The sequence below is a fragment of the Sarcophilus harrisii genome, chromosome 1 (assembly GCF_902635505.1).
Source record: "Sarcophilus harrisii chromosome 1, mSarHar1.11, whole genome shotgun sequence".
Classification (NCBI taxonomy): Eukaryota; Metazoa; Chordata; class Mammalia; order Dasyuromorphia; family Dasyuridae; genus Sarcophilus; species Sarcophilus harrisii.
In genome coordinates, this window is record NC_045426.1 from 333,334,851 (window position 1) to 333,623,208 (window position 288,358).

General features: G+C 36.2%; 3 protein-coding genes across 7 annotated transcripts; 2 read left to right on the top strand and 1 right to left on the bottom strand.

Moving 5' to 3' along the window:
• Window positions 1-1,097: 1,097 nt before the first annotated feature.
• ARHGAP17 (Rho GTPase activating protein 17) lies at window positions 1,098-128,447 on the bottom strand. Of its 4 annotated transcripts, none has more exons than XM_031945575.1 (21): window positions 128,205-128,447; window positions 65,311-65,350; window positions 47,441-47,545; window positions 42,955-43,028; window positions 37,814-37,925; window positions 37,120-37,196; window positions 35,721-35,832; window positions 35,090-35,158; window positions 34,823-34,904; window positions 28,440-28,567; window positions 27,866-27,977; window positions 26,674-26,755; window positions 25,675-25,755; window positions 23,882-23,995; window positions 22,681-22,772; window positions 22,382-22,535; window positions 19,135-19,374; window positions 14,901-15,070; window positions 11,820-12,455; window positions 9,842-9,865; window positions 1,098-2,573 (listed from the first exon to the last, which is right to left on the bottom strand). In XM_031945575.1, exons 1-20 carry the CDS (start codon window positions 128,255-128,257, stop codon window positions 9,843-9,845), a joined length of 2,556 nt encoding a protein of 851 aa, XP_031801435.1. In that variant the 5' UTR covers window positions 128,258-128,447; the 3' UTR covers window positions 1,098-2,573; window position 9,842. The 4 variants fall into 4 exon arrangements, with proteins under 4 accessions (XP_031801435.1, XP_031801434.1, XP_031801437.1 ...); XM_031945576.1 differs by lacking the exon at window positions 9,842-9,865 and adding an exon at window positions 7,675-7,722 and having other exon boundaries at window positions 2,486-2,573; XM_031945574.1 differs by lacking the exon at window positions 9,842-9,865 and having other exon boundaries at window positions 128,205-128,446.
• A 12,277-nt stretch (window positions 128,448-140,724) lies between these two features.
• On the top strand, window positions 140,725-239,400 carry LCMT1 (leucine carboxyl methyltransferase 1). The gene is made up of 11 exons (XM_031945582.1): window positions 140,725-141,045; window positions 147,849-147,940; window positions 148,584-148,705; window positions 154,948-155,024; window positions 161,985-162,046; window positions 199,646-199,748; window positions 220,348-220,468; window positions 222,581-222,682; window positions 225,769-225,860; window positions 232,622-232,719; window positions 239,160-239,400. The coding sequence occupies exons 1-11, from the start codon at window positions 140,942-140,944 to the stop codon at window positions 239,183-239,185; spliced, it is 999 nt and encodes a 332-aa protein (XP_031801442.1). The 5' UTR covers window positions 140,725-140,941; the 3' UTR covers window positions 239,186-239,400.
• A 38,123-nt stretch (window positions 239,401-277,523) lies between these two features.
• Window positions 277,524-286,407, top strand: AQP8 (aquaporin 8). 2 transcript variants are annotated; one of them, XM_031945583.1, is made up of 7 exons: window positions 277,524-277,858; window positions 278,145-278,199; window positions 278,394-278,652; window positions 280,721-280,847; window positions 282,439-282,653; window positions 284,267-284,401; window positions 285,714-286,407. In XM_031945583.1, exons 2-7 carry the CDS (start codon window positions 278,145-278,147, stop codon window positions 285,760-285,762), a joined length of 840 nt encoding a protein of 279 aa, XP_031801443.1. In that variant the 5' UTR covers window positions 277,524-277,858; the 3' UTR covers window positions 285,763-286,407. The 2 variants fall into 2 exon arrangements, with proteins under 2 accessions (XP_031801443.1, XP_031801444.1); XM_031945584.1 differs by lacking the exon at window positions 278,145-278,199 and having other exon boundaries at window positions 277,530-277,858.
• Window positions 286,408-288,358: the final 1,951 nt, after the last annotated feature.

A 288,358-nucleotide genomic window follows, 5' to 3' on the forward strand; every position in this document is an offset into this window, starting at 1 on the left:
TATCATGCAAGAATGATATGAAAGAAACCAGATTCTCTTATTTAGAATTTGGTTAGGACTCTTTTGTGTTTCCATTATGATTTCTATATTTACTTTAAAGACAGTTATTTGTGTATATTATTAGTATTTAGGAATGAATGGAAATATGTTAGAATTTTCATTATGGATAGCATGTTTGAAGTTCTGAAAAGTAACTAGGCTAAAACTTTAATGTACTGGTATCTGTAATCAAGGTGGTCTAGGTTTCTAAGAGAGAGAGAGAGTGTGTGTGTGTGTGTGTGTGTGTATACATACATACATACACACAGATAGTAAAAATGAGGGCTGTTGTCATGTGTACAAATATATTGATATTTGCACTCATAGCTATATCAAACTAATGATTCTGTCGGAATAATTTAGCCTACACCAAAAAAGTATAATCAATACAAGGGCTCTGCTGGACCTTAGGGAAAGCAATAATTTTTTAGTTTTCTAGAAACTGATGTTTATTTAGTTTTCAAGTTGACATATATGGAGAGTAGAAAAAAATTATCACTTTTTTTGGGAGCTGTTAGGGAGGAAATGTTCCAAACTTATGAAGTGTGAATCATGGGAAATTAGAATTTGTTGTTATTTTCTTAGCAGTAACAGTAATAAACATACTGCAAACATTAGGGACGGGCAATTAGGAGGTGCAGTGGAAGCAGCACCAAGCTTGGAATAAGACTAATGTTCATGAGTTCAAATCTGGTCTCAGATTCTAACTTGCAGTGTGCCCCTGGACAAGTCACTTTACCCCACTTGCCTCAGTTCCTTAGCTATGAAATGAGCTAGAGAAGAAAATAGCAAATCACTCCACTATTTTTGCACAGAAAACCCCTAAAATGGGGTCATAAAGACTGAGAAGACTTAGCAACCAGCTAGTTGAATAACTAATACGATCCTTTCTTCTCCAGGAGTCATGGTTACAGTTCCCTCCTTAGGGTACCACAGGGAGCAGGATTCTAAAAGACAGGTAAGTTCCTATGAAGAGTTTGTATAGAAATTTCTCCTTGTAGGAATGATGTAGAGGAACAGTATATGTCTTTAAGAAGGCACCAAACATTCATTAGCAGCAGGCAGAGTAACCTTTGTTTATTCTATAGTCAATGGGAATATTTAACGATGCATTCTCCAGCAATGAGTGTCACAGGAACTCTGTAGTTTGGTCAAAAATCTGGCTTTAAATCCTAGCTTTGCCATCGGGGCTGGGCAAGTTGGGTCACGTCCTTGGGCCTTAGTATAAAACAGAGATAATACTTGCAAATACCTACCTCAGAGGGCCGAGGAGCAAATAACACATGTGAACTGTGATGTCAGAGAAATGAATGACATTATTATTTTGAATAGGGGAATACAGAAAAAGGATAAGAATTTTAGGAACTTATAAACTGAAATAAAGAAACAACACAATTGGGGAAAAGCATGCTAGCCAAAGTCAGAAAGAGCTGGGTTTGAATCTTGTCTCAGCCATTTACCAGCCTTGCCTTTCTCATCTGTAAAATGGGGATGATAGTAGCACCTACCTCTCAGGGTAGATTTGAAAAGATACTCACGGGGATTTACAAACCTTAAAGTGCTATGTAATGTAAGTTGTTGTTGTTATTATTATTGGAGATGCTATAATTTTTTTGACTTAGAACCAGAGAAATTAAAAAATTCTCTAAGATACCAAGTCCCATATTTAAATGACAATAAAAGCAAACACACCCAACATTTGCCTTGAGATATGAGTTTCATATAAACCAAAAGATACAGTTAATTCAAATTAACGATGAGGCTAGGATAATGTTCAGTCCTTATCAAGTAACAATGAAATGTTCAAAAACAAAAAAAAGGAACAGTACACGTCTTTCTACAGTCCAACGGTCCCAGAAGGCACTATATGAGATACATCCAGAGTTTCAGAGGGTGACAAATCCAGCAGTCACCACCAGGGGGCATGAAATCATTCTGCACTGAATCAGGTAGATTAACATTTCTTATAAGACAGCTCCTCTAACATAGGATCTAAAGTTCAGGAAAAAAGCCCGAGGGGCAGGAAGTAGGAGGCTTGCATAATTAGTGTATTTTATTAAATAGTTAATGCATTGCTTCTTACTCATTTGGAACAGCTGTATCAACAGCAGCAAGTAAAGCTTCCTATGTAAGTTTCGGCAGCAGGATTCTTTCAGCCCTGTTTTTCGGTGTTTTTTCCCCCTCCCACTAAAGAAAACACAACTTTTTCAAGACCCAGATCATTTAGCTTTGAGTGATAGTCCCATTGTCTCTTCTTTTCTATGCAGCAGGAAAGACCCTGCATAGCAGGGCCTTTTATCTCCACCAAAAGCTTTTCACTGTTTGGTCTGGATGGAGAGGAATTCATTTTTCCTTGCTCCACTCAAAAGGAAGGAAAGGGGTCAGAGCACTTGAGGGTGTTCTTCACAAAGCAGTGCTCTCTGAATCATTCTCAATGTCCAGCAAGAGGCGGCTGGCCAGGTCTTTGCTCACTGGCTCCATGTGGATTTCAGGAAAGAGGTTGCGAAGCTGTTCTGGAACATTAGAATTGGAGTCTGGATAGAGACAGGAAAAAACAATGTCATCAATAAATTGTAGAGGGCAGGCCCCTAATGAACAGTGCAATGGGGCCAGTTTACTTAAGGTTCTCTGCGTGCACACACATGCTGTCCTGACCACAGAATGGGGTAAAGGAGTGGAAGCACCAAGGAGCTTCAGGATTTTAGCCAACACACTGACCCACTGCCCAGGCTCAGAGTTTCTTCATCTGTAGAATGGAACTAAAAATTCCCATCCTAACTGCCAGACAGCCCTGCCGTGAGGGTGAAATGGGCCAAGCACTGTACAAGGGCATGTTCATAGTGCTACTCTATTTGAGCACTAGTATTTCCCACCTCGGTTCTGCTCAAGCTAGCAGGTCTCATGGTGAAAGAAAAAACTCTTAGAAACTGGTCCTTTGACTATCAATGTCACGGCAGGAGCAGAGAACTTTCTTGCCGACTGCTCTGTTAGAGCTCTGGAGAGCCAGAGAAAAAGGTTGGTTTCACTTGTGAGAAACTGTCCCCTGAGACCTCCAGTCTGGCCATACTAAAGTAAGGGCTATGCCAGAGGCAGAAAAAACCTGGCTAAGATGCCAAATGGGAATTCCTCAAAGGAAACTGGAACTTGGTGTTCTTAATAGCGAAAAGGGGTGGGCTATCAGAACATCCTTAATGTAGGAGGACAATGGCAAAGAGCTGCTCAGGTCTTCTGAAGCATACAAAGGCACTAACCAGCGCCAAGAACAAGCCCTAATAAAAGTAATTCCTGCCTAAATACACCAAGAACCAGGAACAAGTCTTTCAAAATCCTCCACCAAACCAAGGGGATAATGGCAGTTGTGCCATTTCCATCTCATGGGTTCAGGGTTAGGGAAGTCCTTGGGGAATACGGAGGGGTGAGAAAGACCAACGAACTGGGGTAAAGGGGACAGAGCTCCAGCGCTGTCACTCACTAGCCATGGGACAAAGGGCGAGCCAATTCCTCCCCCTGAGCCTCAGCTTTCTCAGCAACAAGATGGAAATAACTTTTCAACTTGCCATAAAGGCCGTTTTAAAGTTTTAAATTGCTATGGAGATGCTAGCTAAAAATAATGATGAAAAAATTATTAGGTAGGATTTCAGAAAAAAGGCAGCAACACACCATACTTGGACAGATGGGGAATGGGAAAAGGGATAATGGTGGAGAAGGAAGGGCCACTGGGCTCGACTGCACAGTATGGAGGCCCAAGTGTCCATGCTGGTTCAGGCTCTCGGGCCAATAGCCAAGGACACTTAGCTCTGAGAACGATAGCAAAGGTTGAATTATACAAGAATCCAGTTCTTCACATTACCTTCAAAGGTGCAGGAAATGCTAATGACCTTCTAGTTTCTTTTATTAAACCACAGAGCTTTGTCTTCTATAGATTTGACTATAACTTTTGCTAAATCTTTTACATTTTGTTCCAGTTTTGCCTTCTTAGGGTAGCGTGATCCATATGCTGTGAATCAGAAGGGGTACTTTAAAAAAATCTGTCCTAAATGTATTTTTCTTAGGCTAAAAGGGGTTACTGACCTGGTTTGACCCAAGCAAGTTGGGCTAGGGGAACATATTCAATATGCCATTCTATACAGGGCCTTGCGTAAGAGCCCTCCTTCAGTGCTGCACTGAGTTGAGAAGTCTTGAATTGTTCAATTTGCAAAGAGAGATATTCAGAAAATCTAGGATTTTCAACCCTGCTCTACTTCCTGCCTGTATGACTTCTGACAAGTCACTTCACTGTCTTGAGCCTCAGTTTCCCCATCTGAAAACATGGAAAATCACCTGCCACTCAGCCTCATAGGAATATGAGAACCAAAATGATAATGTATGCCAAAGTTACCTGTCACTTTAGTACATGCTTAAAAAACCAAAACAAAATAGGACGTGTGGGAGTAAAAGAGGGAGACTCTGGAAAAGTGAGCCCTACATACTACAGCATACTGAGAGGAAACATGATCGAGGGGAACAATTTCTCTATGCATATTTAGTTTATAAGCTGAGATTGCTCACATTCTACAGCAGATTTTTTTGCTCTCAAAAGACTTCATGGAAAGGACAACCATATCCCATTGGAACAAAAACATGAGATGGTTGCAGTTGGTCCCACAGTCTCAGTAAAAGTCGAGCAAACTCCCCAGCCCTGACCTTAACATTCTGGGACAAGGTGAGGCCGTCACCAGTGACCACAAGGAGCCATCTGCTTCAAGGTGTCCTGAATGGTTTTGGTCACAATGATCCTGTGCAAAAAAGGTGGAGGGATAATAGAGCTCTCCACCTTAACTACAGACATTGTCTGAGATTAATACAGTTACCACAAAATCCAGGCTCTCTGCTGCAAAGAAGTCCAGCTCTACTGTCACCACCATGCAGGCACTGCTGGGGATACTAACAAGAAGCTCCATGGCCAACTATCTCTCTTGTCACTACAGCTTTAGCTCTCCTGGCCTCCTCACCATTCTCTTCACATCCAAGGCTCCCAGAACTAGTAACAAAGAACACAGACTTCCCGTGGTTTGCAAACTAACACATCTTATGGCATCTTCTTTAATCCCTAAGCCTTCAGATCTTGCTAATCATAGACTTTTTGTTGACTTCTGAACAATTATTTTATCAACTTGATAGTTTGGGTACCCTGGGCAAGTCCCTTTTTCTCTGTGCCTCAGTTTCCACTGTTTCCAATGTGGAAACTGTAAAATAATAGGGCTGGAGAGGATTAGAGATGCCCCTGAGATCTCTTCCAGCTATAGATCTATAATGATGTGATGTCTAAAGGCTCCACCAACTCTAAATCTCTGACCCCATGAAATGAATTATTAATTTAACAGCTGGAGCCTAGGGGGCCATTGCCCCACATATTCCCAGCACAGAACACATGACAGTAGGTACTTCACCACACATACATCTGGTTTTCCCTTCTGTGCCCTATGTTGGAACTTGCCAATGTTTTCTCCTGGCAAAGAGGTCTTTAGAAGTGTGAAGAAAGTGCCAAAACAAGGCAGCTGGTTTAAGCTGACAATTGGTCATTACTGACAGCAGGACCTACCTTGCAGCAAGCATAGGTAGAGCAGTTTGCACTCTGTAAAAAACACTACCCAACACCCCATCCCGTATCTTATCTTAGCAGATATATTTTTATAGGTCGATTCATTTAGACATTTTAGCTGTAAACAACTAACTCTCACCCTTTTTCCTCACTGGTCAAATTGGATAAATAGTAAAAGTTATTCAATCCTGGGCTTTGGAGTCTGGAAAACTTGGGGTCTGGTGTCTATCCAATGCTCACTCACTACCTTCCGACTGTTTGGCAAAAGCTTCTCTGAAATTCTGTAGAAAGGGGATGACCCCAAAGAACCTACTATGCAGGGAGGTTGTGAGGTTCACGCGGAATAATGGTCACAAATTGCTAAATGAACTATACAGTCCCCCAGAAATGTCAGTGATGATTTTTGCCAACAACACGGGGGCAGATTTCCTCCATCTCAACCAGAGATTCCTTTCCAAAGAAAACTCCCCCATCCTCTTAAAACTCTCATTTAAGAGTAGGCTGGGCTGCCCAGTGACTCCCTGTCCTTCTATTTCCTCCCCCCAAAAGAATGGCTTTCTCAGCACGAGTACTCTAATAATGATGTCTAACCATAAGAGCCCACTTGTGCTGATGGTCACACACAGAGCTCAAAAACCGGCTGAACACTAAAGAATGGGAAGCCTTAATCCCTGACCTCAGACTGCTCCCCTAAGGAGAGAAGCTTCAGACCCCAGAAAAGCCACTCTCTCTCCACTAGTAGAGGGCACTAAATACATACAGAAAACAGTTACTCACCACCTAGGGATGGAGAAAGGTTGGATTGAGGCCTATTACTTCACAGTCAGATCGCTTTTTAGCAGCCACTTATATTTAGAGACATAGAGTTAATAGGACAGTGACTAAAATGAGACAATTATGACTTGTGCAAAGCACTCACCCCAAAAAACATTTCTTTTAATAGGACTAAAAGTAATGGGCTTTCCCCACAAACTTGTGTTTTTTCTCTGCTTCCAAAGAATAAAAGTGCAGGACTGGGGAGTCGGGGAGCTCTTGGTGCAGAACCCTACCAGACACATCCTGCTGTCAGTCTCCCACGTCACTTAAGCACTGTGACCCTGGGCTCCCGCCTGAGAACGGCCCAGTCTCATGGGGTTGGTGTGAGGGCAAGGAGGTAAACATATGCAATCCTCACCACAGGGTCCAAATACCAGCTAACATTAAGAATTATCCCTCCGGCTGTTTACAGGAAGCTGAGCTTTAGGATTTCGGGGGATGGGTAGGATTCAACAAAATGGATAGTGTTCCATATATTGTAGTTAACATATACTTTAACGTGTATGGGACTGCCTGCCATCTAGAGGTGAGGTTGGAAGGAAGGAGGGGAAAAGCTGGAACAGAAGGTTTTGCAAGGGTTAATGTTGAAAAATTACCCATGCATATGTTCTGTCAATAAAAAGCTGTAATAATAATAATAATAATAATAATAATAATAATAATAATAATAAATGGATAGTGCTCGTTTACTAGCCAATGTAGGGAGTCTTCGTTTCCCCTCTGCAAAATGGGAACATATTCAAATGGATGTGGCGAAGCTCCAAAGAGATAATGTATACATAAATGTGAATCATTATCATTACTGCACCAGTCACACCAGGTGTGAGCATTCTGCAGCCTTCTGTCAAATGTGTTAATACAGGTCTTTCATTCCAAAAGATTTTCTTTATGATCTGTTAGTGGGTAGATGAAGATATCAAATTTAGTACAAGCTACAAAATTTGACCAGATGTGGCTGTTGAATGTAGCTATTAATATAACTAATACAAGGCAAAACGGAGGCTAAAGAAGCAGTAAGACCAACCTCAGGGATACCTGCTAACAGATCCGTGAATATACAGTATCCATATTAATTAAGGACAAGCACAAAATAAAGCCATTGCTCCTTAAGACATGCACTATTAGTGGGGATGCAGGCAAGCAAGGTTAGGATAACCAGTTAGTAACAGGCACTTGTGCACAAGTATGATTGTGAATTAGCAAAAAATATTCTGGCCAATCATATGCCTTTTCCTTACCATTAAACTTCCAATTTCAGTTCTTACTGAATAATGCAGGTCATACATCTAAATTATTTAATAAAATTGTTCAATTAGAATAATCTTTTTCTGTAGCCTATTACTTTAACATTATTATGCCTTACATTGCTACCTTACTCAAGAGGGCAAAAAACTCAAGCAAAGAAATCTCTTTTTCAGGGTTGCTTTGCTTGGGGGACAATTAAAAGATGCTTCTTATTTATATCAGAAAATGTCTATTCTTGGGCACTAGACTGTCTGCTGCAGGGCCACTGTCAATATCTGCTCAACAGCTATCATTCTATCCAGAGGCCCACCTCTTTGTTCTGTGCGTCTCAATTCAATGCTTTTAAATTCAGGACTAATGTTTTCAGGAACATATTTTTCCCAAGCTTATTAAGTGACTATTTCTCAGAAACACTGGCTCTTTCAAGTAGTATAAGAAATTGCTATTTAAGCCTAATTTTAAAAAAATATACAGATACAGTATGATCTGGTGTAAAGATCACTGGATTTGGAATCCAAAGCTCTGGATCTGAGACTGTTATACAGTACTATCCACATAGTACTTGGCTTTCTGAAGAACATTTTGTCAACTGTAAAATGGGGGACTTTAACTAGGTGATCTCATTGTTGGGTTCTTAACCTAGGGTTAATGAGATTTTTTTAAAAAATGTTTTTGAAAAATATTTTTTGATAGAATTGGTTTCCTTTGTAATCTTACATAGTTTGTTTTATGTTTTTAAAAAGTTCACAAGCTTCACCCAAATTGCCCAGGGAGTCCCTGACATACAAAGAGGTTAAGAATCTCTGATTTGAAGAGTTCTTTCAAGCCCAAAATCCTAATATCCTATGAATGGTTATGAAAATATTGACATATATTACTAGCATTTCTTGTATGACCACAGGCAGATGGCCTCTAATAAGGTCTTTAAAGAATCCCTAAAATGATATTAATTCCGTGATAGTAAGGTTATGTGGAATTCCAGGATTTTCAGAATTGCTTCAAAGAATTACTGTCTGATAAACTTCCACAGATTAGCTAATCAATTATTTTCAGTAAATTAAGCATAATTTTAATGAATCACATAAAGCAATACCCAACATAAACATACTTCACATAACAATGGAATTAAACATAGTCTAATTCAGTCTTGCTTCACTGTATTTTCATTCCCAGAGACATGATTTTGGTGCTTGCAGCTCAAGCAACCAGATTCTGAGGAGCCCAATTCACACTGACAAATGGTTTCCATGTCCTAAGTCAGGGGTATTTCAGCACTGACTACAACTTTCCTTCTCCTACATAAACTACTAGGGGCCATACAGGTTGGAAGGGGGACAGTATTCTTCCTGGCTGTATGCACTGTGATTTGTATAAGACACTAATGTAGGACTTGAGGCTATGCTTCCTTTGGCTATGGAGAGCTTGTACAAAAGTCACACCAACCAAGGTCTATTTTTGCATAAAGTTGATTAAAGCAATTCCCTAACATGATGGAAACCCTTTCTCCAGAAACTAGTGTAGACAGATCCTCTGGGAATAGGTTCAGCTGTGCTAGATAACACTTTCCACAAAGGTCACATGGTTTAAAAGAAAGCAAATGCTGACATGCATGCATTTAGAATGCAAGGGATTCATTAGAAATCTTTCAGGGAGCATTTTTTGGTCCTGAGCAATTCAAGCTGCACATGGGTAAGGTTCCATGCAGTTAACATAAATTAAGGGGAAAAAAATGAAGGTAAAAGCTCAAGATGCAAAAACACAATTTCCTGTGCTAATTGAACCTGAGTTCTTTTTAGCTGGGAGCCAAAACGAGATAAACCACAATGAGGTGCAGCGAGGGCTGGTTGGATCTTGTTTAACACAAAAGGAGAGAGACCATTTTCATATTTCTTCATGGCAAAATGAGTTCTCGATCAATGGGGTTTTGTTGTTCACGCTACTTAGGTACCTATACTGTTATCAACCGTCCTGCTATAAAATGCAGAAATAATGCCTCCTAGTCATGGTGGATGGAGCCACAAGGAGAACCACAATATGGCACCAAATAGTGGAACAGTGAGCATGGAGTCAAAAGCACATATGCAAAATACATGTACAGGCAACACAGCTAAGTAGGAGCATTAGGGGCTACAATGCAGGCTGTTTCTGGTGGTTACCAACCTCAGTCCTGGCCATCTTCCCAACCTGTGAAGGCATTAGGAAGTACATCTATTAGACATTTCCAAACAAACTAGCTTGCTTCTAGTAAGGTGCAGTGTCATCAAAAAGTAATCAATCATTTAACAACCAAACCAGTACACTGTAAGGAAAAGCACACGTCTCCTGAAAATCTGGAGAAAGAGGCAGCTTCTAATGTTTTTGTTCATGGATTTTGTTTCTGCCTTGTACCCAAACAACAGTGGCTCAGCAAACCAAGTGTGGGTTCAATATTTTAAATCTTAGGGGTTTTTTAACCTATAAAATGAGAGAGATTGGCCAAGATGATTTTGAAGGTCCTTTTGAACTTTATGTGTTTAAAAAATGTTTGTCTGAGGAGGGGTCCAGAGGCTTCACCAGACCTAGGGACCTTGCACAGGACAGCAATATGGATACAGGCTAGTTTTCAGCTAGAAAGTCAAAAGCCTAGCTTCAAACATAATGCTGTCTACTATTTTCCACCAAGTGTCCAGTGCTGAGAATGAGGCAGATAATTAATGCCTAAGGCTAACTAGCTATGAGTGTGTGTGTATATATATATATATATATATATATATATATATAGATATATAGATATATAGATATATATCTATATAGATATAGATATAGATATAGATATAGATAGATATAGATATAGATATATATACATACACACACACACACATAGACAGACATACCCCACCCCCGCCCCCCCCATGCAATTAACTTACCTAAAATGAAATACTAAACTATGACATAGGGAGAGGAAAGGACCCAGTGACTCTAGGTTTGTGATTTACTGGTATAGGGAACTTCTACCATTGATAGTCTTGAGTTTCTTGGGGCACTGAGGGATTGTCTTAAGAACACAGCGCAACCACAGAAAAGTTGAACCTTGGACTTCATAGCTCTAGAGCTGGCTTTCTACCCATTATACCTTGCTCTTTCAGTCAGATAATGCTGTTATCAAGGTCTAAATCAATAAAAAATGTATTGAGCATCTACTTGGAGGCAGCTTGGAACAGATAAAAAAGCAATGGCTGGGAGTTGAAGACAAGAGTTCTAGTTTCAACTCATCCACTAATGTACTGTGTAACTACAGTAAGTCATTTAACTTTTGTGGGCCTTAAATAAGAAGGTCCTTGGAGTTATAACACTCTATGCTGCAGGTTCTCTGTACCAATCTCTCCTGTCTACTCTAAAATATTACCAGTACTAAATGCTCTTCACCATGCTAACTTTCCATTCTAGTATAAACTACAAAAACCAAGTTTCAGAGCATGATCAATTAGAGGAGGGGTGGTTTTCTGGTGCTGATCGAAAGATGGACAAATCACCAATAAGGCCATGCTTATGTATACTTTACGCACTGTGAAACTGGTTCAGTTCTTTTGGAAAGCAATTTGGAACCATTCTCCAAACTGATTAGAAAATAAAAAGGAAGCATTCCAGGTTGCCTGTAGCATATTGCTTTGATATCTCATAGCTCACACTTTAAAAAAAAGTCTGTGCTAACCTACAGTGGGTACATGTAAATCTGTGATAACCACAATACAACAGTTTCCATTGCTGTGGGGGAAAAGCTTTCTTTACCAATTTTAGTCTGGAAGCAAGAGGTTCCATCACTTTGAAACAGAACCAAAATCAGGATTTTCCTCTTAGGACTCTAGAAGCTAAGGAAGGAATATTTTTTGTTTATTTTTAAGCCTTAACCTAAAGGTTAAGGAAAGGAAGGCCTGTAGGTATTCCTTTTCAATGAAAGTATTTCCTTCCAATCCTTCCAAAAGGCAAAAGAAGTGTTTCAATTGGAGTAACTAAGCCACAAGAGCTTACCACTATCTCCAAGTAAAAGCAGAAAGACCTCCTTGGCTTCTCAATAAATCCTAAACTAACTCCCTTAATGCTGCCTGCAAACCAAGGTGAAAAGGAAAGAGGGAAGCACCTGTGCAGGTCTGCTACTTACCAGTGACTATTTTGGAAGAGGTCTGAGCTGGGTTGGCGAAGCTGCTATCCCCCGCTGAATGAGCTCCAGGAGGGTGGGGAGGAGGGGGGATACTGGGGCGGTTCCTTGGTTTTGGGATGGGTCTCGGTCTTGGTAAGGTCCCGGTGTGAGGAGGTGAATGCTGGGCTTGAGGAACCTCTGGATTGCTGGCTGCCTGGGTCTGAGATGTCTGAGAGGCGGGCCCCTGCTTCCCCAGAGGCGGTGTCCCCGGCGGGGTGGGGGTCGGGGGTGGGCTGTGAGCCGGCTGCTCCAGTCCATGCTCACTGAGTGGGGCCGCAGGCTGGGGCAGTGCCGGACTGTTTAGCTTGGTCTGAGGCGGAGGAGTAGCCTGAGTTGGGGGCTGTGGAGGAGGGTGGTTCGGAGCCTGTATGGGAGAAAGGCTGCTCGAGTACCTCCTGGGTGTGGAGAGCTGGGGGGCGGTGGAAGTCTGGCCTGGTGCCGGGCCCACATGGTGATTCGGAGGAGAAGGACTCCGAGTGGTTGGCTTTGGGGAGATGGAAGGAGGCTGCTGGGGTGTTCCTGCAGAGCCCTGATTCCCAGGCTGGATGGGCGGTGGGTTTCCTGGTTTGGGAGGGGCTGGAGCAGGTTTCTTAACAGCTGTATATGAAGATAAAATAACATCCCACCAGCACCCATTAATAAGAAGAGTTGTGAAATTAGTACAGTTATTCTACAAAGCTTTAGAATTGTTTCTAAAGTCCATAAAGTGGGATACTTTTGACCCAGTGACACCACTATTAGACCAATACACTCAAGAGAGCAAAGGGGGAAGAAAAGAATACAAACATACAAACATATTTATAGCGGTTTCCTGGTGATGACAAAGAACTAGAAACTAAAGGCATACCTGCTGAGTGCAGAATGGCTAAACAAACTATATCAATGTGAAGGAATACTTTTGTGTCATTAGAAATGAGGAAGGAGATGACCCTCTTTAAAATTCTAGGAATTTTTTTTATGAAATGATGCAGAGGGGCAGCTAGATGGTGCAGTGGATAGAGCACCAGCCCTGAAATCAGGAGGACCCGAGTTCAAATCTGGTCTCAGACACTTAACACTTCCTAGCTGTGTGACCCTGGGCAAGTCACATCCCCAATTGCCTCAGCAAAAAAGAAAAAAATGAAATGATGCAGAATAAAGTGACAAAAACAGGAGAGTAAATTATACTGGAACAGTATTATAAAAACAAGCAACTTAAGGACTCTAATTAAAGCAGCGATTAACTACGACAACACTGATAAAGAATGTTACTCATTCCCCGAGAGAAATGATGGACTACATCTACAGAACGAGACACTTTTTTTGTCTTGTTGACTATACATATTCGTTATAAGAGGTTTTTTTTTTTCCCTTTGATTTTTCAATGAAGGGAGGAGATAGGAGGAAAAGAAAATAGGTTTTTGTTAACTAAAAACTAAAAAAAAAAAAAAAAAACTAAAAACAGAGTTGCCATCAGCTAATCAAGTACTTTATTGCACAGGCATTCAAAGAAGCCTTTATATGAAATGTTCCTTCAACAACAAAAACCCAACCAATTAGTACTGGCAGTCCTATACTTAAAGAGCCCTCCACCCTGGTTTCCCAAAGCTACCGCATCATGGATGCTCTTTAAAAATAAAAGCAACAATAAAAATCAAATCGAGGTTTTACAGGTTGAAGAGGGACAAAGGGGGAAAGGCTCCTGAACTTTGCAGTCAGAAGGCTGATGCTGAACTACTTATTAGTATAATAGTCCAAGTTACCCCAAGGCTTTCTTTGAGTCAAATCTCTAACAGTCTCCTCTCAGGCCTCATCCTCCCTGACCTTTCTAATTACACTCTCTATTTCTTGGAAGTGTCTAATCCCATGGCTTTTATAATGATATTCTCCCAATTCTCCTTTGGAATAAATATAAGCTAATAGATATGGGGGGGAAATTAAACTATGATTGAAGAATTGCACGTGTTTAACATATATTTGATTACATGCCACCTAGGGGAGGGAGTGAGGAGAAGGAGGGGAAAAATTTGGAACACAAGGTTTTGTAAGGGTGAATGCTGAAAATTATCCAAGCATATGTTTTGAAAATAAAAAGCTTTAATTGAAAAAACTTCCCCCCCCCCAAAAAAAAATGAACTAAGCTTTAAGCTTCTTCCAAAGCCCTGTCTGAAAAGGGAGATGATCCCAACTTCCTGAAGGCTATGCCAGCATTATACAAACTCAGGAAGGTCCCACACCAAGCTGAAAAGACTGGGAGCATGGCCTGGTTGCTGACTTTGTTTTCTGAGTCCTACCATAACCAAGTATAGATATTTCTGGATAAAGAATCTATGCAAGGTAACATAGCATGCACAACTGTCTACAAAGTTGTAACTGGGATGGAATCTGAATCAATGACAGTAGGAACTGCACTAACAAAATCATGGTTCTTTAGAAGTAAAAAAGGACTTAGAGGCTGGGGTGCTTTTTCTATTTTAGAACAAGGAAAATGACCTAGGATTTGTCAAGTGCTCCCTCAAGACCACTGCCTAAGGTGCCACTGTAGCAAAAATGTTGGGGAATTACCAAGACGGCTTTAAGAGACAAATAGAAAATAATACTCTATCTTTCGAGAAAACCATTCTCAAGATTTGGCTGCCAAAGGGCACTGCAATGAGGAATTTTTGGAGATAGCTGAGTATCCAGAACTATAGCGCAGCTTCAAAGCACAAACTTGAGACCCAGATTTGTATATTTTTGGGACAGAGATAGTATATACATGCAGCCATGTAATCCTGAAGCAGGATATCTGAGCTCCCTAATGAGGTAAGTAAAGAAGAGTAAAGGGCCAGACTAGCCCTGAAGAATATCTACAGGACCCTCCCACCCCAAATCATTTTAGATCCTTATTCTCCAACTTTCCTTCTGGTGACCAATCCTTTCAGTTGCCATTTGACAAGGTACTAGTGAAGATTTTTTTTTTGTCAATGCACTATGCCTTGAATCCCTGCTTCACACACCCTGTTTTAATCCTTTCCCTCATCTCCCCCCACTTCAAAACCAAAAACTAAAAAGTCCCATTACCTCGGCGCAGAGTATGAGGGCTAGGGCCGGCTGAATTCTGAGATGGACCAACCAATAGCTGATTAGAACTACCAGCCTGTTGGGCTTGGTTCTGCCCTGTGGGTATTTGACTCCCGTTTCTCATGGATGCTGCAGTTGCTATAGTCACTGACTCCTTGGGTTTAGGGGCACTGGGGAGGCAAAAGTAACATTAGAAGAAGAGAAGATATTCTTTAAAACAAACAAATATCATATAGGCATAGAAAAAAAATTTTTTTTAAGAGAGCTTTTATCAAAGGAATTTTAGATAATGCATGTAACATATAACATCTAAAAATTCCAACATGTTTGCATGAAAATATAGTATTTTGCCATATCTTTTTTTTTTTGGGGGGGGGGCACAAAAGACTTAATTGTTTTCTTAGACTTATTGAAACTACTAAAAACCCAACAGGTCAAATGCCACTTTTTCCATGATTATTTCAATTTAACAAAGAAGCACTTCTTGGTAACAGCTGAGAATCCTCTTATTTTAAGCCCTATTTAATAAATCCAAATTCTAGTGCAATTAAAAAATTTATACAAAATCTTAACAGCAACACTAATGTGATTTGACTTACATAGTGTATGAAACTAGGATAGTGATATAGTCTGAAAACATTTTTATAGGAAGACTATAAGTGAATGACATTTATAAATCTAATCAGGAATACCTGCAGAATAGCTGTATCATAAAAGAACAATTAGTAAATCAACGATTTAGCTTTTATTTAGACTTTTGTCAAAATTAATTACTATCTTGGAATATAAGAACATGATTGACAACCATGAGAATAAGTGAAAATATTCTTTCATTTACTATTTGCTTTCATTTACTATTTGTTCTTTCATTTACTAAATGCATTTACTAACTGTTCTTCAATTAAAAAAAAATTAAGGAGCAGCTAGATGACACAGTAGATGAAGCACTAGCCCTGATGTCAGGAGAACCTAGTTCAAAAATGACCTCGGATACTTAAATACTTATTAGCCATGTGACCTTGGGCAAGTCACTTAACCCCAATTGCCTCACCTCAAAAAAAAAATTTAATTAAAATTTTTTTGAAAATAAAAAAATTATCGAGCACCTTTTTATGTTCTAAAACCTCTGCTTATACCACTGGTTATGTAAGGCATACATAATCAACAAAAATACTCAAGATGCCTGAAGTACTAAATTGAAGTTTGCATCTCCCTCAAAAAACTAATTTTAACTTGAAGACATTTTGCAAGATTAATCCATGAATTCACAAGGCATTAGATTTTGGTATTTGGGGAATGGATAGGAATCTGACCTCACTAGCCTACACATTTGGCCTACTCTCCAACCTACTTAGCCTCCTTTCTGTGAGTTACAAAGATGAAGGAATGATTCTGTGCAATATGAAGCTGGAGGACATTTATCTTCATAATTATTTAGTCTAATAATAGAAAGGACACTGGACTAGGAGTAAGACCACCTGGATCTAAACTGGTTTGACCACTTATTAGCTTCCATACTACCTTGAGCCAATATCGTTACTTCTTTGGGTTTCAGGAGCTTGTCTGAAAGTTGGGAGTTATCTCGGTGCTATGTTCCTTACAGTATGATTGTAAGAATTATATAAACTAGGAAAGGCAAAATTACTTTGCAACCAGAAAATGTCATACAGTTATTACTGTTAATAATATTAATATACATATTATTGATGGTTTACATGGAAAATAAATACCAAGATGATCATTATATTAACAGCAATGGTATTGATATTAATAAAAATGGTAAATAAAGTAGATTTTCTATTGGTATTAACAGTGATAATAAGAATACCATGATAATAATAAAATAACAAATATAAGCATGCTAAGTGGTGGGGATGCAAAGACAAAAACTAAATGGTCCCTCCTCTCCCCAGGAGCTTACATTCTAATGGGGAAGACAATCTACATAAGTGACATGAAATTTATATGATGCAGATAGAAGGGAACCTTAAAGAAAATCAGGAAAGGTCTCTTGTGAAAAAGATCAATACTTGAGTTGACTCTTGAAGGAAACCAGGAAGCAGGGGTGAAGGAGAGGCAGGCTCCAGGTCTGAGAGACAGGCAGTGTAAAAGGAATGGGGAGAGAGAAAAAAGTGTAAAGAAAAGAAATGTGGCTGTACTGTGGCATGCATGGGGGGAGACAAGGTTGGGGAGAGGGAAGAGTAAAATGTAAGAATACTGGAAAAACGGGACTTGGCCAGGTTTTGGAAGAGCTGAAGAGCTTGGGATGTCAAAGAAGTTTATATTTGAGAATGGAGTCGCTAGCATATACAGAAGAGTATGTGCCTAACAGAGGAACAACAAGTCTGCCAGAGACTCAGAGAGAAACAGAGAGACAGACATACAGTCAGATCTAAATTTTTAACAATTTTGTGAAGGATAGACTTAAATGGGAAGAGACCTGAAGCAGGGAGACCAATAAAAGGTGCTAAAGGCCTTTTTTGGAAGTAGTGAATATATGCAGAGAAAGAGAAGCTTGGATAGCTGGGAGGATGATGATGCTCTTGACAGAGAAAAGTTCAGCGGATTTGGGGATGAGGATGACAAGATCTGTTTTGGTTTGAAATGTCTGACAAGCAATTCAGGATGGAAACAAGAGTTGGCTCTATAAATCTGGGGAGTCATGGATAGAGATGTGACAATTAAACCCACGGAAAAAAGCCCAGAAAGAGAGGAGGGCCCGGGCAGAACCTTGGGCTACATCTCCCTTGGCAGGCACGAGAAGGGTGATAAAGAGCCAGCAATAATGCTGAGGACGAAGGGTCAAACAAACCATAAGAGAAACAGAGAGGGCATGAAGGTGGCCAGCATGCCAAATGTTGGAGGATCATCAAGAAAGACGAGGTCTGAGAAAATATCATGAGAAAAACACGTCATTTTGGTACTTTAGTCATTTTCACTGTAAACCAGCAGTAAGATGCATATTTAAGTAGTAATTCCTTATGTCAGTGTCAAGGATAGTGGGAAACAGCAGTGGGTTTGGAGTCAGGGGAGCTGAGCTCGAATCCTAGCTGTCGCACTTAGTACGCATGTGTGCGGCCGTGGGCCAGGTGTGACTCTTCCAAGCCTGCTCTTCATCTGGGGAATGAGGGCAACGGCCTGGGAAAACTCCAAGGTCCATCTAAGCTCCAAGTCTGTGCTCCTCTAGCACGCTGATATTTTGTCAATCACTCGCCCTGACCTCTGTGAGGGAGGGAGGCTGTGGATTAGTCCTCCACTTAATCTCTCCAAAGACAAACTCAAGACACAGACACTGACACTGGCAGGGACTTGGCTCACCTTGCCTCATGCAAGTTAGTGATTCAGCCAAAAGCAGATGTGGACAACCTGATTCTTGGCTGGCTAGTATTCTCACTTCCCTCACAGCCTCTCTAAACAATTTGCTTTGGGTGGTACATTGGGACCTTTCTGGGCTAATAATCTTTATGCTATCAATAATTCTTGGTATTACATCAATTATCCTAAGTAATTATTTGTGTAGAAATCAATTCTCAGAACTGAATTTATGTAAATGAAGTCTAAAATTAAACCTCTCTTAAAGTTCCTAGACCTTTCATGATGATCCATTAATGGGGAATGTTTAATCTGAAAAATATCACCAACAAAAAAAAATTAATAAAAAAATTTTTTTGCAAGTTTTGGGGCCAGGAATAATTGAGTTTCAAATTCCAAAGATTTTATATCAGTAAATACAACTACTAATGATATTGTATAATAATGAAAGTAGATTAGGAGACGAGACCTGGTTTCTTCTTGTAGCTCTACTTCCTCAGTAAGTGACCTTAGACAGACCATTCACCCACTTTTGGGCTGACGTTTCCTCATGGAAAACGGGGAGGTTGTATTAGATGATTTCTAAGGGTCCTTCTAGCTCTGGTATTACAGGTTCTAGAATCTTAAGTCCCTCATACCTTTGACAATGTCTAGTACAGAGGGCACAAGATTTGGAGTAAAATGATCTGAGCTGAAATTTTGTCTCTGGAACTTATTACCTGCGTAGCTTTGAGTAAAAACCCTTTAACCTGCCTGCACCCTCACCTTTTAGATCTGTAAAATGGGGGTAGGTGGAGACTAGGCAGTCTTGAAGGTACCTTCTGACTCTAAAATCCTACCCTGCCAGAAGGCAGCGTTCAAGACCATTTTAAAAGGCTGAGGCTATTGGGGAAGCCCTGCTAGTGGGAGCCAGCCTCCTTACCTGCCGTCATCATTCCCTTGACTGGACCCTGGCTCAGGTAAGGCCGCAGAGGTGGGAAAAGCCACAGCCCCTGCACTGTTTTCAGCCCCAGAGCCGTGGAAGGCTGGCTCTGAGGCTGGGGGAGCCAGGGCGCTGCCCTCCGTGGGCGGGAGGGGCGGGTGGAAAGCGGGGGAGGTGTGCTTTCTATTGAGTGTGCCACATCGCCGACTGGCCTGGAAGTCCATAAGCTTCACACCAAAGCTACAGAAAGAAGAGAGAGTCAACACACCATGCAAGCCAACCCCGCCGAAGCCGCACTCAGTCCGCCGGGGGAGCACAGAGAGCCTTGTTGCCCAGCGTGCAGCGAAGCCACGCCGAGCCCCCACCGAGCCGCACCGCAGCGCACGGACCAAGGCGCCGAGGCACAGAGCCACCACCAAGGGGGCGCAGTGGGGGGAGACGCGGTCACCTCCATCTGCGCAAGGACTGAGGAGACCAAGAGCCTAGCGGGCCCCTGTCACGTCCTTGTCGGTGGCATGCAGGGGTGTCCATTCCCCCCTCCTCACAGTGGCTTAGACTCTTGAAATCGTGGTCCATAGATACTGGAGGAAGAAGCTAAGACTATTTAGCAGGAAGAAGAAAAGATTTTCTGCTCCAGCCATGGAAGAACTTCCTAATGGCTGGAGCTCTACAAAAAGGAATGGGATGCCTCGGAAGGGGGAGCTTTCTGTCCCTGCAAGTATTCAAAGTGAGTGACCACTTACTGAGGGTGCTATGGATGAGACTCATGCTTCATGCACAGATGTCACTACACTTTATCTCTGAAATTCTATGATTTTGTCAACAACACTTGGATCAAAACAAGTAAGCTATGTTTCTACAAGGAGGTGCCAGGGTAGGGAAACCCACCTGGGTCATGAATTGTATATAAGACCATCTACATGTAAATCAAATAGGCATTACATCTCATTGTTGCCCAAGAAAAGATTTATATCTTGGAATGTTTTAATAATAAGCTTTTTTCTTACGAGACTTAGCATTGAGGACAGAGCTGTTAAAGTAAGATCTGTCTTTACATGTTAAATCTGTATTAGATGAAAGGCAAAGGACCTTCTTCCTCTATAAATAGAGCATCTTTCTTGCATTGTAGTTAACTCAAACAAGCTTAGCACTTGGTTTTAATAAGGAATCCTGTTTTCAGCAATATACATATGGGTAGTATTTGTGTTAAAGACAAAGTCAACAGATTTCAGCCCATCCAAAGCCATGGCATATTTAGCATTACTGGGACACTAATATGGACACTGTAGTACGGCTCTCTATAAAATGTAGAGAGCCAGAATCTTAAAAGAGAAAAACATAGGTTCAATCTTTGCTTTGGAAACATAACGACATAATGATTCTGGAAAAGTCATTTAACATCCCAGAGTCTCTGACAAGGACTAATTCACAGAGTAGATGCCAACTTATGTTAGTAAGGGAGTTCCGAGTTCCTCATGAAGAATTCCCTATATTAGTGAAATCACAGGTCAGATTCAAACTCTTCTCAATATTCTCCATGCTCTCCTATAATAGTAGTTGTAGTTTCAAAGCAGTATTAACCCAATGTCAAGAGTCTTAGACATGCAACTAATCTTCAGAGTAGTTTGTCTAACCACAGAGAGGATGGGTGAAAGAGACAGAAAAGGAGAATAAGAAAGAAAATAACTAATCTTAACTCAATGATAAAAAAATAACAGAACACCTAAATAAATAAAATCTGAATTCAAACTTGAAAATAGAAGCTATATTTTTATTACATACTAAAAATATATGGATTAAGAATTTTCAAATACACAGTAAATTTTCAAAAGGGGAAACACAAATTGTTCATAAATATCTGAAAAAGTTCTCAATAATAGCCAGAAATGCAAATTAAAACAAATTTGAGGTGTCTAATCTCAAACTCATCAAATTAGCAATAATAATTAAAAATTGTAAGACTAGATTCATTAATTGCAGGGAAAATTCAAATTAATAGAATCTTTTAAAAAGACACTCTGGCAGTAGGGTGTAAATGTTTTTTTAAACACACACACACATACCCTCCTTGGATTCAAGAATTCCATTCTTGCAAATATCCTGAGAGAATTTCTAAAAAGAACTTTTTTTTTTTTCAAATGCTGTTACTGCTGCATTACGTGTTATTGGAAAAAAAAAAAAAAACATTTTGTGGGGGAAATGAAGCAGCCTAAAAGCATAATAAGAGAGAAATGATAAAATAACTAATTATATTATAAGGCAATAAAGACAGGACAAGTACAACAGAAAAGAAGAAATTTGGAAGTAAATAATGTAAAAAGGAAAAAAAAAAAAAGCAGAACCCAAAGAAGAGTATAAAATGAAGAGTTAATGTGAATGAATGTCCTACCAAAAAATTCTAATGAAAAATTACATGAAGTGTCTGAAAAAAAATCACATTTCATGAACAAAAGTTCATTTAAAAAAATAAATAGGTGCAAAAATAAGTTTAAATGGTTGGTGTTTCGTGGTAAATCTTAAATTTTTAAATTCAAGTCTTTTTTTAAGCAAGAAAAAAAAAAAGGGAAGAGATAATACAAAAACAAATTACCAATAAAATTTTATTTTCTAAAAAGCCAACAGGAGATAGGAAAGAAGAAAATAAAGATAATTTGAGATATATAAAAAATAAACTATGGCTATCAAAAGCTGTATCTTCTCAAATGAAAATGAAGAACATATAAATGATCCAAATTGCAATTCCAAAAGTTTTAAAAACTAATTTTCAAAGAAATTATTTGTAGAGATACAAGAAAACATTTTTAATGCTCTTAGACTCCCAACTTTTACTTAACAAACTACCAAAAAAAATTTTTTTTTATTTTACAACTTAAAAAAGTATCATATGCAATATATTCAGGGGAGAAAAAGAAATAAGGAGGACCTGAGACTGTGGGCAGTAATCTGCCTACTTCTTAGAGTCCTTTTCTGAGCATGTCAGAACAAGCACCATCCTTAGCAACCAGATAGTATGGAAGAATTTCCAAACTAGAGTCATACGGCAGGGATGGCAAACAGGCACAGGATGGGAGATAGGACTAGAGCACTTCTAAGACCCCTTTCAAATCTTAAGACTCAATGATTCCAAACTAGGACTACAATTCTTTAAATGGTTAAAATCTGTTACGTTCAGTAGCATAAATACCATCTATTACGACCTGACAAATCTGCTCTTAATTGAAAAAGAGAGAGCTTATGCTCAACCTACCCCTCCTTCTTGAGCAAGTCTCCTTCCATCACTGCCATGCTGGCTGGCCTCTTCCTTTCCAGAGTGCCGGTGTCATAATCATTCCCAGGGTGGGATAAGTGATTTGAGTTCGAGGCTGGACCTACAAATGCTCCTGACACATTAAAATCCACCTCTGCAGAAAAAAATCCAGGAACAAATTAATTAAGGTGTATGGCTCTGACACAAAGGTCTCTACAACTGTCCAGCCTCCCAGCCTGGAGAACAGTATGGGACAGAGCTGGTGTTTGTCCCATCCCTCCCCCACAGGAAATCTTTACCTTCAGGAAAGAACCAGTCGGCATGCTGAATTATTGGCTCAATTACTGCAACCACATGAACGGATGTTGCTGCTGCCATGTCTGCAAGAGATCTACGAGGAAAATGTAAGAAGCTCAAGTGTTTCAGATGAATAAGGAATAAAATGTTGGCTGTATTCATCACTGCATCTCACTCCAATAATTCAAAAAGGAGAAAAAAGTTCTAGACAGGCAGTGAAAATGTTAAATCCATGCAGCGCTGGGCCAATTCCCCCTTCTAAAGGAGAGAAGTAATGGGGAGCAACCCCTTTGAGTGAGCTCATGTTTCACATCTTTGTTACTGCATGCTCTCTATTACACTGCTCTATTTGCATAGGCAGACAGACAGCCTGAAGCTTCAAGCCTGAAGCTTGGAGAGGAGAGAGAAATCTGCATCTCCTCAGGCATCTAGAACAAGACTTGACATAAGCTTAATATCTTTTAAATTAATAAATTAAAAAACGAATACCTAAGCAACTAGAGGAAGCCTCTAGCATATTAGGTAGATCTTCTCTATAGGATTTATGAGAAGCAGGAGTGCGTAGTAGAAGAGAAGCAAATCAGGACAGAGCCTTGAGGGTTGCTCACTTTCAGAGACTAGGAAGAGGGGGATGAAGAAGCAAAGGAAACTGAGGTAAGACAAGGAGGAAGAGAAGCAAAGGAAGAGAGGACCATAAGCAGCACACAGTGTCCAGGAAGAGGAGGTGACGACGTCAAAAGCTGCAGGCACCCGCAGAATGGACCCTAAAAAAATAGGTCAAGGGGCTTATGAGTTAAGAGATGATCGTTAACTTTAAAGAGAAAAGTTTGACTGAAGCGATGGAATCAGATGTCAGAGTGCAAAAGGCTAAGAAGGGAGGAGGAAGTGAGGAAACAGACATGAGGGCCTGAGATTCCTGGGCTTCCTGGGAGCCCCTAATGCATAAGCCAAGCTGAAACCTGCCCGAGGACAGCTGTTAGTGAGGGGGCAGCTTCTATGGCAGAGAGGAAAGCACAGAACATCCAGCAGCCAGCTGGCAGGGGAGTGTGTGCTACTCCAGTGGGTACTGTGGATAAAGGGGCAACAGATCCCACCGCCTCCTGGGAACCTGTTGAACTAGATTTTGAATTTCCAGTTTGACATCCATCCTTTGTGAAGTAAAGATATAAGGGAATACAAGGCTCGAGGGGAACAGTCACTTACCCTTCAGTTTTGGCCCACAGCAGGTTAGGACCTAATACTATTGCAATGTTGCTGGGAGTCATCTTGTTAACATCACTGGTTTGTGCAAGCTTTGCTAGGAACTTGATCAGATACCTGCCAAGGAAAGATGCACCTACAGTCAGACGGGCATTTCAGTAGGTGGAATCTAAACAGTAAAGCATGATTTGACTAGAATATTCGAGTGTGTTAAGTGATAAAGATAATTTTTGTGGTCAAGACAGGGTAGATTTCCACTTAAAGGAGATTACTGTCTTAAAGATTTTCAAATATCTACTGAAAAAGAACCTCAGGCTGCCTGAATCTGTTAAGATCAAGGCACAACTTTCTTCTTGGTCTTGTCCCTCCCTCCTCATTGATTATAACGATGTGGCTAATAGTAGCACTCCCCAACAAAGCACTACCAGAGGGAGAGAGGAAGGGAGAAAGAAAAGAAAGGAGGGAGGGAATGGGCAGAGTAAAAGGATGAGGAGAGGAGGAAGGAAAAAGAGGAGAGGAGGGGAAGGAGGGGAGAGAAGGGAGGGGAACAAAAGAAAAGAGAAGAAAAGATTCAATTCTCATCTGCTGAGGAAAATTTGCAAGTCCTCAGCATCAAACTTTTAAGAACATTAAGAGACACACAGACATTCAAAGTCCAAGCCAGGGTTGTTAGATAAAAAGGGAAAATATACAATTTAATTGATGTGTAGGAAACAGCAAAATGTTCAGGATTTTAAATAGGAGTGTTTGTTTTGGTAACAAGAAAAAAGCTAGGAAACACGGGGAACATCTCTTTTATTGACCTCATCTTAAAAGAAGGGTTTCCAAATAGCCTTTTTTTTTTTTTTTCTTAAAGCTTTCTCATTTAGGATCACTAGGTCTGGAGCTGAAATGGGTCTCAGAGATCATGTGGTCCAGCTCCCTCGTTTTATAAGTGAGAAAGCTAAGGTCCAAAGCCATTAAATAACTTGTCCTGGCCACATAGGCAATGGGGCAAAGCCAGAATTCAAATCCAGGTGCTTGGAAACCACGCTGCCTCTCTTGTGACTTATTTTGCTTATTTTTATTTAATTTAAAAACAAATCACTTTTTGGTTAACAATGTGGAAGTTTAAGAGGTTTTCTATATTCTAAATATGACTTTGTTTTGTTTTAGGGAATTTTAAAAAATCCTTTTTGAAATAACTATTTTATACAGGAAATTAACAGGAAAACAAGATTGATTATAGAAACATTTGCTTTATGACCAAATTTTGGGGAACAAAGCTATTTTATAAAGCAAAACATACTTATAACCATTAGAATTTTATTTCTTACTGTGACACAGAAAAACATCATTCTGTAACTTTTAAATTATAATACAATACAGCTAATAGAATAAGAATAAAGCCAACTAGAAGAGAGAAGTGCAATTTACACTTTTACATCATGAAGATGTTCCCTGATAAGAAATGAATGAATTAATGAAGTGTGGTGAATTAGAACAAATAAGTTGAATGTGTATTGCAAAGGCAAAATCACTATTTTCTAAACTTGGAACATCCTTCTCACCCATCTGCAAACTACACTCAATAAACTGATTAATTTGCAGTTAAGCAGAAAATTCAGCTGATCACCATTTTCAGGTCAAAATCTTCTTGACACCAAACAGCATATGAATAACAACAGTAAGAGTGAGATTCCTGTGATGAAAGCACTGTCCCTAATATTTCAGAGAGCTGAGAACTGTCTTTACTCAGCTGCCATTTTTACTAAGGGGAAACTGGATCACAGTGAAAAAAAAGCAATGACACAAACCTGAAATTGGCAAAATTTGGCTTTGGCAATTTCTGGCATATGCTCCACAAATCTTGAAGTTTTTTGTCCTGGTCCTGCACACTGAAGCAAAATATTTCATATTTTGTTAAAATCATCAAAATATACTTTGATCAAAGTGATATAAACAAGACACTCTATCTCTTGGCTCCAGGCATTCTCTCTGGTTGTCCTCTATGCCCATGGCACTATCTCTCCTCTGCTCCAACTAATGAAATCCTTGGCTTCTTTTCAATCTCAACTAAAATCCTACCTCCTATAGGAGCTTTCTCTAATCCCTTTTAATTCTGGGGCCTACCTCTCCTTACTCTCGGTTCATCTTATACAAAGTTTTGCTTTTTATATATTTCTTTACATGGTGTCTCCATTTAATTCTAAGCTCCTTGAAGATAGAGATCATCTTCTGCCTCTTTTTGTATTCCCAGAATTTAGTATAAAGTCCATTATACAGCAGGCACTTAATAAATGTTTTACTAATTGATACTAACAACGACAGCTCATGTTTACAAGATACTTGAAGTCTTATAAAGCTGTTTCCTCACAATTCTTAAAGTAGTTTTCTCATTCTAGAAATGAGGAAATTGTGGCTTGGAAAAATTAAGACTTGTTCATAATTCCTAAGTGTTAGAGTTTGTATCAAAACACTGATTTATTTATAAATCATCAAAAAAGTAAAGGGATGGTGGGATTATGTTGTGAGGATTTGAGAGGGTAATCTTTGGTTAGGTTAACTTACTAATGACAATAAAATCTTAGATTTCTTTAGAGCTTTTCAGTTTAAAATTCACTTTCTTTACAACAATCCTGTGAGATAATAAGTATATTTTATAGTTAAAGACAGCGGAGTTCACAGAGGTTGTAGGTCTTGCCCAAAGCAACACAGCTAGCAAGTATCAGAGTCAGGACTCAAAAAACCAGCTCTTCTTACTCAAAGTCCAGGACTCTCCCAACTAATTAGGAATCAATTCTCCATCACCTTACCTAGCCACTTTTGTCCATTCTTCATAAAGATTAAAAGTCATTAAAGGTTCAGGCAATTCCCGTAAATAGGACTTCAAGGCACCTGAAATGACATCAATTTCTCAAGTGTGTATATGTGTTTATATATATATATATTTGTGTATATACACAAACAGACAGAGACACACTGATAGACAGACATAATTCCAAGGCTTCCTTTAAAAAAAAAAAACAAAAAAAACAACAACAAACTTTTAAGTACCCTGACTATTTTGCTTCTTTCTAAAACAAAAGGAAAATATAATGAGGATGGGAAGAAGAGAAAACCCCAAGGTTTGTAAAACAGAACCTCTGTTCCCCTGAAAACATGTTGAGGAAGCAGTAGAAATTCTTTACACTGCATATGCAGCTTCTAAGAGACAATGATTTCTCCAAGAAGATCCACACTTCTGGGAAAGGAAACAGTATAACAACTATTACCATAAGCTACAAGATCCTTTTTTGGTTTACCTTCTTCATCCTATTCTATGAGGTACCCAAAATGTCCTTTGAGGGCAGGAACTATCTTTTCCATTTGTATTCTCCAAACCCAATACAGTTCCTGCCGTATGATTTTGGATTAGGTGTTCAAGAAGTGCTTGTTTGTTGATTTATTCATTTATGTATCCACTTTTCATATGAGAAAACAGACAATAATATAAAATAGTCTGCCAAGGTCACACAGCTGTCCCAAAGTTAAGACTTGTGCCTCATGGCTTCTGAATCTGGGTCTAGTGCTCTCCCCAATATCCCACTGCCTTCTCAATGGGGAAAAATATATAGTTAGCAATACTGTCATAATTTTTACAAAGTAACCAGATAAGATGTGTAAGCTCAAGCAAACTCTTTCCTGGACTAGGATATCTGGCCAGGAGAAAATGTCAGTTTTACATTGAACATAAAGTTTACTGTTTAAATAGACACTCTGATCTCAAGCATGGTCCAAGATTGTGTCATCCATCTGTCATCACTTAGCCCAGTGTTCTTAACTTGAGGTCTGCGATTTTTAAAGAACCATTTTGATAACTGAATTTCAGTATAATTGGTTCCTTTTGTAGTATTATGTATTTTATTTTACGCTTTAAAAAAAAAGGACTATCAGAAGAGGTTCAGAAGCTTTACCAGACTTCCAAAGCTAAGGACATATTACACTAGTGAGATGGTAATTGTTTACCTGCAACAGCATGTGGGTCTGAATAAAATTCATCCAGCTGAGATGTAGAACAGTCTAAGGCAGCTTTTAGCTTCTTTAACTTGGATGCTCCAGCCCCAATTCTGAAAAGGCCCTATATAAAACAACAATCACAGAAGCATAAAGAGTCAAAGCTGAAAGGACCGGCAAGAACATGCAATGTCAAACCTGGAAGGGACTTCAGAACTTGGAATGGCAGTCCTGGAAGAAGCCTAGGAAGATAAGATTTCAGAACTGAAAGAAAACTGAGAACAGAAGACTTTAAAAGAGTCTTATGAGGGAACCCTAGCACATAGGACTTCAGAACCAGATGGGCTTTTAGGAACTAGCTCCTTCAGTTTACAGAGAAGAAAACCGAGGGTCTAAAAGGGGAAAGGACTTTCCAAGATCATATAACTAAAAGGGCACACTCAAAACCAAAGAATGGAGCATTTGTTAATGTACTCAGTCTTTGTTCCTAAAGTCAAAGAAGAAAGAGACAGAGAGAATGGAAGGGGAAGTGGGCACAGGGAAGGGGCAAGAGTACTCTGGGGAGTTTCTGAGGGAAGTCACATACCTCCTCCTTCATTCCAGTTTCTAAGAGCAGCATCACACAGGCTTCAATGGGCAGTGCGATGTCCCGCCCGCTCCGTTTCAGATGTTCTTCTAATGGCGTTCCAAAGGCAGGCTTTTCTGCCCATTTATCTATAGCAGCATAACATTTAGGAAGACAATAATTCACATCTTCACAAATCCATCTGCTTTCCCTACCACCAGAGATGGAACTTCAAGAAATTAGTAGCATGTAGTTAGGAAAAAAGAAAAATATGTTTTAGTAGCTGAGATCCTACTAGCCTCTGAAAGATTAGCTTAGATGCCACTTCATTCATTAAGCTTTCTCTCACTCCACCCTACCCTCCTCAGAAGACTTACATTGCCCATGGTTTTCCCTGCTTCAAAATAGAAGTTTATAATTTCAAAATGCAATTATATTCTATTTTCTGTATTCTGGATATTTTGTATCCAAGCTTGTCTTCCTAACAAGACTTCAAGTACCTTGAAGACAAGTGCCATCTTATCCATTTATGCATCTTTCTTATTGGAATTATAATGTCCCTGTTCAATCAGAACTGCCCTCTGTTCTCATTATGCACAAGAAGCTAGAGCTAGCAGCAAGCTGGAGTTTAGCTTGCCTAGTGTGGGGGAAAATACAAAAACAAAAAACATTCATTAAGTAATTATTGCATGCAAGACACTATTCTTGGTCCTAGGTCCTTTTAAAGAAAGAGTTTAAATGGGCCATGATCCCCTCCTCTTAGAACTTACAGTCCAGAGAGATACATAAAACATATGTTGTTAAGTTACATGAAAAAGTTACAACACAAACAGCTATTTAAGACTAGGGTGAGCAGGTGGGATCAGGAAAGCATCCCACAAGTGATAACATTTGAGTTAAGACTACGGAACAGGCAGAAATTCAGCAGGCAAAGTGGGTGACAAAAAGACATTCTAAGAACAAAGAACAGATGGAACAGAAGCACAAAGATGTAAGAATGTAATGCAACTATGAAGCCAGATTTGGATAGAACAGTCTGTTTAGCTGGAGCATGTAATGTGTGGAAGGAGATGAAGCTAGAAGGGAGGAGGGGTGGAACCAAATTCAAATGCCATAAGGAGTTCAGACCTGACCCTGGGAGATAGAGAGCCACTGGTGACTTCTGGGCAGAGGAATGATATGGCCAAACTTACACATATGGAAAATGAGTCCTGCAGCAACTGAAGGACGGATTAAAGGAGAGAGAAAGTATAAAGAATAAGAACTTAAGAGGCAACTTCAGCAATCCAAGGGCATAGTAATAAGGGTGGTGGACAGCAAGGGGAATTGAGAAGGTCTAGATGTCAGAGACGTGGTGGAGGTGGAACTGATGGGCTACAGTAATTGAATGGATGGAGGTGGTGAGGGAAGAGGAAATAAATTGAAGATTATAAGCCTTCACCTCATGAACTAGTGGGTAGCACAGGCAGATATGCTAGTTTAAGGAAAAAGAAAAATGAGCTCTGCTTGGGATAGTCGCAAGTTAAGGTGCATGTTGTTCTCCTTGATAGTAAGCTCCTTAGTGTCAAGACTGTCTGTATCTGTATCCTCAGCACCTGACACACAGAAGGCACTTGATAAATGTTTGCTGATTAACTGATGGGACATCCGTTGATGAAGAAGTTCTAGAGAAACTTGAGGATACATATCTATAACATGGGGAGGTTATGTTTGGATAGACAGGGAGAAAAACAGACTGCAGTGGGGGCAGTCATGTGCATAGAAGTAGGAGTTCAAATTATGGGGGTGAAGGGCATTGCCAGAGAAGAAAGTAGAAATAAGAGAGAAAGGACAAGGACAGACACCCAGACCAGAAAAATGCAGAAGTGAGGAAAATCAGAGCTGGAACTGAGATCAGAAAACCAGTTATGGCTCTATCTTTAACTCACTGTAATGTGGAGTACAATTTTGTCCATTGTAAAAAGAGTTTGGACTAGGTGATCTTGAAGGTCATTTCTGATCTTCTATGATCTTGTTTTGGGTTGAAAAACATTAGCCCTTTTTTCTCTAGAAAAATACTTATCACCAGCTTTCCAGTTAAAGAAAATATCTGTTTCAATCTGGATTCTACTGTGGGCAAGTAAACCATTTCATAAAATTTAAAGAAGCATCAATCTTGGTTCTTTTGTTCAGTCTCACTTAAGCAGAGTTAAAGACTGAGCTAGAAGGGATCTTATAAAACTTCCCCCCTTCCCTTTTGATCTGATTTTTTTTTTTTTTGAGCAACATGACAAATATGAAAGTATGTTTAGAAGAATTGCATGTTTAACCTATATTGGACTGCTTACAGTCTAGGGGAGAGGGGTGGAGAGAAGAGAAGGAGAAAAACTGGGAACACAAGATTTGGCAAAGTTGAACATTGAAAACTATCTTTGCATGTATTTTGAAAATAAAAAGCTATTATTTAAAAAAGATTTTTATCATAAAAAAAGATGATGTACAACATTTACTTTAGCTCACCTTTATCAAGCCTGATAAGAGAGAAAATAATTCCCCAACAGAAAGGCTTCTGAAGGCTTGAGTTTTACATATATGGGACTTGAGCTTCCTCTTGATCTCCCCTCAAGCTGTCATCCCATTCTCTATCTTCTCTTTAATAGCCTAACTCTTAGTTTTCTATTCCTTGCCTTTATTTACCTTCTATTCCTTGTAATCTGGCTTTCAATTCCTCTGCCTGACTCTCCAAATTTATCAGTGATTTCTCATCTGCTAAATCCAAAAGCCTCTTCTAATCCTCAGATACTTCAATTTTCTGCGATATTCAACACTGCCATTCACTCCTTCCCTTCCTGAAGATGCTGTCTATTCCATGGTGAGACTACTCCCTCTCCTCCTGGTTTTTCTCAGATTTTCCTGTGACTGTGCCTTTTCAGCCTCCTCCTAAACCATATTATTCTGCAAATTAAGGACAGGCAGCCTTTAAGTCTCTGTTCTGAGCTCCTTTCTTCTACTCCCTTAGGTCAATCATCAATCAGTAATGCTTTGTTCAATCATTATTCCTAAGCAGATATTTCCAAAACTTTCTCCCTTTTTGTGCCCACATTTTCAGCATAATGCTCATACTGTTTGTTGAAGTATATTAACTAACCAGAGTTTTCAACAACAAGCTTGTGAAATATATAACTATGTGGTACAAGAACTAGTTGCTGAAAGAGCCTGTTAAAAATACTTTATTCTCCAAAAAAAAAAAAAAAAAGCATAAAGCATTCATATCTTTCTTAGCTATGACTACAATTTGGATTATGGTCACTTGGGTAATGACAATTAAAACACACACACACACACACACAAATCCCCATCATCTGTTAGCCTCAAGCTATCACTCACCTTTCTCCTATATAGTCAGTGTGCCAGTAACCCTCAGAAGAACTAAATACAGAAGAAAACTATTATGTCTCACAAAAGTACAAAGTCCCAACTAATTATCAAATGTTAACTACAGAAAGATAGGGGAAAGGGAAAACAATCATGAAGAAGTGTAAGGAAAAGGAATAAAAAAGAAAAATAAGGATATGAGAAGATATGAAGGATATTCTGTGAAGCCCCTACTGTAACAGTGACCTCCAATTAGCCTCAGGTTTGACTGCTTACATTGTCCTGGAGAAAATTGCTACTGTGACACTAAATGCTAATCCAATACTCTTCTTGCTCATCTAAGAATTATTCCACTTACAAAGTACTTTCCTACCAAAGATACCATGCAATAAGTAAAATATATTTATGCTCATTTGGTAGATAAGGAAACTGAAGTCTAGAGAAGTTATATGACTTGTTTCTTCATTCCAAGGCAAGGGATCTTTCCATGAAAAGACTTTCCCCTCATTAGGCAGCTCAGCCCCAGAACTCTTCCTAGTTTGTTTGGTTGTTGTCTATCAAACAGAGGACTCTATTATTGTGTTAAGAGTCAAGTTATAGTGTGTCTGACTGTGGCTGATCAGATCAAATCGAGCTCGGAGTGCTGTGCCACAGCTTAAATACAAATAGTCCCTATAAACATCTGTGGGGATGGCTTCTCTAACTTTGCACATCTCATGTTTCTTCTTAGCTAAGTGAATTCTACTTTGCTCATAGGGCCCAGCACCTTCTCTAATGAGGGTGGACCATGCTGGCTGGTCCTGTTGCTGTGTCTTTCAAATCACACAATCAATCCTAAAGTTCTTAAGAGAGACCTTGACAGTGTCCTTGTATTGCTTTTTCCATTTACCATGTGAGCACCTGCCCTGTGTGAGTTCTCCATAAAACAAGCAAGTGCACATTTGGCATTTGAACAACGAGGCCAGCTGAATGGAGTCAAGACTCTCTGCATCAGAGTTGGAATGTTTGGCAGTTTAGTTCAAGAAAGGATCTCAGTGTCTAGTATCTTAGCCTGCCGGGTCATCTTTAGAATATTCCTGAGACAATTCAAATGGAAGTGATTCCATAGTGCATAACCTGAAGGTCATGAATTCAATCTTCCATGGTGCATCTGCAGAAATCCCTTTCTAGTTCTAGGAATAAGTAAAACCTGGAGTTTTTTTTCTCCTAGGTCACATTGCTTTATCTAGGAATCATTCCTAGGACAATCTCCAAAAAAGATACTTTGACACTTCAATCATCAAGTGATATTTACTGGATGTCTACTGTGTACAAGGTATCATTCTAGATGATGTGGGAGAAACAAGATGAAGAAGGCCTGGTCCTTGTCCCTCAAGAAACTGATTTTAGTAGGAATATGGGACATATAGGAAAAGATGTCAATATAGGGCATATTTTGAAAGTGTCAAATGGCTGTACAGATAGTAGGTAATCTAAGGATTTTTGAGGAAAAAGGGGTCACTCAAGGTTTCAGTGGTCAGAGAAGGTTGGAGGTGGAACTTAAGCTGAGCCATAAAGAATGGGTAAAATTAGGGCAGCTGGGTGGTGCAGTGGACGTTCTGACCTTGGAGGCAGAGAGAGTTCAGTTCAAATCCAGCCTCAGGCACTCGTTAACTGTGTGACTGGGCAAGTTACTACACCCTGTTTGCCTCAATTTCCCAACTGCAAAATAATCTGGAGAAGAAAAATGGCAAGCTACTTTAGTATCTTTAGCAAGAAAACCCTAAACAGGGTCACAAAGAGTCAGGCACAACTGAAATGACTGAACAATAACAATACAAATCAATATGTATCATTGAAATTGGTGCTTGGAATTAGAGGAGTGCTTTACATCCTTCAGGCTTAGCTAGAACAGGAGAAACAAGCTAGACCTGAGTGCTAAAACCTAGGCTTGTCTATTAAATTCTGGAAAGTTATTTTGTACTCCTGGCCTGTACTGAAGCTTTTTGCTTACAGAAATAAAAAGCCAATGGTAAACTCCCAGAATGAGCAGTTTGGAATTATTGGCTGACCACTCACCCTTTCTCCCACAGATCTGGCAGATTCCCAGGATGCCTGTGCTCAATTCTTAAATGACCTAGTTTCTAAATTTCTTATGATAGGGATGCTAAGAAATGAACATTAAATGTTTGGTGTGTGAAGAACTAATGGACGTAAAGTTGGGAAAGCAAGAGACTAACATGGTAAACTAAGCTTGGAAAAAGTACAGACTATCATAAGAGTAGCTCTAACTAAGGCTGAAGGATGAGTAAATTCCAAGCACCAACTTAAACGGCTCATATTCATTCATATCTGCTCTCTGTCTCGGTCCGCCTGTTTTCCTCCCCTCCCCCCCCCCAGCATGCCCGCATGTGCACACATACACATACACACACACCCCCTTATAGAAGTAATTATCAAGGTAAATCTACAGTCCTATTGGAGGTATGATCTTCAATAGTCCAAGATCAGGGATCAAATATGCGCTGCTCTTGGGGTGAAAAGTTCCACATAAAGAAACAGAGAATAAATGGCCTCTGATATGCTCCTCGCCAGGAAGCTGAGCCTTCACTAGCTGTAGTGATGTGTGACACCAATTTTCAGAACACTCAGAAAATTCTAGGATGACTTTTTGGAAAAGGATCTTTAGGAAATTTCAGTCCTAGGGTTAATACTGTAGCAACTCAACTATTAGATTCTGGAAAAGACAACGCACCTTATACCTTCATGTATCTCAGAAAGGCAACAGAATAGCACTGTGTTCCCCCCCCTCCCCCCCCAAAAAAACAACAAACACACAACAAGCTTTGTAGGCTTCAGAAGGACAAGTGTTTTGTTAGTACGGTAAATCTACTTTTAGGAGGAACAAGAGTATGCAATAGCAAGAGATGAAAGTATGCTGGGGCATAGCACTTCCCAGAAGAAAGGGGGCATTATTGTTAAGGACTGCATGCAGAGGAGGCCAGGAGAAGAAGACTGCAGAGGGGGCAGAGGCAGGGAGAAGACTGAGGCAACAACACAAGTTACATTACCTTGATGGGCCTGGATTTCAGGGAGGGCCTTTTCTAAGACAGCTAAGGCTTTTCTATGGTAATCTGCTTGGGCTTCTAATAACTGGGAACAGAACCCACATTCAAAAACAAAGGAAATGTTAGCGTTGATGAACACATCACAACATGGTTGAACAAAAGATAGGTGGTCTTTGTTTTCAATGGACAAAACATGGTACAGATCTTCAAACAACACCAAGACAGCTCATTTTTGTAAAACTGAACATTTCACAGGATAAGCAGACCTACCGTAACAAAGTATCTGGCGTACTCCCCTTCTTTAGCTACAAAGTTATACATATCTGCAGCAAGTTGATCCTAGATTAAGTAAAAGAGAAGAAAGAATCTGTGATAAAGGTTACAAAAATAATATCCTTTGTGCCCTAATTGCCGAGAATACATCCTGAATATGTTACTGAAAATCCACAAAAAAAAGTTGGATATTTTCAAGGTTTTTCATTGTAACATTATATATGTAGAGGCAAAAATGTGGAAGCAATCTAAATGTACAAAAGAGGAATATCATTAATAAACAGTGGAATGTTAATGTGACAATATTATGATGCAATTATAACTAAAAAATATCAAGAATATCAAGAAATCTGGAAAGACCCTTATAAAATAATGGGGGTGGGGGGAGAGGAGAATCCTAGAATAATGAAGTACAACCTAATAGTGAGCATATGAGGGAAAGTAAATGAAAATAAATAGAGAAAGAATCCTGACAGAGCATAGAGGAAGTGACTGAGGGGGTGTTATAATATTTTTTGCCTTCAAATAAATTTAAATAATATTTATCAGGAAAATGTAGTCCTTTGTACTAACATTCAATGTTACATTCTTAACAAAACAGACTGCTGTTGTCATTAATCAAGTTTACCTTGCATTGTTCAACTTTATTTGCAGCCTCATCCATCTCTTCTTTTAAAGAGTCTATCTTTGATGGAAGCCCTTGAAAGTTAGTTCCTGAAGACTTATGAGCCTGATTCCACCTGCAAATTAAAGAAGAACTGAACCAATGTTGCCCTTGTAAACCCAAGCTTATAAAATAATGGTCAATGGCTGACAAACTTCTCATTGACCACCTCCTGCACTGGGAAACAAGCTATATCCTGAAAAGTTTTTTTGTGAGTATAAAAGTTTAGAATGTCTCTGGAAAAAAGGCTAAGAACCGTGAGGAATATGGTAAATAAATGCAATCAAAGATAGTCAACCTTCAGATCAAATTTGTTGTCTCCTAGCAGTAAATAACCCCCTAAACAACTTCTTTCTCTTTTCTATGGGCATTATTGAAAGAGTGTTAAAAATACCTGCCCATAAGCAACTAAGTATTCCTTTCATTTGATCTTACTCCAAATTCTAGCTCCAGACCTCTATTACAATCAGCCTCTCATCTAAGAATCCATGCTCTCCATAATATCCTATTTAGGAATCCTTATCACACTAAAACTTCAAGTTCCTGCCTTTCAGACACCTTTCTGGGAACAGGTCTCTCAGGTCTTTAGAAACTCTCATACTTTTAGAGTATGAGCATTCTGACAGCCTTAACAACAAAAGTTCCACCACAGCATTTCCTCATTGGATAACACCTGAAATATTGTGTCCATTGCTGAGTAACACATTTTAGGAAGGCCACTGAAAAGACTGAAATGTGTCCAAATAAAGGAGACCAATAGGATATGAAATTATGTCATAAGGAACAGCTGGACGAACTATAAATATCGGCAAGAAGGGAGAGAAAAAATTTCTAACACAAGGTTTTGCAAGGGTAAATATTGAAATGCATATGTTTTGAACATAAAAAAAAAAAGAATATGAATATTTAGCTCAGCAAAGAAACACTTAAGAGGAAGCATAATAGAAATCTTCAAATCCTTAAAAGACATTAGTCTGTACAACTCCAGAAAATAGAGCAACAGTTGGAAGAGGAAATAGATCTGGGTTCAATGAGAAGGAAAACTTTAACCAGAACTGTTCAAAAGTATTATAGGATACTTTAAAAAATAGTCTCCATCATAGATAAGTATCAGATTGAAGCATCTTTCTCTTTTCCTAGTCTAACCCTTTTTAATCTACTATTTCTAACCAAATGACTAAATGACTAGATAACAAAACTTTTTTGAACTATATAAACTAAAAATCCACATGTTCTAAGTAACATCATGAAGGCCTCATCTATCCATAAAATATTATGCATTGCTCCTAGATGGCTAAAGCTGCTTAGAAACTTGAGGGAAGAGTAAAATAGTATTTTTTCAAAAGCAACCTTCTATGTTTACCTAGCTCTGACAGAATCCCAGTCTAATACCAATTTTGAAAGTTGTTTCCTTTGTTTCTGAATGTTTGGGATATCCACCTGGAATAAAGAAGACATGAAATGCTATGAAACTCAGGTTTAAAAAAAAAAACCCCTCAAGAAATTGAAAAAACACACTTTAAATTTCTAAAACTTTATCTAATGCCTCAATGGGGAGCAGAGGAAGGCGCTGGATGCTCGAATTCTTTATCAGTGGAGCTAAATTTCCTACAGCTCCTACGCAGCAGGAAAGCCTTCAAGTAAAGGTCTGGCAATGGGCTGTGTATCTGGTCTCCAAAGACTAGCCTTGGAAAAGCCACATATAACTAAGAATTCTGCTTATCTGATAAGGGACTTTTTTTCTTCAGCAAATCATGAAGAAAAATCAAGTAAAGTATGAACAGATTTTAAAATGGGTGGGTACAACAAATATCCACACTAATGCTATTTCAGCTTGCCAAAGCCATCAAATTTTACAGGCCAATATGAGAGAATTTTGTGTGTGTGTATGATATATCTCTACAGATATAGAGACATATATATAATAACAAAATAAATTTGTTCATTCACTTTCATCATGCTGAAGTCCAATAGCCAGCCGCCTTCTCAAAAAATCCCAACTTAAATTTTCATCATTATACTTTATTTCTTTGCCATCATAAAACAAAATAACTCACCTCTGCAATATTACTCAGTGGTTCCATGATCTCTTTTTCAACAAAAACTTCATGTTGAGAGAGCTCCTGAGCCAAAAGATTCTGGGCTTCTCCACAAGATTCCAGCATTTTCCTTTAAAAGCAAAACTCTCAAGTAAACAAAAGCCATTAAGAAATTAAGTGCTACTAATAATTTACAGAGATGAATATCACTGTTAGCAACATGTTCTGTATAAACAAAATAAAAAGATTCCAATATAAATGAAAAGAACAAAAATAAAGGAAACCCAACACTGTGTAACTTTGACCAAATCTGTTCCTAAATAAAATAAAATACACCTTCTCTTCTCTTCAGAAATGGGTGACTATGATATGGAAAAAGTATTACACTATCAGACTAAGCTAAGGTATTGATTGGTTTTGTTAAATTGCTTCCTGCTCCCTATTTTTATTTTAATTTTTGTTGCAAAGGGTTATCTGCAGAGCAGGAAGGGGAAGGAGATATTTGCAAATTGAAGTGAGGCCAAAAAGAAAACCATTCAAATTTTTTAAAGATGCACAGAATTCTAAGTTCTGTAAAATTCTGCTCCAACACTTCTTTGTGGTACAGAGAAGCAGAGCACCTAAATTCTCAAAAAGTTGTGTCAGCATGGCTGGCATAAGCTCATATATTTTTTGACCCATGAAAAAGATAAAAATGTAATGGCTTTTAGTGGCCAAGGTACTTAGATTGCTCTCTTGTTTTTCTGGTACAAAAGTGGCAGAACTGAAGGAACAAAAGCATATTCATATGAATAGTTTAGCAAGAAATAAAAACCAAGTAACATGAAGGAATTGCAATTAAGAGAAGGCTGGCTCACAGGTTCCCTTCAGAGAAATGAAGAGTCTAGCAGAACTGCTTCATGGTGTGCCTAAAAGCAACGAGAAATCTCACTTTCACAGGACCCTTGTTCAGCTTGCCTCACAGAAGTCAGAATATATATTGGCTAAGAAAACATTTTGAATTCAGTTGCAGATTGATATATCAACATTAGTCAAATAGAGTGAAGGAGACTACATAGATTCTAGGGTCTGGAAGACACTGGAAGAAACTGGAAAAGATCATCTAGTCCAAAACCCTCATTTCACAAGAGGAAAATGAAGACTGGAAAGATAAAATCACTAGTCATACAGATCATATGCCAGAACTGGGATTTAACCACAGATCTTTTGACTCCAAATTCACTTTATATTTCCTTGTAATAAGCTGCTTCTCAATTTTATGAAGAACTTAATAAGATCTTCTAAATCCAGGGTTCAACATAAGCCGCCATGATAGGCAGTGACTTCCATGAAAATGTGGGCACAGAGAAAAATGCAAAAAACAAAAGAAAACAAACAAACAAAAAATTATGACTCAGGACAAAGAAATGAGATCAAAGCTTAGAGAGAATCAAAAGCCATATGACATGCGTGCACATGTATGCATACACACATACATACTTTTTAAAGTAGTTTTGAGACCAGAGTGAATACTAAATATTTAAAACGGTATTTATAACTTAATAAATGGAAAAGCAATGTTACTGATGACATCTGCATCATATTATTGGGATGGTTAGAGCAAAGCTGTAAATTAGTATCAAATTTAAAGACAGAAGATAAAACATTGCATGCAATTATAATAGATGCTGACCCTGAAAATGTACAAAAGTGGATTTTAACTCATTTCTATCATTTCTTAGAAAAGTTTAACTTAAGCAAAACAAGCACCCAAATGAAGAAGTTAAAAAAAAAATAAACTCAAGCCACTTCAGCCAGTAAACAATCTCCTTATTAAACAAAAATATATTGGTCCAGAGCAACAACAATTCAGGGTACAAGTTCATTTGCAGAATAACATAAAAGAGCAACACCAAAACAAGGTACAAGTTCATGCATAAATAAAGCATTACAAAAAGATTATGTGAGAAAAGTATTTGTTATATTGGTTCTCAAAAAAGGAAAAGTAGTGGAAATAAGAACTTGCAGATGATTTGGTGTTAGACCCAATTAATAAACAAAAGTATTGATAAATGAAACTGAAGAACAACAAAGAAACTGACTAAATTCTCTAGAGTGAACAATTTTCATTACAGGTAGCAGTGGTACTACCACATTTGGACATGAATATAGCTTCAATCGATTTAATATATAAAGTAGTAGAAATCATGCAAGAAAATGAAGTTGGGAAAAACAGCTAGACCTTCGCTTCCTCTTTGGCACTACAACTATTGAAGATTTCACACAGGTGGTTTTGGTTTTTTGGGTATGACACTTTTCCTTGTGACAAAACATGGCTCTTGGAAAGAAATAGATATTGTGCTATAGGCAACAAAATACAGAAATCTATTTCAAGAGACCTTAAAGAAGAGAATCTAAAAGAATAGGAAAAAATGGACATTATTATAAACAATGACCAAAACTGAAATTACAAAAACCAATTAACAGCTAGCCTACCTGCCAGTTTTATAAACTTTATAAAAATATTTATGATAAATGTATTTATATATGTGTGTGTGTGTGTATGTATCTACATCTCTCTCTATATATATATAGAGGGGAATATATTTGACAAAATTATAATAAGGCTGGCTTCTGTAATCTATTTTCTTTAGTAGTCTATATCTTCCCTGATATGGTGAAGTATGAAATATAACCGAGAGGTGTAGAGAATGTAAAATCTATATGTTTACTGCTTTTGCTTTTTTGTCATCCTTAATATTTAGTTACAGTGCCTGGCACATGCTTAATAAATACTTATTACCTTGACTCAGAATGATAAAACCCATATAATTTGCATTATATACATATATATGTGCACACATACATACAAATACACACAAATTTGTTGGAATAAAACAACACCTTAAAGATTTAGCAAGGTATCTGTCACATATCTGAAGATCAAATAACATTTCATGATAGATGCAACCAGAGAAGTTAACTTTGTTAAATGCCTGCTATCACATGAGGCATAATTCACCACTTTGATGGCCATTCCCTTGGAAGAGGGATTTTCTCTAGATGGTGAGGCTCTCTAGACGCTGTCATTTGTGGATTATATCTGTGCTGACTGTATCAAGCCCTCTAACGCTACTCAGTCTCCTTGCTGAATAGCTTTGAAAATGAAGATGTATCTTTTGGGAGGAGCTAAATGGCACAGTGAACAGAGAACTAGCCCTGAAATCAAGAGGACCTGAATTCAAATTTGACCTCAGACACTTAACACGCCCTAGCTGTGTGACCCTGGGCAAGTCACTCAACTCCAATTGCCTCAACAAAATATATATATTATTTAGCCAGGAAGTAAATGATATGAGGAGTTCCACTCACACTAGAATGATGGAGAAAGCTACTGCGGAAGAAATAAATGAATGGGGACACCTAGGAAATACCCCCAAAGAAGAGTAAAAAACAGGAATGAGAAAGGGAAAATAAACTGGAGGATGGTGAGAGAGGAAAAGCCAATCAAGCAACTAGCATTTATTAAGTACCAATTATATGTGCTGGGCACTGTGCTTAAGTTTTGGGAAAAAAAAGAAAAGGTCCCTGTTTTCAAGAAGTTTATAGTCTAATGGAAAAGATAACATGTAAACAACATGTAAACAACTATGTATAAACAGGATAAATTGGAGATAATCAACAGTAGGAAAGCACTAACATTAAGGGAACTACATAAAGTTTGCTGCAGAAGATAGGACTCTAGTCAAGACTCAAAATAGTCCAGGGAAGTAAGGAAGTGTAGATGTGCAGAGAAAGATCCAGGTAGGGGAACAGCTGGTGAAAATACTCAGTCAAAGCATCTTGGGCAAGGGACATCAAGGAAATTCTAGGGAAAACAGGTAAAGAATGACAAGAGAAAACAGACAGTATTACACTTCTAAATGAGATCACTGTTATAGGCTGAAGAGACTGGACAGAATTGCCAAGGGTCAAAAGAAAGGAATATCGTTCAAGCTGGCATTACAGGGGTCTTAAGACAGATGTGATCTTAACTGGAGAATCTAAGGAAAGAGAACTTGGAAACCAAATAGTGAAGAACCTTAAGGGCAAATGGAGCATGGTGACAAGTGGCATAGAGGACAGGAACTTTCACTCTGGTAGCGGGGACATAATTGGCACTTTAAACCTCAGCTAAACTGATGGACAACCCAAAACTGTGCTGATGACTTCCTTTAGCTGTATACAGCAGTCACACAATTTATAAAATATCAAGGCTGGAGAAAAGTAGGTCTCCTCTGCTGCCTGCTGATTCCTAAGTTTTCAGGATAGCAAGAGCCTGACATTGAATCTTTCTTTGGTGCCCTCCCTACATCTACTTCAGTCCTACAAGAAAAAGTTCAGGTAGCAGATATCTGTCTTTTCAGTTATAGTGGATTAAAAATAATTTTATTCTGAAAATACTGCAATATTCCTCGATCCAGCTCCAGAGACTCACTATAATAGTGTCTTGGAACCATGGCAAGGAAAACTTATTTTCAAAGTAACAAATCTCCATCACATGTCAAACCACCAGGTGAATATAAACTAATCAAAATGAATCCAATGAACAGGGCAGAGGAGGGAGGGGTTAGCAGGAGGTCCCCTTTGAAGGGGAAAATTCAATGGACAAAACAGTTAAAAATTATGGTCTTAATATTTTGCCAACTGTGGATGTGAGAATACATACATAATTGTTAACCTTGCAATGGAAGGAAAGGAATCCCTAAGTGCTCTGGCTAGCTTTCCCTCATACTTCAAGAGGAATTACAGCTCATTTAATAAATTTCTCTTACAACAATACTCCTTGTGAAGTAAGAATTATAATCCTCACTTTACAGATAAAGGGAAGCTCAGAGACTTTTAAGTGACTTGCACACAGTCCCACAGCAAGTCCGAGGGAGTGTGCTCTTAGATGTGCCTCTGGCGCAGTTTGGCTGCCTTTCCTCCCAGCTTCCTTAGGAAGCCTCTCTCCCCCAGCACGAAATTGCCTCTTCTTGTCCCCGCTACAACTCCTCGCCCTAGAGGGTTTTACTTGTTGCTTTTACACAGAATCATGCCAACACTCTCTCCTATTTGCACAGATAGCTGCGATTCACGTACAGTTTTATTCCCTTCATGGAACCGCATTTTTTTTTTTTTAGAATCATGTGAATACATACCCCAAAAGAGATTCTTCAAGCTGGGTAGATGCTTCCTGCATATTTTGAGCAAGGGCAGTCAAAGGAAGTTTTTTCTGTGAAGCAGAAGGCATATTTTTAGCTCACTTTTATTCAGGACCACTTTATTTTTTAAAAATTAACTGATCTTTTATTTTTATATCTCCTTCACTTCCAAATATGCCCCCTCCCTTTACCACATGACAGACAAAATTTTAAAAAAGAAACATTTCAATAAAACCAATTTATATAGCAAGTCAACGTTATATGCAGAGTTCTACAACCGTTATCTTCTAATCCTGCAAAGAGAGGATTAAGAAGGTGCTTTCACTACGCTGTGTCTGATCTCTACTCTTTATACAAATACTCTCATACTTACAGACATTCCCCCTCACAGAATTTTAGGGCTAAAGGAAATCTCAGTGTTTAGAACACCGGAGTTGGAAAAGCCACTAGAATAAAGCACAGTATTAGAGCTATAGGAAATCTGGGGTTAAGTGTCTATAGAGACCATATAGTACAATCCTCACATTTTACAGAAGAAACAGGCTTGGGAAAAAAAAGTGAATTTTACAAGGTTTAAGGGTTAATAAGTGTTAAAGATGGGGCTGGAACCCAGATCTCCAGATCCCACATTCAGGGTTACTTCAATTTTACACTATTTCCACAATATGTACACAAAGCGAAGCCAAAACTCTGAATAAGAGTTGGTTTTTAGATGAATTTCTAAGTCTCTCTATATGGCAGGTGATCAATGCAAAGAGAATCTTTTGATAAAGAATCTCAAATATTTTATCCATCTCTGCCTCTTCTTACTATATTGCTTATTAGCAATAAGAGTACTAATATGATCGATACTAATAAACTAAGGTTTAGAAAGCACTTTCTCAAAACAAGCAATTTCAGAAACAACAGCAATGCAGTACAAATATTATTAATTCCCAAAATATAATGAGATTCAGAGAGGTTAAAGTGACTCGCCCCTGGTAAATAGCGTTGATACCCTTCAAGATATAGTTCAAATGCCACCATCTTCAGAAATACTACCCTTCTTACCAAAAGTGAAAGTGATCTTTCCTCTCACTTGATTTCACAGTATCTTGTATTCCCTTTTATTTATCCATTATACTCTAATTTGTATTTTTCTAATACTAGATTATAAGTTGTCATAAGAACAATAACTTATTTATCCTTCTATCTTCCAGCACAATACAAGATATAAAGTAACTCCTTAATAAAAGTCTGCTGAACAAGCAAAAACCGATTTAGAGAAGAAGTTCTTGACTTTTTTTGTGTGCCAGATGAATTTGAGAGTACGGTGAAGCTGATGGAGTCCTTCTAGAAATAATGTCTTCCCTGCCCAACCTTCCTTATTTAACTGGTCCTGCCTACTACCTCCAAGGTCTCTCTTAAATTCACATTCCCACTGAAAGTGTCCCGGTTTTGCATTTTCTTCATCTCTAATTAGTATTACTATACCAACTCCTCACTCTTTTCTCTGACTCCAGTCTTCGTCTTCCTTAACCTACCTATTGGACAGCTGTCAAAATGAGCTCCCTGATACCTAAGTCTGACCAAGCTACATCTCTCTGTGGTTCCTTGTTGCTCAGAGGATAAAATTCCTCTTAACCTGATAATTCCTTTACTTGATATCTAAGGTCCTTCACAAGTAACCTTTAATGTCCATTTCCTGCCTTATTTCAAAAACTCTATATTTTAGTCACGTTAACCTATGAGGTATTATTCTCTACAGTGCCCTCTCATATCCATGCTATTCCTCATCTCCCTCCCCCAAATCTCCCAGGCCCTGATTTGGGATGTATATTCTCTACATTTTTATCTGTTGAAATTATTCCTTTCTTTAAAAGCCTCATTCAGAAGCTACTATCTTCATATATCCTTCCTTGAAGGATCTGTCCCTCAACTGAAAGTGATTTCTCCTCTCTTCAAATTTTCTTTTGGAATTTTGTCTAGGTCTTTCCTATGACCTTAATACATTTTACTTTATAATTATTGGTGTATAGGTATCATCCCTTTTTCCTCCTCAACATTGTAGCATCATCATTTTTATATCCTCAGTGCCTGACAAAATGCAAGTGTTTGCTAAACTAAATTAATTTGTAAGATTAAAGAATCCAAAGACAATTTTGTTTATCCAGATATTCTTAGCTGTTAAAATCATTATAATGCATTGTAGTTATTATGATACTTAAAGATCTCCTAAAGTGCTGCTCTGATAGTTCATCCCAGAGTGAGGACAGCCTACACAAATAGAGAACAAACTCTGGCCTCTCCTGTGGTTTTCTATATTTGAAGGGTTCATCATTACAAGGCAGGGACCACACAAGAGTGAAGGTTCTTGGCCACAGCAACTCAATAAATTGCTAATAAAGGCAGAGAAGCCTTATAAGCATTAGTAATAGAAAGTGTGCATCAATGCAACTCAAATCCTAGGTTTATATGCCCCTTTGGTGCTACCAACTTTTGTATTCATTATTTTATATGATATTTGATGGCCCTATGAGATAGAGCACATAATGGTATCCCCATTTTATAGATAATGAAGGAAAGAGAGGATCAGAAGTTTGCCCATGGTCACAGGGCTAGCAGATGATAGCGCATAAACCTGAACCCAAGTTTCTTAATGGCAAGTGCTACTTCCATAATACTATGCCTCCTTTCTTGCCAGTCTGTGCTAATTCTGATTAATTTATTTGAAGAGAACTGATCAGTGCTGTGGTTTTTGTTTCATACTTCCATTTCCTTGACATGGGAAATTGAAGAAGAGCAGTTGTTCTAAGAGAAAGGAAAACCATGCTGTCAAGTTTCCTACAAGTTGCTATCTTTTCTGTGGCATTTAAGCAAAGAAGGATGCAAGTGGCCTGCACACTGCCTCCTCTTCCTTTATTTAGCTTGCTGACATAGATAGGAGGCACAAGGGATGGAGGACTGGACTCTGAGTCAAGGACGACTTATCTACTTTCCTCAAGGACATTATCTGCTGTAATTCTGAGGGAGACAGACACTTAAACATTCTTTGCCTCAGTTTTCTCTGGATTGTTTAAAAAAAAAATTATAATTGTGCCTAACTCAAAGGGCTGTTATAAGCAGTAAATAATATAAGTATGGGGCTCAGCAAACCTTATAAATGATGATGAAGACTCCAAAAAAATGTAGGAAAAATACTGGACTTAGAAAACCAGGGTCTGAAAATCATTTGGACCCATGACTAATATGTAAATATTTTTAAAATTATGTACATATACTATATCAGATTGCTTGCTATCTTGGGAAAGGGGAAGTAAGAAAGGAAAGGAAAAAAAATCTGGAATCCAAAATCTTACAAAAATTGAATTTTGAAAACTATCTTTATATATAATTTGGAAAAATAAAATACTATTTAAATAAAATGTTTAAAAAAGAAAATAATTTGTGTGACCTTAAAAATAAGCCCCCTTACCTCTGAGTCTCAGTTTCCTTATTTGTAAAATAAGCAGGGAAGATAGTATGGTTCTCTTTCAGTTCTAAAAATGCTCTGGGAATTGTTGAAAAAATGAGTGGGTTGGACTATATACAACCTCTTTGGTCCCTTCTAACTAAATTTTTTGATCTATCATAAAACTTAAGGTTCCCTCTAACTTTAACAGCATATAATCTAAATTCCAAGGATGTTTCCAGCATTAATATTCTAGGTCTAAGTTACTTTCTAGTTCAGATTTTCCATGTTTCAAGGTTCCTTTTAGGATCCTACATTTTCTGAGTTTGTGAAAATTAAGTTGGACTAGATCAGAAGTGACAAATATGTCCCACCTTCACCCCTCATGCCAACCCAGTTAAAGTATAATTGGGAAATAGTTACAATAAATAAAAATATAATAGAACAAAGACAATGTCACTATATGGCTTTCCAAGTCAATCTGCAGGGATCCTTATGTACAGTTTAGTGACTCTGTTTCCATTCGGCACCACTGGACTGGATTATGTGGGGGGGCTCTCTAGCTCTAAGGTTCTATGATCCTACAATTAACTTTCCCATGTATAAATGACTATTATTAGAAGTCTAATTAGGTTCATAAGATTCAACATTCATAATAATCTAAGAACTTATAATAAGGGGCAGAACTGCCAGATGGATTACAGTGCAAGAGAATGAAAGCACCCTCTGTGCTCTGCTGGTGTTGTGTGGGAACCCCAGGGTGATCCGAACTGAATAAGTGCATTCTTTTCAGTCCGTGTCAAATGCTAACGCAGTCTTTCAAAACACCTATCACTGAGGAGGAAGGAAACAATGCAAGTGAGTGGGGCTCAGGACACAACAGGCTGTCGGCAAAGGAATGTTACTGCTGGCAAAGCTTCTTGGGGCTCCAAACTGCTAACATGTGGGCTGGTTCCACTCATTCTATTCTAGAGCACTGACTTGGGGGCAAGGCACCTGATCAAGAAAGCCAGAGAAGAAAGCAAACATATCTCCCAAAGGTCAAATACTTACATGTCGTTTATCCACATCTGTGCCAAACTGGCCTTGGAAACATGCTAAGAGGCGCTTGTGAGAATGATGGCAGACTGACCGCACTGTGTCGAGCCGTCTCTCAATCTAGTAAGGAAGAGAGAAAAAAGTTTTTTTCTTTGATATGTTTATTAAGTCTTTGTTGGCACGGTAAAAACTAATGCTATCTGAGTTTTGTGGGGTGACCATCTTCTCCCTGGTTAAGTAATCCCTTGACACAATTAAACTGAATAGACTGAAACTGAATTCCATTCAATCCAAATATTTATTAAAGCCACTACATACACAGCTTTATGTTAGACTGAGATATTCCAAAGATGATAACAAAACAAAACAAATAAAGTCCAATCTCAAGTTTACATACTAAAGGAAAATATAATATGTAGGTAGTTAAGTAAGCTTGTAAATTATTCTTTATTATTATTATTGCAAAGTACTGTAGTCTGCTTATCTTCTTCAACTTGACCAGATTATTTCCACTTAAAATTTAGTTAAATTCCATCTAATCCCTGTTAATAGGGATAGGAATGTAAAACTGTAATTTCATTAGTGTGGAACAGTCAAAGGTGAGTGTACCAAATTTCTAAACAGATGCTAAGAGTACTGAGAGGATAAGTGATTTTCCCACAGTCACATAGCCAGCAACTAGAATCCAGGACTTTCTCACTTGAAGGCTATCTCTCTATCTTCTCTGTATGTAGACTCTCACCTATCCATAACATTAGAAAAAGATCTCATCTAGCACAGGTATGAAGACACCTTTGACCCTGGTTACCAAATCTGACCCTGTCCCCAACTCAGTCCTGAATAGGTATCAGCTATGTCCAAAACATTTATTAAGAACCTGTTATGTGCAGAGTCATACATTGTAGGATAAGAGCAACAATAGTCACTGGCATGGTGCTTTATATTTTATGTTATTATATATATGTTATATTATTATATTATATAAAATATATATATATATTTTATATAAAAAACAGCTCTGGAAAGCAAGCAAACCCATTATAATGTAAATGGCGTTTTACAGGTGAGAAAATACAATTCAAGGAGATGACATGGCTCAGTCATGGTCAACACACCTAATAAGGGGTAGGGTAGATCCTTGAATCTTGTTCTCTGGATCTACTGGTTCTTCTTCCTCTACATTTCGAATTCTAAGTTCCCCTTTAGCTCCAAAAGCCCTTAAATTTCAGATTCAATAGCTCTGTTTATTGATTGGTAGATTTTACTGGTTCAGGTAAGGCTAGGATTATCATTAGGTGATTTCACCTTGTCACCTCAATGTAATTAAATATCATGAGAAAAAAATGAAACTTGTCTAAGCAAAATTGATTATAATTTTTAAGAACTGCTTTATATTTTTAAAATTATAAACAAGCCTTTTTCTGGTTTGGTTTTATTCTCAATATCTTTCTAAAGTCAGTCAACACATATAAGGAAGCAAACAGTTTTAAAAAATACTCGCAGAATAATAAAAAAACAGATTTGAATTTATAAATGTTTTAAGGTTTGCCAAATTTCTCTCTCTCTCTCTCTCTCACACACACACACACACACACACACACACAATTTCATTTACTAGATCCTAGAAAGGGTCCCTGCACATAATGATTTTGTAAATCTATGTGGAATGAATGAGGTCTCCAAGTTGAAAGAGCTGTGCATGAAGAACCCACGCACTAAACACTGATGTTGGGAGAAGACTGTGTCAATGAGAGCATCTATTTGGAGAAGGAATGCAGTGAATCTACATTTTGATGATACAGTAAAACCAAGAGGAAGCCCTTAGGAATGATTTTCTATTTTGAAGAAAGGTCCCAAAATTAAAACAAACAAAAAAACAGAATAAACTTCAAAGTTATACACATTTGAACTAACATGGTAATTTGGAGCCTCTCTGTCAGTGGATCCCTAACATAACAGAATTTTATTTTTGCATCCTATGCCCATTTACAACTTCTACCAATCAAGCTAGACTGACTAGGATACTAGTCATACTGACTAGAATACTAACTAAAAGGTCAATAAGATTATCGCCACTGTTCTCCTCAAACCCCCAGAAATCAGCTTTTTACACAAAGAGAAACAAAACAAATTACTTGCTCTATTACCACAACAGAAATAAGTTTCCCAAAGCAAAACAATTTAGCTTCCAGCTCTCTAAAGGCAAGATTTTTTTATGTCACTTCATTTTCCACCTTTGAGAACTGTCATGAGAAATTATGAGAAATGTCATAAATTGAATGGTTTCCAACCATTCTGGGAGGGGAAAAAAGATTTACTTTGTCAGATACAAAAAAGATGCATTTCACACTAGAAGAGCTGACTTGTATTTAGTCTCCAACTGTACTGTGGTCTCATATTCATGGTCTCACAGATCAAAGAATGGTAAAGCGTAGAACATGCATCAAAGAAGGCAAAGATACAGGAATGGCTTTATAATATAGACTGTCAGACCTCAGTCTTCAAATTAAGTAACATTTGTAGAGCATAATGTAATGCATATGGCAAATAATAAATGCTTGCTGCTCTTCTTCTGAAATGTTAAAAGTGGAAGAGATCTCAGAGATAATTTAGTTTCATCACCAATTTTAGAGATGAGAAAACTAAGATATGCTGACAAGACCTCAGACACATGCAAAGCGGGGTCTAAAAGTATCCATTTGAAATTGTAATGTTTGGGCTAGCTTTCTGGAGGACCTCGGGACCAGCCTTGATCTTAGTGCAGGAGGCAGGAGAGCCACCACGAGGCTGGTCAAAGATAGAATGACTATCTTCCAGTTCTTCTTAGCTCTTATATACCTTACTGTATGTGTGAACTAGAGAACCATCACATTACCATGCTAAATACTAAGTATATATATATGTGAACTAGGGAACTATCAATTCATCAATTCCACTGAGTTAACACCTTGTTATAAGTATTCTCGTTTCAAGTATACTTCTCCAGAGTTTGACCCTCTACATGAAATCATGAATTAATATGACATACAATGGAAAAGGATTACAGTGGTTCCCACAAAAATATGTGTAAATCATGTCTTTATTATTAACCATTTATTTGCATTTGATGGTTTGGGAGAACATCCCAGAAACAACAGGCATACAAAGAAACGAAATGAATCAACACTGATAGACTAAAGTGAAGAGGCCCAAATATTGAAAGCTCATCATAACTGAATCCCTTCCTATCTTTCCAGGCTTTTCATAGCACAGCCCTTCACTTCCACATTCTCTACAATCCAGTAATATTGACCAACCTGTACTTCCTTGAGTAGATAACATTCCAGATCCCAAGTCTATGACCTTGCACCAACTATCTGTTCCTCCTCTCCCCCGGCCTGAAAAACTCTGCATCCTCACCTCTCCATCTCCTTTTCACTAGCTTCCTTAGCTCAAAGCCCAACTTCTAGAGGAAACCTTTCCTGTTTCTTTTCCCCAATTCCTCATCAGTATTTTCTCTCTGAGATTGCCCTTGTACTGTATACATCTGGTACATACCTAAGTATTTACATATTGTTGACCCATTAAAATGTATACTACTCCTTGAGGGTAAGGATTATTTCTTCTTACTTTCTTTGTATCCCTAACACTTAGCATAATGTATTAAATGTTTATTGATTGATTTTTTTTTTATTCTTATCACAAAGGATGATTTTCGGGAAAGGGAAGAAAAGAGTGATATTTTTAAAAATGAAAATAATATAACAACAACAAAAAAAAAAAGATAATTTTTTTTAAAACAAGGACTTTAGTAAAACTCAGATTAATTATACCACCATTGGCCAGATGTGGGCAGGCCAGCACTCACACCTTGATTAAACTCAAGTTCTAGATTCTTCAGTTATACTACATGGCAAACCCTAAATAACTTTGTAGTTATAAGTGAATCCATTTCTTTCTCTGAGGTTCCTTTGTAAAATGAATAGATTCAAAATAATTAACTTTAAGGAAGTGAATTTGTTGGTGATTTAATAAAATAATAAAAAAGACATTTATGAAGCATCCAATTTTTAGAAAAAGGAACCAATTCTTCTTTATAAAACACCTACTACTGAATTATGTGGATACTTCCATGAAAAGTGCTCTCTGAATAGTAGTGCTCCTCAAAGGAAATGATGAATATGGTATGCTATAAAATTTCTCATATACTGCAAATTAAAAAAAAAAACCCAACAACTTGTAAATGTGTTTAATATGAATTTTATTAATCTAGCCTATGTAGTATCTAAAGTAAACTATTTGCAAAACAAGTAAAACTTAACTATTACAAAAATAAATATATCAGACCTTGAACTTGAAAAGACCTCAACAAAAATAGCTGTAGTTGCTGGAAACTGTATATGTCTGAATCTTCTAACTCTTTTGCTATGTTGCCAACTTTAAATGTTCACACAATTCCTCACCAAAAAGAATACTGTGGTAAGAATTAAAAAGAAAAAAAAAAGAAAAAAGAAAAAGGTAATCCTTGATTTAAGACACTTAAATGTAATCACTGCCTTTAACCCCAGACAAATGAGGTCCCTACCCTGGTCCTCAAACTTTGAAGAACATCTCTCATAATAGATACAAAAATTATAAAAGACAGTGGGCTGTCTGAAGTACTCTAACTTTTAGGTATTAGCTATTAATTAGCTATCAAATGATATTGAAAACTTTATTTCTGAAAATGAAGGTATGGCTATTTAGTGGGTTTTTTTCCCTTTTATTAAAGCTTTTTATTTTTCAAAACATGTGTGGACAATTCTTCAACATTAGCCCTTGCAAAACCTTGTAATTCCAATTTTTCCTCCCTTTCCCCACCCTCTCCCCTTGGATGGCAAGTAATGCAATATATGTTAAACATGGTAGAAATATATGTTACATCCAATATATGCATACATATTTATACAATTATCGTGCCACACAAGAAAAATCAAATCAAACTAGAAAAAAAGAAAAGCAAAATAAAATGCAAGCAAACAACAACAAAGAGAGTGAAAATGTTATGTTGTAATCTACACTCGGTTCCCACAGTTCTTTCTTTTCATCACTGAACAATTGGAACTGGCCTGAATCATCTCATTGTTGAAGAAAGCCATGTCCATCAGAATCGTTGTGTACAATGATCTCCTGGTTCTGCTCATTTCACTCAGCATCAGTTCATGTAAGTTTCTCCAGACCCTTCTGAAATCATCCTGATAATCATTTCTTACAGAACAATAATATTCCATAACATTCATATACCACAATTTATTCAGCCATTCTCCAATTAATGGGCATCCATTCAGTTTCCCAGTTTCTAGCCACTATAAAAGGGCTGCCACAAACATTTTTGCACATACAGGTCCCTTTCCCTTCTTTAGTATCTCTTTGGGATACAAGCCCAGTAGTAACATTGCTGGATCAAAGGGTATACATTATTTGATAACTTTTGAGCACAATTCCAGATTGCTCTCCGGAATGGTTGGATTCATTCACAACTCCACCAATAATACATCAGTGTCCCAGTTTTCCCGTATCCCCATTCAGCATTATTTTTTCCTGTCATCTTAGGCAATCTGACAAGTGTGTAATGGTATCTCAGAGTTGTTTTAATTTGCATTTCTCTGATCAATAATGATTTGGAACATTCTTTCATATGAGTAGAAATAGTTTCAATTTCTTCATCTGAAAATTATCTGTTCATATGCTTTGACTATTTAGCAATTGGAGAATGGCTTGAATTAGCTATGGCTATTTCTAATGAGCTGAGGCATTGTGCAGGGTAGGAATGAAGTGAGTCAGCACTGTGTAACTCACTCTTCCTTGAATATCTGGTGAATAGTTTTGTGAATAATTGAGAGGATGGAGAAAAGGGGAGATTCATTTTTTAAAACCAGTAGATTCATTTTTTAAAACCAGTCAGTGGTTGCACAAGCTACATGGAATTGTAACATTGCAAATGATTGAGTGGACTACCTGGTATCTCAGATTTAGACAGTTGTTTTAACTTTACAATTCAGTATTTGTACTGAATTGCACAATTCATAATGCATCTAATGAAAAGATGAATGTTGTAAATGAATTATTCTAAATCTTCATCAATAACTAAATATAACTCATAAGGGCTCATGAATTTTGTAGCATTTTTAAATAAAATTGTTTATGTAGACAAGAGTCCAACAAAAATATTTCTTCTACCACCCCACCCCCCTGACACCTCCTTATCTCTCACACCATAGGGGCAAGCCCAGGTGGCAGAATAAGTGAAGGTTCTTGTGATAGCTGGTATTTCAGAAAAATCATCCATAACTAATTGCTTCCATTTCTTCTTGTCTTACTTCCTCTCAACCTCTTCCAACCAGTCACTCAACTGAAACTGTAACATTTGAGAGAGCAAACTCTTAAATGATAAATTGTCAATTTTCAGTCTTTACTCTTACTGACCAATACTGACCATCCCCCCCCTTAGGTATACAGTTTTTTCCTGCTTTTGTGACAGCCATTAATAAGTTAGCCCAGAAAAAAATTAAGCATAATCATATTGGGAGGGGGGGTGAAATTTTGATGAAGTAAAAGACTTCCAAGCACTTCTGAAAAAAAAAAAAGAAGAATGCATAAAAAATGAAGTGTAAACATAAGTCAGGAAAAATATAAAGGGTAAATAGGAAATATAACCATAAGGACTTTACTACATATGGGCAAATGTTTACATTTTAATATAGGGAGATGATATTCATGTCACCTTTGAACTCTATTATCATCATGAAGAGAGTTTAATTAGAAGACCTGGGAGCAGCTCTTTTATGTCTCATTAATCCAAAAAAATGCAATTGAAGGAAAAGAAGAATATACTAGAATATGAGGGATGCAAAGGACAGCAGGAGAGAGAAAGTTAAGAAAAATCCTCTTATGTAATCTGGATGGAAAAGACGGGGCTAGATGGACACATGAGCTTCACTCTCATGTGAACTGGTCCAAGGAGGATAAATACACAACACACAAATAGGGAAAAAAGGGAGAAGTGAGAATTAGGGATTACATTAAGAAAGCGATTAGTTTTAAGCAAAACAAACTTTAATGTGGGATAAACAAAAAGATTTATAACTTTTTGCAGGGTGAAAAATGAGAAGGTATTCATCAACTGGGGAATGGACAAACAAGTTAAGATATATACATGTGATAGAATACTAATGTGTTCTATGAAATGTTGAAGGGAATGGTTTCGAAGAAACTTGGGAAGATTTGTATGAAATGATGCAGAGAGAAGTGAGCAAAATCATAAGAACAATTTACGTAAGGTCACAAATATTATAAAATGACTTTGAAAGAATGCAGAATGAGACATTCTTTTGGTGAAATGACTAATGTGGAAATTTGTTTGGTTAACTATATATGTTTATGGCAGGATTTTCTTTCTCACGGAAGGTAAGAGATGGGAGGGAAAATTTTTTCCTAATTGAAAAATTATACAAAATGTAATTAAAAAACAAACAAACAAACAAACAAACAACCTTCCTCTTATCATCTGTTGTCTTGTCCTAAAACATACCTGTAACCACCTTCTCCCCTTGGTGAGTCCTTCCTAAGGTCTCCATTTTGGGAAGAGGTCCAGAGCAGCCAATCTTCATCTCCCTCCAGACTGTGTTTATGACTTTCCCTATACCATGAGACTGGCATATATTTCCCTTCTTCCCCAGCAACTGAATCTCCTTCTTAGATGCTCACTTCTCCCAATAGAATATTAGCCCTTCAAGTGCAAAAGCTGCTTTTCTTTTTGCTTAATTTGCAATCCCAGTCTGTACATAAAAAACACTTAAAATACTTGGTGACTGAGACAGACTAAACTCAAATGGCAACCTCTTTCAAACTTCCCAATTTCTATTTAGCTACTAGTATCTTTTTAGTCATTTGAGTTTGCAGTCCTAGGCTCATACTTGTTTTCTCTCTCCAATAATCTATATAACCAATCTCAACCATAATTCTTCAACTCAGCACTTAGAAAACTTCACAAAGTTTTCTTTGTGCTCACCTTACCACTTTTATTTCAAATTACTTTATATTCTTTACATTACTTTACTTCTAAACCAGCCTATTCATTATTTCCCAAATTCCGCATTCTATCTTGTCCCTGGGCTTTTGCCTAGGTCGTCTGCTAAGTCTTGAATGTACTTTGTTCACATTATTATCTCTTAAAAACTCCAGCATCCTTCCAGATCACACTAGGTCCAGGACTATCTTATACAAGAAGGCTTCCCTGCTGTCCCCATTAGTATTTTCTCCATCTCCATTTTTCCTGTGTTTGTTTATCTCAACTTCACACCCACTCTCATTTAGAAAAATGTAATTTCCTTAAGTTGAGGCAGGAATTGTTTCTTTCTTTCTTTTTTTGTTTTTGTTTTTTCTTCAGATACCTAGCAACTAACCTAATAATGGGCTACATAATGAAAACTTGTTAAGTGGTCATCAATATGAATTTAATTTGTTAGATGAAGGGGCTAGGCTAGCTCTAAATCTGACTCTGTTGAGTGACAACATAAATACAAAGACCCTCTTACTTATTCAATATTTGAATTAAGAGAGTTCTGTGTACTTGACAGGAAATGCATGTCTTCTCTCAAAGAGATATAGGTACACAGTTCCTCAAATGTTGATTTAAAAATGGGCCTTCTCATTCAAATGTAGAGAATTTAATAGGCTAAGGATGAATGCCCAACCAAATTCACTCTTCTCTTCAATCAGCATCATTGGAACCCTACTTTTACAAAGAAATATAAACTCCTCAAGTTGGCACCAATACCATGAAATGTATTACTGACCTAGTCAAAAGAAGGCTGGGATAGACATAGTAAATGATATGGGAAAAATACCAAACTGGGACCAATAGTAACAGCTGACTGCCTGGAATGCAAACATCTATGTCATCAAACCCAAGAAGTAAAGTTCAGACTTTAAAAAAAAAAAAAAATAAATAGCATTTTTCAGTTCTCTAGGTCCCCGGAGAAAAGGAAAACATCCTAAACTTGCTTATGAAAAGAGAAAAGAACAAATGCACATCACTAAGAGCAATCAGTAGGTGTTAGTAATCACAGTGGAGTCAAGTTCAAGTGCCCCTCTGGCAAAAAAGCAAAAGGAATCCCTACTGTAATGATTTATTGCTTATTTTTAAAAAGAAGCTTTTATAAAATATTAGCATTAGGAAATGAAAATTAAAAGAGAAAGTTCTAGAGTTTAGTAATTCATAGGAAACTATTTAAAATACTTTATTAGAAACTCAGTATGAATGTATAATGAAGCTCAAAAACACCAGGTGCTTGAAGAGTAGCCCAGCATGACTAACTGGCAAAATAAAAAAAGATAATAATAATAAAGGAGAAATATATTTTAAAAACTAAAAATCTAAGAGGGCAAGGAAGGCTCCTGAGCTTGATAGGTCAGATGTAAGTAGTGTTTAAGAATCAAGAAGCTTGAGTTTTAGACATGGTACCACCATTAACTTATTCTATGGTCATAAGCAACATTTCTCTTCTCTGGGTCTCAGTTTCTTTATCTATAAAAAGAAGGAAATGGACTAGTTGATGTCCAACAAAACTTCTAGCTCTAACATTCTAGACTCTATTCTCTAAGTTTCCTTCCTGCACTAACATTCCATGATCATGATACAATCCGGTAAACCATATTTCCAGAGTATTTTTTTTTAAACAACCCTATGAAGTCAATAATGTCTTTGAAAATCCTTATTTTATAGATGAAAAAGCAAGGTCAAAAATGTCCTTAAAATCCTTATTTTATGGCAAGGTTCTGATTTGTTTATGGTTACATAGTATCAGAGTTCAAGTTCAACTCTTGGACCTTCTACTTCAAAATCTAGTGATCTTTCCGCCACATTGAAATTCAGATCAAATATAAATTAAACACTGCAAAAAACATTTACAAAGCACTTACTGAATGTTGTGCACTGTGTTAGGAGGTGAAACAATGCAAAACTAGTAGACAAGACACTAACAGAGACAGCTACAATACATAATTCCATATGATACATGCATCTGAATTACAAAATAAGTGTTAAATGAGGTCTGAGGCCTGTCCCAAACAGACATATGGATCTCTATGGATATATATGTAAACACATCATCCCTCCAGACTGTTATTTTCTTTTCTTTGTATCCCCATCACTAGCACAGTACCTGATGCATAGAAGAAACTTAATAAATCTTCCTCACTGACTACAAATCAGGGGTGATAAGGAAAGACTTCAAAAAGACAAGGTTATATGCCTTAGTCTTTAAAGGACAGATTAATTTCCGCCAAGTAAATTAGGAGGCCATGCACATCAAGCAGTAGTCTAATTTTCCTCATCCATAAAAAGGAAAGGTTTCGATTAGATGATCTCTAAATTCATGTCTGGCTCTAAATTATAATTTTAGATTGATTCTGGGAACTTCAGATAATGCATTTCACTTCTTCACTGGAAAAGTCAGTGGAACCTAAGATAGACACCCAATCACTGAAGAGTAAAATAAATATAACCTAAAGGAAAGCAGATAAGCACTGTGGTTTCTACAACAGGAAATTAGGCCTGACTAGTCTCTTAAGGTTCCGAGTGGGTAAATATACACTTGAAGAAGGGGAACTATTATTTAGAATTTCAAAACTCCCTTGACAAAAACTTCTCACCAAAGGCTTAAAAAAAAAAAAAAAAATTAAGACTAGGGATTAAAAAACTTCTCACCAAAGGTTTAAAAAAAAATTAAGACCAGGGATTAAGAGGTTATTTGTCCAGATTTAAGGAACTGGTTGAGAGAAAAAGGTAGGGGAGAAATATTCATCTTGATAAATAAAAAAATGCAAACAGTGGAATTTTCCAAGAATTGATGAAAGGACTCAGCAAAGTTAAACCCCTTCACATTCTGGCTACCATCTACCTTGCCAATTAGTTCCCCCCCCCCCAAATTATTCCCAATCTTCACATACTCTCCGATTGAGTCAACCCAGCCTTCTAGCTATAATTGTGTAGATTTCATCTCCTACCTAAGTGTTGCTGCATAAGTGGTTGCCCTAGTCTGGAATGTACCCCTCTTTACTTGTGCCTCCCCAGAGCCTCAGCACAGGCACCACTGCTTATAAGAGGTTTTTCCTGATTCCCTGCTTTAAGAATTTTGTCCCTCTCAATACTACTTGGTTTATACTTTGTATTTATTTATTTATAAATGTATCATACCCTTACTCAAATGTGACTTCCTCAAGGGCAGAGGCTATTTGGAGTTACTGGTCTTTTTTTTATCCCCAAAGCCTAACACAGTGCATCAAAAAGGTACTTAATAAATATTCATAGAATCACAAAGTATCTTGAGAAGAAAGCTCACAAACAAAAAAGTACATACAGATAATAGACAAACATTTATGAAGTGCCCTGGGGACAACAAAAATAAAAAGAAAGAAAATAATCCCTGACTTCTACAGAGCTTACATATTATCAGTTATAAATAGACAGATGTTAGACTGTTAAGATGTATTTCACTAACTGCCAAAAAAATTGGCTCCATTCTTCAAGGTCTTGGTCAAATGCATAAATAGTATATTGTCAAAAGAAGAAATGATTTTTAAAAAAGTCAGGGATTAATATGTTGCAAGATTAGAACTGGGATCCAAAAGTATATTATCAGGTAGGAATGGTGGCCTCAAGCTAACAAGATGAAATGTTAGAGATAACGCAAAGTCAAACAGGTCTCATGAAACAAAAATAGTATGATTCAATGAAGTAATCCCATCCTCTTATGTTTCCAATATCACTTTTCAGATATTAGCTTGAGAGTAGAGACTGTGCCATGTACAACTTTATACTGATTTCTTCAAGCAGTAATTTCTCAATAAATATTTCTTCAATGAATGAAGAGTCTTTATAGTATCTATGGATTCCAAAATAGACAGTAAAAAAGTTTTAAAAGTTTTCTTAGGGAGAGGAAATAACCTTAGGGACATTTTTCCAGAGAAGGTAGCCTACTCATATATTATTCTTCCTTCCCAAAATATCTTCTCCCACAATAAATGCTTTCCTTTTGTTTTACCTTCTATAATTCCCCCAAAGATATAATTGAATTAACTAGATAATCCATTAGTATAATGGAAATACTGCTAGGACAATGAAGATGTTGTCACTCATTCACACCTTATCAGTTAAGTTATCCTATTTCTCTTCTAAAACCTAGATGAATTACATTACAACTAAGGGAAAGGATGACTCGGCTACAGCACATATAAAGAGAAAAGTCACAGAATATAAGTACTTATATAGATATGAGGTCATCTAGTCCAGTGTTTCCCAAAGTGTGGTATGTGTACCCCCAGGGGTACGGAAAGTTTAGTGGAGATACACGTTGCACCGAAGTTTTGTGGGGATATGCACTGCACCATGCTTAGTTGCGTCTAATTTTACGTTCTCATGAGTCAAGTCAAGACAATCTTGTGAAGCATGAGATGGTCCCATGTGACATGGCATGAATATACTGCACTTTGTTACAGAGACAACTTACTTTGTTAATAAGGGCTTCTCCAGGTGCTTGTGTATTTTTAGCTTTTGTGCATTTTTTCTTTTAAGAAAGGTTTGTTATGTGCTTTACTAAGTCCCACTGATTTTGATTATTTTTATATAGAAGGATGAAATTGTTTGTGCCAAGATAACAGATCATCATAATTTGGTTCCCTGGTTGTTTTGAGATGCAGCTCCACGTCCAATAGTCTGTTCCTTTTTTTTCAACTTAATGTCTACAAATGCTGAAAAAACAACTCCACATAAATATGAAGTTGGAAAAGGCAAGGTGTATTTCAGAATTTTTTCTGTTAAAACAGGATACACATGTTGCATTTGTAACCAGAATGATGTTAAAGTGCACTCCTTATGTTTATTTTTCAAAAATCTGTCTGAAGTCAATTCCAACAATTGCTCTTCTTCCACATGCGACAAGCCTTCTGGCATGGATTTATATTTTATTATGAATAATTTTATTTTTCATTTATTATTATTTTGTATATGTACCAAAAAAAGAAAAATAAATATATTTTGATTGTTATTAAAATACATCCATTTTTCTGACGAAGGGTACTCAGCGTTACAAAAATTATAGAGGGGGTATACATATGTCAAAAGTTTGAGAAACATTGATCTAGTCTAAGCCTCCCATGTTATACAGAAGGAAACTGATACACAGAGATGGGGAGGATATACCAGAGTTAAGAGTGACACTGAGTTCTCCTGATTCCCAACCAGTACTGTCCCCCACTGTACCAGGAAAACCCTTAAGTTCATACCAGACAGAATAATGATTAAGAAATACAAAGAAAACTACAGCAACTCCTAGAAATAATACAAAAAGTCCCACTGAAGCCCCCAGGCAATACCAAGTGCTAGTGTGACTAGAGGTAGGATGCATCTCCAGCAAGACTTTGTGTTTGAAGACAACAAAGGCAAAGAGCTGCCCTGAGAAAGCCCTCCATCTAGTCAGAAAGCCCCAGGGTAGGAATCTTAGAAACCCCCCCGGGAGTGGTAGTGGGCATCAACCATCAACCAATGCAGGGCCACACTACCCAGATCCACAATATTTTCTGTGTTAGAGACCTTTAATGAGCAAGTGTTCTAAACCTTAAAAGTACAGGGGGAGCTTAATTTGGGGGTTGGGGGTAGCTGGTAGCTGGGCATGAGAATCAATGCAGAAGTCCAAGAAATACAGGGTAAGACTAAACAGGGCTGAATACTCCACCCAAAGTACAGCAGGGAGACAGAGTACAGAGCTCTAATTCATAAACTAAAGCTGAAGAGATAAGTTAAGGAAGACACAAGGATTTAAAAAAAAAATTACTGTAGTTCTTGCAATGGCCAAAAATCTAGACAAGAAAAAAATTAACTCTGAAATAAGTGTAAAAGAAAAGAATGAATCATTTGTTTTTAAAAATATATTTTTCTAAGATTACATAAATATCTATACAAAATTAATCAAGAAATTTTTTTTAAGCTCTTGAGGAAAGTATTGGAAAGAGAATAAATATCTTTGAAGAAAAAGTAGTAACTTTGCTCAAATAACAGAAAACCTGAAAAGTAGAAGGGCTTTAACAAAAATCAACAACCCCATAAACCAACAAGAATGCTAAAACAAAATCAAATGACTAAAAGAACTATAAGAAATTTAAGGCAGATGACATGAAAAACAACTGACCTGGGAAACAGGTCAAAAATAGAAAATTTAAGAATCAATTGATTCCGTAAAAACACAATTTTTAAAAAGCTTGGAAATAAAATTTCAAGAAATCTTTATAGGAAAAATTCCCAAATCTATTAGAGCTAGATGGCACAATTAAAAAAAAAATCTCATGATCAGCTACTGACATTCCAAAAAGAAAAGTCATAGGGAATGTTACACCCAAAATCCAGAATTTCTATGTGCAAGGAAAAATAACTATAAGCTTTCAGAAAGAAGTTCACCCCAGACCTGGTGACTTCAACTATAAATGAGAGAAAACGTTAGAATACAACTTTCCCAAAGGCAAAATATATGAATATACAACTAAGAATAATATGCCCTGAGAGGACAACAATACTATATGATGATCAATTCTAATGGACATGGCCCTCTTCAACAATGAGATGAACCAAATCAGTTCCATTTGTTCAACAATGAAGAGAACCAGCTACACCCAGTGAAAGAACTATGGGAAATGAATATGAACCACAACATAGTATTTTTACTCCCTCTGTTTTTGTCCACTTGCAGTTTTGATTTCCTTATCAGGTTATATTTACCTTATGTCTAAGTCCAAATTTTCTTGTACAGCAAACATATTTAACATGTATGGGTCTGCCTGCCATCTAGGGGAGGGGATAAGGGAAATGAGGGGAGAAATTGAAATAGAGGGTTTTGCAAGGGTCAATACTGAAAAATTACCCATACATATATCTTGTAAATAAAACACTATAATAAAATATAAATAAACAAATTAATTGAGTGATTGATTGGGGGGAGGGGAAGAAAAAAAGACTCAAGAATCTGAGACTTAGATTGCATGTCCTGACAGCTTGAAAAAGGGAAAGAAAAGTAAGGGGGAAAGTAACACATTAGTATAAAAAGGGATGAAAAGACCATATAAACATGGAGAAAAGGACGTGACTAGAGGAGGGACTTACTTTTATCTGAAAAACAAAAAGAAGGTTGAACACACATACACACAACACACACACACATACATCAAAACCAACAGGGAAACAAGAGGGAATGGGGAGTGCGAGATTAGGAGGGAATGGTCATAAGCAAATCAAACTTGCTGATCCTGATATAGGGAGGAATTAAAAGAGAGGGGGGAAAAAAGCTAAGAACTAGAATTAACTATGCAAGAGCTGGACAAACTGTGGTATAGGGATGTAATGGAATTTTACTGCACCATAAGAAAGGATTAGATGATTTCATCCTGGTAATATATCCTGGGTAATATAAACTGACACAGAGAAAAGTGAGCAGGACCAAGAAAACAATTTATATGTGAAGAACAATATTGCAAAAACAACCAAAAAAGAATTCAGAACTCTGATCAGTGATCAACTTATGACTGACTCTAGAGGACAAATGAGGAAAGCATGTAACCTATTTCCTGTTAGTAATGATGGACACAAGGTGCAGAAAGAGGCCTACATTTTTGGATATGGCTACTAAGTGGATTCATTTTGTTTGACTATGATTATTTGTACATTTTTTTTTTTTGAGGGGAGGGAGGTTGGCAATAGTAATACAAAAAGGAAAAAAAGGACACCGAAACATCTTTCTAATATATGGAACAGAACAGAAGGAAGCACAGTAAAAATTTAAAAGTAGTGTGTGGTACTTATTATCTATTTTAGGTAGAAGAGAAAGGCGGGGTAATGAAACAAAGATTCATGGTTCCATATACTATAATATTTTTTGTGTCTCCCTCTCATATAAAAAAAGTTTTTTTTTCCTTTTGTTTTTAAGTTCAAAATTAAACAAATGTTAAAAATGTTTAAAAAGTACTTTCCTTACATCTGTATGGTAGACAATGTAAATAATATTACTTCTTCTATTTTATAGATGAGGAAACTGAGGCCCATACTCAGAAAACAGTATCATATATCTTTTTTTAAAAAAAAAAATTTATTATAGCTTTTTATATAGAAAACATATACATGGGTAATTTTTCAACAATGACCCTTGCAAAACTTTCTGTTCCAACTTTTCCCCTCCTTCACCCCACCCCCTCCCCTAGATGGCAGGTGATCCAATATATGTTAAATAGAGCATCCTATATCTAACAAACAGCAGCATCAGGTCTCAAATTCTATTTTTCTCAAGCCAAATATTATTTCTATTCAATATGTATACTCTTGTATGCAAGATGGAAGCTTTGCAAAAGGATAACTTGCCCTCTTGTCCATAAAGCATATAAAGATATTTTAATCAACTAGCTTTGATAGTTGTTGTTTTTTTAATTTCCTTTCCTCTCTTTCCTTCAGGACAGGGGGTAAGGGTAAGGAGGTAGGACAGGAGTCCCTGAGGGTTCAGCAGAAGTATCTGATTTTTAAGATATGGAAAGGGTCACCAGGAGCAAGGCAGCTTTGAGGTAGGTAGAAGATTATTTCCATGGGAACAGCTTGGGAGAACCCAGGGAAAGATCAGGGTACAAATTACAAAGTCAGATTCAGTGGTGGCCTGCAAAGTGACACAGCTAGTAAGCTCTTATTTGCTAAGACTATCATTGACCAAGGTATCTTTCCTACAGAGATCTTTCCCATTACAATTCCCCTCTGTTTGTCTACTGTTTCTTCCTCAAAGTTTAATTGAAGAACAGAAAGATCAAGGCAGGACAATCTCAATATCATTCTTACTGCCAAAAGAACCATTAGAATGAAGAATGGGTGAAGGGAGAAACAAAAATAAATTATATGTTTATTCACAAATCTTAAAATTGAAAATGGGTCACAGGTGATTAACAGTTTTGACCAATGCAACTATCCATACTGGTTGCCATCACAGATTTCCAAAGTGTAAAAGTACTGAAAAAAGAGCATCAGTAGAGACTGGTGTGCTACAATCAGATGAAAGAGAATCACTTCAGAGTTAATAGGCAGAACATAGTCTATATGAATAATAGGGCCTCTTTCAACTCTGAAATACTAAGATTCTCTAATTATGTTTGTGTAAAATTAGAATTCTCAAGGACGGAAAATTTCACAGTTTGCTCAGAAGTCTCTCTGATTATCTTGCAAAGGAACTACAGTTCACCTTCAAGTGAGACTTTCAAAGAGGTGGTGTCATGAACCACATGAGCAAGACACTAGGCCCAGCTCTGCCACTGACTTGCTGAGTGATCCTGGCCAGGTGATTTGCCCTCCTTGGGCCTCCATGACCTCTCTGCTGATGGGTTGAGGTGCAGTTCTCCCCCTAATCGACCACCGAGAGATTTATGCTTGCTAGGGCACAGTGAGGAGGAATCAGCACACCAGAGCAACAGCCAGCCTGGGCAAGGACAAAAAGTGTGACTAGTGACCCACGGGATTCTTGCTGCACAACACTTTAAAGGCAGCAGGTACAACCAACCGCAAAGCCCTGCTAAGAGGGCAGCTGGGGTAGAAAATTTCTGCTTTACAACAGAGTAGGCTTTTCACAACTCCTCTGATCCTATTACATGACCTCAATGTTCCAGATTTTCTTTTATCCTAATTCAGTTCAGCCCCTTTGCTGAATGGTTCAAAAACATACTCCCTCTTTTCTCTGGTCTTGGGGAAGAACACAAGGCTTCATTTATTCCATTCCTGCAAGTATCAGATAAGCTTAAAGAGTTACAGTCTTTCAATAATGCATTTAAGAAAAGAAGTGACATTTTGTTACCTGTAGGAGATCTTCATTAAGGACTTCTGTTTTCTCAGCTCTGTGGATAGAAGAAAAGACTTGTTTAGAGAAAGGAATAAAAAGTCACAATTTCCCCAAGTTTCCAACAATTGGGGCATTTCAAATATAATGGGTAAAGTGGCATCGTGAATGTGTGTGTGTGTGTGTGCATACACATACATATTTATTGAAAAATATATAAAAAATCATCCCTGGTATCGCAGAGGGAATTGAGGAGGTTATCTAGTCAAACCCCCACCCCATCCTGTCTTACAAAATCTCTGACAAGTGCTCTCTCCTTGAATATTTCCAGTGTTGGGGAAACTCATTTTTGAAACCTCAATTTGAACAACTTTTACTATTCCTAAAAAGCAGTTTAGAATGGGGGGAAATCAAATGTAAATAAAAGTTGGGATTTTAAATCCCTTTTCTCCAAGTGTTAGAACTTTTTTTTCCCTAAAAGAGCTTAATGTAAAGACAAATATTATGCAGTAATAACTATTTTCCATGTTATATATGTGTAAAATACAAATCACTTAATACTTGTAATTTGTCATATTTCCTCCAGAATTTCCTTTGTTCTACTCCAATTTCCACTTAAAAATAAAATCAAAAATAATGTTTACTCTTCATAATTACTGCCCTTCTCAGCTTAAAAAAAATTTCTTACAAATGCTTCAGCCTTCAAAAAATTGCCCCTACCTGTGAAAGTTGTAACAAAGCTAGAACAATCAGGGTTTTTATTTTTTACCAAGATGCTAAATTTCAGAGTGTGTCAACACTTTTTTTTCTGGCAGATTATTGACATTAGAGTATATATCATATGTAACACAATAATAGCTGACCTTTATATAGCACCCTAAAGTTTACAAAGAATTTTCTATATATTATCACGTATGAACCTCGCAATAAAAACCTTGAGATAAGAAATACCAGTCCCCTTTTACAGATAAGGAAAATGAATTCAGAAAAGCTAAATGACCTATCCACAATTAGAAAATGCCTAAACAAAGTCTAAATTTAATACCTAGAAATCAAGAATCATCGTATTTAAGACTACATTAGAACCCAAGTCTTTCTCAAATTCCAGCATTTTATCCACTCTGTCTTAGTCTCTCAGCAGCAGATGAGTAACAATGTTAGAGATCACAGAGATGATCACATTGTCAGAGATCATTTAACATCTTCCTTGGTTTATAGAGGAGAAATCCAATGCCTAGAGAGAAGTGGTTTGCCTGAGTCAGGAGTAGAGTCTAATCCCATCAGCTTTCAGATGCAATGTTCAAAGAATCACCATTTAAAAGATTAAAATTGAAGAAAAAGAAAAAAGAAAAAAAAAAGAATAAAAGATTAAAATTGGAACATTTTAGCTTTGTTACCTCTCCTTAGAATAACCATTAAGAAAAATCTACCCACCTTTTTAGGTACAACCTAAATCCCAGCCATCTCTGATGACGCAAATCCCAACAATCCTCCATTTTTTGGACTCCTATTGCACTTATCATACACTTTTGGGGCTTGAGGCTATCCATACTTGTTCTCTAATTGTTTGGGGCTTCTCATCAGGTATCTCCAATTATATCTGCACTTTACAAAAGGGACCACACACTCCAACCTTCTTTCTCCTTCCAGAGCATCTAGAACAGCACAGAATAGGGAGCAAGACTCAATAAAAAACTGCTCTTAAGCAGGGAAGAAGTGGGTGATAGTCACAAAGAGAACAGCTCAGGTTTAAGATGAGAGGATTCTTCTGGTCTGTGAGTTGGACTAAGTGGCTGCTGAAGTCCTTTCCAATTCTCCAAAGCTATAATTCTATGATAACTGTTGAGAAAAGACATCATAAAAGTCTCTTCTCTAAAATAAATCTCTCCAGGTTCCTTAATCACCCCAGGTATATGAATGTTCTCCAGAAAGTGAGGGAAATTATGGGACAGAAAAGTTTGGAAGAAATCTCTGGGCAGTCACTTCATCCCTCCGGAACCACAGTTTTCTCTGCAACATGAAGGAGCTAGAAGAGATGTTCCTTCTGTTCTAAAATCCTATGTTCTATTCTCCAAATTAAAAGCAGAACAAAAACATAAAAATTTATTATTTCTAATCTGGAAACACTCACATGAATTGATGATGAGTGAAGTGAGCAGAACCAAGAAAACACAGTACACAGTAACAGCAAGACTGTGTGAGGATCAGCTGTGGCAGACTTAGGTTTTCTCAGCAATCCCATTGGATCCCAATAGACTTGGGATGGAAAATGCCATCCACTTCCAGAGAAAAAAACTATGGAGAATGGATGTGGATCAAAGCATAGGATTTTCATCTTTTTTTGTACTTGTATGATTTGTTTGCTTTTTCTTTCTTGTATTTTTTTTCCTTTTGGACTGATTTTTCTTGCACAATAGGACAAATATGGAAATATGCATATATTTAAGCTACATCAGATTGCTTGCAATCTTGGGAGAAAAATTTGGAACTCAAAATCTTATGAATAAGAATTATTATTTCTGTCAGCTTGAAGAACTTTGGGGAAGACATCACTGTAGAGCAGAAAGTATGGCTGGCTTGGGAATTAAGAGACCTAGGATCTTATCCAGTTTTGCTCCTGTGTGACATTGGGCAAGTCATTCTAGTTCTTGGAATCTAAAATTTCCCCCCTATAAAATAAGATAATTAGACTGGATAATGATTTCTGAAGTCCTTTCTAATTCTAAGTCTAGACAAGGTATAGGCAGTTGGTTGTGTCTTAACAACCCTGAGAGATTCACTTCTACAATTCCTGTCCCAAGAGAACATAAACCCCACCATCAAACCCACTACCAAATGCCTCCAGTTCTGCGCTTGGAATCTTCTTCCTGCCCTTCCTTTAGCCTATTTTTTCCCCCTGATGTGCACTGCTACTACTTTAGTTCAGAGATTTCTCTGGACTATCAGGTCTCAAAATTTTTGGTTTTGAGACCCATCTAAAATCATAAAAATTACTGAGGACCCCAAAGAGCCTTCATACATGTTAACTATATCTATCAACATTTACTATTTTAGAATTAAAATGGATACAATTTTAAAACAATTATGTTTGTCACAAATAACAATAAACATGTTAGCTAGCATTAGTTAATATTTTTATAAAAGTGAAATTTTAAAAAACTAAACACACTCTCATATTTTATAAAAAACACTTGCAACATTTGAACTACTCAGCACACACACATATATGCCCAGCTGCAGTTTAGACTTGACTTCAACTTCTTGGAAGGACCCACAATTTCACTGGTATGGGTAAACTTTTTACTAACTCAAGATGGCATCTCTTCTCTCTGAGCCTTAACAAACGGCATGCATGAAGCCAGCACACTGACCAAAAACCACTACACAATTAAGTAGGCCGGTCACTAGGTGAAGAAACAGATCCTGCCCAAGCATGCAATGGTGTGTTTCCAACTGGTAGAGTCTGACAGAACCCGGGTCCCACCCACATGGCATTCCAAGTGTAAAGAAGAGCATCAGCCATGACAGGGAGGCAGGAGAACATGGGGCATGTGGAGGAGACAGCAAAAAGGCTTGCTTGGCTACAGTTTAATCAGCATGCAAGGGATTAGTGAAAGAGTAACATGAACAGCAGGTAGAGCTGGGTGATGGGAGGGTCTGAATGCCAGACCAAGTCATCCAAAATTCATTTGGTAGAGGATAGGAAGTCTCCGGAGGTTTTTGAGCAGAGGCATAACAACCCAGGAAGGAAGTCTGACAGATATGTAAAAACTGGAACACCTCATTTAGAAGCTATTAAAAACAATATCAGTGCACGCACACACACAAAACCCCTGAATTGACATAAGATTACCATAGCCTCTTCACAAGAAGGTCACGAAACAAAACAGGCGGACAGTAATAAAGACCTGTGCTAGGATATAAAAAAGGGGTCGGAGAGGAAGGAATGGAGAAACAGCAGAGGCAGAAGTGTCCCTGAATATGAGAGGGCCTAGGACAGAAAGAAGTCACTGGACCTGGAGTCAGGAAAACCTGGGTCCAAATCTCACCTCAGGTATTTGGTGGTTTGTGACCATCAACAAGTCATTTCACCTCTTTGTGCCTCAGTTTCCTCATATGTGAATGGGGGATGAGGAGGGGTTGAATTAGGTGACCTCTAGCACATCATCTTCCGATGCTATAAGCAATACAACGTGGTCACCAATTGTATGTCTGTGACATGCAAGTAAAGGAAATGAACAGAGACAATGGTGGCCTATCACGAGGAAACCAATCTGTGTTTCAAATAGTCATAAGACTTCAATTCTGGGAAGTCCTACAAGGCTCTGGGACTGGATGGGGTGTCTTTGTATCACTAAACTGCAGGGAATTAGGAGGAAATGAGCAAAGGGATGAGGGACTTTCTGAAAGTTTAAGAAAAGAAGAACTGGTCTAGAGTTGGCTTAGTTCTGCTGTTCCCAGAAGAATGATTAAGGGCCACCCAACTCTTGAGAAGCTTTACTCATGAGGAGCCCCTTTGGCAGTCAGTCTCAAGGAGCTGGGACAAGAGCAGCTATCTAATGTAATGAATGTACTCACATCAAGGTCATAGATCTAGAGCTGAAAGGGCCCTCCAGACCCATCTATTCCAACCTACTTAATTTACATATGAGGAAACTGAGGTTTAGGGAGGCAAAGGGATTTACTTCCAAGTGCCTTATCAAAAGCAGAATTTAGTACCAGTCTTCAGCCTCCAGAGCCATTGCCCTTTCCACTCAGCCACACTTCCTGACTGACTGATTTTAAGGGAAGACTAGATGATCACTTGTCAAGAATGCTACATAAGATCCTTGGTCAGGAATAGGTAAGGCTGAAAAGCCTCAAGGTCACTTTCAGTCTTTCTGTAAACAAATTTTAAGAGTACTTGAGGGAAAGGATTATACCTGTATAACACATAACATGCTGCTTGCTGTCTTGGGGAGAGGTAATAGAGGGAGGGAGAACAAATTTGGAGCTCAAAATCTTATATAAATGAATGCTGAAAGCTAACTTTATGTGCACTTGGTAAAACAAAACACTACTGGGGGGGGAGGTCCTTTCAGCACTAGAGGGGGGGGGGAGAGAAGAACACATGGGAAAAAAGGAGAGCAGAAAACAAAAACAATAATTTTTAGCCCCTCTAAGAGGAGGAGTACAAGCCAAGTCACCCACAGAAGTTCCACAGGCTGCAAAGTGAATTTATGAAAACATCATCAATTCTATTCACTATAAGGACACAAATTCTACCCATACCTCACAGGTAAGAGCAGGTTTTCTTCAACGTTTTCCATTCACAATCCCTTTTCATCCAAGAGATTTTTATGCAACTCCAGGTATAATAGGTATAAGTAGGTATACAAACCAGACATTTACTGATAATAAGTTGTAATTTTACAACCCTCATGTTCAGTTACAGGACCAGTTTAAGAAGGTTTGGATTAGAACATCATTGCTCTAGTGCTGAAAGGACCTCAGAGTTCATCTAGTCCAACCATCTCAGGCCACAGATGATAAAATCTAAAGTTCAGAAGCTAAGTGATTTCTCTGAAGAGAGAACTATCAAAGGCAGTTTTCGAATACAGATCCAAACTCTAAAGCTAGTACTTGTTCCATGATATCATGTGACTTCCCCAAACACAACACCACAAGGAGAAGGTAAGAAATTACAACAGCCTCTATAAATGTCTCAGTAATTCAATTTTTCTATTTATCATATTTCATTTCAAAACTAAGGATTTTATTTTATCTAGAAAAATGTAAGCAAACTCAGTTTTTCCTTCTGTTGACATACAAATTTCTACCCCAACTCACTCCCCAGTGTCTCATCATGGCAAACATACTAGTAAGTAATGGAGAGGGATCCCTAGAGGGAAAACTTATAGATTAAAAATCAATGGGTTTTTGAAGTATTAAAGAGTGGTATGATTTGCACAATTATAACATATATAAATAAAAACAGAATAACAAAATACTGCAGGATGTAGAGTAGTATGTACATAAACAGTAGAACAGATCTCTATCAGAGAAACTAATCTACAATAAAGATATCAAAAATATAGAACTAAAGAAACTTTAAGAGAAGTCTCTGATTAATTTTCAAAGGATAAGAATAAAATAAAAATGGATCATTACAATATCGTTAAATTTCACATTTTTGTAACATTCAGCATCCAAGGTACTTTACCTGACAAAATTCTTTGCAGGTATACCTAACAATCAGGATCAAGTTCTCAATGGTCTCAAGATCAGGAGGCAGAAGCCCCTATTTTTAACTCAAAGCTCACCCAAAAGACAAGAGTGGCAGCTGTTCTTGTTTTTATAAATAAATATTGCTAAGGCAGGTGTATTTCCTGAAAGGGAGCTTTGCCCATTTCAAACTGAGTAGTGCACTGGAAGCCAAGACATATCTTGCAAAAACAGCAAAGAAAAGAAAATACAACTTTCCATATTTTTCATGGATCACTTTTCTGGTCCATCATCCCCACAATTTTAAAGCATAAGTGATACTGAACATTTGGATAAACTTGCCAAATTCCACCTCCATAAAGATTAATGCCTCAATGAGCAGAATAACATGTTGACTTATTTTGCATGAGTTAATGTGCTATGGTTGCTAGGTATCACATATAACTGTTATTAATAATACAATGAAATAATGGAAACTATGCAACCTCTTATTGAAGATTGCAAACAAATCTATCTTGCTATCTACCTACCCCAATAATTAGAAAGATATGCCATTTCCATAAGACAAATAAAAATGCTACAAACAGCTTTGTGAATTCAACAAAAATTGTATCACAGCTGGAACATTATTAAAGACCAAATTGTTGCTCACATGTATCTGGATATAAAAATTTAAAGGATAAAATTTATTTTAAGTTCATAAAAACTGAACAATGTTTTTAATAGCTGTTGCTATACTCAATCCTTGAATTATATAAAAAGAAGAGTTTTTAAATACAGAATAGAAAAATTTTAAACTATGGGAACAAGGTACATATCATCCCCACTGTTTTATTTCAAAGATGCTTTCAACAAGTCTAGAAAAAAATCACTTCAAATATCAAAATACTTCTTAGCTATAAATAGTAATTTTATTCACCTAGACAAGAGTCCAGGGAGCATGATACATATAAGAGAACAAGACAATAACTTGTCCTTGTCCTTAGACTATTCCTAGACAAAAACAATTTTCATACAGTGTGAAGGTTTATAAAACACTTTTGTTAAAAATCATCTAGAGAGACAAGCGGTCTAAATGCTACCCTCATCTTACGGACTAGGAGACTGAGTACCAGGCAAATTAAAGTGACCTGTTCCAAGTCACAACACTATTAGGAGTTGGTAGTGAAATTCAAATAGAAGCTTCCTAAATTCAAGTGTTCTTTGCTTTCTTCTCACACAGGGAACTGGTATTAAACAAAGAGCTGAAAATCAGATTCCCCTGATTGCTTGCCCACTGCACCAGAGAATAGGCATCTCTGTGGATGAGTAAATATAACCTCACTAACAATCAGTAAGCACAATGGTTAAAAAACAATCATGAGCACTACCTATCCATTAAAATACGAAAAAGCAATTCAATTCTATAAATGTAGATTAAACTGATGATCAGTCAACACTATGGAAATGGGCACATTAATACAATGCCTCCTGTGGCAAGACAAATTGGCCAATTTTTAAAAGTTTCATCTGTTAATTCACACCAGGGGCTGTAGAGTTGATTGCTGTAACCCTCAGACCTAGCAGCCTCATCACAGAGCAGTGCAATGAGATGTGCTGGATGTAGTGGAGCTCCTCATTTCTTTTCTGCTACAGCTTCCTCCTCTGTCAAACAGGGGGAAGAGGAGTGTGATTAGGGGTCTTGAAGTTATCCTCTGCATCTCTCATCTACTGAAACTACTTCAAGGGAACAGATTTCTAATTAAGAAGCAGCAATACGGCATGGTGGATGGAGGAGCAGCCTCAGAAGCCTTAAAAGCCTCCATCTAGAATAGCCTCTGACAGAAACTACCAGAATAACTCTATAGTTACTTCAACTTCTCAGAGTTCCCAGGAAACTCCTGAGTCTGTAAACTGAAAAGCATCCATAGTGAGGTGTTCCCTACATCAAAACAAAAACAAAAACAAAAAACAAACAAACAAAAAAAAAAAAAAACAAAAAAAAAAAAAAACAAAAAAAAACAAAAAAAAAACATCCACAATCAAACCAGATAAACTTGTCCAAAAATACTTATCAATGGAGAGGCCAAGAACTGAACCTGGGTTTTCATCTGTAGAGGAAGTTCTCTTATGATTAAGCGCCTACTAATACAGGTCTCAACACTGCCTCTACAACAGAGTCTTGCACTGAAATATGAAGAGACATCCCTGGGTCACACAGGCAATAATTGTCAAAGAGACAACATAACCTGGGACCTTCATGGCTTCAAAGCTGGCTCTCTTTTCACTCTCCTGGAAAGATCAGGACTCTCATAAAGAAAACCTATTAGGAAAACCTAAGAGAGTGTGAGAGGGGGAAGTATTTACAGAGTACCAAGGAAAGGCTGCTGCCCTCGAGAAGCCACAGGGCAGGTACTGGCAAAGGGGGGAGCAGTCCGGCAAGGTAGAAAGGGCAGCTGCCCACCCAGAGGAGGGAGGGCCTCATACCTCCCATTCGGCTTTCAGAAGATCAAGGCTGAAGTCATTCATAATGACAATATCAACAGCTAGCATTTCTACTGTCCCCCTTCTGAAGATTTACAAAATATTTTAGAAATATGATCCTATTTTGGGCCCTTGGAACGAATATCTGAGAGGTGGAAGAAAAAGGTACCTGGATCACAGCTTTGTGAAGGCCAATTTAAAGACTGATCTTTCTGATAGACTCTTGGTGGAGTGGGGGAGGGGGGATTTTGTAGGAGTTGTTTCTGGGATTTAACCTTTCTGTCTGGTTGCAGATACCATTTGCTAGGACCTCTGTTTCCCCTAAAGAAAAAGTTTCTCTTGGTGAAGGCCAAGCAGAAGAAACTTGTAACCCTCAGCTCCAGTCACTGTTATGATCTAGAGGCCCAGGCAACTCCAGGCGATATGACTGAGCCCATTAAATACGAGCAGTTGAACTCGGACAATGCCAGGACTTAAGCAACTCTGATGACATGCAGCAGCCCACGGTTATATGACCATGGACAATAACTCTACATTTCTACCATTTTATAGATGAAGAAACAACAGTCAGTATTTAATGAAAAGTACTAAATCTATGTGAGACAAGTCACTTTATCTCTAGGCTTCCTCATCTATCAAATGAGAGAACTGAATTTAGATGAACTTCCAGAGTTCCTTTGAAACCTATAGTCCTACAATCCTAGTGGCTAAACTGAGACCTTTATAAGAATCATCAGTACATACATTCACTGTTCTAACATATCATGATACCTTTAAACAACTTAGTATCTTTACAAGTGGAGATTATTTACTCCTTAAAATAACTGGAAAAAACCACTCATTCTTGTCTTTCCTCTCCTCAGTAAAGTGGAAGGCTAGAGGACCTGCCAAGTCTATAACTGTATTCACAACTTACAGAGCGCAAACACAACCAGCAAGTGTGGAACATGAAACCCCTGAGCTGACCACAAAGCCAGCACTATGCAAGAAAGTTGAAGAGCCAAGCAAAGTCAATCTCTGGAAAGAGCCAGAAGAAGGGCACACAACAAAGGGGAGACTTTTGCAATAGCAGAAATAACAACTTGACAGCTCAGCTGGTTACACAGACAGATGGGAAAAGACAGCAAAACTGAAAATACAAAAAGCCCTGGGGGTAAGGGGACCAAACTCTCTCAAGTGCCCCTGGGCTTCTCCAAACAAGAAGGGACCAAAGAGCCACAGTCTAAGGAGACAAAGAGGAAGAGGGCCTTGAAACAGCCGTGCATTCTAGATATGAAGCTGCGGGAGAAGCTGGAGTCTTTGAAGTGGACTCCAAGCTCTACATCAGAAGTATGGCCAGGCAACTGAAAAAGTGTGATTTTATGCTGTATTAAGAGTGTTTAGAGGAGCAAAGGTTAGCCGTCTGTGCTTGCAATTGGCCCAGCTGCACCTGAGCCCCAATAAGGAGTCCAACCATCAGGGGTCCTGAGAGGGGCCATCCCCCCAAGAGGCCGAGCTGCAGGAGCACAGGCTGCTTTGCCAGGAGAAGACTTGGGGAAAGAGGATCACCATATGAAGAAGAGGGAGTGCATTAGCCCAGCTCTGCTCCAAAGAGCATAACTCAGGATTTAAGTGTAGAACTCATAAGTGAAGACACATTTCAATTCAAAAGCAGAAAGGGCATCATAACAAGCAGTACAAGCAAAATGAAATGGACTGACTCAGGATGCACTGGATCTGATTTATACATGGTCATGAGATAAAAGAACGGGAAGGAATCTCAGGGACCATCTAAGATCATCGAGTTACAGTTAGAAAGACTTCACAGGGCACTTAATTCATTTAATAAATGAGAAAACTGAGACCCAACCAGATTAGCTGATTTGTCAGAGATTCCAACAGGTAGGAAGTGAAAGAGCCAGGATTTATTAACATATGGAAAGTAAATGAGGACCAGTACCCAGTTCTTTCTTTAGAGAAAACACTGAGGATATGTATTTTTATCCCAATTTAATAGGTGAGAAAACAGAAGCAATCAAGTTAGGCAACTTGCCCAGGGTGTTGCACAGAGAAGCATCAGAGCCAGATGAGTCTGAGAATGCAGAAGTTGCAAATCGAAAACCATAGATTATTTGCTTTCTAAAGTTTTCTGTTCATATCCTTTGGGCAAAGACTTGGTTTTCCCCTTCTGATAATGCAGCATTTCAAGAGTATGGCTTTGGTATTACTGTGCTAGTTCCTCTGACTTGACAGGCTACATTTACTATTTAAAGGCAGGCTATGTGATCATAGATTATAACTGAAAGGAACATCATTCTACAGAGGAGGAAATTGAGACTTTCACAATGACTTTCCCGAAATTTCAGAGGTAGGATTTGAACTAAGACTTCTTTCCAACTCACCAAAACATACATACACATATTATAGACACAAACAGAGGGACACAGGATATCCCCAGACCCTTAGTACAGCTAGTTTTAAAATTATTAAATTTGGGGGGGAAGAGAGAAAAAAACATGGGAAATAGTGGGGGGGGGAGGGGTAAAAGAGGAGAGACTGATTGTTAACTTGAAAAAGGTGTGGAAATCAGCATTTAGAATAGTCCTTACGGCACATTTTTAAATGGAATGATCTCTAATGATGTCCTTATCTCTCCAAACTGAAGTGGAAAAGCTGACTACCTTCTTTACCTGATTCCCAGAGTTCTTTATTTATATCCCCCACTCCTCTTCACTTTCATACTCATAAGAAGAATATGGAATTTGGAAGTTGGATATGTCTGGGTTTTTTTTTTTTTTTTGGGTGTGTGTGGGTGGGGGGGGGGGGGGGTTTGGTCTGACCTGTAACCTATGAATGGTTTTTACACTTTTAAATAAAGTTTTCTTGTATTTTAAAATGTTAAACTCTCTTTAGCTCACAGGTTGTAGTTCACCAACTCCAGATGCAGTTCAATTCCATTTTCAGATGAGGAAAACATGGCTTCAAGAGATTAGGTGAATTGCCCAAATTCATATAACTATAGTACAAAAGTTACTGATAGGTCTTATCTTTCCCTATCCTTTTTTATCCTCAGCCAGGGTTCTAGAAAGCTCTTGAGGTCAGGGCTGGATCTTACCCAACCATCTCAGCATCTGCTTAACTGCCTTATCACAATGGGAACTCAATAAACACATATATAAACCTAACTATGTATTCTGGGGAGTAGTAGGGATCAGAAATACTGATTTCCAAAGCTTTCCAGGTCAGTTTTTTATTGTTCAGAGGGCAATCTATACTTTGAGACTTCCCACCTTCCTTTTATCCCATAAACACTGCTTAGCTGCCTGCAGCTTTTCCCAAGTCAGTTTTGTACATTCCAAAATCAAATAAGTCAGGGGTTAAATCTAAATCTAGAGAATTGGCCAAGAACCTACTCGTGACTGGGATGGAGACCTTTGGCCGGGCTACATACATGGTAAGAGACAATGGGTCAAAAGACCAGCGGGCTATTTTAAGCTGCAGCAATTTCCCAAACATAAAAGAAACTGAGTTTAGGGATCATCTTTTAGCCAATATTGACTTCGTTCTGATGTAACAGCAATGATGCTGCTTGTGACATCTCACAATCCCCTAGTGCTTTAAAGTATTTCCCCCACAACCATCTGGTGGGTACAAGTGATTTATTGTTCCCATTTGCAGGCAAGGTAAAACTAAGTCCCAGAGAGGCAAAATAATTTCCCCTACATCCCAGAAGTTAGTGCCAAGAGTTAGAACTTGAAAATCTGTCTTGAGACTTCAATCTAATGTTCATCAAATAGGCTCCTTCTCAAAGGGCTTGAATGATTTTTCCAGTCCTATAAGTAGCTGAGATAGCATAAGCTAGACTGACTCAGAAGTCACTTGACTCACTACCCCTCTGTCTAACTCTGGATGGCCTCAGCATGATAGTAGGGGCAGGACTGGGTGCACTCTACAGTCATTTCCAGCTCTGAAAACATATTTCTAGGTTTTTTTTCTACCTCTGCAATTTTATGCTTCTTCAGGGAATGTACAAAACAAACTTCTCCTGCCTCGATTGATAACAATTGCCATTCGTATAGTTCCCAAAGCTTAGTGAAGTGCTTCATAGACCTCTGAGACTCACAACAGCCAGGAGGAGGAGAGGGCTCCCCTTGAAATTCTTGTTTCTCTTCTGTATTGGCGTGTATGCAGACATGCTATTTCTCCAAGAGAATGTAAAACTCCCCGAGGATCCTAAGACTGTACTTAAGGGCCCTGTACATAGTGATTGTTCAGTTATGTCCAACTCTTTGTGACCCTGTGGAGCAGATTGTGCATGGGATTTTCTTGACAAAGATACTGGAATGGCTTGCCATTTTTTGCTCCAGTGGATTAAAGCAAAAAATAAAATAAAATAAATAAATAATTACATGACTTCCTCAGAGTCACATAGCTAGTGAGTGTCTGAGGATGAATTTGAACTCGGCTCTTCCTGAATTGAAGCTAGTGCTCTATTCACTGAGCTTCCTAGCTGTCTCTTGCAAGAGGGAGGTAATTAATAAAGATTTTTTGATTAACTGATTTTTACAATGAGTACAGTGAAGCTGAGGAAGTATTCATCACCATGCTTAAAACACTTTCTTGTATGCGAAACTGGAAACAACAGATTCAACAGGAATCTCTCCCCTCAAGAAATTTTTATTCTATAAAGGGGGGGGGAGGGGGCATAATACAAGAGTAATTGTAATGAGAATTTTGAAGCAAGTTACTCTAATAAGGCCTTATTTCTCAAACATAGAAGGAACTGACTCAAATGTGTGTGTATGTATGTGTATATATATATATATATATAGCCATGCTCCAATTGATAAATGATCAAAAGATATGATCTGGGCCCAAAGGGCTATAAATTCACCCATATACTTTGACCTAACAATAGCAGTACTAGATACGAATACCAAAAGAGATTTTTTAAAAAGGAGGAATATTTGTATTTAAAGATATTTGTAGCAGCTCTCTTCTCAGGGCAAAAAAATTGGAAATTGAAGGGATGCCCATCAATTGGGGAATAGGTGAATAAACTATGGTATATGATTGTCACAGAATATTATTACTCTATGGGAAATAATGAGCAGGATGTACTTAGAAAAATAAACAAAGCCTGGAAAGTCCTCCATGACCTAAAGCAAAGTGAAATGCACTGATACAAAGTAATAGCAATGTTCAGAGATAACCAGCTATAAATGATTTAGCTATTCTCAGCGTACCAAGATCTACTCTGAAAGACTTTTCATGAAAAAGCCTATCTTACTCAGAGAAGAAACTAATTGTATCTAAATATAGACTGAACCATATTCTTTCCCTTTTTTTAAACTTTATTTTTCTTGAGTTTTTTTTTTTTTTTAATTAGGGTGGGAGAGAATCTGAAACTCAAAAGTTTAAAAAAATTGGAAAAATTGTTTTAAATGTAACTAGGATAAATATTAAACAAATAAACAAACGAATGAATGAATAAGAAAAGAAAGGAAAAAACAGATCTATATTCTAGAGGAAAAGTAAAACATTAAAACTGAAAACTACAAGATTTGAGAGGAGAGCAGAGTACAAGACAACAAAGTGACAAGTGGAAACTTTTGGATTCTAGACACAGCTAACTAACTAAGAGGAAAGCAAGCTTTCCAGGCACTGGGAGAAAGAAGTTAAAAGATTTGCCTTTTAACACAGCCAGCAGCCTAAGAGGGATTCTGAATTTCATCTTCCTGATTCTATCCACTCCCAGATGTTAACTCCAGAAGGATACTCAGTAATTTGCAGAATCTAACTTCAAGAGGAAAGTCTTCCATTAGGAAGAAGCAAGAGAATTCAATTCTGATATGTCCAAAGGACTTAAGAATTTGGAAGCAAGAGAACAAGTGACTGTTCACATTTAACGTGGAAACCATTGACTCATGTACCTGGCATTCTAAGTGTTAGTCACCTAAGAGCACTTAAGGGATGGAAAGGTTCTGCTCTTGTTTTGTTTTGTTTTTTCCCCTGAATGTGTTAAAAAGAAGGCTTTAATATCTGGAATTTTAAATACCACCCTGACTAACAAATAATTTGTTGTCTACAACAAATGCAAGATGAAACTGTTATAGTTGACAAATTACAGTCAGGTCACAGTAACAATGATTATGATCACCATGATAACTCCCATTTCTATGATGCTTTAAAGCACAGCTTCTTAAAACGTTTTCCATTTGCAATCTTTTTTTGCTAGACAAATTTTTACATGACCTTAGGTATACAGGTATATAAAGTAGATATCCAAAACATTTACTGATAATAAAATGATAATTTCTCTACACCTCCCCTCTCATATTCAATTATAAAATCCCTTATAGGGTAGCGAATCACAGTTTAAGAAGCTGGGCTTTAAAGCATTTTTCTCACAAAAACTTGCAGTCAAGTCATTTTCTTCTTCTGCTTCTGCTGTTTCTTTCATTAAAAAAAAAAAAACCTCACTGGCTGTTGCCAACATGACTAGTGTCTCCAGCACAAACTTTATAGCAGAGCTAAACTGACAATCATACCAGTGACAGAACTGTCATAGCTTTGGGCACTCCTCATGGAAAGGATTTCCAACGAGGAAACACAAATCAAGTCATTTATAAAATGTTAACAGGCCATTTTAAAATGTTTCTGAAAGGCAAAGAATATTATGAAAATGTATACTGAAAAGCCTTTGTATAAGTAAAATTAATGTAGTTTGAATTTAAAAACAAATAGTTAAAAGGGGTTAAGTGTTGCTGCAAGTTTCTCTGATGAAGGCCTGATTTCCAAGATATCTACAGAATTGATGCATACCCACACACTCACTTTACCCATATATGTGCATGTATACATACATATAAATCAATTCCTCAATAGATAGAAACATGGACAAAGGATACAGACAGTTTTCAAAGAAATGCAAATTATCAACAATCACATGAAAAAATACACCAAAATCACTAATAATATGAGACATACAAATAAAAACAACTTTGAAATTGACAAAGGTAATAAAAGAGAAAATGGCAACTGCAGAACGGCTGTGGGAAGGCTGGTACACCGATAAAATACTGGTAGAGTTACCAGCAGGCCAACCATTCAAGAAAGCAATGCAGATGAACACTTATAAGTCACTAAAATGAGCCTTTTGATCTAGCTAAATCACAGCTAGGCATATATATAAGTGAAAGAGGTCAACGAGAGAGGGAAAAAACTCACACATACAAAAACTTTTACAGGAATATCTTTTGTAGTAGCAAAGAACTAGAAACAAAGTGGAAACCTATTGATTAGGGATTAATTTAACAAAATATGGCACATAAAATGTTAATAGAATATCATTGTACCATAAGAAATTGCTAAAGGAAAGGATTCTTAGAAAACTGAGATCTGTATGAAGTGACGCAGAAAAAAAAGAGACGAGGATTCAAAAAGCAATTCTGATTAAAAAATAATGACCAAAGTAGTGGTCTTGGGAGTCTTAAAGGCCTGACTTTGAATCCTGCCTCAGACACTTACTAGATGTATGATCCTGAGCAAGTCATTTAAGCAACTTGTGCCTGAGCTTTCTCATCAGTAAAATGGGAGGAAGTAAGGCTCAATGACTGGCCCCAAGGTCCCTTCCATTTCTAAATCTATGATTCTGTGATCTGTGACTTTAGAGGGTTATTAGTGACCCACAAACATAAAATAAAGATGATCAGGAGTAGAATTTATTAGGTTAAATAAAAAGCAGGAGTAGTAACCATGATTTCAGATCAAGTTAAAGCTTAAACAGATATAATCAAAAGAGAAAAATAGGCAAACTATACTATATGCCAGTCATATTAATCAATATTGTTTTAGACTATTTAAAATAACTAAATGGTCTAAGGTAGGAATATTGCTATGATGTTAGAAAAAAAGACTTGGAACTTATGAAGAAAATTTTTACCCACCTTCAGAGAAACAAAGGGCAATTAGAAATATGTGGTCTTATATATATGTATATGAATGTATGCATGAATATATGTGTATGGTTATAGATATCTATACATATGTAGATCGGAAATGTAAGTATGTGTGTGTGTGTGTGTGTGTATGTATGTATGTATGTATGTGTATATACACACATATATTCCTTATGGCTTAATTGTAGCCTTACTCTTTTCTTATTCTGTATTTAATTTTTTAAAAAAAGACTATTAGTAATGTTTCTTCTCTCTTGGCAGAAAGATGATGGATATATTTTCAGACATAGCTACTGGGTGTATTTGTTTTGCTTGAATACACTTATTCATTATAAGGGAGGGTTCCTATTTGAAAAAGGAATTGGTGGGTAATGACAGTGAGTCAAGGGAAAAAAAAAAAGATTGCCAATAAAACATTTTGTAAAATACAGAGAAAAGAATCAAGTTCAGAAGGGGACACATATAAGAAAGGTAGTTTTATTACTACAATTTAAATATAATAAATACTTCTAAAAATTTATCAAGTTCAGTTTCAAATATAATCTTCTTTATGTTCTTTGCACACTGGCATATTCATGTTTGTTGACATAGAAAATAGTTTGTAATACAAAAGAAAATTTTTAAAAGAAAAGATACAAGTTTAAATAAATATTTTACAACTGTCTTGTTAATGACTCCATTTGTTCAAAAAATCTAAAAGCTAGAAAAACAGTACTTTACATTTTTCATAAAGAATTGTATTACAAACACTGTTGTAAAGATACAATTGACCTCATCTTGTAAATGTGGAAGTTAAAGCTTAGAAAAATCACTTAACTGATAAATAGCAGAATCAGGGGTCCATTCCAAACTAGATATCAAATACAATGCTCTTTCCATAAAGATACACCGCCTGAGCACTGAAATACATCATAACTCTTGAGGTTCAATGGATAAAATCACTACACTTGGAGTCAGGAAGAATGGAGTTCAAATATGGCCCCAGAGAGTACTAGCTGTGTGACTTCAGGCAAGTCACTTGATTGCCTTAATTTTTCTATCTGTAAAATGGGAATGATAATAACACCCACCTCCCAGGGTTGCTGTAAGGATTAATTGAAATAATAACTGTAAAACACTTAGCACAGTGCCTGGAACATAATAAGTGTTTTTTTGTTTTGTTTTGTTTTGGGGGGGGGAGGGGGTTGGTCTTGTTAACTAATCAACACAATGAACAAATAACCCTTTCCAGAAGATTACTGCCAAAATATACCTTCTTTTCCCAGAGAAGTATAGACTACAGGCAGACTACACAATGAGGACTATATAGACAGTCAGTTTGTTAATGTAGGCTGTGTACATCCTTTTGAGGACCTGCCTGTGGATGGTCAAGAATGTGTTTTCTCAGGGGGAGGACAAGTAGCACCAATATAGAATAAATAAAACATTTTTTAAAATACCTTGACTCAAAGGAATTAAACAATTCTTAAAGGAACTGTATTTGACCTTTCAATTTATAATAAAGAATGACTTTATAATAAAGAATTCCACTAGAGAACACTCATGACCCTTTGGTAAGATGATCTTTCTGGGGTTCATTTTATTCACTTTACAGTTGAGAGTTAAAACTAAATGATCTGTAAAATCCTAATAAGTAAAAAGTTTTAGGGAAACTGGTTTCAGCTTAATTCTGAAATTAAGAATTTAACAGATGAACTTTAAAAAAAGACTACAATGGAAGCAAGTGAAGTCTTGATCAAAGATGATGTTCAACTGATCTGAAACATTACACATTATTTTCAGATTTCTTGGTTGAGTTGATCAATTGCATTAATCTTCCTTTTTCTTTTTCCCTTTAATAATATTTGTTATAAGGGTGCTTCTTTCGAAGGGAGAAAGTATACTGGGATAAATTTCAGGGAGGTAAAAAAAAAAAGATATCTATAAAAAATAAAATAAATAAAAATAATAAAGGGAAAAAGCAGAAACAGGATAGCCTCTGGTAGAGGATTTTATAAAGGGAATTCCTATTGAGGTACAAGGTTTAATCCCTGAAGCTTCTTCCAACTCTAATTAAGATTAGAGGAATCTAAGAATTAAAGCTGGTCTCTTCCACTTCAAAGAACTGTTCCATCATTTTAGTTCTGTGATTCTTCGTGACCCCTTTTCAGGATTTCCTTGACAAAAAAATACAGGAGTGGTTTGCCTTTTCCTCTTCTATCTGTCCCCATTTTACAGATAAGGAAATTGAGGCAAATGGGATTAAGTGACTTGCTTAGTGTCATACAGCCAATGCTGAAAGGATACATTTGAATTCTGGCTGACTCCCTCAATACATTGCTCCAAGAGGAAATGAACCTTCTTCCCACCCTGTACTATATTGGTAGTAACATTGAACATAATAATCTTTCTCTCTACATTAGCAGAATCACAAAACCTTTGCTTTTTGTTTCAATTTACAGCTGCATAAGATCTGAGTTGGAATCATTTAGGTCAATTCTATACCTAAATTACAGAAATCATTGTCTGAAATATCCCCCCATTTGGAGGGCTGTTATGAAACATGTTCCTCAAAAAGGTGGCCTGATCCACAGAAGCAGCCTTGCCCAATCTGTTGACTTATTCTACTCAAGCATACTTCATGATTTGGGAACAAAGGTAATAAAATATACAAAACGTTTTTAAAAGAAAAGGCATGTCAAGGTAGTTCTAAAAAAGAACTGGGGGAAAAGGGGTTCTAAGGCACAAACTACAAAGTTATATATACACACGCACACTCTAAGGAGTCATTTTATTTCTGGACATAGGTATTCTAAGAATTCATTTGTTTGCTTATTGGTTCAAGTCCCAACCCATCACCTTTTTTTCTCTCAGTATTTAATGCAGAGAGGGAGAAAAGAGATGGTTAAAAAATAATAGTGAAGCCAAAAAAGAATGCTATTCAAATTTTTAAAAAAGAGACAGAAGAAAACAAAGACGAGAGTAATATGAAGAATTTTTTTTAAAGCAGTGTGAAATGGAAGATTCATAGTTTTAATATCGAATTCTCTTTTTGTATTTTGCTGTGTATACAGAAGTACTATTTTTGGTGTTTTAAGTTCATAATTTCAAAAAAATTTTAAGCAGTCTCAATATTTTCTCTATCTCATCAGACAGCACTTTTTATTTTTAACTTTGGTATTTTGCTGCCATAACTCTAGAATTTATTTTGCATGTAATATTTCTTTTACTCTGGTCAAAGTCCTTAGGGTATTTGTTGTGTAAATACATAACTTGAGGACTTCCAATATTTTATGGGAAAAACCATGCTAAGCAGGAAGGAAGTTCTTTCTGACCATTATTCCAGTGGCAATTTCATAAGCCTTTGAAATCTACTGATTGGAGTTCATTCCTCAGTCTAAAGAGTCCTATGCTGTATACAACTTCTAAAATACCTTGCTCTTAAAAGAAAAGGATTTTCCCCTCTGGTACTTCCATTTGAAAAGCCACAACAATACAGGCTAGATGTATTCACTTTCCCCCTATCCAATTGGGGTAAATGTCCTGACTCCACTATTTGGTGCTGCCAGTGAAATAGTACACTCTACCCTTCTCCACCTCTCCCCAACATTCCTGACCTACTGCACAAGCCAGGCGTGAAGTAAAAAAGATATCTGATTTAGTTTTTTAAAATGTTCTTTCAAAAACTGAACTACTCAATTCACTTGGTTTTTAAATTAAGAATTGAATACATCCAACCTTTTATTTCTTATATCCCAATCAAGCTCAAAATGGATATGTGACCTGAATATTAAAGGTGACACCACCAAAAAAATTTGGAGTAAAATTTGTGCTTCATGGCTGTGACTAGGGAGAGAACTTTACCTCTCACACCCTTTCTGAACCAAACACCTAGGGAAAAAAGCTTTCTACCACTTGCTGCCTCCACATCTTTCTTCTCTCACTTATTTCTCAACTTTTTTGTGATGGGGCTTCTAACCTTACTGACTCAATGAAATGGCTCTTTCCAAAGAAAGATAGCATTCTTAGCTGTGAGATCTGCGGGCTTTCTTGTCTCTGCTGCAGTTGGCACTGCTGACCATGCTCTTCTCCTGAACACTATCTAATCTCTCGGCTTTCAAGCCACTTGTCTCTCTTCTTTCTCCTGCCATTTGCCTAACTGCTCCTCTCTCATACCTTAAGCCCTTAACTGTGGGTATTCCCCCAAGGCTCTGGTTCAGGTCCCCGACTCCTCTCTCTCACCTCTCCTCTTCTCAGCTCTGTCCCCAAGGAGTAGATCCACTTCACATCAGGAAGTATAAAAAGTTCATTTTCCTCCAACTGTGAATAAGTGAAGGACTATGGGTGTGGAAAATTGAATATATTTGTCAGACATTTAATATACTGGTTAATTTTGATGAACTGTCTCCCCTTTATTATTTGTTAGAGTAACATCTCTTTGAGGGAAGAGAAAGTTTGTTGGTGGGTTATGTTTTTTTTGGTGGGGAGATAAAAGTGATAATAAAAATCCATCAATATTTTTTTTAAAATACCATTTTAAAAGGATAACAGTATATATATATTTCCTTAAAATTCTCATAGCTATTTGTCTGGGTTTCTCTTTTATATTTATTCATTCTGTCCCATAGCTTGTGCAGTAGTCAGGAATGTTGGGGAGAGGTGGAGAAGAGTAGAGTATACTATTTCACTGGTAGCACGAAATAGTGGAGTCAGGACATTTACCATCTAGCCTGTATTGTTGTGGCTTTTCAAATGGAAGTACCAGAGGGGAAAATCCTTTAGAAAAAGTAGTATGGGGATAATAGAAAGATTTGGAATCACATGACCTAGATATAAGATGTATTTTAAAGTAGTTTTCATTTATAATAGCTAATATTTATATGGCACTTTAAGGTTTGCAAAATGGTTAGTACATACACACAAATGTGTGCTCTTATCTTCCCCTAGCAACTTTGTAAATACTATTATCCTTACTTTACAAATTAAGAAACTTGAGGCAGGTAGAAGTTAAGTGAGGGTCACACAACTAGTAAACATCTGAGACAGGATTTAAAGTCAGATCTTCCTGATTTAAATCCACTGGTCTATCCATTGCACCATCTTTTAATCAGTGTGTATAGTATTCTTTTGATTCTGCTTTCTTCATTCTGTATCACCACTTACAAGCCTTCCAAGTTTCAAAAAAAAAAAAATCTCCCTTGTTCTATATAGTAGTTATTTTAAAATATTCATCTTTTTCATTACATTCATAAAATATGATTCTTTTAGTCACTTTCCAATTGTTGGGTTCCTAGGTTCTATTTTTCTGCTATTAAAAACAGGACTGTTCATGAATATTTTTTTAAATTTTTTTTTATTTAATAGCCTTTTATTTACAGGATATATGCATGGGTAACTTTACAGCATTAACAATTGCCAAACCTCTTGTTCCAATTTTTCACCTCTTAACCCCCCCACCCCCTCCCCCAGATGGCAGGATGACCAATAGATGTTAAGTACATTAAAATATAAATTAGATACACAATAAGTATACATGACCAAACCGTTATTTTGCTGTATAAAAAGAATCAGACTCTGAAATATTGTACAATTAGCTTGTGAAGGAAATCAAAAATGCAGGTGGGCATAAATATAGGGATTGGGAATTCAATGTAATGGTTTTTAGTCATCTCCCAGAGTTCTTTTTCTGGGCATAGCTGGTTCAGTTCATTACTGCTCCATTGGAAATGATTTGGTTGATCTCGTTGCTGAGGATGGCCTGGTCCATCAGAACTGGTCATCATATAGTATTGTTGTTGAAGTATATAATGATCTCCTGGTCCTGCTCATTTCACTCAGCATCAGTTCGTGTAAGTCTCTCCAGGCCTTTCTGAAATCATCCTGTTGGTCATTTCTTACAGAACAGTAATATTCCATAATATTCATATACCACAATTTATTCAGCCATTCTCCAACTGATGGACATCCATTCAGTTTCCAGTTTCTAGCCACTACAAAAAGGGCTGCCACAAACATTCGTGCACATACAGGTCCCTTTCCCTTCTTTATAATCTCTTTGGGATATAATCCCAGTAGTAACACTGCTGGATCAAAGGGTATGCACAGTTTGATAACTTTTTGAGCATAGTTCCAAACTACTCTCCAAAATGGTTGGATTCGTTCACAACTCCACCAACAATGCATCAATGTCCCAGTTTTCCCGCATCCCCTCCAACAATCATCATTATTTTTTCCTGTCATCTTAGCCAATCTGACAGGTGTGTAGTGGTATCTTAGAGTTGTCTTAATTTGCATTTCTCTGATTAATAATGACTTGGAGCATCTTTTCATATGACTAGAAATAGTTTCAATTTCTTCATCTGAGAATTGTCTGTTCATATCCTTTGACCATTTTTCAATTGGAGAATGGCTTGATTTTTTATAAATTAGAGTTAATTCTCTATATATTTTGGAAATGAGGCCTTTATCAGAACCTTTGACTGTAAAAATATTTTCCCAGTTTATTGCTTCCCTTCTAATCTTGTCTGCATTAGTTTTGTTTGTACAAAAACTTTTCAGTTTGGTATAATCGAAATTTTCTATTTTGTGATCAGTAATGATCTCTAGTTCTGCTTTGGTCATAAAGACCTTCCCCTTCCACAGGTCTGAGAGGTAAACTATCCTATGTTCCTCTAATTTATTAATAATTTCATTCTTTATGCCTAGGTCATGAACCCATTTTGACCTTATCTTGGTGTACGGCGTTAAGTATGGATCAATGCCTAGTTTAGGCCATATTAGTTTCCAATTTTCCCAGCAATTTTTATCAAACAGTAAGTTCTTATCCCAAAAGCTGGGATCTTTGGGTTTGTCAAAGACTAGGTTGCTATATTTGTTGACTGTTTTATCCCTTGAACCTAATCTATTCCACTGATCAACTAATCTATTCCTTAGCCAATACCAAATAGTTTTGGTAACTGCTGCTCTATAATATAATTTTAGATCTGGAACAGCTAAGCCACCTTCATTTGATTTTTTTTTTCATTAATTCCCTTGAAATTCTTGACCTTTTGTTTTTGTTTATGAATATTTTTGCACATATACCTCTTTGTCTGTTAATAATCTCCTTGTGCTATAGAATAGTGGAATCAATGGGTCAAAGTATAAACAATTTTGTAATTTTTTCTTGAATAATTCCAAACTGTTTTCCAAGCTAGTTAGGCCAAATCTGACTCCATCATCACTAGCAAGTTAATAAAAAGAAATGTAAGTTAAATGATTTTCCCCCTCCAAATTTCAACAACTGCCATATCACAATTTGAGGGGAAGCATCTAACTTTCTTGCTCTTATACTTTTAGGGGTTCTCATCTGCCTTTACATGTTTTCTGCCTACTTGTTCTAGATAGCTCTAATCAACCTGGATGTTTTGGAGCAGAATTTAAAAATCCTAACACTATGCGTGTATAGTAAAGTAGAGGAAGAAGAATTAAATTATTTAATTGTCAAAATGTCCTGGATCTAAAGAGAACCAAGTACTTTATGGTTCCTCTATAACTTGTCATAACATAAAAATATCCCTTCAATCCTCCCTACTTATTTTTTTCTCATGGCAAAGTAAAAAAACAAACAAAATAAACACAGATCCCAAATTAAACTCATTCCAATCAGAAAGGCGTTTCCTTGGTGACTACACTCACAGGTCACTCACTTATTTCCTCCTTTCTTGATCTTTGAGCCCAAAGCTGCCATAAAAGTTTTTCTGCATAGATTATTAAGGATGATTCATTAACTAAAGTGGTAGTTTCTTCTAAACATTTTAAAGGTTTTAACCTTTCTTTCGCCCCTAAAAATAAATGTAAAGCCCCTTGAAAAACACAAGTCTTTAAATTGTAGTACAAGTGGGCCACTTCATGTATCACTACCCTATGGCCCTACTCTAGGACCATTATCAAATTCAGATCTTCTGTCTATGGTTTCATATCCCATGTCATCTCTGACAACTCTTACCCATGCACCTGCTCTCCTGGAGCATACAAACTCTTCCAAAAGGCACTGTTCTCTCTACCCACATCTTCCCAACAGCTGCATGAGTAGCATGTGGCACACAGTAAGCATTTACTAAATGTCTGCCACTGAATTTAACTAAGTTGGAAGAGGAATTTGGCTTGTTCAATTTGAATTCACAAGGCAGAACTAAGACCAATGCCTGGAAGCCTTGAGAAGCAGACTTTTGCTCCATATAAAGAAAAATGATTTCTTCATCAGGGCTGTTCAGGATGTAATCTGCTGCCCCGACAGATCCTGGATTGCCTAACAGTGTAAAGAGCCATCTTCAAGGAGAAGCTGAATAGCTCCTTATCAAAGCTAATGTAGAGGGGATTCCTACTCAAGTATGTGCTGGACTAGATGGCACCTGAGATTCCCGACAGTTCTGCCTCTGCAATCCCATGAGAGCTAAGAAGAAAAATAAAGTGTGTGTAGGTATAGTGATATGGGGCCTGTTTGGGGGGGGGGGGGGGGGAGGGGGAAGGGGGTTGGTGTGGGAGACCTGCAAGGAGAACACTATACATTTTCCAGAAACTGGTAATAACGATGCAGAAAGCCCACAACATGCAGCAGGTGTAAAGAAAACTTGTATCCATGCCTGATTAAACCACCAAATAGATTTATAACCACAGGCCTCAGTTTTCTTATTGTAGGTTTGGATTAAATGGATTTTAACTTCCTGTCAGGCTCAATCATTTTATGTTATATGAGTAAAAGAATGATGCACAAAATAAATGTAGAGAGAACTAGGCTTGCATTCTTCTGTGATTTTTGTGGCTTGGCTAGAGAGTGGAGAAAACAGTGGTGGACATAATATTACACAAGTTTAATAAGAGCAAAGCCTCCAAAAGCTTAGTAATTTTAACAGCTGTGATTAACAGTGGTTAAAACAACCAAAAGGCTGAGTGAATCAACTATGTGAAGTTTTAAGATAATCCTTGAGAGCAACCAAAAATGAAGAGTACTTACTTCCCCACATAAAGGCAGACTTTTTATTTCACTCCTTTTCTTGAACTTGTCCTAACATCTGATAGAATAATCAGAAGTTTTTGATTTATGTTTTCATTCCAACTCATTTTTTTCTGCTTTCCCAGTTATTTCCTACTCTGAAAAATGAGGCTATCCTTATCTCTAATGACCATTCCATCTCCCCGATTGCAATTTAAGGTCTGTTGTTTTGGTTTTATCAAGGAATAAGATGTGTTCCAAAGACATATTTTTCCCTGTGGTGTTTTTCTTCTTTATAATACTAAGATGGTTCTCTCTGGGAGCAGGTTTCTTGGGGAGGTTTTCTGGAGGCAGCCTTAGTTTCAGTTACAAGTAAATAATCACCCAAATACAGCCAGGTGCTAAAAGTTCAGATCCTTTATTGTCTCCAATATAGCCTGGTTAGTTTTCTTAGAGGCCTCTCTCTCTCCTTGGTTCTAAGAGCTCTTGCAGCTTTGTCCTTTGCTTCTGCCTCTGCTTTCTTCAGCTTCCAGCCAGCACCTCCTTGCCTGGGGCTGAGCAGCTTTCTGGAGAGCCTTTCAGACCAGCATTGGTCTCAATTGGGGAAGTGCAGGAGCCCAGCCACCACAGCTGTGTGAAATAAAGTGAATCTGGTTGTGCCTTCGAGAGTGGGCTTCTCCTGAACTGACTGACGCTTCTCCACTCTGAATCTTTTCAACTGAACTCTCAACTGAGCCTTTGTCCACTTATATATCATCTCCCAAAGGTTGAGCCCGGCTAACTCAGTCGGTAGAGCATGGGACTCTTAATCCCAGGGTTGTGGGTTCGAGCCCCACGTTGGGTGCCAAAATGTGGTGTTTTTCTTCTTTAAAATATAAGAGTTCTCTCTGGGAGCAGGTTTCTTGGGGAGGTTTTCTGGAGGCAGCCTTAGTTTCAGTTAAAAGTAATAATCACCCAAATGCAGTCAGGTGCTAAAAGTTCAGATCTTTTATCGTGTCCTTCAATATAGCCGCCTGGTTAGTTTTTCTTAGAGGCCTATCTTTCTGCTTGGTTCCAAGAACTCTTGCAGCTAGTCCTTTGCCTCTGCTCCCTTCAGCCTCCAGCCAGCACAAAGATGGAATGAATCTCTCTGGCCTCCGAGAGAGGGCTTGTAGGCTTCCTCCCAGGGTGCTCCTCTCCACGCACTGGGAAAGTTCCCAAGTAACTCTCAAAGCTAAGAGCCTCTTTATATATGATCTCCTAAAGGTTAACTCCTCCTTCTGGAGGCAGGGATTAAGGGAGATGTGAATTCGGATATCTCATACCAAACCCTGAAATCTCTCAAACGTGTAAACTCCAATGAGTACTTAAATACTTCTTGCTTATATGAGCTCTCTAAAGGTGTTAACACAAGCATTGTTTCTATCAGTTGTACTTAGTACTTTGTTTCAAGTTCTGGCCCATAACATCTCCTTGTAGGATCAGATCAATCATACTGAACCATGCTACATTAGGTAATTATTGTCTCTATCAACTCTAATGACTTAACAGTTTGTAAAGATTCCAACATTTCCCTACCCAGTTCTTCTGATTCCAAGTCTGGCATTCTAATGCATTAGGCTCTTTAAACACAAAAATTTATATTCATCTAATTTAAATTTTAAATGGTGCATAATCCAGATGGCTGCCCTTTTTTAAGTTATCTCATGTGTACTAGCAGATACCTTAGTAAATTATGTAATCATCATGAAAAGAAAAAAAAGTCATTTCAGTTTAAGTGTGAAACAATATTTATGCTGCAGTGTCCCTGACTCAGAATTCACAAAAGGAAACTGTAAAAAATATATATATAGTGCCTACAAATCACGGTAAAATATGTAGTACTTAAGATTCCAAGCAAGTAAACTGAAAATGTTATCTACAATGTAATCTGAGTTATTTATCACCAATTATCCAAATGTATAAAAAGGCTCCACTCCTATCACAGTGAAGAAGCAATCCTGGATTCTTAAATGGTCAGGAACATAAAATCAAACAGATTTCATACCAATGTTTTTGAAAAGGATATAGGTAAGAGCCTTTGACAAAGTGACCTTTTAAATACCACGCAAAGAGCAAAAAAGATTATTAGTAGTATCTCCACAAGCAAGAGATTTTATTTTAGTTAAAGCAGCATTTCATTCTAAAACATTTGAGAGGTTGCAATTTGCACTGGGACCTAAGAGATCAAAAGCATAAACCTCTTTTCTGATACTCAGATGATTGGGACAAAAGACAAATAGTCATCTAATCACTAATTGAATACGTCTCGTGGTAAAGAACTCATTCATTACCTGGAAGTGGTGATGAGCTAGAGGACAGTAGAATGAAAATAGCAAAGACTAGAATCAGAGAAGCTGGCCTCTTGACCTGGCTCTGTCTCCAATAACCTGTGTGTGTGTCCAGACCCTGTCATTTTTGGCTCTCCAGGCTTGTTTGCTCATGTATAAAATGAGAGTGGGACTAAGAGAAGGCACTGGCAGAGGAGGAGAGCTACATCTGGTACCAGAGATCGTGGCTTGCTCCTCACTGCCTGTGACTTTGGGCATACTATTTTCTAGGGTTTGATTCCTTGTCAGTAATCTGGTATCTTAGTGTGCTTCCAGTATTAAATCTATGACCAGATGACCTCCAATGTCTCTTCCAGGTCTAAGTCTTTGATCCTTGACATCATTCTGATTTTGAATAGATATAAATAAAATAGTCTTTCCTTACATTAAATAAAAATCTGTGTCCCTGGAAATTTCACCCATTGGGATTTTGTCCTCTGGAACCAAAAAGAACAAATACGATCTTTCTTTCTTGCCAACTCTTCAAAAATCTAAATAATTTTTGTATAATTAATTCCTTAACTGCAAAGCTAGAAAACATCTTCAAGATCAGCTATGTTAATGTTTCTTTTTAAAGATGGATAAACTGAGATTTAGAAAAGCTAAATGACTTAGTGAGAATAAACACAGATAGTAAGTGTCAAACAATGCTCTTTTCAGATCCCCAATTCCTTCAACTCCTACTTGGTTCTGAATAGCTCAAGATCCCATTCACAATCTCTTGGAGGCTCTTGAACTTGACAAAGTCCCTTCTAAAGGGTGGGGCTGAGAAATGGACACAATAGTCTGCATGTGTTCTGATCAGGAAGGAGAGGTCATTGGGACAATTAGAGCTCCCTTCACTCCTCACTACTGACACAACCTGTCAAACCATTAGCTTTTCAGACTACTGAACTTACAATTCACTAAAATCCCCATGTTCTCTACTCTCCATCTCGGTCCCCAGCTGAATCAACAGGATCTGGCTGGGAAAGAAATAGGCACACAGCAGGTGCCTGTCTATGTGTATGTATGAGTCAAATATAAAATGTTAGAGCCAAGTATCAACAACTAAGGAATATCTAACCCTCGAATGTATTCGGCAGCTAGATGGTATACTAAATAGAACTCCAAGGAGTCAGGAAGGCCTGAGTTCAAATGTGGCCTCAGATACTTATTAGCCATGTGATCCTTGGCAAGTCACTTACCTCTGCTACAATTCCCTAATCTGTAAAATAGGAATAATAATAGCATCCATGTCCCAAGGTTTTTGTGAGGATAAAATGAGATTTCTGTAAAGTGCTTTGCAAACCTTATGGTCCTAAATAAATACTAGCTATAAGTATTAGTATTAGTATCAGAAGCCTAATCTTTGTTCAGCCTTAGGAATCCCTTCTTACTAGAAACCTTTCCTGAACCTCTTAAACTGTTAGTTTTTTGTCCCTCAAACCATTTCCTCACATTAATCTTAAACTTGTATTTCATTAACATATATTTTTTCCAAATACATATAAACATAATTTTCAATACTTATTTTTTACTTTGCATTCTAAATTTTTCTCCCTTTTTTAAAACTTTTATTATATATATATATATATATATATATATATATATATATATATATATATAAATAAAAGATTTTAAAATCTTTTAACTTCCCCCTCTCCAATCCAGCAAGCACTCTGATATAGGCTAACTGTGCAATCCCTTTAAATATAGTTCCTTATTTGTCACATTGTGCAAGAAAAAAATCAGACCAAAAGGTAAAAAAATAAAATAAAATTCTATGCTTCAATTCACATTCAGTCTCCATAGTTCTGTCTCTGAATACAGATGGCATCTTTCATCCTGAGTCATTAGAATTTCCTTGAATCCATACACTATCCTTAAACCAGTTTATATTTACTTATGTCTTCCAGCTTGTACCTTTAGTAGACTCTGAGGCCCTTGAAGATAAATCCTGGTTCTTCCTTTTTTGATCTCTGCATTTCTAGTGGCAAGCACAATTCTTTACAGATGAAGAAGCAATGACAGATTTCTATTAAAATGAACTAACCATCAAGACCTGCTTGAACTACTGGCATGGCAGGGCCAGTGTTGGGGGAGCATGGATTGTAGATTCAAGGATGAAAAGCCCTCAGAGGCTCCCTAGTTCAAATGCCTATGTGGCAACAGAGGCTCCAGGAGACCAAGTAAGGAACTTGTCTGGAGGTCCCTAGGGCGGTAAGCAGCAGAAGTGTGTATAATCCAGAGGCGCAGCTCCTTCCACTGTGCCAAGCTGCTCCTCTGTCCAAAAACAAAGCAATCTGAAAAGTTCAGAACTCTGTGCTACTCACAGATGATTTTACCCATATTTTTGTGGGTAACAATAATCCCTGTGCAGCACTGGGAGATGCTGGCGACTGGTGGGCGCTCAGAGGCTCCCCAGGAGGGCAAATAACAAGCAGGTGGCCCCAATTCTACCATCTACTGTATCCCACTGGGCAAATCTTTTAGCCTCTTTAAGGCTCGATTCCCTCACCTGAAAAGAGGAATAACAACATGCAATTTAATTCACAAAGTGGTTATGAGGAAAGGAAAAAACTGCAGAAATAAGGCTGTTCTTACTATAAGCCCAAACATTCCAAAAAGGAAGTCTGTAGGAAGCTGTTCTAGGTTGATAAACTAATTTTGTGTGGGGCAAAGTCCATCCATCATCACCTGCCCTTTTCCAAAGGTCAATAAAAGCACCACACCAAATTCTGGGCTTCCTCAATGGGCTGAATGACACTGCTACATACTGTACTATTTCTGTCATTTGCTGCAATGCAATTAGCATCTTCACAGGAAAACAAACAGGTTGTTATTAGGGCAAAATAGGGCTGCTTTCCGGGTGAGAAGAATTGTTGACTGCATCGTGTCCTTTGTGACTTGCGACAATATTAACAGGAAATTTAGAATCTTCTGAAAGGAAAAATACCCTCAGAATGTCAAAGCATTCAGCAGAGGCAGGCTGCTGACAAACCCACTGCCCAAGTCCTGGGCAGTGATGACTTCTAATCCTGAAGTTCTCAAGGGAGGTGGTAGCTAGGCTAGACTTGTTTGGGGCAAGATCTGAATCTTAAGGACTAGCTTCATCAAGCCTTGTATTAGACTGTGTAACTTACTTCAGTTCCATTTTAGAGGCATTTCAATAATGTTTCCTCATCCAAAGGCCAAACCTCTAGAGAGAGGTGTTCCTCTTCTCCTCCAACTCTTGCCATCCCTGCCTCACTTTTACTCCTAAGTACTGTATCTGTATCATTCCATCCATAAACTTTTAGCTTTACCTGATGTTCCTGGGTGACATAGTCTAATAACTTGCCTCAAACTAGTAAGTTTTCAGAAATCAAAGAAGAAATCACTTTCTTAAAGATTACTGTTTTACACAAAATTTCCACTTAAAACAAAAGTAAACTTCAATGCAGTGCCTGGAAGCTGCCAAGTAACTTATAAAAAATTTCTGATTGGCAACAAAAAAGAAAAAAAAAAAAGGTCAAATTATTGAGCAAACAATAATACATCCATGTTGAATAGCTTAAATAGATATATTTTCATCAGTGATTCTGCCCTAACTGCAAACACAACAACTTTTGTAAATCTGTTTCCCTCGCTGGACCCCATTTGTAAAATTAAAAGATTGGCCTGAATGTGCTCCAAAGATCCTTTCAGTTCGGAAAAGGACATGTTCTAAGGTCCCTTTTATTCATTATTAATTATGAACATTATTTCTGATGACTGATGATTTCAATAGCATCAGGAATTTCAGGTGAAGAAAAGCCCTCTATCCACACGGACTTGCAGCTATCCTGCTATTTACTGTTTCAGAGAGCTGACAGGACTATTTGTGAAATTAAATGTCTTTCCCAGGTCATACATAAAGCTGGCTCTCTATACATTATGTCACTCTGCCACATAAAATATAAAAGATAATTATAAATCTGTTTGGTATCTAAGACCAGGACAAAAGGAAATTCAGGAAAAGATCTAAGAACTTAATAGTTTTAATGTTTTAATTTAATCTTTTAATTAAGCATTAAGGGTTTTAAGGTGCTAGAGAGAAGAAGAAAGAAGTAGTTATTTTTCAAAATCCCAGAAGTCAACATCTTCAGAAACTTCTTTACTCCTTTAAAAAAGAATTTCAACTTCACACTCAGACCCCAATTGGATCAAAGAAGTTCCCAGAAACATTTACACTCATAGGAATAAAGAACAAGGACAGAACCCAAGACTTGACTGACAAAAAGAACCTCCTGGGTTCTCTTTTCCATGCAGGTCAAAAATCTTCTCTGGGGAAGAAAGAGAAGGGAACAAACATTTACTTAATGCCTGCTCTGTATCAAGTGCTGTGCTAAATAAAGCCCTTTACAAATATCTCATTGCATCCTCACAACAATCTTAACAGGCGAGTGTTATGATAATTCCCATTTTATAGATGAGAAAAGCGAGGTGGAGAGAGTAAGTGATCCTTTGCCCAGTGACATTTGTCAGAGGCTCCACCTGGCCTCAAGGCTGGCACTCTGTCCCTCACACCTCCCAGCTGCCTCGTGCAGGCTGCAACCTTGGAGGATTCCTAGACCCGGCAGGGGTTAAGCAATGTGCTCACGATCACAGAGCCAGTATGTATTGGAGGACTTGCATTTTCTCTAACCCCTAAACCATGTAATTTTCCTCAAAACAACTACATGAGGTAAGAAGTGACTATGTTATCATACTCGTAAAATAGATGAGTAAAGCATTTAATGAAGTTAAATAACTACCCCAGACTCTAAACAAGGAGATAGCAGCACAGTAGAATGGGAAAAGCACACACTCTGGAGGGAAAGGATCTGAGTCCAAGTTCCCCATGTGATTTTGGCCAAGTCACCTCATTTGCTTGTACTACAGGGCTCTTAACTGTTGAATGAGAGGGCTGACCTGAATGGTCTCAAGGGTGCCCTGCAGCTCTGGATCAATAATTCTACAAGCATAGAGCTCGTTTCCCTCTACCATTGTCTTTTTCAATAATCCATATATTTGTAGTCTTTACATCACCTCCCTATTGGATACACATGTATCCACTGTCCAACATGCTTGAATGTGTCTGCTTTCTTTGAGAATGCCTTATGTACACAATTCTATAATGTGCCTTGTTATTAGTTCCTTCCACTAATGTCCTACAAAGTTTATGCTATGCAGGGAACCCTCTGTTTCATGGATTATGTTAGGGGGAGCCCAAATTCTTAGTAATTTTAAGTTTGGAATGTTTACACACAGACCCATCGTTGGGCCATGCTAACTAATGAGCAGCCAGGCAAAGCACGGGATTCATCACCAGAAGCTAAATCACTACAGGATTATTTTTTTAAATTTTAGTCATAGCAGCTCATGAAGAAATTTCTATTAAGGCATGGAGGAAAGAAGACTTGCATTGGTGGAAGTGGAATACCACCAATAAAACCTAGTTCTCTGAAGTACCAACTCATTTCCTTTAAATGTATATAAACAGAAATGTTGAAATTAAGATGTTTTTTGATTGCTAGAAAACAAATGTAGTATGGTCTGTTGCCTATTTTGGGGACTTCGAAATGTCCCAAACCTATGAAAGTTTTTGTTATTAATAAAAACCAAAGTCAGAATAGCAAACTATGTCATATAAAAACCAACGGAAGGCTTCAATCAGTACAGAGCTGGGAAATTACTGTTGTAGAATGTTGCATATGATGTCAAATAACCATTTTTGTTGGTAGCTTGGCTTTATTTAGTTGTTTGCCTTACAAGGGAGGGTACAGTTGAATACAGTAGAATATAGAAAAATGACATGTAAAAACCAAAAGCTACCCCCTTCCCATTCTTTTGTTTAAAGAATCAACAGAAGGAACTAAAAATGTTACAGTGGGCAAAGGTAAGATAGGAGAGAAATGATCATTATCCTCAAACAACTTAAAGACTGTCATAAGAAAGAAAGATTATGCTTATTTGCCCTTGACCTCATAGGACAAAACAAACATCAAAGGAGGCAAGTTACAGGAGAATTTTAAAATACTTAGAGCTGTCCAAAATTAGTTTTTTAATAAGCAGTTATGAAGTATCTACTATATGCCCAAACAGGCTACATACAGTAATAAATTTGTCATCAAAGGAGGTATACAAACACATGATGAATGAAAACTTTTAAATGAGGTTTTAGAATAGGGATTCTTAACCTGGAATCATGAGCTTGTGTTCTTTTAAAAAATATTTTAGTAATTAAATTTCATTACAACAGATTTCTTGAAATCTGGCGTTATTTTATTTTACACACTTAAAGCTTTTATTGAGGTATTCATAGACAACCAAAGGGGCCCATGACACAAAAAAAGATTGAGAACTTGTTTTATGCCACCTTTAAAAGCCCATTCTATTATAAATACAAATAGAAAACCCCCCAAAAACCTCATTTGGGATCCTCCCAAGGTCACTCATATGGTGGTCAGCAAACACAGAGACTTGGTGATTGGAATTATATAAGCTCCATGCTGCTCAGAACACCAGGAGGTTTGTGTTTAGAATACAGCTCTGTCACTACCAGCTCCGCAGCAGCTAACTGCACCACCACGTTAAGAAATCCAAATCACTCTTCCCTAAGCAGGAAGAAAGCTTTGTAAGCATCTTTGCCAGTGGAAACCTAAGCCCTCTCCCCACATAGGTGCTTCAAATGTATTCCAGATATGGTACTAGAGCCAAGTCCAAAAAGGTGATTTCACTCTGTCAGTGGTCTACAGACCCCTAAAGTCTTGTGCAAATCAGTGACACAAATATTTAACGGGAGCTTTTCCCATTTCCCAACCAAATCCTAGTACTGATAGGCAAAAGCAAAAAAAAAAAAAAAAAAAGAACAAAGAACTGTGTCTCTCTAATAACTAATGGGCCCTGAACTACTATTAGGACTGATAGCCACTGCCATTGATCCTTTATCTGGCTAGCAGTTCATACTTGCAGGGCAGAAAAGAAGAATCATTTCTGACCTATTTCAATCAAATACTTAGGATCCTAAGATCCTAGATGATTTAGAACTGGAAAAACCCTTAGAAATCATCCAATCCAGTGGTGTCAAAATTTGAAGAGGATGGGGAACAACCTGGAGGACGATGGCTTACAAAACCACAAATTAATATTATGTTTTATTATATATTTGTTTATTTTGTTAAACATTTTACTTTTAATCTGGTTCAGGACATAATTAGGAAGTTTTGTGGGCTGCCTATGTCCACCCCAAGAGTTTGACACCTGAACTTTAAAAAGGACCAAAAAAATTAAATCTATATATATACTCAGATCCTCTAATTCTAAGGTCTGTATTATGCTGTCTCTTGGTCATTCAGACTATATAATGCAATTTTCAGTGGTTAAATGAGCTTTTTTTTTCCTATTAAAAATGTTTCCCAAAATATGTTTTATTTTATTATTTCTCAATTACATATAAAAAATTAACACTCATTTAAAAAATTTTTTGAGTACCGAATTTTCTCCAAACTAGAAACTGAAAAGATGCCCATCAGTTGGGGAACGGCTGAATATGTTATGGTATAAAATAGAATAGAATATCTTGTTCTTTAAGAAATGATCATCAGGATGATTTTAGAAAGGCCTAGAAAAACTTACATGAACTGATGCTAAATAAAGTGAGTAAAATCAAGACAATATTGTACACAGCAATAATTAAGATTATGTAATGATCAACTCTGATGGACTTAGCTCTTTTTATCACTAAGGCAATTCAGGCCAATTCCAATAGACTTGTGATGGAGAGAACTATCTGCAGGGAGAGGAGGATGGAGACTAAATGTGGATTAATACTTTTACCTTTGTTGTTTTTTTTTCCATTCTCATTTTTCCCCCCTTTTTTTGGTCTGAGTCTTCTTGTGTGATAAATATGAAAGAATTGCACAAGTTTAACATACTTGAATACTTGCTGTCTAGAGGAGGGGGTGGGAGGAAGGGAGAGAAAAATTTTGAATATAAGGTTTTGCAAGGGTGAAAACTATCTTTGCATATATTTTGAAAATACAAAGCTATTATTTAAAAAAAGAAAAAGAAAAATCTATTATTTTTTTTTAATTCTCTCCAAGAGGTAAGAAATTTGATAAAGATAATTCAGGTGAAATGATATAAAACATTTCCATATTGCTAAAGAAAATACATATTAAAAAAAACTTATGCTGATAAGATAAAATAAAAACAAATAGTGTGCTTCCATTTGCAATAAGACTCTATTAGTTCTTTCTGTAGAGGTGAATAGCACTTTTCATCTTGAATGCTTCAGAATTAAATGAGCTTTATTTTCAAGAAAATGCTTGATGGGAGGGGAGGAGAAAGCAGACCTTGACAAGTTATGTTTTAATAAAGGAACCCAATCCAGTTGGTCTGATCTGTGCTTGACCTCTTGTCATCCCAGATTTTTTTTTTTTTTTTTTTTTGGTCTAAAGCTATTATGTCATTAGTATAAGAAACTCCCTTCCCAGATGTAGATCAGTAGCTCAGTAACTTATAGTTGGAGTTGCTTCAGGCCCAGAGAATGTAAATGACTCATTCATGGTTACAGAGCCAGAATCTGTCAGAGGCAGGTGCTGAACCGGGTTCTGCCAGATTGCCAAGGCCTCAATCTGTGATCCTCAGACTCCCTGTTTTATGCCAAGTCTATGCCTTAACAACAGACCATCTCATTGTACACCTACTTCCAAAAAGTGGAAATGACCTGCCTAGATCACATGATTAAACATGCCACAGAACAAACATTTGAAGCAAACTCTCTGCTTCCACACATCAGCATATGTGCTGCTGCAAGCTCATTTTTTACTTCGGGACCCTTCATGTTACAATTTCCCTTTCTCACTTTCTCAGTAAGAAGCATTCAGAGAACTCATCCTGTAAGAGTTTAAAAGATGTTGGGGAGGAAGAGGAGAAAGGGTAAAGAAATGATAACAATTCTGGCTGATGTTATTTTTCAGGAAGTTGTTCTCTCCTAACAGACTAACTAGAGTCTGATCTAGTTAACTCTGGAAAGATGAGCACATGATGATGGTAATGAAGCCACAGTTGTGGAGGCCTCTGGAGGCCACTTAGCTTCCCATTCTGTTAAGCTTTTAAAGCTCTACACAAATCTGGCCTCAACTTCTCTTTTTAACCCAGCCAAACGTGACTTTCCCTCCCCCAGACCACACTCCACCCCAAATGGACTTCAGTCTGCTATCTACACCCTCCGCTGCCCTTCTTTGGCCCTTACACCTGGCTATCCAGGATGCCTGGAATCCCTTCTGCCCTGACCTCCACTTGGGAATCCCCCTTTTCCTTTAAGACACACAGCTCAAGCTTTTCTGGCTGTAAAGATCTCCCTTGCTAAAATGCCTTTCATTGTGCCACTCCGGAAAACATTCCTCTTCCAAGGAGAAAGGTGAACATAACAAGGAGGCCCTAAGGCAGGGGCCAAATAAGAGTCCAACTGCTGGCAGTGTCATGGCTGCCAGGTGCCTGGGCTGTTATAAAATCATAACCAGCTTCAGGCACATACAAACCATGGTTCTTGGTGCTAGATGCTGAACTGTGTTCCATCAGCCTCCTGGAAGAAAAGGCAAGATAAAGAGAAAGAGGCTCCTTTAGGGAATAGCACTAAGGGCTGAAACAAGCTAAATAAGAAACTTTAGAGAATTTTTTAAAATGTGATACCAAATAATAACAAACCAACCCCTCCCCAACCCAGTTCTAGTACCATTTTCTGCATGAAGCCTTTCCAGATCCCCCCAGTCGCTAGCACACTCCCTCTCAAACTTCCTTCGCATGTACATTTGATTATACACACCTGTGAATGTGTTCCCTTTAGGTTATATGCACACTTGCTGCCTCTCTAGTTATAATGTCAGCTCCTTGTGAGTAAAAGTTGTTTCATTTTTTTCTACTAGCGTTGCTAGAGTACACAGTGCGTTTGGCACATAGTACTATGTTCTTAATAAATGCTTTTTGACTGACGGATTGAGGAAACTCTGTTCATTAGCTATAGGCTTCTTCCCTGACAACACTAGATTGGCTCAGTGAAGACAAGGCCCAGAAGTTTTAATGGAGCCCAAACAGTTCACAAAAGCCAGTGACTGATATGTTAGTATTATCACCTTCATACTATGACAACTCATGTTTCTAAAATATGGTTCAAGTTTAAAAGCACTTTGGTGAAAACCAACTATAAGGTAGGTAACCTAAGCATTCTTATGCTCATTTACAGCTGAGGAAATTAAGGCTTGAAGGGGCTGAGCAAATGAACTGCCTACAGTCACAGAGCTAATAAGAAAGAGGCAGAACTGTGATAGCACTCGGCTTCTGCACCACACACAGTGCTCTCTCACCTTAGGACATTTACCACTAGAAAGTCCACTGTCTTAAAGGAGAAGAAAAGTTACACCATTTCCCAAAGTAAGTATCATAATTTAGGTCTTAGCAAACAAGAAAATTTCCACGCAACACAGCAAACTTTTAAATTTCCTTATATGTAATCAATTTAAACAGTTACAGAGAAGACAGTAAGGGAACCACAAAAATAGAAACTTCTCTGGACTACAACCAGGATGAGGAAACCAATGACACATGCTAATAATAATAAGCTGGTGAACTAAAAGACTACCCTGGACAATTCTAACCTATCTTGCTTCTGCTTTCAGAAAGCAGATTCATATGAATCATAGATGTAGGGTTTGATAAAGGCTAGAAAAAATCCTAGTGCTTTATAGTATTCAAACAGTGCTCAGGATATAATAGGTACTTAATATTTTCAGGACAAAAGAGTAAAAAGTAAAATCAAAAATGGAACTTGAGTTTCTGACTGGGTAAGTGACTAGGATACATACTGAAACATGTCACCTTACAAGAGATTTCAGAGGTTATCAGTCAGCTAATAAGCGTTTATTATCTGCCTACTATGTGCAAGACACTGTGTGAAGTCCCACAGGTACAAAACGGGAAAAGACAGTACTTGTTCTCAAGACTCTCACAATCAAATAGAGAAGACAACATGTAAACAACTGTGTATGATCAAGTCATATGCAGGATAAAACAGAAGATGGGAACTAGAATTAAGCAATCAGGAAAAATTTCTTCTAAAGAGTTTCTTAACCAGGGGTCCATAAACACCTAGACTTCTGGAGGTCCATGAATTTAGATGGGGAAAACACACACACACACACACACACACACACTCACACCTATACATATATATATATATATATTTTTTTTTTTCACTAATCTTTGGTTCACATTGCAATCCTATATATTTTACGTTATACATTTTAAAATATTATTCTGAGAAGGGACCAGTAGATTTTACCAAATTGGCAAAGGGGAGGTACCATGACAGAAAAAAAGTTAAAATTCCCATGTAATATAACTTCATTTTCTTGATGGAATAAACTAAAGCAAAAGTCACTAAACTAACATTTTTAAATGCCTGTTATGTGCAAGGCACCATACTTGAGACACAAAGAAATGTACCCCCCCCCCAAAAAAAAGTTCTTACTTTCAAGCAAATCACAGATAGGATAGGAATAATAATATGTAAAAACCTGTACCAATAAGATATACAAGATAAACTGGGGGTGCTCTCAGAGGGAAGGCACTAAAATTGAGAAAGACTGGAATAGGCTTCTCTGCAAAATGTGGAACTGTAGCTGAGACTTGAAGGAAAGTTTAAAAAAAATGAAAAGAGAGAAAATTCCAGGCACGGGGAAACAGCCAGTAAAAATGCTAGAAATGACAAACAGCCCACCTTGTTCAAGGCCAGTGTTATTAGATCAAAAGGTGTAAATGTGAAGGGGGGAGGGGAGAGTTAAGGTGTAAGAAAACTGGAAATGTAGCAGGGAAAGCTACATTATGAAGGGCACTGAATGGCAAACAAAAATATTTTCAATTTTATCCTGGAGGCAATAAAGAACTAGAGGAATTTTTCGAACAAGGAGATGACACAGTCAGATCTGTGCTTTAGGAAAATCAATTTGATGGCATTTTGGAGAATGGTTTACAATGTAAGAGTTTAAACAGGAAAACCCACTAGCAAGTTACTTCAATAGTCTAAGTATAAGGTGATGAAGGGGCCTATTCTAGAATGGTGGCAAAATAAGAGGAAAAGAAAATGTTCCAAAAGTATTACTGAGAGGACCTGAATAGATATAGATTGAGGAGAAATGGAGAAATGAAATGACTCCTAAATTGTGAGCCTAGGTGGTAGGGAAGATGGTGGTGCCATTGATAGTAAAAAAGGGCCTAAGAGAAAGAATTTTCTTTCGGATATGCAGAACTTAAGATGTCTACAGGACATCCAGTTTGAGATATGTACTTGACCAGGATTTCTTAAAACTTTTTTCACTCGCAAACCCTTTTCATCTAAGAAATTTTTACATGACCCAGGTATGTAGGTACATAAAATATTTATACAAATCAAACATTTACTGGTAATAAGTCATAATTTCATGGCTCCCATGTTCAGTTTCAAGATCCCATATGGGGTCACAAACGACACTGTAAGAAGCTGAGTAATAAGCAGTTGGAAAAGGTAGTGTAGTTAGAAGAGAAGTTAGGGCTGGACAAACAGGTCTGAGAATGTCTGCATAAAGATGAAAATTCAAACTATGGGAGGCAATGGTATCTCCAAATGAAAAAGTATAGATGGAGAAAGGAAGGCCATCCTAAATGACTTCTCTATCTTTACATTGCTAGAAAGTGGCAGTCAGGGCTCCACTTCAGATCTTCTGACTCCATACACCTGGATTTAGCCTATCACATTGCTCCTTCTCCTGTTTATCACAGGGATACTTTTTTTTTTTCTTTCTTTTTTTATTTTTATTGAAGTTTTTATTTTCAAAAACATATGCAAGGATAAGTTTTCAACAATGACCCTTGAAAAACCTTGCATTCCAATTTTCCCCCCTTCCCTTCACTCCCTACCCTAGATGACAAGTAACCTATGTTCAACATGGTAAGAAAACATGTTAAATACAATAAAGGCATACATATTTATATAATTATCTTGCTGCACAAGAAAAATCAGATCAAAAAGTTAAAAAAATATAGAAAGAAAATAAAATGCAAGCAAACCACAACAACAACAAAAAAGAATAAAAATGGTGTGTTGTGATCCACCCTCAACTCCCACAGTCCTCTCTCTGGGTATATAGGTGGCTCTCATCTTCATAATATCACTGGAACTGACCTCAATCACCTCATTGTTGGAAAGAGCCACATCCATCAAAATTGATCATCACATAATCTTGTTGCCATGTATCTCCTGGTCCTGCTTATTTCACTTAACATCAGTTCATGTAAGTCTCCTCAGGCCTCTCGGAAATCATCTTGCCGGTCGTTTCTTATAGAACAATAATATTCCATAATATTCATATACCACAATTTATTCAGCCATTCTCCAATTGATGGGCATCCACTCGGTTTCCTTGTCACTACAAAAAGGGCTACCACAAACATTTTTGCACATGTGGGTCATGGACACTTCCTAAAACTCTGCTCAGGTCATATAATTGTTTTACTATTTGTGTAAGATACATCAAGTAATCTGAAGTTCAGCATCCTGAAGGAAGGCTAGCTATATTAAGTTCCCTATCCCGTTATAACTACATTTAGTTTTTTACTTTTTTAAAGTGGAAACTACACATCAGAAACAGGAAATTATCCTTCACCAAAAAGTTGTCCTCCAAGCTACGGATTCTTTCAACCACAAGTAATGATTTTGACTTGTGTCACTGGAAGGACAATCAATACCATAAAACCGAAGTCACCTAAAATCATGTATTACAATCTGGAAAGCACTGCATTTGTTTAGACCCTGATTTTAGAGATTAAAACAACAATGACAAATCTGAGATCCTGAGAGACTGAATTACACAAATCAAAATTCAAACTCATGCTCCAACTCCAAATTCAATGATTGTTCCACTGTTATCTCAATGTAAGTCGGTCAACTGGTCAAGGAGCATTTATTAAACATCTACTGTGTGCCAGGCATTGTGCTAAAGTGCTGGAGATATAAAGGACAAAAGGTCATCTCTGTTCTCAAGGCACTCACAATCTAATAGGTGCTATACACAACCACGTACAAACATGTTATATATAGGATAAACAGGAAATAATCAACAGAAGGCAGGCACGAGCATTAAGCGGAACTGGGAAAGGCTTCCTGGGGAAGGCAGGATTTTAGTTGGGCTTTAAAGCAAACCAGAAGGCAGAACTAAAGGAGGAATGGGACTCCGGGAATGGGACAGTGAGTGAAAAAGAGATGGGTGTCTTGTTTGAGCAAAGTCAAGGAGACCAATGTCCCTGGATTGGAAAGTACGAGGCCTTCACCAGTGGGTCTTAAAGCATTCAGGAGACAGTAACAGCTGACATTTCTAAGCTTCACAGCTTTCAAAGGTTCTTCTCTGCAACAACCCTGAGACAGACAGTAAAAAAATAATCAACTCTTAGTTCTAAGTGAAGAAACTTAGGGAGGTATAGTGATCAGTCACATGGCCTATATCTTTATATACCTTCTGACTGACTCTTGTGCTCTTTACCCTTTACTATAGGATAAAGGGATACTTTTTTTTTTCTTTCTTTTTTTATTTTTATTGAAGTTTTTATTTTCAAAAACATATGCAAGGATAAGTTTTCAACAATGACCCTTGAAGTCCTAGGAAGTGAAACCCCATCATAGCAGTTAAAACTGCCTCTGACCAGTGAATTTTAATAAACAGCATTTAACAAATTAATACAAATGCATGATGATTTTTTAAAAACTTATTTCAATGCCCACTTCATGCCAAAGCTAAAGTTCATGTTTCTGTAAATATGCTAATTCTTACCTTAAATTATTTTCATCAGGCTTACCAACAGGAGCAAAGACAGGTCAGAAATTGCACAGAGGGTCACAGAATTCAGACTTGTAAAAGACCTCAGTGGTCATCCAACCCAAATCATACCTAAAAAACCATACCTCTGAGCTCACAATCACCAGTCGTTCCCCATTTGAGCCTCTCCTCTCCTATGTCCGGGCTTTTGTACAAGTGGTCTATCTTTTATGCCTATAATGCACTGGGATCCACTTTCACCTTTATCAAAAACCTTCATCTATTAAGAGGCTACTTCCTACCAAGTCTCCCCTGATCACACCAGCTGTTAATGCTCTTTGGCCCCTCACATTAGCTTCTATTGCCTCAACTTTGTGCTTCTTGTTTCCTCCCCTTCAGCTCCCTGAACAAGCTCTGTGAGGGAAAGGATTAGTTGGTTTTTATCTTGGTATCCCTAGCACTTAGAGTACCTCACTTAAAGATTAAGTCCTTAATATTTGTTCAACTGAACTGACCACAACATGAAAAGGCTAAAAAAGCTGGAGAGACTCTCTGAGGAGGTGGAAGAGGGACATGCAGGAGGAAATTCACAGTAGTTAGAACACAAAGTACATGGGAGGTGTATAATGATGGAAGTATTTAAAAAAAGTGCTATGAGAATGTGAAGGGCCTTGAAGTTTAGGCAGAGAAAGCATGGAAGCAGAGGGGTAAAATGTAGATAAGATGAACTTTAACCCCACATCTTCATCATAACAAACATTTATATAGCATGTACTATGCACCAGGCTCTTTGCTCACTTGATCCTCAAAACAATGCTGGGAGAAAGGAGCTGTCATCCAATTTTACAGATGAGTAAACTGAGGCAAAGGTGAAATGACTTCTGGGGTCACATAGCTGGTGCATAAGTATCTAAGGCAACATCTGAAGTCAAGTCTCCATCCCTGGCCCTCTGTGCACTACAGTGCCAACTAGCTGCTCTTTCTGGGCAAGTCACCATACCTCTTTGGGCCTGGGTTTCCTCATCTGTACAACCAGGGAACTAAACCAGTCTGTCTGGAAAGTTTAAGTTCTTTAGCTCTAAGTCCTAGAATGCTTTAATTTTCTCATGGATAATAAAGAGTCACTGAAGACTTCTGAGCAAAGGAGTTCTGTGAGCAGACAAGGCCGCAAACCTGGCAGCAGCACAAAGGGGGCATGTTATGGGCAGAGACCAACAGTGATCAGTAATCCCTAAGGTGGGTGGTAATGACCCCCTTCTCCTACCCCAGCCCCTCCCCAACACATGGAAATCAACACGAAATGGAGAGGATTCATGGGCCTCTCCCATTACATATGTATGGGACATAAGAGGTGAAGAGTATTTAACACTTGTATCTAATCGAGAATTTTAACATGGGAAAACGGGCAAATGGCAGTAGCAAAGGTAGAAATACTCAAGTTAGGAAGAAAAGCAACTGTGTGAAAACTGGCTGGTCTCCAGCTGGGGTCATCTTCACCCATGTGCAGCTGCTGAGGCCACAGATTGGGAAAGCAGCAGCGTAAGCAGAAAGAAACATTCAGATCAACCTGCCTGTACCCTTCCCGACCATGGGTGTCCTTTCCCCAAGGACAGCCAATGTTCCACTGTCAGTCAAAGTGGATGGTCCTGTGTCTTCTCAAAGGCTAAGACCAGGTGGTTAACAAAAACAAATGGTGCGCCATGTTTACCTAAGGTAAACTGCCAAACCACAACTGTCTGCTAATGTTCTTCCCACATTCCCAATCATGTTTGCAGAGAGCCCCTCCAAAAAGGCCCTTAAATGATATAAACAAGATGCAAAGGCATTCCTAAAAGCCCCAGAAACACAGGAAGTTAGAACTGGAATGGACATGGAGTCCACAGAGGCCACCAGGCTCTGGGCGACAGGGGATCTTTTCTCCCAGGCACACAGCTTAGACACCTCAGAACTGAGGCTGGACTCAAGGGCTCTCACCCTAGCTCAGGGCACTCTACTCTGCCAGCAGAGGTCCTGTCTAGTGAAGTCCAGCCTCCTCATCTCACCACAGATGGCACTGTGGCCCAGAAAGGGGAAAGATCTGCCCAAGGCCACACACAAGTCAATGGTAAAGGTTTTGTACAATATTTACCCTCCTCAGAAAGGGACCCACATGTGCAAAAATGTTTGTGGCAGGTCTCTTTGTAGTGGCTAGAAGCTGGAAAATGAATGGATGCCCATCAATTGGAGAATGATTGGGTAAATTGTGGTATATGAATGCTATGGAATATTATTGTTCTGTAAGAAATGACCAGCAGGATGAATACAGAGAGGCTTGGATCTTTCCATATTACATGAACTGATGCTGAATGAAAGGAGCAGAACCAAGAGATCACTGTACATAGTAACAAGAAGATTATACAATGATCAATTCTGATGGACATGGCTCTTTTCAACAATGAGACAACTGAGGCCAGTTCCAATGGTCTTGTGATGAAGAGAGTCATCTATACCAAGAGAGCACTGTGAGGACTGAGTGTGAATCACAACATAGCATTTTCACTCTTTTTATTGTAATCGTTTGCTTACACTTTGTTTTCTTTCTCATTTAGATTTTTTTTGTGAAGCAAGATAATTGAACAATATGTATACATATGTTGGATTTAACATTTTCAGCATGTTTATATATATTGGATTGCTTTCCATCTAGGGGAGGGAATGGGGGAAAAGGGGACAAAACTGGAGCACAAGTTTTTTCAAGGGTTAATATTGAAAAATTATTCATGCATATGATTTAAAAATAAAAAATTTTTAAAATATATATTTACTTTCCTCATGTAGTTCTCTGTTCTCGCTACTTTTGAGAGGGGAATATGTCAATATCTAAAGAGCACTTGCCCAAAAGTAGAATGAACTTCTTTGAGAGGCAGCATGCTTCCCCACCAATGGAAGTCTTCCAACAAGGGAGAGACAAACATGTATAGAGAAGGATGAAGAAGAGATTATTAGTCATAAATGGTTTAGACTAGATGCAAGAGTCATTCCAACTTTGGGTTTCAGTGATTCAGTGGCAAGAGCACTGAATTTTGGAATTAGAGGACCCAAGTTTCCACCTTGACTCTGTCATTTACTATATTGAGAGGGATTTGAAGCAAAGCATTGAATCCCTCAGCAAATCACTCTAACCCTTTCAGATTCAGAAAAGATGATCTCTAAGTTCCCTTCTACTTCTAGATCTACAAACCTATAATTCTGTGAAATAGTCCCAATAACTCTCCCACCCAGGTATTCTTCCTCTATCAGATGGATACGAGGGGGACCTAATCAATTAGTTAATTACTTGCTTGTCAAGAGTAAAATGACCAGAGTAAAATAAAATTAACACTCATTTAACTGTTCTGTGCATACCTCCAGAAGCTTCCTATTTTAAAATTTACCTAAAGGCAACAACTGCAGCTGAGTACCATTTTCCCCAAATCACCTAAAAATGAAACCCTTTAGCAAAAAATGTTTAGAACATATTTAAATAAACAAAATTTTCTTAAAACCTGCCACATACAAATATGTACAAAACACTCTCTGTCTCCCCCCATTCTTCTAGGTATTATTGATAAGTGAATTTATAAAGCACCTTAAGTTTACAAAGCTGTATATTTGCTTTTTTCATTTGAGTAAACTAAAAGACCAGTATCAATGCCTAATTTCTGTTTTTGAACAAAATACAAGCTTTGTGGATATATACATATCCACATATATACATACACATAGGACAGGATACTATTGTATTAAATAACAATAAAGTACCACAACTAAATTCCCCATCATTAACGGTCAAATCCCATTTTAAAATCTGAAATCTGTTCATTTATGATGTTACAAGAAGACATAGTACCCAAACTGGATGCAGGCAGATAAATATCCCTTTTAGTTAATCCTTTAGTACATACATCCTGGGGAGAGAGTAACCAAGGGCAATTATTGTTGATTAAAATTAAAGAGGAAAGCAGACTACTAGATCCTATTTGATAAGCAACTAATTTCAGTGATTCCAAAGCCAATCTTTTAACACCAATATTCATCAAATGATGTTATATAGCTAAAATCAGGGAATACCACAAATTCAAAAATATTCAAATGGTGATGGAAAGAGATACTGTAGAGAAAAAAAATTAGAATTTAGCTGTAAAGCTAAATTTGCTAAAACATATTAATAACATGAGCTATAAACAAGTCATGAAAAGGGTATCATTAAAGGTATGAATGAGCAAAGATGGATGAATCACTCGGCACATAAATGGACTCCCTGATGCAGCACTACCCCCCCCCCAAATAAATAAGTAAATAAAAGAATCAGAAGAAAGTCTTCAGCATGTCAAAATTTTCTTTTATGGATAATTACATAAAGATGTGAACAAAAGTAGCAAAAGGAGAGGAGTGAATGTAGTATTATGATTTGCTTAAGTAAAAGGAATATACATTCCAGAGAATCTGAGCTAGAAGGACCCATAGAACATTTAATAGGCCATCTAATCCAGTCCCTTCATTTTAAAATACGAAATACTTCAAAGTTATGATGAAAACTTTAGCCTTTTAAAATATTCTACCTCTTACAATTCTTTTATCCTTTCCTCCATGGTTCTCCAGCTCCCAACTAGCAGCAAACATGACAGAACTCAGATAATTGGGTAAAATTAATAACATCCATTTTTTCTGGGTCGCTATAATAATAATTGGCACTTACATAGTACTTTAGAGTTTGCAGAGCAGTATACGTGTTATCTCATTTGGGCAAAATAAAGGGCAGCCTTAATTCATAATTCTTTCTTAGATAACTGATACAAGGTTAAAAATATCCCAAGGAAACTGGACAGGTTCCCCAAATTAGATCTCTAAAATTTTAAATCCTTCCAAATTTAGGAGTCCTAAAACTTTTGGATACTCAAATCCCAAAATTAAATATGTATATTAAGCTCATTAATGTCCATTTATTTTTTAAATATTAGCTACAAAAAAAGGTACAAATCTCTGCAAAGTCCTTTGGGTTTGAAAGGATCTCAAGAGTTGGCAAAGATCTCAGAACCCCAGAAAAAGTTAAGAATACTACAGATATGCTTTTATTAAAATCAGAATGAAGGAGAGTGTTTGACCTTTCTGCTTCTGGACATTATTACATTTCCTATAATGGAGACTAAGTTAATATTAAAAAATGACATTTATAGTGGAAAAAATGAACCCTCCCCCTCTTTCAAAGTAGGGTAATCCCTCTTCCCATGCTATAATAAAACAGTTTTAGAGATCCACTTGAAGAAATAAGTGATTCAGACGCCACAATTATTATGTGTCAGAACTAGGACTTGAATCCAAGGCTTGAGTCTGAAACCAATGTTCCATCCATACAATCAAATGCCTTAAAATCTTTCTATTTATCCTTATTCAATTTCATCTTATTAGATTTAATCCTGCCTGGAAACCACCTTTTGGTCCTGCTTCTGGATCCCTTCTTGGAACTCTTATCCTTCCCTACTTTCTTGTCATCTGTCAATTTGATGGGCTCGCTATCCCTATCTTTATAAAAATCTCTGATTCTTTTTAATATTTGACTTTCTACTTTTAAAAAAGGCTTTTCCACTTAATAGAATTTTTCAATTACACGTAAATATAGTTTTCAACATTCATTTTTATAAGATTCTGAGGTCCAAATTTTTCTCCCTTCCCTCCCTCCTTCCACTAAAACAGCAAGCAATCTGATATAGGTTATCCAAATCACTGATGGTAAAAGATGTTAAGCAGCACAGTGCCAAGCACAGATCCCTTGTAGCTAAGAAACAAATTAAGGGTTGCCAAGTATCAGTTTTGCAAGGATCTACTTTTGATGCTCTGTGATTGACACATATCTTTTGGTTATAAATAGGTAATTTCTAAATACTAGTAAAATCATCAAGCAGTCCTATTACAATCTTTATTCTACTCTATGCATTATTTTTACCAAACGTTTTTTCCCCTCCTTAAGAACCACAAAGGTAAAATTTAATTACAATCCATGTTCATATTAATAACACAAAGAAAAAAAAAGTTTCCAGACATTCTACCAAGTCTAATTAAAAAAAAAAAAAATGCTAAGGGCAATTCCCCCAAAAGGAGCTCCAAAGATACTTAACCATATTTCCCAACTACACATCTATGGTCCTATGGTCCCCAGCAAGGTTGTACCAATTCACAAAACTGTTACCACCAAAAGCTCTTTACTTCTTCAAAAGCTTATAATACAAACAAAACAAAACAAAAAAAACATACACATCTCCTCATCTTCCTCTCTCTATTCTATCTCTATCCCACCATGGACCTGGGGAACTTCCCAAATGATTTTACTTATTTCGTTGGTCAGCAGCAGAAAATAAATTATAAAGCATTTGTTTTAGAACAAAGGCAGTCTAGCATCACTGGAATAAATGTATAAATTATAACATATACTGAAGGTGACATTTTCAATGGACAAAAAAGATCCAGTCTTCTTATTCAAATGAATACTTTAAGAGTTTACAGGCAACATGTTCAGAAGTCAGGCAGCTCTGACAGAATGGAGAGAAATGTCACTGTTCGGAGCGAGAAAAAAAGGGTCATGTGACCCTAGATAAGTCACTTGAGACCTCCTAAAACTCCAGCACTACCTCCTGCTTAAGATTGTTGTGAGGAAGAAATGTGATAATGTATTCAAAAAGCATTATTCTTCATGTCAGCTTTATCATTACCATGGGAATCCTTGAACAATTATTGACTTATGAATGAAGCAATCCTTTTCCAAATGACATCTATAAAAAAGAAAGAATACTTCGATATAAATTAATAATACTGGCAGAAGCCCTTTCTTAATTTAAAAAAAAAATATCTAAACATTCAGGTCTTTGGAATGAAGCTATTTTCATGCCCTAGCAGACACTACACTAACAATGTTTTGTTGATATTAAAACAATAAAATTGGTAACAAGCCCCTCCTCCCAAAACAAAACTGTGTGTAACAGAAAAACAAAACTTTGTAACAAAACTGTATAACTATATCCATAACTGCCTAATAATTTAGTAGGAATTATATCTGAACTCAATAAATGTTTCTTAAAATGAAGTTAACTAACCTTACTAAGCCAAGTAAAATGTTATAAGATTTCTTACAATTTTTACAATTGATAAATAACAGAAATATTTGATTGCACACCATTTTTTGATGATGTTTTGCTTAACTATTTTTGGATATTTTGTTATTTTATTAAAAGATGTGAACACTATACTGGAAGCTGGACTTGGAGTCACAAAAGTCCTGCATTCAAGGGAAGACTTCTGACACTTAAAAGCTGTGTGATCCTGAGTAAGTCACTTGACCTCTTTGTTCCTCAGGTTAACTCCCTAGGATTTATGTATTTAGTCATAGATAGGAAGGAAGGAAGGGAGGGAGAGGAGGGAAGGAGAAAAATGGTAAATGGGGAAGGAAAGGAAGGAGGGAAGAAGTGAAGGGAGGGAGGGAGGAAAGAAAGGAGGGGAAGAAGGGAGGGAAAGAAGGAAGGAAGGAAGGAAAGGAAGGAAGGAAAGGAAGGAAGGAAGGAAGGCGGTAGAAAGGAAGGAAGGAGGGAGGAAGGGAAGAGGGAGGAAGGAAGGGAAAAGGGAGGGAGAGAGGGAGGGAAATAAGGAAAGGAGAGGAGGGAGGGAGGGAGAGAGAGAAGAAGGAGAAAGGGGAAAGGGGGGAAAGGGGAAAGGGAGAAGGAAAGGAGAAAAGAAGGGAGGGAAGAATTACATTTTCTACAAGCTGTTAAGCTGAAATTCAAAGAACAGTGGCCAATCAAGGCTTCCAAAGCTCTTTCTACCACCCCCTATTCAAGCTATTTTAATGAGGAAACCTATTTAATTATTGAGACCATATTCCTGTCCTCTTGACAATTAACCTTCTCAATAAGAACATTATCTTATTTTTAGAACTCTCCATTTCAATGCCTATACAATGCCAGCTTATTTCTTAAGGACAATGACATGTTTTGCAACATGTCTTGGTAAGAAATGTAGAAGGAAGCAATAAGTTTTACATGGAAGTGAAATGCTACAAGTCCTATAATATAAATCTTATCCCAATAAGTACTCTGCAATGAAGACACAAAAATGGGGGGGGGGGGGGGGGGAGTGAGAAGTCCGTCTTTAATTTAAGAAGAAAGGCTATGATCTAATAGGCTGATGAGGCATATATACCATTGTTCTTTACTAGAGTTGTAATTTACTAAACTACAAACTACATCATCTTATGTGCAGAAAAGTCATGAGAGAAATCTCTTGCTTCCTTCCTTCCTCCCTCCCTTCTTACTAGAGACTAGAAAGCTATGACCTAATAAAGTGATGATATATACCACTGTTCTTTACTAGAGTTGTGATTTACTAAACTATAAACTATATCTTATGTGCAGAAAAGTCAAAGTCATGAGAAGTGGAAGATTTCCAAATTGTTGTACAATTCATTTGATACTAGCTACCTGCTGCTTTGGACTGGCCATTTCCAAATCCTCCTACTTTATCATTATCTAGTTCACACCACTCCATTAGTGTCCATTAGTGAAGTATTTAATATTTCATCAAATGTTTTACTGAAAATTAGTTATTTTTCCAATATTTCCCTTATCCATATAGTTATTCAGTCTAATAAAGTGAGGTTAGTTTGCCATTAATTGCGCTTGACAGACTATTAATTGTTAATGCTTCTATAAAAATTGATGGGGATTATACGTGGGTATGACAATATAATATCATAGACTCATAGGAGTTGGCTCTATCACTCAATCCACTCTACTTATCTGAAGGAAGGTGGTTTGTTCAAGATCACACACAATAATAGTAGAACTAAGATTTGAATCCAGGTCCTCTGGCTTCAAATCTGTGATTTCCCCACTATTCCAGATTACATATATGTATTACTGTACAACAGTATACACAATATACTTATAATACATATCATAGGCAATTGAAAAGAGATTAAATCATTAATACACACATCTCTCAAACTCTATAGGCAATATTTGGGAGATTTTTATCCTAATGAAATTTTGAGTTTTCCTTCTATCAATTATGACTTAAAGAAAAAAAGAAAGTCATTCCCCCTACTTCTCTCCCCTTCCCCCCCTTTCCCAAAGGTGTGTGTAAATGGAAGAAAATGAGACCTGAAATTTCATGGATATAGGGAATTCCTAATAAGCAGTTTCCTTCTACCAAAGCAGATCTACACTCCTGCAATTTAAGAACTTCATACAATTTACTATAACTTTCCTGGAGCCACAAATCAATTATATGCCTTGAACCTAGGTCTTATTGATCTGGAGGCTAGTTCTGCCCTACAACCAGTTGCAGCATCTCAATTATACTTTTAATCAAATTAAAAGAAAAAAAAGGCTAAGTAGTGAATAAAAACTTTTAGCATAGATAGCCAATTATTTTTTAACAAAATAGGATACTTTAATAGAATAGGCTTTCTACTTTTAATAAAACAGTTCTAGTTTAATAGAAAGGTGTACACAAAGACATTCTCTATCTAATGTCCAAATGCTCTGGAAGAAAAAATTATGTTGGTGACTTTGCACAGGTCTACCTCACTTCAATTCCATTCAGTTTCATGTCATGGTATCATTTCTCTGAGTCATGGTCCTCCTCAAAAACAAAGGACAAACGATGACAACAACATCTAATAAGTTGGATCTAAGAAAACACATTAGATGAAATAAGTTACATGGAACAATAAGTCCCTAGGAACAAGGTTATAAATGGGCTCTTTTAACTTTGAACAGGACTCATGATTTTTATAGATATACTAAGAATGTTAGTGTGAAACAACAATAGCCAAGGAAACCTAATGTGGAACAAATGTCTAAACGCAATTTCTTTTAAAAGAATCTCACCCAGATTAATATAAGAGATCTCAATATAATTTAATTAAATATTTAATATACCAGTTAAATTCAAAGAACGATGCCATGTGCTAGACATACAAAAAGTAGTTACAAGGGGCTTAAATTAATCCTCACGAAGCTAATATTCTACAGAAGATTACATTTAATGCTGGTGTGTCCTAATCTTACTTTCCTCTTGCTTATTCAAAGATTAGAAAAGATAGATAACTCAAACTTTTCCAATTCTGCAGACTCCTTTCGATTTAAAAAGAAAAATAATTTCTAAATTTATAATCCTCAAGTTTTACTATTAAAAACATAATTTTACTATAAACACTATTTTAGGTAAATATGTACTGATTGTTTTTGAAAGGTTTTCTAAAACATTTCACTTTAAAAAGCTTTTTTTAAAAAATGACAACTGGCTGCTAAAGTCAGTAATTCTTTATGTGGTCATCAAAACGCATCTTGGAAAGAATCATTAGGAAAGTGCGCCTTTAAAATTAAATTATACATTTTGGAGACTAGCCACCTAACAAGAGTAAGTAGAGATAGCAGATAGACTTCTGGAAACAAGTTTGTTATCTCTGGGGACAAATTCAGTTTGAAAACTGAAACATTGCTTCAATACTAAATGTGATCTTTTAGACTATTTAAACACTAGCTTCTTACAGATAGAACTGTTTTCTTTAAGCTTTCTAAACTTATAGAAAAATCTCAGGAAATCCTCTCAAAGATAGAATGACTGGTGTAAAGGCTAGAGTCTATTATAAATTATTTTGAAAACTCTCTTAAAAAGAAGAGTATATAAATATATATATATATATATATATATATATATATATATATATAAAAAGAAGGAAAGAAGGGGAAGAAATTATTTCACCACACTTTTACATTTCCTATTTTTTTCCCTTCCATTCTTTTTTTACCCTAATGAGCAAACAAAAGCTAACCAGATTTTCTCAATAAGTTTTAGGGCATTTGGAAAGGTCAGAATCTATGTTTATATCAGTCTGGGAACTCATAGGCTGGAAACTCCCTTCCAGAATGCAGCTTGATAGCTCTTCTGTAATTTATAGTCTTCAGAGAGTTTTCCTAGCACACTGAGAGCTTAAGTGATCGGCCCAGGGTTACAGAGCTAAACTATGTTAAGGGCAGAACTTGAACTCAAAGTCACCCAAAGGCTGGTCCTCCGTCCACTGGGTTCCTACTGGAGAATCAGTACTCTGAGTTTTTAAAAGGAAAGTCTAATTAGAAATTCAAATCAGCCTAGGAGTTTCTTAAGGCAGAAGGTCTAAGCCAATATCAGGCTCAAAAGACAGATGCAAATGAAAGGAGTGTTAACAACAAGGAAGGTTGTTAAGTCTTCAATTTGCAACAGAGTCAAAAGTTGAAAAAAGACTTTAGAGATCATTAAATCTATGATTGGCATTTTATAGTAGAGGGAAATGAAACCTAGAGCCAGGATCCTGCAATGCTGCTTTTATTTTAAAGTATTTTACATACTTTTTGACAATCTAATTAAGAAGTTAACCATATGTTTCACAAAGTATGTAAGATTAAATAGTTATGCTATTTTCTGGGCAACATACTTAGTGGGAAAACTGTTTCCAGAAAAGGGCAAATAGTGAATAACTTCTGATTCCCAGGGTTTAGGAGATGAGTCAAAAGCTCTGATCTGAGAACCAAAGAGAACTCAGTCCTTTCATAATCACTTTCGTTAAGTTTAGAAAAGCATGTTTTCATCTCTCCAGATTTATTTCTCCAGTATCTGTTAATTCTGAAATTATTACCCACCTCTATATATAAAGCACAAAATGGTAGCCCACAGAGACTGTTTATAAATGAAGCTAGGAAGAATTGTTAGTTCATGTGAAACACAAGTCTCTTGTATTCTGGCAATGTAGAAATTAGAGAGCTGTTGTAGGGATGTGCCAGATACATGTACTGTGTTTTTTCTGTCTGGGATGGGTGACAACCAATTATGTCTTGTGGGATGTGGAAGCTTCTCCCTATTGAGGTGAAGCTGAAAGAACCAGGAATAGGTAGGCATGCATTCTCCTAGAACTACCCTCAACTTTCTATGTGATCATAAGTGCTTTACTTCTCTTTTCTGGACTCAGTTTGCCCATATATTAAAAAAACAAGATTTGCCATAAACTATTTCTATAGTCAAGTCTAGCTTCAAAAGACAAAATAAAATAAACAAAAAAACTATAAAAAAAAGAGGTTTAGATTATACTTATTTAACTACTTTCTCAACTACAAGTTTCTGTCACAGACCTTTCTGTTGAGAAACCAAAGGTATAACTAATGTCTGCAAGTATGCTATATTATTACATGAGAAACAGCTGCTTCTCACGGTGTTATAAATGCCAGAGTTAAAAGTCAATATTATTGCTTGGCAGATGACTGACTGGAAGCTGCTAAGGATTCTGGAAAATTGTTAACTTGATGATCATTAAGATCCCTTTTTTCCTTAATATCAGAAAATTCTAACATTGAAGACAAAATTTCCAAGAAGTACGTACCAGGTAGAAAATAAAGCAATTACAAATACAAAGCAATTCTCAACTTTCCAGAGAACTAAAAACAACTACAAAATGCACTTCCTTCTACCATCTCTTAGAATCCCTAGTTTTTCTCAAAGCTCACCTAAACCATGGGGCTTTTCCAAATTCCATTCAGTTTTTAATACCTATCCTCCTCCTCCTCTACCAAAATGACTCTTATCAATGTTTCATATATATAAATACGTGGTGACATGTTAGATTAGTGCTATACAAAGTATCTTCATCTACAAGTATGTCACTGACCCAATACTGTACATATGCTAGTTTATTTGAGTTCCCTCCTTCCCCACTAGTGAATTTGCTTGCTCTTGTCACCTCTAGCCATGCTGAAATCAAGGACTTCACAATACTTCAAACTCAACAATAAATCCACTATGCAAAGATCTGAGCTAGGAAGCTGTCTGGAAGAGGAGAGTCAACATTCCCTCTCAGACTAATGCAAGCACCAGAATAAGGAGAGGTGCCTTCTTTCTTAAGTCACACTCTTTTCTGGCAGAGGCTAAGAAATCAGTGGGATAAAAAACAGAGATGATTTGCTCCAAGTATTTTTAAGTATAGCAGGTGCTAAAAGACTCAATAAGAACCAAGAGATGTGTTTCATGTTAAAGTGTGTTATATAAATATAAAGGCAATCTGCCATAATTTTTAAAGGTGGGATTAACTACATTAACAACATATGTTAAACAACACTGACTGATGCTTTTTAAGTTTTAATTTAAAGGATTCAAGCATAAGAACAGAACTCTCTTTGTCCCCTGCCATACAATACAACAGTATGTTCTGCCTCTCCACTCCCCAAAGCAGATAATTGGAATATAGAACCTAAGAACTCACTTATTTTACTTATGGGAAAAGAAGTCCAGAGAATAGAAATGAATGGCCCAGAAGGATGCAGTTGGTTGAATGTGTCACCTGATCAAGGCCTCTGACTGTACCATGTTCTTTCTAGGACATCAGTAGGCCTCCATGAATCAGATAATATGGATTTCTCACAGGCAATTCCAGACATCTTGCTTTGACCCAGGAAAAGACAAATAAGTGTCTTTTTACTAGGGAAGTCTCCACATCATGAACAGCAATTCAACAATGTCCTTTGGACCGTCTCTCCCTCCCATCTAAGCATGCAGAAAGGCTGAGCCAACACAGCCTACACCTTTGTTAAATGAGTCCAGCCAGCTCTTACCTATCTCTGAGTCACTTTGGCCTCGAGAGGTAAATCTTGGTATTGAGGACTTACTACAAAATCACTTTACTTAAGGCTGTAGTAAGAACACCCCCGCTGATCCTGGCTCCTCTCCAGCCTGGGATTCCACCTTACATGCCTTACCTCTGTAAAAGGAATTATTTCTAATGCCTATAACTCCCACCCGATTGGTAAACACCAGACAAATGGTACAAAGCTAGTTAGCTGCCAGCTAGCTATAGCTACTGGCCATATGAACCATCCAGAAAGACTGAATGGCCAATGGCAAGAAAAGGCTAAAAGGTTTGAAGGATGAATCTCTGGGACTTCACCTGTAAAACAAAGCAATCAGGCTAGATCTAGACTTCTGAGAGCCCTTCGCTTAAAATCTATGATTCTATAATCACCAGCTACTAGCACCAAGCCACAAAGCATAAGAGCATTTCATCCCTCTTAGAACATATCCTCAAATCAATAGCCAATTTAATTCTAAATCAGATTTAGATAGACAGATCCCAAGGACCAGCTCTGTCCCAGCAAAGCAAGTTTGATCTCAGAACATTCTGTGAAGCACTTTGAGTCATCTCAAGTCCAGAGGTCACAGTATCACGACTTAGAATTAAAAAGAGGCCCTCCTGATCATCATAACCAATTGTCTCACTTTACAGACAAGATAACTGAAACCTGCCAGAGAAAAATGATTAGTCTACTCCCACAAATATTCTCAGCAAGTACCAGAGTCAGGATTTGAACACAAGTGTATTAAGATTTCAATGGTCATTTTAACTACACACTGCTTCTCAAATCTCTGGAAAGCCAACTAATACAGAATCAACCTATTCTGAAGGGAGCACTACTGAATTCTGCCTATGTCTTCATCAAGCCTTTATTCATAAGATTCCCAATTCCAAATGTTACCCCCCTTTGGAGTTCTCTCAAGGACCTTCCACCCTCACCTTCATCCCAAGAGGCACATGCTGTATAACCTAACCCCTGTCTAAAGTACTTACTTATTTACACTTAACACTTATCTTATTATTCCTTACTCTTACTCAGGAATAACCATTTCCCCAAAACACCATGAGCTGAGCCACTTTTTCTGCATTTCTGCTTGTCAGTCTACCTGATTCCTGCAGACTTTAAAGAACCAAGAATTAGCAGAGACAAAGCATCTCTAAATTGAAAGGTATCTTTTCAGTAAGGCTGGGCCTTTAAAAACAGGAGATACAAGGGAGAGGCTCTCCATAAAGGGAGGGAATAGGAGGAAAAGAAAGATAAGAGAAGGTAAGAAGAAGGAATATCAATTTCTGAGTTATCTTCCCAGGGACAGCTGAACCTATGCAATTCTTTCAGAATACGTTCCTATGACAGATTTTCTCCCATCAAGCCGACCCAGGTTTCCCCTTGGAATCTCATCCACTACACTACTCGGCACTAAAATCAAGAACAGATGTTTTTTGTGACAAATATGGAAATATATTTAGAAGAATTGCACACATTTACTTATATCACATTGCTTGCTGTCTTGGGGAAGGGAGAGGGAGGAGAAAAGGAGAAAAATTTGCAACACAAGGTTTTACAAAGGTGAATGTTGAAAACTATCTTTGCATGTATTTGGAAAAATAAAAATATTATTTAAAAAATAATTCTTCTCTGAAGCAACTTCCCCTGGAATACCCCTATAGGACCTACTCTGACCCTAAGGAATCCCAGCTCTGTTACTTAATTGGTAAATCATAATCTCTGAAGAGTTCAGTTTCATCACCTAAGGGGAAATGAACTAGATTTTCTAACTTTTTAGTCTTAAGATCCCTTTAACCTCTTAAAACTTACTGATTCCCCCCTAAAGTTTTTATTTACATAGATTATATATTTACCATATTATTAGTTAAAATGTTGCTAAAATATCAATATGAGAAAACAGTTTGACCTTGTGGATCCCCAAATAGGCCTCAAAGACCCTGGACCAACCTTTGAGAATTGCTAGACCAGATTATCAATAAGAGTCTTTCCAGCTCTAGCATTCTTTAATCCCCTTGTAGATGCTATGCTCAAAACAAATATCTATAACCTAAGAACTAACCACTAACCATCTTCTCCACAAAAAGTAGTAACCTCTTACCCGTGTAGGAGACATTCTCTCCTCCAATTACCTCTGCATAAAATTACAAAAAGAACTAGAAAAGAATGGTCAGATTGAAAGGAATCCAAAATCAGTCCAACCACTTAAGTTTCAGAGGAAAATGCAGTGATCCTCAGTAGTAAAGTGACTTGCCCAATGTCATATAGTATGTTAGTTACAAAGCCAGAACAAGATCCAGGTCTCCTGATGCTCAGATCAATGCTCCATCTACTACACCACAATATTTTTCTTCTAGACTTCTTTTCTCTCCCTTTGCCAATAAGTAGCAGTCTCTCAATCTGGCATTGCATAACTAATCTCAGGGTGTATCTCAATGACTCTAGGCCACCACATGCCCACCATCTTTCCTAATATCTGGGTGAATTCCCAGCTCTGTGCTTTATTGATCCACTTACCAGAAAACCTTCTGGTAATATTTTAATTAAATTGCTAAATGCTAATTTATTTCTAAGAAATAAATGATTCCCTAGTGAAATAAAAATGCAAGAACCACACCCTTAACAATTTTCCAATGGCTGCAGCTTCCCTCACTGGCATTTAGCAATAAAGATTTATTTTCATAGAAACAGTCAAAGGTCAAGTTCCAGAATTATGCTTCAGGTCCACCCATGAATCATTCCATGGCTGCAGTCCACAGTTCTCATACATTTTTGCCACAATATTCCCAGAGTAAGTCACAATTAGGCTGGGTCAACATTACTGGTACTAATCCAGAAATAACAACTCACATTTATATAGCACATCATGATTTAAAAAACCCACCATCCTCATCATCCTTTTTGGTAGTGCAAATATTATTAGTCCCATTTTACAGATGGCAAAATGGAAACTTTGAGAAGTGACTTTCCAATTATCTCACAGCTGTTAATATTGGATTCTGTCCACTATACCACAATGCCACAATTTTCAGGAAGCATTAAGCACAGGATCTTCTTCATCCTCTTACCAAAAGGGTATTAAATCAATTTAGTCTGGTAACTGAGCTTCTTTCCCAGATGCTTAAGGAACAAAACCACAAAATCCTGGAGCCAGAATGAACATTGGAAATTACTTGGTTCAATGGTTCTTAATCTATAGGTTACATAGAATTACTGCAAATGATCTGAAAATTCATATATGTAGCAGTCATTATCATTTTGATCCTTATTTAGTGCCAACAAAATATGCAGCATGATGAACTTTGTGTCTCATCTACATTACTGAAGACCCATTTCTTTCTAATGAGAATTTTTTCCTAGACTCTCTTCCCTGTAATTTATAAAATATAAATTCATTTAAAAGTGTTATTGAATTCACAGTCGCTTTCAACCAAAGGATGCTGATATAACTACTATTATGAGGGGAAAGGGTTTCCACTCAGTAAGGAATAAATGTTTTGTTGTTTTTTGGGGTTTTTTTTTTTTTTTTTTTTTTAAGAAAGAGATGTCCTCAGATTAAGAAAGGTGGTCCAATCCATCATTTTATAGAGTAACTGGAGCCCAAATCAGGCAAGTGATTTGCCCACGTTCACTGCTGACAATAGATTCAAACTAGAGACTTCACAGGATTACAGAATTTGGAACTGGAAGGACCCTTAGAGATCATTTAGCTTAACTTCCTCATTGTACAAATGAGAAAACTTAGGACCAAAGAAGTGAAGTCATTTGATCGAGGTCACAAATGTAGTAAGTAAAAGTGCTTCTAAATCTACTGCTTTTTCCATTAGTGGCAACTTTAGAAAACTGTACAATTCAAAATCAATCTATTTCAGAACTGAATGAGACTACCATTTAAGAAGGAGGGACGTATCAGAGAAATGAAGAAATCTGTCTAACATATAGTTAGTTATAGAGTTGGAATGAGAGCCTGACGCCTAGCTTCCAGACTAGTGTTCTTTCTCCTATATTATGATACCTCTATCTCAGAACAAAACAAGCCAACCAAAATTGGTAATTGAGTAAATAGGTACTTGGATGCTCTTTGTGTCATTAAACCATATGTTTTCATAATACCCAGCAATAATGCACTTGAAAGTGACATAAATAATAAATAATGTCTGTAGAAAATTAGTCAACAGAACTTCTGAGGATGTTTTGCAACCCACCAAATTCTTAAAGTACACTAAAAGGCACATAATAATAGAACTTGGAAGGGACCTTATAACACAATGTTAGAGTTAGAAGGGTCTTTAGAGACCATCATAGGTCTTATATAGGTCTTACATAGACAAGAAAGTAATAATAGGAATGATTAAGTGACATGTACCCTGCCTGATTTTCTTCCAGCAATACAGGAATGAACCAACATTCTTTAGAAGGGGTTAACTCTGAAAATAAAATGGAAGCATACCAAGACAGCAGGGTGGAGCAAGACAAAAGTTTAACAACCAAGCTAAGCAAAAAAGTTGAAGGAAATGAAACAGTGAAAATCAAATTAAGACAAAGAGGAAGTTTTTGAACAAACATTAAACTCAGACAAAAGTCTATCATGCTTGTTGCAGCTGACCTGATTACCAATTTCATCTGATAAAAGACAATAGTTATGAAAAATACTTAGGTAATTTGCCAGAATAAAAAATATAATTATTATAAAGCCAACCCAAGTATAGTGTAGTGTAAGGAATGGTGACTGGGAAGTTAAAGCAATCTCAGTTTTAATGCTAGCTCTTTCACTATCTGGTTTTGTGACTTTAGTCAAGTAATTTCCCTTTCACAGACTTCAGTTTCAGCATCTGTAAAACTGGGGAATAACAACAGTTCTCTAAATAATAAACAATTCTCCAAAGTCCCATCCCATTCTCCCTCCAATTCAAGAGGCAGGAAGCTATTGTCATATATAAGATACCTGGTACATAATATTTCAGAGTCTGATTCTTTTTGTACAGCAAAATAACGTTTTGGTCATGTATACTTATTGTGTATCTAAGTTATATTTTAATATATTTAACATCTACTGGTCATCCTGCCATCTGGGGGGGGGGGTAAGAGGTGAAAAATTGGAACAAGAGGTTTGGCAATTGTTAATGCTGTAAAGTTACCCATGTATATATCCTGTAAATAAAAGGCTATTAAATTTAAAAAAAAAAAAAAAAAAAGATACCTGGTACATAATTCTAAAAGTTAAAAAAAAAAAAAAACCAACAGATAAGATTCTTCACACAAATCTCTGACCTCTCCAAGTGTGTCCTGACACTTAATAATTTACAATTTTCCCTGTTAAACATTCATTGGCATCACCACTAAAATAGTAAAAGGGCAAAAAGGGTTGAATCTGTCCAAATATTACACTTTTAAAGTTTTCTTAAAGCTCTATTTGTGATTCAGCAATTCAGAAAGTCAAGAATTTGTAGCAGTAATGTTCTCAGTTTCTCAGTCCTGACTTTCAAAAGCCCATAAAGCATATCTGTGTTTTTCCAAAGAGCTATTAAACCCCTTTTCAAATTTTGAGGGGGAAAAAATTTGAATTTACTTTAATTTTTAAAAGTAAACTTTTTACCACCAGAAACTATTAAAAAAAAAAAAAAAAACAAGAAGTTAACAGCTTACTCCTCGGCACACAGTAGGAGCTCAGAAAATTAACTCAAAAACATCGGATCACTGTACAAGTGAGTTGAATTTCTCTCTCGGGAGGATAGTACATGTCTCACCTTTCTGGGGGAGGATGGAGAGAGGGGGTGGATGGATACAGAACTCAAAAGCAGCGAAATGGCACATTTTCAGAAAAAAAACAAAAAGGATGCACCCCTGGGAATCCGGTTGTGTTGTTACTTTGTTACTTCTCAAACGGCCAAGTACCAACCGCGAAATTGTCAAGGACCTGACCCACGAAAGGCACCAAAGCCGCTAGACCACAAGGCCCTGGCAGCGTCTCAGAGAAATCTAAGTTTCAGAAAACCCTTCTCCTCCTAATTCTTTTCTCTAATAAATTTCAGGTTCATCCCCACACCCTCCTCCTCCCATCAGTGCTGCCCTTCACCCACACCAAACTTTCCAGAAGCTGCATCGCTTCTCTTTCCTCAGTGAGAGACCAAGTCCCCCCAGTCTCCCCAACCCCGCTTTTTTTTTTTTAAAGACCCAGACACACCAGGGTCCGGGACCGCCGTGCACGCGGGAAGGAAGTAAGGCCGGCGGACGGCCCCGGTGCCTGTCCCAGGGCGGGAAGGGGGCCGGTGGGGATAGACCATCCTGGGACGCAGCGGGGTGGCGAGGGGGGCCACCGGGCTCCCGCGCGCCCAGAACGGAACCCCATGGGGACCCGACCCAAGAGTGGCTTAAGCCCACCGCCAGGCCCGAAGAGGAGAGTGACGGCAGGTCAGCCCCCAGCAGGGACGCTGGGACCACGCCGGCCCAGGGCGGGGCAGTCCCGGGCAATGGCCCGGGGTGGGGGGAAGGGGAGGGTCACTCGCCTGCCCACGGTCTGGTTGGCCAGCTGCTTCATGCGGTTGAATTGTTTCTTCATGGTGGCGTCCGGTGGGGCCGGGGAGGCAGTGTGTCCTGGGCAAGGGGGCGCGGCGGGGCTCGCGGGCAGAGAGGTGGGGGTGCGGCCAGGCCCTGCCTGCTCCTACATAGTGTCCGGGCGGCAGCGACTTAAGCACTGAGCTCCCGGGACCAGCCGACGCCCCGGCCCCGCCCCCTAGCCCGCCCCGGCCAGGACCCAGCAACGCGTCACTTCCGGTCGAGCTACCTCCGACCTAGTCTGGGAGGCCTGTCCGAGAGCTGGCGACGGCGGCGGCCTGCCCTTCCCCCAGGCCCCGGGGCCCGCGGAGCCGGCATAAGGGGCCGCCCCTCCAAGCATCCGAGTGTGGGCAGTTTCGTTTTCTCTTCCTATTTTCTCTTGCACGCATAGAAACGGTTTATAATTAGACCTAGGAAGTTTCAGCTCCTGACCTACAAACACTTTCCCCCTGGTGGACATTTAAACGTTTCCTTTCCCACACGGGGAAAGAGCAGCGTTAACCCCTCATTTACAAGTGGTACAGTCATGAGGAAAGCCCCTAAGAGATGTAGGCCCCTGATGCTTCCTGGACACGAAATGAAATGGGATATGGATAAATTAATCCAATAAACATTTATTAAATGCCTACCTTGTGCCTAGTACTGTGCTATGATAGTAGCAAAAAGAAATAAAAGACGGCCCTCAAGGAGATTCTAAGAAGCACCATTCTCTGAAACTGATGAGGCAATTCTGGGTTGAATTGTAACCCACTTTGTATGGCGTGTTTCTGTTGCAGTAATAAAAGGTGGTGTGATGCACCAGATTAGAAGTCAGGTGATGTACATTTCAGTCCCAGTTTCCCTTTCCCCCTTACTTAGCCACATGACTTGGGGCAGGTTACCCTCACTGTGCCTCATTTTCCTCAGAGGGAGTTGTAATCTCTGTCCTGTCAATTTCTGTCCTGTCAATTTCTCAAGGTCATTATGAGTTTCAAATGAGATCATGGATGTCAAAGTTCTTAGAAAGTTCAACTGGAATGGATGATTATTTCCTTGTTAAGGAAGTCTTTCTTCCTCTTGTTTTAACCTCCTTCCAGCCCAAATCCTGCCTTTTCTTCCAGCTTTTCCTAATCTTCCCCTTAATTCTAATTTCTTCTTTAGTTTCCTCCAATTCTGTCTTGTTTTTCCATAGTTGATTGCATAGTATCTCTCCTATTAGATTGTGATTGGAGAACAAGGATTGTTTTTTACAATTTCCTTTGTATCCTCAGAGATTTAGCACAGTGTGGGGTGGAAGGGGGGCATACTAGGTGCTTAGAAAATGTATTTTGATTGGTTGACTATTTGAGTGATGGATGCAGATAAGAAGTTAGGAGGAAGAAGGGAGGATGGAGAAAAAGAATAGGTAAATCTCTGCTCTGCTTTACTTTATAAATGGAACTGCCAGCCTTACTAAGTAAGCAAATTGGTTGGTTCAAGGAAGGAGCTGTTTAAGGATCTACCTCACTAGGCTTCTTAAAGGGGAGACATTAGTGTTGGAGAATACTTTTTGTTTTTCTCTCTGTGACCTAGGCAGAATTGGACTGCCAATCTTTTACTTCCTCCAATTTAGAATCCAGGCCCTTTGGTGCATTTTTTAAATGTAATTTTGGAGAAAAAATGAAAGTATTACTGTTAAGTTACAGGCAAAGCAAGAACTTATCTACAAAGACAGATTAAATTTTGAATTAAATTGAGGGAAATCAGCAGCAAGTAAAAGTAAGGGGTTGCTGGCTTTTGAGTTGGACTAGTATGAGATTTGGAAGAAGAATAAAATATTAATTTAAAAAGGGGTGCTATTGAAAGAGGGAGCTCATGGTTCTTTTGCATTTCTTTTTATTGTAGCAAGTAACAGTTATAAGAGACTTTCAGTTTCAAAAAAAGAAAGATGTGGGATCTGAGGTATGTTAATAATGTGCTTGTGAGTCATTAATATAAGGTGAATTTTAGAAATATCAAAAGGTAAAAATGAGGAAAAGGAGATAAGGGGGTAAACTCTGGCTTATAGGCTCACCCACCCCATGTTCAGGCTTAGCCCCATATGTTCAGGCTCCCTGTGCATTGGCTAACAAGTTGGTTATTAAATCCCTACTCAGACTGAGAAAACCATACTTAGTAAGCAAAATTGGATCACCAAACTGAAGCCTGTAGTGATTCAGAACCAATTTTACATTTAGAGTAAAATCTTTAATCACAGATGGTCACAAAATAGTCCATTTATTAAGAAAAGAAGCCCCTTCCTCCCTTTCCAGGCTCCTCTTCACATTCTTCCTATCCCTACTGATTTGAATAACTTGCTGCATCATTATAGATCTGTCCATTCCCAGTTCTCCCAGCTCAGTTTTTGCATATTAAATAGAATGTCCTCTTTTCAATGAAGCCTTGTCTGATTATCCTCACTGAGGAAAGGAGAAGGGAATAAGCATTTATATAGTGCCTATTATGTATCGGCCACTGTACTAAACCCATTGACATTATTTTTCCTTTCTTCAATCTCACATAATGTTTTGCTTTATGTTATGGCTACTGGATGCTTAAGTAACAAAGCATAATCCATTATTAAATTGTAAGCTCCATGAGATCAGGGAATGTTTTTTTATTGTCTTTAAATCTCACCTAGTTGCCAAATATAGTGCATTACAAAGAGCTTGATCAATGGTTGTTAAATTAAAAGTATACTGGAATTCTGTAAGAAATGACCCCCAGGATGATTACAGAGAGGCTTGGAGATATTTACATGAACTGATGCTGAGTGAAATGACCAGAACCAGTAGATTATACACTTCAACAAATAATACTGTACGAGGATGTATTCTGATGGAAGTGGATATCTTCAACAAAGAGAAGATCTAATTCAGTTCCAATTGATCAATGATGGACAGAATCAGCTACATTCTGAAAAGGAACACTGGGAAATGAATGTAAACTGTTTGCATTTTTGTTTTTCCTCACAGGTTATTTACACCTTCTGAATCCAATTCTCCCTGAACAACAAGAGAATTGTTTGGTTCTGCACACATATATTGTATCTAAGATATATTTATCTTTAACATGTATAGGACTGCTTGCCATTTGGGGGAGGGGGTGGAGGGAGGGGAAAAATCAGAACAGAAGTGAATGCAAGGGATAATGTTGTAAAAAATTACCCTGGCATGGGTTCTGTCAATAAAAAGTTATTTTGAAAAATTACCCATGCATATGTACTGTCAATAAAAAGTTATAATAAAAAAAAACTATACTGGATTTTACACTAAATTCAAAAAAGGACCTTGGAAGACATCTAATCTCATCTTTCCATTTCACAAATGAAGAAACTAGATAAAGTGGTTTATCTAAGGTCACACTGGCAGGAAATGAGAAAGCCATTATTTGAACCCATATTCTTTGCTCCAGATCCACCATTCTTTCCACTATACTACATTGTTGTAGTATACAACTACATTGTAAGGAATGGTGCCTGGGAAGTTAAAGCAATCTCAGTTTTAATGCTAGCTCTTTCACTATCTGGTTTTGTGACTTTAGTCAAGTAATTTCCCTTCCACAGACTTCAGTTTCAGCATCTGTAAAACTGGGGAATAACAACAATTCTCTAAATAATAAACAATTCTCCAAAGTTGATTAATCAAACTTACAAACTGAAAACATCCAACACAAACTCCTTGGCACTGCCACATTCTGACCAACTTGTTCCATTTTATTAAAAAAAACAACACACAAAACACTTTGTGAACAAACTGAGACAAAACTTCATATGATACTGTGGAATATCAGCAAGCAATGTCAGAAACCATCATAATCACATAATCAGAACTAGGATGGTTCTTTTTTGAACAAGAGATTACCATGTAAGATCAAAGATCAGAGCTGCAAAACATTTCCAAGCTTTGAAAATTGCAGGAACCACATCCTAAAGCAGAAGTTTTTCACAATTATTGACTCAGAAATCTGTTCACTGGCTGAGTCCTACTCAGAGACGGCTAATGGCATGATATAATTGACAGTCCTGTCTTTTGCTGTTTCCTAACTATATGACTGACCAAATCACTTAATCTTTTTAGGTCTGTTTCCCCTCATTTATAAAAGAAGACTTTCAAGTCTTTGTATATTATTAAGAGTGTAAAGACAAATGGGTTAAGAACTGATATATGATAAAATAAAATAGAATAAAAAAGAAATATAATGATACAATGGAATATAATAAAAGATGAGTAGGAAGTTTTTCTTTCCATTTGTTTGTTTGTGCAGGAAGCAATGTGATCTATTGTGTGCAGACATTGCAATCAGGAACTTAAATATCTAATCACAGCTGTGGCACTGACTCACCGAAGCCTTGGTCAAGTTTTTACCTTTGAAAGCTTCCTTCAATATTAAATAATGATATAAATTTACCTGACAGGAATCTCATGTAAAATGTTTTGTAAACAGGGATGTTGCACTATAAACCTTAAACACGGACCACTATTACTATTCCTACTAATTAATTGTGTTTGCCTGAACACTCAAATGGCATAAGAGTGATAGAAATCTATGAGAAGATGTAATTTAAGGCTGACTAATACTTGAAGGTGATACATAAGATGACAAGTTATTATTAATAATAATGATACCATGCATTTGAACAGCCCTTTACAATCTCCAAAATGCTTTCACATATACCATCTCACTTGGCATGAAGACAAATTTTAAAAGCTCAACATTTTATATTTATTAGAACTCACCTCTAAATAAAAGAGCTAGCTAACTGTGAAATGAATTTAAGGATGGATTGAAGAGATAACAATATTGTGCAGAATGTGGTCAATGATACCTGATAATGTACATTTTATCTATAGCAGTGTAAGGATTGTGACTACTAATAATATCCAACACCTGGGTGTTGGATGTGAATGTGAAATCTATCAAGAGTGGTCCTTGATTTTTCTAGGTTTCCCTAACATTTCCCATAATTGTCACATTATACTTAAAAATGTCAAGGACCTATAATTTCCTTGGTATGGATTCTGCTAACTTTCACAAATCACAGCCATTTGGGAGTTTTATTAAGTAGTCATCCAAGGCTGTTGTGGCCAAAAAAAATTCATTACCATATGATCAATCTGGTAATGATTGATAGATAGATAGAGGTGAATAGATAGATAAATAGATGGTAGGTAGGTAGGGAGAGAGAGGAGAGAGAGGAGAGAGAGAGAGAGAGAGAGAGAGAGAGGGTAGAGGAGAGGAGAGGAGAGGAGAGGAGAGGAGAGGAGAGGAGAGGAGAGGAGAGGAGAGGTAGAGGAGAGGAGAGGAGAGGAGAGGAGAGGAGAGGAGAGGAGGGGAGAGGAGAGGAGAGGAGAGGAGAGGAGAGGAGAGGAGAGGAGAGGAGAGGAGAGGAGAGGAGAGGAGAGGAGAGGAGAGGAGAGGAGAGGAGAGGAGAGGAGAGGAGAGGAGAGGAGAGGAGAGGAGAGGAGAGGAGAGGAGAGGAGAGGAGAGGAGAGAAAAGAGATATAATGTGCCAGGCACTGTGCTAAGTGTTGGGAAAACAAGCAAAAAGAACATGATCAACCTCTCCAAATTTATCTAGGTTGGTGCACAGACTTATAAGGACATATAATTTATCACTGGATTCTTTCTACTGTGCCCCCTAGCTGTCTAGGATCAGAGCAATCAGGAGATTATCAAACAGAGGATATGAATTCAGTGCTGCTTCTGATGCATACTACTAGTATAACCCTGTCCAAATCACCTATCTTCTCTTGATCTCAGTTTCCTCTTTTGAAAAAAAAAAAGAGGGTCAGTCCCAATGACAGTTACAGTTTTTCTCCCCCTCATTCTATGCCTGTTATTCAGTATCTACATAAGATTTTTAGTGGAAAGATTGCTATACATTAAACACTTTCTAAAAAAATGCTCTGATTTTTCCACTTTAACAATTTCAAAGTACAACAAATATGAGCTTTAACTCTTTAGATAAGAATACAAAGTTTTTCCTCAACAAGAAATGGTGTATAATCCAGATTTTATTGACTCTGGAACAGCCAACTAATCTGAACTTGACTAATGTTTAGAATGTTTTTTTGGACATAAATTCTAAAAGTTGAAATTGTGATGGGATAAATGATTAAAATTCATTACTGTAATTATTTTTATGATCAATCACTGCTTTTAATCATAATATAAATATAACTACCAATTTTGGAATGTAGCACCTAGATTATGTTTTTAAAATTATCTCATTACATCTCATTACAATAAAAAAAAACATATAGTATGTTTTTCCCTTAGTGTTTTTATTGGCTGACCTGTCAGAGTCCTTACAGTTTTAAGATTTGTGATTCTCTGCTTCTAAAGGGATTATAAACAACCATTTTTGTTTAATACAGGCACACTGGAAAGACTTCTGAATTTGGAGTTAGAAGTCACAAATCAGGCTTCTTAAATTCCATTTAAACTCTCTGGGTCTCAGTTATTCATCTATACATTGAGAAGGAGTGTAAAGAGCTACCTATGGTTTTAAGTCTACAATCCTACCATCATTATTTTCAGAATAAATCTCCATTAGAACTCTGATCTAGAAAGTGATGAGAAGAAATCCTTTTCCTATCCTCTTCCTCCTACTCTCAGACAGAGGCACAACAAGAATTCAATAGAAAAGTTTCCAAGGACTCTATAAACAACATCATCATGATGGAAAAAGAAAGGGTAGTACAATTAATTAGTGAAAATTACAATGAAGGTAAATAAATTTAAATAAAACAAAAAACTGAACAAAATTTATTTAATTAAAATTAAAATAAATAAAATTTGGCCTCAAAATAAATAATTAAAAAAATAATTCATCAAACATCAAGATAAATCAATGTGTAGAGTGGAAAGAGATCTAGATTTGAGATCAGAGGGCTGGACCATGTTGCCAATTTGATTACTGACTGTGAATTTTGGCAAGTTTCTTTAACCTCTCTCAGACTCTGTTTCTTCATCTCTTAAATGAGTTTACACTAGAAGACCTCAAAATTCCTTTCCAATCCTCTCTCCTATTATTATACAAAGTGCCTATGTTCAGGTGCCTCCTGAACATTAATCAGTTACAAGTAAGAAAATAATTAAGTGCATGTGAATAGCCTGAGAGATTCAAAGAAGAAAATGTTGCTTCTAATTAAGGTCTAGGGAATTTGTCTCATAGAGGAGTTGGCAATTGATACTTGGAGTATTTCAGTAAATAAAGTCAGATAGGAGACTCTATACTAGGTATGACAGGATTGCAAGGAAAAGTATAAGACAGAATTATGAAACAGTGAATGGTTCAGTTTCCTTGGAAGATTAAATGTAGAAAGGGGAGAACAGTAAAAGGAGATTAGAAAAATTATTTGGAGCCAGGTATTTATAAGGAAAAGGAAGAAGGACTGAGTATTAGGTTAAGGAGGTTTTATTTTATGAAGTAGGCAATGGGTAGTTGTTGAAGATTTTGTTAATTTTGTTTGTCTATTTGAAGCAGTCATGTGATTTGATCTGTTCTTTAGGAAGCTTACTTTGTTGTGAATGATGATTTAGAATAGTGGTTCTCAAAGTGTGGTCCAGGGAACCTTGCAGCAACCTGATACCCTCTTAGGGAATCCTTTAGGTCAAAATTATTTTTCATAATAATACTAAGTCATATTAATCTCTAATACACTAAATATCTACATATGTGTATTTATATAATAAACAAAAGCTTTTAGGGGATTTACAATAATTTTAAAAGAGTATAAAGGGATATTGAGACTAAAAAGTTTGAGAATAACTGATTTAGAGAAAGGAAAATCTGGACAAGGGGAAACTAGTTAGTTCTTTACTGTTTAGCATTGTCCACTAAGAATTGGACTGCCCTGTAAGAGAGTGTGCTCCCTATCATTAGATGAGGTCTTCAAATCAATTCTTGAAGACTAAAGTCTATATGTGTTGTTGTAAGAGGATTCCAATCTTGTTTGTCCTTTGTTCTGGAAGAGGACCATGACTTTAGGGAAGTGAAGTGAATTGGATTTTAGTAAGGTACCAGCCTCATTTTCTCCTCTGGAACCATCTGAGTCCATTGATAAGACATAGATCAGTACAACTTGAGATAGCCCTCACTTAGACTTGTAGGTTACAGTAAATGAGTCTTGTGTAGTATGGTAGTTCTGAATTCAGATAGACTTGATTTCAAAAACTGCATTGACACTTTCTAGACATGTGACAAAGCAAGTCACTTCCCTTTTCTGGGTCTTAGTTGCTTAATCTATATGATGAGAGGACTGAAGTAAATAATCTCTAAGGTTCATTTTAGTTCTAAATCCCATGATCTTATAAACTTCTAAGATCATCTGTACATCCTATGAATCTGTTTATATTTATCATAGCTCAGAATTGGTATATTTTTTAAAATATATAAAAAACCATAAATCAACAGTTGTTTCATCAGGAAAGAAAAAAACCCTGAGTTTTGAAAGTATTTTTGCCCTATTTCTGTCTTCAGTGTTTTATATAGACCCCTTGAGAATTACTCTAAGAAGTCAGATCCATACATATGAAGTTTTGGGGCTAAAATTGGACCAATGAGTACCAAGACTTTGAGAATTTACAACCACCTTGAGTGCAATTAAAAACAAAGATGACTTGTTTTGTTTATGTCAGTGGGATGTGTGGGGTGTCTGTTGAATAGATTGTGAACTAGAGACTGAGCACCTTTGTAGCATTTAATTACAAATTCTTCCAGGATGGCTAATCCAGCCCAGCATGGAAGGAAAGGGAGCAAAAAAGACTTTGAGGGCAAAGGAAAATTTAGGCAACTGTCAGTTTTTATTTAATGACTGAGTATAGGATATATGGGAACTTGATCCATAGGATTAGAGGCCATTAGATAGAACCAAGAAACAGTGTACTGTGAACCAGTCCTATGGGGTTCCAACTGTGGTTTTATTAATTATTACCTAGGTATCCTTGGGAACTCCATTACTTCATCTCTTCATGTTTCTATTACCTGAATTCTCTGAGGTGGACATTTCCTTCCCTGTTTTGGATTGCAAGCCAACCATACTTAATTATCCTATACAAGTGACATTCATTTTTCCCCTCCACAAATTCTCCAAAGTGGATCCAGGCAATAAGCCAGAAACCTTAATTTTATTCTTTATGTATCTTGGGGGTAATTGTGTATCATTTAGAAATATGACTCTATTTTCTCTTATTCTTGTTATGAACTCAATAGAATCCTTTACTCTAATTCTCACACACAAATCATTATTGTTAATATCGTACAGCCTACATAGGTCCACTGGGCTATTTGTCATTTTAAATTCTTTTGAGATTACAATGTTTATTTATTCATTCTCTATACGGTCATCAGGCACCTATTGTGTGTTAGTGTTCCATGATTCATAGCTATATAGTACCATTGGGAAAATATTGGTGCTGAAAAGATGGGCTTTTGCAGTGATAAATACTCGAAGATCAATGAATTCACTGTTCAGTATGTATAAACTATATCAGATTGCTTACTGTCAAGGAGAGACGAGAGGATGGGAGGGAAAGAATTTAGAAGTCAAAACTATAGAAAAAAGTATATATGGCTTTAACATGTAATTGGGGGAGAAGAAAATATTGAAAAAGAAAGGAATAAAGAAGGAAAGGAAGAAAGAGGAAGAAAGACACACAGAAAGAAAGAAACAGAAAATAGAAAAAGAAAGAAAAAAAAGAAAAACATGTTCAGTTTCCTAAAAGCAATCCTGCCCTCTTATGGCTCAATTTTTGGCACATTTCATGATCTAGTTACAGCACTTATCCAAGATAGATATTTTGGTGAACTAATTCAACCAGCTGCATGTCATCAGATGGACAATGTGTAATTTCACTTAATTTTTCTGTGCAGATAGTTAGGCCAGTTTTTTCATTATTGCAGATTTCACAAAAGTTTTCTAGTGTCTTGAGATTTAATACAATACTTCTGTGTCTTCTGTGAATAAGAGCACAAGGAGAACCTCGTATTTTATGGACTCAATCCCCTTCTTATGGACGACAGAGAAGTCATTCTTTCTTTACCTAGATTATTGCTGTTATTAACAATTCTAATCCAAAACTTCGCCCATCACTGTTTGTCAAACTGTGGAATCCATTGGAAAATGAAGAAGAGGCCAAACACTTTGGGTCAGTCTTTGATCTTTGTCTGTACAGAAGGAATATTAATACTTGCCTTGCTTCCTTCCCCAATAATGCTGTGGAGAAATTCAAAACAGTTCAGGTCATTTCTTTTTACTTCAATTATTGCAACAATTCATCCTCTATACAGTTGTTCTAGTAATTATTTTGTTTCTGTAGTAATTTTCCAATAGAGTACAATCTGACTCCAATTTTGCTGTCCATCTTGATCACATACTACTCTCCTTCACTGCCTATCCCAGACCTCCACCTGCTAGACATAATAATCTGGATCAGCTTGCTCTATCTGCACTATAAAGAGAATTGGGGAGCTTCCCTTCATTCTCTACAATCTACCAATGAGCAGCAAGAACATAAGCTAGCAATACTTGCTCAAGGGACCTACAAAATTATCTCTTCTCTAAACAATCCTCATTGACTCAATGCCTAGTTTCCAACAAGCTTAGGACGTTCCATCTCTCCTCCCACCCCTATGTCAGCTGGATGCTGACTCAGACCTCTCCCAGAATCTCGCTTCACTGTAGTACTCATATCTTCAATCCCCTTGGTAGGAGATCATCTGCCCTGTCATTACTTCCCAGGATCCTCTGAACCTTGCCAAATCCCATGTAACTATCCTTGTCTAAACCTTTCTTAGACTTTCAATCTGTCATGAACTGATCGTGAAATATGAACCATCTTTTATGTGTTCTCTTTCCTAATTAAAATATAAGGTTCTAGAAGTCAGCTTTCTATTTGTATCTGCAGGATTTAGCACAGTGTGCCATTCCTGTGAAAGCCTCTGCTTTCCTCTTCTGCAAAAAAAGGGAGAATAACAATAGTCACAGATAACATATTTAAAGCACTTTGCAAACCTTAAAGTATTAATATAAATGTTATTTCTTCCCTCTCTTACTCCATTTCTTTGTTCATATTTATGCATCGTCCATTTCCCATGGCTAGAATAGTCACCATTTCAATGGACTCACTCCACTCCAGCCCCTGCTCATATTTTGTCAAAGCTCTTCTTTTCATTCAAGAAGCCTTCTACTCCCAGAAGTCTTTTTGCACCTTCCCTCCCCGCCCCTCACAAGTGCTATTTTCTTTACATCTCACATATAGAGCACTAGAAGTCCTCTTCTTCACTTTCCAATGGCTTCCACAGTCTGAGCAACAGTGATGGGAGAAGTTCTGGATTAGCCTTAATCCCACCAATAATCTATATAAACAAAGGCATGGCTTCTCTATTCTCCATAAGAAGGGGGTCGAGTCCATAGAATACATGAGGTTCTCCGTGTGATCTTATTCATAAATGATGCAGAAGTATTATACTGAAAACACTAGAAAACTTCTGTGAAATCTGCAGTAATGAAGAGACTGGCCTAACCATCTCCATAGAAAAATAAAGTGAATGAAATTACACTTTATCCATCTGATGACGTGCTGTTGCTAGCACTAAGCTCACTATTTCCTGTATCACCGTTACTCCTATCCTTGACATATTAAATTAGAGTAAAAGCAGGGCAACAGAGTTAAATAGTGCTAAATTCAAATTCTGCTTCAGATCTGGCCAAGGTGCTAAACCTTTGCCTCAGATTTCTCATTTGTAAAACTGATGATAAGAGCATCCATTCCACAGCATTTTTGTGAAACTCAAATGAGGTGGGTATGCAGTAGACAGCCACATATAGCTGTGGACTATTATAATTAGATTTTTGGAACTATAGTGTATCTCACTATAAAGCCTCTTACACAGGACATATATTAATTCATATTTATTAGAACAAAATTGAGAGCACTTTGTAAATAGGATAAAAATTGTTAATCTTATTATTTGTGAAATGTCGACAGTCAAACCTTACATGTTAAGAGTGCTGTAGATAAAAAGGGTTGGGTGGAGAATTTCTGTGTATTTTGACATTAAATGTACATATAAACTGCATGTAAAAATCCACTTGTCACTTGTGGCTTAAAAAAAAAATCAGATAACCTTAAAGGAACACCACCAACCAACCACCTACTAGATAACAGTATTTTTAGGTGGGTCTCTAAGAAAAGTGTCTTGTTCATTTTTGTATATTTAAATATTAATTAGAATTATAAAACTTCGGAATCCAATCACCCTTTGGGTGGCCTCTTATTAAATAAGGGGAAAGGAGAGGGAGAAACCGGTCACCTGGCTGGAAAAAGAGAAACTACAATCCCCAGAAGGCATGGGGCCGGACCCCTGCGTCCCGTTGCCCCTCCCCAAGCGCCGTGCGCAGTCTTTGTCCAATAACTAACTCCGGAGAGTCCGTGTGAGGAGCAGCGGTCCAATGAGCATCTCAAAAAAGGCAGGGTGAGGTGGAGCCAATGAGGGGGCCAGTTGCTGGTGGAGGAAGACGCCGGAGAACGACTTCTGGGCGCCCATTCCGAGTGGCCAGCTCTTCCCCACCTGCTTTATCCCGGTCTGGGAGTCTATGTACCCACTTGGGAGCGCGCCTCTGTGGAGCGCGCCCTGAAGCCCACCCTGGAGTCTAATGCGGAGACCGAATTGGAGCCTCCCATGGCCTCCCGTAGCCTCCGGGATCCCCCTGTCTCCAACCCAGAGAGCGACACGGGGGACGAGGGCGTGCGCGGCACCTGCGATGACGCCTCCCTGTGCAAGAGGTGCCTAGGGACCCGGGGACCCGCTGGGCCTTCGGGGTGGGGGTGGGGAGCGTGGCGTCGGCGGCGGTGCCCGCGAGTGTGGTGGGAGGCGGGGCTGGAGGAGGGCGGGGCTGGGCGGGGCCGGAGGGAGCTGTCCTGGGCGGCCGCGGACTCACGCATCCCGCGCACCTTGCAGGTGGCGCTGGGAGTCCGGCTTCCCAACCAAACCCACCTTCCTGCTCCTCTTGAGTATTTTCGTCTGTAAAATGACGAATTGAACCCGCGCCATGCGCGAACTAAAGCATCAGAATTTCCCAGAAGGGACCTCGGCTGCCATTTAGTCAAAGACACATCCGAATGCAAATCCCCCATTATGCAGCACAAGACGAGATTATGTTTAGTGTGGGAACACATCCAGCCTAAACTACCCATGCCACCCTTGGTCTGCCTTAATCCCTGCTGGATTTTCTCGTTTCAAGCCTAAACTTACTTTTTCGCTCTGCCCCTAATTCTTTCCTCGAAACTTCGAGAGAGCCGTCATCATCCCCTCAGCCTTTTCTTCTCCCGATTAAACGCTCCCAGTTCTTGTCAGTGGGCATGGACTCAAGAGTCCTTTAATTTGGTATCCTCTTGATAACCCGCTGATTTATCAGTGTCCTTTCGAACGGAGTATGATATTTCTTAATTGATCTGATTTAGGCAGGATACTACTGCCTTCTTATGCCTAAAATACTCTCTCTTGAAGTAGTTGAAGGTTGCCTTCTCTCTCTTGGCTACTTTTATCCCACTGTTGACTTAAATTGAACTTGTAGTGCGCTAATTCGTCTGTCTAGCCACTCATTTCCCGTGTTTTAAAGGAATATCTTGATCCCAAATGTGACGACATGGGAAAGCGTAACAATTTCATTTTACATGTTTTTTTTTCCCCTGTCAATATTTATTTGGATCCCAGCTGTTATCTAGTATGTTAGCTAACCTTTTCAGTTTTATGTCACAATAGCCTGACCTTAGGCAAGTTATTGAAATGATAATAATAGCAGTTTCCTCAAGGATTGTGAGAAAAAATGTTAATGTAGTGATTTGCAAACATTAAAGTGATGTGTAAATTATAGCTTATGAGAGATGGAGTGTGCATCTGTGATTTTATTTGTATAGGGAGATTCCAGGTGAGGAAACTTCCCTTACCAGTGCAGGTAGGCATCTTTTATGAAACTTAGTATTAGAAAGTTCTCTAGAACACTGATTAAGGTCACATCACAGTTTACATCTAAGGACTTGGCTTCAAGGCCGATTCATTGGTCCTTTACTTCATGCTTTCTTTTCCTAGCTGCCTCTTCTTAGCTATATTGTTGCTTTCACTATTATCTGCAAATTGAATAATACCATTTATTTATCTGTTTATTCAAATAATGATCAGAATGTTTAACAGTTATGAGCACACCACCTTTCAACTTGATATGGGTGACTATTAAATACTTTTTGAGTCCTGCCATTTAATCAGTGACCAAGCGACTCATCTTATTTTCATCTTATGTATCTTTGGTCTGCACTGACTCCCTAATATTTTCACTTCAAAAGTCATTTTTCTCTGCAGAAAAAACAAAAATACAGTAAAAATTAACAGCTCGGCCTCTGCCGTCTATCACTTATTGTTCTTTTTTGATTCTCCTTCCCCCAACATAATTCAAAATACACATGCAAACCTTTTTTTTTTTTTAACTGTTCTTGGCTAGCTTCAGTTCATTGTGACATTTAGAAATCTTGACAAACTTTTTTTTTTTACATTCTTTTAAGAAATATTTCTTTTTGTTACCATGAACTTGACAAAAATATCTGTGTACAAAGAAGAATGGGAAAAGATTACATATTGAAACCATGACTCTTTTGTGCAACATTTAAAAAAGTATATAATTCAATGTTTGCTTAAAAGGTCTCCTACTTGTATTCTTTGTAATCTTCTTTGCTTCTATCTGTTGTAGATATTTTTGAAAAATCTTGTTTGGTTGGTGAATTCTCTTTGAATTGATTTTGGAAAAATTCCATTTTTCTTATTTCACTGTAATTATTTCCTTTTATGTTCTCAGATTTTAATTGTGGACTTGGACTTGTTTGGACTTTTTGATCTTAAGGTCCCTGATAGCTCTCAAAGTCTGTGGTTTACTGCATCTGGCATTTGGAAGTTGGGCCATTCTGTGAACCTTGGTGACTCTTTGTTAAAAAATGAGATTCTCAGATACTAAATCTTGGGTCTGAATGGTATAGAGTTGAGTGGGCAATAGACTCATAGAATCTCAGGAACCAGCTAATCTAGTTTGTATTCAAATAAGAATTCCTTTTTCCAGTTCCTTTAACAAGTGGGTTGTGTAGTCTTCATTTGAAGACCTCCACTGATCAGGAAATCTCTGCTGATGCATCCCATTATACTTTTGGACAGCTTTTATTGGAAAATTTTCCATTTAAATATCCCTAATATCTACTCAGTATTCCTAATTCAGTCCTCTGGGGCCAAGCAATACAAATCTTAAAAAAAAATAGTTTTTAATTTATATCTTTTGGTTTGGGATAGACTAAATTTCTCTTTTTAAGATTCTTCCCTCTCTTTTCTCCCAGAGGTCCCTTCTGTATAAATTTAAAAAAAAAAAAAAAGGAGAAAGAAGAGAAAAAATACCAGCAAAACTGATCAGTACATTGGAAAAAACGTACTTGTGTGTCTTCCCTCTTTATAAAGGAGAGGCCAAGCCAAAAGAAGGACATGGCTCTTTATTTTAGAGCCATGGTTGTTCTTAGTAATTTTGCAGCATCTTCTGATGCCAAGTCCAGTGCTTTATTTCATAGTACCATGCTGTCTTTCATTGTAAGTAGGTTGCAAGTATGTAAGACCTGTTTTCTTAATAAAGTAAATTGAATCTTTAGTCATCTCATTAAAAATATTTATATAGCATTTTAAGATTTTCAGAGTTCTTTACAAATATTATTAGTTCTTTTATCTTTACAAAAATGACAGGAGTTAAGTGCCATTATTATTCTCATTTTGCAAACTGAGGCAGCAGACATTAAGTAATTTGTTTAGGGTAAGTAAACTAGGAAATGAGGATGTTATTTAGGTCTTCTGGATTCCAAGTCCTGTGCTCTGCAATGTAAATAATTTTGGGGAGAATCAGAGTAATACTAATAAATTAATAGCAGCTAGAATTTACATACACTGCTTAGTAGGTGCTACACACTGTATTAATAACCACTTTACAAATCTCTCATTTGATCCTTAACACAATTCTGGGATGGGTGCTATTAATTATTTCTCTTTTTCGTTTGATGAAACTGAAGCACATAGATTAAGTGGTTTGCCGAGGGTTACACAGTAAGGATCATCTGAGACTATACTGCACTACACTACCTACTAGAGTGTTGTTAGTGACTGGAGTTTTGGGCCTGCAGTCAGGAAAACATGAGTTTAAATCCAGCCTCTTACGAGTTTACTGTGTGACCCTGGCCAAGCCACTGAAACTCTGTTGCCTTGGTTCCCTCATTGTAAAATAAGGATAATAATAACATTCTCCTCCCAAGGATGTGAGAATCAAATGAGATAATAATTGTGAAGTATTCAGCTAGTACATAGTAAGTACTTTACAACTGTTTGGTATTTTTATTAATTAATTAATTATTATTACTACTATTAGTAGTGTTATCATCATGATCATCATCACTGAATGTAGAATGCAAGGCTAGGAATTTAGTAGTGTTAAGTTGGGTAGAGTTGGGGTAATACCTCTTCAAGAAGTATGTAGCAGCTGCCTTCCCCACAGTTGACAAGATGAGGATCCTGATAGTAAAACCCGCTTACCTGAGAGATTCACTAAAACTTGGACTGTCTTATTCATGATATATATATACATTTGGAATCAAACAGTATTGTTTGAGTACCTATAAATGCTCTCAAAAATTCTTGCTCTAGATTCTATTGATGTCTATGGATTGGACACTGCTTAGTGTTGTGAAAAGTTCAAAAAGAAATTATATGGAATATAGTTTTTGCTCTTAAAGAACTAACACTCTCATGGGACAGGCTGAACTTTAATATGTAAAACAGTACATCAGCAATCATTAAATGGTTATCGTCTGCCAAGCACCAGTCATGGAGGCAGAATGTTAAATTGTGGTACCCATAATAAATGCAGTTGAAGTTCCAAGACAGGAAGAACATAGAGTAGACAGTTGTTATTCAGTCATATGCAATTTTTTGGGACCCCCATGGACCACAGAATGTCAGCCTTCCTATCCTCTCCTGAAATCTGTTCATGCTAAAATAGAGAGAAAAGACTTCAAAGAAGAGATGAGAGAGAACCTTTAGAAGAAAAGTAGATAAAGGTAAAGAAAGGTAGACCTAGATAAAGGAGAGGAAATAAGAGGCATTTTAGGTGTGAGACACATTAACACAACCTTGGAGATAGTTTTTAGAATGACATGTTTAGCATTTGGTTTGTGAGTAGATCTGTCTGATCATACTCCTTTCCAGGTTGTATGTTTGGAAGTAGTAGAAAATAATGTTGGATAGAAAAGTTAGGCCAGATGTAGAGAGCCTTGAAACTAAATAGAAAGTTTTAAATGACTTGAGAAGGAAAAGACCACACATTTAATTTATATCAAATTGCTTGCCTTTTCAAGGAATGGAGTAGGAAGGGAAGAAAAGAATTTGGGACCCAAAACTTTTTAAAATGAATATTAAAAATTGTTTTTATATGTAATTGGAAAAAATAAAAAGTAAAAATTTTAAAAAGTAAAGAGAAGTTAATAGGGATATGTGGAAGGAAGTTGTGAAGAGTAGCCTGATAGAGGTAAACAGTTTATGTGTATATGCATAATATATATATGTACACACACATACACATACATACATAAATGAATTGGGGAGAATGATGGGGGACAAAAGGCTCTGATGTACCAGGCGATGTATTTAAGACTTTGTGAGATGCTCCCTACCTTGAAGTAGCTTACCTTCTAAGATGGGAGATGAGAATGTGTGTTACATGCATACAGACATATATTGTGTATACAGAATAAGTACAAGGTCTTCTTTAGAGAGAATTTACTGGTAGAAAAAAGAAGGTTAGTAAAGTATAGAAGATATTGCTTAAACTGAATCTTAAAATTGGCCAGGGATTTTAAGATGTGTAGGTAAGAATGAGGTATTTTTCAGGCATGGAGGATTGTCAGTGCAAAAGGTCAAGGAAAGAGAAGGAATGTCGGGTGTATATAACATTGAATAACTTAGAATGTCTGGATCACAAGGCTTGGAAAGAAGACTAGAAAGGTAGGAAGATTGAAACAGTTTAAATGACAGATGAATTTACGTTTGAAATTAGAGATAATAAGCATTCAATAGAGTATGAATAGGAAGATTACATGGTCAGATCAGCCTTTTGAGAAAATCACTGAGGCAGCTAAGTGGCCAAGTGGATAGAACACCAGCCCTGAAATCAGGAGGACCTGAATTCAAATTTGGCCTCAGACACTTAATTGTGTCTCTTTATCTTAATTATGCTCTCTTTATCACAAGTCTATTCAAACTGGCCTGAATCCCTTCATTGTTGATAAGAGCATATCCATCACAGTTGATCATATAATTTTGTTGTTGCTGTGTACAATATTCTCTTGGTTCTGCTCCCTTCACTCAGCATCAGTTCATGTAAGTCTCTTACTTCTCTGAAATTATCCTGTGATCATTTCTTCTAGAACAATAATATTCCATAACATTCATATACCCTAACTTATTGAGCCATTCCCTAGCTAATGGGCATCCACTCAGTTTCCAGTTCCTTGCCACTACAAAGAGGGCTGCCACAAACATTTTTGCGCATGTGGGTTCTTTTCTCTTTTTAATGATCTCTTTGGGATATAATCCCAGTAGAGACATTGTTGGATCAAAGCGTATGCATAGTTGATAGTCCTTAGGAAATATTTCCAAAATGTCCTCCAGCAGTTCACAACTCCACTAACAGTGTATCAATGTCTCAGTTTTCACACATCCCCTCCAGCATTCATCATTATTTTTTCCTCTCATTTTAGCCAGTTTGAGAAGTGTGAAGTGGTATTAATTTGTCTTAATTTGCATTTCTCTAACATTTAGAGCATTTTTTTCATATGACTAGAAATGGGTTTACTTTTCTTCATCTGACAATTATCTATTTATATTTTTTGATCACTTATTGGTTGGAGAATGGCTTATATCAAAACAAATATCTTACTAGAAACTTAACATTAAACAACTATACTTGGTTAGTAACTATTTACATATAAATGAGAGACACTTCTTTCTCTGTGTCTGGGACTTAGGGAAAGGATGTGTTTATGAGTTACAAGGTATATACATGAGGCATATGCACATATATATATATATATCATATATATACACACACACACAAGGTTTATGCATGGGGAATTTCATGCAAGATAGTGTAAATTTAATATTTAAACTATGGGAATACTGATAGTGAGAATATTAGGGATAAGACTTGGGACATTTAAGAGAAGAATAAGTCTCGATTAGGAAACTTAGTGAGACAGAGATGGATGAACGAACTGAGGAGAAAGACTTAAAAGCTAGTTTGAATTTATGATCTCCCAATTCAGTTTGATACTTCCTCTACTTTTAGCAGTTCTCTCGCATAAGAAAACAGGACTACTGAGAAAGTTGACTTGATTTTTTTTGTTCTCCGATGTTCTGCAATTTTCCCCTCAGGGGCATTAACTATATCCTGGACATCTCAAATCCTGGCACTAAAGTTTTAATTATTTTTACTAAATCTCCTTCTTGTCATCTCTTTCAGGTTTGCTGTAAGTATTGGCTACTGGCATGACCCTTATATTCAATATTTTGTGAGACTGTCAAAAGAAAGGAAGGCTCCTGAAATTAATAGAGGCAAGTTTACCATCATAAAAAGTCACTTTTTAACCTTTTTTTTGCTTTTGATATTGTTATAAGCACAGGATGGAAAACTTAAATAATGGCTAAGAAAGTCATCTCTCATCAGGTAAAGGAAGGGGGGACAGGTAAGAAATGTTCTATAGAATAAGCACTTAATGTCTCACCAGACTTTTAGACACAAAGGCGATATTCTTAGGACCTCTCATTGGGAGTGCTCTCTGGTTTGCAGAATATTTGTGTGAGTTTGACAAGTTGGTTTTTGCCAGCTTTTCTGTAAACATAAACTTTCCATTTATAATGAAAATGCTTAGATCACATGGTTTGAGGTACAAATAATTTGGTTAAATATTAATTTATCTTGAGTAAAATAATAACTAAAATATTTTATAGTAATATCTTTGAATTCATAATATATTCTTAATTCCTGATATAATATTTGTTTATTTGGGCTATAATGTCTTTGGATGAACATTAAGTTTTTTAATCTATTTTTCCCCCCATAAACTTTTCAAATATATTTCTGTCCCTGAATAAAAATTCCTTAAGACAAAAACTCATTGTTTTTTAGCTATTTGTGGATCTCATATGTTTTGTTTGGGTCATTTGAGATAATTTTATTTCTTTGGAACTGTCATAGGATACTTTGCTCGAGTTCATGGTGTCAATCAGCTGCTAAAGGCTTTTCTAAAGAAGACGGAATGCAATTGTCAAGTTATAAATCTTGGTGCTGGTATGGATACTACATTCTGGAAATTAAAGGTGACTGAAGTTTGAATGCTTGTCATGATCCCTTTTAAAAGTGACATTGTTCAGAGATTGACAAGGCTGAGTATAATCACACCTGCTTAGGATTGATCACCATTCTGTGACTTTGAAAGCACTTTCATAGGTATCTCATTTAATCTTTACACTGTCCTTATGAGGTGCTTCTGTTCTCATATCTGAAACAAAATAATAGTTCAAACTATAAATGTTCATTGAATGAATGAAACTCCTTTTTATAGGGGAGGAAGCTAGTATGCAGAAGTTATTTGGCCAAAACTCTCTAAATTCTCTAAGGGTGTGGATGGGTTTGTTTTTTCTATCTTTCACAGTATAGTGTATGTAGAAAGTACTTAAAATAGTCCATGAATATTGACTTTTTGCCCAAGCTATCTGGTATACTTTTATTATCTCAGTTTCTTTGAAGAAACTCTTATGCTTTATATTTATTTTTATAAACATTTGAAAATTTTCCTTTAATAAAATTTCCAATGCCCAAATTCACCATAACATCATAGAAATAAAGATGAATTTTAATGTTTGTTAAATTTATATTCCCTCACTAATTAAAAAAAAATTATTATTGTTATGTTTTCCTATCACTTTGAAGAAATATTCTTTTTTTTTTTTAATTTAAATTTATATGGATCGGTAACTTTACAGCATTAACAATTGCCAAACCTCTTGTTCCAATTTTTCACCTCTTACCCCCTCCCCCAGATGGCAGGATGACCAGTAGATGTTAAATATATTAAAATATAAATTAGATACACAATAAGTATACATGACCAAACCGTTATTTTTTGCAGAAATATTCTTCCCATTCCCTTTTCATAAAACCATCCCAATAAAAAAGAATTTTAAAAATGAAAAAAAAAAAAAGCATTCAACAGAATTAACTAGCACATCAGCTAAATCTAACAGTCATATCTGCAAAGATTTATCATTAGTTTTAAAAAATTTTATTGATACCTTTGGTTTTTGCATTACAGTTATTTTTTAATATATACCCTCCTGACTACCTCATTTTTTTGGTAAAAATAGTCAAGTAAAGCCTTCCAATACAACAAGCACATTTATCTGTATATTCAATTTTTGGCATTGGTAGTTCCTCCTCTCCTGTCCCCACACCTTCCCCTTCTCCAACCACTTGCATTTTCTACCCAGAAGAGAGAAAAATTGGTTCATCATTTGTCCTTTAGATTCATCATTGATCCTTGGTTTTAATCTTGTTTCATCTGCTTTTTTGTGTGTCTGTTCATTCACATTACCATAGTTTTATGCATTATTCTTTCTGGTGGTTCTTACTTCATTCTGCCTCAGTTTCTATAAGTCTTCTCGTGTTTGAATTCCACTTTATTACTTTCATCTTCATATTTTTAATCCATTCTGTACCTAATCAGAGTACTAAATTTGGAATTAGAACACCTGCTTTCTGGTCCTAGCTTCATAAGTGACTAACAGTCAGTTTTCTTTTCATTTATTGACCTCAGATTCCTGAGATATAAAATGAGGAAAATAATACTGCCTTAATTCAACATTGTTTTGTGATTAAATGAAATAATATGCACTAAAATGCCTTGAAAAAAGTAAAAGTTTTATAAAAAGCTGAAGTATTATGCTAAAATGTTCACTGGTTGTCTGAGTTTCAAGCCTCCTAAGACCTTTCTTTATTTAGAAAATCAGTGAATCTGTAATTCTCTTCAGTATTTAACTTTTGCGCCTTCCCTCTATTCATATATCCTACTTTTTTGATTGACCAGAGATATACCTTTCTTTAAATTATCTCACTTTTGTAAACAGGTTTTTTTCTTCTTCTTAAGACAATGTTTTTCCATCAGTTAAAATATCTATTTCAAGCCTATTAGTTGTATGATCTTAGGCAAATAATTTTTCCTTTCAGTTCCTCAAATAATCTAAAATTTAACATACAGGCAGTTTCTGGCTGTTTTTAAGGTTTGTTACTTTGGTGTTATTATGTTATCATGTCTTAACAGTAATTGTTGCTTCTGACATGAATAGTACTTTAGTAGGTCATCTTTAGTGGGTCACACAGACTTTACCTTTGTTATTCTAAGATGGTAATTGGACTGATTGCTCTATTTTTATTCTCTTTTGAGTGAACTCAGAAGAATGCCTAGAAGCAACATTGTTTAAATAATTAGAATGAAAAGAATAGGAATTAGGAAGCCTTAGTTTTGTCTAACCTCTGCTGCTAGCTAGATGTATTACATTATATAAATATATTGCACTAGATAAGTTACAAATTCCTGTTTTTTGGTTCAGTTGAAAGGTTGGTAGTACTGAAGCTGAGATTTAAAAAAATCTATACTTTGGACATTGGATAATGGTGGAACATCTTTGGAATTGACACATATACCTGCTTCTGGGCTAAAATCAGTTTGAGGATTCAACTATGACCAGGAGAAAACTAAGCTCTACAACTCAGGCAAGGTGACTGAGGCTCTGTCTTGAAGAGGAATGCTGTATGCTTCTTCCCATAGCTCCTGACTGGGCCCACTGTGACATTGTACATCAGATCTTCAATGGGTATCTGGCCCCAGACTGTCTGCTCAGATCTTGTTGCCTTAGCACCCCCTTCCTGGAACCTTTTGTTCTCTCAGCTCCTATGGAGTGAACTCTGGGGAATGAGTCTCTCTCTCTCTCTCTCTCTCTCTCTCTCTCTCTCTCTCTCTCTCTCTGTCTCTCTCTCTCCCTCCCTCCTGACACTTTAGCACACACAGTTGGAATTGCTTCTGTGTCTCCATTCCCATTCCAACTGTTTGTGTCCCCATGACAGATTTTATACTAGTATGGGCTTTAGGTATTGCCTTGGTCACTCCCTAAACAAGAGGGCAAGGTTTAAATCTGGCAATATCATGTTAATGCTGACATGTGAGCACTTCACAGCTCACAGGTAAACATTTGACAATGGAAGAATTGAGACTTAGACAGGGAAATGTCTTGGACAAGTTATGTAGCTAAGACATTGGAGAGACTGGGTTCAACCCTAAGCCCATAAACCTTTCCCAGTATCACTCTGCCTGCTTAAGTGACTAATAAGGTCCCCCCAATTCTAAGATTCTGTAACTCATTTTTAGGGGGGGCAAACTTTACTCCAGAGATATTAATTACTTGTCCCAAGTTCATAAAGTTAGGGGAGAGTTTGGCCTAGAACTGAATCTTTTGATCCTCATTCCAGTGCTCTTTTTTTTTTAAACCACTTCTCACTTTAACTGATTTTTTGCCAATAAAAAGCTAATCAATTATGAAGCATTAAGAAGAGGTTTTGTTTGCTCTTTATGGTTATTAAAACTAAGGAGAAAAACAGAAGGGATTTAATCTGTACATAGGAAAATGCTTCTCCATGCATAAATTCTGCCGATTCATCCTCTTCTCCAGTAGATTTCCTTTTCTGTCATCTTCATTCTCAACTAATCTTCAGTCTCTACCTGTCTGTTGATTGCTTCCCTATTATCTATAAATATCTATAAATATGCCAATATCTTCTTCATTCTCAAAAAAAATTCAAACTACTATCTATTGTTTTGTCTCCTGGACAGGACAGGAAACTGGAGATCTGTAAATGATACCTCCACTTTCCTTTTTCTCACTTTCTTTTTTAACTCTGTCTTCTTCCTTCTAACCTCATCATTCAACTGAGATATCATTCAACTCAAAAGAGACTAGTGATCTCTTAATTGCTAAATCTATTTTTTAATAGTTGCTTTTTATTTTTCAAAATACATGCAAAAATATTGCAAAACCTTGAGTTCCAAATTTTTCTCTCCCTCTTCCCACCGTTCCCCTCCTCTACAGAACAAGCAATCCAATATATGTTAAACATGTGCAATTCTTTTCTACATATTTCCAGTTATCATGCTGCATAAGAAAAATCATATCAAAAATGGAAAAAATGATTTAAAAAAACTAAAAATGCAAGAAAATAACAAAAAAAAGTGAAAATATTATGTTGTGATTCACACACAGGCCTCTCTCTGGGTGGAGATGGCTCTCTCCATCACAAGACCATTGAATTGGGCTGAATCACCTTATTGTAGAAAATAGCCAAATCCATCACAGTTGATAATCACATAATCTTGTTACTGTGTACAATGTTCTCTTGGTTCTACTCACTTCATTTAGCGTCAGTTCATTTAAGTTTCTCCAGGCCTCTCTAAAATCATACTATTGATCGTTTCATATAGAACAACAATATTCCACAACATTCATATACCATAACTTATTCAGCCATTCTCCAATTGATGGGCATCCTCTCAGCTTCCAGTTCCTTGCCATTACTTAATTGACAAATCTGATGGCCTTTCCTCAATTCTCAAGCTGGCTATCTTGATCTCTCTGGAGCCTTTGACATTGTCTACCATTCTCTTATACATATTCTGTTTTCTCTATAGTTCTGTGATACCGTTCTTTTCCAGTTCTCTTACTTATCACTTCTTTTCAGTCTTTTTTGCTGGATCTTTATCTTTGTTGTGTCTACTAATAGTGGGTATCCCTTAAAGTTTCTCTTCACCCTTTATACCATCTCATCAATTCCTGTGGGTTCATCTCTGTTCTTTTCATGATTCTCAGTTCTATGTATCCAGTCCCGTTGAATGTCTCAGAATAAATATCCTTTAGCATCTTAAATGCCGTGTAACCAAGACAAACTCTTTTTCCAGCTTCCTTGTTACTGTTGAGACCATCACCAGGCTCCCAGTGATCAAGCTTGACATCCTTGATTTTGCACTCTCCCTTCCTTCATCCATTTTGTATTGCAAAGTCCTTCAATTTTTCCTTTATAGCATCTTTCATAAACACCCCATCTCTTCTAAAGTCAACACTATTCTGGTATAGTTCCTCATCCTTTCATGCTCAGACTATTGCAGTAGCCTTGGTTGATCTCTGTTCCTCAAATCTCTTCCAAATCCAGTTAGTCCTTTCATTTGCTTATAAATTTGATTTCGGTTATAAAATTGATCTATTTAAAACACAAGTTTGACTTGTGTGGCTCCTTCCTACCTTTGCAGTCTTCTCATATATTTCTCCTCCCTCCCCTTTCCATGTACTTTGTGATGCAGTGACCTTGGCTCCCTTGCTCTTCTCATTCAAGACACCTCCATTTTGTGATTGTATTTCTGCTGCCTGGTAGTCTGTACCTTCTCACATCTGTCTGATGATTATGGTAGTCTGATTATGGGGGATTCCTTTGGGACCCAGCCAAACTCTTGCTTTTTTGAAGAAGTCTCTCCTGGTCCCCTTGGTGCTAGTGCTGTCCCTCTGACGGGCACCTCCAGCTTATATTCTGTCTTGTTTGAACATAGTTGTTTTCCTGTTATCTTCCCCATTATATTGTGACCTCCTTGATAGCAGCACATATCTTTTGACTTTCTTTGTATTCACAGTGCTTGGCACATAGTAGTCATTGAATAAGTAGGTGCTTGCCTTGTATTAATAGTTTGCATTTTCTAGCTTTTCACAGTTGATAGATTATTTTCACCTGTATTTTATAAATGAGAAAAAGAAGTCTCAGAAGGGTAAATCAGTTCTCCTATGGCCTGGGAACTTATTTTAGGATCATTGCTTTTGTTGCTAAGTGACATCTGCCTCTAATTTAGTTTTTATTTGGCTAATGATAGTTTGTCTTTGAGATCAGCCATTAAAGGAAATTTTGAAGTCTTTCTATGTAAACATTTTAAGCTTGTTTTAGTTTATTCTTTCAGTTAGCTGAAGAGAGAGGGCTAGACCAATTGTTTCTTTATATTTTTAGGAGTTATGAATTGATAAAGTTCTGCATTTTCAGCTATGGAAATTATTAAAACAAACACTTCATAGTTGAGCAAGATGCTATGTTAAAAGGCCCTCTCATCTCAAACTCCAAATTTTGAGCAGATCCCTGGGGCCAGATCATTTTAAACATACCAGGATTTTATTTGGAAGGGTTTGAATTCTGGTGCTATCCTCTTGACATTAGGGCACAATTTCCTTAATTCATTTCTTCTGGATACTTTGCTGTAATATGTTAAGATTCAGTTCAGTTTTTAAAATTAGTTTTACTTTACTATTTGACACATACTTTCCTTGTGAGTGGGGAAAATAGACAAAGAAGGGAGTGGAGAGAAATCAGTTTGTCCTTAAAAATTTGAGATATTATAAATGACAGAAATTACACTGACTTCTTATTTTACAGTTGTTTGAATTGTTTCTTTTGTATTTATAAAATTTACTTTTCTTTTCAGGATGAAAATCTTCTACCAAAAAAATATTTTGAAGTTGATTTTCCAATGATAGTCACAAGAAAACTATATAATATCAAGTAAGTCTGATTATGAAGAAACAACAGTAATAATTCTCATTTACATCTTAAAAGAATAAAAACCATGTAGAATGTAAAACAGTGACCTGCAAAACTTTTTATAACAAAGTTCTACAGTGCTATCCTGAAGTAGTTTAACATGCATAAGTTTTAATAGTTATCAAATTGGGGAAGGGGTGGGGTGGTAGAGGGAGAGAAGGTCACACAGAAATAATTTGAATAATTATATGCTAAATTGTATGATACTGGAAAAAGGTATGGACACTATAGATATGAGGAATAGAATCAAAGAATGGAGGAAATTAAGCAGCCACTTGCTTGGATTTCTCTGAATTCTCAAACTTTTGTACATTTCCATTAATAATAACTACATACCACCACCACCAACAAAAATAACTAATTAGCATTTATATAGTACTTTAAATTTTACTAGATGCTTTGCAAGTTGTATTTGATTCTCACAACAGCCTTATGAGGTAGGTGCTATTAGTATCTTTCATTTTACCAATGGGGAAAAAATGAAAAGGGAGAGTTTGGGCACTTGCCTAGATCACTCACTGGATCTGGGTCACACAGCTAATGTATGAAACTGGATTTGAATTTAGGTTTTCCTGATTTCAGGTTAATTATTTTATGAACTGGGGCCACCTACCATTTTATCATATTGCTTATATCACTTTGGAAATTATAGTGGAGCCAAACAGAACATTGGGAGCTAGTCTTAGCTTGGCTGTTTCTTAGTTTTCTTATCTGAGAAAAATAAGAACATCTTTAAAAATATGTTGTAAAGATAAAATAGGATCAAAGTGCTTTCAAAATTAAGTTTCATCATAAATGCAAGATAATGGGAGATATAAGGAGGATAATAAAATTAATGAAGATTAAACGTGGGGATGTAGGGTTTTTAGTTGTGAGGCTTTCAAGCAAGAGGTGGTTTTAGAGTTTGGATTTGCTATTCTGATTTAGCATGCTTATTGAAACTGGACAGATTTATTTGTGCAAATTTGTTAGCTAATTTTAAATGAAGATTAAGGAAGGTGTTAAGTATAAAGCATTGGAAGGTTTAGTATTATTTATTTTGAATTTTTTAAAAATATCTTATTTGTTTCTACATTTATTCCTCCCCATTCGCCTGCCCAGAGAATTGTCTTTTGTATCAAATAATTTTTTTTTAAAAGAAAGGGAAAAAACATTTCAGTAAAATTAACAGATTTTTGATTGTCTACCTCAACAGACTGGATGGAGGTACATTTTTTCATTCTTTCTTTAGTGCATTATGAGCTTGGTAATGTTAATTACAGTAGTGAAAAAATTTTATTTTCAAGCAGATTTCTACAGTAACTAAAAACAAATGAAAAACTGAAAATAGGGAATGTAAGATTTTTGAAAAATTATTGATATTTTTACATCAACTACACTTTCCAAAGTATCTTTCCTCTTTCTTTCTCTTAGAGAGCCATACTTTCTAACAACAACAATAAAAAAGAGCATAGTATAGCTCAGTAAAACTAACCAACAAGTTCAATATGTGTCATTATATGCAGTGTTCTAAACCTCTAGTCCCTCTATCTCTGTGGGGAAGATGCCTTTTCATATCTTTTCTTTGGAACAAGCTTGGTCATTATAATTTAATAGTATTTAGTTTTTATTGCTTTATTATTAGAATGTAATATCTTTTTTTTTTTTAATTTAATAGCCTTTTATTTACAGGTTATATGTATGGGTAACTTTACAGCATTGACAATTGCCAAACCTCTTGTTCCAATTTTTCCCCTCCTTCCCCCCACCCCTTCCCCCAGATGGCAGGATGACCAATAGATGTTAAATATATTAAAATATAAATTAGATACACAATAAGTATACATGACCAAACCGTTATTTTGCTGTACAAAAAGAATCAGACTTTGAAATATTGTACAATTAGCTTGTGAAGGAAATCCAAAATGCAGGTGGGCAAAAATATAGGGATTGGGAATTCAATGTAATGGTTTTTAGTCATCTCCCAGAGTTCTTTCGCTGAGCGTATCTGGTTCAGTTCATTACTGCTCCATTGGAAATGATTTGGTTGATCTCGTTGCTGAGGATGGCCAGGTCCATCAGAATTGGTCATCATATAGTATTGTTGTTGAAGTATATAATGATCTCTTGGCCCTGCTTGTTTCACTCAGCATCAGTTCGTATAAGTCTCTCCAGGCCTCCTGAAATCATCCTGTTGGTCATTTCTTACAGAACAGTAATATTCCATAATTAGAATGTAGTATCTTAATAAATACAATACAAATATACTGTAACATCTCATTTATCCATCATTTTTAGGAAATAAGATTTTTTTTCTAAGATAAATGCTGGAAATTATTCATATGTTTTGAAAAAAAACAGAAAAATAAAGTGTAAAAAGGAGTATACTTTGATCTTCATTCAGACACAATCAGTTTTTTCTCTGGATATGGATAGCATTTTTTCATAAGATAGTCTTTAAAAAAATTTCCTTACCAAATTTATTTAGAATAATCTGAATTATTTCCTTCAACATTTATCAAGTATCTGCCATACTACATTCAGAAGATCCAGAGGCAAAAAATTAAATGGTTCCTTCCTTCAGGGACCTAATAGTTATATTACTGGGGGATAAGTTCTCTCTCATACACACATGCAGGTATACACATATAACAAGATGGTGTTTGTACATAATATTCCATATACATAGTCTCTCTATACATGTTTTCAGATTTGTATGATGATGATAATAATAGTAGGACAGGAAAGGTGTGTCAAGTTAACAGTTAATCTGGAAAAGATTTGAAAGTTTAATAGATTTTAAGCCCAGTTTAAATCAAGTGTGATAGGACAATCCTAAAAGCTAACCTAATGTTAGAATGAATCAAGGCTAATAATGTCCAGAGTAAGGAAGCATTCCATTGTCCACTGCCCACATCATGTATCATCTACAATTTTCTGTTCTTTTCATTGTACCACATTTTAGATAGGACATTGATAAGATAAAGATGACCGGAATGTTGAAGAATGATATTTTGCCATTAAGAGAATCTAGTGATAAAATTGAAAATGTTTAGCCTGTAAAGAAGATAGATTATTTTCCAGTATTTAGAAGATGGTCATAGGAAGAGGGAATAGACTTACTATGCTTATCTCCTGAGGACTTGGATTAACAGGGGAATGTCGTAAAAATATAATTGTTCTCAATATAAGGAAAGACTTCCTAATTATGAAAGCGAACCAGAAATGGAATTTGAGGAATAAGGTAATAAATTCCAGAGATATTGTGGAGGTAGAATCAATAATACCTGGCATCTGATTGGCTATGGAGGGCCAAGATGAGAATGTTGAAGAAAAAAGAATAAGAGATATCTTGAGTTTTACAAACTCGATGTCTGGAAAGATAGAGGGACCATTAGCAAAAATAGGGAAATTTGGGAATTGGATGAATATATGATAATTGATTCTATGAGGCCCAATGAGATCATCAAAGAGTAGACTACAGAGAATAGGGTCCATGGCTAACTTTTTTTTTTTTTGCCTTTTTTATTATTATTAAAGCTTTTCATCTTTAAAACATATGCATAGATAATTTTTAACATTCACCCTTCTAAAACCATTGTGTTCCAAATTTTCTTCTCTCCTTTCCCCCTACCTACCCCCTCCCCTATACAGCAAGTAATGCAATATATGTTAACCATGTGCAGTTCTTCTATATATATATCCATAATTATCATACTGCCCAAGAAATATCAGATCAAAAAGGGAAAAAGTAAGAAAACAAAATGCAAGCAAACAATAACAACAAAAAAATGAAAATATTGTGTTGTGATCCACACTCAGTCTCCATAATTCTCTCTCTGGGTGCATATGGCTCTCTCCATCACAAGTCCATTGGAACTTTTGATGAAGGATCCTTACACCTAGGTATTAGGAGAGGGATGAATATTCAGCAAAGGAAATCGAGAAGAATTGGGAATTCAGAGCCTGAAAAGAGCAGTCACAGAAGTTGAAGAGTAATGGGATTTGATAAGGGAAGTAGGAATAGGACAGCCAACATTTTGATATAACAATTATGAGATGGTGGATAACCTAGACAATGCTGGAAACTAGATTTCAAGGAGATGAGAATTGAGTGATCAGTGAAGAATTATTAGGTTAGAATGTAAACTTATTGAGGATAAGGATTGTTTTATTTTTTCCTTTGTTTCTGTAGTGCCTGACACAGTTTGGCTCTTAAAAAATATTTGTTGGTTGATTTACTGAAACATAACCAGGAAATAAAAATAATTTCTCAGTAAACTTAATTGTAAAAGGAAGGAAAAAATAAAAGACAGTAACCTCATGGTGAATGTTTAAGGATAAGGTCAACCTGGGATGCCTGAGAGCAATATTGGTGGAGCAATCATTTCTCAGTGGAAATGAGTAAGACAGAGAATGCTCAAAGGGCAGGCAGGCTCCCAAGAATAATGAAAGGGGATCTCAAGCTGGAAGGTACTTTTAAAGAACACCTGATTCGATCCTTTATTTTACAGATGAGGAAATTGATGCTCACAGAAGTTAAGCCCATGGTTGTATGTCTTGTGGCTTTTGAACCTAGATCTTGATTACAGGCTCAATCTTTTATTGACTATACTATCTGTCTTTCAAGAATTGAAGATGGGAATGCTTTGAATCAAGTACACAAATAGTAGATCTGGCCTTGGTAAAAAGAAGCATCATGGGAGAGTGAATAGATTATTTTATTTGGAGTTAAGAGAGACTGGATTTAGATACCAACTGGATGACAGTGGGTGAGTCATTTAATTCACATCAGTCAGAATTTATTAAGACACTGTTTTAGGCACCAGAGCAATAAAGATAAAACAAAATGACCCTTGTCATTAATAAAGAATGTATTCTACTGGAGGATGTACCCTGAAAACAAATAAGTTTAGTGGAAGATAAATTGAGGTGAGAGAATATTAAAATTCAGGAAGGACTTCTCTGAAGAGAGAGCGCCTCACCTGAGCTGAATCATTAGGGAAGACAAGGACAAAGGATGATTTGTGCAAATGTCTGATTAGAAGATGAATGAGTTCTTTTCCAAGCCTCAGTTTCCTCATCTGTATGATAATATTGGTGCTAAGTACTTCTCAAAAAGTTGTTCATCTCACTAGATATATATAAAGGGCTTTGCAAAAATTTAAAATCTTTTAAGTTAACTCTTTTATTCTTCAAGGACTGGAGCAAAAGGGGCAAAAATAGGAAAGTCTTTAGTCTCTTGATTTTTTTGAGTAAAAGTGTGAAGGAAGATGCATATGAATATAGCTTCTATTTTCTTCATAGAGAAGAGGTAGAGTCCTGCTGAGGAGATGTAGAGAAAGTTGTAGAAGATTTGAGGACAGAAGAGAATTTGGAGCCCTGACTCTCAGAATCAACTATTTAGAACTATTTAAATGTCTTTTGTTGTTCAGTCATTCAGTTGTGTCCGACTCCACATAGTCCCATGGGTTTTTCTTGACAGCATTCTGGAGTGGTTCTCCATTCTCTTCTCCAGTGTCTCCATTTTACATATGAGGAACTAAGACAAATTAAGGGTTAAATGACTTGCCCAGAGTCACACAGCTAGCACACGTCTGAGGTCATATTTGAATTCGGATCTTCCTGATGCTAGACCTGATGCTCTAGCCCAGGGGTCCTCAAACTTACACCCGCGGGCCAGATGCAGCAGCTGAGGATGGTTATCCCCCTCACCCAGGTCTATGAAGTTTCTTTATTTAAAGGCCCACAAAACAAAGTTTTTGTTTTTACTGTAGTCCGGCCCTCCAACAGTCTGAGGTACAGTGAACTGGCCCCCTATTTAAAAAATTTGAGGACCTCTGCTAGCCACTGCACTAGTTAGGTGCCCACAAATTACTTAGTTTTAGAACTAAGTTGCCATAGCTTGCATGGGAATCTTAAAACAAACAAACAAAAAACACATGCTAGATGTATCCCTGTTTTACTTTTTCTTGACTTCCCTTATCGAAGTATGATACTTTGGGGTATTTTGTTTGTCCTCAATGCAAATCTTTAATCTGCTATCAGGATCTATCAATCATTGTTACCACAGGTTAAAGTAATTCTTATGGAAGACAGAAATTAAATTTTTTCTGACAATCAAGTTGAATAAACTAGAGAGAGGACTAGTGTTGAAAGTATCCCTAAAACAATATCTTTTTGAGAGGACAAAAAAGTACATAGATGAATATTAAAAAAATATTTATGCAGGATTACTATTATATGTGTTGTGAAAGATCAACAGAGATGAAGAACTGTTCAAAGGATTTGGGAAGCAGGCACCATCATGGCCAGTTTCAGAGATTAGAATTTAGTCAAAGAGAAAAAGGCCAGTGGAGATTAAATGTACTTCTTTTGACTGATTAAAAAGTAGTCTGAAAGCAAATATGATTGTTTAACTCACCTTTTATACAAGGCAGATGTGTTGGTGTGTATTGTTTTTTGTGAAGAGGTTAAGTTGGGGTGGGAACACTGCCACGTTGTTTCAAATCAGTTCATCAATGTCTTTTCCATATTTTATACAGAGAAAGAGAGAATCCACGAGAATTGACATAGATACTTTTAAGATGTAGTTTTTTTTAGATATGTAAAATTTAGAAATAATTTGGAAAACAAAAGTATAGTTAGAAAAGGCTTGTAAAACTAATCTTGGACTTCTTTAAGCATGAGCCTTTGTGTGATTCGTTATTTCAGTGTTACAACTCTTAGTTTATTTAAGCAGACATCTTTTTCTGTGCTTGCTGAGAGCCAGGAGAAACAAGAAAGTCCTTTAGAATGATCTTTAAAAAAAAAAAATACTGTATTGCTTTTTAATAGTGAAGTTTTCCTTGTTTCCAGTAGAGGGCAACTCTTCAAAATTGAAGTCTTCAGCTTTTTTGTATATGCAAGGCATTTATTTTTCTCCTGTCCTTTTTTCCACAGAACCAAATCTACTCTATCAAAACCAATCCAGGAATTAAATTCAGAAGAATCTTTTCTACTAGGCAAGTAAAAACACATTATAGTATTTATAAAATACATTTTTATATTTTGAAATTTACTATATTTGGATGGATGTGTTTTATTTTGGTAAATATAGTATACTTAACATTTGCCCAGCCTTTCTTGTGCTTCTGGGTTCACAAAAGCTTTCACAAAATCTCTTTGTACAAAAATATAGGTTATTATGTGAATGACAATATTGTGTTGACAGTTTTGGTGAACATAGAATCTGCTTTTGAGACAGTCCCTTTTCTGCCTCTCTTGCCCAGAAAACAAATTTGCTTTTTCCTAGGACTTCCTTATATACTTTAATCAGAGATTTAAAATCAAGGTAATAGAAAAATGATATTATTAATTTATGTCTTTGTTGCCATTGTGATACAGTGTAAAACAGGATTTGGAGTTGGATAATATTGACTTGCCACTTATTATCCGTGTGTCCTTTGACAAGCTTTGACAACTTTTTTAGGTCTCAGTTTCTTCATCTATAAAATGAGAGGGCTGGATTAGATGATTTCTGAAGTTCCTTCTGCCTCAAAAAAAAAAAAAATCCATGATTTTTGTCCATTTCTTATAGTAAAGTTTAGTAAGATAAAATCATATAAACATATTATTAACCTAATCATTTCAGTCTTTGCTCTTCCCATTTATTGTGGCAAATGTCATGTGATATGTGTATGATTGTGTATGAGAATGTGAATGTGTGTATGTTGGGGTGTGACAAACCTATACACACAGTACACATACAAACTAACTTTGGATTGAAGCTGACTGGTTGATGTATAGCTATATCTACAACTATCTCTGTGTCTTTCTCCCTCTTAGGGAACTTATCTCAGAGCCAGGAAGACCTAGTGTACTTCCGGCATCTACTGGTTGTGTGGTCAGGCCATGTCATATTCTAGGCAAATCTCTAAAATCATTTGCAGAGAAGGTGCCAGATTGCATTGGTAAAAGGTGTTTCCTCATCTGAGAGTTCCTCATCCAGCACTTAACAAACACTTGACATGCATTAGGTGCTTCATCAGTGTTTATTGACTGCCTGAAACATAGCAATGAAACCAGAGGTCTCCCTCTGCACTTCTCTCTTCCTTAAGTCCATATAATTAAAATCATGTATTACAGTAAGAAATATGAAGATAGACCAAAGTATCCTTCATTGTATTTAGGATTTTGGGGATTGAAAGTGGAGAAGATAAAGTTGAAATTTTTAGACAATCCTTAGAATCCATATTAAAGGATGCCATGGTAATCTGTGTGTAGTTGATGCTTTTTAATTATTTTTATTTGATACATATGTATGGTGGATAATTTTATATTAAGATTATGAATGATTCAATTTTTCAGTTTTTAGAAGGCTTTTCAGTAAATAGATGAGAAACCCTTTTAGTTAGTGTAAAACTGCAAATGATTCACATTTGACATTCACCTTTGTCTCTTATGTTAAAACAACTGTTTCTACAGTGGTTACAATGTCTTTTAGTCCTATATTTTTGTTTGTCTTCATCCAGTCTTCTAATGTTCTTATTTTGTAGCTGTACAAAAATTCAATAGACTGATTTTTCTTTCATGACAAGAAGTTATATAGATTGACTTTTTACAATAGTAAGATCTGATAACAGGAGAACTTAACAAACATCAATAAAGTGTTTTTCCTCATAAATAATGATTTAGATAAACCTGCTCTTACAGGCACATACATACTTTAATCCCCAGTCTATTCATACATTCCCACATAGACTTTTAGAGGTAGCACATTCTATGTTCTTCTGGAACAAATAATCCTCATATTTCAAACATAGCCAGTTTTGTGTAAATTACTCTTCATGCCTAGTTTCCCCAAATTTTTTATTTTACTTAAAAAAATTATTTTGTTTTGTTTTAAACTGAATAATCATAAAAACAATAAAAAGCACATGAAGTAAACAATGCAATATTATGTAAAAACATTGGCCTTTGGCAGACTAGTGCAAAACTAAGCATGCCAAAAATGCTTTTGTGTTGCACCTTTTTCCAAGTCTCTCTTTTTTTGACTTGTGTTTCTTTTAAAATTAACTAGTATTTATGTTTTTAGATCTGGATTTATTATTCTTGCTCTGTATGTCTTTAAATATTTTCTTAGTTTCTCTGTAATTTTTTTGCAGTACTATGAGCCACTCCATTATATCAAAATTTAGCCATTCTTTAGTTGTTGGTCATATAGGTTGTTTCCATTTAAAAAAAAAAAATTACAAATATGGGGCAATTAGGTGGCTCAGTGGATAGAACACCACCCCTGAAGTCAGGAGGACCTGAGTTCAAATCTGATCTCAGACACTTAATTCTTCCTAGTTGTATGACCGGGCAAGTCACTTAATCTCAATTGCCTCAGCAAAAAAAAAAAAAATAAAAAAAAATAAAATTGCAAATAGGACAACCAAGAATATGTGTTTTACAAATAATTACTTTATTTACTTTTTATAGTTTCCAAGTATAAAGTCATGATTGCTTTGGTGATTTTTACTGTTCTTCCATAATTTTTTTGAGGCAGTTAGGCGGCTTAGTGGGTAGAATTCATTACCTAGAAGTCAATAAGCTCTCTGTTCAAATCCTTCCTCAGATACCTACTATTTGTGTGACCATAGTCAAGTCACTTAACCTTTCTTAGTCCCAGTTTCCTTATTTGTAAAATGGGAATTAAAAATATATAATCTTTTGCAAGGTCCTCTCCCCAAATTGTTGTGAAGAGAAAATCAGATGATATTTGTAAAACATTTTGCAAACCTTTAAGCATAATTTAAATGCTAGCTATTTTAATTTGTTGGTTTTGTTTATGATAAACTAGTGTCTTTCCCCCTACAGTCCTCTGGACATATTTAAACATGTTTTTTGCTATTTTTGCCATTCTAATTATCATCATGTATTGAAATTATATACACTATCTAACAATATTTTATTTTCTCATTTTCCCTTGTCAGGAGCTAAGTTTAAGGCTCCCCATTTCTCTCTCTTTTTTTTCCTGTAGTACTTTATTTTTCCAAATATATGCAAAGATAGCTGTCAACATTCACTTTTACAAAACCTTGTGTTCCAGATTTTTCTTCCTCTTTCCCTCTTCTCCTCATTTCCCCAAGCCAGCAAGCAATACAATATATGTTAAGCACGAGCAATTCTTTTAATTGTATTTTTTGTATTCACATTACTATGTAAAAAAAATCAGATCAAAAGGGAAAAAACACGTGAAAGGAAAAAAAAAAAAAAAACCAATAAGCAACAGCAACAAGAAAAAAGGTGAAAATGCTCTGCTTTGATCCACATTTAGTTTCCGTGGTTCTCTCTGGATGTAGATGATACTTTCCATTGCAAGTCTATTGGAATTGGCCTGAATCTCACCTCAATGTTGAAAAGAGCCAAGTCCATCACAGTTGATCATCATATAATCTTGCTGTTTTTGTGTACAATGTTCTCTTGGTTCTGCTCACTTCACTCAGCATGAATTCATGTCAATCACTCCAAGTTTTTCTGAAAGCAGTCTTTTTCTGAAATCATCATTTCTTACAGAATAATAATATTCCATTACATTCATATATTATAACTTATTCAGCCATTCCCCAACTGATGGGCATCCTTTAGTTTTTTAGTTCTCTGCCACTACAAAAAGGGCTGCCACAAACATTTTTGCACATGTGGGTTCTTTTCTTTTTTTTATGATCTCTTTAGGATATAGACCCAGTAGAAACACTGCTGGATCAAAGAGTATGCACAGTTTTAATAGCTCTTTGGACATAATTCCAAATTGCTCTCCAGAATAAGCATACCATGTCTCTAGACAAGTTGAATATATGTCAGCAAAATTCTTGCCTCCTAAGACTTTTTTTTATTAATATTTAATTTTTCCAAGTACATGCAAAGATAGTTTCTACCTTTGTAAAACTTTGTGTTCCAATTTCTTTTTTCTCTGTCTCTTTCCCTTATTCTCTTCCCCAAGACAGCAAGTAATTCGTTATAGGTTAAACATGCAATTCTTCTAAACATATTTCCATGTTCTTCATGCTGCCCATAAAAAATGAGATCAAAAGGGAGAAAAACACTAGAAAGAAAGAAAAGAAACAAACAGCAAAAAAGGTGAAAATACTATGCTTTGATCCACATTCAGTCTCTATAATTCTCTCTGGATGTGGATGGCACTTTCCATCACAACTCTATTGGAATTGATTTGGATCATTGCATTGCTGAAAAGAGGCACATCTATCACAGTTGATCTTCACACAATCTTCTTGTTGCTATGTATAAGGCTCTACTCACTTTACTTAGCATTAGTTCATATAAGTCTCTCTATCTCTCTGAAATCATCCTGCTGGTCATTGATGAGCATCCCCTCAGTTTCCAGTTTCTTGCCACTACAAAAAAGAATGCTGTAAATATTTTTACACATGTGGGTCCCTTTTCCTCCTTTAAGATCTCTTTGGGATATAAGCCAATAGAAACACTGCTGGGTCAAAGGGTATGCACAGTTTTATAGCCCTTTGAGCATAGTTGTATATTCTCCAGAATAAGCTCCCTATTTCTCCAGTCAACTTGAATCTGTGTCAGCAAAATTCTTGCCTCCTGAGATTTTTCAAAGTGATCCTTTTTAAATTTATTGAAGAAGTATCACTGTGATTTTGAAATTCTTAGTGAAAGACAAATATTTGAAATGAATTTTTACTCTATGTAAGATTTATGCCATGCTTATAATTGTTACTGTTTTGCATTAAATGTTTTGAAGTATCTTAATGCTTTATAGAAATATCATTTTGAATAGGTCTTTTCTCAGATAGCTTATGATGTCATAATCTTAATAGTTGGAAGGATCCTTGGAGAATAACCGTCCCTCATTTTAAAAATAGAAATCTAAGACCCATAGAATTTCATTTCTGCCAAAGTCACATATCTGGTTTAAATGTCAAAGTTAGGATATGAACTCTGATCTAACTAATTTTACTAATTCTCTTTGGCATACAAGTATTTGAATACCTAGAAATCAAGTGAAATATTAGTTTTTTCCTTTTATTTGATTTTTTAGTTAACAAGCATTTTTCTCTTTCTCTTCTACTTTTCACTTTGTTTAAAAGAAAAAAGAAAAAAATCCTTGAAGAGCAGCTAAGTAGCTAAGTAGAGTACTGACTCTGGAGTCAGGAGGATCTGAGTTCAAATGTGGCCTTAGACACTCGACACTTACTGTGTGACCTTGGACAAGACACTTAAACCTGATTGTTTCACAAAAATAAAAACAACCAAAAAAGCACCTTGTAATATATATGCATAGTCAAGCAAAACAAATTCCCCCATGTTCCAAAATGTGTATCATTCTGTACCTTGAATCAATCACTTTTCTATATGAAAGTAGTTAGCATCAGTCATGATTGGTCATTGCATTGTTTGGAAATTTAAGTCTTTTAAAATTGTCTGTTTTTACATTTGTTACTGTATACATTTTTCTCCTTGTTTTGCTGATTTTATTCTGCATTAGTAGATACAAATCTCTTCAGGTTTCTTTGAACTCATCCTTTTATCATTTCTTGTGACATGATATTCTTTTGCTTCTATATATCTTAATTTGTTTGGCCATTCTCCACTTCATAGGGATCTATTAGAATTTCATAATTATTTGTATGTTTCACACTAAAAAGGCATTAACGTGTTGAAACCGTGAGTCTTTTTTTTTAGTATTTGCCTAAATAAGAATTCTTCAGAAAGATCCATAATATAATCCTGCCATTTAAGATTATAATTCCTCTCTATTAGTATATATGAATTGCCCTGGACAAAAAAGTTTATTCTCTAGTGGATACTGCTGTAGGTCACCTAGCAGCCCATTGGATATTAGTGCTGGGCCTGGAGTTGGGAAGATCTGATTTCAAATTCAGCCTCAGATTCTCATTAGCAGTGTTACTCTGGGCAAATCACTTAATCCTGTCTGCCTCACTTTCCTCATCTGTTAAAAGGGATGGAGAAGGAAATGCCAAACTTTTGCCAAGAACATTTCAAAAGAGGTCATGAAGAGTTGAACGTGACTGAATAACAACAACATGGTACTGCTTTGCTGCCAGATGGCTGTTACTGTGGGCCCAAGCTGGAGGCCTTTCCAGCACAGTATACAAACTGCTAGCACTGGTGCTTTGGGGTACTGGCATAACTTATGAAAATCCAGGGACACCTCCACAGCATGACAGGGATTTCTTTTCTTTTTTTATTTATTTATTTTCATTTTTATTATTTAATAGCCTTTTACTTACAGGTTATATGTATGGGTAACTTTACAGCATTGACAATTGCCAAACCTTTTGTTCCAATTTTTCCCCTCTTTCCCCCCCCCCTCCCCAGATGGCAAGATGACCAGTAGATGCTAAATATATTAAAATATAAATTAGATACACAATAAGTATACATGACCAAACCGTTATTTTGTTGTACAAAAAGAATCAGACTCTGAAATATTGTACAATTATCCTCTGAAGGAAATCATAAATGCAGGTGGGCAAAAATATGGGGATTGGGAATTCCATGTAATGGTTTTTAGTCATCTCCCAGAGTTCTTTCTCTGGGTGTAGCTGGTTCAGTTCATTACTGCTCCATTGGAAATGGTTTGGTTGATCACATTGCTGAGGATGGCCAGGTCCATCAGAACTGGTCATCATATAGTATTGTTGTTGAAGTATATAATGATCTCTTGGCCCTGCTTGTTTCACTCAGCATCAGTTCATGTAAGTCTCTCCAGGCCTTTCTGAAATCTTCCTGTTGGTCATTTCTTACAGAACAATAATATTCCCTAATATTCATATACCACAATTTATTCAGCCATTCTCCAACTGATGGGCATCCACTCAGTTTCCAGTTTCTAGCCACTACAAAAAGGGCTGCCACAAACATTCGTGCACATACAGGTCCCTTTCCCTTCTTTATGATCTCTTTGGGATATAAGCCCAGTAGAAACACTGCTGGATCAAAGGGTATGCACAATTTGATAACTTTTTGAGCATAGTTCCAAACTGCTCTCCAGAATGGTTGGATTCGTTCATAACTCCACCAGCAATGTATCAGTGTCCCAGTTTTCCCACATCCCCTCCAACAATCATCATTATTTTTTCCTGTCATCTTAGCCAATCTGACAGGTGTGTAGTGGTATCGCAGAGTTGTCTTAATTTGCATTTCTCTGATTAATAATGATTTGGAACACTCTTTCACATGAGTGGTAATAATTTCAATTTCATCATCTGAAAATTATGACAGGGATTTCAGTGGAGATGTCAATGATAACTTTACAGCATCATTGGATTTGCAGTTAGAAAGGAAAAACTTGGACATTTTTGAGTCCAACCCACTTGTTTTGCAAATAAGGAACTGGAAGACTAGAGAAATTGAAAGACTTGTCCGGTTTCCTAAGCTAGTTTGTTTCCACTGTACCATTGTCTTTGTCTTATCTATCATATGAAAAATAGAAATAATCAGATCATTTCATGTGGGTAAAATAATATTACAATGAAGAAAAAAGCACTGATAATGCTCATTAGGAAAAAGTTGAGAGTTTTCATTAGCCTTGAATGCTAATGTGTTCTTTTGATTTGTTTAGAAGGAAAAGATGAAAAAATTTACATATTCCCAAGTAATTTAATTTTTTTCTTGGTTAGAAGCATAGATCTGAGAGCTCCTTAGGTTGCTAAGGAAATTTCTTAAAATAGTCCTAAACTTGGTTGGTTAGTAGTTCTTGGGGTCTTTCTAGGAATAAAAATGAAATCCCTTTAAAAATAAGATATTTTTGTTTTTGTGATTGTCTTTTTTCCTTGTTAAATTTGATTCATGTTGTAATATTTTGCTCTATTTGCAACTACTTGAAAGAATCAAGCACATTGTGAGAGTATGCATGTGAAATGAGGGAGATAGACTAGAAATATTTTAATGACTACCTCACCTTTTGAGATTACAAGTAGACTATCTGAAGACACATTTTATTTTTGCTAAAAATAATCACATCACTTATTTTCATATTTACAGAGTTTTGTATTTACAAAATTATCTCCTCCTACTTAATTGTCGATTGCTCTTTTCTCTTATATTTTCTCTGCCCTCAACTTCTAGAAAAAGTGTCAGCCAGGGCTGTGGCTGCCTGGGCGTTGAATGAGATAAAAAATACTAATGCCTGGTAGGCAGCTAAGGACAAAAAATTACTTCTTCTCTTACCTCTCTCTTGATTTGGGTGATATCATTTGTCACTACTTTTATTAAGTGTCCCACTCCTCACTTCCCAAGCTCAGAGAATCCTAGAATGTTAGACTTGAGAGAAATTTTAGAACTTGAGAATGTTAAAGCTAGCATGAAACATAGAAATGGTTGATCTGGGCTAGGCCCTTCATAGTGCAGATGAGAAAGTAGAAGCTCAGACAGACAGGGAAAATGATACTCATCATATACTTTGTGACCCTCAACAGTGAGTTATTGAACCTCCCTGCCTCTTCTGTAAAATAGAGAAAATACTTCCTACAATTGTTATGAGGATGATTTCATATACACATGCACATACACAAATACACACTTACAGGTAATCACTTTACAAATTGTAAAGTAACATATAATAAATGGTAAATGGACTTGTTCTGTCCAGCAATGACAGAACAAGTTATAGCCTGCCATTTGACAACCAAACCAGTTTTTTTTCTACTATCCAGTGCCATCATAACCTCATGCTCAAGAGTGCTTTCATCTTATTTTTAGTTATCAACAAGTAGAATTTCATTTTATTTTATTTTATTTTTTATTTTTTTTTATTTAATAGCCTTTTATTTACAGGATATATACATGGGTAACTTTAGAGCATTAACAATTGCCAAACCTCTTGTTCCAATTTTTCACCTCTTACCCCCACTCCCCTAGATGGCAGGATGACCAGTAGATGTTAAATATATTAAAATATAACTTAGATACACAATAAGTATACATGACAAAACGTTATTTTGCTGTACAAAAGAATCAGACTCTGAAATATTGTACAATTAGCTTGTGAAGGAAATCAAAAATGCAGGTGTGCATAAATATAGGGATTGGGAATTCAATGTAATGGTTTTTAGTCATCTCCCAGAGTTCTTTTTCTGGGCATAGCTAGTTCAGTTCATTACTGCTCCATTAGAAATGATTTGGTTGATCTCGTTGCTGAGGATGGCCTGGTCCATCAGAACTGGTCATCATATAGTATTGTTGTTGAAGTATATAATGATCTCCTGGTCCTGCTCATTTCACTCAGCATCAGTTCGTGTAAGTCTCTCCAGGCCTTTCTGAAATCATCCTGTTGGTCATTTCTTACAGAACAGTAATATAGAATTTCATTTTAACAAATGCCATTATATCTTTAAAATAAGTACCAGTTCTCTATAATGGAAGTATTTCTATATTTATAATAGTAATCTTTAGTGACACTGCTTTTTCTTATATGTGATTAGTAATGTTATAATATTAATGAATAGTATTTTATTAAATAAGTAACAAAAATTATATGTCATTTAAATTTTCATTAAAACTAGGTAATAAAAAATAAATTTATGCAGAGTTGGGCAATTCTAATTGAGTATTAAAGTTATCAAATATGTTAAGTACTTTAAAGGCAATCCCAAATAGAGTTCCTAGTAAAGTTTTGGTATAAATTTCAACTGTTTTCACCCAGATTCAAAAGTTATGAAATTTTCTTCCAAATAGTCTAACTCTGGAATTTGTGATCTTTTTTCCCTCCTTTTTTTTTTTTCTCATGGTGCCCTTCCCATGACTTACTTCATTTTGGCATAACTTTACAGTCAGTTGTTGTCACATCTACAACTATTTTTGCTACAAATTAATTTATGCTACAATATGGATGTTAGTGTAAAAATCATGTGAAGATTAAATAATTTTCAGCTTACTTAGTCTGTTGTAAACTTAAAGCTTTTAGTATCTTATTTTAGACAGTCATTGTTGTAGTCTCTTTCCAGTTTCATTTTTTCTCTTCTTTTATGTTACCATTGGTTGGTTCCTCCTTTAGTATTCATCTTGACTTTTGGGCTATTATCCTGGTATATGCTGTCTGTCATTTCTGAAGTCTATTCCAAATCATCCTAAGGTTAACTTATATTGAAACTAAGATTTGTTAGAGAATTCAGCAGGCCCAAGTTTTTATAAATCTCTTTTGTTTTTAACCATAATTAGTTAATCCTTAGCAATTCTTTCTGTGCTTCTTGAAGCGTCTTGAAAATAAAAGTTTCCAGAGAATATAACATTCCACATTTGAAATTCCTCATCTCTCTTCCATATGTGTTCCAGAGTTGATGAACTCTTTCTCAGATACAAATATTTTAAATAACATATTTGTTTAGAGGATTTTAAACCAAAAATGAATATTTGTAAGAAACTTGGAGAGGGGAGAAAATAACACTCTAGTTATTAAAAAAGGGAAAGGGACCCATATGTGCAAAAAATGTTTATGGTATAGCCCTTTTTGTAGTGGCTAGAAATGAGAAATTAAAGGGATGTCCACCAGTTGGAGAATGGCTGAATAAATTGTGGTACATGAACATATGGAATATTATTATTCTGTAAGAAATGACCAGCAGGATGAATATAGAGAGGCTTGGACATACATGAACTGATGCTAAGTGAAATGAGCAGAACCAAGAGATCATTATACACTTCAACAACAATACTATGTAATGATCAATTCTGATGGATGTGGCTCTCTTCAACAATGAGAGGATCCAAATCAGTTCCAGTAGATCTGTAATGAACAGAACCAGCTACATCCAGAGAAAGAACACTGGGAAATGAGTATGGACTACAACATAACATTTCCACTCTTTCTGTTATTGTTTGCTTGCATTTTTGTCTTTTTCTTCTCAGGTTATTTTTATCTTTTTTCAAAATCTGATCTTTCTTGTGCAACAAGATAACCATATAAATATGTATACATATATTGTATTTAACATATACTTTAACATATTTAACATGTATGGGACTACCTGCCATCTAGGGAAGGGGGTGGAGGGAAGGAGGAGAAAAGTTGAAACAAGTTTTTGCAAGGGTCAATGTTAAAAAATTGCACATGCATATGTTTTGTATACAAAAAGCTATAATAAAAAAAATTAAAAAAATATCCATTTAGAGCTATTGTGGTAGGTTTTAAAAAGTTTTTTATTTTAAAAACAGGCATAGATAGTTTTCAACATTCACTTTTGCAAAAACTTGTGTTCTAAATTCTTTTCTCCCTCGCTTTACCCCATGTCTTCCTGTAGATGGCAAATAATCTAATATATGTTCAATATGTGCAATTCTTATATATATATATATATATATATATATATATATATATATATATATTTATCATGCTGCACAAGAAAAATTGGATAAAAAGAAAAAAAAGAAAACAAAATGCAAGTAAATGACAACAAAAAAAGTGAAAAATACTGTGGGGACATTCAGTCCCCACAGTCCTCTCTCTGGGTGCAGGTGGTTCTGTCCATCACAAGACCATTGCAATTGGCCTGAATCATGTGGTAGATTTCTTAAGGCAGCAGATATAAGAGTTTTCTATCTGTATTCTTTTTGATTAGCACTGTGATTAGCATGCTATGAGCATGCTTTTTTCATTGCCTCATGACATGAAGGTGAGATGATTAGTTGTAAAGGGCAGTAACTCAATATGATTGATTTAATCCTAAGACAATGGTTATCTAGTTTAGCATGGTGATTAATAGTTTTCTAGTTCAGTATGATTGATTTAATCTTACAGCAAATAATGGTTCCCTAGTAATATAATGATTGGTTTATACTCAGTATACTGTAATGATGTAATTGTAATGGAGTATATAAATTGGGGACAACTCAGCCAGAGGGAGAGAAGACAGAGGACTGGAGGCTGGAGCTTAAGCTCTCAGACTAAGACAGACTTCAAGATAGAGACTGTCCTGGTGGCTCTCCTGCCTTCCTCCACTGAAACCAAGACCCATTCCAGAGGGCCTCAGGCGAAGGAGACAGACCGTGAAGGAAATAATAAAGACTTTGGACTTTATTCCTGACTATTCTCGTGGTGATTATTCTGCTGAGACCAAGGCTGGTCCTGAGACCTCCAGAAAGCTAACTAGGACATTATAAGTAGTCTTTTTTTTTTTTCTTCTTCTTCTTCTTCTAAACATATTTCCACATTTATCATGTTGCGCGAGAAAAATGAGATCAAAAAGGGGAAAAAAATGAAAGAGAAAAAAACAAGATAACAACAACCAAAAAGGTGATGATACTGTGCTTTGATCCACATTCAGTCCCCCCAGTCCCTCTCTCTGGGTGCAGATGGCTCTCTATCATAAGACTATTGGAATTGGCCTGAATCACCTCATGTTGAAAAAAGCCATGTCCATCAGAAATTATCATCACATTGTCTTCTTGTTACTGTGTACCATGTTCTCTTAGTTATACTTGTTTCACTTAACATCAGTTCATGTAAGGCTCTCTTGACACTCTCTGAAATCATCTTGCTGGTCATTTTTATAGAGTAATAATATTCTATAACATTCATATACCATAACTTATTCAGCCATTCCCCAACTGATGGGTTATCCACTTAGTTTCTAGTTCCTTGCCAAGTAGTCAATGCTTTCAAAAGAGGTTCTTTACCATTTTTGTGTTATGGATTCTTTTGGCAGTCAAGTAAATCCTCTGACTTCTTCTGAGAATCATATTTTTGAACAGCTGAAGGAAATACTAGATTTCAAATTGGATGTTAATGAAAACAAAGGTGTAATTTTTTTTCCAGTCCAATATCATGCATTCCCTCAAAGTCCATAGACTTCTGTTCTAAATGAAAAAATATGAATCCAAAAAATATATAGGTGGGCTCTAGTGTGGACTGAAATAAGCAAGAGCAAATTAGCTAGAATAAGTGTGAAGAAAACAATTTGTAAGTCAGAAGGAGATATCAGTCTAAATAGAAAGTCATTCATGTGATTCAGATATGAAGTGATATGGTCATGAAAAACTGTGTAACCCTAATGTTAAGTATAGTGCTTAGAGGAAACTTTCTGATTCTCCTGTGCCCTTGTTGGGCTGTATTTAGACTTAGTGTCACATTTTAGAAGGGATGTCAGTAAAGTGGAGAGTATGGAGAGAAGAATGAGCATGGGAATGGGACTGTGCCATTTAGGGACTGTCATTTACTTCCCCAGGAATCTTCAGTGACTCCTTATTGCATTAAAGATAAAATACAAACAACTTAGCTTGGGATTTAAAGCCTTTCAATCTGACTCTGGTCAACCTTTATACTTTCCTCTCATATTAGCATTCTACTATTCAGCCAAGCAGACTATTTGTTCCTTGAATTGATTGTTCCATGTCTTATCTCCATGTCTTTCACTTCCCTTCACATTTATCCATTCTCTCTGGAATGCATTCATTTTTAGAGCAGCTTTCTTCAAGACTCAACTCCTGTTACCTTCTACAGAAAGGTATGACTTTTATGACTCCCTTAGTTGTTAGTGTTTTCTTATTCCTCATATTATCTTGTGTTTACTTAGCTGTTTCCTTGTTTATTTTTATCTTCCAGTAGAATTCAGTCCATTGTGACAGGGATTCCTTTCTGTGTTTGTTTTTTATACATAAAACAGTTCACTTATTGCATGTTGAATTGAATTAAGTTGAGTAAAGGAGCTAGGATTGATTATCCTGATGGAAGGGAATGCGTAGGTGGTCAGTATAATAATCTTCAAATATTTGAAGAACTTCCATATGGAAGAGTGATTAACCTTTTTTCTTTTCTTTTTTTTTTTTTTTGGCTTGGTCCCAAATGGGAGAATTAAGAAGCAGTTTCAGTATACAATACACTTAAACAGTAGTCTATTCAAAAGCAATAATTATTTAAAATAATTAAATATTATAATTCCATCCTTATATTTGCTAATCTCTAACTTGAGGTGCAGATTCTATTCAGGATAATAAAACACTGATTAAAGATATCCAGAGATGAAATGAGTTTTTTGTGTGGGAAAGGACCATTACTTTATTCAGGCAGAGGCTGGATGATATTATAGATTGCATTTATATTATGTTATATCCGAATATTATGGATTGGATTTGACCAAGGACTGACCCTTGAATTCTTTTCCAATTTTAAGATTCAAGCATTCTTTGATTCTCTGAATACTACTATTGAAGACATACAACTTGTGAGTGAATATCTTCTCTGGGAAGCCCTGGTGGTTTTTGTATTATGTGAATAAAGGTTCTATAAGAAAATGTCAAAGTTAACAGTATTATTCCTTCTGAAATATCTGTAAAGATAAGAGGTATGTGCAGCTTTTAAAGTTAACCAAGTTTAATATTCCCTATCTTGCTTTAATGTTTTCCTAAATATCCCTTTACTAGGACATTTAGTTCTTCCAAATTTAAAATTAAGGAATTGTGTTAACTTTATTTAAAGATAAAACATTTTTTTATATCCAAGTTAATTTGGAAAACAAAAAATTTCTGGTTTCATTTTGCTAGGCAGGATATCTTAAGTGCAAGTCCTTGGAATTTTTGTTATGTTTATGTTATGAAGTGATGGAGATAATTCACCCTGTGATACCAAACAAAGTCCATTCATGGTATTCGGTGCTTTTAGTCATTGCCCTAAATTTTGTCAATTTTTGGACAAAATTTTATCAATTTTATAGGCTTAGTAGGTATTTTATATAATGTAATATAATTAATTAATTGGATCTTTTCAGACAGTGTCAAAGTTCAGAGTAATTGGGCAATGCGTGTTTCTACTTTGTAGCAAGTTTTAAAGCTGTTTCATTTTGTCTTTTCCAAGTCACAGTCTAGCAGAATTTGAGAGACCTCATAGTATATCTAGTCTGTCACATACCTGAACAAAGCTTCTTCAGCAATCGGAGTCTGGTACATATTTAAACTCCCCACTAGCAAAGGAAAAGGGACTTTGGGCCATTGTTTATGGTTTACTCTGATAGAATGATGCAGTTTCTCCCCTGGGGTATTTTGAGTATTTTCATAGGTTAGAAAGGCTACTAGTTAAACCATACACTATTCAAACACCATAAATTCCATAACACTAGTTAAGCCATTAATGACTTGCTTTTTTTTTTTTTTTTTGGTCTTTTGTTTCAGGATGTTTATGTTTAAGGTTTCTTTTTTTTTTTTTTTAATTATAGCTTTTTATTTACAAGATATATGCATAGGTAATTTTTTCAGCATTGACAGTTACAAATCCTTTTGTTCCAACTTTTTCCCTCCTTCCCTCCACCCATTCCCCCAGATGGCAGGTTGATCAATAATGTTAAATATGTTAAGGTATAAGTTAAATACAATATATGTATACATGTCCAAACAGTTATTTTGCTGTTATAAAAAGAGTTGGACTTTTAAATAGTGTACAATTAGCCTGTGAAGGAAATCAAAAATGCAGGCGGACAAAAATAGAGGGATTGGGAATTCTATGTAGTGATTCATAGTCATCTCCCAGAGTTCTTTCCCTGGGTGTAGCTGGTTCAGTTCATTATTGCTCTATTGGAACTGATTTGGTTCATCTCATTGTTGAAGAGGGCCACGTCCATCAGAATTGATCATCATATAGTATTGTTGTTAAAGTATATAATGATCTCCTGGTCCTGTTCATTTCACACAGCATCAGTTCATGTAAGTCTCTCCAGGCCTTTCTGAAATCATCCTGCTGGTCATTTCTTACAGAGCAATAATATTCCATAATATTCATATGCCACAATTTACCCAACCATTCTCCAATTGATGGGCATCCACTCAGTTTCCAGTTTCTAGTCACTACAAAAAGGGCTGCCACAAACATTCTTGCACATACAGGTCCCTTTCCCTTCTTTAAAATCTCTTTGGGATATAAGCCCAGTAGTAACATTGCTGGGTCAAAGGGTATGCACAGTTTGATGACTTTTTGAGCATAGTTCCAAAATGCTCTCCAGAATGGCTGGATGTATTCACAATTCCACTAACAATGTATAAGTGACCCAGTTTTCCCACATCCCCTCCAACATTCTGCATTATCTTTCCCTGTCATTCTAGCCAATCTACAGGTAGGTTATGGTATCTCAGAGTTGTTTTAATTTCCATTTCTCTGATTAATAATGACTTGGAGCATCTTTTCATATGGCTAGAAATAGTTTCAATTTCTTCGTCTGAGAATTGTCTGTTCATATCCTTTGACCATTTATCAATTGGAGAATGGCTTGATTTCTTATAGATTAGAGTCAATTTTCTGTATATTTTGGAAATGAGGCCTTTATTAGAACCTTTGACTGTAAAAATGTTTTCCCAGTTTATTGCTTCTAATCTTGTAATGACTTACTTTTTAACCTAAATATTCAACCAGTTCCTAATCTATCTTCTTGTCATCTGGAGTGCATTCTTGTCCCAAAAATTACCTGAAAGATTTTAAGCACTTTGGTAAAGTCTAAGTTAAATCATGACATTCTTTTGACCTCCCAGTCTAAAAATAGGGGTATGCTTAGGGATTAGACCTGTGATTTCATTAGTTTAAGGGATGTCTAGTAAACAACTTATTCTTCCAATGCAGGTTGACATCTTTTCTCCAGTTTACATTCTTAGAGGATTAAGTAATTTGCCCAGCTTTCATAGTCACACACAACTTAGACCTTCCTGATTCCTATGCCAATTCTCTATCCTCTAAGCTAGACTTGTCAAATTTACCTTTGTCAGGGAATACAATCAGATTCAGATTAAAATAGAATTGGAAATATAAAACAAAATAAATAAAAATACAATGCAAAATAGAAAGTGTTGATTTGTGGTTTCCAAGTCAGGAGTCTGTTTCTGTTTGAGTTTTACACCAGTGCCTCAAGTCATGCTAGTTCTCTTATTTAGCATTAAGGACAAGGATAGAATCTGGCCTTGTGATTTTCTCTGCAATATAAGTTAGCCCCTTTTTTTGTAGAAAGTTTTCTAGAGCAGCTCAGAGAGTGAGCTGCCTAGGATCACAAAAACCAATTAGGCAAATCATCCTGTTTGACTCAAATCAATGAGGTAACGTCCTGGTTATATTTCTGGACTTGGAATCAGGAAGACCTTGGAATCAGGAAGTTCATATCTGTCCACAGAAAGCTCTTCCTCCTCTTCATCTTTCTCCTTTTCTTAATATAACTTATTTTTTAAAAATGCATTTTTATTTATATTTTCTGTTTCTTATATTATCAAAGCATCCCGTGTATCCCTTCTCTCCTGGAGAGCCATTCCCTATGACAAATAGTTTTTTGGAGAAGAAAAAAAAAATCAGTACAACTGAACAATGCACTGAAAAAAATCTAAAAACATGTGGAATGTATAACATCTGTGGAACCTTTTATCTTCACAAAAGAGTATAATAGGAATGTCTTCTCATGTCTTTTCATTTGAATCCCCCTTGATCTTTATAATGTTGTTATATTTACTTTTGAATTTTTGATGTGATGTTCTTTCCGTTTACATTATTGTAGACACTGGGATATTATTTTCTTGGCTCAGCTAATTTTACTCTGTATCAGTTCATTTATGTCTTTCTGTGCTTCTCTGTATTCATCACACACATCATACACAAAAAAGTTGTTTTTACACACATCATTTTTTTAAAGTGGTGATATTCCATTCCATTCATGAACCACAATTAGTTTAGCTATTCTCCAATTGATGAGTATCTACTTTGTTTCCATTCTTAGTTATCATAAAAAGTGTTACTATACTTGTCTTGGAGTACTTGGAAATTTTTTCTTATCAGTGATATCTTTGGACTAAAAGCATTGTAGTGGAATCTCTGGTTCAAAGGAGTTAGACATTTTAGTCATTTTATTTGTATAATTCCTAATTACCTGTCTTTCCACAATCTTTTCAACATTCACTGTTACTATATTTGGTCATTTTTGCCAATTTTCAGGGTGTGAGATTAAACAACTTAAACAATTATTTATGTTTTAATTCTCTTATTAGTGATTTGTGTCATTTTTTCATGTGATTGCAAATACTTTGCAATTCTTCTTTTGAGAATTCTTTGTTCATAACTTTTAATCATTTGTCTATTGAGGAGGATCATATAATTTAAAACTGGAGGAATGTTAGAAAGCACCTGTCCAGCTTTTTTTTTTTTTAGAGTTGGGGCAGTGACAAGAGAGTAAATGAATTGGTCATATAGTAAGTAGCAGAGACTAGTTTAGACCTCTCTTCTATTCCATGGACTTCCAAGATCATGTTTTTTCATAATTATATACTTTAATATTGCAATCTTGAGGTGTCATTCATCGGGATATATTGATTTGAACTAATTATTTAGCAAAATGAGGAAATCTGTTGATATTTCCCAGCTGTCCAGAATTTCAAATTGTTGTTACCCACGTTTGTTCTGGCCTGTTCTAAAAATCATTTTTCCTTTGTGTTTCAGTAAGTTTGTGATCTCTTCAGTGCGGGTAATCACTCTTGTGGTACAGATTAAAATGTATTTATGTCCCTTTATTTTGTTCTTTCTTATCTATTATCTTCACCTGAATCAAAGATCTACAGAACATGGTAAGACCTTTCTCTGATTTCTGACATTATGTGATTATCAGTGCAGATCTTTCCTTATATTTATCCCTTACAGAATTTTATGATTGACCTATTTCATTTTCCATTCATGTATCTCTTTGATGTATAATTTTGTTCTTTATAGAATCACATCAAAGTGGGGCAACTCTAATCTGTCATCCAACATCATTATCCCATTTGCCTTGAAGCAGCAGTTTTATTCCTTTTTTTGTCCTCCTTTTTTCCCTTAAAAACTTTAAGAAAATCTTACTTTTTTATTGTCATTTTTTTTCTTCATCAACCTTAATTCATTATGGAATTCAAAATTTCTGATGCTGGTCTTATAGTACTGTGCCACATTTTTGCGTTTATCTTCAATCTTTCCTTATATCCATTTTTTGCACATATCTTTTTTAAAATTGAAGTTGCACCAAAACCACTTGGTATTGGCTAAGAAATAGACTAGTTTTGATCAGTGCAATAAGTTAGGTTCACAGGACAAAATAGTCAATAATTATAGCAGTCTAGTGTTTGACAAACCCAAAGACCCCAACTTTTGGGATAATTCACTATTTGACAAAAACTGCTGGGAAAATTGGAAATTACTATGGCAGAAAGTAAGCATAGATCTACACCTAACACTGTACAGCAAGATAAGATCAAAATGGATTCGTGATCTAGGTTTAAAGAATGAGATTATAAATAAATTAAAAGAACATAGGATAGTTTACCTCTCAGATCTGTGGAGGAGAAAGGAATTTGTGACCAAAGAAGAACTAGAGATCATTATTGATCACAAAATAGAAAATTTTGATTATATCAAGTTAAAAAGCTTTTGTACCAACAAAACTAATGCAGACAAGATTAGAAGGGAAGCAATAAACTGGGAAAACATTTTTACAGTTAAAAGTTGTGTAAAGGCCTCATTTCCAAAATATATGGAGAATTGACTCTAATTTATAAATAATCAAGCCATTCTCCAATTGATAAATGGTCAAAGGATATGAACAGACCATTTTCAGGTGAAGAAATTCAAATTATTTCTAGTCATATGAAAAAGTGCTCCAAATCACTATTGATCAGAGAAATGCAAATTAAGACAACTCTGAGATACCACTACACACTCTCAGATTGGCTAAGATGACAGGAAAAGATAATGACGAATGTTGGCAGGAATATGGGAAAACTGGGACACTGATGCATTGTTGGTGGAGTTGTGAATGGATCCAACCATTCTGGAGAGCAATTTGGAACTATGCTCAAAAGTTATCAAACTGTGCATACCCTTTGCCCCAGCAGTGTTACTAGTGGGCTTATATCCCAAAGAGATATTTTTAGAATTTCAAGTTTAATGTTTGATTGGGGGTTTTTAATTTGTTCCTTTTCTAGCATTTTTAATTGCAAGCCCAATTCATTGACCTTTTCTTTCTCTATTTTATGCAAGTAGGCCTCTAGAGATATGAAATTTCCCCTTATTACCGCTTTGGCTGCATCTCACACATTTTAGTATGACATCTCATTATTGTCATTTTCTTGGGTGAAGTTATTAATTATGTCTATGATTTGCTGTTTTCACCCAATCATGAGATTGGGTGTATGAGATTATTCAGTTTACAGTTATTTTTTGGCTTTTCCTCTGGCTTTTTATTTAATGTAATTTTCATTGCATCGTGGTCTGAAGAGGATGCATTTACTATTTCTGCCTTTTACTGCATTTGAGTTTGAGGATTTTATGTCCTAATATATGGTCAATTTTTTAAAAATTAAACACTACTATGTTTATTTATTTTTTTAAAATTTTTTTTATTTTGAAAAAAATTTCTTTACAACATTATCCCTTGCACTCACTTCTGTTCCGACTTTATCCCTCCCTCTCTCTACCCCCTCCCCCAGTTGGCAAGCAGTCCTATACATGTTAAATATGTCACAGTATATCCTAGATACAATATATGTGTGCAAAACCGAACAGTTCTCTTGTTGCACAAGAAGAATTGGATTTAGAAGGAAAAATAACCCGGGGAGAAAAACAAAAATGCAAACAGTTTACATTCATTTCCCAGTGTTATTTCTTTGGGTATAGCTGCTTCTGTCCATCATTGATCAATTGAAACTGACTTAGATCTTCTCTTTGTCAAAGAAATCCACTTCCATCAGAATACATCTCTAATTGTTTTGAAGTATATAATGATCTCTTTGGTTCTCTTTCTAGCATCAATGGTCATTTCTTACAGCACAATAATATTCCATAACATTCATAACAATTTACCTAACCATTCTCAATTGATGGGCACCATTCATTTTCATTTCTAATTACAAAACAGGGCTGCCACAAACATTTGGCCCGGGTCCCTTTCCGTTCTTTGTATCTCTTTGGGATATAAGCCCAGTAGTACACTGCTGGATCAAAGGTATACACAGTTTTAACTTTTTATAATTTTCAATTGCTCTCAGAATGGTTGGTTTTCACCTCCATCAACGTGCATCAGTGTCCCATTTCCTGCATCCCCTCCAACTTCCATCATTATTTTTCTTGTCATCAAGTCTGACAGGTGTGTGGGTGGTATCTCAAGGTTGTCTTTTTGCATTTCTCTGATCAATGTGATTTGGAACCTTTCATATGGTGGAAATAGTTTCAATTTTATCTCTGAAAATTGTCTGTTCATATCCTTTGATCATTTATCAATTAGAATGGTTTGATTTCTTATAACTTAGGTCAATTGCTATATATTTTGGAAGTAGGGGTTTATCAGAACCTTTAACTGTGAAAATGTTTTCCCGTTTGTTGCTTCCCTTCAATCTTGTTTCATTAGTTTTGTTTTACAAAGGCTTTTTAATTTGATTAATCAAAATTTTCTATTTTGTGATTAATAATGATCTTAGTTCATCTTTGGTCGATTTCTTCCTCCACAAGTCCGGGAGGGTAAACCTCTATTTCCTCTAATTTTTTTTAATCCTTCAACCTAAATCAGGCCCCATTTTGATCTTATTTTGGAATTGTTTTAATGGCTTCATGCCTAATTTTCCCATACTAATTTCCAGTTTTCCCAGGGTTTTTGTCAAATAATGTTTTATCCCCAAAAGTTAGGATCTTTGGGTTTGTCAAAAACAGATTGCTCTATAGTTAATTTTTTGTCTTGTGAACCTAACTTTCCACTAACAACTAATCTTTTCTTAGCCAATCCTGGTTTTTGGTGACTGCTCTTTATAATATAGTTTTATGGTAGCTACCACCTTCATTTGATTTTTTTCATTACTTCCTTAAAGGATTCTCAACCTTTTGTTCTTCCATATGAATTTTTTATTTTTCTAGATCATTAAAATATTTTCTTGGGAATCTGATTGGTATGCACTAAATAAATAGATTAGTTTAGGGAGTTTGTCATCTTTATTATATTTTCACCTATAAGAGCATTAATATTTTCAATTATTTTCTTTTATTTGTGTGGAAAGTTTTTTAAGATAGATTAGTTTAGGGAGTATTGTCATCTTTTATTTAAAACCTATCCAAAATAATATTTTCAATTATTTAACTCTGACTTTTTTGTGGGAAAGTTTTTTTGTAATTTGCTCATATAATTTGACTTACCTTTGGTAGATAGATTCCTAAATATTTTTATCATAAACAGTTATTTTGAATGGAATTTCTCTTTGTATCTCTTGCTGTTGGATTTTGTTGGTGATGTATAAAAATGCTGAGGATTTATGTGGATTTATTTTGTATCCTGCAACTTTGCTAAAGTTATGAATTATTTCTTTTCTTTTTTTTTTAATAGCCTTTTATTTACAGGTTATATGTATGGGTAACTTTAAGCATTGTTCAAACCTCTTGTTAATTTTCCCCTCCTCACCCCTCCCCAGATGGCAGGATGACTAGTAGATGTTAAATATATTAAAATATAAATTAGATACACAATAAGTATACATGACCAAACCCTTATTTTGCTATACAAAAAGAATCGGACTCTGAAATATTGTACAATTAGCCTGTGAAGGAAATCCAAAATGCAGGTGGGCAAAAACATAGGGATTGGGAATTCAAAGTAATGGTTTTCAGTCACCTTCCAGAATTTTTTCGCTGGACGTAGCTGGTTCAGTTCATTACTGCTCCATTGGAACGGATTTGGTTGATCTCATTGCTGAGGATGAGCAGGTCCATCAGAATTGGTCATCATATAGTATTGTTGTTGAAGTATATAATGATCTCTTGGCCCTGCTCATTTCACTCAGCATCAGTTCGTGTAAGTCTCTCCAGGCCTTTCTGAAATCATCCTTTTGGTCATTTCTTACAGAACAATAATATTCCATAATATTATGAATTATTTCTAATAGCTTTTTAGTAGAATCTCTGGGGATATGTTCAATTTTTTTTATAAGTTCCATGAACTGCTGAGAAGTTCCTCCTTTCTGTCTCCATTTAGTTTTCTCCAGAGATCTATCTATCATATCTAACTTTAATAGTATTCTATTTACCTCTTTGACTTTCTTATTTATTTTTTGGTTTGATTTATCTAATTCTGAGAGTGCAAGGTTGAGATCTCCCACTATTGTAGTTTTGCTGTCTATTTCTTCTTGCAGCTCTCTTAATTTCTCTTTTAAGGATTTAGATGCTACACCACTTGGTGCATATATGTGTGTAGTATTGATATTGCTTCATTGTCTATAGTACCCTTTAGCAAGATATAGTTTCCTTCCTTATCTCCTTTAATTAGATCAATTTTTGCTTTTGCTTGATCTGAGATAAGGATGCTACCCTTTTTGACTTCACCTGAAACATAATAGATTCTGCTCCAGCCTTTTACCTTTACTCTGTATGTATCTCCCTGTTTTAAATGTGTTTCCTGTAAACAACATATTGCAGGGTTCTGACTTTTGATCCAGTCTGCTATCTGCCTCTGCTTTATGGGAGAGTTCATCCCATTCACATTTATGGTTAAAATTACTAATTTTGTATTTCCTGCCATCATAATATCCCTGAATTGTACTTTTCTTTTTCTTTCCCCTCTTTACCCCCTTCCCTAATATTAAACTTATGGGCCCCATTTGTGTCATGCAGCTCTCCCTCTTTAGGATCCCTTCCCACCCCATTGAATCCCTTCCCCTTTCTCATACCCTCCCCTTATTACTCTTTTTCCTTTTTCCTCTCCCACTTTTTAATGAGGTGAGAGAAGATTCTCTGTAAAATAAATATGTCAGTTATTTTCTCTTTGAGCCAACTCTGATGAGAGTAAGATTCACACAATGTTCCTCCCCCTCTCTAAGTTCCCTCAGATAAGATATGTTTCCTTTGCCTCATCGTGGGATGTAGTTTCCCTCTTTTTATTTCCCCTTTTCCCTTTTTCTGACACTATCCCCTTTCCATTTCTACTTCCCTTTTTTATGTTATATCAGTAAAATCAAATTATACATGTGGTTTTTTTGTATATCCACAACAGGAAATACAGTTCTCAAGAGTTCCTTTTACTTTTTTCTGCTTCTCTTGAGTCCTTTGGTTGGAGATCAAATTTTTTGTTTAACTCTGGCTTTTTCCTTAGAAACAAATGGAATTCCTCTGTTTCATTAAATGTCCATCTTCTTTCGTGGAAAAAAATGTTCAGCTTAGCTGGGTCTGGGTAGTTTATTCTTGGCTGCATTCCAAGTTCTTTTGCCTTTCGGGATATCAATTTCCAGGTCCTTCGATCCTTTAATGTTGAGGCAGCCAGTTCTTGAGTGACCCTTATTGTGGCACCTCGGCATTTGAATTGTTTTTTCCTGGCTGCTTGTAATATTTTTTCTTTAGTCTGATAGTTCTGAAATTTGGCCACAATATTCCTTGGAGTTTTTATTTTAGGGTCTTTTTCAGAAGGTGTTCGATGAATTCTTTCTACACCTATTTTACCTTCTAGTTCTATTACTTCTGGGCAGTTCTCTTTAATTATTTCCTGTAAAATAGTATCTAGGCTCTTTTTTTATCATAATTTTTGGGTAATCCAATGATCCTCAGGTTATCTCTCCTAGATCTATTTTCCAGGTCCTTTGTTTTTCCAAGTAAATAGTTGACATTTTTTTCTAATCTCTCATTTTTTTTGGTTTTGCTTGATTGATTCTTGATGTCTCAATGAATCGGTCATTTCTATTTGTTCAGTTCTGATTTTTAGTCAGTTATTTTCTTCATTAGCTTTTCCAATTGAGTTTTTAAATGAGTCGTTTTGCTCTAAGGAATTTTTTTTCCATTTCACTAATTTTTTTTGAATGAGTTATTTTCTTTTTCCAATTCACAAATCCTACTTTCTTGGGAATTGTTAACCTTTTCCAATTCATAAATTCTGTTTCCCTGCACTTTTTGGGAGTTTTTTTACCTTTTCCAATTCATATTTCAGGAAGTTGTTGCTCTTGCATAGCTTCTCTTTCCTTTCCCCATTTTTCTTCTAGTTCTCTTTTAAGGTTTTTAATAGTCTCTTGTAGTAGAGCCTTTTGTGTTGGCGACCAACAATTGTCTGGAGACTGTCTGGTGTTAGTCTCCTCAGGGTTGAAAGGCTGCTCTCTTTCTGTAAAGAAGCTATCAATCGTCCTTTTGATTTTCTTACTCATTTTGTTAAGGCCTGTAGGGTCTGCCTTCAGGACCAGGAGGTTACCAGCTTCTTCTGCAGAGCAGTGATAGGTGTATGGACGGGTAGCTGTCCTGCCAACAGGCTACAAAAAGCAGGGAGGTACCGAGAGTGCTCTGGAAAAGAATTGCCCACCTGGAAGTAACTCAGGCCTGAGGGCAGAGCTGGGAAAGTGGCCTGCAAAGAATCCTGCTGTGTGGGTTAACCACTGCCCTGGGGCTAGACACTGAGCAATGAAAGTTTCACTATCCAAGCCAAAGCCCGCCCTGGGGCTGTAGGTATTAGCAGTTGAGCAGTGAATGGCCCTCTAGGGACCAGAAGTGTCTTTGCCCCAGGAAGCACAGTTGACTGTGAAAGTTCTATTGCCCCAGGCTAAACCCCCCATTCTGCAGATTAGAGGCTGCCTCGGGCTGTGCCCCCCTGCCACCTGCCAGGCAAAAACCTGCAACTGCAGGATGTGGCTGCAGGGCTGTGTTATGGATCTGCCTAAGTCACTTCCGGGTTTGAGTGGTTACAGCCAGATCTTGTTAGGTTCTGATGTTTTTTTAGAGTACCCTCTGTTTTAGGCTCAAGGCAGAGCAGTTAGCCTATGGGAGAGTCATCTCTAGCTGCAGAGGTCACCCCCGCCCCTGTTCTGTTCCCGGGTGCTAGTCTCTCCCTGCCTGCACTGGTCAGTTCCTAGCCCCTCAGGACAAACCTTTCCTGGTGATCTTCCAGATTATTTTCGGCTATTGAGTTGTTGTGCTTCTAATCTTCATGGGTTTTATGGTTAAGCGCTATTTTCGGGGCTGAATTTAATGTTGGTAGTGAGGGCATGAGAGGAGCTTAGAAAGTCACGTGTGTCTTCTCCACATCTTGGCTCCGCCCCAGAGAGATATTAAAGAAGGGAAAGGGACCTGTATGTGCAAGAATGTTTCTGACAGCCCTCTTTGTAGTGGCCAGAAAATAGAAACTGAGTGGATGCCCCTCAGTTGGAGAATAGCTGAATAAATTGTGCTATATGAGTGTTAAGGAATATTATTGTTCTGTAAGAAATGACCAGCAGGAGGATTTGAGAGAGGCCTGGAGAGACTTACATGAACTGATGCTGAGTGAAATGAGCAGGACCAGGGGATTATTATATACTTCAAAAATGATACTGTATGAGGATCATTTCTGATGGACGTGGCTCTCTTCAACAGTGAGAGGATCCAAATCAGTTCCAATTGATCAGTAATGAACAGAACCAGCTACACCCAGTGAAAGAACACTGGGAAATGAGTGTGGACCACAATATAGCATTTATACTCTTTCTGTTATTGCTTGCTTGCATTTTTGTTTTTCTTCTCAGGTTATTTTTACCTTTCTAAATCCAATTTTTCTCGTCCAGCAAGCAACATATACATCTGTATACGTATATTGTATCTAACATATACTTTAATATATCTGACGTGTATGGGACTACCTGCCATCTAGGGGAGGGGATGGAGGGAAGGAGGGAAAAAGTTGGAACAGAAATTTTTGCAAGGGTCAATGTTGAAAAATTACCCATGCATATGTTTTGTCAATAAAAAGCTATAATTAAAAAAAAAAAATTGAAGTCGTACTCTGAGTTCCCTGTTCATCTACATTTTCATTTGGAGAGTTACTTTCTTGATTCATTGGCATAAAGCATTGAGTCTTGTGGGTACAAGTATAGTATAGATAGCCAAGTGGGTTTTTTTTTTCCCCCTCTTCCTATTTAATTTTGGCTAGGGAACTTTAATTTTCTCTTCAGGCAACATGATGCAGTACTGATAAATTTTGAGTCATAATATTTTAGTAACTTTTTTGTATCACCATCTATAGAACTATTATTATAGTTAGTTTTCTAATAGAGCTAAAGTATTACATTTGTTAGTGCTTTCCTTTCTTAATTTTTAATAAAATCGAGCTTCTGGAATACTGATGATAAAAGGAAGAGTTGTTAGGAAGTGTGTAGAGGTCTTAGAATTTTCACAGGCTTCACTGAATTGTTTGAATAATTTTTTTTTATTCCTTTTGTTGAAAGCATTAAGCAAACACTTTATCATCCTATCTATTTTGTCATATTTATTAAATAAATTGTGATAAATGTTTTATCTTCATTAATGTGACAGTTGACTCTTTTTAACTGTTTATTTTTAAAATAATGCAATCTGATCTTATAGTACTTTGCATAATGCTTCCTTAGTAATTCAATATCAGTATATCTACCTGTATATTGCACTTTGCAAAAACTTTTTTGAAATTTTTATTGAATTTTTAGCACATTTTGCTCCAATGGGAATATAAGGATCTGGCATTTTTCTGAGTAGTTAACTTGAATCTGATTTTTTTTTTTAATTCTGCTCAGGCAGTTACATATTTTAGGAGCTGTCTCTGGATTATGATGTTGATGCAACCTTTTGAATAGTAGTTGGAATAGATCTTAGATGTCATCTAGTTTAACCACCCACTGAAGTGTAGGAGTCCCTTTTATAACATCTCTGACAGTTTCCTAGTCTTTGCTTGAATATCTTTGAGTGATCAGGCCTGTTGCATAGCTAGATGACTCTAGTTGCTAGAAAACTGTTCTGTCTTAGAATTTAGAATTTTCTCTATTGAAGAAACTTGAGAGATCATTTTGCTTAGCCCTTTCATTTTAAAAAATAAAATGTAGTTGCTTTATTTCTTGTAATCAAATACTGCCAACTATTATGACTTTACTTTGTGTACCATTAAAAACAAAAGGAAAATACATTATAGACCCTTGCTTTTGCAGAAGAAATAATTGAGTCATTCGCCCAAGGTTATATGGTGCCTTAATGGCATTCTTTCTAGTACTCCAGACTTACTTGTGTTCATCTGAAATTTGCTTCCTTTACAGTCTGTTCTTCAACCATTAAAAAAAAAAAACCTCAAATATTTATTGAATGCTTAAAATAACTTCTTATCTTTTGGTCTTGCTTTCAGCATCTGTAACACCACAGCTAAAGTTGGCTACTAATATTTTTTCCATATGACAATTCTTCAGATGGTTGAAAACTGTCGTTGTTTTCTCTTAATTTTTGTTTCAGACTAAGCTTTATGTCATTTAGTGATTCCTTTATGTCATTTACAAACACTCCACTCCCAGTCTTGTCCTGGTTACGTGCATTCAGATATTTATTCTCCTTGGGAAGAAACTTAATGTAGGAATCATTCTTCACCCCTAATTCTCTTTGATGAGATGTAATTTTATGTATATAATGATGGGACTAGACGTGGTGATCTCTGATGTTTCTTATAGAGCGAATCCTAAATTATATGACATTAAAAGATCTGAGTAGGGCTTTCTAATAGGATGAAATACAGGTTCAATATAGAATCTAATTGCTGAATATTTGCACCTTCCACTTAAACTAATTTAGTTTGCATATGTATATGCACACAAATACACAGGTGTATATCTCAATACCTTAAGAATCTGAAATTTTGTCAGTAAGGGTTGTTTTGATTGCTGCTATTTGGTATCTCCACACTTTGGTAGTCAGTCATAAATCTGGGACTACAGAAGTTAAGCATCCTGTGACCAATCTGGTGAAAAGCTTCCCCTTATTTTAGCTAGATCTTTCAATGATAGGAATCTAATCTGTTCCTGCACCTGTTCTAAAAAGATCTGACCAGAGTTATAGTTTACAAACCCCAGGATCACCATCACACAATAATGTGGCCTCTAAAAAAAATTGCAGTGGAAGACAGATGTGTTAATAAATGCCTCCTCTGGTAAGTTTTTATACCTCATTGTAGTATAGAGGTCAGTGCTGGTAGTCTCTCAAGCTGAAAAAGGTCTTTGGATTCTAGATCTAGAGTTGGAAGGATCTCCGGGGGTTGGCTCATTCAACCCCTGATTTTATGGAAGAGGAGGACTAGGCGAGTTCATTGCCTTGTCCAGAGTCTTGCAGGATCCTTTGATTCCACTGTTAAAAAAGCTGCTTTGAGAATGGTCCTAACATTGATGCATTGTTGGTGGAGTTGTGAACGAAAACAACCATTTTGGAGAGTAGTTTGGAACTATGCTCAAAAAGTTATCAAACTGTGCATACCCTTTGATCCAGCAGTGTTACTATTGGGCTTATATCCCAAAGAGATTATAAAGAAGGGAAAGGGACCTGTATGTGCACGAATGTTTGTGGCAACCCTTTTTGTAGTGGCTAGAAACTGGAAACTGAATGGATGTCCATCAGTTGGAGAATGGCTGAATAAATTGTGGTATATGAATATTATGGAATATTACTGTTCTGTAAGAAATGACCAACAGGATAATTTCAGAAAGGCCTAGAGAGACTTACACGAACTGATGCTGAGTGAAATGAGCAGGACCAGGAGATCATTATATACTTCAACAACAATACTATATGATGACCAGTTCTGATGGACCAGGCCATCCTCAGCAACGAGATCAACCAAATCATTTCTAATGGAGCAGTAATGAACTGAACTAGAAAAAGAACTCTGGGAGATGACTAAAAACCATTACACTGAATTCCCAATCCCTATATTTATGCACACCTGCATTTTTGATTTCCTTCACAAGCTAATTGTACAATATTTCAGAGTCTGATTCTTTTTGTACAGCAAAATAACGTTTTGGTCATGTATACTTATTGTGTATCTAATTTATATTTTAATATATTTAACATCTACTGTCATCCTGCCATCTAGGGAGGGGTGGTGGGGGTAAGAGGTGAAAATTGGAACAAGAGGTTTGCAATTGTTAATGCTCTAAAGTTACCCATGTATATATCCTGTAAATAAAAGGCTATTAAATAAAAAAAAAAAAAAGAAAAGAAAAAAAAAGAAATGACCAGCAGGATGATTTCAGAAAGGCCTGGAAAGACTTACACGAACTGATTCTGAGTGAAATGAGCAGGACCAGGAGATCATTGTATACTTCAACAACAATATTATATGATGACCAGTTCTGATGGACCTGGCCATCCTCAGCAACGAGATCTACCAAATCATTTCCAATGGAGCAGTAATGAACTGAACCAGCTACGCCCAGAGAAAGAACTCTGGGAGATGACTAAAAACCATTACATTAAATTCCCAATCCCTATATTTATGCCCACCTGCATTTTTGATTTCCTTCACAAGCTAATTGTACAATATTTCAAGGTCTGATTCTTTTTGTGTAGCAAAATAACGTTTTGGTCATGTATACTTATTGTGTATCTGATTTATATTTTAATGTATTTAACATCTACTGGTCATCCTGCCATCTGGGGGAGAGGGTGGGAGGTAAGAGGTGAAAAATTGGAACAAGAGGTTTGGCAATTGTTAATGCTGTGGAGTTACCCATGCATATAACATGTAAATAAAAGGCTATTAAATTAAAAAAAAAAAAAGAGAGAGAGAGAGAGAGAGAATGGTCTTAACAATGAATTCTTTTGTCTGAGGATGAGTATAACCATTGATGAAGGGTTGGCCACCAGGAGATCTATTTTTTTCATCCATAGTGCCTCACATCTTAAAATGTGGCACCCAAAATTAAACACAGCATTTGAGATGTCCTTAGATGAGTTAAATGTAATGAAAGTGTCAGATTTGTTTTTCCGAATACTATTTCTTTTTCAACCCAAGAATGTGTTAGTTTGATGAAATTGCTAAAAAAACAATTTCCTTTAATCCAGAGAAAGACAAAAACTTCATTATTAATTTGATTCATGAATATTGAATAGTGGTACCTTATAAAATGAAATATAGCAGCTGCTTAAATAGAAAAATATCCCTGCAGTATGAGACAGAAGTTAGATCATGACATATAGCTTAGCCTGTAATTTTAACAATGCCCTTTTGCAATCACTTAAATTGAAATATCCCTTTATTATTCTTATATTAACTAATGCTCTGCTTCTTAAAAAGCACTCTAGTATCTTTTAATGATTACTAATCATTTGATAATAGTCCTCAGCAAAATGTCTGGTTTTCCCCATTCATTCTAGCCAAACCAAATTCTTTTGGAATTTTAATTGAAAACAAGCATTTTAAGAATACCCAAGATTTAGTAGTTTTCCATAACACCTCTAAATAAAGTTAATATTGCTTATTCTTATCTCTATTGGTTAAGTGATGGCAATGTGGGAATTTCATTTTTTAGCTTAACATTGTTTTTAAGAATCTTTTAGTAGTTTTAAACTGTAAGGGTTTTTCTGTAGTTTTGCTATGATAATGCTTATCCTAATCATTTTAATTTGGGGAGAGGGTCAAACAGAAATATTGTTTTGTTTGTCTAAGATAATATATACTGTACTGGGCTTTACAGATAGATTAAATAAAATGTAAGAGCTTTCTAATGGGGGGAAAAAAGTCTTGAGGCATGCGTGAGGCAAAATTTAATATGTTCAAATTGATCCTTTCCTTTTTGCAGAAGTGGGGGATTATTTGGAATCCCTCATATGCTTTCAAACATGATTAATGTATTGGTTGGCTTTGCTTTTTTTTTTTTTCTTGTTTGAATCTTTGCTTAATGTATGTGTGAGCATATAATCAGAATTGCAGATGATATATAAACAAAAAATGTCAATAAAATAAGATTTTTTAAAATGTTAAGTGAAATTTCTGCAAGAACTCATTTAAAGTTGGGGGAATTGGTCAAAACTTTATGGAGATGGCAGGAATTAGGTGTTAAATCAAGATCTTGTAATTTTGGGAGGTGTATGAAAAAAGAATAATTATTTTTATTTTCTGAATTATAACTTAGATGTCTTTATAAAATCTTTTTTCTTTTATGCTCAGGAGTATTTTATTTTTCTAAATACACATAGGTTCCACCAGTTTTTTTTTGTAAGATTTTGTGTTCCAAATTTTTCTCCATTCCTTTCTCATTACCTCTCTTCCCAAGATAGTAAGCAATTTGATATAATTTATACATATAAAATCCTTTTAAACATATTTTGTCATGTTGTATAAGAAAAATCAGACCAAAGGGGGAAAAAAAAACACAAGAAGAAAAAACAAAAAAACAAAAACAAGTGAAAATACTATGCTTCTGTTCACATTCAATTTCCATAGTTTTCTTTGGATATGGATAGCATTTTCCATTCTGAATTTATTGGAATTGTCTTCAATCACTGCATTGTTGAGAGGAGCCAAGTCCATCACAGTTGAACATCACAAAATCTTGCTGTTACTTTGTACAGTGTTCTTCTCTTGGTTCTGCTCACTTCAGTCAATATCAGTTCATGTATGTCTTTCCAGGCTTTTCTTTCTTCATCTCAAAATTGTCTGTTTATAGCCTTTGAAAGTCTTATAATGTTAACAGATGGAGATGAGAAGAGTCTGCTTCAAGCATGGGAGTGTTAGGAGTAGGGATTGTGAACAAAATCAACAAGGCTGGAAAGGGCAAGACTGGAATGGCGGACAGTCAGTAGTATGGTTTGGCTGGAGTGCAGACCATGTGAAAAAGAATAGTGTGATAGATAAGATGGGTTGGAAGTAGATTATAGAGAGCCCAAAATGCCATGATAAATAATATATGCTTTATTATATAGCCAGTGAGGCATCTATGATCCTATTAAGATTTTTAAATAGGATGATATGGTCAGTGTGATGCTGTGGAAAGATTGAGCAACAGGATGAAGGGTTGGGATGAAGTAAGGAGAGGGCAAGAGCAGGAAGTGTGGTTAGGAGTTGAGTAGATTTTTCCTAAATTTTTTTCCCAAATATGTACAAAGATAGTTTTCAGCATTTACCTTTGCAAAACCTGTGTTCCTATTTTTTTCCTTCTTATCCCTCCTTTCCTCTCTCCAAGACAGCAAGAAATCTGCTATAGGTTAAACATGTGCAATTCTTCTAAGCATAATTCTGCATTTTTCATGCTGTGCAAAAAAAAAAAAAAAAAATCAGATCAAAAAGGGGAAAAGAGAAAAAAAAACAAACAAGCAACGAACAACAATAACAACAAAAGATGAAAATACTATACTTTGATATTCATTCAGGCTCCATAGTTCTCCCTCTGGATGTGGATCAGAACATAGTGTTTTTACTTTTTTTGTCCATAGTTCTCTCCCGATGTGGATGGCACTTTCCAGTACAACTATTGGAATTGCCTTGAATCATCTTATTGTTGAAAAGAGCAAAGTCCATTAGAATTGATCATCACATAATCTTGTTGCTGAATACTATGTTCTCTTGGTTCTGCTCACTTCACTTAGCGTTAGTTCATGTAAGTCCAGGCCTCTCTGAAAACAGCCTGCTCATCATTGCTTATGGAACAATAATATTCCCTTACATTCATATATTGTAACTTATTCAGCTATTCCTCAACTGATGGGCATCCACTCAATTTCCAATTCTTTGCCACTATAAAAAGAGGTACTACAAACACTTTTGCATAAATAGGTCCTTTTCCTGTGGTGGTCTTTTTCTTTAAAATATATTATGAAGGTTCTCTCTGGGAGCAGGTTTCTTGGGGAAGTAGCCCTAGTATCAGTTCAGATCAATAATCACCCCAAATGCAGCCAGCTGATAAAATGCAAATGTTTATTTTCTCCTTCCATGGGCCGGGGTAGCTTTAATAGAGGTCTCAGCTTTCCTTGTTTCCGAGAGCTCTTGCAGCTTGTCCTTTGTCTCTGCTTTCTTCTGCCTCCAGCCAGCACAAAAGTGGAAGATGGAATGGATCTGTCTTGCCTCTGAGAGAGGGCTTCTCTCTGAACTGACTTGACACGCTCCCCTCTCAATCTTTTCGACTGAACTCTTGACTGAGCCTCTGTCCGCTTCTTATATATGATCTCCCAAAGGTTAACTCCTCCTCTGAGAGAGTGGGATTATGGATTTCCTCCTAGAGTGCTCTCTGGCCCTAAGAGTTTCTTGCTTATATGAGCTCTCTAAAGGTGTGAACACAAGCATTGTTTCAATCAGTTCCACTTAGTACCTTGTTTCTCCTGGCCCATAACATCTCAGATCAATCATACTGAACCATGCTAAATTAGATAATTATTGTCTCTATCAATTCTAATGACTTAACAATTTGTAAGGATACCAACATTTTCCTCCTTTTATGATTTCCTTGGGATACAGACCTAGGAGTGATATTGTTGGATTAAAGGGTATGCACAGTTTTATATGACCTTTGGTCATTGTTCCAAATTGTTCTACAGAATGGTTGGATCGTTTCACAACTTCCCCAATAGTGCAACAGTGTCCCAGTTTTCCCATATCCCCTCCAAATTCAGCATTATTTTTTCCTGTTCTCTTAGCCAATCTGAAAGGTGTGAAGTGGAACCTAAGAATTGTTTTAACTTGCATTTCTCTAATCATTAATAATTTAGAGCATTTTTCCCATATAGCTAGAAATGACTTTAATTTCTTCATCTGAAAAATTGTCTGTTCATATCCTTTGATCATTTTTCTGTTAGGGAATGACTTGTATTTTTATAAATTTGAGTCAGTTCTCCATATATTTTAGAAACGAGGCCTTTGTCAGAAATATTGGTTGTAAAAGATTTTTTTTTCTCCCAGATTTCTGCTTCTAGATTTCTAATCTTGGCTGCATTGTCTTTCTTTGTACAAAAACTTTTAAATTTGCTGTAATCAGAATTATCCATTTTGCATTTCACAATGTTCTTTAGCTCTTTGGCCATAGATTTCTCCGTTTTTCATATATCTCAGAGGTAAACTATCCTTTGTTTTCATAAATTGTTTATAGTATCACCATTTATGTCTAAATTATGAACCCATTTATACCTTATCTTGGTATAGAATATTAGGTGTTGGTCAGTGCCTAGTTTCTGTCATACTACTTATAGTTTTCCCAGCAATTTTTGTCATAGTGAGTTTTTATTCCAGAAGCTGGAATCTTTGTTTTTATCAAACATTAGATTACTATAGTCCTTTACTATTGTGTTTTGTTGAACCTAATCTATTCCACTAATTTACTATTCTATTTCTTAGCAGTACCAAATAATTTTGATGACTGTTGCTTTATGATATAGTTTTATATCTGGTACAGTTGGGCCACCTTCATTTTCATTTCTTTTTTTTCATTAATTCCTTTGAAATTTTTCACCTTTTGATCTTCCAGATAAATTTTATTATTTTTTCTAGCTCTGTAAAGCTCTATAATTTCTCAACAGTTTGAGTGGCATAACACTGAATAAATTAATTTAGGTAGAATTGTCATTTTTTATTTTATTAGCTCATAGAGTCCAGGAGTTATGAAATTATGATTTATTATTAGTAGATGTTTGATTTGTCTACCTATTCTATATACCTAAATACTTGGAGTCACAAAAAATTTTCCTGGGCAAAAAGGGCTTGTAAGTGGAAAAAGTTTAAGAAGCCTTGATCTAGGGTGATGAGAGTCTAAATGAAGATAGCTGCAGTATGAATGAGAACAAGGCAGTAGATACTATAAAGAGAGTCTTTATAGCACCTGGTGACTGGTTGGATGATGATAATTTTTTTTATTAAAGCTTTTTATTTTCAAAACATATGCATGGATAATTTTCCACATTCATCCTTGCAACACCTTGTGTTCCAAATTCTTTCCCCCATCCCCCTAGTGAGCAAGTCCAATAAAGTAAATATGTACAATTCTTCTATACATATTTCCACAATTTTTGTGCTGCCCAAGAAATATCAGATCAAAAAGGGAAAAAAATGAAAAAGAAAACAAAATATAAGCAAGCAACAACAATCTTAAGACTTTTGAAGGTAAGGATCATAGTCTACTTTTAAAATATCCCCCAGAGCGCTTGTTTTTTACCTTATGTAGTAGTAGTAATAATTATTATTTATTCAGTTCTTTTTTGCCAGGCACAATGCTAAGTGTTTTACAAATCAGGAAACTGAAGCAAACAAAACTTACGTGATTTTTTCCAGAGTCACACAGTTATTAAATGTCTGAGACGATATTTGAACCAAAGTCGTCTTTTCTCTAAGCCTGATGAGCTATTCTCTGTACCACCTACATCTTCCTTGTATGTCACAGATACTCAAATATTTGTTGGTTTTTATTACTAATTGAATGTCTAATTTTAAAGAAAGTATTCTGAAAGATCTAGGCAAATAGGTAGCAAAAAAAAAAAAAAACTTTCATTGATTTTTAAAGTAAAAGCTACAAATTTGTTTTGAGCCATTTTGGTTTAGTCCTTTTGTATGTTTCATCTGTGAAGAAATGAAAACAGATTTCTTATTTCAATCATATGAAAAAGTCAGCTGATCCTAATACACAAGTTGACATTTTTTGCCATGGACTATGAACTAAGTGTCCAGAGTAGATTTTTGTTATGCATACATTTCCAGGGAGGCTCAAACTACTATGTGGATTTAGAATTTATAGCTGCAGAGGTAGGTAGTTGTCATAAGTTTATTTACCAATTAAAGAATTTGCTTTTTCATCTTTAAATTTGTTCCTTTGTAATTATTAGAATGGCACATTTTAAACAACTATTTAAGAACAAATCAATGAAAAATATTTTCATAATTTTAAGAGTTTATATTCCTTTAAGTTATTTTTTTATCTAACATTTATTAAGTTACTTTCTGCAGGGTGAAACACAAAGGTAAGATAACTAGTTTCTGCATAAAATATAAATGAGGACTAAGACTAGGTCCCTTCCTGTAGGAACTGATTGGAATTTGTCCACCTGTCATGATTGAAACATATATTTTGAAGCTTTCTTAAGGAACGAATAAATCTATTTCTAAATTCTTAAATCACATTTATAATTAAAATGTATTTCTCTTAGTATAACACATTTGGATAATGTATATTATTGTTTCATTGGCCAAGACAGTATTTGTTCACATATAGGCTGCAAATTCCATTCTGTTTTTTTGTTTGTTTGTTTTTTTTTTTTGGAATAGATTCCTAACATATTTTAAGAATAGTCTCCTGTATTCCATTGTATATTTCTACCACAAGGGTAGTTTCTAATCAATATTTTATTTCACTACTGATCCATATCTTGAAATCCCTTTGGAAGGATGCAAATAGTTTTCTAGAATAGAATGGATTAAAACTTTTGTAGCAAACAGAACTTTTTCATATACCAGGTTCATCAAACCCAGATAATGTCACTATCACAGTTGTTAAATGTTGTTGTTGTGTTGTTATTCCTGGGGCACTGTGTGGTTTATCATGCTTTCTTTTATTTGAAATTTGTAGAAGGAATCTAAATGCAGCTCTGAGGTAGTGGTTTTGATGATCTGAAATAACTGTGGGATATAAGCAGATAGGGAAAATTTTGAAGCAAAGTAGAATAAATAAGGCTATTTTTGTTTTTTTTTTAATGTGATAAATAATAACTTTTTAAACACACATATAACTTTGTGATTGTTATAAGAAGAAGAATTTAACACAGTTAATTTCTTATAGAACAATTGGAGGGAAAACCTGTCTCATAGATGATTCTTGGGAAAGAAGTACATTTAAGAGATTGAAGGACTTTTAACATTTAAAAAATATCTTTTTATAGAGAAAGATTTCACTTTATATATCTTTTTTGTTTGCAGATGGACATGTCTTGGATTCAAATAGATTTGCCATTGTGGGAGCTGATCTCAGAGACTTAAACAGCTTGGAAGAGAAACTAAAGAAATGTAACATGAATACACAGTGAGACTTTTTCTTTAACCTCAGTGTGTTTTGTGAAGTTATGCTAAGAAAAGTAAAACTGGAAGTGGAAGTACAGTATAATATTATGTCATGTGATCACTATCACAGTTTTTAAGTGGAATATTTTGAAACTAAGAATTAAAGAAATTATTTGGATTTAGAATATAGCAATTTCTTCAATATAGCTAACACTTTATCTTCAGTTAATAATACTTGTTTGTTGATTATTTTTATTCTGATTAGTCTTCCCTTTTCACTTTGATTGGATTACATCTACTTGAAACATTTTTACATTACTTATTTTCCTTTTTTTTTTTTTTTTTTTTTTTTGCTGAGGCAGTTGGGGTTAAGTGACTTGCCTAGGGTCACACAGCTAGAAAGTGTTAAGTGTCTGAGGCCACATTTGAACCCTGGTGCTCTATCCACTGTGCTACCTAGCTGCCCCTTTTAATTACTATTAATGATTTTATAGTTTACATGCTTTCTTTTAATACTTTAATCTTGATCATTATGTGTTTGATGTAGCAAATGATATGGCACTAGGTGATGTGCCTTAGGAAAAGCACCAGATATTGGGGTTCAGTCATGTGAAGAATTCACAGTGACCATTCTCTTGGCAAAAGACAGGTTTATTTGGGATAAGTTACAGACAAAATGAAGAGGTACAGTAGACACCAGGAATGATAAATATGAAAGAGTTGGGAGAGCATAGAAATGATTTTTAATAATTAGTGATGGAAAAGACAAGTTCCTTTGTGGAATTCATAATTGCCCAGTAGAGAGGGAACACCCCATGAGGCTGGCAGGGTAAATCCTGAAAGAGACTTAGCACCCTAAAAGAGTTAGCTGTAAGGAGGAGAAGTGGGGTCAGGAGAGGAGAGATAAGATATAGTGGGGTTATGAGAGACATTATGTGGCATGGGGGGAGGAAGAAGGAGAAAGACTTCACAAGGCAGAGTGCTGTGGCAGATTGACCCAAAGGGTTTCAGCAAACATGGCATAGGCCATAGGTAGATTTATAGGGCAAATTTAGCCTCAGGGACTTGACATAACTTGGATTTCTGACTGGATTATCTCCTCAGATCTAAACTAAGCTCTGTTAGAGCCTTCTTTCTGCCTGCCCCAGGGAACAATTTATCTGTATTTCAGTTTCTCTCTGCCCACCCAACCTACCATTTAGGATTTTGTCAGTCATATAATTTTAGAGCTCAAAAAGGCATACATAGAATTGCAGAGTCTTCAATTTGGAAGGGACTTCAGAGTTTGTCTACCTTTGATCATAACCTAGCTCTGCTACTTAATACCTATAACCAATTCAACAACAATTTATTTAAAGACTTTATTGTATGCCTAGGGAGAGACTGTGTGGTATAACTCATTAGAAGACCGGCCTACCAGTTAGAAGGTCTGGATCATATCTGTGCACTTTATTGTTGTGGCCTTGGACGTGCCACTCATTGCCACTCAGTGTCCTGATCAGCTCTCTGAGATTCTATAAATCACATAACAGTTGTCCATTCATACTACTAGGGGAGTTTTCTCTTTGGGAGTACCTTAAACAAGTAAAAGGATCGGTCCTGACCAAATATATACAAAGTACTATGCTAAATGCTTAGGATTCAGAGACAAATGAAACACTGATTTTCCATAATATCTGGAATGTTTTCTTAATTTCCCCTCTCTCAGGTTTCCTATTGACACTTTCAAAGCCCATTTGAAATGTATGCTTCTTTATGAAACTTTTTTTGATCAAGGACAGAAATGAAACAATTGCTTCCCTGGAGTATATATGCTTCTGAAGGACAATAGCATATGCATAGATAAATTTAAAAAGGGAGAGAGTATAGCTATTGAGGAATATTAGGAAAGACTTCCTAGTGGAGACAGTGCCTGAACTGAAGGAAAGTAAAACAGACTGTGCGAAGGTGTGGATAGGGGAGGTAGAATGCAAAATTCCAGTAACAGGCAGTAAGCATGCTTGGCTGAAATGTGTGCACTAAAATCAATGAATCAGCCAATCAGCAAGTATTAAGTACCCACTATGGTTACTAGACTATGCTAAGTACTGGGGATATAAAGGCAGAAACAAAACAATTTCTGACCTTCAATGAGGATCACATTACATATGTCAGGAAAGCAACATATGTGTGTATGTATATATGTGTACATGTATAAAATCAATGCTAATTAATATAAAGGGGAAGGCACTACAAGCTGAGGAGATCAGAAAGAGGCTTTATGCACAGGAAGGCTTGAACTAAGCCTTTCAGGAATCTAAGTACTTGAGTTAGAAGAGTAGAGGTGGTGCATTCCAGGTGAAGTGGTAATAAAGGTACCAGAAATGCTAATATGAAATTGATTTGGGAGAGCATAATTGTGAAATGATTTTATGAAACAAATATAAGCGGTTCGGTTCACAGCATAAAGAAATTAGGTCAGAAACACTCATCACAGGTAACGGATTTTCTGTTTATTACTTGAATAGCACATTGGCTCAAACAAATATCTTGAAGCAGGGCAGGGTCACAAATGAAGGAGCAATTTGCTTTTGGTAAAGATAGGACTTTTAAGGTTTCAGGGAAGGAGGGGGAAATAAAAGCAAGATCTAAGGAAACAAGGATGTGTATTGAGACACTGAGTTTTCATCAAGGCTATCTCAAATATGCTAACCAAGGAAACTTGAGTTCTCATCATGGTTGACAGTAGGAACTGTATTGGCTGTTTTTAACAATTACCAAGGATAAGCTAGTTTAGCTCACAAGATGGTCTAGAGTTTCCATCACAAGGTTAGGGAACAGCCTGGACAGAGGGAATCAGGAGATGATATTTTATGTGGACGAACAGGAAGAAAACCAGTTTGGTTGGATTGTAGAGTGCTTGGAGGGAAATAATATGTCATAAAACGTGGAAAAAAGTTAGATCTGAGTTGGGAAAGGCATCCAATATAGAGGGATTTGGTATGTAATTACCTTAGCTCCTCACTATCTCTCAACCCCTAAATCCAGTCTGTTACAAAGACTATTGATTTCACCTTCATATCATATTGTACCATATCTTCTGACATCCCCACCACCTTAGTCTAAGCCCTCCTCACCCCATGTCTGGGCAGACAATGATAGCCTACTAGTTGTTCTACCTGCCACAAGTCTCTACCTACTCTAGTCCTCCATTCAGTCACTAAAGTTCAGGTCTCAGCATTTTACCACCATTCCTCCTGCTTTGGCTTTCTATCATTTCTTGAAATTCTAAATTCTCTGGCATTCATATCCCTTTATAGTCAAGTCCTCTTTCCAATTACCAGTCTTATAGTCTTTACACCGTATATTCCTCCAGTAATCCTCATTTCAAGGTCAGTGACTTTCTTGCTATTCCATAAAAAAGACACTATCTCTGGGCTTCAGGCTATTTTCTGGCTTTTCTCCAAGTCTGAAATGATCTCCCTTCTCATCTCCACTTCATAGCGTCTTTGGCTTAAGTCCTGGCTAAAAATCTCAGCTTCTATAGGAAGATTTTTTAAATTATTCTTAATTTTAATGCATTTCCATTAATCATTTTCCATCTGTCTTCTTTATAACTTGTTTATGCATCATCGTTTGCATATTGTTTCTTCCATTAAATTGTGAGCCCTTTAAGGACAGGGCACTGTATTGCTTTTCTTTGTATCCCTAATGCGTATTGATTGACTGAATTAATATTTGATTATGAAAAGTGGTGAATAGAATATTGGACTTGGAGTCAGGAAGATCTGAGTTTGAACTCTACTTTAAACACTAACTGTGGAACCCTGTATTAGTTTCTTAACCTCTTCATTCTTTATTTTCCTCATCTGTAAATGACTCGATGACGTATATGGTTCCTTCCAGTACTAAATTTATGATCCGATGAATCTTATAATAGGTAGTCAGTAGAGGTTATGTAATAGCAGTTTGACCCACTCAGACCTATGCAGCTGGCTGGAGAATGTGATGGAGAAGGGAGAAAGTAGAATGATGAGAACAGAGGTAAGTTAGAATGTGGTTATGGAATACTTTAAATGCCAAGCAAAAAGAGTTTGTATTAGAAGTCAAATTGCAAGCAATTAAAAAATGAGTTGGAAGTAAAAAGAGGATGTGCTGAGTGAAGAAAAATGAGTTCCACTGTGAAAGGTAGAAAAGTTGTGTTATGCATCTACTGGTCATCCTGCCATTTAGGGAGGGGTGGGGGGTAAGAGGTGAAAAATTGGAACAAGAGGTTTGGCAATTGTTAATGCTGTAAAGTTACCCATGTATATATCCTGTAAATTAAAGGCTATTAAATAAAAAAAAATTAAAAAAAAAAAAAAAAGTTGTGTTATGATAGGTTGAGGGGATCACAGTATGTAGAAAAGATTTTTTTTTTTAAGATGGGGGAAATCTAGGAATATTTTTAAGCAGAGACCAGAGGATGAGGAAAGCTTGAAGATGAAAAAGACAAAAGTGAAATTGCAAGAGCAAATTCCTGTAGGTATTAGCCCTGTCAAGGAAAATGTCTGTCTCTCCCTCAGAGATTGGAACAAAGGAGGAGAGAATAAAATAGGGGAGAAGAGGGAGTGCATGATTGGCTTTTTCCCAGAAAGCTGAAATGTGGACAATTTGAGAGATTTGAGGAAGGAATAGCATAGGGGATTTGGGGGAAAGAGAAGGTGCAAACTTTGTGATGGTTTTTCATGGAGGTATAAAAGATTTATGCTTATAACTCTCTAAAGTCATGCATTAATCTAATGCAAATTGATCCATCTAGCCCTTTCCATTTTGTGTGATTCTTCTCTATGTTTTTCCATAATATCTGAAGGAAGGATAAAGTAGGGGCAATTAGTATTACAGTTGATTGAATGCTGGCCCTGAAGTTGGGAAACTAAATTTAAATCGGCCTCAGATACTTGCTGTTTAACTCTGGCTAGGTCATTTAACTTCTGTTTTTCAGTTTCCTTTACAGAAAAATAATAATAGCATCTACCTTCCAGAGTTGTTTTACCACTTAAATAATATTTCTAAAGCTCTTAGTGGGTGCCTGGTACATAGCAGATGCTGTATAAATGCTATTGTGTTATTGTTATTATCTTGATCTTCTGGAGGTTTTCCTCTAGATTTTTCTTACATTTTTTGGGTACAACTAGAGCACTTTGCCCTTTTATTTCATATTCTTAAGATATGATTTTAATTATTTCCTTTTTGGATCATATATTTCTTTGACGATAATCCTTTTTCATCAGTTATTGTGTAGATCATAATTGAAAATTTGGGATAGTCTGTTCGGGATCACCTTGTATTTCTTTTGCCCATTGGATCACCTTATCCTTAAATTTAAAAAAATATATAAAACTCTCCTTTGCAATAAGGAGGCTTTGTTAAACAAAGCAAAACCCTGTAAGTGTCTTAGCAATATCTATTCATTATAGGCCATCTCTTTTTTGCCAAGAGAGGGGAAACTGTCATTCTTCTGAAGTCAGACTTAGGCACTGCATTGATCAAAGTTGTGATATCTTTCAGGGTTGTTTTCTCTTACATTATTGTGGACATTCTGTACATTGTTCACCTAATCAGGAATGCTTACTTCTTCTGTGTTACTTTATGCATATCTTTAAGTTTTTCTGAATTATTTTGTGTTTTTTTGTTCATTAATATTGCATTGCATTTAATCAACAAATTAATCAACAATTATTAAGCTATGTGTCAGACACTATGCTATGCCTGTATATATCAATTCAAAGACTTAAAATAGTTTCTACTTTAAAAAAAATCAACATGCATAATAGTGAAGATAGCAAGTAGATATTTAAGTATATATAAAATAAATATAAAGAGATTAAATACAGAGTATTAAGTAATTAAAAGTTTGAAAAGGAAGTTTCAGCCAGGTGGCAACCTGCCCAAACCTAAGTCAGGAAGATCTGAGTCCAAATCTGTTTTTAGACACTTACTAGCTGTGTGACCCTGGGCAAGCATTTAAGTTCTGTTTTGCCTTAATTCACTGGAAAATGAAATGATAAACCATGCTGGTAACTTTCCCAAGAAAACTCCATGGATAGTATGATCTTGTACAGTTGGCACCTTATGCTGAAGAACTTGAAAAGGTAAAAGAGGAATTTATATTTGATCCTAGAGGCTATCTAGAGCTACTGGAGTAAATTTAATAAGAAAGTGACATGGTTAGATCTGCTAAATATCTTTGGTAGCAAGATCAATTAAGAGGCTATTGCAAAAGTTTAAACAAGAGGTAAACAAAAAGTAGACTAAGAGTTTAGGTTGTGTGTAAGGGATATTGTGGAAGCCCAGCAAAATTTAAAAGCTGATTGGATATATGGGATGAGGGAAAGTGAGTATTGGAGAATAATGCTGATGGCATATGATAAAAACCACATAGCATTAATGAAGTTAAAAGATAGGTTGTTGAGCCAAGAGCCACTTGGTGTTGTTAAGAAGTTAGTTCCCAAATGCAATCTAACCTATTCCCTTCCTGTAACTTCTGGGCCTTATTTATTATATTTTTATTAGTGCCTCAGATAAGTGGGAATGGCTGTTCAAGTGGCTGTCTTGAATCACTTAATTGATCATTAATCATATATTATATTTTTCATATAATCCTATTCCCAGACAGGAGCATCTGGAGAAATTCACTGTCAGTAGGGAACTATAGGCCATCTTCTATGAACATCTTGGGTAATAAGCACAGTTGGTCGGTTTCAGATATCTAGGTTGTTAAATACCTGGTAATTGAGTCCCCAGGAGCTTCTTTAAAGTTTCATTTGATTCTGTATCCTTTGCTTGATTTCAAGATGGCAGATGTTAACAAAAGTACTCTAAGAAATTAGTAATTGGAATATGTTTTCATTTCAAGGTCACAGTTGATATCTAAGGGTGCTGGTCCTTCTGGGATTGTTGACAGTTAAAAACTTGACATTTAGGTGTTTGGTTATTGAGGGCTGAGGTAGAGTTTCTCAGTCTTTAGTGAAACTGGATGGATGAAGTAGGTAGGTATTGCTCTCACACGGACAGTAGAGTTGGGGTCAGAAATGCCTTTATATGAGATCCATCCTTGAGAGGGTCTGGATTAGGATCTCATCTTTTCAAGGTCAAGAATTTTAGAAGGAATGAATAGTTGTAGTAACTTTGGTGTCATCAATAGCCCCCATCTTTCTGCGTCTTTTTTGGTAATGGGTGACTAAAGCAGTGGTATTTTTTTTTTAATGGTTTGATGACAAAGGAGTATAGAGTTGCTCTTGCCTTCAAGTGTGACAGTATGTTCTGGTGCAAGGAGATGTCTAAATCTGCTCATTGTGAGAAACCAATTGTAGCTACTCAACCTTACCAGTTAAGTGATGTATAGTCATTTCTGTCCTTAGCACCTCATTTTCTTGCTTATAAAGTGAGCATTTGGATAGCATTAGATATTCAGCATTAAAACCTTCTGTTCTTAATTTATCTCTTATAGCAAAGAACTTTTTTAGAAAGAAAAAAAATTCAGCAAAATTGATACAACATAGCAAAAAAAAAAAAATCTGACCTTTTATGCAGTATTCTGTATCTTTGGATTTATTCATCCTTTGCAAAGGAGTGAATATGGGAATGTCTTTTCATATCTCTTCTCTAGAGTTAAACTCATTCTTAATTTAAAAACATTCAGGGTGTTTTTAGTTTTTTTTTTTGTTGTTGTTCTATAGTGTTTGTTTTCATTTGCATTATCATTGGCTTTTTGTTTTTCTGACTCCCACTTCTCTTTGAATCAATTCCTGTAAGTTTTCCCATGCTGCTTTGTGTATTCATCATGCCCGTTATTTTTATAGAACAGAATATGTTTCATTACATTCATGTAATACAATTTCTTTAGCCCTTCCCTGAGCATCTACTTTATTTCCAGTTTTTTGATATCATAAAAAGTATTACTATAAACATTTGACTATATATAGGGAGCTGCTTTTCTTTTTGTCACTGAATTCGTTCGGGTATATGCCCAAGACTGCAATATCGGGTTCTAAAAGTATGGACATCATATTTATGTAATTCCAAGTTTTTTTCCAGAATGACTGTAACAGTTCTCAGCTTTATCAACATTTCATTAGTGTGTCTGCGTCACTAGATGTCCTTCAATATTTGTGGGTTTTTTTGGTATCTTAGCATGATAAAGTTGTTTTAATTTGTGTTTCTGCTATTATTAGTGGAACATTTTTTCAGTAGTGATTAATAATTTATACATCTTTTGAGAACTTGTTCATATCTTTTGATAACTTCTCTTAAGGTGAATGATTTTTGCCCTTATATATTTGTTAGTTACATATATTTCTTGGATATCAGACCCTTGTATTTATTATAAAAATAATTTCCAGTCATTTACTTCTTTCTTATTCTATTTGCAATGATTTTGCTTATATTAAAGCTTTTTAGTTTTGTTTATATTAGGAGCTTCTAGGAGCCTTCCTATAGTACACACAGAGCACCTAGGCCTGTTCTTGTTCTCTCTATGGAACTTAAAAGGGAATTAGGTGAATAGCAGTAATTTTTGTGAGATATTTTAGTATTATAATAAGCAAGAATTAATAAGAATTTACTTTGTATTTCTATGTGTGTGTGTATTTATGTATATTTACGTGTGTAAATATTATTACTATTATTTATTTCACATGTTCACAAAATTATTTATATCACATGTTTTCTGTCTTTTTCTGCAATTATTACTGTTTAAATATTCTTTACCTTCTGTCTTTACCTGTAGCTATTTCTCCTTTGTGTCAGAGTCTAATTCATATGTCCTGAATGTGAAAAAGGAGAGGAATACAACAAACTAATCTGGATGGATGTCTCACTCCTACAGTCAACTTATAGAGTCCCTGTTTTGTCCTCTTATCACTTTTCTCACTTTTGACCCCATTGTTTATCTCTCCTATTCTTCCATCAGTGACTTGAAACTCAATTGGCACATTTCTACTTCTTGTCCAGAAGGGGGAGATGTATCCCTTTTTCCCCGGTTGGAATTCTGAATGCACTTTACATTTGCTGAATGAAGAATTACATTAAAACATGATGATAAGACTTTGGCTATTTAATATGTTAAATAGAGATCTTTTTTTGGAATGTGATGAGTGCCCTTTGAAGACAATTTCTTGGGAATATAAATTTGGAGGGAACCCCAAATAACAGTTGTTTTGTTCATCCCGTTAGTGAATTAGGGACTGTCTGTAATTTTACAATCTGTAATGTTTTTCTTTTAAAAGCTTCTAATTTTTTAAAAATTATTTTTTTTCAACTAACAAGCACCTATTTTCTCTCCCCACTAAAAGAAAATTTAAAAAAAGGACAAAATCTTTGTAACAAATGTATAGTCATCCAAAGTAAAATTTCATATTGGCTATGTCCAGAAATGTCTCGTTCTGCATATTTAGTCATTCATCTTTCTGTCAAGAGGTAGGTAGTCTTATTCATTTAAAAATTATTATTTTTATTTCAAACTTGACTTTCCAAATAGTAAGCACAGACAATAATAATAGCATTTATATATTGCTTAAAAGTTTGCAGAGTGCTTTACACTTTTTATATTATCTCATTTAATGAAATGTTAAGTATTTGAGGTTGGATTTGAACTCAGATCCTCCCAACTCCAGGGCCAGTGATCTATGCATTGTATCATCTAGCTGTTCTACATCTTATTTAATCTTCACAACAACCTTTATTCCCATTATACAAAGGAGGAAACTGAGGCTGAGAAAACTTAAGTTACTTGCTTAAGTTCTAGGTTAATGCCTATTATGCTTTAATATATATTATACAAAGAATAGAAAAAAGTATTGCATAGAAATCATGAATCTCATTACATAAGTTTGGATTTTTAAAGCATCTACTAGATAAATTCAGCACATTAGTTCCAAAAACTTTCCTGATTATCTGTGTTATCTAAAATTCCTTCTGTGCATTTAAAAAAAAATATGCTTCACTGTCACCATCGCTTTCATTTCTGTTTCCTGTATCCTCCCACCCAGTGAGCCATCCCTTGTAACAGAGATTAAAAAAAGAAATGAACAAAAAAGCAATTCAGCTAAATCATCCAACACATCAACTGAATCTGACAGTATATGCACAATAACTTTTTTTTCCAAACATAAAACCATAACTGATTGTATGTGATTTTAGGAGAAATGTTAAAAATCCAAAGAGGATTCAAGAGTCTTAGATTTCATCTAAGAAATGGGAAGATTTTTGTGGTTCTTACTCCTAAAGAACAATCCAGTTTGATTTGTCAAACTATAAAAAACTATGATCAGTTAGTACTGATCTCTACTTCATATTGTGCCTACAATTTCTAACAGAATCTAGACCCTTCTAGGGGAATGTTCAAAATTAGTTAAAATGAAATAATTGCTGAAATAGCTCATCTTAAGGCAAATTATAGAGTTTCCACATTGCAAAGTACATTAATATATATTTAAAAGAGACAATATGTAACAGATAGAAAGCCTGGAGGAAAGCTGTTGTCTGGAGACCTAAGTTCAAGTGCCCCCTCTTATTCATGTAAGATGCTTAAACTACCAGTTTTAGGACTGTAAGCTGCAGAGGGACTCACCTGCATTAATATAAGAAATTTCCTTGTTAGGGAGTTACAGTTTTTCTTGCTAGAGGAGTACTAGTGAAAATACAGATTTAATCCTTAAACATTTAAAACTTAAACCATTTCGAAACAAATCATTAGAATAGGTCTTTAGTGTAGGTGTGGTTTTTACAGATCTTTAAAAAACTGACTTTGACTCATTGCTCAACATTTAATTAAATTCAACAGATGTTAATGAGGAAGCTACTAGATGTTGATCATTGGAAATACAAAGACAAACAAAACCTTAGTTATCTTCATATTTAAAAGGGGAGCTAGCTCTATTTATGTCATAAGTTAGGCTAAAATAAAATAATAAATATGAAACTTTTGGAAATTTTAAAAGTCCTCTTTAAAGCATTAGATTTTAAGTATTTGAATCACAAGTTTTTATTTCCAACCTTGACCTCTCTTTTGAATTCTAATCTTGCATTTCCTAATGTCTGTTAGACATTTATATTTCTTATTAATGTAAAACTCAATTTACTACTTTGCCCTCCTGATTCCTATATTTAATGCTTCTTTATGTCACCCACGTCATCTTATAAATAGCTGTTCTCATATTTGATGGCTGATCTTTATATTTAATATATTCATAGAAAAAAATTTTTTAAGTAATTCCAGGGATTTACAAGCAGCAAAGGTGACTTTAAGGGACAAAACATCCCATCTTTGCAGCATTGGATCTTAGACCTAGAATTAGGGGAGACCTAGACCTAGTCCAGTTCCTTGGAGAAGAGCCTTCTTTATTTTAAGAAGCAATAAATGTTCAGACCCAGATAACAATTTGATTTTCTTCAATCAAGTCATAGGGGAAATCATTGAGTTCACAATAAATATTGCCCTCTTTCCCACATTCTGCCAGATTGAGATTATGACATCAGTTGATCTTATGTAACCTTTTTGTAACCACTGTTACCTTGTGTGATTATAAAGAAAGATCTGGAAGAAAGGAGAGTGGCATTGATTGTTTAATGTCATTCTTAAATTAAGTTTCTTCCTTGGTCTCTATAGTAAAATGAGACTTTGCATTTTAAGTCTGGTTTGTGTCTTTGGACTGTGTGAACATGCATGCCTCTATTGTTTAATATTAGAATACATTTTGGACATATAGTAAACAATAAATGTATTCTATTCATTTGTTTATGCCGTGATGTACTTCATTCCAGCAAAAGCAAAAAAGCCTTGAGTTTGGAGCCAGTACACTAGATTTCTAATCTTAGCATTATCACTTAATACCTATGTGACCTTGGGAACTTTAGTTTCCTCATCTGTAAAATTAGAAGGTTGAACCAGATGACCCTAAAGGTCTTTGAACATTAAATCCTCTGATTTTATACTATTTTCATCTAAGAAATGGGAAGATTTTTGTGGTTCTTACTCCTAAAGAACAATCCATTTTGATTTGTCAAACTATAAAAAACTATGATCAGTTAGTACTGATCTCTACTTCATATTGTACCTACAATTTCTCACAGAATCTGGACCCTTCTAGGGGAATGTTAAAAACTAGTTAAAATGAAATAAACATAATTGATGCTTTGATATTTCAGGGATCCATAATTTTATCCATATATGCACTCCCTTCACCAGTGTAAAGGAGAACCTCTAAATACCATAGTAGATAGTTTGAGTAGCTGTAAACCAGAACCCAAAACCAACCAAACAAAAACATTCCCGGTTAGCTAACTTGCAACAAAGTTTCTGTAGACTCAGCTAGGTTTATTCTGTTATGATAGATATAAATGCCAATATTATAAGACTTTACAACTAGAAGAACTTGACATAGCTTGTGTTCTGCTGACATAAAAATTGAGCATCTAAGGTCACTTACATAATTTGACAATAGAATAAGATTTTATTGGCACTTAAGGACTAGGAGAATATGATAATGTTTATAGAGATAGCAGGATAACAGATGTCTGGATGTTATTCTGGAAGATTGGCCCTAGGTCAAGGATCAGAGGCATTGTAGAAGGTGTAGAGATTTGAAGTTGATACAAGCAGAATTCAATCCAAAAGGCATTTAAATACCTATTAGTTATATAATACTATATCTAGTGGAAAGTACTAAAATAAATGACTTTTGTATTTATTTCAGTTACATTAAAGTGACAAAACCAGGGAAATAGAGGAACATGTTTTATCTAATAAAATCTGATCTTTTTTTTTTTTTTGCCTTGTTCTTTCTAATTTAATTTGACCAACTGAGAATTTGTTTTTAAAAGTCATTTTTTTATCCCTTGAAGATTTTGAGTTCTTTGCGAAATCTTATCATTTCTACCTTCACAACATCCTTTGTGTACATGCTCTTCTCTTTACTCATTGAGCCATAAACATTCTTCTGCTTATAATCACTTCTCCCCTGGATTATTGTAGCAGCCTTCTAAATAATTCCCTGCCTCAAATCTTTTCACAATCTCACTCATCTTTCACTCAGTTGTCTTAATGTTTTTCCTTTTATTTAAAAAATTGTTTTTCTTTATTCTGAACTTCAGTGCCAAAAAAATCCAAAAAAACATATTTCCATGTAAACAGCAGAACACAAAAAGAATTGTATATGAAAATCTACATCTTTACTTCATATTCATTTTTAAAAGTATGTAATAAATTTCACATATTACTTTCAAAACTATTCTGCTTGTCTGTGCTTCCTTCTAAACATGTTCTCTCCTGTTCATTTTTAAAATAATTTTTTTTATTATTATTGCTAACTAATCTTTTTTTTTTTTCATCATTATTACTAACTTTTCTGACCCTTGGTACCACTAGCTTCACTCTCCAACTAAAAACCAATGAAAAAAAAAAGAAAAAAAATAACTCCTTATAATAAGCATAGTTGAGCAAAATGTATCCATGCAGTGACCTGTTTGAAAATTTGTGACTTTGCACTTTGTGTCTGTTACCTCTTTGTAAGGAAGAAGCTAATGTACTTTATCAGCGGTCCTCTGGAAACATGGTGGTTATATAGTTAAAAATTCTTTAAGTTTTTCAAAGCTGTATTTCTTTTCCGTGTTGTTGTCCTTAAATAAACGCGTCTCTTGGTTCTGCTTTTTTCACTCTATATCTGTTTCTACCAAGTAAATTTCTCTGAAATTATCTCTTTTATCATTTTGTTTCTTTCATCATAGTATTACATTCACTGTTCAAGTATTCATTCCCTAGTTGTCTAAAAGGCAATCTGAGACATCCTCATAATCTCTAGTTATTTTCTTTTGTTTCTCCTTTCAGAATTAGGAATTTGGGGGGTAGTTAAGTGGTGTAGTGGATAGAGTACCAGCCCTGAAGTCAAGAGAAATGAGTTCAAATCTGGCCTTAGATACTTAACACAGTCTAGCTGGGCAAGTCACATAACCCCAATTGCCTTAGCAAAAAAAAAAAAAAAATCATCTCAAAACAAGGAATTTTTTGTTGCTTATTTCTGTTTTTTTTCCCCCCCAGTATTATCCTCCCTTTTAATGTTCTTTTCCTAACTGTATTCCTCTGCCATCATTGCTTATTTGCTCAGTTTGATATATTTCTACATCACACTTTATGTTATGTTTAGCCTTCTTTTGTCCATTTCAGGTAAGAGTGGAATTCATCTGGTGCTCAGCTCCATCCTTCCTCCATGTTTGCATACTCTTCTCACAACTCATATTATGAAAAATAGCAACTACTGACTTTTTCTTCCTCCTTTCTACACTAGCATATTCCTTTTTCTTTTCCCTCTTTAGACACTTAGAACAGAACCAATCTACTCCTTAGGATGCCTGTTTTTATATTTTCCTTATTTAACTCCTTCATTACTTTTTTGAAGATATTAAAGCTCTGAACAGATATTTGTTTCTTCTGCCTCTTTTAGAATGTTAATGTCACTTCACTATATAGTTTCTTCCAGTTTATCAAAAATTTTTACAATAATTTTTTATATTGGTTGGTATTTTCTTTGATTTAGTGATCTTTCCAATTTTTGTTCCTTAAATGGGGCTTTGTGTAAGCATATCCAGACTTTGCACCCCGCTATGATTTTGAATAAGTTGGTCTTTTTTGTTCTTCCTTGAGTCCCTGGGCCTGCTGTATTAACATCCACTTTTAGGGATTAGGTTCCTTTGGATCTTTCAGGTTTAGGATCTTCAGGTCATGGCAGGGTGATGTTAGCTGACCCCTAATCCTGGGCTGTCTCAGTCTCAGCACTGAGAATTTGAGTGTTGCAGCTCTATACTTAAGTCTATTGTAGTTTCCTTCTGCTATATCCCCTCTGGGGTTTTCTGACAACTTTAAGATTTCCTCAGGGGAACTTGCTATCTCTGGATGCAGAGTTTGGTAGACTATAAACGTTCTGTCTCTGATCATGCTAGGATACCATTTGGACTATATGTCCTTAGTGATCCCTTCTGTCTCTAGGTCTAGAGCTTATAACCTAGCAGAATTGAAATGTCATTGGACTGAAGGCCATCTCCAGTCATCCTGATCTATATCTGACCACTTGACTCCAGATGGCTCTGGAGAGGAAAGTTAGTTGGGTGACCTTGCACAGCCCTCCCTCACTTAAATCCAGTTCACTTGCATGTCATGGCACAACAATCTTAGTACCTTTAGAGAGTTCTCTTTGCTACTCTCATAAGCTTCCATCCATTTTTGTTTGGTTCTCATGTAGAAGTTGACACTCACTGTAGTTTCACAGTGGATTTTTTTGATTATTGCTCATTCTGGTGTAAATGTCAAGATTTTGCTATTTGGGGGCTGGGTATTCTCATTCCTCTTAAAACACTAACATGTAGTTCTAATTGTTTTACCCACCTGTTTATTGACATTCAGTATCCTCATATAACCTTCAGGATTGAATACAGAATCCTCTGACATTTAAAAGTTTTCATAACCTGGCCTTTTCCAACATTTCAAACCTTTATACCTTATTCCTCTCCATATATTCTGTGTTCTATAAATCTGACCTACTTTTTCAGTTCCTTAAACATGACCCCATCCCTGTATGTCTTTGCAGTGACTGTGCCCTGTGTCTCCATTTCTTCATTTCCATGGTTTTTTCAAGCCTCAGATTAAACTTTCTTTCTACAAGAAGCCTTTCCTCATCTTCAAGTACATTTTCCTTTTCCTTTCAGATTTTCTTTATTTATTCTGTGTAAATCTGGTACTTCCTTACTGAATTACATGTGGTCATCTCCATTAGAATGCATGCTTCTTAAGGGCAGGGCCTTATTTTTGCTTTTCTTTGCATTCCTAGCATGTAGAACAATACCTGACATAGTTGGTTGTTGTCCTTCATTCTCGAAGAGGATCAAAGTGACATCATTCCATAAGAGTTATAGTGTCCAATTGTGGTTGATCAGACCAATACAAGGTCGGAAATTACTGTATCCTAGTGAAGATGAAAATTAAAGAAATTGATTTAAGATAAACTCAAGGACATTTCTGGAGGGGAGGAAAGGACCTGTTATAGCAGTACGAAATAAGTTTTGAAATCTTATTTTAGGAAATGAAAGCTGAGAAGGTATAAGATTGAAATCTTATGTCGTCATAAAGAATAATGATAGGATGAATATCAAATACAAAAAAGTATTTGAACCAGAGGACACCCCTTGAATATATAGAGGAATAAACTAGGAAAGTTAAAGGAGATTTTATTATAATCAAGGAATTGAAATTCATTACCCCTCCCCAGGAGTACATAGGCAGGAAATATGAATAGTTTAAAAGGAATGAAGTATATAAATAACCCATAGTGGATTATTAAGAGAAATAGAATGTTTTTATGTGCATTTAGTCTCTTAACATTTGACTTTGGTTTCAAGATACCTGCGTCCTTCCACGGTACAAGTTCTTCTGTCTTTGTGTACATAAGCAATTTGAGGTAGAGATCAAAAATAGGCAGCTTTTTGCTTATTTAGGAAGAGTTATTTTATTATTACTAGTCCACACTTTCATACTTCTGTATATTAGTATAATATATTTGCTTGAAAAAGGAAAAAAAAAAACAAATTATATAGTTGAAGGAATATTTGTTGTTCTTTGGTCCCAAAAGAAGGAGCTCATCTGTCTTAACTTTTTTTCTGTGCTTCAAAGATTCTGTTCTTCTGTATGCCTTATTTTAACAGTTCTCCTTGGAGTATTTGAATTAAGTTGCTGACATTTCTTGAAGTCACACATTTATTAGGATTGCTTGCTTCTTCCCTTTCTCCTCTCCCCTGTTCATGATAAACATTCACTGTTGGGAAACCAGGATATTATTTGTGTTCAGCCTTTACATATTTTTGCTGAAAATCTAGGTCAGTCAGTCATACACATTACTTTTACTGACGTATAAAGATAAAGGTGGCCTAAACTAAAATGTTAACTTTAGCTTCTTAAGCATTCAGATGTGACTCTGTGGTAAATACAGACTATGTTTTGGAAACTATAAAATATTCAGATTTCAGGACCTCTCAGCTGTTCCTGTCTCATTTTCTTGCAATGTGTCCTTAGTCTCTTTAATTCTGTTTCTTCATTAATAAACTACAATTAATATACATTCCTATTAAAATAATAGTAAAGACCTTTATGACAGGATCACAAACTTAGAATTAGGCCCTCATAGGTCATTTAGTCTTCTGTCATCCTTTGCTTGAAGATCTCTCATCGAAGGAATACCTTCCATCAAGACAAAAGGAATGGTTTTTTCCACAATATAACAAGGGTAAAAATGGAGTGCTGCTGTGAGCTATAGTCCACATTCATACTTTGCAGGACTTAGAACTTCTACCTTTATACCTGTGTATATAAAGCACCTCACTCCCCTCTGGGTTTTTAGCTCATTCCTACAACCTGTTCCCTTACCCACAAATTAAGGTATTGATCATCGCCACCGTATATTTACCTTCAGAGGTCCTGGGGTAACCTTGAGAGGGATTATTTCTCCTACTCAGCATTCTTCATCTTGAATTCCATTCCAATTGATAGATGTCACATCCTCCCCCCAATGTACTCTATTTCTTTGGTGAAGAGTGGGTACCCATTTGTAGGAACCTGGCAGAGAAACATAAGAAATAAAAACACTTGAGCTTAGGGCAGCTCACAGTTGTACTGCCTTCAGGATTACTGGTTCTCTTTTCATGGCTTGGTTGTTAATCCTCACCATTCTTCAGCTAGGGAAATCTTCTTTACTTGAGTAAGCCCTTTTAATTAACCATCCACCCTTAAAAGAAGACTTAGAAATGGTTAGCTCTTAATAAGAAAAACCCTTTAAAGGCTCATCAAAACAACTATTTCTGACTACAGACCTGCCTAGTTAGTTCTGCATACTTCATGGTCCACTCCAAAGTGTGCTCAGAGTAACTTAGTTAAGGTTCACTCTTCAAGCAGGCTCATCAGGATAACCATAGAAATTACACATTCCTTAGCTGCTTTTCCTTTTCTACCTAGCTGTGGCATTGGAAAACAACTAGCCCTTTGAACAAACTTTACCTTTTTCCAATCCTAGGTGGTGTAGCCAGCATTGAAACTCTTTGGCCAATGAAATCAGATCTTTTTCTGACCTGAAATCAAGCGTCATTCAATTAAAGTTTTGTTTCAATTGATTTCCTTCAGAAGCTGTTTAGTTCACCTTGTATCTGAACAAGAATCTCTATTAGGTTTTGCTTTAATGACTTTTAGGGGAAGTAGAACAGAATCTACCATCTTTCATGGCCATTCTTTGTTTTTCCTTTAAGAAGTTAAGGAGATAAATAAAATTTTAGAAAAGTTAAGTTTGTTAGATTTTTGGAGAAAATTGAATAGAGACAGAAAGGAATATACTTTTTTTTTGGGGGGGGGGTCATGGAACCTATATAAAAATTGATCATGTAATTAGGACATAAAAATCTCAGAATCAAATGCAGAAAGGCAGAAATAGTAAATACATTTTTTCAGCTCATGATACAATAAAAATTACATCCAAATAAAAGGCCAGGGGAAAATAGATCAAAAATTAATTGGAAACCAAATAATTTAATCCTAAAGAATAAATGGGTGAAACAACAAATCATAGACACAGTAATTTCATCCAAAAGAATGACAATAATGAGACAATATACCAAAATTTGTGGGATGCAGCCAAAGCGGTTATTAAAGGAAACTTTATATCTCTAGATGCTTACTTGCATAAAAGAGAGAAAGAGAAGATCAGTGAATTGGGCTTACAACTAAAAAAAGCTACAAAAAGAACAAATTAAAAACCTCCAATTAAGTACCAAGTTTGAAATTCTGGAAATAAAAGGGGAGCTTAATAAAATTGAAAGAAAATGAATTAATAAATAAAACTAGAAAATTTTCCCTCAAGAAAATCCTAAATCCAACTCTACTTAATTTCTGCTTATGCTAGTTCTATTTCTTAAATCTTAACAAAACAACATTGATCTCTCTTCCACACAATAGCCTTTTATCCTGTTTGTTTGTTTTTTCTTCTTCTTCATACTAATCATTCCTAGGTTTTTCAGGTTATCTTAATGTCACGTATTCTTGAAGTCTACCATCTGACCTCCAATCTCTGGACTTAGTTTTGTTTATTAATGACTTTTGTAAAATCTGTTACTCAGAACTGGACAGTCCTCTAGACAGAATATAACAGAACTATGTTGTATCAGGTGCATTTTAATTCAGGCTAAGATTACCTGAATTTGGGGAAGACTGCCATATCATTTGACTAATTTTGAATTAGTTCTTTTTTAGACAAACTCCTATCCAACCTCTTGTATTCCTGAAATTGATTTATTTAAACACAAGTTAAGATCTGAAATTTATTCCTTTTAAATTTCATCTTATTAGAATTGGCCTGATATTTTAGCCATTCTGGCTCTGTCATTCAGTGTATTAACTAATTACAGATCTCTTTGGTAGCCCACTAGAGATCTTCTTCCAAGTTAACATTGATCTATTAATGATTATTTGTAATCCCTAGAAGTTTTCTAGATTTCTTATTACAACATCATTTTTGCCTAGAAATGAATAGTTCTTAGCTTGACAAATCTTTGGAAATTATCTGTCATGTTATATATGTGCCCCAAAAAGATAGCAGACCTTTCTTATGACAAAATGAATAGCTTATTCAGTATCCCTTAGTAGAGAATCTCCTACTATTATAAACTTTTTATTTATTAGACAATCTATTACCCAGAAGCTCGTATGGAACCTCACCTTCTTTTAAAGACAAGTAGCTGTTTCCTCTTTTCTATGTCACAAAATTTGTTTTTCTTTCCATTCTTTTCTAGAAACTCTTTTTAGTCTTCTTTCTTCTGCTAATAACTTATGGTCAACTGCCTAGAAGAAAGCGTTTTCCCTATTTGCAATACAGATAGATGATCTCAGTACTTTCTTTTAGTGCATGAAAAAAAGAGTCCTCAATTTGAAATTTAGAACATTGAAATCCAGGTCCACTCACTTTTTCTTATTTGTTTTTACATTGATGTTCTGCCATTTAAAAAAGAAATATTCCATTCTTTCTGTTAACATGCAGAGCATGGAGATATATTCCTCAAACCTTTTAAGTTTTTTTTCCTAGGAAGGAGTTTTTTGGAACATAAATGGCAGAGCAAGGAAGATAAAGTTTGCTTTACTCTCATTCTTTTTTGGAAGCACTATTCCTAGTTTTCTTTTCTGCTAGTTCTTCTGTTACTATTAAGTCAAGTCACTTAATTTCTCTGAACTTTTTTCTCATCTGTAAAATTAGGGGATTCAATACTATTTATCATAATATGATTATAGCTTTGATTTTGTATGCTGAAGGATTTGGCAAATTAAGATATAAGGTAACATGTGGTGTATCATTTCCATAGTATATTATTTCCATATATTTTCACTGTAAGTTAGGCATAATTGTTGGCAGAAGCTTTTACTTTTATTGTTATTTATTTATTGTGATCAGATTTACTATCATACTTTGATATCTGGCTAAATCCTTCTTGTTTGCTTGTGGTATGAACTTCCCTCTGTTGGTCAGCATGTGTTAATCAAAATTGATTAAAATAGCTAAAAAAATTTTTTTTCCTTTCTTAAGATTACCAACTCTGCTGGTAGCAGAATGTGTACTGGTTTACATGACACCGGAGCAGTCAGCAAGTCTTTTAAAATGGGCAGCCAACAGCTTTGAAACAGCGATGTTCATAAACTACGAACAGGTAACAATCCGCAGCAGTGTGGACTTTGTGCAAAATTCCAGTGGGCATTTATCCCTTCCCTTCCTCATAGTTTGTTTTCCCTTGACTTTGTTTTTCCTACCAATATTCTGAGGTGTTTGTCATTTTAAAAAGCAGCTTTCCTCATACTGTTGATTCTCCTGGTAGATAAACCTCTTTTTGAAATGTTTTGCTGTGGCTTCCTTGACATTTTCTTTTCTGATGTCAGATGGTTCTTCATTTACTGCTCTGACCTTCTCTGTCTCCATTGCCAACTCTTAGTCCTACCCTCCATCTGTGCATGTTCACTGAGACTGTTTTCTCTTTTGCCTTTACTTTGGTATCAAGCATATCTGTGACTTATTTTATCCATTATCTTTATGATTCCAAATCTGTATTATCAACTGTGACTTATGTTCCAGTGCCTATATAGCCACATATTACCTGCATTTTAGTTCTGGTTTTTCCAGTGATTAGCTATTTGACACTAGAGAAGTCCACTTAACTTATTTCATCATCTGTATACTATAAAGGTTTGCTCTGTATCCTTTAAGGTTCTTCCCAGTTCTAAAATTCTTTGTTTTTCCACTCAGAAGGTTTACCAGCACCTAAAATTGCATACATCTGAAATCAGATTTCCTCCTACACTATCCTGACTTCTTTGCCTAATTTTCCCATTTCTGTTATTGGCAACATTATTCTTCTGGACTAGAAGCCTTTAAGTTATCATTTAATCTTCTTCCTTCATCCTTACTGTCTTCTGTTCTGTACCTAGCTTTTTCCTTTAAAATTTTTGCAATAGTTCTCAATTTTTCTTTTTTATACTCTTTTCCCTTTGCTACAACTCTAGAGAAGATCATTATCTTCTTGACTGATTTATTTATAAGTCTATTGACAATAGAATTAAATCTAAAACTCCCCAGCTTGGTTATATATATCATTCCCATCTTTCCCAGTTAACCTTATTTTCTACTGATTTCTTCTTGAGTTCCTCCATTTCACTTAGGCTTCTTGCCTTATTGTTCTCTATCCTTACCATTGTGCTCAGATTGTTTCCATAAATGTAGTAACTAACCTCTCTTCTCCTCAGTTATTCAAAATATACTAGTCCTTAAGAACTCAAATCTTACCTCTTCCACCAAAATATTCTCTATTACTATAAAGCACATTGATTGTAATCTATAACTTTCAATTTAGAATTTCATTTTCTACTACTGTCTATCATGTTGTTGTCCAGTTCCACATACATATGTCTTGTCTGTCTAAATTATAATCAAAGGCTTTTTGTATCTCCCATGGATTGTAGCACAGTGCCTTCAAATATTAGTGGCTCAGTAAATACATGATTAATTAAGTTAGCTCTTTAAGGAGTTCTGCTCTTTTTATATTTTTCACAGTGCCCAGCACTGTGTTTAATAAATATCTGAATAAATAATGAATATATTAGTGGTAGTTAGATATGCTGAGGTTCTTAGCATGTGCTTTTCAATCTATTATATTCAAGTACTTCACTGATAGAAACGCTAGATTTATTAATATGAATGGATGATTAAAAAGATGTGTATAAGTAAAAATAAAATAATGATTTTATAGGAAAATAACTTTCTAGTGGAATTAACTAGAACTAATTTTATCATAGGGAATACTTGGAAAAATATAAAAAGAAGGAAAAAATGTTTTTATCAAAATTTAGCATTTAAAAGTTTTTCTTCCTAATGACTTCTCAAAAATCTGAGTAGTTTTGTTGAAGGACCTACAATTTTAGGCACTAGGTATCTAAGTATGAAAAGTAAGAGCAGTTTATGGGTTTGAAATAAATACTACTTGTAATGGTAATAAGGACTGTTGGTAATGATAGGTAGATATGTTTTCTTTTTTTCTTTTTTGAATTTTGGATTAAAGTAGACAGTTATCTACTTGATTGAAATATCAATGAATAGTCTTGATGAAAACCTCAATGAAGGGATTGTAGATTGAAGAAGTTTAAAGCAACCATATTACTTCTCTGATGGGAGGTACTAGTTTGTAATTTATCTATCTAACGTTTTCTTCTATTCCTTAATTGAATTTTAGAATTCTTCTTGTAATACCCTGATTAATTTTCTCTGTTTCTAGGTTAATATGGATGATAAGTTTGGGCAGATCATGGTTGAAAACCTTCGTAGGCGGCAATGTGACCTGGCTGGAGTTGAAACCTGCAAATCTTTAGACTCTCAGGTTGGAACAACAAAGCGTTAATATAGTTTTTGTTAACAAAGATCAATTTTCCTTTTCCAGACGACATAAATTGAGGAATTTTGTGAATACCTAATTTTCTAAACAGCCTCACATCTACATAAACAAAAGAAGATAGTGTGTAGCTGTTATAATATTTTTTTCCTGAGGTTGATTTAATATATTTCTAGCAAAATCCTATAACTCATGTACCATTTATGGATAAAGACATAGTTCAATTTTTATAGGAAATTTTAAAATGATTGTTATAGTGAAAATGAGGTGCCTGTGGTGTAGTAGATGGAAAGCTGGCCTTAGAGCCAAGAAGACTTGAGGTCAGGTCCAACTTTTGACATATGGCTGTAGGACCGTGCTTAAATCGTTTAATCTCTCAGGCCTTTAGACAGGTCTCTTATAAACATAAACCACAAAAGAATTGCTGACATGTATTGACCGAAAGAGTTTTATAATCATAAAATTAGTTCCCTGTACTTACAAAGTCACAAGTCCATTCCCTATACCTACTCTCTAGTTAAAATACCTTTCTCTGTGTGTGAAAAATATGTCCATTTTTATGTCTAAAAGCTTAATGTACTGTAATAAGAGTATTATTCCATAGTACTAACGAGGAGGTTGGGAGATTCTGGTTCCTAGGAACCGAATATGTGAAAGGCAGACACATAGTAGGTTGGGGCCTTGTTCTGGGTTCTTGTTTGTTAGGTTACTTTATTCATCAGATCCTTTCTTCCACAAGTGATCTCTTACTTTGAAATACTGTAAGGTATCTGAATTTTTATTTCCCACTTCCCACCCAGATAATCATACTGAGTTTTTAATCCCTCATTTATTGACAAGGCTCACTTGACAGCTCCTCTTTCTCTAGTTCTTAGCAATTACCCAGGAAAACTGCCATAAGGCAGATACTAGAGATACAGAGAGACTCTCATCTGTAGGAAACTTTTCTTTTCTTTTCTTTTTTTTTTTGCTGAGGCAATTGGGGTTAAGTGACTTGCCCAGGGTCACACAGCCAGGAAGTGTTAAGTGTCTGAGGCCATATTTGAACTCATGGCCTCCTGACTTGAGGACTGGTCTTCTGTCCATTACACCACCTAGCAGCTTCAGGAAACCTTTCTTAATGAGTGATTATTTCTAGGGAGACCCTAAGACAGGCTTCTTGAAGGGAAATCATATTAATGATAAACATGTTCCTCCCTTTAGGATATATAATTCCTAGTCCTATATATGCCCCATCCCTGAGCATAATTATGCCAATTTTCCCATCACTTCTAAAACTATTCCAAAAATTACCTAATTAGTTCAGACACCTATTCTAGAATGATCTTTTGAACTTTAGACTTAATTTTCCTTAAGTTAAATACCTCTTGGATTTTTACCTTGTGTGTGTTTCTACCTTCCTGACAATCCATTTGTTTTCAGAAGAATATGACTATTTATACTTTTTTTTTCATAATTATAAGTTTTTATTCAAAGAGCCCATGCCTGGGTAATTTTTTACAACATTATCCCTTGTACTCACTTCTGTTCCTACTTTTCCCCTCCCTGCCTCCATCCCCTCCCCCAGAGGGCAAGCAGTCCTATACATACATGTTAAATATGTATTACTATTTATACTTTAAAAAAAAAAAATTTCTATTATCCTGAAAGGATAATTTGCACTAGAAAGGATCACAAAGATGGCGAGGCTAGTCTTGTCATTTTACAAATGAAGAAATAGAGATCACAGTAGGTGAAGTGATTTATTTAAGGCACTTCTAGCAAGTTGATAAACTGTATAAAAGAAACTTCCAAAATTGTTTTGATTTTAAGGAAATTAGCTGTGGATTTTATTCTGTTATGGCTATTTCACTTTTAATATGTTTGAAAGATTTTGATTATATGATCAGGTATTATCTGTTGCTACATCCTGGCCAAATGGCTATTGTTTAATCATTGAATTGATTAGCAATTAGTAATTGACTTCCTCTGTGTAACTATCAGTTTGTAAAAGCATTCTAAAAATGTTATGAGAAATTTTCTTACACCTCTGACTGAATTGCTTGAAGAATTGACTTTTCTGTTCCTATACTTGAAATGTATATTTCAAGTCCTATACATTTCAAGTCCTAATCCACTTTGTCCGGACTGCAAGGTCAGAGCACAATGGTCGTGCCCTTTGTCCCATACTCAGGCTTCACATTTGGAGAAAAACCTCTATGGGACTGCTTGAGGCTTCACTGTTTAGTGATAGGCACCTAAATCCTTTCCTAGTCAGGAATGGTTGCAGCCTTTTGGACAGAAAGTTTCTCTGTGGGTTACAAAATTATGGAAACATTGCCTACACCTCAGCTAATATGATTGGTGTAGATGTAACCTAATTTGATATTTCTCTTCTTCTTATGGGGGAATCATGTCAGTAAATCCTGAGTGTCAGTACTGATAAACAGAAGTTGGCACTACTGCTAAGAGGGAATATGAGGAAGAGATGTTGGTACACCTCTAAAATGGAGAGTTTGATTAGATGATCTCTGATGTCTCATTAAGGATAGATATTCTCTGCTTTTATGAAGGGGATGTCTAGAGAATAATCATAGATCTCATTTATAGAGCACTTTAAAGTTTGCAAAAATACTTCCCTTATAATATGTCTGTGAGGTAGGTATTGAATTATGATTCTCATTTTAACAGTGAAGAAACTGAGTCTCACATAAATTAAATGACTATCCCAACAGATTTATACTTCTCATCTGTTGAACCTGAAGCATTAATGCAGAAAACAGTATGGGGCAGTTTCTAATCAGGTACTAAATTGTATAGTATGGATATTGAGGACTATTGGAATTTGGAGCACAGTAGGGACTAGAGCAGACTCATGAAAGGAGGGAATTTCTCAGGAAACTCATGATGAATTTTAAAACCATGCATCCTTACAGTAGAATAGAAGTTCCTAGAGAACTTCTGCTGAATTTTCGTCTTTGTATCACACTATCATCTAGTACAACGTACCTAGTGTACCTAGTAGATGTTTAAGACTTGTTTTATTGAATTGATCTATATGTTGGTTCTGTTTTGTCTGCACTTGCACATTCCAGAAACAACGTCTGCTGTCAAATGGGTGGGAGAAAGCTTCTGCCATTGACATGATGGAGTTATATAGCAGTCTACCCCGAGCTGAAGTGAGCAGGTATTGATACCATCTTTTTTTTTGTAAGTGGAAATCTTTTCCAGATGGTATTTTTTTTTTTTTTTGGTAGTTTATTATGTATTTATACTGTATAAGTTTTTTTTTTTCTCTGTTAGAATTTTGTTATTCATGACTGGCAATATTTCTCCAACATAGACCTTATTTCATTGTCAAATCTTTTAATGTGAAAAGAATTAAGAAAATAGGTTTTGAAATAGTTAACTTGTTAATTTAAAAAAAAAAAACTTCTCTAAACATCTCTAGCGTCATTAGCTATTATTTGAGAAAAAGTTTTTGCTAAACAGATTTAGTTGCCGTTGAATTGTTTTCAATTGTGTCTCACTCTTCATGACTCCCTTTGGAGTTTTCTTTGCAGAGATAATGGAGTGGTTTGTCATTTCCTTCTCTAGCTCATTTTACATATGAGGAAACTGAGGCATATAGGAATAAGTGAGTTGCCCAGGATCACAAAGCTAGTTTCTAAGGTTGGATTAGCATTCAGGTCTTCCTAACCCCAGGCCTGGTACTCTTTCCACTGTGTCACTTAGTTGTCCTGTTAGCCAGATTATTTCAGTCAAAATAAAAGAGTCATACGTGGAATTAACCTCCATTGGAGTTTAATTAGTACCCAGAACTTCTATAAAGTCTCTAGAAGTTTTAGCTAAGTCAGTCCACAGCCCTTTATTAAGTACTTCATCGTGTGCAAGGCACTCTATTAAGCTTTGTAATAAGCAAGGTTCTTGCCCTCAAGGATTTTACATTCTAATGGATAGGAGCTCAGACTTTTACCCTGAGTATCACCAAGGAGCAAAAATAATTACAAAATCTTACAATTAAAAGGGATTTTACATATCATATAATTAACCTCATTTGATTCATTGATACCTTCTTCAGCATTTTCAACAAGTTGTCATCTTGCCTTCACTTCAATGCTTCCTGTTTCTTGCTACCTTCATAAGCAACTATTTTCATTTTGGGACAGGTTTAGTTATTAGAAACATCTTTTTCCCCCTTATATTGGACTAAAGTATGCCTCCCTGCAACAATTCTGCCTTTGAAGACCATGCAGAATAATTGTAATCCTTCTGAGAACTCCTTTATATAGTTGGAGAGCACTTTCTTGTTTTGTCTTAAAGTCTTATCTTTTCATAGCTAAGTGCTTTGGGATACCCTCACTTTCCTGGTTGCTGTCTCTGTTTATCATTGTCCCTCTAAAAAGGAACACAGTGCTTCAAAAGGAGAGTGATCAAGTGAGAGGACCATAGGACCATCCTCAGCCTAATTCTAAGCACTTTGCTTCTAAAGAGAGGTTTTTAGTTTTATTACCTTTTGCAAATGAGCCCTGCTTGCTTTGTCTGCTATGTTACAATGATGGCTTGGGCATGTGAATACTTGCTCTTTTTCTTTCAGCTAGTAGTTCTTGGATCATGAGTGAAGAATAGACTTTCCTGTCAAAGATACCATTAAGTGCACATTCACTGATTTATCTTCTAATTCTGCTTATAGAAACCTCTTTTCTTTTCTTTTTTTTTTTTTTTTGTTTTAATTTTTCTGGTTATACATGTATATTAACTATTTTTAGTTCATATTTCTTTAGGAATCATATTGAGAGAGAAAAATAAGAACAAAAAAGAAAAACTATGAAAGAGGGGGAAAAAAACAGAAAAAAGGAGTGAATATGTCATGCATGTATTTACATTCAATCTCTATAGTTCTTTTTCTGGATGCAAATGGCATTTCTATCCAAAGTTTATTGAGATTGCTTTGAATAACTGAATCACTTCATAGTTGATCATTGCACAGTCTTGCACTCTGCATCAGTTCATGTAAGTCTTTCCAGGCCTTTCTATAATCAGCTTGTTCATTATTTTTTATAGAACAATAACATTCCATTATCTTCATATAACACAATTTGTTTAGCCATTCCCTAATTGATGGGCATCTACTCATTTTCTTTGCTACCACAAAAAAGAGTCACTACAAACATTTTTGCACATGTGGGTCCTTTTCCTTTTTTATGATCTCTTTGGGATTCAGACCCAATAGAGACACTTCTGGGTCAAAGGGTATGCACAATTTTATGTCCTTTGGGCAGAGTTCCAAATTGTTCTCCAGAATGGTTCCAGCAATCCACAACTCCACTAACAAAGTATCAGTGTCCCAGTTTTCCCACATCCCCTCCAACATTCATCATTATCTTTTCCTGTCATTTTAGCCAATCTGAGAGGTGTGTAGTGGTATCTCAGAGTTGTCTGAATTTGCATTTCTCTTATCAATAGTGATTTAGAGCAGTTTTTTTTTAATGATTATATAGATTGGTTTAATTTTGCCATCTGAAAATTGTTAGTTCATATCCTTTAACCATTTACAAATTGGGGAATGACTTGTACTCTTAGAAATTTGACACAATTCTTTATGAATTTTAGAAATGAGGTCTTTATCACAAACACTGGCTATAAAAAAGTTTTCCCAGCTTTGTACTTCCCTTTTAATCTTGTTTGTGTTGGTTTTGTTTGTGTGAAAACTTTTTAATTAAATGTAATCAAAGTTGTCCATTTCTCTAGTTCTTTTTTGGTCATAAATTCCTTTCTTCTCCAAAGATCTGATAAGTAAATTGTCCCTTTTTCTTTTAATTTGCTTATGTATCATCCTTTATTCCCAAATCATGTACCTATTTTGATCCTATTTTGGTATGAGGTGTGAGATATAGTCTATGTTGAGTTTCCGACATATTATTTTCCAGTTTTCCCAGCAATTTTTGTGAAATAATGAGTTTTTATCCCAGAACTGTAGTTATATCAAATTTATCAAATGCTAGTTTTATCAAATACTAGATTACTGTTATCATTGATCCTTGTGCATCTAATGTATTCCACTGATCTACCCCTCTATTTCTTACCACCAAATGGTTTTGATGCCTGCTGTTTTTATTGTAAAGAGTTTTAGGTTTGGTATTGCTAAGCCACCATCCTTCCTTGTTTGTTTGTTTTTTTTTTTTTTCATTAATTCCCTTGATGTTCTTGACCTTTTGTTCTTCCAGATGAGTTTTATTATTTATTTTCTAGCTCTATAAAATAGAAGTCTCATAGAAGCCTCTTTTCAATAATTTGAGTGGCATCCTTGGTTTATAAGAGGTGGCCTAGCTGCCTAATAAAAGTAACTCTTTCCTTTGCCTTGAGCTCTCTTCCCTAAGTCAGCAATTGTTCATTGAGCCCCTTCTGTATATTCAGGCCCATGGTAGGTGCATTCCCACTCTAGATTTAGATTTCCAACTTGCTGATAATGCAGCCAAGAGAAGAATGGATAATATACTGCACTTGGAATCAGAAAGGTCCAAGTTTGAATCCTGCCACAGACACATGTGACTGGGTTAGTCCCTAAACCTCTCAGCTTCAGTTTCCTCTGTAAAAAGAGGGTAATAATGTCACCTACTTCATAGGTATCAGATGAGAATCAAATGAGATAATGAATGTAATATGTTTTGTTTATTTTAAACCATTGTATAAATAATAGCAATTAGCTTTTATTTATGTGTACCCTTTTTTCATTTTTATAGTAGCTTTTTATTTTTCCAAATACATGCAAAGATAATTTTCAACATTTATCTTTGCAAATGTTTGTGTTCCAAATTTTTCTCCTTCCCTTTCCCCTTTCTCTTCCCCTAAACAGCACACAATACAATGGTTAAACATGTCCTATTCTTCTAAACATATTTCCATATTTGTCATGCTGTGCAAGAAAAATCAGATCAAAAGGGAAAAAAAAACCCAAGTAAACAACTACAACAAAAAAGTTAAAATACGATGCCTTGATCCATATCCAGGACTCATAGTCCTCTCACTGGATGTGGATGACACTTTCCATTACAAAGCTATTGGAATTGCCTTGAATCACCTCGTTGTTGAAAAGAGCGAAGGCCATCATAATTAATCATCACAAAGTCTTGTCATTACTGTGTACAATGTTCTGGTTCTGCTCCCTTCACTCAGCATCAGTTCGTCTCTTAAGCTCTTTCAGACTTTTCAGAAACCGGCTTATTCATCATTTTTTATAGAAGAATAATATTCCACAACATTCATGTACCATGACTTATTCAGTCATTCCCCAACTGATGAGCATCCATTCAGTTTCCAGTTTTTTGCCTCTACAAAAAGGGCTGTTGCAAACATTTTTGCACATGGGGTCCTTTTCCCTTTTTATGCTCGCTTTGGGATACAGACCTGGTAGAAACACTCCTGAACCAAAGAGTATGCAAATTTTGATAGCCCTTTGGGCATCATCCAAATTGTTCCCCAGAATGGTTGGGGTTGGTTCACAACTCCAGCCACAATATGTTAGTGTCCTAGTTTTCCCACATTCTCTCCCACATTTATTATTATCTTTTCCTGTTGTGTGGGACAGGTGCTAGACTCCCTTTCCCAAATTAGCTAATCAGAGACATTTTCAGCATTTATTTAGTCCTTGCAGGAGAGGCCCAGCACACCCAGAGCTCCCACCATGTGCTCCTGGAACCTAACCTTTAAGATTTAAAAGGCATTGAATAGACTAAAAGGATGTAACCATCCTTAACCAGTGTTGTTTGCTTCCTGTGGGTCACGCCAATTCTTGAGAGTCTGACCTTTAGAGACCACGTGACTCCCTGCAACCCAGGGTTCAAGACTTGGGAATAGGGATCATGTGACTTAGTCTCAGTACTGAGAAAGCATCATGCAAATCAATCAGTCCCATTCACTGTCATCTTAACCAATCTGAGAGGTGTGAAATGGTACCTCAGAGTTGTCTTACTTTTGCATGTAAGTTTTAAAAAAAAGTTATATTGGTGCTCTTTATTTTCATCACTTTCCTTCGATTTATTCACTTTACCCACTAGCACTCTTTCTTGTAGCCAAGAAGTACAGCTAAGCAGTACTTACAGATGGAACTTGTTACTATTAAATGGTAAATAACAATAATTCAGAGATTAAAACAAATGATTTTTAAAAAACAAAAAAAAAGTTCGTACCATGTATTAAGACTTAGAAAGTATTTTGCTCACAATAATTTTGTATGTAGTATGGGTCCCATTTTATAGAGGAAAATCAGAGCTCACAAAAGTGAGCTGACTTGATTTAAGGATCAAGGCTGGGAGTCAAAACTAGGCCTCCTCAATCCTAGTCTTGTTTTCTTTCCATTATCCAAAGTGGCCATTTTCCTTTGCTCTTATGATGGAAAGGTTCTAATGCTTTTTGGACTCTCATGGATATTGTGTACACAGCTGGCTGGTTCTGGTAGAGAGCATAGTTGTGATTATCCTTATTCCCACAGTCTCTCTCTTCTTTCTGCTACGACATACTTTCTTCTAAATCTTGTGCTTATATTCTTGATCTTTGTGAGCTTAAATTCTATTCCTGTCCACTCTACAGACCATTGATTTATTTTGCATTTTATTTTTCCCTAGTTGCATGTAAAAAATTTTAACATTTGTTTTTAAAACTTTGAGTTCCACATTCTCTCTCTTCCTCCCTAATTATTTTTCTCCCTCACCCCCCATTGAGAAGCAATTTCATATAGGTTATACATGTGTAGTCATGCAGTACATCTGCAGACCATTGATAAAGCTAAGAGCTTTAACTGACAAGTGGTAAAAGAAGGGTCCAGGTCAGCAACTACCTTTACATCTGGTCCCCCAGACTATACAACCTTCCTGGTTCACTGAGATTTTAAACTAGGTTATTACAGATGTTCTCATATATAGACAGTTATGGTTATGTCCTATCCAATCCAGTGGCTTTACTTGTTTGGTAATTTTTTTTTTTAATTTTCTTTGTATCCCAGATTGGAGAGTGTTATGGATTATTACTTAGAACATAGCTTTGTGAGCCCTGGATTCTACTGTAAAAATCAAAATAAGTATTGAAAGTTTAGGGAGAAGATGCTCAGCTTTAGGATTATGGTTAGATTTCTCGATTCAGAGGATACAAGAAACAGGACACCCAAATTGTATCTGTATAGGGATTGCAGTAAAAATAATTCCTCATATTTAAGTGTTTGATAATTACAATGGGCTTGATTATTCACATTTAATCCTGATAATGACCATGTTGCAATAGATATTATGAATTACTTAGCTTTTCTGTGCCTCAGTTTTCCTCTTCCATAAAATGTGCACATTTTAGAATCATCATTTTACAGAAGATGAACTCAAAATTTCAGAGACAGAGTGAGAAAATGCCCTTTTGAAAATCATAATGCTAGTAATGCCTGACCCAGAATTTGAACTCAAATTTTGTGATTTCAGGTCTTGTGTTCATTTTACAAAGATCTTTTTGCAAATATTTTGTCTTCAAAACATTTTTACATCCAATTATGATAGCTGAATTTGCTACTAAGAAATTAAACACTGAAATTTGCATCCATATAGACAGATTCAGAACATTAATGCTATAGGACAGTGTTTAAACTGCTGTCTTTTTCCTTTTTAGTATGCATTTATGAAAGAAAAAAATCAGCACTTACATTGTGGATTTTTAAGAAAATCATACTACATGTTATTATTTAGATTTTTAATTTAAATATTTGTAACTTTAACCCATTTCTGTTTTCCATGTCTATACTCCTTTAAAAAATATATAGGATACAGTTTTTTTCCAGAAAGGAAAGGAAAGCTTAATATTTAAATAAATTTTACATTTGAATAGTAAACATGCATGAAAAAAGTTTTACTGTTTGTAAATAAACAAATTGGAAGTTTTAGACCTTGACTAAAAAAATTTCTCTTATAGAATAGAAGCACTTGAATTCCTTGATGAAATGGAACTTCTTGAGCAGCTTATGCAGCATTACTGTCTTTGTTGGGCAACAAAAGGTGGAAACAACCTAGGTAAGTTATTGTGAATAATAATAGCTATCATTTACATAACATTTTCTCCTTTATAAACTGCTTCCTTCACAACATCATCTTGTAAGCTAAGTATTATGTGTAATATTCTCCTTTATTGAAAGGATTATAGTATTTTTTGTTTTTGTCTTTCCACTGCATAGTACAGTGCCTGGCAATTAGTTGGTACTATTGCTTGTTAATAAATTGAGGACTCAAATGGGAATCTGACTCCAATCCCAGGACCTGTTATACTAAACCAAACTACTGATGTTTGTTGACTTGACTATTCCAGAGGTCCAGAGAAGTGGAATTTTCCTTAAGAGATTATACAGCTTGAAATACTCTAGCCATCAAAGAGTGTGTAATTCCATTATTGTGTCCTAAAGTGTACTGGAATGCTCTAGCCAGGAAAATATAGTAGACTATCAGAATCCAAGCCTTTGTACTGTAGCTTCATGGTCTTGTGACCCAGAAACAGGGGAACTCTTGTCTTCACTCGATCACCATATGTTCAGGTGGCACTGGGGATTAGCAAGGATGGCAATATACATGCTTCACATGTCTGTTGAGAACACTGACAGCACTCAAAAAGAAAATTCTCTTATGTATAATAAAGATGGTGGTGATGTTAGATTGAATGTGGATCTGTACTTTGAATAAAACACAGCAAAAGTGTCAAACTCATAAGAGGCAGGAACCAGATTATAATGTATATGGGAAATAATTAACAAAATAAGTAAAAACATTGTACAAAATAAATGTTAACTTATAGTTTTCTCATTAAGTATGCTGCCCTAAGGAATCTTTTTCAGTTTGAATTTTTACTGGTATCAGATTCCAAGATGAGGAAGCATCCTCTCTCCCCTTTATCAATTTATAGGAAAAGAGTTGCCTAGAGAGCACTGTGAGAGTCACTGTACCGCAAGAGACTCTTAAGTTAAGTCTTCCTGGTCTTTGATGACAGCTTTCTGTGCTCAATACCATACTATCTCTTAATGTTATTAGTGTTGCTATAAAAATAATTTAGTACCTAACATGCTTATGTTAAAATAACAAAGATAATAATAGCTGCCATTTATATAGCACTTCATTGTTTGCAAAGCCTTTTCTTTACCCACATTACCTTCTGATGATTTGATCCTTCCCAGCAGGATTGTGGGGTGCTTAGGGTTAAAGTGCTGTCATCTTCACTTTATACATGAGCACATTAAACACCTTGCCTTGACCATGATGTCACAGCTATTATGTGAGAGGCAGAGGGTCTTTTCAATCAACCAGCATCTGTTAAGTGTTTACTGGCATCATACAAGTGCTCAGGATACAAAGAAAAGCAAAAACAGAGTTTCTTTTAAAGAATTCACATTTTTATGGGTGGAGACAATATTCAAAAAATTATGTCCATACAAGATTTTTATACATAGAGTAAATAGGAGATAATTTTAAAGGGAAGACAGTGGGGAGGAGTGAGGAAGGAGAACTGGAAGAGGACTCTTGCAGTAGGTGGGATTTGAGCTAGGACTTGAAGGATAGAAGCTAGGTGGGGCAGTGTTAGGAACTCTGGGCTTGGAATTGGGAAAGCCTGAGTTCAATTCAAATCTCACACACCATAAACAAGTTATTTAACTTTTTATGTGCTTCAGTTTCCTTAACTGCAAAGTGGGGATAATAATAGCACACCTCCCATGGTTATTGTGAGGGTAACATGAAATAAGGTTTGTAAAACACTTAGCAAAGTGTCTGGTGTATAGTAAGTACTATATAAATGCTATATTGCTAAGAGAGAGAGATGAGGAGAGAGAGCATTCTGGGGATGGGATATGGCCATTGAAAAACCAGAGAATCAGGTCATGGAATGTCTGCTTCAAGGAATAGCAAGAAGAACGGTGTTGTTGTTTTTACAGGTTATTTAGAGAAGAACAAAGTTTAAAAATACTGCACTTTGGGAAGGGGCCAAGTTCTGAGGTGAGTTGTGAGTGTAGTTGATGAGGAATATTGTGGTGCTCTTGACAGTGTAGGCAAGCTGGGAAGTGAGGAACTCTTAGGAGGACGGTCTGCAGGGATATCCAAGGGTCCAATAGGAGCATGGTGCTGTGGGACTGAAGGTCAAGAGAGAGGGTAGACAATCAACAGGATGCTTTCAGAGAGGCCTGGAGAGACTTACAGGAACTGATGCTAAGTGAAGTGAGCAGAACCAGGAGATCATTGTACGTGGCAATAGTAAGATTACACAATGATCAATTCTGATGGACATGGCTCTTTTCAACAATGAGATGTTTGAGGTCAGTTCCAATGATTTTGTGGTGAATAGAGCCATCTATTCCCAGAGAGAGGAATATGGGAACTGAATGTGGACCACAACATAAGATTCTCACTCTTTTTGTTGTTGCATTTTATTTTCTTTCTCATTTTTTCCTGTTTGGTTTGATTTTTCTTGTGCAGCAAGATAATTGTATAAATATGTATGCATATATTGAATTTAGCATATATTTCTACCATGTTTAACATATATTGGACTGCTTCCCATCTAGGAGAAGGGGTAGAGGAAAGGGAGGGAAATTGGACACAAAGTTTTGAAGGGTTAATGCTGAAAAGTTATCCATGCATATGTTTTAAAAATAAAAAGTTTTAATTAAGAGAAAGACAAAGAGGAGAGAGGGAAGGAGAGAGAAAAAGAGAGAGAGGGGGGTGGCGTTAGAGCTGAATAAATAGGTCTGAAAATCATCTGTATAGAGATAATAATTGAAACCCCCTAGGAATCAATGAGATCATCAAGTGAGCTTAGTAAAGAGGGAGAAAAGGCCAGGAATCTTGGAGGACACCTATCATAGGTGGCCACACTGGAGAAGGATCCAGCAAAGTACACTAAGGAATGCTTACACAAGTAGGAGGAGAACCAGAAGAGAATGGCCAGAAGTTGTTAACCAATATTACCAGAAGCTGCAAAGACCTTAGGAAGGATGAAGATGGGGAAGTGGCCATTCAGTTTGACAATTAAGAGTAATAAGAATAGTATGGGATAAATAAAGATGCCAGCAAAAGCAGTATTACAGAAGGTTTTGAATTGATGACAGGTGAGGAAGTAGAAGTAGAAGTTGTAGATGGGTTTTTCAAGGATTTTCTCCATGAAAAGGAAGAGAGTCATAGGATGATAGCTAGCAGGGATAGTTGGATCAAGTGAGCACTTGTTAAGGCTGGAAGTCACAAGGGCATATTTGTGGTCAGAAGGAAGGAATCATTAGATGTGTAGAGATGGAAGAGGGCAATCTGCCAGAGCAGAGAGCAGGAGTGGGCTTATGGTATTTGTGGGATGTTTCCCTTGGTGAGAAATGAGAGGGAGGGAGGATATCCATGTGATGTAAAGAGAAGAGAGAACTCTCCACAAAGGGCTTAATTAATGTGTCCAAGTTCTCAGGGAAAGGTCCGGGATGACTAGGACATTTGAGGGGAGTTGAAAAGGTATGTGATGGCTGTCATGGTGATAAGGTGGTGGTGGCTTGTCCTTGTTCTTGACCTCAGGGACACAATGCCACCTTGTGGAAATAAATTAGACTTAAGTAAGGCAGAGCTGACAAAAGTTACCAGCCTCACTTTCTTCTCTGGAGCCATCAGGTTCCAGGGCCAAGATATTATAGATCGTGACAACTGGAGATGGTCCTGGATGTAGTGTTAGCTACAGTTAGCTAAGTGTTAGAATGTTTTGTTTTGTTGTTGTTGTTTCTCAAGAGGTGGCTGAGAAAAGATCAGCAATGACTGACCCAAAGATTTACTTTCTCACCTCAACAATTCTTGGGATAATGCTTCAAATTATATCAAGAGCATACCTATTGCATATAGAAGAAGGTATCACATAGACTTTGGGAAAGTTATATGTTGATTAAAAAGGTTTGAGATTTATAGTTTCTGGGTCATTTAATCATTTTATTAATAGAACCAGCAGATTATTAATACAAGGATGATGAAGATAATTGTATCAAATCCAATAAGCATAGTTTTGTGAATTTTTCTTTAGCTTCATTTAGCCACATTCAAATAGGAGCCAAGATTAAAAGGTGAAGATCATCTCAGGTAGATCTTGATAAGACATAATCAGTGATAGGAATTAAAAAATTGAGTGTCTGGAACAGTATACAGTTGAGCTAGTTCTATAAGGTATTTAGGGAAAGGTGAGGAGTATAGTCAAAGGGTGATGAGCTGGGAAAGAACAGAGGAATTGGAAATCATGTTGAAGACAAATGGAGATACTAAGGCATAAGGAAAGATGGAATAATAAAGGATTTTAATCAAACAAAAGGAATTTTAGAGTTAACGAACCCAGGTATAACATTTATGGGTGATGGCAATATCAAAGTTATTGCCATCTCTTTGTAAAGCTGAGGAGTGAGAGGTTGTGGAAGTTGGGTAGATTGAGGAACTTGGAAGTTAGGTATTTGAGAGTATATCTATATCTGTCGAAGTATTAACACAGGAGGCAACATGCTTGCTAATTAAGCAGGAGTATTTTTCCTTACTGGGTTCCTGGTAAGGACAATATGAACTAGAGGACAAGTGATAAGCACTGACTAAAATTGTAAACTACAGGAATAGGAGGTCAAATTAAATCATACTAAAAGTTAGGTAACATAATGGGTTAGGATAAAGCAAGGAAGATGGAACAGCAGTAATAATGGACACTATATTTCTGTTTATGCTACCCAAGGGGAAATTAGTTGTCCCCAAACTAAGTTTATGTTCTTACAACAAAAGAAAGAATGGGAAGGGGTGCTGTTTCATACGTTGTCATAAACTTTAATACAAATTTTACAATACCTATAGAATTGTTAGAAATCATCTTTCTTAGTCTTCATCTCTAGGCTAATTTCTCTTAGCATTAATGTAAGGCAGAAGAATATCTATCACTCCTATTTTTCAGCTTCTCTAAGTTCATCTAGGTTAAAGGTTCCTCTCAGACTTCCATATCTGAAGCTTAGGAAAGAGTTCTTTTTTCAACATGAGCACAAAATTCTTTCTCAGTAGAAAAATCTTTATATCTAATAGACATTTTCTGGGCAAATTACATTACCCAGCTTTTTAAATTGTGGTTTGCAACCCCATATTGGGGTCTCATTATGATTTATTATCAGTAAACATTTGATTTGTATACCTGTTTTATATATCTATATACACTGAGGTCATGTAAAAATTTCTCTGGTGAGAAGGGGGGGAAAGTTTAAGAAACCTGCCTTAGAAGAAGTCAAGTTCTATGATATCTCTTGGTGAATGTTTTCTATCTGTGGACATGTATTGCTCACCTCAGCCAGCATTGCTACAAAATACTAAACATTTCCTTATTCCCTTTAAGGACCTGACAGATTTGTTTTGACTCTAGCAGCTAATTATTTATTGTAGGAGCAGACTAAAAAATTCTTACTTTCCATTTAAAAGGAAAGAAAAACAAGTTCTTATAGCAAGTGAATAATCTTCCTGCTGCTTTGGTACTTCATATACTGTCAGAACTAGAGGACAGAACTCCACATCATTTGGGTGGATTTCCTTTGGAGGACTTTGGGTAAATATAAACAAGAGTTATGCAGGGTAAGAAGGCATGAAGGACGGGTTGCATTCTGTACCTTTACTGAGCTATTGAATGAATTAATAAAGTTAAAATGACACAAAAAATCTTAGTGCAGTTTTAAGTTTTAATAATTTAATCAGTACAAATGCTACAAACTTACAAAAAATTTCATTATTTTAAAGCTTAATTATTTAAATTTCTTTTTGCCCTTAACTTGGTTTTGTGAATTTTGAATAATTTTAATTTTTTATTTTAATCTTTCTTAAAGCTAGGATTATAAATGAAATCCTTTTAGTCGCTGAGCAGCAGCTGATGAAAGCTTTTACAAAGACTACAGTAATAGATAAAGCCAGATAGTGGATGTGCTGAATTTTAAAAAGATACATCAATATCTTAATTATTTAAATAATTTTTGAAATGTTGTTTTTATAAGTTTGTTGCATTTATGCTTATAACAGTATTAAAGCTTAAAGCTGCACTAAGACTTTTGGAACTCGGTAAGTGTGCAGATTTGTGTAGATCATGCTGGAAATATTAGATACCACAGTACAAGGTGGCTGTCATAAGTGCCTCAGCCCCTAGATTTGTCAAATCAAGTTTTAGACTTTCATTGTCTATAAAGATTATAGATAATGGTTATAGTAAAAAGAGCTGTAAACTAGAATTCAGAAGACCTTAGTGGCGTGCCCAACCTTGCCATTTATTAACTGTGTGGCTTTGAGGAAAGTTGCCACATCTCTTTCCAGCTCTTAACAACAAATTTGTGAATGACTTGCATGGTGCCAACTGGCAATCATTGAATACAAATCAGAATCCATAAATACAAATCTCCTGAGTATACATGTTTCTTGTTTTTATCCTTAAATAATTTGTTTTTTTCCTCCCTCAGGTCTCAAGGACATTACCTACTATTAATTTCTTCGGAGAAATTGTTGAATCAGAAGCCAAAGCTACATTTCCTTCCATGGAAGAAATGCTTTAGAGCTTCCTGCAGTGAAAGAACAGTGCATGTACACACCTCCCTCTCTTCAGTGTCTCCCACACTCCCAAAAGACTCAAGTAACCAGTGTTGCTGGGAATATTTCCTGGTGGTTTATTGTGTTAATAAATCTCTATTGCCTTTATGAGTATATTTGGGCTTTTCTGTTGCTCCTCATCAGAATCTAGTGTTTTGAATTTTTCACACTGAAAGAGTCCCCATTCACAAAGGTTGCTTTATCAAAAGAGAAAAATCTATTTCATGAGCTGTTATTGCACATTCACTCTGAATCTATGGATATTCTTTAAATGCATTTGAGTATAGTTGACTTGTGAGCTCAGCCTTGGGCTACTTTTATAGCTAATACGCCACATATTTGCCAAGGAGTCAGTGTTTTATTAAGATTGCCTTACTTATATGGCATCTTGATTTCTCAGTCTATGAAATAATCCATCTAGGGGAAAGCTACCAGAATTAAAATAAGGTTTTCTGAATTTTTGGATCTGATTGCTTTCTGATGTTGTTTCCTTTAGGGATATTCTCTATATCCTCACTTCAAAAGTTTGTTCTTCTTTTACTCCTTTCTTTCTGATGCTTTCAGATTCCCTTTCCTTAGTAATAATTTTATGTACACTTTTTTGATGCTTATTCTCTCAGAAAATCAATTATTTACTTTAACAAACCTTTACTAAGTACCTCTTTTGCTTAAGGTCTTGTGCTCATTTTTGTTGGGAATACCAAAGAGCAATAAGGCATGTTTCTTACCCTCAAGGAACATATAATCTAGTGAAGTCCAGTGGGAGCTGGGAAGAAAAAGATTATTTTTTTTTAAAACCACTAAAATCTTATACCAAAAATTGGTGTTGTTATATATAGGGGCTCAAAAGCCTGGCTTACTATGGCACAGATTGACAGTGAAGAATCAATTGGAAAATGTTTTACTGTCCAATTTATTTTTATTATAGCTGTTTCAGTAATTTGGTGAAGAAAAGAATATAAACGAATGACTAGTGGCCATTGACCTAATTTTTCTGAGTGAGGTATCACTGGAGTTCTTTGCCAGGAGTTCTAGAATTCCTTTATCTAGCATTGCTTTAGCTTTTTATAATCACAGTTCAGTTTCCACAATAACAGAATAAATTGGCCAGTAGTTTGCACATTAGCTAAAAATGTAGCCCAAGGCAGAGCTCACGTCGACCATATTCAAATGCATTTAAAGAATATCCATAGATTCACTATTCTTAAAGGTCACATAGTCCAACTCATAAGTGGCATTCCTTAAAAAAAAAAAAAACCCAAACAAGTAGTCATGTGGCCTTTGTTTGAATGTTTTGAACAGCTCTAATTAGTAGGAAATTTTTCCTTGATTTGAGGCCAAATTTTCCCCCTTTGCTACTTCTACCCATTGTTCCTTGCTTTGTTCTCTGGGCTACTTTCCTCTATTGGGTTACAGAGATACAAAGATGAAGCAATATATGACCTTTGTCTTCAAGAGATTTACAACCTAATAAGAGGAATAAAACAAATACAAAGATGTTTCAAATCCAAATTACTCCATGAGAAATACATTGAAAAGATCCGAAAAAAGTATGAAATTCAAAGAGGAATAGGTGATTTCTCATAGATGGAGACAGACATCAGTGAGGGCTTCATTGAGAAACATACTCTTGAGTCAGGAATAAAAGAAAAGGAAGTAATTCATAACCAAGATGTTGAAAGAGGATTTTCTAGGCCTGGGGAGACAGCTCACAGAAAGGTATGGCAGGATACGTTACTTTCTCTCCTGTTTCATTCAGTTCAACATGCATTTAATGCATGCCTCCTATAGGCAAAACATTATATTAGGCACTTTTCAAGCAGAAAAGATTTGACAAAGACCTTTATGACTTCAGCATCTTCATATTCCTGTGAACAAACCTTCTTTTCTCCCCAAAGAAAAAAGCTAAGCAGATTAAAAATAATGACATTTGTTTCATTGCTTGGATAGGAGTAGATAGTATCTTTCAGTATCACACCATAACACGGTTGGAAGTGTTAGATTTTTTGCAACTCTTTTCCACTATTCAAATACTCGCCCAAGTTCTTTTCACAGTAATAAATACAAGCAAGACCCAAAGTCATGATCACTGCACAAATATTGTGATGTTTCTCCAGAGGATTGACATATTAATGCTTCTTACCCTTCGGTCAATTGAGGAATTCTTCCTGGGACTTTTGAATTTAAACTCAGTGGAGCATTGGATTTGGTCCAATAACTAGGATTTGAGTTTTGAATTTTTACATTTCCTTGCTGCTTGATCCTGAGCAAGTCATTCTATCTTTTCAGCTCTATAACTAATGGTTTGGACTAGGCGGTCTCTAAAGTCTAGTCCAGTTCTAACTTTTTGTGATTCTGTCATCCTGTCTGACTTCTCAACAGTTAGCTTTTCTTTTTGGACTGTTTTCAGTTCTACTTGCTGCCTATTTAGTGTAATCTCAGGGAATGCTTCTTAATTTTTTTAACCTAAAAATTTGATTAGGGAGGAAATCCATAGTTTAAAAGAGATGTGACAGTTGAAATTATTGATCTATAAGATTATGTTTTAGAGGATGACCTTAAATATTATATGTATGATGTTGCTAGCTGACAGTGCATTAATGATAGTGTTTGGTTCAGCTATGTAGGACCCCCCTAGTAAGGCTTTCTCCAGTTATGAAAAACAGAAGTTTAGCATAACTTACACTTACTTTTTCTAGAGAAAAAAAAAAACTTAAAAGAAGCTGAATTACTTAACTTCACATTAATTGCCAAGTACAAGCATTATGATGTATATTATTACATATAGAGCAAAAAGCAAATCCCTAAGCACAAATTAATTTTTTCAGCTAATCAGCTGTTTTATTGTTTTTAATCACTGTTAAACTTAAATTTCTAGCTTTCCTCCCTTGATGCTTGAAGATGAACAATTTTATCACTGTGGATACTTCAGTGACTTAGTTCATAACCTCTCCACACCTGAGTTGATTATCTTCATGAGTTATATCTGGTGCCCAATGTACTAGTAAAGAAAACGCTTAAAATCATGCTTTAGAGTGAGCCTCTGAGTCACAGCTGGACTCATACTCATAAAAGTCTTCCTAGATTTTAAGAACTCTTAGAGCAACCCTTGCTGTTTTAGCTTTTGAAAATTCAGCATTATTTACCTAAGTATGATGAATTGGATTTTAGTTGAAGCCAATTTTTTTTTAGGGGATAAACGAATTATGCTTCACTCACCCTTTCTCCCTTCCTGAAAAAAACAAGTTTTTCAAGGCTATGCTTACTAGGTAACTTTCCCAATATGATAAGGCTTGTGAGTAGGACTTTAGTGGAGGCTAGTTTTCCTTATCAGGGAAAAGTAAATATTTGTCACTTACTGTTCCTTCCTGAAGATACAAGTCTTCCAAAGCCATATTTAGTAGCTTTTTTTTAATCTTAGTGGGTTTCAGGGCAGGAGCATGGGTATGCTTGAAAATTCAATGCTTTGATAGCTTTTATAGCTTCGGGTTCCTTAAAGCATTATCAGAGAAAGTGTCTACTTGTCAAAACTATCTTTTCTTTTTTAACATTCCCTGCTTAAAATTGCCTTTCATGAAGCCTTTATCTTTATGGGGGAAAAAAAAAAAAAAACTCCCATTTCTTTAAATGGCTTGGTTCTCTTACAAGCTCCTGTGTCCTTAGCCAGATGGAAGAAAATGGGGAAAAACACCATGGAGGCATTCATGCAATGTGACATCTTGAGATGGTCTTAAATCATAAAATTTCAAAACTCAAGGGATCCATAATGATTACCTCCCTGATTTTATAGATAAGAAAACAAGGCTAAATGATTGGCCCAGGTAACATAGCTACTCAGGGCAAAATTATGATTAGGACTCAAAACTCTTGCCACTCAGATTAGTATTCAGTTCCACAGTATAGGTTCAACATAACTTCATATTTTGATGTTGTATTTCCTTTCGAAAATAGAGATATTAGCATATAATGGAATAATTTTGTAACTAGTTTTACAACCTGTCATAAACCTTTGGCATAATTGATTCTTTTTTTTTTTAAAAAGGAAGCATAGAATCTGAATCTCAGAGCCCATCCTAGATTCACCATTAAAAAATTTTATTAGGTGCTCAACTTTACTTTTTATTTATTTATTTTCTAAAAATCACAATTTCATTATTTAGCCTTTTTAATATAATTAATTTTTATTGAATACATTTTTTCTCTTTATTTCTTTTTTTTTATTAAAGCTTTTTATTTTCAAAACATGCATGGATAATTTTTCAATATTAACCTTTGCACACCTTGTGTTCCAGTTTTCCTCTCCCTTCCCCCAACCATCCTATAGATGGCAAGTACTCCAATATATGTTAAACATGGTAAAAATATATGTCACACTTAATATGTGCATACATATTTATACAATTATCTTACTGCACCAGAAAAATCAAATCAAACAGGAAAATAAAGTGAGAAAATAAAATGCAAGCAACAAAAAGAGTGAAAATGCTATGTTGTGAACCACACTCAGTTCCCACAGAACTCTCTCTGGGTAGATGGCTCTCTTCAGCACTGAATAATTAGAACTTGTCTCATTGTTGAAGAGAGCCCCATCCATGAGAATTGATCGTTGTATAGTCTTGTTCTTGCAGTATACAATGATCTCCTGGTTCTACTCACTTTACTTAGTATTAGTTCATCAAGTCTCTCCAGGCTTCTCTGAAATCATCCTGCTGGTCATTTCTTATAGTACAGTAATATTCCATAACATTCATATACCATGATGTATTCAGCCATTCTCCAATTGATGGGCATCCACTCAGTTTCTAGTTTCTTGCCACTACAAAGAGGGCTGCCACAAACATTTTTGCACATGTGGGTCCCTTTCCCTCCTTTAAGGTCTCTGGGATATAAACCCAGTAGAAACACTGCTGGATCAAAGGATATGCCCAGTTTGATAGCCCTTTGGGCATAATTCCAAATTGCTCTCCAGAATGGTTGGATCTGTTCACAGTTCCACCAGCAATGTATTAGTGTCCCAGTTTTCCCACATCCCCTCCAACATTGGTCATATCTTTTCCTGCCTTCTTAGCCAGTTAAATGGTGATACCTCGGAGTTGTCTTAATTTGCATTTCTCTGGTCAATAGAGATTTAGTAGGTGTTCAACTTTAAGCAATAACACAAAACTGTATTTTCTTAATAATTATATGTAAATTAATTTCAAAACATAAAGCATCCAGTATTATTTAATTTCTTCCTCTAACTACCCCTCAAGATTTTTTGTCTATTCATTCTTTTTATTCTATGTATTTACTCTGTTTTTCAGATTCAACTGTTTTTCATTTTTTCCTTATTTCACAGAGGTTTTATATTTTTCATCTATATTACTTTCACAGTATGCAATTATATTAATGTACCACTGTTTGACCATGCCCAATTGTTGGACATATTTGAGTATTTTCCAGTTTTTTGTCGTTTTTGCAGTTGCATATATTACCATGAAAATATTTGAACTGACATCTTTTTCTTCCTCCCCAATTGAATTATTGGATCAAAGAACAGGATTATTTTCTTTACATGAATTGCCAGGTTTTTTTCAGAAAAATTGTGCATTTTTGCAGTTCTACTGGCAGTGGATAAGTATGCCTGTTTCTATGTGCTGCCAAAATTTTATTACTTTTAATTGTTTTTGCTAATAAATACCAAAACTATCAGCTACTTGAAGTATATAGAGTTTGCATAAGGAGAACTACAAAACTGGTAGAATAATAGAATAGAATAAAAATAGAAATAATAGAGTAAAATTGAAAATACTCATCAACGAATGTATATGTTTAACATAATACCAATCCAAATGCAAAGAGGCTTTATTTAACTGGAGAAAATAACAGTGAAATCTGAATGGAAAAATAGGTAGTTTAGAATAGGAAGGAAGACACTTAAAAGAAAAGCTAATGAAAGATGCCTTGTATTTCTAGACTTTAAAAAATTACAAAGTGAAATTTCATTAATAATTGCACTTATGTAATGATCTAAGGTTTATAAAATAATTTAGAAATATCTCATTTTATTGTTTTAATGAACTTGAAAGGCAGGTGCTATTATTATTCTCATTTTGTAGAAGAAGAAACGGAACTAGGCAGTTTGTGACTTTAACCAGTACCACACAGCTGGGAAATCTGGGAAACCAGATTTAGACATGTGTTTTCCTGACTCCAGAACCAATGCTCTATCCACTGAGCCATCTATTTAAGGAAATTTCATAGTATTGGACCAAAAGAAAAATCAGACTCAAAAAATAGATCAGAGGAATGGAATAAATATAAAAGATGTTAAACCCAAGTGTATAGTCAGCTCTTCTGTTTTATGTGTGTTCCTAAAAAATTACTGTTCTGTGCAAAATTGTACAATGAAAACCACAGGGCATGTAGAAGGAAAAAAACTATCAGTAACATTAAAAAAAAAAAAAGTTCTCTTTAGAACTAAGCCCACTAAGCCCTCTTACTTTTTCTCTCCCTCATAGTTCTTTCCCTTTAATGGCTCCTTTCTCCTTTCTCTAGCTAATTTAGATTAGTCTAACTTGCCAGTCAATGACTTTCTCCCACCTCATGCAGCACTTCCTTTCTCCTGGGTAATTTCTCCTAGGTAAATTGTCTTTTTTCTTGCTAACTATAATCTCCTAACTCTATTTCATATTTACCATTCTCAGTGTCTATTTTCTCTTATATTTGTCTGTAAACTCTTCTAAATAAACTATCCTTTTGGCAAAGAGAAAAAAATGATAACCTAATAAAAATAATGGCATTTTTTTATATATGTCAAATAGTTAAGAAATAAATCCTACAGTAAATAGTGACTGTGTCTATGACTTCTGGCTGCTGTTCAATAGGGCTTGACATGGTAGAGTCAAAGGCTACATCCAGGTAAGAAAGCAGCCGAGGGAGAGGGAGCACAACTCAGGACATGACCTGGCTATAGTGAAAGTGAAAAGGGCAGAGTGTGAATGGATCTGGACAGCAGCTCCCACTGCACCAGAACATATACAGTAAATCAAGAAAGAGTGCATTGGCTTGTGGAAGTGGACACCAGAACTGCTGCAGTTTGTGAGTTACTATGAAATGGAGATGGAAGACTTCTCTGAATCTGAAATAGGACAGAAGGTTATAACAACTGTGTGTGAATGCTTGTGCCTTATTTTCCTTTGGTCTCACTGACAAAATTCTAATTACATTCACATTGTTCCCTGATATATCAATTATGTTGAAACAGACTCATATTTTCAAAACACGCATGATAGCAGACCTGACTATATAAAAGATCAGTCTCTGACAAGAATTGATGCTAGTGAGGTTGAGGATTCATTATTTCCCAAGTGTACTTGGAAAATTGGTCGTCAGTTTTGTGGGAAAGGCATAAACATTCACATTTGAAATATGGGAACAATACCTTAACCATATACCTCATTAAAAGAAAGGATTTTGCTTTCTTTAAATATATTCTTTTGGAATATAGCACTCAGTCCTGCCCTCATTAGGGACACAGACCAGGTCATTTATCTAGTCTAGTTCATATCATAAACCCTTCTGACATTGTCTTGAAGTAGCAACTGCTTATTGGGCATCTTGAATTAGAAGTCCCAAATTGAACCCTTTATCTTTGCCCTCGAGTCCTCTCCTCTTTCTAACTTCTCTGATACTGTTGAGGGCACCATCACCTTGCGGTCACCCAGGCTCATTCTCCACTCCTTGCTTTTATCGCCTCCACCCTCTGTAGTCAGTCTTATTTATTCTAGTGTCATAGAGTCCCTTGTATTTATTGCCTTCTCTCCTTTGATACTGCTGTGTTTGTTTATATGTATGTGTGTTTCAGACATTATTTTATCTGGTGTATTCTTAATTCAAAACATCATCATTAATCAGATACTCTATTCCCCATGCCATTTGGGCAGCCAGATGCTCTGCTTTTTGTGGATCGGTAAACTGAAGTATCCAAAAATTCCTAGTAAGTTATTGGGGGAGCTGAGAGCAGAGTGTGGAGGTTCCCATTTTCTTGTGCTATTGTCTTAGTCTCAGCTCTGTTTTCTGCTGAAGAGGTTCTGAGCCTTTGTGAGATTACGTGTCTAAGGCATGATTGATTACGATAAAAATATAATAGAAAATGAATAGTCCTAGATTAAAGACTAAAACAAAGCATATTTTGGAGTCAGAACCTTAAAACAGGATGCAGAACGGCTTAACTGACAATAAGTTTTGTGATTATTTAATCCAATCCAATTAATCTATTTTACAAAGGAGAAACCATGGTCCCCAGAAATGAAACATATAGAAGCATAGTAGTGTGATTGCTAAAACGTTTTGTCACAAGGAAGGTAGTATTATATGGGTGAAAGAGTGTTGGATGGGTAGGAATGAACAAAGTAATGAGAAAGGATTAAGTGCTTCTTGCGGTCATGTGTATCATGTATTATGTGGACCACATGTGAACATGTGGTCATGTATTATGTGACTTGGGAATACAAATGTAAACAAAGCAATCCTTGCCTTCCAAAAACGTATTCTCGTGGAGGAAGAAAATACATTAAAGGAAACTAGCAACGGGTTGGGGAAGGGAATTGTTGGGAGATGGTGAGGAGACGACATGGAAGCCTGGTCCCAGGTAGAATAGGGTGAAAGCACAATTATCAGAGCCCAGAGTTCCAGGGGCAAACTGATTTCCGGGCAGATGGGCAATGAGGAGGATGGCCAGAGGCCAAGTGGCATGTTTTGGAAATTACTAGGAAGTGATTTGAAGGCATGATTCTAGGCAAGATATTTTTTGGGGACTCAGGAAGCAGGTATTTGGTGGCAAAGCTATGTAGCAAAGCACATCACCTTTCTGGGACTTAGTTGACATTAAATTAAACAAGTTGTAGTACTGAATGGCTTTTTAAAGTTTCTTCCATCTAAAAAACAAACAAACAAACAAACAAAAAACAGTGAATCTGATATTTCTATTAAAACTATTATCTCCTAGAGGTGGATATTCCAATCTGCAGTGATATCCCAATCTATCCACACCTTCTTATTCTATGAGTTCCCATAAATTTTCCATGGAGGTCCTGTCCATATACTTGAAGGACTCTTTTAGGTCAAGTCAAGTCAACAAGCGCTTATTAAATAACTTATATGTACCCTGTGTTAAACATGAAATATGCCAGAAACAAAAAGAAATTCCCTGTCCTTAATAAACGTGTTCTGACAGGAAAAGATAACACAAATTAGGAAGTTGGAAAGTGGGGAGGGGGAAGGAGAAAGCATCTATGAGGAAAAATAATCCAGAGAATTAAGAGCAAAACCTAGAGAGGAATAAAGAAGTGAACATGACTGGTGTGGGAACTTATCTTAGAATAGAGATACTGGCAGATACTAATCTGAGGAAGGAAGGATACTGATAGCAGAAGCAGAGTAATCTTCCAGGCTGAGATCTGAGTCATTTTAACGAAAGTAATCTGGTGGTTCAGGAAGAGATCCCTGGGAGCATCTCTGGAATGTTTAAGGACCCGATGTTATCAACACATTCCTATTAACATGAGCATTCGGAGTCCTGTATCACTTATAGTAATACTTTTCACATTTGTATCCTGCATTGGACATTTTGGTGAGCATAAGTTTTCCTGTTTATTGCTTTATATTGATCAAACAATCAACAGAGTTGTTTCTGTTGTCCCTGTTTTAAAAAATCTAGCATAATAGAAGATGTTCATAGTAGACACCTTGAAGAAATATGACTTTTTAGAGGGCATTTTGCACTAACAAAGATATATGTAATCAAGTCACTGTATAAATGTATATGTATATATATATATATATATATATACATATATTCACATATACTTAACAAAATAGTTAAATAATAGTTTAAAAATAGATTCTTATATTTTCTATACCTTTCATTCAGTTGTATGGATGAAAATTTCTGAATGGAGACGTGAATACATCAGACTTATGCCTTTGGAAATTTATTTTGGTAGCTATGTGAAAAATGATGAATTAATTGAAGGGAATGGTATTGAGGGGCAAGTATCCAATGAAAGTTTTCTTACAATAGGCCAAGTGAGAGATAATGAGGATCTGAACTACAATGGTGGTTATAACAGTCTGGAAAAAGAAATCGCTTTTGGGAGGGAGGGGGTATTCTTGTAATACACTACTTCTGTGCTTGAAATACCCTCTCTTCATTATAACAACAACAACATGATTATGTGATGATCAGTTCTGATGGATGTGACTGTTTGCAACAATGTGATGACTGGAGCAAGTTCCAAAAATCTTGTGATGGAGAGAGTCATCTACACTCAGAGAGAGGACTGTGGGAACTAAGTGTGAATCACAACATAGCATTTTTACCCTTTTTTGTTGTTTGTTTGCATTTTGTTCTCTAATTTTTCTCTTTTTGTTCTAATTTTTCTTATGCAGCGCAATGATTGTATAAATATGTATACATATGTTGGATTTAACATATATTTTTTAAAAAATAGAAATAGAAAATTCTGTAGTCTTCTATGCCTGAAATTTTAATTGACTGTATTGTCTATTTCCCAGACAATCTTGCTAATTGACATTTTTCTCTCTGTGATGTTGGGAAGCCAATGCCTTTATGAGACCATGTTCCTTCCTATACAACCATTAGCACTCACTCCCATTACTGAACTGCCCTGTTTCATAGAATGATAGTGGGAGGATCAAGGGGAGCTTGATATATTTCAAATCTAGGGGACAACTTTTTGATTGATCTTTGCAGACTCTCCCCTTAGATGAATTAAGAATAATCACTCCTGAGGTTTTCTGGCAAAAGTAAAATTTATGTAATAAAAAATAAGGTTTAGATTTGATCACATCTCATGAAGCATGCTTGGAAATAGATTTTTCGGTGTCATTTCATCAAGTATGACTAGTTCTGATTCTGCATATGAGCCACTTCCAGAGAGATGTATGATTTGACCTTTTGATAAAAGACATGTACTACCAAAGGCTTCTGGTTGGTCCCCATGTGCCTCATTCATATGTATCATAGGAGTTGGAGGAACTATGTTAAAGAAGAAGAATTTCCCATTTAGCTTTCCCTGTGGGCTGGAACTGTAAAGTTGTAAATAAATTATGTAGCAAGAACTAACTGCAAAGAACTACAAGAACTGGTTCTTGCCTTTATCAGGACGTTTAATAAATTGTTAATAAACTTCAAGCTTATCTAGGAGAGCAAAGAACTGCTGGTCAAAGAGTCAGAGTAATCTTATTTTCATATTGATTGGCCATCATCGAAGTAATTTCATTTCTTCTTTATTACCAAGAAGTTCACAAGTGTTGATCTGAGCTAGAAAAGAGACTCAGAAGGCTGTATACAACATATTAGAAACTGTCTTGGCTGCAGCTCTACATGAGAAGAAGTAGCATTCTGTTACCTAAAGTTTACTATCAATAACTCTTGGGAAAACCCTTGATGTCTTGTGATGACTTTATTAGAGTTCATATTTCAGTTTAAGATTAAGGCTGTGACTCCATGGAAGAAAGCATTGTAGAGAAATAGAACAATGAATCTCTAGTTGCATTTATGATGAAAATGTGTAAACAAGAACTTTGACTGGCTTAGAGATTAAATAGAACCACAAAAATCAGATCATGAGATCAGAGATTTAAATATGGAAGGAACCTTGGAACATAGATTATAGAATGTTGTGTTAGAAGGCACATTGGACCCTATCTAGTATATCACTTTTTTTACAGATGAGAAAACTGAGCCCAATAGTGTTGAAGTGTCTTGCCTATGGTCATAGGGCTAGCTAGTAGTTGTTGAATTAGATTCCAGCAATACATAGGAATTTTCAGTGGATCCTAAATCCAAGAGCCAATGGAGTGAAATAACACTATGTTAGACTATGTTAAGTGGATGAGGTAAAAGGAAAAAGAAGACTGCATCTGGAGTATTGCATTTAGTTCTGGACCCCACATTTGAAGAAGATTGTGAATAAGTTAGAAATCATCCACTGAAGGGTAGCAAGAAACATAAAAGGCTTTGTCAAGTTCATGTCATACAAGGACTAGTTAAAGAACTTGAATGAGTTTAACTGAGATATGAGAAGACCCAGAGGATATGGAATTCTCTCATGGAAACTCAGGGAATTAAGTATTTGAAGGCACTGGCCTGTATAAGAGTGTTAAATCTTATTCTCTTGGCTCTAGAGAACTTAATTTAAGAACCACAGGTGGTTCTTAGACTTAGGTTTGATGTAAGCAGTAGTGTACTGTTACATGTTTAACAACTGGCTCTTAGGGGGGAAATGGACACACAATGCCACTTTTAAATTTAATCTGTATTGGTGGCGTTTTTGCCATCATTTTCTTACATTTAGGCGTTTGACAAAACAGTATTATCACATTTGTGCATTTCCCAGGTATAAAAGTTCACATTGAAACTTTTACAGATCTTGGAGCTGGTTTGACCAGAATCAAGCCATGGGTATAAGGAAACAAAAAAAAATTATCTAAAAGTGTAATAGATTACTTTAGGAACAGGTTGGTTTCTTTTCAGCCTTTGAGCAAAGACTGGATGACTGTGTCAAATATATGGTAGAGGGAATCTTTTTTTCAGGTGTGCGCTTGACAAGGTGGCAGCCAAAATCCCTTCTGATTCTGAAATTCTGTGATTCTGTCCTGCCTTCAAGTTCTTTGCCCTTTTCATCACATAATTACAAATGACACAAATTTTAGGGACAACATCCCAGGTCAACTTTTTGATTTTTCCTGTTTCCTTATGTCTATCTCTTCTGAAAATTCACTTAAAGCAATAGCAACAACTTATGCTTACCATGGCTGTATCTTATGATTTATGGTACTTTATATCACTTTATTTAATTCGATTATTCTAACAAATTTTTGAGGATAGATAGCACAAATTTTATTATCCCTATCTTTTCAGAAAGATAAAGTAAACTAAAATGATATAGTGATAAGTATCTGAGTGAGTACTTCAAACTAGGGCTTCTGATTTATATCCTTAAAATACAGTGGAAAGAGAGTGGAAATTGGAGGACTTGGGTTCAAATTAGGGCTCTTCTACTTGTTACCTATATGACCTTAGACAAGTAATTTAATATTTCTGGGCCTCAGTTTCCTCAACGATAAAATGAAAAGGGAAAATCAGATGGTTTTTCCAGCTCTACATCTATGATTCCAAGTTCCTAAGCAGCATATCACTTACCAAGTAACATAATACATTTCAATTGCACAAACTTAGTGTCTATAAAAGGAAAAATATGCTCCAGTACCTTGGAGATCAGCTTGGACTCTCTAGGGCCACACCAATAGGGAAGACTTTGGGTATGACCCTGTAATTTGACTTACTCTCGCTAAATACTGAGGGGTCCATCACCCAATTGGTCCTAAGGTAATGAATGTTTTTGCCTAGAGTCTTTCACAAAGATCATCTTTTAAAAAGCTGCTAGGAGACCCTGGTATAGATTTGATCTGGTCACACAACCAGTATATATCTGAGGAGAGTTGAATCCAAGTTATACTGAAATCAACTCTTTATCCATTACACTCCAGATGTTACAAATGGGAAACCATGAAGATGTCATGGTATAGTGGAAAGATTACTAGCTTTGGATTTAAAAGGAGCTGGGTTCAAATTCTGGCTCTGTTGCTACTTATTATCTGTGTGAGAAAATCACTTTGGGTCTGATACATGGTCTAAAGTGGTGGGAGAAGTTCCCATACTGATGAAATCATGGATTCTTGAGTATTGACCTATATCAGGAATTTGTTCTTTAATGTACAAATTAGATTCTCAAATTCTTTGAATGAACAGATGAAAAAGTAAATTTGTATTTACTATGTGTGGGCTTTGTGATAAGCATCAAAGATACAAATAGAAAATACAGTTCACTCTCAAGGAACACAGATTCAAAAGCAACCCAAGTCATGTGGAAAAGTTTGATGGTCCTTAGGGAGCAGCAACAAAGCAGATGGCAATACCTCACCTTTAACACTGTTAATGGCACTTAGTACATAGCAACCACTGTCAATAAGTGCTTTTAATTATAATTTTATCCTCACAACAATCCTGGAAGGTAGGTATTATAATTACCCCCATTCTACAAGTTATGCATCACTTAGCTGTAGTTTCCACTGATAAAATTATGTCATTTCTGATCTTGAACAATTTGTTCAAAAACATTGTTGGTGAAATTTTTTTTCCCTGTTGGATTTCATTAGTTGTAGCTGCAGCTACAATTGCAAAAGCAATTGCCAGGCTGGTGAACTGGAGGGTACTGACACTAAGAGTTCTTGTATCTACTTGTCTTCCTTTTTGACTGGTGGTGGGGGAGAGAGAAATGGGTCCTTCGTCCATTGTGATTTCCCCCTTCAATTACGGCTGTGGAGCCAGAACTGGGAGCAGGATCTGTTCCCAAGGCCTTAGATTCAGAGTTCTGGGCTATCTTTGAGGTAAAGTGGAGGTTGTGGTGCTAGTGATGGTGGTTTAACTTGCCTGGCAGATGCTGTCTCCTATCTCTTTCCCAGGTTGCCCAAGTCAACCAAGTTTTGACCAACTGCTATAAGATGTTCTTCTTGTAGCAGTTGGTCAAAACTTGGTTGGAATGGCTGGCTCTTCTCTAAAGAAGTCATCCTCTTGGGTGATGGATGTGAGGGCTGTGCCGAAAGTAATCTGGTAGTCTGAGGAGCACTGTCACTTTTAAAACTCTTAGGTCCAGGGTCTTGGGCAATCAGATGTCTGAGATGAGTTGGCATTCAAGGTAACATTCAACTTTTGTTAGTTTAGCAGAATTAAATAAGAAAAGCTCTGAACCTGGAATGGGAAGATAAGGGCTTGAATTTCTCCTTCAGTATATACAAGTTAGATATTTAATCTTGGTTAAATATTCTCTCCCCCTTAGAGTCTTCTCTAAAAACACTTTCTTCTAGAGTTAAACATTTTTGTTGTATTATCTAAAAATCACTTTCATCTCTGATGCTACTTGATATTCATTCCACAAGCATTTATTAAGCATCTATTTTATGCCAAAGACTGAAAATACAGGATAAAATATAACATAGTCCCATGCCTTCAACTCAGAGTCTTTCCTAAAGACACTTTCTTCTAGAGCTAAACTTCTTTATTGTATTATCTAAAAATTATTTCCACCTCTGATAATATATTTCACTTGATATTCATTCCACAAGCATTTATTAAGCATCTATTATATACCAAAGACTGGAAATATGGTATGAAATATAACACAGTCCCATGCCTTCAACTTTACATGTACATATATTTTAATGTTTTTTATTGAAGCTTTTATATTTTCAAAACATATACAAGGACAATTTTTTAACATATACCCTTGCAAAATCTTTTGTTCCAATTCCCCTCTCCCATTTCCTCCTCCCCTAGATAGCAAATAATTTAATGCATATTGATGTGTTAAACATGGTAAAATATATATTTACATGTATACTTTAAGATCCCTTCTAATGATCCTACCATTCTGGAGAACAATTTGGAACTATACCAAAGGGCTATCAAACTGCATACCCTTTGATCTAGCAGTGTCTCTATTGAGTCTATATCCCAAAGAGATCACCAAAAGAGGTAAATGTCTATAGCATGTGCAAAAATGTTTGTAGCAGCTCTTTTTATAGTGTCAAGAAATTGAAAATTGAGCATGCCTCTTAGTTAGGGAATGGCTGAACAGGTTATGGTATATGAATGTAATGGAATATTATAATTCTATAATAAATGACAAGAAGGCTGATTTCAGAAAAGCTTGGAAAGACTTACATGAACTGATGCTGATGAAGTGAGCAGAACCAAGAGAACATTGTACACAGCAACAACAAGATTATGTGATAATCAACTGTGATGGACTTGGCTCTTTTTAACAAGGAGATGATTGATTTGAAACAATTTCAATAGACTTGTGATGGGGACTGAATGTGGATCACAACATAATATCTTCACCTTTTTTGTTGTTGTTTGTTTGCTTGTGTTTTTCTTTCTCCCTTCCCCCCCCCCACACACAGCATGCGTTTTTTTGTGCAGCATGATAAATGTGGAAATAGGTTTAGAAGAAATGCATGCGTTTAAGCTATATTGAATTGCTTGCTGTCTTGGGGAAGGGGAAAGGAAGAGGAGAGGGAGAAAAATTTGAAACACAAGACTTTGCAAAGATGCATGTGGAAAACTATTTTTGCATGTATTTGGAAAAATAAAATACTATTAAAATAAAATAATAAGATCCCTTCTAGCTTGATCCTCTATATTCCAAGGTGTGTTGTGGGTTTGAAATTCTATGCCCTAAGTCCCTTTGAAGCCCCAATATTCAGTGTATCTTGGATTCTGTGGTTTATGTGTTTATCTAAGATATATGTGTTTTAAGGACCAAGGTTGATTGAGTCTCATATGGCAAGGAAAAAAAAAAACAACTTTAATATTTAGCCAAGGAAAAAAGGCAGGAGAAATATGGAAATAAGCATTTTAAAGTAACTACTACGTTCTAGGCATTGTGCTAAGTGATATAGAAATAGCTCATTTAATTCTCAGCAACTCTGAGATGAGGGTACTATTATTATGCACATTTTACAGTTGAGAAAATTGAGGCAGATAGAGAATTAATTACCAGAAGACCAGTTACTAGATTTAATCCAAAGCATATAGTTAGTAAATGTCTGAGACTAAATTTGAACTCGGGTCTTCCTGACTCCAGGCTTAGAACTCTATTATGCCTCCTAACTGGCTCTAAGAGGGAGAATGGGGATGGTTTAAATTAGGTTAACAACCTCGCTGGTCACATGCTTATTTCATTATTGCTTTGTCTCCTGCTACTCTTAATTCTATCTACATAAATAGAGTCTAGTCAATGATGACACTTTTTTTTTTTCATAATTATAACTTTTCATTGACAGAATCCATGCCTGGGTAATTTTTTTTAAAACATTATCCCTTGCACTCAGTTCTGTTCTGACTTTTCCCCTCCCTCCCTTCACCCCCTCCTCCAGATGGCAAGCAGTCCTATACATGTTAAATATGTCACAGTATATCCTAGATACAGTATATGTGTGCAGAACCAAACGGTTCTCTTATTGCGCAGGAAGAATTGGATTCAGAAGGTAAAAATAACCTGGGAAGAAAAATAAAAATGCAAACAGTTCACACTCATTTCCCAATGTTCTTTCTTTGGGTGTAGCTGCTTCTGTCCATCCTTGATCAATTGAAATGGAATTAGATCTTCTCTTTGTCAAAGAAATTCACTTCCATAACAATATATCTTCATACAGTATTGTTGTTGAAGTATATAATGATCTCCTGGTTCTGCTCATTTCACTTAGCATCAGTTCATGTAAGTCTCTCCAAGCCTTTCTGAAATCATCCTGTTGGTCATTTCTTACAGAACAATAATATTCCATAACATTCATCTACCACAATTTACCCAACCATTCTCCAATTGATAGGCATCCATTCATTTTCCAGTTTCTAGCCACTACAAACAGGGCTGCCACAAATATTTTGGCACATACAGGTCCCTTTCCCTTCTTTAGTAACTCTTTGGGATATGAGCCTAGTAAAACACTGCTGGATCAAAGGGTATGCACAGTTTGATAACTTTTTGGGCATAATTCCAGATTGCTTTCCAGAATGTCTGGATGTGTTCACAATTCCACCAACAATGTATCAGTGTCCCAGTTTTCCCACATCCCCTCCAACATTCCGCATTATCTTTCCCTGTCATTCTAGCCAATCTGAGAGGTGTGTAGTTGTATCTCAGAGTTGTTTTAATTTGCATTTCTCTGTTTAATAATGACTTGGAGCATCTTTTCATATGGCTAGAAATAGTTTCAATTTCTTCGTCTGAGAATTGTCTGTTCATATCCTTTGACCATTTATCAATTGGAGAATGGCTTGATTTCTTATAAATTAGAGTCAATTCTGTATATATTTTGGAAATGAGGCCTTTATCAGAACTTTTGACTGTAAAAACGTTTTCCCAGTTTGTTGCTCCCCTTCTAATCTTGTCTGCATTAGTTTTTTTTTGTACAAAAACTTTTCAATTTGATATAATCAAAATTTTCTATTTTGTGATCAGTAATGATCTCTAATTCTTCTTTGGTCATAAATTCCTTCCTCTTCCACAAATCTGAGAGGTAAACTATCCTATGCTCTTGCAATTTATTTATAATCTCATTCTTTATGCCTAGGTCATGAACCCATTTTTGATCTTATCTTGGTGTAGGGTGTTAAGTGTGGGTCAATGCCTAGTTTCTGCCATATTAATTTCCAATTTTCCCAGCAATTTTTGTCAAATATTGAGTTCTTATCCCCAAAACTGGGGTCTTTGGGTTTATGACACTTTGTTTTAAAAGATAATGGACAAGACTCTACTTTGAGCGTAATATTTTTTTTATTTGAGCATCACCTGTGATCTGTTGAAAATGAAAAAAAATCAGGAAAATTAGACAAGATCATAGGGATCAAGGAAAGCTTTTTTTTAAATTAATGCTTTATTGATGTGCTTTAGGAAATTGTCAACTCCCAGTGACTCTGAACTCTACATCCCAAAAGGAACTCTTCATTTTAATAAAAGAACTATTTAAGCAAACAAGTCAACACTTTTGATATGTCTGACAACGTATGTTATGTTCTAAACTTATAATCTACCATTGAGGAATAGTGGATAGAATGTTGGGTTTAGAATAATGAAGACTTGAGATAGAATCCTACTTCAGATACTCACTAGCTATGTCTGTATTAATTATCAAGTTAACATCTCTGAGCCTCTGTTTCCTTATCTATAAAATGAGATGATTGAACTCAATAACCTTTGAAGTCCTTTCCAGCTCTAGATCTATAAACCTAGTTCTCCTACCTCTATGCCAAGTGTCTGGAAGCACATTTTACCAGTATTCCCTTGAAGTCGCCATTGGTCACTATTATTTTCCCTTTTGGTAATGTAGTAGTCATGTAAATTATTTTTAGAGGAATTATTTGCTAAGAGGGAACTTCGAAAAGTATCAAGCCAATAATGTTTGAATAATATAAAAGATGTTATATCAACAAATCTAATTTAATCAGGCCAACTGCTCCACTTAACCCAGCAGCTTACCCCCTAAGAGGCACAGAAACAATATTGTAATGATTGATTATCTGGCACTTTGCTGTTTACAAAGGACTTTAATACGGTTCTCTTTGGATCCTCAAAACAAGCCTGTAAGATAAGCAAGACATAGGTATATAAAAAAGTCAGGCATATCCAGGACAAAGTCCAAAATGAAGAGGGATTCTTTGTACATACTAAGGTCCAATCGTCTCCATTTTCCATGTAAAGAAATGGAGGCTGAAAGGCTAAACAACTTCAAATTTTCCACAGTTAATAAGTAATAGAGCTGGAACTGAAACCCCAAATCAGTTCTCTTTCCATTAGACTTCAGCAGCTTTTCTGATAAGCAAATTAATGTTATAATTACAATACCTTATAGTTTCTACTCTCTGGTTTCATAAACATGTATATGTGTATGTATGTGCATTATATAGGCATTTTTTCTCGCCTTTCCCAAAAGTATTCTAGTGTGGAGGGAAGAGCACTAGACTCTTAAAAAAAAAAAGAAAAGAAAAACATTTTAATAGGTTTTAATTTTCAAAATACATGCAAAGATAGTTTTCAGCATTCACCCCTGAAAAATTGAGTACTCCAAGTTTTTTCTTTCCTTTTCCCCTACTCCTTCCCCTAGAGACCAAACAATCCAAAATATGTTAAACATGTGCAATTTTTCCATATTATTTCCATATTTATCAGAGCACTGAACTCTTAAATCAGGACTCAAACCTTGATTCTGTGACTGTGTAATGTTTGGTAAATCACAATTTCTCTGAGCCTCAATTACGTGATTTATCAAAGATTGTACAGTCACAGAATCAGAATTTGAATCCTAAACCTAGTTCTTAATTATTAAATTATAAGCCAATTTTTTCTTTCTTTTTTTATTATAGCTTTTTATTGACAAAACATATGCATGGGTAATTTTCCAATATTGACCCTTGCAAAACCTTCTGTTCCAACTTTTCTCCTTCTTCCCCCACTCTCTCCCCTAGATGGGCAGGTAGTCCCATACATGTTAAATATGTGAAAGTATACATTAAATACAATATATGTTTACATATTTTTATATAGTTGTCTTGCTACACAAGAAAAATTGGATTTAGAAAAAAGGTAAAAATAACCTGGGAAGAAAGACAAAAATGCAAGAAAACAATAACAGAAAAGTGTAAATATAAGCCAATTATTTATAACTATAAATTTATTATACAAATTAACTATTAAAAATAAATGAAAAGATTAGCTAGAGAATCTCTAAGGTCCCATGCAACTCTAAATTTAAGTTATTAATAATAGCTTACATTTCTATAATGCTTCAGGATCTTTTTGAATGGTTTTAAATTAGTTATCTAATTTTTGTGAAGGTGTATAAGAAACATAGCCCTAATTGCAGGAGGAGGTGTTTATCTCTATGGCTGAGAATATTGTAGTAATGATTTACCTCTTCCTTGAGAAAACCTAAGGAATGAATTATCATGAAAAACTTGGGACAAATGGACAGATTTAGTTATCCAAACAGGTGGTCTTGATCATTTGTTGTTGGTTTTTGGATTATCTCTTTCCTGAAAATTAACTACAAGCTGGCATTGTTTCTCAGATGTGAAAACAGGAACTTTGTACACAGAAGAAATAAAACCATAGGTTATAAACCAGGAAAAAAAAGAACCATTCTCTCCAAGCAATCAAAGGATTTTGTGTCCCATAAAAAAGCTCCTGGTAAAGACCACTGGCGACCATAGGCCCCCTTGGTATATTAAGATAAGATGTAATATTATAGCAATAAATGAAAGGTTGAGCTTTGTAAATGACTAGGACTTTAATATCTGTATTTTCATATTAGGCTCAACTCTTTGAGGACAGCTACTCTGCCATCTTTTTATCTTTGTCTCTCCAAGTTGGCATAGTACTTTTCATATAGTAGAAAAAGGTTCTACATAAGTTTGAATAGTATAGTGGAAGCTTAAGAAATGACTATTGAATTTAATTTAATTTAAAGTAGCCTTAACAATTACCTATTGATTATACTCCAAAGAAACTGAAAAGGATAAAAGCAAGTCAGGAGTACAGAATTCACTTTACTCCAGTTTAATAAACATGGATTAAAATATACATTATGTGTAACAAAATCCTACTTTAATGCCTCTTTGTGGAGTAGAGGGGTCCTAAGGTTCTTGAAAGCTATCAATAAAGTATAAACTCTGTCAAATTCTTCCATGTTGGAAAGACTTCCAGTATGGTCTTGGCAACAGAAAAAAATCTGCTCTCTGAGGACCAACTTAATTGAATTACTGAAATGCTTATCTCTTATAGGATGGGCAATTGGTTATGTATGAATAAGAATTCCACAGGTTGTCATGGCAACCCATGAAATAAATAAAAATTAAAATGGTCCACAAGCCTGTGCAGGGTCCCCTTCTCCTTCTGTTGTGACAGTGGCAGACTCATAGTAAAGGGACAGAGTGCTAAGAATCACACTTTTTGAACTGTCTACAAACACTAAGTTAACTGTTAGTACTCTAAATGTGAGATCTTTGTCCAGTAATGAGTATATGTAGTTTAAGAAAGCTGTCATATCAACAGTGACATTTTTGCTATAAATGAAACTGAAAACTATGAGCTGCCTTAAAAGCTCTTCTATAAGATATCTCCTATATATATGTCAAAATCAAACAAAATCCCTTGAAAGATAATGGTGATAACTTTGTTCAGTGAGCCTCTAATTATTAACATCAAACCCTAGGAGGGATGGCCTTGCCAAATGTGTGTGCTGCTGCCATGTAGGATTTCCAAGAGCAAGTGCTAATTGAAGAGTTTCCCTATGCATTATAAGATCCTTCAACTACTTCTATTTGCAGATGACATTTGTTGGCTAATATCTCAAATGGACTTCTGGCTTCCCAGTGGTGGATGCCATCTTTACTAGTAGACCACCAACTCTCTTTGTTAGCAAAACTCTTTTCTCTTTTTTTTCTTCTAATTGATGTTCTATGGTCTCATTTCTCTTATGTGCTCCTTTCTTTTTCCTTCTAAATAGACAATATAAACTTTCAGGCAGAGACAATACCAGGTCTGCAACATTGCAAAGATTCCCAAATGAGATCTACAGTCAATCAAAAAACTTTAACTCGACATGGGAAAAACTAAATGAGTGAAAATGGCTTATTGATCTCGCTATAATTTCTGATTGGATAGGTAACACGTGATCCATTATACCTTGGACAGGCAGTGAAGTGGACAATGAGCTGGGCCCAGAATTAACAGGAGGAGAAGAATGAGATAAATCGCCTTTGTGAAATGACCTTATGATTCTCAGTTATAATATATGTAGCATGTTCTCTTCAGTTTGAGTAACTGGAGAAAATAAATTGTGTCTGCTGAAAGAGCGTAGGACTATGGCTGGGAATGGTAACTGGCAGAGACTAAAGAAATCAGTAAAGTTAGATAAGATTTAGAAAAGTGTAGCAATTCAGAAGAAATTAGGGAGACTTTTTTTTTCTTTATCTCACATGAGTGAGATGGTCCAGAAAAATGAAATGACTCATTGCCTTAACTAAGAAACTGGTGGATGGGCTGAAAATACTAAAAAGATGTAAACATCATAAAACATCACAAGGAATGAGTGGAAGGTGAAAAGTGATCAAAACTATGTCCCTCACCCTCCCCTTCTGACCTAACTAGGGAGCAGACTGTAAGTGATCCTGGATTTTTTCTACTCATTTGGGATCAATACTGCTCATTTAAGGAATTCCATTTTATTTTCTTCCTTTCATTTTTTTCTTTATTCATTAGTTTGTTTGTTTATTCAAGGCGATCAGGGTTAAGTGGAATGGAAAATAACCAATCCAGAGAGAGAACTATGAGTATTGAATATGGATGGAAGCCTAATATTTTCATTTTTTTTGTCTGTTTTCTTTCTTAATGTCTTTCCCCTCCTTTGGTCTGATTTTTCTTGTACAACATGACAAATATGGAAATATATTGAAAAAGGTTGTACTTTGAGACTTAATAAGCTACATCATATTGCTTGCTGTCTTAGAGTGAGAGAAAGTAAGGGAGGTAGGAAGGGAAAAAATTCAGAACACAAAGTCTTACAAAAATGAATGTTGAAAACTCTTTACGTGTATTTGGGAAAATAAAATCTATTGAGAAAATAACATAATCTACATGCTCATGCACTTAAAGGCAGTGATATAGTCTAGTACATTGAGGAGTTGTAATGAATATTTGGGTGCGGATTATGAACTAAGAGAATGAGAAAATCTTTCAAAAAATACCTGGGTACAAGGCAATCCCAATGAATTTTGAATAGAAAACACCATTTGCTTCTAGAAAAAGAATGATGGAAATTGAATGTAAATCACCATATGCTATGTTCACTTCTTTTTTCTGTTTTTTTTTCCTCTCATGGTTTTTCCTTTTTGTTCTGATTTTTCTCTCTCAACATGATTCACTAGGAAATATGTATTTTAAAAGTTAATATATATGTACGTGCTATATTGGTATAAAAGTTAATATACATGTTAATATAAATGCACACATATATACATTTTATAAAATGTATAAAATGTATATATATATGTATAAAATACATATGCATCTTATGTATAGAATACCTGGGAGCCTTAAGTCAGGAGACAATCTCTAACACAAGGATTGTATATGAATATTTAGGAAGTCAAACAAAGTAGTAGGAGACATTTTAAGACAATATCACTTATAGATGGGGATATAAGGCATGCTGTCAGGGGGACAGTATGGCATAATCACTAGACTCAGAATCATGAAGACCTAGCTTCAGGGGTGCTAACGTCAACTCCAACCATCTCTCCTCTCCCCATCATGAAGGTTGATTGTTAAATTTTCAGTGTGATCATTTGTTAACACCTCAGAAATTGGCAAATATTAAGGCTTGACTTATTATTTTGGTGATTATTTCTACTTAAGACAGAGATGGGAAAAATATTAATAACACAAGTTAAACTTAAAAATTTATCTTACATAAATTTTCCCAGAGAACTGTTTATGAACCCAGCACACTCCTGCCTGGGTTCAAATTCCAACTTCAAGACTGATTAATTATGTGACCCTGAACAAATTATTTCTCTGTTTCTGATACTCAGGGTTTCCATAAATTAATGGAGTTAATGATACTTGTAGTGGATGACTTGCTGGGTTGTGGGGTTTATATTAAAAAATGAATCTTTTCAAATGTTAAAGAGCTATGTAAATGTGAGTGCTTCTGGGAGCACAGAGGAGATATATCTCCTAGTTGTGGGGCAGGGAATCAAGGAAAGCTTTGTGTAGATCATAACACCGGGTCTGGGCCCTTCTTTGAAGAAAAGGGCATATTTCTAGCATGGTGCAGGAGAAAGAGTGCCAGATTTGGAATCAGAGGACCTGGTTTCAAATCTTTTTTCTACCCTTTAATCCCCATGTGATCTTTAAGAAGGTCAAGTCTTTAAATGTCAAAAGGATGAGGAAACTCATCTGTAAAATGAGGGGGAGGAACCAAAAGCTCTCTGATGTCCTTTCCATTTCTAAATCTGATAGTATGAACAGATAAAAATTTAAGAAGAGATCACTCTAAATATAAAGGATGATCTGTGAAAACGTGGAGCAACAGGAAAAGGCAGGACAATATTGGAGTGACTGGAGTGGAACAAAAGGTAGAAAGGTATCTCGGAGCCAGATTGAGCATTGAAAAGGTTATTTTGTAATTATAGAAAGGTAGCCTGACATAGAAGAAGATACAGATATGACCTCAGAGTAGAAGATCTGATTCTGATATAAAATGCCAGGGTCCTTCACATCTCTCTAAATCTCTTGAGTGGCAGAGTAGGATCCGGGCTGCATTAATCCGCTTTTGTAGAGGTGAAGTTACTTGGCTGGGGCACAGGCAAGGATCCATATATCCAAAGCAGGATTCAAGTTCAGGCCTTTCTAACTCTAAGCCCTGCACTTGTGTATTTACACTACTCCTAAAAGTGAATTGAATGAAAGATAATAGGAACCTAAATTTAAATGATGTCAGTGGCTATGGAAAAGAAGGCACTGATGCAAGAGATACTATGGAAACAGAATTTACAAGACTTAGTGACTAATAGTGCAAATTGTCTTAGTGATGGGGCAAAGGTCCTGAATCCAGAAATGTATGTTGGGGTTCCAGGACTCTCCAGATTGGAGTTTGGGGGTTGGACCTCAAAATATATTGGGGTTTTGGGCCAGTGTTGTGAGGTACTGCAAAGGAATTTGTACCATCTCCAAATCACAAGACAAAGATTTTATTATGATGTTGCTCACAGTGGGCTAATTTCCAAAAGGGAGTTTTAGTAATTAAGAAAGGGAAAGATGAGGCTAAGTTCCCTACGGGAACTCACCATTAACAAGGGAGAAGACTCCATTAAGACAGGATAAGTTCCTACTAAAAGGGGTTGGTGGGGGAATTACTCCATTGATTGATAGGCTGTTCCCCCCAAAAAATTAGCCTTTGTGATGCTTAGCAAGGAGGCTAACTCTAAAAGGAATCAGTGAAAAAGTGGAGTACCATTAGGTTTTTTTGCAGGAGAAAATAACCTCAGGGATTGACATCATAACTTGGCCTTCTGACTGAATACAGTAATTATGTTAATACAAGGAATTCAACCAGGTCTCATTGAAACAAAGGAACAAAAGTTCCATTTAAGGACAAGATAGTCAATGCTCCTCCCTGCTTGCCTTGGGAGTAGTTGTGGGAATTTAAGTAGGGCCCACTACAACAAAGGTCTGCTTAAATTCAACAAAAGCCACCTTCTGTCAACCCCTCCCTATGGCCCACCTAGATATTGAGTTGCTACTAAGGATATGGCTTTTTGCTGGGATCTTATTAGCCTCATTATTTGCCTTGGTAGTGGAAAGTGGGTTTTAATATGGGTAAAGAGGGGGAAAAGTAGGTTTTAATTAGAAACTTTTTCTGTCCTTAAAAGATTTTATTTAATAAGATGAAATGTAATGATTGGAGAAATTGAGGAGGAATTAAGAATGGCTTCAGACATGGTTTGATAGCAGTAGAAATGGACAAGTTAGGAGAATGGAGAGATTTTTTTCAGAGGATGATGAATACTATTTTATGCATGAGTTTGGTTGCCAGTGGGACATCTAAGTGTGTGCTTGTGGGGTAATTCACTAGCAAAATGGAGATGTGACATTGAAGTTCAAAAGAGATATTAGAGATAGGGATATAGGCTCCTAGATTTAGAGGTGGAGGCAATCTTAGAGGTCATCTTGTTTAATCTTGTTGTTTACAGATAAAGAAACTGGAGACCAGTGAGATTAAGTTCTTTATCCAATGTCACCCAGATTCTCTGATTCCAAAACCTTTGCTCTTTCCATGGTACCTATGCTTTGAGAATCAGAGAGGTGAGAATTGAAGCCATGGGATGGAATGAGTTGGGCAAACTAGAAAGGAGTGAGAGAAAGAGATGGTGGCTTTGGGGAACAGGCACCGGGTGCCAGGAAGAGGGAAAGAATTCAGTGAAAGGGAGTGATTGTAGAGCAAGAAGAGATTATCAGTGAGCAGTAACAAATGTTTCAAAGAGGTCAAGAAAGATAAGGACTTAGAAAAGAAGAGCATGAGATTTTTGCATGATCAGATTATTAATGACATTGGAGATTGTTGTTTCAGTACAGCAAAGGAAAAAAATATATCAGGGAGATATGTAAATATAGATATTAAAGAATGAATGGGTGGTAGGGAATTAGGTGTATAAGTATGGCAGTGATTGGGAATGGGGAGAGATGATGATAACAAAGTCATGGGAAAGATTCCACTTGACTCTCCCCTTGCTCTGCTTTTCAATGTTCCTTGGAGAGATGTGAGAAGCTTGTTACAGTGGATAGAGAGCTTGGAGGCTGGAAAATCTAGCTTTAAGTCTTGTTTCTGATACTCTGAGCAAGTCCATTAACCTCTCAATGCCTCTAACTCTCTAAGACTAAAAGTGATAGACTAGTTGCTGATTTGCTTTGATAGAGTTTCCTTACAGAAGAATTTCCTACATTAATGAAATCATGCATCAGGATTCTTGTCCAAACCCCAAATTAATATGTTGATAGGCAGAGGAGGAGATGACAATAAAGAAGGGCGGGGAATGAAAATGAGAGTAGGGATGTTTGAAAGAGCAAGATCTGAAAGGAGGGATATGGTCAAAACAGGTCAGAAGACTAACTCTCTCCCTGAGGCTTGAGGTAAGGAAGAGTGGATGAGTAAGGACAGAGAGGTTTTAAAGCTAAAGGAAGGGAGTTGAAGGAACTCACATTAGATGATTCTACTAAAATAGAAAGTGTGTTGGGCATAAAGGATGATACCATAAACAAATTAGGAGAGCAAGGGATAATTTATCTATCAGGTCTTTGGAGAAGAGAGGAATTTATGACAAATTGGACAACTTTGATTACATTAAATTAAAAAGGTTTTGCACAAATAAAACCAACAGAAACAAGGTTAAAAGTGAAGTACAAAGCTGGAAAAAAATCTTTATAACCAGTGTTTTTTTATAAAGGTCTCATTTCTAAAATGTATAAAGAACTGCATCAATTTTATAAGAATACAAGTTATTCCCCAATTGATAAATGATCAAAGGATATGAACAGACAATTTTCAGATGACAAAATATAGATACCATCTATAGTCATATGAAAAAATGCTCTAAATCATTAGAGAAAAATTAAAACAACTCTGAGGTACCATTTTCACATCTTTAAGATTGGCTAAGATGACAAGAAAAGATAATGACAAATGTTGGAGGGGATGTGGAAAAAGTGGGATACTAAAGCATTGTTGGTAGAATTGTGAAATGATCCAAACATTCTGGAGAGCAATCTGGAACTATGCCCAAAGGGCTATAAAACTGTGCATACCCTTTGACCCAGCAGTGCCATTACTGGGTCTGTATCCCAAGGAAATTATAAAGGGAAAAGGACCTACATGTGCAAGCATGTTTATAGCAGCTCTTTTTGCAGTAGCAAAGAATTGTAAAATGCCCATCAATTGGGGAGTGGCTGAATAAGTTGTGGTATGTGAAGATAATGGGATATTATTGTTCTATAAAAATGATGTACAAGCTGATTTTAGAAAGGCCTGGAAAAATTTACATGAACTTATGCTGAGCAAAACAAGCAGAACCATTATTGTACACAATAACAGCAAGAATGTGCAATGATCAACTGTGAAAGACTTGGTTCTTCTCAGTGGTTCATTGAACCAAAGCAATCCCAATAGACTTTGGACAGAAAATGCCATCTGCATCCAGGAAAAAAACTGTGGGGATTGAGTGTAAATCAACATATGCTATGTTCACTTCTTTTTTTTGTTTTTTTTTTTTCCTCTCCCATGGTTTTCCCTTTTGCTCTGATTTTTCTCTCTCAATAGGATTCATAAAGCAATGTGTATTAAAAGATAAATAAATTTTAAAAAGAATTGGCTTAGAGAGGGAATAATATACATATATATGTATGTGTGTATATATATATACATGTAGAAATACATATATATGAGAAAATAAATATATATTACCCTATAGGATAGTAGGAGGGAAAATGGAAAGAGGGGGTACAGAAGAGAGGATAGATTAAGGGAGAAATAGTCAAAAACATTGTGTTTTAGGGGGGGACAGGGTCAAAGGAGAGAGACTAGAATAAACAGTGGGGGAAATATAATTAGTACAAATAATTGTGAAAAAATGAAGCCAATTTTCTAATAAATGTCTCATTTCTTAAACATATATAGTCAAATCGAATTTATTAAAAAAAGAGTCACTTCCCAATTTGACAAATGGTTAAAAGATATGAATAATTTTCAGATGAAGTAACTATAATTATCTATGGCCATATTTTTTAAAAGTTCTAATTCACTATTGATTGGAGAAATGTAAATCAAACAATTCTGAAGTACTACTACATACCTACTAGATCAGCTAATTAGGGAAAAAAAGGGAAATGAGAAATGTTGGAGGGATTATGGGAAAAAATAAGACATTAATGCACTTTTAGAGGAGCTCTGAATTGATTCAATCATTCTGGAGAACAATTTGGAACTATGCCCAATGGGCTATAAAACTATGCATCCCATATGATATAGCACTACCATTACTAAGTCTATATCCCAAAAGATTTTTTTTTTAACAAAAAGGAAGGGACCTACACATAGAGAAAATATTTATAGGAATTCTTTTCTGGAGTCAAGGAATTGCAAACTGAGGGGATTTTCATCATTTGGGGGATGGCTGAATAAATTGTGGTACATGATCAAGCTGGAAAAAAATAAAAATAAAATAGAAAGTATGGTTCTCAACAGTGACAGAATGAGAGAGAGGAAGCGAAGAGGAAGTCCATGTTGGGTTCTCTACTGAGAAAAGCCCAGGGACCTTGAAAATCAGGCCATCTTGTGCTGGAGGTAGAAAGGATAAAACAAAGTTGTTCAGTTATATCCAACTCTTTGTGATCCCATTTAGTGTTTTCTTGTCAAGAATTCCGAGTAATTTGCCATTTTCTTCACTTTATTTTGACAATGAAGAAACTGAGACAAACAGGATTAAATGATTCAGCAGGAGTCACACGATTACGAAGTACCTGAGGCCAGAAAGACTGAGAATTCTTAAAGAAGTCTTAGATGAGAAGAGTCCTTTAGGTCAAAGAGCATTCAGTCAAGGAGAATGGTTAAGCACCAGAAAGAGAGCTGGAGAGTTCCACTGCAATGTAATTTTTGAACCATATCAGAGAATACTGTGAATTAAGAGAGGGGATCCATGAATGTGTGTATGTGTGTGTGCACACTAAAGGGGAATCAGGGAAGGTTTTCTAGAGCAAATGGCATTTGAGATAGAGCTTAAAAGGAGAGAATGAGAAGAGCATTTTTTTAAGTGTCTAACTAGGTGTCAAGCAATTTGCTAAGCATGAATGCCTGATTGAAGCAGGTGCTATTCTTATGTTCATTTTATAGTTAAGGAAATTGAAACAAACAGAAGTTAATCAACTTGCATAGTCATATAGCCAAGGTCTGAAGTCAGGTATTCTTGACTCCAAGCCCTCAGCTTTATTATCACTTGCTGCTTAGGTTTATAGCCACACCAGGGCTGTGAATTCCCCGCCACACACACACATACATATTTAAAATTTCCCTTTATTCCTATTACATTTCATCTTAACTAATTCAGTCTATCTTAGTCTCTTGAGATCTTTTGGGATATTATTGTCACATAACATTAATTATCACATACATGTAGTAGTACTGCAGAATTGTTTGATTTACATTTCTCCAATCAATAGTGAATTAGAACTTTTAAAAAATATGGCCATAGATAATTATAGTTACTTCATCTGAAAATTATTCATATCTTTTAACCATTTGTCAAATTGGGAAGTGACTCTTTTTTTAATAAATTTGATTTGACTATATATGTTTAAGAAATGAGACATGTTAATTCTCATAGTTTCATGTCATCTGCAAGTATGATAAAATAATTTCTAGGCTTTTATTAAGGTCATTGGTTATGTTCAGAGAAGGAGTGGCTATTAAGAGTTCTTTGATAACTCCTTCCTTCCTAGGTGACCTAGCTGTCACCTAGCTGCCCGCTGATGGAAATTTTGAATAGAACACTCTATTGTAGTTTTCCCTCCATGGTAACATTGATTAAAAAATTAACCACTTTTTAGGATTAGTTTTTCAATTAATTTGGGGTCCAGCCAACTATTATTTTTTATTTTGTTCTCTCAGACTAAAGAAAATCAGAGATATGTTAAATGCTTTGGTTAAATCTAAGGCTAATAGAGTTATCCCTTTCATATCACAGGAGTCAGAGACATGATGCTCCCCCAATCTGGAAAATTCATATAAAAGTTTTTAGTCCTCCCTTTGTACCAGAGAAATCTGAATTTTTTCTTTTTATTTTATGGAGTGTTTATAATATCTTATTATAAAATTTGGTTTTAATATTTGGTCATAGGATCTGTCATCTGCTGACCTTCATTTGTCATCTATGGATTCTGCAAAACTACCCCAAAATTCCCACTTCTTGTGCTGAACTGCTACATATCAAAACTGTGATAAAGAAAACTGCAATATGGAAGAATAACTGTATAGATATGATATTTGCCTGTTTGCCCTAGTAATCTCTTCAAACAACGAAATGAAGCTTGTCTGGCTTAAATTGTTCTTTTAAAGCATATATCTACTGATTTTTCTTATACATCAAGATAATTGTGTAAATATGTATGTATATATTTGATTTAACGTATATATTTAACATATATTTATAATATATGTGTTTTACATATATTGGATTGCTTGCAGTCAGGGGAAGGGAGTTGAGGGGCAAAGGGGGAGTAGGAATACAGGTTTTGCAAGGATCAGTGTTGAAAAGTTGTCTATGGATATGTTTTGAAAATAATAAGCTTTAATTAAGAAAGTAAGTGTCTATTTTTTTTTTTTTAACATTAGTATGTTATATTCTCAAACACCATTAAGTTTTTCTTTCTTCAGCTTCTTAGGGGTATATTTTTCTTGTGAACAACTTCCTCTTCTGGTTTAGGAATAATCTACTCCTTTTCAGTCCGGATCATCTTGATATGGAAAGAGGAAATCATGGCTAGCTTGGTTTGATCATAAACTCTGTAATTTTGCCTATACCTTTTGGGAGCTCCATTGACCTGAATATTCTCAATGATGATAGTATCTGTATTCAAATTCTTCAATCTTCATTACTCTTTAAACTTTTGGTTCCCTAGTCTTCTTTTTAGGTCAATGACTGGGTTCTGTCCCACTCCTTAACTTAAGTATACTTGACAACTCCATTGTATCCAAAAGTAGGGAAAATACATTATTCCTTAAATAAGATAGCTTTTAAAATACTTAATAGCTTTTCAGATTTTTATATCTTCAATAGGCTGGGTATTTTCATTGTTGATCTTTAATTGATCTCAGGCTTCCAAATATCTTGATGTCATGATTTTGTGGAGTTTTTTAAGAATATTTTTCTCCCAATACAATCTCCCAATTGTCAAGACAATTTTTAGCATTCATTTTTACAAGATTTTGAGTTCCAAAATTTTCTCTTCTTTCTTTCCTTCACCTTTTTCTAAAATAATGGACAGCTTGTTATAGGTTATACATGTGCCATCAGGTAGAATATATTTCCATAATAGTCACAGTTGTGGAAGAAGAAATAGATCAAAAGAAAAAAAAAACATGAGAAAGAATAAAGTAAGTGGAAAAAAGTATGCATCAAACTGTATTTAAAGTCCATCAGTTTAACTTATTGGTTTGCTTATTTATTATGCTTTTTCCATTTTGCAACAGTTCAAGTATTCCAGGTTGTTTTAAAGTTTGACAGTTTATTATTTCTTATTGCACAATAGCATTCCATTATATTCATATACTTTAGCTTGTTTAGCCATTCCCCAATTGATAGGCATCCCTTCAATTTTTAATATTTTGCCACCATGAAAAGAGCTACTATAAAAGTAACTTTGATCATGTAGGTCTTTTCCCCCTTTTAATTGAGCTCTTTGGGATACAGAACTAACAGTAGTGTTCCCAGGTCAAAGGGTGTGTATCGTTTGGTTGCCCTTTAGGCATAATTCCAAATACTCTGAAGAATAGTTTGATCAGTTCACAACTCTACTAACAGTACATCAGTGTCCCAATTTTTCCATATCCTCTTCAACATTTGTCATTTTCCTGTTTTGTTGTATTGGCCAGTGTTATGAGTATGAGATGGTATCAGAGTTGTTTTGATTTCCATGTCTCTAATCAAAAGTGATTTAGAGTCCTTCTTCATAAGCCTATACATAGCTTTCATTCCTTCATTTGAAAACTTTTGTGGTATTCCTGAGGCCATTTTTGGATATTACCCCTGAGTGCTTTTGGAGAGTGCCAGAGAGAAAGAAAGATATTTTTTAATGACTTGAGTTTCCCTTTCTCCCTTTCTTTCCCAGTCTAGAAATAAAGTGACTACTCATGGACCCAAGCACACCACAGATCTGAATGGGAACATTGACCTACTCAAATTCTAAACTAGGGTTAGCTTGACAATTATGCCCAGACTATTCAATCATCTACTCCTTTTCATCTCCCTGGGACTCACCACATTGATGCTATCTGTTCTTAGTGAAGTCACCTGATCAACATAGCCTACTGCATCTCAGAACTCTCGAGCTGCAGAGATGCACCAACCTCAGCTTCCCTATCAGAAGGGATTACAAATGTGTATCACCATACCTAGCCCATAACTATTTTAAAAAAAAAAGTTTTATCAATTCATTTTGATTTTTAAAACATTACAGTCTTTTTCTGTAAATACTCCCATATCTCCATTCCCCGCTCCTTAAAATTACATATTCGCTTGTCTTTAAATTATCTTTTGACTTCACTATTATTCCCTTCCTTCCTTCTTTCGTTTGTTCGTTCGTTTGTTCCTTCCTTCCTTCCTTCCTTCCCTTCATTAAAGCTTTTTATTTACAAAACATGTGCAAAGCCTTCTATTCCAAATTATCCCCTCCTTCCCACCACCCCCTTCCCTAAATGGCAGGTAGTCCAATACATGTTAAATTATGTTAAATCCAATATATGTATACATATTTATACAATTATCTTGTTGCACAAGAAAAATTGGATCAAGAAGGAAAAAAACTGAGAAAGAAAACAAAATGCAATCAAACAACAACAGAAAGAATGAGAATGCTATGTTATGGTCCATACAAAGTTTCCACGGTCTTTTCTCTGGGTGTAGATGGTTCTCTTCATCACTGTCACTTTACCATTATTATCATAGTGTAACCATAACTTGTTAAAAAAAAAGAGAGACTTTTTTATATATATTTTTGTAAATGTCTTTAATATCTAACTTAATAGAGGGCAGCTGGATTTCACCAATCTGTTGCAATATGCTGTTTTGGTTGAAGTACTGTTTATGGAGAAAATCCAGCTTCACACAGATTTGTGGTTAGTAAAGAGAGAAGGAAAGAGCATGTTTATTGGCAAATAAACATCTCAATATTATTATGAGAATAATTTTGACCTTGAAGACCCCCTGAAAGGGGCTCAGGAATTCCCAGAGTCAACTATACTAATTCTTCCCTTCTTAAGGTTCTTATTATACTTAGTACCTTGTTGTATTCTCTCTTTCCTCTCTAGAATGAAAATCTTGACCTATATCATCTAAAATGGCTTTCCCACTCTCTAACATGTATGTCAGTACTTAAAACAAAACAACCCCAAACAAATAACTCATGATTTTTTATCACTGTGTGTCCTCCCTCCAATAATGCAGATTTCAACCTTCCCAATCCATAACAGATTGTCTTTGGGACTTATTGTAACCAGAAAGTTTCATCTTCCAGGGGACATTCTTTGGATGGTATCATATTTCTGCACGTACTAGCCTAGTTGTCTGATAACAGACACAGTTCCTTCAGAATAGGAACTGTTTCATTTTTGTGTTATATTCTCAGTCCCTAGCACAGAACTTAGTAGTAAATGCTTAATAAACACTTGTTGAATGGTTGATTGCACCAATGCTCAACCCCTACTTTAGATGTTTCCAGGTTGGTGTAGGACCCCCTGAGTCTTTATTTTGTTGAAATAATCTTTGCAACCCAGTGTCAACTCTGTTATATAATTAGTGATCAGAAAATTTCATTAAAAATTATGTTTTAAAATTTTTTTGACTTTTAAATCATCAAAATTTCTCCCAGTGTTCCTCTCCCTGCCCCAAATCCACCTCAAGAGCCAGAAAAGCTGGAATTTAAGAATACATGAAAGTACCAAACTGGGTCCATTGAAAATACATTTCTTTTCATTTATAAGGCAAAGAAAATAGAGATAGTAGTAGAAAATTTTTTTCAAAGTTAAATTGTAATTTTGGGAATTAATTGATTCATCTAATATTTCTAACGTGTTAATATTTTTAAGAAGAGAAGAGGAAAAAAAATCAGTAAAACTGCTTCACATATCATAAAAGTCTAAAAATATGTGTAATGTATCACACCCAAAGAAGTCCCACCTCCACAATGCAGTGCAGTGGAGGTGTCTTCTCATATTTCTTCTGTGGAGTCATGCTTATTCTTTGTAATTTTGCACCACTCACTATTGGTTGTTTTGTAGTTGTTCATTCTGTTTACATTATTGTAGGCAGTGTGTACATTTTTTAATTCACTCTATATTAGATCATGTAAATCTTTCCATGCTTTTTTCAATAGCCATGATATTTTTCATTTCTTACAGCAAATTAATATTTAATTATATTTATGACAAACGATAATATGAAAAAAGTGAAACAATGGCCTAAAGTTCAGGGCTTATGTGAGGGACAGGGTAGAGAAAGGGATCATTTAGATTGGGATTCAGGCTCAAGGGCAGGGTGTTTGAACTTTAGCCAGAAAAGATCCATTGAAAGGCCTTGCTAAGATTAATGTCTGTTGTAACAGGAAAGATTATCCTATCCATAAAGTCCAGGAAAAAAATATGAGAGAGATATAGATAAATATATTCACACATATATATGTATGTATATATGTATAGACACATATCTCCAAATTGCAACTCATTTCGTGTGTGTGTGTTTGTGTGTGTGTGTGTAGGGAATGTTGATTTTCATGTACCTTCCTTAACTTCAAAAACTATTGAGAGACCTCCAAGCTGATTCTGACCTATGTGATTCTGGTTAGTTTATTTTGTCCTTATTTATTTTGTTCTTTTCCAACGAATAAACAATAATTCTAAATTGAATAGAGAAAGATATAGAACTTATGAGCTGGAAGAAACTTTAGAATAAAGAATATCCAAGTTTAAAGGTCATCTAGAAAATGTGGACTTATGTGAAATGATACAAAGTGAAGTGAGCAGAACCAGGAGAACATTGTACACAATCCCAAGCAACATTGTATGAAGATAATGAGTTAGCTATTCTCAGCAATACGATGATTCAAGACAATTCCAAATGACTCACAATGAAAAAAATGCTATTTACTCTACAGAAAGAATTGGTGGAATTTGAATGCAAATAAAAATATGCTATTTTGCAACTTTATATATTTTTTGCAGAATTTTTTTGATCTGTGTTTTCTTTCATAATATGATTAATATGGGAATATGTTTTGCTTGGATTGCATATGTATAATCTGTATTAAATTGCTTACCATCTCAGGGAAAGGGAGGAAAGGGAAGGAGAGAATTTGAAACTTAAATTTTTAAAAAAATCAGTGTTAAACATATATTGGATTACTTGCCATCTAGGGGAGTGGTGAGGGGAAGGGAAGAAAAATATGGAACACAAGGGTGATTCAATGTTGAAAAATTATCCATGCATATGTTTTGAAAATTAAAAGCTTTAATAAAAACACTCATGTTTTTATTAAAAATTTTGCTTAAATTGTTAAATGTTAAAATGTTAAAAATTTGTTTTTACATGTAACTGGGAAAATAATATTTTTAAAAGAGATAATCTAGGTGAAAACCCTCACTTTACAGATGAGAAAACTGAAGGCAAGAAGTTGACTGTCTCATACAAGGTCACACAGAGTTAATGACTGTACAAAGGACTCTTTCTTCCAGGTGTCCTGACTTTCAAATATGGTAACACGAATAAATCCAGTTTATTATAAATATATTTTTGTGTTGCCAACTTAACCTTAGACTTTTAGAAGTGCCAAAAAGTTTCATATAGCAGACATTTATGCTTTACAAACACCTTGCCTCATTTTTGAATGATTTTTTTTTTTTTTTTTTTGCTGAGGCAATTGGGGTTAAGTAACTTGCCCAGGGTCACACAGCGAGGAAGTGTTAAGTGTCTGAGGTCACATTTGAACTCAGGTCCTCCTGACTTCAGGATTGGTGCTCTAAACACTGTGCCATTTAGCTTCCCCGCCTCATTTTTTATAGAACCATTGAAACATATTTTTGGAGAGACCAGACTTACTGAAGTATTAGCTGTAAGAGCCAGAAATCCCTGGAATGCTAACCTTGTTCTAGTAGTGGGTGAGCTGACAAAATGGGCAGTACCTTGTTGGCATAATGTTGGAATTGGACTTTTCAATGTTGCAGAATACAAAGGTGTTTTTTGTTTGTTTTGTTTTGTTTATGTGGGGAGCAAGGGGATCTTTGGTCCAGGTTTTCAGCACTTAAGAGAAATTAGCTTATGATTGGAAGAATTCACATCCATTCAGGAAACAAACTAACTCATGAAATTTGGTTTCAAGTAAGGGCAAAGCAGACCTGCAGTTCTGAGAAGTCAGGAAAGATAATAAAAAGAGTGCACAAAAAAAAAACAAAAAACCAAATAAACCTCAAAACTACAAGCAATGACATCTCAGACATTGAAACTGAAGGTAATGTCCAATGTTTCTTTCTCTGTTGTAATATTTCTCATAGCTCTAAAATTCTGTGTTCTAAGGTCACTTCTGGCCTGACAGTCAATGCTAAAGACTTCAAATCTGTTTTAGGTTCTGTGTTCTAAGATCCCTTCCAAGTCTAACTTCTCTGTTGTTTTAAGATCCTTTCCAACTCAAATGTTTTATAATTCTTTATCTCCTTCAGTCTTGATTTCTTTAACTTTCAAATGAACTCATATAAATGGCTCATAAGGATGTCTGTCCATAGAAAAAAAATAAGATATGTTAAACATTTCACAATTGTAAAATACCATTAAACTATAAGTTATCAATAAGTGAAAATAATAATAAGTTAAATGGTTATAAAATATTAACAGATTTTAGTAATACTTTAAGGCTCATAAAGTGATTTCCTTACAATTATCTTATGAAATAACTGGCACAGGTATTATGATTTCTATTATATGGGTGAAGAAACTGAGGTTGTGAGTGGTTAAATGATAGCCTCTAGTCACATATAGCTAGAATGTCTCTGGATTGGGATTTGAATTCAGGTCTCCTTCTTCTAGATCCAGCATTTTTTCTGCCATATCCCATGATCTCTTTTTGTTTGTTTGTTTTTGTTTAATTTTTTGCCTCTCTTTTTAAAAGATATGTGATAGTTTTCCAGCTACCCATTTCATTCACAGAACAATGACTTTGTGAAAAGGTTGTGCTAAGGGTGCCTTCCTTTCTGAATGCCTCTGTCTCCTCCTTTACAGGCTTCTGTGATCGTGCAGTTTCACAGAGAACTCTGGGTACATCGCACAGCAAAAAAGTTGTATTTTCCTCTGTTGGCAGAGAGCTTAGTGATCCTTGAACTCTAGCCTTATTGAGATAAGGTGAATTTCCACTTCTCTCTCTTGGAGGAGCCCCCTCCTTTCTTTTATGACTGTATCAGCAGGAGGGTAAATTCTCTAGCCTCTTAAAAGCCCAACCTTTGGGAGTGCAGAGCCACTAAGAAATTCATCTCTAGGAGATAACTGCATCACAGGAAGAAGTCTTAAACTCCTTCGGCTTACAGAAGCAAGAAGACTATTTACTTTCAGCTGAGACAAGAGGACTTGTAAGAAAATGTAAGTTAACATTATTGTCTCTTTAATTTTGACAATCTTCTTAATTTTTTTTAAAAATGTAAATGAAATTAATCTATTGGCAGCCTATGGTTACTCCTTTTGATCCCATGGGAGACTATTCCTATAAGAGGAGCCCAGGGTTCTATTTCTAGTGGATTTTTTAAAATCACGATGGCTAATAATAACAAGAGTTCTCATTTTTCTAAGCCTTTAAAAGTTACAAAATCTTTTCCTCACAACATTCCATGATCTAGATAATGGAATTATTATTGTCCCCATTTTGTAGATGAGGAGACTGAGCCTCAAAGAAATGAAAACTTTCCCCCAGGACCACACAACTAGTAAGTGTCAGAATGGGTACTCACCTACATGCCTTATGGCTTTGAGACTGGTGTTTTTAAGGAAAATCTGGTAATGACTGGGCAAAAAATATAAATGTCTTTGTATTTTGAGACTGGGAAATTTTGTTTTAGGCAAGGTGGTGAAGGAGCCCAAAGATGTTGAGAACCATTGACCTATATTTTCTTTCCACCAGTTATCCCTATGTGTGAGTCAAAGATAGAGAGCATGAAAATCAAGGAGAAAGATCTGGAGGTCAGGTATGACTTGTATCAGCCTCACTGGTACGAACGGTACCTACAGCCCTGTGTAGTGGAGCTCCTCGGCTCGGCTCTCTTCATCTTCATCGGGTGCCTATCAGTCATTGAGAATGTTGAGGGAGTCGGACGGCTGCAGCCTGCACTGGCTCATGGGCTGGCCCTTGGGCTCACCATCGCCTTTTTGGGAAATATCAGGTAAGACATTCTTTGGATCTTTGAATTTTGGATCATTGACAAAAGTCTACAGGATTGTGTTTTATGTATACTCACCTGGGGGTCATATGGAATCCATATCCAAGCCAACACCTTCCAGGGATTAAGCCAACATAAACAAATAGGGACCATAGGGTCATTTGAGAGATAGCATGCTATAATTAGTAGAGTAATGAACTTAGGGTCAAAAACATCTGGATTTGAGCCATGTCCTAAACACTTATTAGCTGTGTGAACCTGGGCAAATTATTTAACCCATCTGGCCTCATTATCCTTATCTATAAAATAAGAAGGCTGGATTCAACATCTGAGTTCAGAAATCGTTAAATCCTTCAAAGTCTTCATTTTGAAATCATATGGGGTGTTAAGGCTGTAAAACATTTCCCTCAAAACAATCTTGTGTGGTAGGCAGAGCCCATTTAACAAATAGGAAAATTGGGGTGATTGTCGTCATGGAGAGGCAAGACCTCAGTGCAGAATTTCTGATGGGAACCTCATGCTTTTCTTATCTCACTCTCTGCCTTTAAAAGCCAGATCCAAACAGATGGTATTTTTTTCTTCTTATTTCTGGGCTTCAGGGTGATTTCTTTGCTTGTATTTATTTGGACAACCTGGACGCTGCATCTGTCTTTTTTCTCTCCTCCAACCAAGAGTGAGATGGATCATAAAGTTAAACCCAAAGTTGAAAATAAACAGACAGAAAGGGAAAAACCAAGGGATTGAGGATGGAGAGGGAGAAACAGTAAAGGGAGAAGCATGTTTTTGAAAGAGCAGATACAATCACAAGGTTTTTTTTTTTTTTAAATCAAAGGCATGCAATGTTAGTCAATAATTATTTGCTAATTTTTTTTTACTTTATGCCACATATTGTGCTGAGTGCTAGAGAAACAAAAAAGAGTAAAAACACTATCCCTTTTCTTAAGAAACAAACATTCTAATGAGGGAAACAACAAGTAAATAATTAGTTTCTTACAATATACATGCAAAATAGAGGAAGGAATCTCAGAGAGAAAGGCACTAGCTGTTTAGAAGACAAAAAAAAAAAAAAAATAAACCTACAGAAAATGGGATTTGAGCTGGATCTTGAAGAAGGTCAGGGAAGCTATGCAGTAGATTTGTGAAGGGGATAGGGGACAGCTTGTGTAACATCATGGAGATGAAAGATGGAGCATTCTCAGAAAGTAAAAGCAAGTGAGAGAAGTATAAGAAAGCCTTCTTTGGTACTCTCTGAAAAGACAAATCTGATTAGCCATTTTTCTGTGACCTATAGTTAAAAGAGGGCTGGCTTTGGAGGCAGAGGATCTAAGTTCAAACCTTGCTTCTTTCATAGCTTGTGAAACCTTGGCCTGGACCTCAGTTCCCTCATATAAAAAAAAAATAGAGAATTGGGCCGTGTATCCTTCCAAATCCCAATATATGATCCTCTTTTATACTGTAAACAACAGAGTATTTCTCTTTTCTCAGAATAGACCTCTGACTTCTATTAGATTATGAAATTTAAAATGGAAAATCTACCAGCTTGTGAACCTTGGTACCTCTCAAGGAAATGCAGGTTATCTCACCGAGATAACTGTATGAGTGCTTTTTTTAATCTTGTCCACAAAATATACACCAGTAGGGGCATTTTAAAAAAATCCGATTTCCAAGAAATTTGGAATAGAAATTGAAGGAGACAACATGGTCTAGTAGAAAGAATATGGCTTTGGAAACAAGATCTAGCTGTATTGAAAGTAAAAATAGCTCATATTTATAGTACTTTACAAAAGAGTTTATGTCTATAATTATCTTATTTGATCCTCATAACAGCTCTGGGAGGATAACATTTCTGGGAGGAAGGTAGCATATTATATTTTATATATTAAGAAACTGAGTATCTGTAACTTGCTGAATTGGAATTAGTACCCAAGATCTTTGATTTGGAATACAGAGCTCTTTCTATTACTTCATGCTGTCATAACACTGGCTTTTGAAGGAAAACACTGCAGAGAAGGCAGGCTTGTGGTACTGTTTATTAAATTCTTTTTCATTCATTCATTCCCATTGGTTACAGTGGCGGTCATTTCAATCCAGCTGTCTCTTTGGCTGCGATGTTAATTGGAGGCTTGAATTATATGATGCTCATCCCCTACTGTATCTCCCAGCTGTGTGGAGGAATCATAGGAGCCGCTTTGGCCAAGGTAGGTGGCATATAGTGGCATATGTAAAATACAGCAAAAAAAACCATCCCTGGATTTTCAAATGTTCTAGTCATTTGTTCACTCTCTCTCTAAGCTCACTGAGGCATCAGTTGCCTAAATCTTAACCTGTTTTAAATGGCCCTTGATCTCTGCTAGACTGCCATATCCTTAGACAAATTTAATGGTCACTATTTGTGTGAGTATGTGATAATCTTATTTTAAGATTTAAAAAAAAATTTCAAAGACATCTATACAATAATAGCTATGCTATTAGAAACCATCAACTGAGAAAATATATGGACAAAGATTACTATTACTCCAGTATTGCTTTCAAATGAATTTGTATTTTGTTAATGACAATATATTTTTGAAAACTAGTGATATTTAAATGTATGAAGACATCCAACCTATAGAAATGGGTGTTTATTTGTTTATAGATTTGCATATTGATTATAGAAATTTTTGTAATATGTCCACCAGTGGTTTGGGACTGAGCAGGGGCATTTCAGATTGGGAACCATTGGTTAGATTTTGATTATAGCTTTGAGAACTTATAATAAATAATTGTTAACTTAGTGTAAAATCCTCTTGCTCTGTTATCATGTCCTTTTCTCTTCCCTCTTTCTTTTCAACTCTTTTTCCTCCTCTCTGGGGAGATTGTGTGAGTTGTGTTGAGGTTGTGTGACATATTCCAATGGACCCATGATCTTATTAACATGGACACTTCTTCCAATGACCAAGATAAAAATCCATCCATTCCTTTCCACTCTGTGTGATTCTTAGCCATGTCCTACTATGAATTTATCCTGAGAAGGTCTACTTAATGGGCTAAGGATCTTCTTCCTGGATTATGTTTGTGTCTTTGCAAAGAAGACAAGGCAAATAAGCTTCCATTCCCTTTCTCCCTATGAGTTAGAGGGCAACAGTATTTAATTTAAGGATAAGGCTTAATTTAAGGATGTTTAAGCTGAGATTCATCCATTTATTGCAATCTAATCTAAGCTTTCAAGACTTTGTCGAGCAATTCAGCTCATTTGCTCTGCACCTAGTCTTCCAGAAGATAAGTTGTTGACCTTTGTCAGTTTTTGAAACTCGAGGAGAAACTTGTCTGTTTTTTTCCACTCCTCTCCCTGTTTCCTTGATCCAAACCTCTGTCCGGCTGTCTCTGTCTCTTTGTGTCTGTGTCCATCTCCTTCTGTCTATCTGTCTGTCTTTCTCTCTGTCTCTCTGTTTCTCTCTGTTTCTTTGTCTTTCTGTCTCTGTCCATCTCTCTGTCTCTATCTCTGTATATCTCTCTCTGTCTCTGTCTCTGTTTCTCTGTCTTTGTCCCTTTTTTCTCTGTTTCTGTCTCTGTCCCTCTCTCTGTCTCTCTCTGTGTTCATCTCTCTCTCTTTCTCTGTCTCTCTGCTTCTGGCCCTCTCTTATCTCTCTCTCTCTCTCTCTCTCTCTCTCTCTCTCTCTCTCTCTCTCTCTGTATCTCTCTGCCTCTGTTTTTCTGTGTCTTTCTGTCTCTGTCTCTCTCTTCTCACATTCTTTTTACTCTGATCCTGTGTTGTGATCTTTATACTAATGGAGATACTTCTCTTTCTAGGCGGTGAGCACAGAAGAAAGGTTCTTAAATGCTTCTGGGGCAGCCTTTACAACCATTGGAGAGGCTGACCAGGTGTCTGGTGCTGTCGTAGCTGAGACCATCATGACATTGTTCCTGGTCTTGGCTGTCTGTATGGGAGCCATCAATGAGAAGACCAAGAGCCCACTGGCTCCATTCTGCATTGGTTTCACTGTGACTGTGGACATCCTAGCAGGGTAGGTTGAGTCATAATGGGTGGGATGGTTGCCTGAGTTAGAAGCAGTAGAAGGGTCCTGGGGGGCAGTTAAAAGAATGGGAGCTTAGTACAGGTGTAAAGGAAAAAGGGGACTTAGGTGGCACCCAATTTCAGGAATGCTCTCATTGGAAACTGCAGGAGGCAGGGTGTTTTTTTTTAAAAAAACCACCAGCTTTAGAATCAGACCTGGGTTTGAGGAAAGAATGACACTGTAGTAAAGAGTTCTATTTCCAGAGCCAGAAGAGTTGGGTTGAAATCTTGCTTATCATCTGTCTTACCATGGGAAAGTTACTCCATTTTGTTCTATAAAATGTAGGGATTGAACTAAATGGTTCCTTTCTGCTTTCATTCTAGGATTCTATGAATTCCCCCAAAGTTCAGACATGTCCTTATTGGCTTGTGTCAATATACTTAGGACACAACTTCCTTGACCCTTAGTTAACTCATTAGTAAGAAGATGGTAATATTTACATAGTCTGACTTGCAGGATTATTGAGAGAAAAACAATTTAAATCTCAAAAACCTATTAAGATATATTATAATTATCATTATTAATAAGGGACAGGGATAAGGACCAGACCTGTTATTTCATTGGTATGGGGAACTATCAGCAAGGAAATTCTTTCTGCCAAAGCTGGTTAACATTTGCTCTTCATCTTAATAACTTAGAAAGTCACATGGGACTCTGAGAGGGTAAATGACTTGGTCACACAATCAGTCTGTATAAGAGTCTGCTTGACTCTAAAACCATATCTCTTAACTGTTATACCATGCTAAATCTCAAATATATTTTTACAGATGAGGAAACTGAGGTTCAATAAAGTTAAATGCCTTTTCCAAAATCATACTTAGTAAGCATTTTAGAAAACTTTAGGGCCAGAATTGGAACCCAGGGTTTCTGATTAAGACTTAATGCTTTTATCAGTGCTGGCTTCTCTAGGGGTTTGGGAACAAGTCAGGATTTCTCCCCCCATTTCCTGCCCCAAGACAATGTGGACCCTTGATATTATAAGAAAATGAATACATTGGAGAAATATCATGTAGACTCTGATGACATTCTAAAAACTGTGATTTGACTTGAACTCCAAGGTGAATTCTAGATATGCCAAGCACTTATTAATCACTTACTGTATGCTAAGTGCTATGCTAAGCACTGAGAATACAAATGGAAAAGGAACATGGCTCCTGATCTCAAGGAATTCACACTGAAATGGCTGAAGCAACATGCAAACAATCACACATCTACAAGATATATATAGGGGGTCTCCAAAGTCTCAGTACTGCTCTAAGCTTTAATAATTTAAAAGTGGATCAATACTTTTTAGGTCACCCAGTAGAGTATCAGTGGAAGGTTATTTTAGGAAGAAAGGCCTGAGAGGAGAGGGCCTTTTTGAAAGGCCTTTTGTAGAATGTTGGATTTGAGTTGAAAGAAACCCAAAAAACTAAGAGTTGGAGACGATGAAGGAGAGCCTTCCAAGCATGGGGAACAGGCAATGTCTATGTATGTGTGTGTGGATGTATATGTGTACTTGCCTGTGTGTGTGAACAAGAAGACGAGGATAATTACAGATGTGTGTTCCTGATGCTTCACAGAGGGGCTATATCTGGAGCCTGCATGAATCCTGCCCGAGCTTTTGGACCTGCGGTGATGTCCAATTATTGGAAGTACCAGTGGGTTTACTGGCTGGGACCACTGGCCGGCAGTGTGATCGCGGGGATACTGATAAGGTGAGGGGGGGGGGGGAGGGAGGGAGGGAGGGAGACACACAGAGAGAAACTGAGATAGAAAGAAGAGACAAAGAGAAAGAGAGACACAGATAGAGAAAGGGAGAGGAGGGAGAGAGAGAGAGAGAGAGAGAGAGAGGGAAAAAAAGACAAAGAGAAAGAAGAAGAGAGAGACAGAGAGAGATACACACACAGCGAGAGAGAGAGAGAGAGAGAGAGAGATAGAGAGACAGAGAGACAGAGACAGAGAGAGACAGAGAGACAGAGATAGAGACACACAGAGACTCATAGAGATACAGAGACAGAGCATCTGGGTTGGGCCATCAAGCTCAGGGGAAGATCAAATGCTTCCAAGTAGACAAGAGGAATCAATAGAATGTGTAGGACATGAGGGGTCTCTTCACTTTGATAATAAAAGCTCTAAGACTTAGTGAGAATGAGAGAGAGCTGGAAGTACAGATGGGCACCTATCTGAACATTCTGCTCATAGGGAGTTGTCTTAGAACACTGAGAGGTTTACTTACTTGCTTAGGATCACAAAGCAAACTTGTGCCCTATGTGGACTCGAGCTCAGGTCTCCTCCACTCTCAGACTAGCCTTCTGTTGATTATGGCAGGCTGCCTCTTGTTCCCGTTTTGGAGAGGAGGAAAGTGAGAGTGGGAATATTAAGTGGCTTACCACTGGTTACACTGCTGGCACATATCTGAGGCAAAGATTCAAGCCTTATTTGTAAAAGTTGTATATTAATGCCTATAGCACCAACCTCATAGCCATGTAGGGTCAATTAAATTGATGAATATATAGCAGAGATTTGAAAACTTCCCGGTTTCCTGAGATTTGTCGTTTTGAGGAACAAACATTGCCTCTCAGCCTTATGAAACAGTTTCAGACTCTAAGATAACTTTAAGGATCATTTATTGTTACTTAGAGCAGGGGAATTCTGTATATCACTCAGTCACAGGCTGTAATCCCTCAATGAATTTGGTGGGACGGGCTTCTTTTGTTTCCACAGCCTTGGGTTTGAGTTTAGCCTCAGCTCTGCTGCTAGACAATTTTGTGATCTTGAGAAAGTCTGGTTTCCACTTTGAAATTCCTATAAAATGATGTGGATTTTTTTTCTCAGTTCTAAGATTCAGTGACTTCCAAAGTCTTCAGAATATCAAAATTGGGGGAGCAGGAGTCAAGTGACTTTTTGTGACCATTAAAAGGCATTCACTGTTCTCTACTCCCCCATCTCCCTTCCTGCATCCTAACAGAAGAAAGTTCTCTGCAAATGACCAGGACCTTTCCTCAATGGTTTTATTCTTTCCCTCAGGTTACTCATTGGGGATCAGAAAATTCGGCTGTTTCTAAAACACCCTTGATGCAATTGTTTACTATATGGACAGTTTTGCTTTGCTTTGCTACTGGATTCTTCTCATATTGGCTTGACTTAGCCTGGAACAATGAAGAGGAAGACCTCTCATGTATGGGACATGCCAGCTTTGGGTTGCTCCCCACAGACTGTGCCCTGTTTTTCTACCTTAGCACCTTATTTCCTTCCTGTTAAATGGATGCTGAATCACACCTTCCTCTCTGGCTGCTGGACAGCGATTTATTGTTGGGAAGATTACAGAAAAAGTTAGGTTATTATCATCTCATGTGATCTGGGAAGAAACAGCAGGGATGATGGAATTGCTTTTGTTATAAAATGAAATTACTAAGGTGGGGATGACAGGTTGGAGGGTATTGGGAAGGAGGGAGGGGGGAAAGGAGGGAGTGGTGTAATAGCAACCGAAGAGGGAAAGGGTTGATTCATTCCCACTTTGTATAGAGGGGAGGGAAGGGAGGGAGGCTAAAAAGCCAGTTATTTAATTTCTGATGATTCTTTTCAAGAACAACCAAATCCTCTCCCCTTGTTTCTCCTACCTGCTAAGGGAAATAAGGGGTGTTTCAAACTTCCTATATTGGCTCTACTGATATGGAAAACTCCAGCACACTTTACAATAAACGGTATTTCTCCAATTCCCTCCTCCCTTGTTTGCTGACTTTATCTCTTTTTTAATTTTAGGAATGTTAAAAAATGTGTCCTGTTCAGGAAAGTGGGGCCCTCAGGATGGGTAGGGTGAAAATAGCCCTAGTGGTGGGGGGGGGGGGAAGAGGGGAGGAAGGGGAGATGAGGGAAAGAAGAACACAAGACTGGAAAAGGGAGGGAAAGGAAAAAGGAGAAGAGGAAAAAAGGAGAAGAAAAGGGGAGGGAGGAGAGCAGAGAAAATGAAGAAGAAGACAGGAAAGGGAGTAGAGGAAAGAAAGGAGGAAAGGGGAAAGTAGAGAAGCAGCAGCAAAGAAAGGAAGGTGTGGGAAAGGAGAGGTTAGGGGAGAGGAAGGGAGAAAAGGAAAGAAAGAAAAAGAAGATGAGAAAAAGAGGAAGGGAAGGAAGCTGGAGAGGAAAGGGGTAATAAAATAAGGCTAGACAGAAAAAGAAAATGAAAGGAAGGAAAATCACTGAAATGGAATAAATCATGAAATTCCCAGGTCATTTAAATACTTTGTTTTCAGAAGGAGAGCATCTCCCCCTATAGCTTGGCTACTTGGCTGGCCAGGTCCTAATGATACCATTTTTAGAAGGAGAAAAATAGCCCCAAGGCTGTGATTTGGGAAATTCAGCCTTCCTCCTTTAAAAGCAGGCTTCTATTTCATCCAGTTATAAAACCATGCATTGATGTAATTGGGATTAATGAGCAATGTATTCGATTCATGAACAATGTATCTAGGTGTTTGTTTCTTTAAAATATATATACATACACACACGTGTGTGTGTGTGTGTGTGTGTGTGCACGTGCATGTATTTTAGAAGTACCTGGAAGGCATCCTCCAACTTTTTCTGGAGGTCCCTCAGACAAGGTAACCTTAGGTACAAGGTATTAAAGGGGAGGGTTACACCATTCCAAACCAAAGCTCATCAGTGTGCTTATCTTTATTGGGCACAATTAGCTCAAAGCAAAGGTATTTGATGAAACAGCATCATAAGAAAAGCAGCCATAAAATTGGGGCGTACTGTTCTGTGAACCTACATACCTTTAGTGGAAAGAGTGGACACATGCCAATAGGGAACGTGTGAGTTCAAGGGTATGAGTGGATAGGTATATAAGTGGGAAACGTGACCATAGCACATGCATGAAGAGTCATTTCCTATCTTTGATGCTACAAGATTGCAGATGTATTTCCATGGTGAGATTTGTGCCAGTTACATACTTTCTGTTGTGTATTCTTCCCTGCCTGACTTCCATGGTTGTGGTTCAGCATTGTGGCAGCTCAGTGTTGTAGGAGATAGTGTGATTCAGGGTCCTCAGCTTCTCAACTCACACGTTCTTTTTCTTTTCCATTCAAATGAGTGAAAGTAGTAGAGGCACATAAAGAAAATTAAACCAATGGCAAGGTCGATGTTCTTTCCACAACCAATTTATGGTCTTCTCTTCCAACTGTATTTCCAGTACATAATCTGACATATAGTAGGTGATTAATAAATGTATTTTTTCTATTCTCTCTGTGTATGTTTCTCTCTTTATCTCTCTGTCTTTCTCCCCCCTTCCTCCTCCTCCTCCTCCTCCTCCTCCTCTTCTTCTTCTTCTTGTTCTTCTTCTGTTCTTCTTCTTCCTCCTCCTCCTCCTCCTTTTTCTTCTTGTTCTTGTTCTTTTTCTTTTTCTTGTTGTTTTTCTTTTTCTTCTTGCTGTTGTTCTTCTTTTTCTTCTTGTTCTTGTTCTTCTTCTGTTCCTCCTCCTCTTCCTCCTCCTCCTTTTTCTTCTCCTTCTCTTTCTTCTTTTCTTTCTCTGTTTATATCAAGTAGCCTGCATTATGTAAGTATATATAACTGATTACAAGCTCATCCTACATCCCATGACTGAAACATTAAGGAATGTTTCAAGAGAGCTAGATCTGGGGTCAGAGATTGGTTAAATCACTTCACTTGTTCCATCCTTC

Bases quoted from the DNA above. Each gene is read 5' to 3' on its own strand.
- ARHGAP17 (XM_031945574.1), bottom strand. From the start codon at position 128,257: ATGAAGAAACAATTCAACCGCATGAAGCAGCTGGCCAACCAGACCGTG. The intron at 37,197-37,813 runs GTGAGTTATTTT...TCTTTATTCCAG, and splicing joins CACTGAGTAATATTGCAGAG to GTGGATATCCCAAACATTCA. The intron at 12,456-14,900 runs GTAATGGGACTT...CTTCATATACAG, and splicing joins CCCTCATACTCTGCGCCGAG to CTGTTAAGAAACCTGCTCCA.
- LCMT1 (XM_031945582.1), top strand. From the start codon at position 140,942: ATGGCCTCCCGTAGCCTCCGGGATCCCCCTGTCTCCAACCCAGAGAGC. The intron at 155,025-161,984 runs GTAAGTCTGATT...TTTTTTCCACAG, and splicing joins AGAAAACTATATAATATCAA to AACCAAATCTACTCTATCAA. The intron at 222,683-225,768 runs GTTGGAACAACA...TGCACATTCCAG, and splicing joins GCAAATCTTTAGACTCTCAG to AAACAACGTCTGCTGTCAAA.
- AQP8 (XM_031945583.1), top strand. From the start codon at position 278,145: ATGAGGAGACTGAGCCTCAAAGAAATGAAAACTTTCCCCCAGGACCAC. The intron at 278,653-280,720 runs GTAAGACATTCT...CATTGGTTACAG, and splicing joins GCCTTTTTGGGAAATATCAG to TGGCGGTCATTTCAATCCAG. The intron at 284,402-285,713 runs GTGAGGGGGGGG...TCTTTCCCTCAG, and splicing joins ATCGCGGGGATACTGATAAG to GTTACTCATTGGGGATCAGA.